At 32.2% G+C, this 288,358-nt stretch overlaps 16 protein-coding genes and 1 long non-coding RNA gene across 36 annotated transcripts; 7 read left to right on the plus strand and 10 right to left on the minus strand.

Annotated features, from left to right (window-relative positions):
- Nucleotides 1-11,941: 11,941 nt before the first annotated feature.
- On the minus strand, nucleotides 11,942-13,308 carry LOC149481664 (uncharacterized). The gene is made up of 2 exons (XR_016316803.1): nucleotides 12,507-13,308; nucleotides 11,942-12,431 (listed from the first exon to the last, which is right to left on the minus strand). It is a non-coding gene; the product is annotated as an uncharacterized LOC149481664 (long non-coding RNA).
- A 2,593-nt stretch (nucleotides 13,309-15,901) lies between these two features.
- Dh44-R2 (Diuretic hormone 44 receptor 2) lies at nucleotides 15,902-130,852 on the plus strand. 4 transcript variants are annotated; one of them, XM_089704832.1, is made up of 14 exons: nucleotides 15,902-16,079; nucleotides 50,334-50,359; nucleotides 89,884-89,910; nucleotides 111,012-111,591; nucleotides 113,276-113,453; nucleotides 114,010-114,103; nucleotides 116,534-116,621; nucleotides 117,449-117,529; nucleotides 118,467-118,546; nucleotides 122,360-122,485; nucleotides 122,822-123,010; nucleotides 126,204-126,370; nucleotides 127,659-127,773; nucleotides 128,161-130,852. In XM_089704832.1, the coding sequence occupies exons 4-14, from the start codon at nucleotides 111,423-111,425 to the stop codon at nucleotides 128,206-128,208; spliced, it is 1,335 nt and encodes a 444-aa protein (XP_089560958.1). In that variant the 5' UTR covers nucleotides 15,902-16,079; nucleotides 50,334-50,359; nucleotides 89,884-89,910; nucleotides 111,012-111,422; the 3' UTR covers nucleotides 128,209-130,852. The 4 variants fall into 4 exon arrangements, with proteins under 4 accessions (XP_089560958.1, XP_089560956.1, XP_089560959.1 ...); XM_089704830.1 differs by having other exon boundaries at nucleotides 116,519-116,621; nucleotides 128,161-130,841; XM_089704833.1 differs by lacking the exons at nucleotides 127,659-127,773; nucleotides 128,161-130,852 and adding an exon at nucleotides 126,890-127,061 and having other exon boundaries at nucleotides 116,519-116,621.
- Nucleotides 130,853-138,147: 7,295 nt separating this feature from the next.
- Nucleotides 138,148-142,545, minus strand: LOC149481666 (pentatricopeptide repeat-containing protein 2, mitochondrial-like). The gene is made up of 9 exons (XM_089704705.1): nucleotides 142,317-142,545; nucleotides 142,013-142,232; nucleotides 141,720-141,822; nucleotides 141,189-141,383; nucleotides 140,756-140,852; nucleotides 140,164-140,252; nucleotides 139,610-139,720; nucleotides 138,999-139,106; nucleotides 138,148-138,526 (listed from the first exon to the last, which is right to left on the minus strand). The coding sequence occupies exons 1-9, from the start codon at nucleotides 142,393-142,395 to the stop codon at nucleotides 138,413-138,415; spliced, it is 1,116 nt and encodes a 371-aa protein (XP_089560831.1). The 5' UTR covers nucleotides 142,396-142,545; the 3' UTR covers nucleotides 138,148-138,412.
- A 2,004-nt stretch (nucleotides 142,546-144,549) lies between these two features.
- Nucleotides 144,550-147,601, plus strand: LOC149481667 (serine/threonine-protein kinase PRP4 homolog). Of its 11 annotated transcripts, none has more exons than XM_089704589.1 (4): nucleotides 144,550-144,843; nucleotides 144,958-145,317; nucleotides 145,442-145,580; nucleotides 145,818-147,601. In XM_089704589.1, exon 4 carries the CDS (start codon nucleotides 145,870-145,872, stop codon nucleotides 147,556-147,558), a length of 1,689 nt encoding a protein of 562 aa, XP_089560715.1. In that variant the 5' UTR covers nucleotides 144,550-144,843; nucleotides 144,958-145,317; nucleotides 145,442-145,580; nucleotides 145,818-145,869; the 3' UTR covers nucleotides 147,559-147,601. The 11 variants fall into 11 exon arrangements, with proteins under 11 accessions (XP_089560715.1, XP_089560714.1, XP_089560716.1 ...); XM_089704591.1 differs by having other exon boundaries at nucleotides 144,563-144,692; nucleotides 144,780-144,843; nucleotides 144,958-145,580; XM_089704588.1 differs by having other exon boundaries at nucleotides 144,958-145,580.
- A 1,801-nt stretch (nucleotides 147,602-149,402) lies between these two features.
- On the minus strand, nucleotides 149,403-155,173 carry LOC149481668 (transmembrane protein adipocyte-associated 1 homolog). Of its 2 annotated transcripts, none has more exons than XM_089704704.1 (6): nucleotides 154,815-155,173; nucleotides 154,442-154,737; nucleotides 153,969-154,226; nucleotides 151,967-152,153; nucleotides 151,577-151,706; nucleotides 149,403-151,345 (listed from the first exon to the last, which is right to left on the minus strand). In XM_089704704.1, exons 1-6 carry the CDS (start codon nucleotides 154,901-154,903, stop codon nucleotides 151,187-151,189), a joined length of 1,119 nt encoding a protein of 372 aa, XP_089560830.1. In that variant the 5' UTR covers nucleotides 154,904-155,173; the 3' UTR covers nucleotides 149,403-151,186. The 2 variants fall into 2 exon arrangements, with proteins under 2 accessions (XP_089560830.1, XP_089560829.1); XM_089704703.1 differs by having other exon boundaries at nucleotides 149,403-151,348; nucleotides 154,815-155,171.
- Nucleotides 155,174-155,309: 136 nt separating this feature from the next.
- LOC149481669 (peptidyl-prolyl cis-trans isomerase 5) lies at nucleotides 155,310-157,625 on the plus strand. Its single transcript, XM_089704708.1, has 4 exons — nucleotides 155,310-155,570; nucleotides 155,937-156,144; nucleotides 156,726-156,910; nucleotides 157,300-157,625. The coding sequence occupies exons 1-4, from the start codon at nucleotides 155,478-155,480 to the stop codon at nucleotides 157,429-157,431; spliced, it is 618 nt and encodes a 205-aa protein (XP_089560834.1). The 5' UTR covers nucleotides 155,310-155,477; the 3' UTR covers nucleotides 157,432-157,625.
- On the minus strand, nucleotides 157,555-158,734 carry Ttc19 (tetratricopeptide repeat domain 19). The gene has a single exon (XM_089704706.1). It carries the CDS (start codon nucleotides 158,601-158,603, stop codon nucleotides 157,623-157,625), a length of 981 nt encoding a protein of 326 aa, XP_089560832.1. The 5' UTR covers nucleotides 158,604-158,734; the 3' UTR covers nucleotides 157,555-157,622.
- A 2,752-nt stretch (nucleotides 158,735-161,486) lies between these two features.
- Nucleotides 161,487-165,911, plus strand: LOC149481671 (uncharacterized). Its single transcript, XM_089704816.1, has 5 exons — nucleotides 161,487-161,806; nucleotides 162,236-162,347; nucleotides 163,192-163,314; nucleotides 163,652-163,888; nucleotides 164,054-165,911. The coding sequence occupies exons 1-5, from the start codon at nucleotides 161,648-161,650 to the stop codon at nucleotides 165,133-165,135; spliced, it is 1,713 nt and encodes a 570-aa protein (XP_089560942.1). The 5' UTR covers nucleotides 161,487-161,647; the 3' UTR covers nucleotides 165,136-165,911.
- Nucleotides 165,912-165,957: 46 nt separating this feature from the next.
- Nucleotides 165,958-170,333, minus strand: LOC149481672 (uncharacterized). Of its 2 annotated transcripts, XM_089704838.1 has the most exons (9): nucleotides 169,950-170,331; nucleotides 169,602-169,720; nucleotides 168,467-168,592; nucleotides 167,983-168,172; nucleotides 167,761-167,897; nucleotides 167,435-167,531; nucleotides 167,137-167,173; nucleotides 166,695-166,883; nucleotides 165,958-166,295 (listed from the first exon to the last, which is right to left on the minus strand). In XM_089704838.1, exons 1-9 carry the CDS (start codon nucleotides 170,245-170,247, stop codon nucleotides 166,262-166,264), a joined length of 1,227 nt encoding a protein of 408 aa, XP_089560964.1. In that variant the 5' UTR covers nucleotides 170,248-170,331; the 3' UTR covers nucleotides 165,958-166,261. The 2 variants fall into 2 exon arrangements, with proteins under 2 accessions (XP_089560964.1, XP_089560965.1); XM_089704839.1 differs by lacking the exon at nucleotides 168,467-168,592 and having other exon boundaries at nucleotides 169,950-170,333.
- Nucleotides 170,334-170,579: 246 nt separating this feature from the next.
- On the plus strand, nucleotides 170,580-175,118 carry Stoml2 (stomatin like 2). Its single transcript, XM_089704837.1, has 8 exons — nucleotides 170,580-170,741; nucleotides 170,822-170,938; nucleotides 171,637-171,844; nucleotides 172,279-172,467; nucleotides 172,761-172,916; nucleotides 173,696-173,811; nucleotides 174,537-174,665; nucleotides 174,796-175,118. Exons 1-8 carry the CDS (start codon nucleotides 170,694-170,696, stop codon nucleotides 175,063-175,065), a joined length of 1,233 nt encoding a protein of 410 aa, XP_089560963.1. The 5' UTR covers nucleotides 170,580-170,693; the 3' UTR covers nucleotides 175,066-175,118.
- On the minus strand, nucleotides 175,103-182,419 carry LOC149481674 (maspardin-like). The gene is made up of 5 exons (XM_089704847.1): nucleotides 182,157-182,419; nucleotides 181,831-182,071; nucleotides 181,518-181,747; nucleotides 176,273-176,521; nucleotides 175,103-175,938 (listed from the first exon to the last, which is right to left on the minus strand). Exons 1-5 carry the CDS (start codon nucleotides 182,253-182,255, stop codon nucleotides 175,795-175,797), a joined length of 963 nt encoding a protein of 320 aa, XP_089560973.1. The 5' UTR covers nucleotides 182,256-182,419; the 3' UTR covers nucleotides 175,103-175,794.
- On the minus strand, nucleotides 179,431-181,330 carry LOC149481675 (uncharacterized). The gene has a single exon (XM_089704848.1). The coding sequence runs from the start codon at nucleotides 180,964-180,966 to the stop codon at nucleotides 180,121-180,123; it is 846 nt and encodes a 281-aa protein (XP_089560974.1). The 5' UTR covers nucleotides 180,967-181,330; the 3' UTR covers nucleotides 179,431-180,120.
- Nucleotides 182,420-183,555: 1,136 nt separating the features above from the next.
- On the minus strand, nucleotides 183,556-206,208 carry LOC149481676 (ubiquitin-conjugating enzyme E2 R2). The gene is made up of 5 exons (XM_089704850.1): nucleotides 205,594-206,208; nucleotides 203,368-203,454; nucleotides 187,071-187,303; nucleotides 186,294-186,408; nucleotides 183,556-186,108 (listed from the first exon to the last, which is right to left on the minus strand). The coding sequence occupies exons 1-5, from the start codon at nucleotides 205,771-205,773 to the stop codon at nucleotides 185,998-186,000; spliced, it is 726 nt and encodes a 241-aa protein (XP_089560976.1). The 5' UTR covers nucleotides 205,774-206,208; the 3' UTR covers nucleotides 183,556-185,997.
- Nucleotides 206,209-215,351: 9,143 nt separating this feature from the next.
- Nucleotides 215,352-240,608, plus strand: Sdb (SAXO downstream of blistered). The gene is made up of 4 exons (XM_089704795.1): nucleotides 215,352-218,459; nucleotides 218,535-218,791; nucleotides 230,005-233,393; nucleotides 233,552-240,608. Exons 1-4 carry the CDS (start codon nucleotides 215,559-215,561, stop codon nucleotides 240,388-240,390), a joined length of 13,386 nt encoding a protein of 4,461 aa, XP_089560921.1. The 5' UTR covers nucleotides 215,352-215,558; the 3' UTR covers nucleotides 240,391-240,608.
- A 1,196-nt stretch (nucleotides 240,609-241,804) lies between these two features.
- On the minus strand, nucleotides 241,805-243,235 carry LOC149481678 (uncharacterized). Its single transcript, XM_089705303.1, has one exon. The coding sequence runs from the start codon at nucleotides 243,233-243,235 to the stop codon at nucleotides 241,805-241,807; it is 1,431 nt and encodes a 476-aa protein (XP_089561429.1).
- A 3,420-nt stretch (nucleotides 243,236-246,655) lies between these two features.
- LOC149481679 (uncharacterized) lies at nucleotides 246,656-268,228 on the minus strand. Of its 5 annotated transcripts, XM_089705200.1 has the most exons (13): nucleotides 268,033-268,228; nucleotides 267,293-267,460; nucleotides 266,332-266,510; nucleotides 263,235-263,392; nucleotides 261,748-261,847; nucleotides 260,504-260,693; nucleotides 259,224-259,367; nucleotides 258,016-258,063; nucleotides 256,394-256,501; nucleotides 255,254-255,352; nucleotides 252,066-252,161; nucleotides 251,270-251,531; nucleotides 246,656-250,383 (listed from the first exon to the last, which is right to left on the minus strand). In XM_089705200.1, exons 1-13 carry the CDS (start codon nucleotides 268,144-268,146, stop codon nucleotides 250,220-250,222), a joined length of 1,830 nt encoding a protein of 609 aa, XP_089561326.1. In that variant the 5' UTR covers nucleotides 268,147-268,228; the 3' UTR covers nucleotides 246,656-250,219. The 5 variants fall into 5 exon arrangements, with proteins under 5 accessions (XP_089561326.1, XP_089561323.1, XP_089561322.1 ...); XM_089705197.1 differs by lacking the exon at nucleotides 267,293-267,460; XM_089705196.1 differs by lacking the exon at nucleotides 267,293-267,460 and having other exon boundaries at nucleotides 263,226-263,392.
- A 5,532-nt stretch (nucleotides 268,229-273,760) lies between these two features.
- Nucleotides 273,761-282,355, plus strand: LOC149481680 (glycerol kinase 5). The gene is made up of 11 exons (XM_089704723.1): nucleotides 273,761-274,042; nucleotides 274,312-274,405; nucleotides 275,106-275,275; nucleotides 275,606-275,695; nucleotides 276,483-276,597; nucleotides 277,539-277,741; nucleotides 278,825-279,056; nucleotides 279,415-279,509; nucleotides 279,864-280,027; nucleotides 280,542-280,675; nucleotides 281,213-282,355. The coding sequence occupies exons 1-11, from the start codon at nucleotides 273,941-273,943 to the stop codon at nucleotides 281,464-281,466; spliced, it is 1,653 nt and encodes a 550-aa protein (XP_089560849.1). The 5' UTR covers nucleotides 273,761-273,940; the 3' UTR covers nucleotides 281,467-282,355.
- The last annotated feature ends 6,003 nt before the right edge of the window (nucleotides 282,356-288,358 follow it).

The raw sequence follows: 288,358 nt of genomic DNA on the forward strand, positions 1-288,358 counted from the left end.
ACTATCCATTTTTTAACTATCAGAGGACTGTTGAGTGCCTCCACAACTTGCCTAATGCATCTACTTGTAGTGCATTGTGGCAAATGTTGGGTGACACCCACAATTCTCTGATACGATCCCGTTGCCAAGAAACTCAGAGCGCAAAGAACCTACGATAATAAGTAGAATTAGGATATGTAATATAGATATGCGCAACACATGCCTTTCATTGGGCATTTAAAATATCGGACATCACTTATAAACAATCGCAGTGAAGAAACTGTGGATTACCTTTACTTCCAAAGGAATTTCTTTAGTACCCCGTATTTTTGTTTGGTTACGTAGGCTGCAGCAAAGCTCGCTAAAAGTTTTTTTACTTAACCTAAAACGCTCTTGAAACAATTGTTCGGGCATTTCTTCGATTGTCTCCAAACTCCGTCTGGACGCATTTCTTTTTTGGCGCCTGAGCCAAACTTCTTCATCGTGCGCAGCTTTTAAAAGTCTCAAAGCGTGCATTTTATTAAAAATTTTATAATCACTAAGAAACACAACACGGAACTTCAACAGCTGATTATAAAATCGCCATTTTGTTTCGATTTCTACAAGATGTTAGCGTACGCTTGATAACGAACGCCCACAGAGCGTTTCTCCTGTCAAAAGTGCCACTTGGCTAGCCATTTGTATGGCGCCTGTCGTATGACTTTACGTTCCGTTTAATGGAATAGAAAAACAATGCCACTCGTCTACCAATTTTCGTTTCGTTACGCTCGGTCACGTGACGAATCTCCAGCTTATGTCAATCTCATACATTCGTTTATCGATTCTATTGAACTTTACGCTAATAGAAAGCCACTTGCATAGGGGGGCTTATATGTATGAAAAACTTTGCGTGCGCTTTGTTAGAGCCAAAAATGTTCAATCAACTAATGGAATGCAAAAAAATTGTGATGGAGAATAGATCTCAAATAGTTCATGTTAAATTTGGGTTATATATATTTGCGTATATTTTTCTATATACCATGGTCCTAGCTATTTTAGGTTTACCACGGAATTTTTAACAAAATAAAAGCAGATACAACACCTAAAAACCTCTACAAATATCGTACAATTCCACATAGTGTGCATCGACATCCGTTACGTACGTTGGGAGCGGTGGATGCAATATCCGACTAATAATTTAGTTATCATATCGATTTGTTCTCTTCCCTGGGCAACTAGCCTACATCAGGACCTTTATTGAATCTTTACCCCACATGTTACGTAATAACATACTATAACATCGATATAAATCTGAGAGCAAATAATTATTCTAAGATTCAATTTAAAAGGGAAACTTTTTGGATAACATGTACATATTATAATTATAGCATATAGTTATAAATGTAATGGACAGTTTCGATTAATGTTTTTTATAGAATACACAAAAAATGAAATCGGATCTGGGAAGAATATAGCTCAGAGACGGATTCATTGACATTAGTTGTAGGACCAGTTATTTATTGGCGAAATAATAAAAAAAAACTTTACTTTATACTTACTTACCCTAAAAATAAAATTAGAAATGTTGACGTTCTGTTATATTTATAAAATCACACGATAAAAATGGTGCTTAAATTACAATAAATCACACGAATGAAAGGTAAAAATGGTGTGAATTGATTAATTTACTGTGTAAACAATGTCCGCCGCTGCCCTAAATTTCGTGTGACCTCATTTACACAAATTGCCTTCCCTTAAGTCAAAACAATAAATCCGATACAGAAAATCTCTTGCTGTATTTACTATAATAACGTCATTAATCGTTATAATAAGTATTTTAATTTCATTCTACTTAAAATAAGAATAGTTTTATAATTATATTTGTTACTAAAATATTATTGTGTAGGGAATTCAAAAAACTTTACTTGTTCATCATAATTAATTAGAATTACATATAAACTCAATGTAAATAATTATGGGAATTTTTCACTACACGTTCGTACACTTCAAAAGGATGCTTCGTGAAAAATTCCGGCAAATCTTTTAGTGTTTTATAGGCGATGCGATGTAAGCTCATAACTAATTTCAAAAATCGTCAAGCATCAGTTTTATAAGCATTGACATAATTTGTATTTAGGAAAATTAAGAATGTTTTGTTTTTGGTTTAAGGATTTTTTACGTACTCATGTACCTACATTGGAAGTCGTAAAAACCGCAGCATATGTATGAGTAAATAGTGTTTAATGATTTTATATGTTTAAATAAACACGCAACAGGAATATTGTTGTGATAATTGACTTCAAAGAATCTTATAAAACACACGATGGACATACACACAAACAAAGTTCGTATATTTTATAATAACGTTTTAATTTAAAAATTTTCAAGTATTTGATCAACCAGAATTACAGTTCAAGATCATATAAATAGATGTCAATTCTTGGAACATAAAATTAAACTGCTTCAATGTCGTAACTAATTTACTATGTTTATCTGATTGTTAATATTATTTCATCCTATTAGGTTTTAATAACACATATTACATGTAACGGTGCATTTACATCAAACGAACATAGAGCCACAGCAAGAACTAAGAGCATTCATTCGTGATATTTTAGTGTAAACGAAAACTCGTATTTAGTGTTGTTCAGTATTAGAACATTGCATAGAATCTTTTCGAACGCACTAAGAACAACGAAAGAATGCTGTAAGCCTGTTTACATTAAAAGAATGTGATTTAGTGGGGTTGAGCATTCGCTCGTTTGATGTAAATGCACCGTAAATAAATAAATAGACATGCTTCTTCAAAGATTCGATGATATTTTGATTAACATTTGAAGTAAATTGAAAGTTGATCTTAAAATAAAAATGCTCGTTATAGGTATATACAGGGAGTTATTTTTAGACAAAAATTATATGTATTGATTTAATATTGGTAATGCTTAATTTAACCGGAATTTTTGACGTTTATTGAGTTCATTTTAATATTATATTTCAGTGAATTGAGGTAGATAAATATAATTATATATAGATAATAAATGTTACCATTGAGATTGAATTCTATAAATCGTTCCCGAAATCTGATTAAATGCCTTTGATTGAATTTCCTATACAAAAGCACTGAAAGTAGGTACTCGTTGCTTTAAAAGATTAATTATTTTGAGTATCTCATATTATTTTGATGTGCCTATCTTAAACTGACAAATATAGTACAAGAAAGCTCGTATAAAATGCTGTAAAATGAATTTTAATGCTTGCTATAATTGATAAAGTAAAATCTGCTCGTTTAGAAATATTGAGGATTTTAAATATCCAGGAAATCTTCAGGAAGTTTTCCTCCGGAATGTATAGCCAATCAAGTTCTATTTGGACTTAAAATTATTGTCTCATCTGGACATCCCCACAAAGCTATAGCTGGCCGCACAATTTTCTCTCGGGCCACTAGATACTTGACGCAAATAACCGACTTAGGAGTTAGGAGTATATTCTAGTTTTAGTGCAATAACCGTATAGAATACTATCATTTTTTAGGAATAATATAACAGTGTTTTAAAGGATTAATTTTAATTACAGTCTAGTTCATTTATGCGTCTTAAAAAGAATCATTTATAAAAGTTACGCTTCACAAACACTATAAACCTTTCCGCTAAAACAATAACCGTTAAATTTAAGAGGTAATACAAACAAATTCTACAGGCTTATAATTAATAAATATATTCGTAGCAACAATAAGCTACTTTTATCTAAAGCCGGGGTCGTAACAAATTCGGAATAGTCGAACTGCAAAAGTTTTAGTAAGCTCTCGTAACTCAAATTAATTCTCCATAAATACTTGCTAAATAAACGCTGAGCCTTATTTATTCAACTGCGAAAATAGATATCATAATGGTATAAAATATAGTATTGTTTTGAACATGATTTGTTAATAATTCTGGAAGAAAAAACAAGATTGAAAACACTCTGAATTTCCTTATACTGTAACGAATTTTACCGTATTCCCGGAAACTCAGGATACCTAATAAAGGAAAACATTATAAATGATCCATGTTATAATTCATATTAATTGTGTTAAAAACAAATTTCAATTAAAAAAATGTTATTGAAAATATTTATTGCCATTCCGTATTATTTTAAATCTTTTCAAAGTAGTAAATAGAAAAACATGAACATGTTACAACAAATTTCAATTACCCATGAAATATTGCCTAACTTTAGAGCTTTAGAATGAGAAAACATTCTAATAACCTGCGAGTCCACAAGTTTTTAAGTATTTCAATTATTTTTGTATGAGTATCACGGGAAGAAGTCGCGGGCACAACTAGTGAATGAAGTATATGTAATCACTACCGGGTATAACTGGCGGCCCGTAAACACTTGACAATAGTCAATCACTGGCCAATTTGCACCCGAGAGCATTGATTTGCCTTAACAGGAACACAATTGTGAACGCACTGTATATTACATGTGCCAATTGATATTTAAATCGTGAAATTATCGTATTGAGAGTAGTTTAGTGTAATGATACTACCAAGTACGGTTTACCACTTTATATTTCTAGACTAGATGTAGGTAGTCTTTTTTCTTTTTGAAGTAGGTGATTTACTATTGGCTGGGTCCTTCTGTTTTAAAAGCATGGGATTTATCAATAGACTGAGTAGTCTATGTTAAAATGGGAAATTCATTTTCACATCTTCAGAAAATGAATTATTCTCTAACTATATCATTTTTACCTCCTACCTGCGTACCGCTCCAATCTTCCAAATTAAAAAAATATTGGCCTATATCAACACTTTTACCTAATAATAGGACAATCACATAATATATTCAAATTATTTCCATTATTTAAAATTGGATTGCTCTAGAAATTTTACGACAATCATAAAAATACTGTTATTGGTACAAAGATACTGAAAGCATTTATTATAGTCTCTTATAACATACATTCTACATAAATGTTCTATTTATTTAATCTTATTCTTAACAAAGGAAACAACCTCACATTTCAAAATATCCTTCTCAGTTCTCTTGATATATAATTTATAAGATAATAAAATTAAAATTTGTTATTCATTAAACAATAATTCAAATACATATCTTATACCTACTCTAGTTCTAGTCTTTTAATTCTTATATTTTCTATAAAAGTTAAATCTTCAAATATGCAACGTTTACGCAACTCTAAAGGAAAGTATTTACGTATATTCAGGTTATGGATCCTAAATAACAAATCGTATAAGCCACTTATCTGTATTAGCACAGCTCTGCTAACTCCCGCATTATCTAACCTTTCATTGTATCTTATATTTACTTGGATTGCAAAACAAATAGCTATATAGAGGGTAGTTCCGTACCTACATCGATTAACAGCTGTTTTGTATCGTCTTAAAGTAATAAATTAATTAAAAGTGATATGTATATGTTAAAGTGTTTTCTATTGCTAAAAGTGATCATCTAAGTTCATCCCCACAAAATAAATGTAAAAGCCGTTGAAAAGGGACTTGTTTAAGGTACTGTACTGTGTCTAAAAAATCGTTACAAAATCTCCACTTCCCGATTATACTCCAGAATTTATAACAATCTTCCATAAATACTTATTTAAAATGCACTGCTCAGCTTGCTATAAAACAATGAAAAAGGAAGAGCTTGAATGTTCTAAGTGCAAGGGCTGCTATCATCTAATGTGCCTTAATATGAGCATCGCTTATTTCAATACAAATTATAAGGAAGGTAAACAAAAGTGGTTGTGCCCTACTTGTTCCAATATTACTACTCGGAAAAAGGGAGAAAACACACCCGTTAGACGGCTTCATGAACCTACTTTGGAGGATAGTATAATGTCCTGTGAGGACGTCACTCAGGACATGTCTATTGCTTCCGTGCCCATGGATCAGGCCACTATTAGTATACAACAATTCTCTTCGTTGCTCGAGTCTAAATTTGAAAATTTGGAAATGAAACTTACCAAAAATCTTAGCATCGAAATTTCGGCAGCAATGGATATGTTGAAGAAAGAGTTAAATGATACTACCGACTTATTGTTTGCTCAAGTAACACAAATGAAAAATGATTTGTGCACATACCGCGATCGGATAAATAAATTGGAGTCTGAAAACTCGTCGCTGCATTCTAAATTATCACAACTTAGTAAACAAAATCTCGACACCGCCGCCACTTCATCCATGCTTAAAACAATAAAACAACTTCAATCCGAAATAAACGAGCGAGATCAAGTAAGTTTACTCAATGACGTTGAAGTATATGGTATACCCGAATTTGAAGGTGAATCAGCTACGCATATCGCGATTACTTTGGCAAAAAAACTGGGAATAACATTAGAGGAGCGCGATATAGTGTGTGCGCGGCGCATCGGCCCCAAGCGCCGGTCAATTACTACCGGTGTAAGTAATGATGGAAGTGATTCATCGAGATTGATCGAAGATAAGAATCGCCCCACTCGTACGCGTCCTATTTCAATTAGTTTTGCACGACGTTCACTCCGAGACGAGCTCCTGAAAAACGCCCGTGTGCGACGAGGCACTTCTACTTCCGACCTAGGTTTGCCCAATCATGATGTGAAACGCGTACACTTGCATGAAAGGCTCACACACAAAAATCGTGTATTATTTGGTAAAGCCCGTGCCCTGGCCAAAATTAAGCAATGGCGATTTATTTGGACCAGGGATGGAAAAATATATGCCCGTCAATCTGATTCCAGTAACGTTTATGCTATTCGTTCCGAAGAAGATATTGAAAGTGTTTTTACTTTACTCCCTAATCATATTCAAACTGTCTAATTTTATAGTTACATTGACGCTGCTTTATATATACAATAATGATAGTACTTTGTCATTCTATAATTACGCTTTTATAGATAGTTTGTATTATTATTCTTTTTTCTCAACACATTCCGCTAATTTAAATATTTTTAATAAACTTGCCATATTTCAATTTTGTAAATTTATTGTTTGTATATTAATGTACACTGATGACTCAATTGTAACTTATTTAAACATTCTTAAAATAATGACTATGTCAAATAGAAATCATTTTAGGTTACTGAATTGTTATGATGATGAATATTATGTAATATTATGCTTGATGTATGTAAATAATGAGTACTTTAATTTGAGAAATAACTTTATGTTTCCATATTATATGATAAAATATATTCATATAATAGTTTTCAACCTAATATTTCTCGTGCATAGGCAAAATAATATATTTTACAATGCTATGCTCAAATTATATTATATTCAACTTATAATTTATAATTATTTTCACTACTTTATTGTTTATTCACATAATTATATTATTATTTCCTTTATAATAATTTCTATAGTTACATTTAAATTATGTAATTATTATATTTTTATTTTCCTATATAAATACAAAAATGGTTAAAAATATATACCTAAAAATTGGATTGTTTAACGCTGGATCATTATGTACAAACCATGATGAGTTCCAAGTTGCGTTTGAGAAACATATGCCAGATATTCTTGCGATTAATGAAACCTGGCTACGACAAGGTCATGAGGGTAAAGCGCCGCGTCTCCCTGGTTATACTTTTCGTCACATTCCTCGCCCCCCGGGCACGCGATCACGCGGCGGTGGAGTCGGATTTTTTGTTAGTCAACAGCTTTCTTTTCGTATATGTAAACATCCTATTAGTAACAATAATCACTGTATTGAACAGATGTGGATATCTGTCAATATTAATTGCAACAGGATATTGGTTGGGACTGCTTACCGTCCACCTTGGCAAGGTATTGACATTTTCTTTGACGCCCTTTCAGAATCACTTTCGTATTTTTCCGATTTTGATAACATTGTTTTACTTGGTGATTTCAATATCAATATCCATAATAGCCAGAGCAGTATGTCGGTTAGTCTCAATCAATTCCTTCATTGCTGCGGTTTAGATAACCACATCACTGAACCCACACATTTCACTTCTCACAGCGAATCTACTCTCGATCTACTGTGCACAAATATGTCCGTTTTTTCGACTGTCGTATGCCATGTCCCTGAGCTTGGTGGTCATGCTATGGTCTTTGCGAACTTTAAAATTAAAAAACCTAAATCAATTAATACTTTTATTACATACAGACCTTTAAAAAATATCAACTTGATGGATTTCAATAGCGACCTTGCCTCAATTCCTTGGAACGATATCTGCCATATGCTAAATGTAAATGATATGGTGACTGTTTTTAATTCATATGTTATGTCTCTATTTAACAAACATGCTGCTAAAACGACCATTTCGCTTAAGAATAGACGCTCTCCATGGCTGACAAGTAATCTCAGACATCTGATGTCGGTTCGGAATGATGCACTCGATAAATATCGTAAAACAAAGTGTGAAAAGGACAGGGTATATTATAAATCACTAAAAAGTTTTGTCAATATATGTTTGCACCAAGAAAAGATCTCATTTTACGATTCCCATATCAATGCTCATTCAAAAAATGGTAAAGTTTTGTGGAAGAATTTAAAGAATCAAGTTTTGCCAAATTTCAAAACTAGTGCCGTTTTGCCTGATCATCTTCGAGATCCAAATACGATCAACTCACATTTTTTGAATATTCCTGGCACTGGCAATGTAGATAAATCCATCCTTGACTATTTTAGTAATAATAGTTACGGCAAGGGTGTCTTTAAATTTGATCTTGTTGATGAAAATGCTATAGCCAAAATTATTATTAATTTGAAATCCAATGCTGAGGGCTATGATGGTATTCCTAGAGATATGATTTTACTCACACTTCCTACGACACTTAAGGTAATTACAGCTATTGTAAATCGCTCTCTGGCTACATCTACGTTTCCATCTATCTGGAAAATTGCTCTCGTTCGTCCTTTGCCTAAAACGGACAATCCAGTGGACTTTAAAGATCTTAGACCTATAAGTATACTTCCATTTCTATCTAAGATACTCGAAAAGGTTGTTTACTTTCAAGTTGTGAAATACTGTGAAAAGCATAACATTTTTCCGGAGTTACAATCGGGGTTCAGAAGGCAACGAGGTACTACAACAGCTCTGCTCAATGTTACCGATGACCTACTTGCTAATCAGGATGAGGGCTATGCGACAGCATTAGTACTTTTAGATTTCTCTCGGGCTTTTGACTGTTTGAATTTGCAGCTTATGGTCGCCAAGCTTTCTTTCTATGGGTTTGACAATAGTTCGTTAGAGTGGTTTCATAGTTACCTAGGTGGTCGCTCACAAAAGGTTGTTGTTAGTAATGATGATGGTTCCACTTCTACATCTAGTGAACTTTTTGTGACACGAGGTGTACCACAGGGATCAATTCTAGGTCCTCTTCTCTTTATAATATATGCAGCAGATATAACCAACTGCATTAACTTTTGCAAATACCACATCTATGCAGACGACCTGCAGATTTATTTGCCTGTAAATTGTAAGGATTTGTCTTCATCTTCAAGTAAAATATCTCAGGATTTAAGTGCTGTATCAAAGTGGTCTTATAATAATTCATTAGTGTTGAACCCAAATAAATCGAAATACATGATTGTTGGCTCCAGGCGACAAGTACAAGCAATAGAGAACTCTAACATTTCTCTTTATATTGAAAATTTTCCTATACATAAGGTAAATGAGGCTCGTAATTTGGGTGTTACTTTCGATAAACATCTAAAATTTGAAAGTCATGTCCTTGAAGTTGTGCGTAGTTGCTTCTACCGATTAAAAGTTATTTACAAACTTCGGCCTTACCTAAACACTAATCTCCGTATCCTTTTAGCTGAATCTCTAGTTCTATCTAAGTTGAATTATTGCATAAATGTGTATGGCCCTTGTTTACTTCAACGTTCGCAACGTCTTATTCAGAGAGTACAGAATGCTTGTGTTAGGTACTGCTTCAATGTCCCTCCGAGAACACATATAACACCATTTTTAAACTCCGCCAAAATGCTTAACATGAAAGGTAGACAAGATCTATATTTGGCTTGTCTACTTTTTGATCTGTTTAAATCTAAGCGTCCCTCGTATCTGTACGAAAAATTAAGATGGAGAAAAGATAATGGTCGGAACCCAGTAAGGAGCGTAACTAGCGCACTTTCAGTCCCTCTGCATCGAGCGCAAGCTTTCCGTGGTAGCTTTAAGTACTGTGCTACAAAGTGTTGGAACAATATCCCTCCGCCAATTAAACAAGTGTGCTCAAAGTACACTTTTAAAAAAATGTACAAAATCCACTTGCTTAACATGCAAAATCAAAAATAGATTTATATTACTCCGCACTGCACAGACTTAGGGCCGCCACGAGAAACCATTTTTTTATCTTATTATACCTAAATCTATTCAAATTTTACTGCTATACTATCCGATCGGTATTTTATGTATCTACTATTTATTTATTATCTATGTATATTATTTATTCATATCACTTTTATGTAACTATCTATTCATTTATTTTTTTATTGTATATACCTACTTACTTTTTTCTATTATATTATATGCTAATATTGTTCTCACACTATCTATAGTATTTATATTTTATGTATGGTACGGGTATGGTATGGGTCTTGGCAGAATATCAGCGTTATGGTTCTCAGAACTATGACAATGTGCTGAGCCAAGACCTTTTCAGGGAACATTTCTTGTATTCATTTTTGTTTAATTTAATTTTAGATTTTAAGTGTATTTTGTTTTTTTTTCTTCTTTTTAAGTGTCTAGTATTTAAGAATTGTAAATGTTTTCCTGAATAAATGAATAAATAAATAAATAAATAAATAAACTATATGGACTTTCATAATCCCGAAATAAACTGTTAAATGTAGAGTGCAAACTTTCATTGAAAAAAACTTAAATTTTATATTTTTGGTTTTATACATTCAAATCTTATATATATAAAAATGAATCGCAAAATGTGTTGGTAAGCGCATAATTCGAGAACGGCTGAACCGATTTCGATAATTCTTTTTTTATTATATTCCTTGAAGTACGAGGATGGTTTTTATGTAGAGAAAACGTAAGTATGTACCACGGGCGAAGCCGGGGCGGACCGCTAGTACTTTATAAGTAAACGCTATTGCTGTGATAGCTCATTGTTATTAATAACTTGCCTTACTTGCAATACTAGTATATCATAAGGATTAACGAATTTTCCACTAAGGTTTGAGTAATTAATTGCCCTTTAAAAAAAAAATTTATTTTTAATTGCAAAATTTCTCAAAAGAGTAGTTACTTTAATCAATAGCACATCGCATCTTCATATTTAGGTGAACCTCAAAGGCCACGAATATGAACTTGGCCTCTTGGCGCGAATCCAAATAATATTCGCTGGCGAAAAGTATTAATATTAAAAATTGCAATCTTTTACAATCATCATAAAAAAATATGTTATAGGCAGATTTTTCGGAGAAGAAACCTGTACCGAATGATTTTATGGGGCAATAAAATACGATCAGTTTTATATTGAAAGGAAATTTTTCTTATTCATAATTTATTGTTATGCAAACAGGCGCCAGAAGGTAAAGAGAACTAGTAGATAGAAAGCTATTCTATTTTGCAGGAAAGTACCTAAACATTGAAACCTATTTACGAATATTATCAGTATAAAAACTGTAATAATTAATCTGTATAGTTGTGTAGTTGTTGGTTATGATCAAAATAGATCCTTACATGATCCTTACAAAACTTTAATTACATGCAAGTTTGATAGACCGGGATCCCTCGCCCTTTTTCGTAAGTGATTACTAACAAGCTAAATTTTCGTCAGTAGCTTCATTTTGACGAGACGCTCAACATTAGCTAGTACAAAAATTTCGTAAGTGGTAGCTAACAGGGGTAATGAGAACATAATTTGTTGATTTAGTGGTTATCAAAAATTCATTACTAACTGGTTTTTTTATTTATAATTCTTATAATAATAATCTAAATTAGCCGAAAAAATATTTGTCCTACAAAATGCTAGGTTTGATCAACGAGGTCCCATTTTTGCAACATGTACTATTTACGAGGTCATGAAAAATTATTACTAACCAGCTGATTTTTTTTTTTGTTGGTTAGTTAATAATTATATAATTTAACGCCCACATTGTCCTACACATTACGTGGAACGTTTTTCTAGTCCTAGACTCCTAAGTTGTCCATACCACAGGACCATTTTTTTTATTAGTAACTGTAGGACAAAAGTATCACGTGATACATTAGTGTGTTTTTTATCCGAATAAAACAATGTCCTACAAAAAAACTGGTATGCATCCGTAGTCCTACAATAATCGTAATTTTCCTTTTTCCTATGTGCAACATGAGGTAAAGTGAAAATATATTTATTGAAATAAATCAACTTTATTATGTAACATACATGAAAAAGTAGATATTTTTATATAAAAAAGTAATTAATTTTCATCTGACTCATCAGAAAAACATTCATCCTCACTACTGGCATCACTCTCCTCATCTTCATCAGTATCTTCTTCATTCTGATCTTCCGTGGTATCTAAATCTGTAATAATATGAAAAAATTAATTAATGTCGCCGAAAAATTAAAAACCAAATTTCAATAATATTAATAGGGTACCTTGCAATTGAGAAGATAATTCTTCAAAGGATGGGCTTTGAGGACCATCAAACCAATAATACTCGTATTTACCATCAATTATTGTCCATCCATAATTTTCAGGTACTTTATCTGTGGGGCACCGCATGTGTGCATTACACCATACATTGCTGATGAATACCGTTCTTTTAATTTGACGTTGCATAACATAGTTATATTATAATATAAAATGTTAAGTTTTTGTAATAAAATAATATGAATACTATAACACTAAAAATGAAAATCGAGGTTAAGCAAGGGGCATAATTTAGATGGGTGACCGATTTTTTGCAGATTTGTTGTTCTTTAGCCTGTTTGTACGGAACCCTCAGTGTCGCGAGTCCGACTCACGCTGGCCTTATTTTTATTAATATGTATTAACATCGTATTCAATTTCCAATGATAAAGTATGTGTATACAAAATACCTATATCGATAAAGTATGTGAATACAAAATATATCGATAAAGATATCGATATACAAATTTACTATGTCTCATCTCTAGGACATTTGGTGACCTTGAATTAGCCAATGAGAATGCAGCGCCCCGCTTCACCATACCTCAAGTTGTTGACAGATTGAACTTAGTACATACAAGCTAACATTAGGCGTCTAGTGGTTGTGTGGTCGATGTTTCAGAGCGTCCAACACGTGGTCAACAGAAAAAAACAGCACGGTTATAGTCGGCTTCAGCATGGAGTAACTAAACACAGTACGCAGCATCGCGCGCATGCGTACTAATATAACTAAACTCCAATAGAAAAATGTACAGAATGAATAGATTTTTATTGTTATGAATTCCAAATTCCATTGGAGGATCAGCAAAATATACCATGCAATTTGTAGGACAATGTGGGCGTTAAATTATATAATTATTAAATAACCAACAAAAAAAAAATCAGCTGGTTAGTAATAATTTTTCATGACCTCGTAAATAGTACATGTTGCAAAAATGGGACCTCGTTGATCAAACCTAGCATTTTGTAGGACAAATATTTTTTCGGCTACTTTAGATTATTATTATAAGAATTATAAATTAAAAAACCAGTTAGTAATAAATTTTTGATAACCACTAAATCAACAAATTATGTCCTCATTACCCCTGTTAGCTACCACAATCAAGCATTTTCGTAAAGGAAATTCTTGGGCGTCTCATTGAAACGAAGCTACTCACGAAGTTTCAACTTGATACTAATTATTTTTACATCTAGTATTTGTACTACAACCTAAGAGTGTCGGACTAGAAAAACGTTCCACGTAATGTGTAGGACAATGTGGGCGTTAAATTATATAATTATTAACTAACCAACAAAAAAAAAATCAGCTGGTTAGTAATAATTTTTCATGACCTCGTAAATAGTACATGTTGCAAAAATGGGACCTCGTTGATCAAACCTAGCATTTTGTAGGACAAATATTTTTTCGGCTAATTTAGATTATTATTATAAGAATTATAAATAAAAAAACCAGTTAGTAATGAATTTTTGATAACCACTAAATCAACAAATTATGTTCTCATTACCCCTGTTAGCTACCACTTACGAAATTTTTGTACTAGCTAATGTTGGGCGTCTCGTCAAAATGAAGCTACTGACGAAAATTTAGCTTGTTAGTAATCACTTACGAAAAAGGGCGAGGGATCCCGGTCTATGACTCTATGTAGAATCAAACTCAATCTCAAACATTTATTTATTCAACTAGACTTCTTCTAGAAGCACTTTTGAAACGTCATTACATATTTTTAACATTTACCACCGATTCGGAAAGCAGTATCTATGGAGTATAAAATATACTTTTGTTTTCATGCAAATACCATTATCTAATAAAAATAAGTTTCTCAATGTCAATCATTTAATAAATTGTATTAATAGGTATGTTTTAACAGAAAGCAACATTCTATTTTCCAACTACAACGTCGGATAAGCGAGACATCGCATATGATATTTTATCACATATTACCTAATAGGTTATGATATAATCGATTCCGACATGAGCTGTCAGGTGGCATTATCGACAAATGGAAGGACTCTTGTTGAAGGTACTTCACCTCGAGAAAATGTGCTTTATAAATAACAGTTTTCCATACGTCGTCGTTGATATATCCTTTAGACCTTATTTACCATCATCTCATAAATAAACGTATGTTTTATGTTGCTAATTTAGTTATTTACCAAGATAAATATTGTCTTTTCATCAAATATGTACATACATTTTAATTAACAACGTCTTACTCATATTAATGGTAATGAAATAGACATATTCTCAAAGATATGTTATGTATATGTACGTATATACTTTAATAAATTAACGTTGTCTTAGAATTTCAAATAACTCGACTTATTACTTTATAAAGTTTTGGTGAAGATCAAAATATTTGAACCAAAGATAAGATAAATAATCCCCTACTTTACCATCCAAGTAGGACGATTTATTTCTGTTAACGATGCAAAAAACAATCACAGAAGCTAATCACATAATTCATGAGCGATAAATAAATTATTTCCCCACATTTGCTTAACTAGCCCATTATTGTAACAGAACAGTAAAATTATAGAAATTTCCATAACGCCTCAATCGTATATTTGAAATGACATATAATATAAAAAGAAAAGCCTTGACGAATTTTACTTTCACAGTGCGGCGCTTTGATAATAGTCCAATTACACCTAAAAAAACAGTGTTGATAACTCTTTTGTATTCTTGACATGAAAGAAAGTCTTTGGACTATTTTAATATTTTTCATGAGAACCTTGGCTGCCCCTAGGGTTGTGATTAAACAATATTGAAGGGCACGAAAAAAAAGTGCTGCGTCATTAAGTTGCAAGCAGAATGGTTCGCCTTTCATAAGGGCTCTCCGCGGTCCTTGATCCTTCGAGGGCTATCCGTGTCAACAATACCCTTCAGTCGTACAAACGAGTATCTCCACCAACAATCTGGCCCAAGGCAACAAAAATGTTCCACGAAGATCTCATTTTCGCACGATATGAGTTTTGATCTTTTGAAACGGATAATTTTGTTGAATGTATGTTGTCGTAAATATGTATCCACCCGTTTTTATTAGTAGTAGTTTTTTTATAATTATTTTCAAATGTTAGACAATTCATAAAATATACCTATATCTTCACATCTTTTAATGCTACCTCATATTGTATATTAGTCAAGAAAGTATAATTAACTGTCTCTACAATTCATAAAAATAATATATGTAGAACGCAGCGAAGTGCCACGGAGTATAAAATACTGCAAGATAATAAGAGCAATATTCAATTTATCACCGTGTAGAGCAAGAGGCGTGGAAGTTATTAAGATAAAAAATCGAGCTAAGGGCTGTTCTGATAACTGAAAGTTCCTCAGTTCCTCACTGAAGAGTCAGTGCATCCCTAGCTGTCAGACCGGACGGACCTACGTTCTTATATCCCACGATCTTGTATATTACAAAGTTTCCACGCGAATTTTACTGTATGAAAGTAACCGTGTAAGTGTGTTGTGTTGTGAATTTGGTGGATCCAAGACAAAATTAATTAACTTTCAGCATGGCGTTCCCATAAAAAGTTTTGTAAGTATTTCGCACGTGAAATTTTGTTTCTTATTATTATGAATGTTGTTATCTCGTGACCCCGGCATTGAACAATATTTGCTTCGTCTTGGATACTGTGTGATTTATAGAGAGCGTGAAGATGACCGCTAGCCAAGAGTTTTTATAATTAACTTCTAGATTACAAGTTCAATGCTATTAACATTGTAATATATCTGTGTCAAGTCAAACACTTGAAAATATTCACGATGTAATAAAATTCGGAGATATAATGAGTTTTTCTTTTATTTATAAGACGGCTAAATGTGTTGTACGTGCAGCTTTTTTGGCGTTTTTCTTCATATTAACATAGTTTAGAAACATTTCATAAGAAAATTTATTGTGCTTTAATAATTAAAAGGATATTTCTCACATTTTTTATTAACATCAATTTATTCATGCATTCTTTAAATCAATATAAAAACGTACTTATTATTTTTTTATATAAACATTGGATAGTTTATTTAAAATAAGACAAATTTAAAGTAAGATATAAATTATATTAATTCTAAAATATAAAAGCTCTTACTTAATAAAATATCAATTGTTACCTTAAAACCAAAATAGAATGAAACACTAATCTCTATATGTTATAAAGAAAATTGTATTAATAAGACTGTCTAAGCTTAATGCATTTCCACTATCATTAAGCACAGATAATACTATAGGTAAAAGTTGGTAAGTAAAGACAATCCGTTAATAATAAATTTCATATATCAAATGACAAAATTCTCTCTCTTACGTACTAATGGATAGTGGAAAATTTTCATTTAAAATTCATCAAACAGAATGTGATATTTAAGAGATAGGTAATGGGTTTATTTTTAAGCATGCTGGATTATATTTTTAACGTTACATAATTATATCATGAAACAGTTTCTTCTCCTTATTGAAATCCTTAGAATTTGAAACTTTTATTTTAATTTTAGCAAAATTTTATTTCATACCATTTTGGATAGAGTTTTCGTTCGACTTTATATTTACACCTATTTCATGAATATGTAAAATCCTTCGAAGTAAAAAGCTAAAAATGTACAAGTATGTATTATAAAAAAAGGTAATTTTATCTTCAACCAGTAAGAAGAATCCACCTTTGACATAATCACAGTTAATCTATAATATAAAAAAATGGATCGCAAAATGTGTTGGTAAGCGAGAAGACTGAACCGATTTCGTTAATTATTTTTATAATATTCATTGAACTACAAGGATGGTTCTTATGGAGAAAAACTAAACGTAAATATGTACCACGGACGAAGCCGGGGCAGACCGCTAGTTTAATATAGAAACAGTCAATACGGAAATGCATCGTTCGGTTATTCTACTAAGTCATTAACCTGTTTTACTATCCAAGATAAATGTTTTTAAAACGCATCTATAAATCAGAAACAAGGAACTAAGTATAGGTAAACAATAACAAACAACCCACCTTAATGTAAGCTAAAATTTCCCTTAAATCAATAGATTTACAGGCTCTTTGTGTAAAGGTATTCCTCCAATCCTGCTTAAGCCGCAATAAACCATTTTAAACATAATCCATGTTATATTCTCAAATGTAATACAAAATTCATGAGACATAAAATCTGCAAGAAATATTTTACCGAAGTATTCAGTTATTGTTTACAAATTAATATGTGGATAGATTTTCCTTCTAATCTCTAATTTAATGACGCTTATGCTAACATCATACACTATATTTTAATGTTTTGTTTCACTTAAAAGTTGTAAATTAAACACAAAAATCAAAACACAACGTACATAACATATTAAAATATAAATGTATTTGTAAGATTAATGCTGTTCGGAATCTATCCCAATACATCTTCCTTTGAGCATACAAATCTAAATTTTTTGTAAAGCAGAGATGTGCTTTCAATATAATTTTTCCACTCTTGCGTAAAATACAAGAATGTCTATAGAGCTCCAAATTTGTCCTAACAATGAATACTATATCCCCTTCTATGTATGATATATCGTGTAAATTATGAGTAATTCCGCAGTGCCCATCATAAAGTCAGCCATAAAGCGTCCTCGGGCCTCGTTAAGTAAGCACTTCTCCCAACGATACAATAAAGACACTTATCGAAATAAACACACCTTCCTTTATATGATTCGAGGCGAGATTATGTTTTATTTGCTCCCTAATCAGTCTATTGTAGTGTATTAAGATGGGCGGTGTGATTTCGAAATCGTGTCTGGCATGTCCCTAAGGGTCAGCGCATGAGGAAAATGTTTGATACAACTTAGTGTTTTTGATAGGAGATATATTTTTCGTAATCTCTTTGATGTTTATTATAATATGTGAGTTGAGTGTAGTCAGAACGTGCGTAAGAATCTATTTGAAGCGTCGTCGATGAAAGGACAAATAAAATTAGGCATATTTTTCCAAAACAGGATTCACCCACTTGAAAATGTAACGATCGAAATAGATTGATACATAACATTATTTTTAGAAAAAATTGAGTTCTTAAAAAGATATTAAATGCATCAACACAATCGACAAAGAAGAATAAAGACATTGCAAGACGATCATGCCAAAACCTCGAAAATAATAAGATGTGATCGGTTGCCAATACCATCGCACTAAAATTACTTATTTTGCAGAAAGCCACTATGTTTGATTGATCGTAATAAGGTCGATGAAATGAGATACAGGCGAGAACATGACGGCTGATATTTCGGAGCTGAAAAAACACTTCACACACAAGACATTATCGTGAACTTTTTCCTGTTATTCTCTATTTCTTAGCGAATATTCATAGTATTACAGCAACAAATATCTTATTGTAAATATGCTGTCAAAGATAAATACCCAGAAAACAATAAAAAGTAATATTCACGTTTATACTTGGGCAATTTTTGTATATGATATACCTACAGGCACAGCTACAGGTTAGATAAATATAAATATTGTTTAGCCTGCAGCTTTTATTTATTGATTTAAAGTTCAATTTTGGATATAAAAAACATACATATCAAATTCAACTAGTGAGTGCTAGTGATCTGTGGAGCATCTTGCTTCTAAAAAAGGACTTTCATAAAAAAATAACAAGAAAGATACAATTGCAAAATGACACGCTCAAGATAAAATTCTTTCGATTACGTTCCAACTTCCAGGAGCAATAGTCACGTAGTCCGCACTCCGATGCACCTATAAAATGAAAATTGTAGTATGAACTATACTTTATAATAAAATAGATGTCTACTACTGTTCACATTTTGATTTCATGTCTAGGAATACTATTCACAAGTACCAATAGAAATAGATTGTTACGGTTATGGTGTCTTGTTTGTTATCATAAAGAGCTCAGAGACTTAATGTAAAATACGGCTTAGGAAGAAACGCAATGCACAATATACCGCAGTTATCTGGTTGAATCTGCTACCAATATCAATACGTTGAACGATACATTAAACAACTTGACGAGTTGTCCTTTAGTCATTCAATTAAATGTCGCCATTCAATGAACGCGCTAGTCATTCAACCTTATGCAGAACGTTATATCCGCTCTGTTCAAAAGGCAATATTACAATCCGCTTAATAGTTGGACGTTGAGTGACGCTTGTTCAATCAATCGCCTAGCCATTCAATTGAATGTCGTCACTCAATGAACGCGCTATTCATTCAATCAAATAGCAGATAAAACTAGATAACGGTGACAGATATAACAGCCTATTTCCTCAATGGATGCAATAAACTTCTTGTAAATTAACTTCGACTTACACGCCCTTCTCTTGTGAGGGTGTGGTACCCGTACCTTCCTGCTGTGAACGAAACCCAAATGAATTAACTCGACAAATAGCATTATAAACGTAAAAAACGTATACCTAATAAAAACGTTATACATAATTTAATCAAAAAAGGGATCAGTAATTTTTTAAAGAAAATTAAAAATTTAACCCATTAGAAAAATAGGCCCTTCATAAGTTTTTTAATTAATAGTGATTTTATAAACTTAATAGAGAAGAACCTACTTCTTAACCAATTTATTTTGAAAGCTATCCAAAATGTATAGACAATTAGGAAACAACAATATTATGTTACCTACTGCGTAACGACGTCCACGTTTATTTTAGATTCTTTTATTAGACCTATTTTTCCAATTTATTTTTCATAATGGGATGCTATTAGGCAAACTGCCTGACTGTCAGAATAATTTACCATTAATGTGGCATACTAATACAAAAAACATGAAGCTTCAGTAACCTTTAATTATGATAGACTCTATCTTTATAATTATTTTGATAACTCCAAAAGCCTTTTTTGCTTTTATAGAAATAATTATTCATCATCATCTTGATTAATTTAAGAGTTTGCATCATCATCTTGATTAACTCACTCTTTTAGAGAAATCAGCAAAGCGTAGACATAACTCGTATTAGGCAATTTGCCAATGTTAGAACTAAAGCAAAAAAACATTCTGAAATTCAAAGATAACTTCGTAATGTTAACCTTGTTAAAGTCCAGGTGACTATACTAGTTATAGAATAGAAAGGAAATGGAATGAAAACATTGTAATGAGAGCCAACTTTATTAAATGTAAGAGCTTGACTAGGTAGCTAATAGACTTTACATTTGAGTTCAAGGAAACAATTCATAAATTCTGTTTAATTAATAATAACTTCTAGATCAATTTATAATCAAACAATTAAACATCAAACACGTTTTATAATGATAGACGGATCAGCAAAACTTTCGGAAACTTATGGAAATTTTACTTTGACATTTATTTTCAGAAATATTTAATGAATAATCTGTATTCTATACTAATATTATAAAGCTGAAGAGTTTGATTGTTTGTTTGAACGCGCTAATCTCGAGAACTATTGGTCTGATTTGGAAAATTATTTCGGTGTTAGATCGCCTATTTATCGAGAAAGGCTATTATCATCACGCTAAGACCAACAGGAGCGGGGCACTGCGGGTAAAACCGCGGAGCACAGCTAGTTATTCTATATCCTGTAAATAAATTTTTGTATTTAAATGAGTCGATTTAATTTTCTTTTTAATTCGTTTTGCATTTATTAACATATTTAACATTTTTATTTAACAATTATTTTTGTAACCGTCTATGGAAATAAATCAATAAATAAACGTTATTTATTTTTTCATTTATTTCGTTTTAGTTTTAGCCTTGAAGTACACTTTTCAACACTTGCTGGCAATTCATTTAACTGTTATTTGTTTGATGAAAGATCTAAAAGGCATAGAAACTTTTCCTAAGTAAATATATGATTCACAATCGTAGTTGTAGGTCGCGTTCATAGATGTTTCTTTAGACGACTCTGAAGTTTGTTATTGTACCTAGAACATTAATACTTATTTTCAGGACATTAACACCAAATTTAACATATAGGTAGATCTATTTATCTTCGAATAAAATGAAAATCTAGTAATGACAATTAGTTATTTATTACCTCAGATAAGAGTAGATATAGAGTAAATTTTGAATTATAAATTATAAGTAAAGAAAGTATATTTAGTATGCGTAAATATTACCAGTTGCTGATATAATATATAGAGATAGTTAAATATATTAAGAGAGTAGGTAGGTACTCACTTTTATTTTGTAAAACCCTCAATCTTAAAATCACAATATTATTAATTTACCAAACTTAAACCACTAAGTACTAAGTAAATTACATACGATATTATAAAATTAAATATTTAAACCAAAACTACTTCGAAACTTTCCCCAACTCTACCTATATCAATTCTCCAAGCATTAAAGAGATTTATAATTAATGATCTATATTCAATGCATAATAAGAGCATTAAGTGGCCGTAATCGATATACCTATAGAATAACAACGATCTATTCATGTTCACATAGCTATTTGTTTACGATTTTTTAATTGATTCCGCATTCATTCGAACATCAATAGTAGATATTAATTGACTAAGAAATTATTGACTATGACCCTTTGATTATAATTTGAAATAATAAACCTTTGATATTACTGTTTATTCTAAATGAATTACAATACACAATTCAGTATTCACACCCCGACTTAGTTTCTATGTCTGTAAAACAATATTTGTTAATATAATATGAAAAAAACATAGGTAACAACATATTTCTCGTGGCATTGAATAAAAACAAAAACATGGTTCCTTTTTCGAGAAACATTTTCTAAAATAATAATATTTTTTTATATCTAACTATCTGTTATGTACCTATATATGTTTATACGCAAAACGAGAAATACTACTACTTATGTAGAATTAAAACCAGTTTCGATGTATTCCTAGCGATGAAACTACATATAAATAAGCATTTTGATGAATTAATATGAGATGGAAGTTGTTATCTCCTACGCGAAATCATGATAAAAATGTTGTACATTTCTTCCAAATTATTTTGTCTAAATACAGTTGAAATTTAAAATAATAAACAACTTGTAAAAGCTCATTAAGGCGAAATTCATTTATATATTCCTAACAAAATCCCTTCAAAAATAATGCTTAGTTAACAGTTAAAACCTGTTTAAAATTCTAAAATACCGGAACAAAATTTATGGTACATTTCGAAGTCAATGCTCAACCGTTTAGGATAAAATAGCGATGGAATGACCGATGATATTGACCTTAAACGTTTATGTTATCAGGGACAATAAGCTTGGCCATGCAATACAATGCATCTGCTTTGTATTATACCTACTTAACAAAGGAAATAACATCTCATCCATCATCTATATCATAGTTTCCTGTTTATATTAAAATACGAAAATAATTTAAATATGTTTTCGTTAAGCAGGGTTATGCTTGCACTTCACTAGTAGGTATATAAACACAGACCTGCAAAATATTTTATAATCAAAAATAAATTACAAAGATGCTCTGTTTATAATATCCTAACATATTTTGAATTCGAAATAAACTTCAAACATATAATGGGATCGAAAAATCTATCTACATTATTATTAAAGAAAGAAAGAAAGAAAAAAATATTTATTGCCACAAGTTACACACACTTAACAACTACTTACATTACAAAAAAAAAATAGAGAATTTACATGGCAATCGGGTCAGACTCAGCCATGCTGTCGGGCTTTAACACCTGAACAGCGCTGATTTTCAGTCTGCCCGTAAGTTTTTATTTCCGAGGCTCCTAAGTCTACATTAAAATACAAATACCAATCAAAAAACATACTTTACAGTTCTGAAAATAATTTTTTGCATTGTTATTATTAATAATTACTTACGAATAATATATTATATATTTAAAACAGATTTATAGATAATTAAGTACATAATTAATAGTTTCAACGCAACTTTACTTTCAGACAATTAATTTTCTTACCTATTAATATGTAATCTCGTTTGATGGTTCGATTACAAAAAATAAATTGCAATTAAAAATATTAAAAAATCTTTAATATCTAAGTAACATTGCACACAAATTCGGGTGTACGTGATCTATATATTAATATGAAAATTATTATTAGCAATCAAATGTTTATACAATTCTTATCTATAGTTGTATAATATTGAATCAATGACATAAGTTTATCTAATGCGATGACCGGAGATATATTTTCTCGCTCGAATTGCCATTTATATAAACCACATGATATTACAGTAATTTTTGTCTATATTTTGTTCAATAATAGATTTCTATGATTTTGTTTGGTGGCTCAGTTCCTGATCTTTGCAATACATGTATTTAAAAAATTGTAAAAAAATTACATTACCTACTATATAGTTTAAGTACATTACATAGACACAAACACAAAAATTCAAATTCAAAATTTTCAATGTCAATTTGTTTGTTTTTTTCATATTTTTTTTCACATTAATTATAAATCTCGGGTTGTCCCACTAGGAAAACATGTGCGGGGTCGATCAGTGAAAATATACATATTATAATATTGCATCATATTGGTGTTCAATTACTTTATTCATCTAAACAAAATATACACATTGAAAACTTACAGGTAAATCATGTTTCATTCACGCTCCAAAAGCTCTGATTAACTTTTTTAAATCCCCCGGCGACTCTTGCTTTATCGTTTTTTATTGGAGTTTCATTGAAAAATATACCTTAATGGTAATACATTAAATGTCAATACCGTTTGCCCACAATAACTCAAAAAACAAAATTGAGGCATCGTATTTTTGCTTCCTTATTTGAGAAAACGCAGTTGTTTCGGAAAATTTGTTTAATATTTCCTGTGAAGTTACGACCAATCTTATCCCAATTACATTTGTCGATATAAATTTTTGTTTCCTCGAAGTTTAGCAGGAAATTGACAAACAGAATTTTCAGTAGATAATAGTAATTATAAGTATGTAGCATAGAGTTTCTAATTTTTCTTTTACAAACATAATAAGAATTAAAAATTTATATGTCTTGGCCATATCGTAGATTTGCTACGAAAAATTCAAAAATCGTGAAATTTCAAAATTGGCTTGATATGCGTCTTTGTTTGCTTTAAAATTGGGACGTAATAAAAGTGGAGTAAGCTTTAAAAGAACCAATCGAAATTTCTGTTGATAACGTTAAGTGCATACATCAATTACCTGTAATTTAATAAAACTTTCATTATAAATCTTGCCAAAGTGGCTGAAAGTGCTCATATTAAGGCTCATATAAACTTAAAAATATATTAACCTCATTATTTTTTATGTTTATATATAACTGATGAGTCTATTTATATTTTCTCAAATTCAAATATTACAAGCTGCTAAATCTCTAAAACATTTCTTTTTTCATGCCTTCTTTTCTTGCGCTAGGCTAGATCAGCTGACAGAAAATTAGAATATCCTTTGAAATATAATATACTAGTTTCTGTAAGTACAATTATGGCATTTATAATTTGAATCCATTTCTAAATCTAAAATCTATAAAACGTAAGGTAATAAGTCTTAAAGGTATCTATTATATACTAAGGTATATTAACGGTATTGATAATAATGTTGTTTCTATTATGTAGTATTATGTTCAAGGTTCATTTGAAATTGTATTTAATATGTCAATAGATAGTGGAAGGAATATAACGGTTTGTTGTACATATAATGACATAAGTACACTCATAATATTATGTATCTTTTGTCGTTTTTATCCCTTATCTGTTCTTAAAGCAAAATAAATTAACAGAATGATTAATTACAGCGAAGCGGAGATGATCTGATGGATAAAAATTGTATTAAAAATCGTTATGTAATTTATAAATTTAGTAATACTTAGGATAACAACACGTAAACTTCTAAAATCTAATGTATAAAATATAATAATGTCGCTGCGGCTTTGCCTGACGCGGATAAGCTATGAAATAAGCATAGATAAGACATTAGGTAGACATAGAGAAATTAGGTTTTATACGAAAAGTTCAGCAACGGCTGATTTGTAACGACATGAATGACGGGCTAAAGCGCGGCACACACGGTGAAGATACTATAATATTTTATCTTAAGATACTGAAATATTTTATATTACAGTATCTTAAGATAAAATATTATAGTATCTTCACCGTGTGTGACGCGCTTTACAGTTGTAAACAAATAATATTTCTTCATATAAAGTATGATCAATGAAATATTGTGAAGAAACATATTATTTTTTATTTGTTTGTTAGTTGCGATTTAACTTTAAAAATACTTAACAGATTTCAGACATTCTTGTTCATTACAAAGCTTCATTACTCGTCTGTGTTACTGAATAACATGGGCTATTTTCTCTAATTTGGGACAAACCGCATATAATATCTAACAAAATATATAATATGATATGTAAGGATGTACGTATTTCTTTCATATAGTAGTAGGATTTTATCCAGTCATGCTCGATAGCTAGAACACTCTATCGTCGCAGATCGTCGATTGAAGACGCAATTTCTTAGACTTTGAAACGGTAGTCAGGGCCGTCTTAGACTATGCCGGGGCCCTTGGGCACACAAGAATTGGGGGCCCTTTGAAACATAAAGAAATCAAACTATAATAGGTATACAATTTTTTTCCCACAATTATATATGTTTTTGCCCTAAATTGAAACTTAAAGAAGTAATAAGAAACGAGAAAATTTCTATGTAAAAATTTTGTTCCATTTTTTTTATACATTTTACACAAAAGTTACTTCTGACCAATCTCGTATTATATGGTCTTTTGAAGAAACTTTTTTTCCTTATTTTTTTTATATAATTCATTTGAAACGCTGCTGCTGTAATGGCGATCCAAAGTTAACTTAAATTTAATTTAATTAAGAAATATTTTAAGAATTACTTTTTCAAATTACCTTTCTCTTTTTCAAATTTATCTTTTTAATTAGTGTCTGGATTTTTTCATTCGTAGCCGTTTAAAATTGATCAAAATTATTCAAGGCCTAGGCAAATGGCAAAAGTCAAAACGCTTGTCATCTATTCGTATAGAAATGGTCCGGTGTGAACAGAATTCACTTAATTCTAGGACCTTTAAAACTACAAAATTTCATATCCAGCAGAAAATTAGTAAAATTATTCAAAGGATTACTAAAAATAAAATACAAAATTAACTGTCATTCCGGTACGTGAATTAAAAAACATTCCAGATTATAAATAATAAAAAAAAATCGCGATTAATAGGTACTGAAACGATAAGTTTTATCATAAAATCATTCAGGTGTGAAGTGATTTAAGAAACGTGTGCATATTATAAGGATGGGATGAGTTTATAAATAGTTATATCTTAGAAAATGGTAGGAAGCTACATCTTAGGAAAATAATGTATTGATTCTTTTGTATAGATAATTTTATGATCTACAATTTGGGTAAAAGTGGTTATATGATAAAACTTACCGTTTCGGTAAAAATCACGAAAAACCTATATATTATCTATTGACTTTTAGGAATTTTTGAAGTGAAAACTTCTTTAGCGGCGTTGAGCACTTTTTCTGTAATGGGTATAAAATCTTAAACTCGCGTCAGGACACGTGACCTGATCGAAAAAGCGTAAGACGGATACCATTCCAAAATATCAAACATGCTCAACGTTAATAATCAAGTTTTCACTTCTGCCGGCACTCCCGGAGTGCAACCCGTCTTTTTTTTCCTAGTAACAGAAGGATAGGAAATTTTAATATATTTTTGAAGTGAAACTTCTTTAGGCGCGTTGAGAGTAAAATTTCAAGGTCGCATCATAACAATACCTCGTATTGTACGTAGACTGATGATCACCGATCCAAGCCAACTTTTTAAAAGGGTATTGAGGAGATTCAGATTTTATAATATCAAAAAGGAAAGAAGCGAAATGGAGACGTCGTCTATTTTCCATGTTTAATAAACAGTCTTTAATCAGAACGTCATGAAGTAATTCAACGATTTTGGTATCTTATAATCTTGCCAAAGAAGTGGGCTATTTAGCACCGAAATAATTTTTCAAATCGCACCAGCAGTTCCCGAGATTAGCGCGTTCAAACAAAAAAACAAACTCTTCAGCTTTATAATATTAAGTATAGATTGTGTTTTTAATAATTTTACCAAATTTCGGCTGGATGGGAATTTTGGTCGTGGTCGTCGTCGTCCTTGGTAGTGTGACCGAAACATTAGCAAAACGTCATAAGCTTATATCAATTAGTATCAATAGCGGATTCTATTCTCTAGCGTTTCTGCCACTTGTCTAGAGGCCCAGAGATTAAAGTTTTGTCACAACGCCCTTGTATGCTATTCTGTAAACTTAGACTTGTTATTAATTTTCATAGTTCCCAAAATAATTCAAGTAAAAATATATTATATTACGTTAATAAGTAAATAAATAATTCGAGTAAATGTCTGATAAGTTAATTATAATGGTGTTCGAATCACTCGAATTATTCCTATACATAGATGTTTTGATTCGAATAAATCTGAAAATGATCTGACGTTCTGGCAACGAGAAAAGTGTATTGCTTTTTAATAAAATATTTTGAGATTTATGTGAGAAAAATTGTCAGTCCTACATCTCCTCCAGGGGGGCCCCCAGACGATGGGGGGCCCTGGGCACTGGCCCCCTGTGCCCCTATGGTAAAGACGGTATCGACGGTAGTGACGTTATTACTACGTTGAAATTATTATATATTGGATCTAGGGCAAAACATTTTAATAAGAAATGAACGTGTAATAAATTTATCGCCACTAAAATAAGCTGTCTTATAAATCGGGTAGAGATGTTATCACCGAATATTTATTGTTTTATAGATTAACTAAAATTTTATGGAGCTATACGCATTTAGGCATATCTTTACCATGTTAGAGTTTGTTGTACTTTAAAGAGTTGATTTTTTTGATAAATAACGAATCACAATTACATATAGGTATATTTTTTATAGTTCTGTAAGCATTTTCTTGTCTTTTGACTAATAATATCGTATAATATCTGCTTTCAAACCAAACAATGATATTGTTTTAACAACTCACAATGCAGTTGTATAAAATATACAAATATTGTTATCTGCTATTTACATTTACATAATATTAATATATTCGTATACTTGTTGAATTCCATTTAACAATAAGTACTCACTTTCCAATTTCCATTTAATCATACTGGTATCGATTAATTAACAGCGAGTTTTACAATTAATTATTATCATACTCGTACTGATAACTGAGAAGAAACAATTTAACATAATTATTATGACAACCCGCGTTTGGCCAGCGTGGTGGATTATGGCATACCGCATGTATCTTCATAGGAGGCCGGGTCCCAGCAGTGGAAACATAGTGGGCTGATGATGGTATTGATTATGGAAAAGTAATGGTATTGATTATTGTTTAACGTGAATAGCCGGGTCTACACAGAGCGTGCAGGCTGCCATTTTCCTCGACCGCACACCATTTGCCTCGCGAAGCTGCTCAATGTGTAGGAACCCGCCTAATGTCGATAAAATAGCTAAAATAATGTTAAAAGCATAAAAAAGCATATCATTCCCTATATAGACAAGTGCTTTTCCTGAATTATGATAGAATACGAAATACGCCGTCTCAAAGAGCCCGGCACAAGACTATTATTTTGGTACCAAAAGCTATCAACAAACGTTGAAAAGAAGTGAATAGTAAGTACAGGCATTGACAGCATCCCTGTGTTTAAAGGTGGCGTATTTTTCAAGTTATATAGCTTACTTTCAACACTTCAAAATGATATATGTTTTTGACCGGATAAATTAAAATCAAAAACTATTGAACCTATTTTGAAAATACTTTCAGCTACGTTAATCTTGAGTAAGAAAGGAATTTTTATTTTGTTCTATCGTGAGCCAATCCGGGGCTAGCTCGTTATATAATAGCGCATATTAAATTCCAGATTTTCCTTCCAAAAAAGAACAATATATAAAAGAATCTTTGTAGAGCCAAATATAAACATTACGATGTAAACTAAACACTGCAGCAATAAGTATTATACTGTAAGCCGATTATATCAAGTCAAAGTCCGTACAGCTACAAATAGAAATAACGTACAAAAGGAAAATTAAATGCAGATCTCAAGAAATGATGAATGTGCTTAAAAAAATGAAGCTTCAAAAGGGAATGCAGACTTCCCGCTATCTCTTGGTAATATTATGACGTACTTACTAGATTACAATTAAAATAATATTATTAAATACTGGCCAACAACAAGAGCAATAATAATTATCATATATTTTGAAGTAGGTAGACTTTTAATATAATTATATGAAAATGTAACATAGATAAAACTATTTTCGTCTTATGACATAGATTTCGCCGCCTAGTAGAGGTTGCTTCATTAAAAACAAATTGTCCATAGAAAATGGATCAATGATACCATTTGGCATCTATCCCATACCGGTATACCTAAGCATATTTATTTCCCGGTATAGAAACATGGAATTTCGCTTCATTTTACGCACAAATTTTGTAAATATACTAGTTCAGTCTCTCGAATTCACTCGCAGACAAAAGTATGTAGTTCCATAGTTTGGTTGGTTATTCTGGCACATAAACTACATCACTTCCGAGTGCTAAATATCATCAAAATGCTTTCAGTGGTGATCGCGTGAAAGAGTAACATATATGTACATGTGTTACCTTCACAGATTCTCTACAAAATGTGTAGTACAGTATAAGGCTAGAATACATTATCGTAGATCCTATAATAGTCGCTATTAATCGCAATCTCGTGATTCCAGCCTAACAATTATGACGTATTTAACCCTACACCGGGAATCATCATGTAACCCATACCTTAACTACGTGTAGGCAGAACGTATATTAAATTCAAGCCATTAGGCAAGATGTTCAGAGTGACGTAAATCCCAGGAGAAACGTTTAGGACACCGCTGCGAGTTGCTTCAAGTGTTTAATTAGAGAAAATATATTGTAAAATTAAATAAAATATCAGTATGATTACAGTTTAAGCCTGTTTGATTTATTTCTTATTAAATACACAATTTTTAGATTAATCAAACTTTTTAATCTCAAATTGTAAATACAACACCTCAACATCACACAATACAACATTGTACTCATTTTTGAGAAGTATGCATCACTCAATATAATAAACTTTGTATTTACAATAATAATTAATATGACTATGGACAATGATCCTATAAACTAAGCCGAGATAATATTATCTTCAACTATAGATGCTTCGCGTGTACACAATAGAGTGTTAATATAGTTATTATAATAAACCTAATATTGCATACACTTTATGATTTATAGATTTAGATTTAGCAGATTATACCTAAACTTAATTATCTTATATCTTTAATCGTAATTTCATATCAAAAACAATAAATAATTTGGAACTACTTACTATAGGACTGATGAATAATTTTGAATCTATTCCATAATAATAGATTCTCTATTAATGAAATAAACAAGACAATTTGTAAGACAAAATTGTCCGTCACCTGCCATCAACCCACAGCCCACAAATATTTGTACTAAGTAATAAACCTTGTAGGCGTTAACAGAATTCATAACATAACTTTCATCGTTCCAAATGAAGCATCAATTAATGAGTTTTGAAAATAAATTAGTATTTTTTTTAACAAAGTTACATGGAAATTATTTATTCTGACTACTTGATTAAGTATAGGTAGTAGAGATATATATCACGATAGATGAAAAAAAAATAAAATAAATAGTCATTGATGTTTCATAGAGACGTCTCTCCGCCGAAAGTCCCGAAACTGAACAAAGTCTTGTTAGATTTGTGTATATTTTTGTAGATGCTTGTAAATGATAAGTAAATAGTAAATGAAAGCTGGATAAATCCATACTCAAGATTAAAGAAATGAATATAGAGCATAGATACATAGATCTAATCTCAAAGGAACCTTATGCAGATATAAATAAGAGTAAAAATCGATTACAAGTCTTACAAATTCGTCAATATTTGAAATGTTAACGTCTTTGAATGTTAACATGATATTAACTTATATACGTAATAAATCGACCATCTCCAAGCATTTAATATTCATTCATCAGACGTTAATGTTATTCTACATATATTTTCTCCTTTCATGCTCATAATTTATAAGATCCAATTTACTGGAATTTGCTTACAAATGAATTTGAAGGAATTCAGAATATATTTTCTATCTAACATTACTAATAGTACGAGTACATAGTACTATTATATATATTCAGTGGTACGAGTACGAGTAATATACATATTTTATTAATTTCAAAATTAATATGGATCTTTGATCTTATAAATAAAAAAAAAAGTAATAACAATATGTTTTTGGTAAACTTTCACCATTAATAAATAATTTAAGTTATTTTAAGAACTCATCGTAACGCTACATTAAAATAGATACTGCAAATAATTTACGGATACTATATCGTATATCCATAGTATGTAAATAATAATAATACTTGTTTCATTTTTTATTACAAATCATGAAATATGAACTAACTAGCGAATAATAACCATAACTAAAAAAGCCAAGCAAAAATTCCAAGCATTTCTTTCTGTACGTAATATTGAAGATCAATCAATCTGTAATAAATAAAAACATCAATATACAAGTAACCAATATTTCCTTTTGGAAGTAACCTAACACACGCCATTACTGTTCCTTGTTCCTTTTTCGCATATTTTGTTTCATATTGTATCACTATTCACAATTTTGACGGCCCTTTGTTACATGTATGGAAGTATTGTTTTCGTAGGTATTGGTATTTCAAACCTATTATACATATACTGTTACAATACGTCACGTTATTACTGAGGAAAAAAATATTGAACGAAATAAACCATATAGCTTAACTATAATATCTATATACCGTTTTTCATGTGTGATACAAGAATGGACGTAAAATAATTATCAAACAAGATATTACTATAAAAGAGAGCCTAGCAACACTTGAATTCCAACACACGTGTAAGAATATACAATTCATTGTTAAGTCGGAGAAACTTTTCTCAATTTATTTTATTTAATTAACCTGTAGAAGGACTCATTTTAAATAGCCATTTTAAACACTTTGATCGCTGTTTCATTAAACCGTGGGGAACCGCTCTGTTAACTTTTCCTTGCCAGAGAGTCATTAGTTTCATTTGGTTTGTACGTGAGGTCTGTATGCAGAGGTTGATTAAAGTCGAACTGTTTAGAAAAGCTGGGAAAATTCTGTTATCCACACCAATGTAACAAATTCGACAATTATTCTAAATAAACGAATTAAACACGCTTTTCCTTATTTTGTTATTTATTATACCTATGCCGACTATAAGAGCAGTGTTGGCTCCGTGGTTACCAACTTTATTCAAAAACTCTGAGGTTGGAATAAGAGTACAAAATGTTTTAATTTATCTGCACCTCGTCTATCGGGAAAGAATAATATGAGGAAAGGGAAAAAATAACAATAGACAGTATTTTACAAAGAAATAAGCGTGAAAAAATAACAAATTTACCAACCCTTGATTAGCGCATAATATTATCTTAGTAAAATAATATTTAAAGAAATAGAAGCTGAATCACGTATAGATAGTTATTATAAAGAAACAAACGACGACATCTTTTCTTTGTCTTCGAGAATTGATGAAAATTAATTTATATAAAGAAATAAATTGAACAAAACTAAACTATAGACGCTGACGTCACAGAAACAATTTTGCCACAGATTAAAAACATTCTTGTTGGTAACTTTCTTAGCAAGCTTTTAAAAACTTATTTCGGGCTGAGAAAAGAATAATATATTAATGCTTTTGAAGAAGGATAAGGATTTCTGTTAAAATTTACAATGTCTCGTTCTTTGTTAAACTTGTATACTATTGAAAAGTATGGATGAAATTAAATGTTGTGTTTCTTCTGCCATTAGAAACTCATAGATAAGATTTTTTTGAACACAATATAGTACTTATTTTTATCTTACGTGGAATTCCAATTTCATATCTATGTTATTAATTTGAGCCATTTTTTTAATTAGTTTCTACATTATACATCAGAACATGCACACCAAAATTAATCGTTGCTATTTAAATGAGTTACAGCCATGTTACAGCTAATGCAAACATGAAAATTGTTACTAAGAAAACAGTGAACGATTTAGATGAATTTTAATACAATATATAACATAGAGGAGAAGAAGACATACAACTATTTTCATCATTACTGTTCATATCAATCATTTTAAATAACAAGATTATATGAACCTGTTCCTTCCACAGATACAAAACGGCCTATAATATCATTTTACGCGTGTAACTGAAATGTGAAGGCCAAACGTGCTCTATTCATTAATAGTGCCAGCTCATTACTGCTAATTAATACAAAATTTCACATTGTTATCCATGCTTCGATGCAATTTCATTATTATTTCTATATTGTAGATAATAATGGATAATATACAGTGGTTTTTTTTTTAATTATAATCCCAATTAATAATTGCTAATTATTGAAATATAGGTATGTTTTATATTACCAGAAGAAATTTGTCATTATCTTTCTCTATACATTACTTCGTCTTTGTTTTCTTTGGATGTATAACTTCATCAATTCTTGTCTAAAGATTTTCACGTCATATTCCATCTTATGAAGTACTCTTCTTAATTAACCAAACTGCAAACATATATTGAGAATTTTAGCGACTCTCGAACATTCTAGAACACTTTTACATTTATAATATCAGTGTGATGATTTATATGAAACCATTTCACAAGACGTAGTGCTCTAGCTGTCAATGAATGTACTCGTATATAAATTCCTGAATGATATCCAAACACGTGTCGATGATCCCTCGAAATACGATTTATTGTGGGTTTAGATATTATATTCCATGCGTTAAACCCATTCAAGTTCGAACTGTTCGCTGCGGCTTTATTCATAAACTGGGATTATATTTATGTATTATTTTAGTAAAAACATTGGCTTTAATATCTTATCAATGGTATTCCTATTAATAGTATCACAGAAAACCTAGTTTAGTGACGTTACAAATTACAATATAATATGTATGTGCCGTGTGTGTGTAATCTTCTGTATTGAGTATATTATTCTCTATTATTTATTTTAATAATTTAATACGAAATGTAAAAAGCGTGAAATACAGGGGGTAATTTGGAAAGGAATTATATCAATAAAAATCTATACAACGCGTACTTTCCCATAACCTTCATTTATTCCATAATCCCAGCTATATCTAAAATCCTATTTAATATATATTGGTGTCATGTAAGTTTACCGTAGATAGGTACCTATTAGGTAGGTACCTACGTATAACGTAGTCAACAGTCAAAGTTTTAAACACATTAACACAGTATTACAATATATAGATATTGTAGGTAATATTGTGACATTAAGCTAAAGTTTCAAGCATTAGTTAATATGCATATTATACAGGTACCTACTCTATAAATATGTCTCATTGTTATGTTCACAAATAACGTTTTTATATGTGGACGCTTTCTTTGCATTGTATCTTCACTTGTGGGTTGAATATACATTGCAAAGAAAGAAAAAATCTTATTAAGTGATAAAAATGTTATTCTAGTCTCATACTTAAAAATTTCAGACGAAACGGTATTGTAGAAAAGTTGTTTTGTTTCAGTGATGTAGCTTATGTAGCAAAATAACACATTGGTAACCTATAGAATGCATTTTCTATTGACTGCGGGTGAAACCACGCGGCTTTGTTAATGAGAGACAAAACTATATAAGTATCCTACTCCTATAGAAAACTAATACCTATTACCAACACCAATTATTCTATTGCATAACCAAAAAATACTCCACAAAAGTAAACAACAATGACCTACGCAGATGTATTTTTATTTTATGAAAACGTTCACGACTCCTAACGACTCCACCACGTACCAAGGAGCGTGTGCAATAAAATCGTAAATCATTTTATTTATGACCATAAATTCCGGGCTTCATATTACAATTCAACCATATCTCCGGCCAGCCAATATCCGGTAATAATCATGCTACGTGGAAATAAAGTAAATAATGTATTTTAAACAGCTTGAAGCAAAATAAAATATAAATAGATCGTACACGTATCAAGTAAAAACTTTTTCATGACACCTTTCATTCGCTTGATTCTAATGTTACACACAAATAAAAATAGGTACCTACCCAGTTAAAATTCCATTATTTCCAATCGAGAACATTTCAGCTACAACCTTAATTCATTACAAGATTAACAATTATGCAAATTAATTAAAGCAGAAGCTAATATGATTAACTGTTACAATTATAATACCTCACTATTGAGATACGATTTGCATTTACATCGAATGATACAGGATTTGAAATAATCCTCAATAACCTAGAGTTAGTGCAATAGCATAATAATCAATTTATTAGTATGAAACAACCGGCACGTTGTACGCACGTGTAGCCTAAACAAGCGAAATTATGCGTAATGTTCTGGTTAACATTCACAGAAAATATTCGTAGGATAAATAAATTTGATAGAATTTTTGTTAGTTGAAAATAAATACTTTTTTGTTCTCTAATATTTTAATTAAACTTTAAAACAAAATTATTTAATTTACCACGAATTTTTACTACCAAGATTTATTGGCAAATTGTAAAACGCAAAATTCTAATATAAAAATACGAGAATAATTCCAAGTTCAATATAGATTTATAATCTAAGTCCCTTTTTATTTTATTCAGTAAAAAACAAAAGAGGTTTAACAATATAAAAAAAAACGATCGACTATTCCGTAATGCGAAGTTTAAACGAGCAGCCTTATTAAAGTTTCTGCGTTAGTTGTTGAGTCAATATGAAAATCTCAATCACAGCAGATAATATTATGATCGCGAACTTTATCAATTTATTCCGTGACGTAATTAAATCTGCAATTGCTCCGCTTCACTCCCAAGAGTGCTAACGCTGTTGTAAAATTTATCGTATATTTTCACTGTTGTTTGTTATTTTTAATAATATATGAAAACTTTGTTTGTAGAGCCTTGTTAGCAAAAATAACAAATATTGTATTCCTTTTATGCGGTTTATTTTAAGCTCACTAACGGGAATATAGATTTTTCAGTAAACAGCTAACGAGTAATACAAATGTGAAATGAAAAATAGGATTATCGTAATATATCTGCTGAATTATATGTATAAATTATACGAATTGAGTTTCCGTGGATAAATAATCATTTATCAACAGAATTAATTTGGACAGTGCACTGTATTCAATTCTCTATTGACAATAACAATAACCTAGGATAGGTAAATATCACATTTTCATACAAATTAAACGAAACTTAATGAATATGCTAGTTTCAGTTATTCGCAAAATATTTTTTAATTATGATTTCTTTGTACCTAATTTTAAATGATAGGTATTCCACAAGTGAATAATTAAATCCTCAACACGTTTTACCAGTTTAAATCATTTTGTTTTCGGCCAGGTTTTATTTCGTAAAAAAATATTATTCTAACCTTAAACTACGTAAATTATCGTCAATACCACAGACTAATAGTAATATACTACGTATACACAATACTAAAAAAGATAAAATTTAACAAAGCATGGTTGCAAACGTCAGAACTAGTAAGATCTACGCAAGATGAACGACACAGGTTATAATGGCTATTATATCTCGATGACAAATGGCATAGGTGCTCAGGCGTGAAAGAGCAAATTGAATTGTATGAAACAAGGATATATGACATGCACATGTCGCAGCGAACGATAATTTCATTCCGAATGAAGATATGCAATGCTCATTTTTAAATACGGCTTGTAGCGTGCTTAGATTTATTCTTCTTTCAACGGGTGATGTTAGATGTATATGCTAGCCTGGTAAGAAAAATCTTTTTATTAAAGTGATTTGTAAGTTATTGTAAAATTTGTACCTAATATATAAAATTCTTGGTGTTTTAAAGCCGCATGCTAACCTATAATATAAAAAATAATCGCAAAATGTTTTGCTAAGAGGAGTTCTTGAGTTATGCAACTCGAGATACTTTTTTTATAATATTCCTTGAAGTACGATGGTTCTTAATATGTAGAGAAAACGTAAACATGTAGGTACAACGGGCGAAGCCGGGGTGGACAGCTAGTAATCTATAAAAATGACTTAATACAAGTAAAATTATGAAAACGAGATCTCGATTTATGAGTGTTTACACGTGTAAAAATCTGGAGGGCTATTGAATTGATATTGAAAAATTATTTGTTCAAGTATGAATCGTTGGAGTGGTGAATGCTTTGAATCAAATAATAAGATAATAAGGACTGCAAATAGAAATGAAAAATGCTTTACAACGCCTTCCTTGAAACGTCTAATATTCTCTGAATGAATGATTAAAATGTAAGACCGTTGTTTATTTTCCTACTAGGTATTATATTTGATATTTTATTTATAGCCTTTTGTGTACTAGCAGCAGATTTTCTATCACATTTATCATTTTCACAATTGAGTGGATGCAATGTCCAAGTCATCGAAGCGTAGTGCATTCTTACAACAAAATACTCCAGATACATTTGTATAATACTAATACTAGAAAAAAGCTCAACCAACGTTCAAATAGTAGGTACCATGATTATTCTTCAATATTATAATTAATCAATGTTGATAGGTTATTGGCGCTCCGGAAATGTGGCTAATTACATGTTTTTCACTACTGTTGTCTCTTTTTTTCTCACGATAATTGAATCATGTTATCTTCTAATCATAATTTGGTTGTGCCGTCACAGAATACATAATAGTAGCTAGTGCTGCGATGGTAACCTATCTACACTTTTTTTACTTATAATATCACTACTAACCCGCGTGCAAAACAGTATTTCTATGGCTCATTCATTAGTCTAAAACCTATATTGTTCTAAAATTTAAACTAAATCCGTCCTGTAGTTTTTACGTGAAAGAGTAACAAACATCCATCCAAACAAATTTTAACAATTATAAAATTAGTAGGATTGTATTCATAGATATAATATGTATATATGATAGGTATACTATGTTTTGATCAGCTTAACTGGACGGCTAGTCACGTGTGGTCCCTGCCTGTGACACTTCTGCAGTTGACGTCCATTGTGAGTGCATTATGCGATGTGAAACGCAAACTCCGACCTTTATCTATAGATGTATCAATCATTGGATTAATATCTACTGTGTACCTGATATTGAAAGTTGTGGATAATAATTAATCAATTTATCAGTTTATGTACCTGTTTAAATTAATGATTTAATGTAATTCATACATTTGTCAAACCATGTTTTATTGCTGATTTTATAAAGACTTTTAAAAAGCTAAAACAAACAGGCCATTCATTACCTATTATGTACTAGGTTTCCTCCTGCGGTTTGCCGCGCATAGTTCCCGTTCCCGTAGTATTTCCGGAATAAAACCTATCCTATGTGTTAATCCACGTTACCATTTATATATGTGCTAAATTTCATTGTAATCGGTTTAGTAATATTTGCCTGAAATAGTAACAAACATACATACACATACACCTACATCCATCCTCACAAACTTTCGCATTTATACCTAATATTAGTAGGATAGGAAGTATCATATTTCTGTGAATTTTCCATTCCGCTACAGTAAGCTGTACTTCCTAGAATTTCTATTTACTGTTGTATTTGATTATACTTGTAACTAGATAGCGCAGATGCTCATATAAGAGTAATTCTCGGTAGGAAACAATTAATATTTAAATTAGAAGTAATCTCTAAAATGAGGATAGTAATTAGCCGTGTCTATTTATAACATTTCCTCATCAGGAAAAACTGAGGGACAAGAAAAGTATAAAATGAACTTGAATTAGCCACGATCTTATTTCACGGTTCTCTAGCTTTGCCAGTAATTTCAACAGAAACAAAAAAGTTTCTAATATCCGAAACAAATTTAATACTTTCAAATGACTCCTGGATTTTCTACTGTCGATTTAAGAAACATTCATAATTATTTTTGCTATTTATTTTGCCTCATCTCTATGTAACCTTAATATTTTCTTAACATGTAACACATCCGTACCTTCTTTCTCAGTGTTACCTTAAAACATTGATATATGTATTAAAAAAAAAAACATATCAATGCCTAGAAGCACATTGTACTGTATTTATAACTCCGAGGTTCCGAGAAGGTTTCTAATTCAATAGTTTTGTTTACATTAGTTACAGTATTTCCGCTTTCTATGAAAATATTCTATTTGGTAAATTGGTTGGATTGTAACTTATAAACGATAAATTTCAACGGAATCCAATAACTAAGTTAATACCTACAAATTACATTAGATATAACCAACTGCATAGTATAAAGAGATCTATACTATGCCTACTGACACCAACTTAACCCAAGCACTACCCAGTAATATTATCTATAACAGTAGAACTTCGATCTTATTGAAAAAGTTCCACAATTGATAAATTATATTCTGCTTGAAGAATTCCTTTGAATGTCACTGCTGGCTTTATTTTGTGAAAGTCAAAAGTTACCCCTTTGTACCTCCACATTTATTTAAGCAGTGTGTTTAACTGTAATGAACCTTTGATACACATACCGTAAAAATACGTCCATAGTCCATACTTTCAGAAAAACTTGTACGGTCATTAATCAATAACGTAGGTGCTAATTTATAGGTTTAAGGATAAGAAGGAGCGTGTTCTAAGCACATTTGTCACAAGTGAAACTTCTTTGGCAAGATTCAAAGATACCAAAATCGTGGAGAATCGTGAGAATGAATATATTTTTTTTAATTAGGCCGCTATTTCCTGAGGTAAGACTGTTCAATGAATCAAACGCAGTTATATTTATTTTAATTAATTTCATCGATCCATAAACTATGTTTTTATTGGATAATAAAAGAGTGGAACTTCTTTCCTCTTATGCGTTTCGAATTGCGAATTTTTGTTGTAGATAAATTTGAGCAACCAGTTTCCTATGTCTAAACGTGTATATTATGGGCATAATAGATACTAGGGTTCAAAGCCAGACCACATACACATCTAAACAAGTGTAAAATGAAGCGATCAATATAGCTTAGAAAGTGTCGAAGCCTCTGATGTAGCCACTCGACATTGAACGCGGCCAGCATTTCACTAGAGTGCTGCTTCGTGTTCGAGAGGTAAGCCTAATGTCATGAAACATCTATAATAATCGATATTCAATGCAAACAAAAAGGTATATTTAACTTATAATAAGATAAGAAGTTAGTGAAGCTGGGCACGTGCAATGTCAGTGCACAATTTCATTCTAGATAACTTGGTCGTTCTGGATCTTTCTATTAAAAGAAATATTATAATCACTAGCATTCTTAAAGTAAACATTGATTTGGTTGGATATTGGATTCGGTTTCCAATTTCGTTAGCAAGTTGTTAACACAAATGTATGTTAACTAACAGCTAATATCATACCTACGAGTATAACTAATATTCCAGATAGAAAACAATATAAGTTAATTAATTTTTAACAATTTCCTCTTATATCTGTCAACATCAACATGAACAATATGTAGAAAATTATCAAGCAAATTCTACTTTTGACTAAAAATTTGAGTATTGAGGGAATTGATGTTAAACTGCAATTTACGATAAAACATATTATGTAGCAACTAATATAAGTTTATTGCACAGAATTCCCTAGAAACTATCCATTGCAGGGATAAGTTACCGTCACTTTACAAACTTAGTTACTAGTGTTGGAACAACTTTTAAATTGTAGTCTTATCTATCCGATTTATAAACGGCTATTTCTAGACATGTTTTTAAAGTTTGAATGTATTAGTTACAACTTAAACCTTGTTATTACTTAAATGTTTATATTATTAATACTAAATGTAATATGAGACAGTTTTTTGTGTACGAAAGTTATTCCTTTTTTTGTTCCTTTTGCTGAAGAGGTAGAAATAGAAGAAATAGGGATATTTGTAATTTGGATTATGATTTTAATACTAGATATTATATTTAATGCTTATATAATTTTTTTGTATAAAAGGAAATTGTAATATATTTCAATTAACTAGAAGGTCGTTTTATCTAATAAACATCTAATGCTTATTATTTTATAACCTATTCGACATTAATGTTAAGTCTTATAAACTCACCTTGTTCAAACTTCAAACAAAATTATAAGAGGAGCTTTCGAATATTGCTAAGGCAATATTTTTAGGGTCCTAAAGAACTCAACAAAGCATTTAAGCACCTCTGGTGTTTGATAAAATATTGTTATTAAGCACTTTTTATGATGGAATAATTTACTGGTCTTTATAAAATACTTTTATTACTATGAATACAAAAATCTGTAGTACAACCTACATAAAAGGTTGTGGCTTTTTTTGTTCATAATATAAAGATGATACAGTTTGAAATCTAATCAAAATTATTAGGCAACATGAAATCGAGGCACATGCTAAGGGCCGAATTCACTAACAAAAACATTTTCAGCAGAACTCAGTTATAATATGTACTTAAACCTGCAGTTCACATGTTAGTACAAAACTCGATCAAAAACCAATAATTTAACCATTAAACTAAGTTTACATTTATATGAAATATTTATTTAACCCAAAACTTAATCCTTCATCTTCATCAAAACTTGCTTAAAAAATTAAATTGTAAATTCATGTTTAGTTATCTATAATTTTTATAAAAAAGATTCAAAAGCCTCTGTTATAGGCTCTTCGTTCAGAGGCGTTCAGTTTTGTTAAACGGATAATTTCAGTTTACGTCCATGAAACCGCATGTGTTGATCGCGCATAAACGTTTAAACTCACATTCATGAGATTTTGATCACGTTCAAAATTATCGGTGCAATCGGCCTTAAGAGGGCATGAAATTGGACACAAATTTGCATGAAGAAGGTTCATCGCGCGTTTTGAAGTATGTGCAAGCTAAGTACATTATAGTAGAGAAGTTATTCCCAAGATGATGAGGGCCCTCTATGGTCCACAAAACACTCGGTCACTATTTCGGCATTAATAAAAAATGTGGGTTCACAAGTTGTACACATGAGGATTGAGGAACCACGCAAATGTATTTCTACATGAACCGTAGACATTTGGGCTTCTTTATTCGTGTACAAACGGAAACTGTATATTCATAACATTTTGTTTAAGGCTTCAAAAAGTTTAGTAGCGGTAGGTACAGGTATCAACCAAACTGAAATTATTTGAAAGTGATCTCCAAGATAATGATATTATAATAAAACGACATTTGAAAAGTGTAAAAGGAGATTTTTTATTCTTCGAATACAACCATAAACAGGGTAACGAGAATTTCATACCCATTTAAGTTATGTTTGAAAAGAAAAGACAAATTCAATAGCTCTGATATTTGCAAATGGTGGCTTTTCGTAGAATAAACTGTATAATATTATTGCATAAAGCTAAATGTTTTTAACTTTCCACGAATTAGTGTGTGCGGCGTTTGATTGACGATGCATACAGTCTGATTCCACATGTCTTTGATATCAAAGGGTACAAGTGTCGACCCAGTTACTTTTTATCCCAAGGTATCTTGAAAGAAAATTGCATCTATTAATGAATAACAAAAATAAACTACTTTTATTTTCTAAAAGAGTACAAAATCAATGGTGTCATTAATTAAGGCAATTAATCTAACCCACCATGAGGCAAACAACCCTAATAAGTTATTTCCAACAACAAACGAAACACACGTATTAGCTGAAAAAAGCACGTGATTTAAATTTAAATCGTTTAATTTTAAAATATTAACCTTAGTATGTATATTTTAAACTAAATACCTTCGTATTTAAAAAGGCGTGTGTATTTTTAAGTGAGGTTTTCTGCTCGATTGGTTTAGCCTGCAGTCCCTTACCGTCCTTATTTCCACTCGAATGAGCAAGAAGCCCTTTATAATTCATATATTTAGGTAAAGTTCCGAGTTTACCTACGCCCACGGATGTCACTTCACTGTATGAAATCTTTCCCTTCGTAAATAATTTTGGTTACTTGACATTTTTCTATAAAATGTTAAATAATAATAATGTAAAAAAGGCATCTTAAACAAGCATCAGGCGTAAATTAAAAAGTGATACACAAATGAGATGCGAAACTTGATACAGCGCTTGCAGGATTTTTTAATTTGTTCGGAAAACTTTGATATAAGTATCAAGTTAATTCGTAGTAAATATTTTCCAATGACAGCACGTACTTAATAGTATCACGTTCGAGTGGTCCCATGGCGGAATTTTAATGCGTAATTTACGATTTCAGTCTCGAATTTTTCGGATTCTCTCCAGCTTAATAGGTAATAGAAAAGTCCTTGCGGGGTTTAATCTTATTGCTGCAATGACCGAGTATTTTTATTACGTTAAGACAGCACTTTATAAAATTGAGCCGTAGGAGGAAAACAAATACTGGTGATCATTTACGTCCACGTGATTTAATAAATTAAAATCACGACTTTAAAAATAAAAGCTTTTCTGGTTTAAACATTCTTTACTTTTATTAAATAGATACGAATATATGATAAACAAATAAAAATAGTTAAACATTGACATTTCCATAAATAATAATAAATTATCTCTCAAAAAGCATAAAAATCTCGCTAAAATTCCAAACTATAGCGCCTCCAAAAACATTTGTTTCTTTTTCCTTCACACAAAAATGAAAAGCTTGCTCAATCCGCATGTCAAAGTTGAAATTACAAGTATTTCCATAGCACCATACAGAGGTTTACTTTGTGAAACGTAAACAAGTGCCCAATGCATTTTGTATGACTGGAGAGCCCTTGTAGAAAACCTTTTTGTGCTAATTGCTATACGTAAAGTGAAATGAAATGTTCATAACTTTTTCAACACACTCTATTTATAGAGTTTGAGATACAGTAATGTAATTTTGCATAAAAGAAAAATTGTTTTTCCTACATTATACGAGTGCAAATAACAGCATTTAACTCCTGTTGTTTCCACTCCGGGTTTATACCTTTTAATACTATTGTTTAATAAGAGAGCTATGTAACAAGAAAAGTAATTTTCTTGGAAAAGTTAGGTACGTAAGGAACAAACCAGATATTTATTTTCCAATGTATGTCTTGGCTTCATCTCATGTCTAATGTAGAACTATAATATACATAATTTTATTGCATGAACACTTAATACTTATAAGAGCGAGCGCCCACGAGCAACTTTGTCTCCGCAACAATTTTGTCTCCGCAACTATTTTGTCTCTCCAGCCATGGGCTAGTATGAAAGTGCGCGTACGTAGCGACGCAACTCCCGGGAGACTTTTTTGTCCGCGGGTTCGGAGACAAGCCCGCGACGCAACTGTCGCCCTGTCTATTGGTTTCAATGCAAGTGCGCGCACGGCGACAAAAATGTTGCCAGGCGACGGCCGCCGGCCAGTTGCCGGCTGCCGCGTAACCGGCGTAGCGATAATACCTATTTATGTCAACGTATTTATTCTCGTACACTGTAGTTTTAACCGACTTAAAAAAAAGGAGGAGGTTATCAATTCGGCCGGTATATTTTTTTATGTATGGACACCGATTACTCCGAGGTTTCTGAACCGGTTTACGTGATTCTTTTTTTTTTTTGATGCGGAATGGTGTGGAATTGGTCCCATAAATTTTATTCGGATAAGCCCAGTAGTTTTTATTTTATGAGCATTTTTGTCTGGTCTCGATGACTTAATTGAAATGTAGCAAGTAACTTTGATTCATTTCCAGGTAACCGATTGAGCTGAAATTTTGTATACGCATGTAAATTGGATAACGATGAAACATTATTATGACATAGAGCTGATTTGATGATGGAGTCGGAAGGTGGTCATAGGAACTTAGTAATATATTGACTCAACTTTATCGAGTTTGGGCTCGTTTGATTCGTGTTGAAAAATACACTAAAAAGTATTAAATAAAAACTAATTTACTTTTTACAATTACGATTACATATCTATACTAATATTATAAAGAGGAAAGGTTTGTAGGTATGTATGGTTTTCAGTTTTCACGCATAAACTACTGAACCGATTACAATGAAATTTAGCACACATATAGAGAGTAACTTGGATTAACACATAGGATAGGTTTTATCCCGGAAATCTCACGGGAATGGGAACTATGCGGGACAAGAGCACAGACCACAACCGTCTCTTCGAAAACCATGTTGATAAATGAAGAAAATTTTAAAGAAAAAGTTGCGTTGCTGTCGCTTTCGTGAGCGCATCGTTCAAAACTTTGCGAGGAGACAGCGACAGAGACAAAATAGTTGCCGGGCAACTAAGTTGCTCGTGGGCGCTCGCTCTAAGAGATCTCGATCTGAAAGTCTGTTGCGTGTGTGTGTGATGAAAATCATCTTTCTAATTGCATGTAAATTTTTAATTTATTTTTGACTAGATTTCCGCCCGCGGCTTCGCCCGCGTTTTCAAAGGAAAACCCGCATAGTTCCCGTTCCCGTGGGATTTCCGGGATAAAACCTATCCTATGTGTTAATCCAAGTTACCCTCTATATGTGTGCTAAATTTCATTGTAATCGGTTCAGTAGTTTTTACGTGAAAGAGTAACAAACATCCATACATCCATACATCCACACATCCATACATCCATACATCCATACAAACTTTCGCCTTTATAATAGTATTAAGAAAGATTTTATTTAATTTGTCTCTGATTTTTTTCGTGTCATGTAACTGTAAATGGAAGACACAGGCTCCTGAAAAACAGTTCTTACTATCTTAGGAGCCTGGGTCGCTCTTATTTGTAAAATGTTTTAAGTGGAATAAATGATTTATTTATTTATTTATTTAATTTCGAGGTAAGAAGTTATAAAGATGATCTGATTCTAACTGATTTCCTCGTATAGTATGCAAATTATTACTGTATGCATTCTCACGAAACAATGTTCCATAATTCTGGCTATACATTTTTTTAAATATAAAAACGCGTTTTATATAAAAAAAGAAGAAAATTACAGCATATTTTCAGCACACTTCGGCTCTTTAGATATAATTACAATAAACTGAAATTAATTCATGATAAACACATTTTCCACGCTGTTTACTTTTAATTGGAATTGCTTGAACCTTGTAACGTATTAAATAAAGCAGATAATGGAATAAAAACGTTTTACGGTAACAAGAGAACTACTTTGACGGATCATTTACTCGCGATAATGTTTACGAATGTTTCTCTTTAACAGGTATATTACGGGTTTATCCGGCAGATTACATGTGTGTGTTGCTATTAAGATACGAAACGTATTTTATTTCTCCAAATATCTATTTATTTATTTATTTATTTTTGAGTGAAACTTCTTTAATCTATATACGTGTGACATGTAGCCTAATATAAAAAAGCGTGTGTGGCAAGCACACGTGTCAGAAGTGAAACTTCTTTGGCAAGATTCAAAGATACCAAAATCGTCGCCTTGCTCCATGACGGTATTGCCATGACGCGACCTTGAAATTTTACTCTCAACGCGCTTAGAGAAGTTTCACTTCAAAAATACTTTCATTTCAAAGCGTATTTTTACCCACATGTTTCCTAGCAACAATACCCTTATAATTTCGACAAATAGCTACGTTGTCACGTAACTACTTAGACCTAAGATTGATCGAAAATAAAAACTGCCGCGACATAATATAAAAGGGATGTCTGATACCAATCTCTGCCTTAATTTGTTGTACCTATAGTTAAAAAATACATGTTATATTTTTCTTTTTTCTGAGATAAATAAGAGAAAATGTGAATATCTACTACTTAGCTTGTTCAATAAGTTCTATACTTATAATCTCATCAGTACCTATATGTTATGCTCGGCATTGTTTAACGGTTTCTATAAAATAAAAAACTTAATTTGAATTTAACTTAATTTGAAAACTAAATTATGATAAAGGTGGAATTAATATTAAAGCAATAATTTATAAATATACATTCTGTGAGGCAAATACTAAGATCGTGTGTGAAAATGAAATAATTGTTACACATTTTACATGGTTTGCATTAACCTACTAGTAGAGTAACAAAAAATAAATAAAAATAAGGAGTAACAAACTACAATATTTAATTAAATAAATACTAGACCAAGAATAAATAAATCTTGTGAAAAAATAAAAATGCCTGCATTTTTCCATGGTAAAATATATAATTTAGAACCAACGATACTTTTTCATCATTCTCCGATGCATCAGCTTTTATCTTAATAATATTCCGCAGATTCTTAGAAAACTAACGACTGAAGGTTGTTTGCCTTTCCGATTGTATTACTAAACTGAAATACTTCATTTTTCTAAGAATAAGCAATATCGTTAAGCATTGCAGAAACTAGAAAACAACTGAGACTATTAAAAAACGTAAAGCTAGGAATACAGATTCCTGGCATGAGCAAAATTTTACATTCCATTTCATTCTCGGGTCAACCCAGGTGGTGCCGGGGCTAGCGGCTTGTTATGTTATATAATTTAATTAAATTCAACCACGTTCCTCTGTAGCTTAGGGCTAGAAATTTCTAGAATAAAAGTATAAGCATTAAAAATCTCTTATGAAGAAAAACTATGTTGTTTATGTAAACTTTAAAAAGACGTCATTGAAATTTGTTAATAAATGAAAACACCTTCATATATATGCAAAGTATAATTTTTGACGAAAGTACAACAAAATATTCCATTCAGATTCGAGAAGATGCGAGAACATCATAGAAGCATGTTAGAAATTCGCGACATGGAATAGCTATTTTCCTTATAAACTGCAGAACTGAACCATGTCGATGATTGGTTGTATCATTCGCTTCTCCGAGTTAAATAGCTACAAAAGTATAAAATATGTGACATGAAATATCGTTTAAGTATAGGATTCTCTTTTTTATATCTCTCTCTTACGTGAAAAGTAACTACCAAAAAATACTTTCAAAAAAGGCAGTCAGATATAAAGTTTACATTGGGCGAAGTGTGGATACTTTTAGCGAAACTGTTATATTTCTTTATAATGGAAAATATATAGGTAAAGGAAAACTTTTGTAGATATGGAAGATTGATACACATATAGCTCATTTGAATGAATGAATTTATTTATTGCCACAAAATTTTTGTTGTTACTGGCCTTCAGGGTTGAGGTTGGCCGCCTACAATAAAAACCTGATCAATACTGGAACGTCTTTTGAGTAGATATTACACATTGAATACTATCGAAAAAATGTACAACATTAAAAACCGGTCTTCTTTCCATAACTCTCGGTTTTAAGCAGGTTCATCTTTCCATAACTCTCGGCTTTAAGCAGAAACATAAGACACGTCCTTTATAAATATAATTTGGAAAAAACTGCATTTAAAATGTAAGAACCAATGAAATCACATAATGCACTACTTTTTTGAAAGAGCTCAATTAGTACTGTTCTTATTGGATAAAACGTAACAGATAGGAACAAAACACCTCTATTGTAGTCGGTCGGTCAATTACAAAACACAATCAAATGGAAATTCTAATTAGTTCGATATTGAATGAGAGCAACGCCCCCATGTGAAATTGTATTTAACTGACAAGATTATGCATTAAACTTTGGGTTATGTGTTAATGTACAGTCAAGTGCTAACTGTTTTTTTTTTTATGAAAAAAATTAAAACATATTGTATAGTTAAGCGTAAATGTACATAAATGTATGCAATACCTTATTACTGAATATCTGTGAATATTGCTTTTATTTATACTAAAGTGGAAATGATTGCTAAAAATCATCTAAGTATAATAACGATAAACGTTCAAATGTGGTTGAACACTAGGTATTAGAGCAACCTTACAGATATGGTAATTTATTATTAAAGAAAAAAGTTTTATCAACGTAGTAATCATTATATACGTTGATGGACTGTTTTATCAGTTTTGTGACAACCTTAATAGGGTGCTATGCTTATTATGCTAAAAACACACGTGTTAAAAATATAAATAATACTAGCTTTCCGCCCGCGGCTTCGCCCGCGTTTTCAAAGAAATCCCGTTCCTGTGGGATTTCCGCGATAAAACCTATCCTATGTCCTTTCTCGGATATCAAAATATCTCTATACCAAATTTCATGCAAATTGGTTCAGTAGTTAAGGCGTGATTGAGGTTACTCAATCACGCATGTCTGTTAAGACAGACAGACAGAGTTACTTTCGCATTTATAATATTAGTATGGATGACAGACAAGTAACTCTACCTGAGTTTATTTTCTCAATATGAATGAAAATTGAAAACGCAGTATATAGTGTATTATGTCATTGACTGTACCACTAACCGCTGTTACACTTCATTTACTAAACTAGTTAAATAATCGTATTACCACATCACTCAATTGCGTTTTCTCCTAACAAAGTTTATGTGTCAACATTGGGAATCAACACGCATCATTGGCTTATTAACCAAAGGGATCGGTAAAGCATTTAGCGTCCAATTAAGACACCGTTAGAGATATAATACATACGCGTTTTGTGCTAATGTACCTGCCCTTTGACAACATTAGGGCGGCATGTTCGATATTGAAATTCAATTTTAGCGCCAATATCATATCAGTTTACATAACATGCATTATGCAATATGCTCCAGCAGCCGGTATCATTTGCTTACGTAAAATATGGAACAATATAGGCTTCTTCGCTAAAAGAACTACTAAAAATGTAATGGACAAAATGGGACGGTAATGGCTCTATTCGTCTATTGTCAGTGCTTTCAATATGATAGTAATGCCAATAGCTTCACTGTCTTCATTGTAGATGCTTCGTACTTTTACAACATTTTCGAATTACGAGTACAAAACGTTTCAGTCATATATTTTTTTTAGCTTTACTACTTCTAGATTAGTTTTAACAATTTTTCGTTAATTGTGTACTTTTTATTGCGTGACACTATAGTTATTGTAAAACTATTTAAATATACGGAGATATTCTAATATTTACTTATATTCTTGTTACAGGTATCGATATGGACTACAAATAATAAGTAAGTAGATAATTCATTATACAAGAAAAATAACAACAGATCCTGAGTTCAATTGCTTAATGATTTAAAAGGAAACTACAATTTGTAGCTGTTTGCGGAATGTTCCCAGAATCGTCCTTCGTTATTTTGCCATATCAATATAGAAAATAATTTGTATTGTTTATTTTGTATATATCTAACCGTAAATTGAAAATTATTTGCAATTTTAGCACGCTTGTGTCGTTTCAAACTTCTGATTGTTGGATGCCAGTCGTAAGTCTTACAATAATTAGTGATTTTCTTATATAACGTTTTATTATAGCTATAACTTACATTAAACAGAATGGCATAGATAATATTCATACCATATTCATTCATTTCTTGAATAGAGCGCGTATTCTGCAAGTATTATAACAATTCATTTGTTTTACATTCTCTGTCGTACAACGATAAAGTTTCTGTCAGTCGAGTCGAGGATTGAATGCGATTAGCCAACTGTGGAAATTCGTATTGTAAGCGTTTTATTCGAATGTATGATGTTTTTGAGGTCAATACATTTATATTTAAAGCTTGGTGAAATATTGATACAATATTGATATGCTGTAATTTAGTGATGGAAAATTCTTCATGAATGTATCAATGTGATAAATAAAATATGTTAAAGAATTAAAAATTGTATCTTCGAATATACAGAATGGAATAAACTGTATTATAATTCCACATACCTACTGGTTCGTTGGTTTCATTATTGTCCGTGTAGATTTTAAAATCCCCAAAAATTACTTATTATTAAATATATTATGTTATGCATGACTCTAGAATCTAGATGATAATAAATTCAAGAAACATGAGACTCATCATTATATTCAATATTTTCTTTATATAAATACTAGTATGTAGCCATTTTTGCACGCCTCATAAGCGAAGCGTTGAGGTGGGTACTACTGTCACTTCGCGCAAAACATCTGATTTTTCAAACTTAAAATGTCTTTATGTATCATACATTGCACTTGTAAGATAATACATACACACACATATTAAGAAAAAACACTATTTTTAACGTTCATGATATTTTTGATGTCATTTTTGTTATTTAAACTAGTTAAAAAACAGTTTAAAAAAGTTCTGTCTTGGACGTCCGTGTGTCTGTATGTGCGGATCCTTTTTCTTGTTAACACGATAGCGACCGAAATACTTTACTAATCGAGTCTTTTTTTTTCTCTTACGCTTGAGTATGCTCAGGAATAGAACCCTTTCATTTTTCAGGGTCTGATTCGATGTGGTTTAATTGTTATTAAATAAACAAAAATAATAATTAATAAATATTTATTAAAAAAAATTATGAGGCGTGCACTTTTGGATTTTCCAAATTATTTAAATATATTTTCAGATACGTCAATTACTTATCGGGACTCTATAGTAAGTTTTATTAACTTGACGCCTGCTTCAGACACAGTCAATTTCATATGTGTTAAGTTTTTGTGAATATTTACACACTCTTTTATTCTAGAATACAACTTATTACTTTACTTATAAGATTTTTTAAGTATTTTGGATTGAAATTAAATTTGTGAATACATATTTATACGCTGTTTTATTTAACCGACATAAAAAGGAGGCTATCAAATCGGCCGGTATGTTATCTAGATTACAACCTATTACAAGACAATTAATTTATTTTCTGTTGAGGAAGTATAAATGTATCTGGGCTTCATTGATATTCTCAGTATATTGAACGGCGTATATTAAGTATTGACTATAGCATGTCGGAATATAGGAATCATATAGGCATTTCTTTTAAAATTGTATGTAAATAAATTTGTCATTCTGTTATTTATTTATTACATAAGTTAATATTTGCTCTAGAATTACATACATTTTTATTCAACACTTAGGAAGATTATAGTATATATAAGTATAGGTACATATTATATTATTATGTCATCTCTGCTTGAATTACCTGAGTATAATAGTAGTAGTAGTAGTAGTAGTAGTAGTATAAATTTATATAAATTTATAAATGTTAATCATTTCAATAGATGGCGCGCGGTGTGTCCCTTAGACACATAAAACTGAAAGAAGAGAATAAATTCGATTGCTCTGGCGGGTCACGAGTGGCTGAGTTGGTCAGGCATCCGCCCCGAAATGGGGCGAAAGGATGCGGGTTCGAGTCCCGCCTCGTGATCGAATTTTTTCTATTCTTTATATAAAGCATTTTAATGCCATAAAACCAAAATATCAATTTTAAAGATATCTTGTTCAGGACAACTTGAAAGCTTACTATAATTTTATTTGAATCATATAACTATTCAATTTTATATGTATTAAATGCTTTCTCATAGAAATGAAAACGAGATTCGTTAAAATTAATTGAACTTTCTAACAAACGACGCGATGGCCCACTTATTATTAGAATTTTATTGTTAATTAAAGATAACATCAAAAATAGTCAATTAATTAAAGAATATCAGAAATGTTAGGGGTAAAATAATATAATAATTAGTTGCTCGAGCTAATTACTATATAAAACATGAAACATCATTAATATTGATTAATGGCTTGTTAGTCAAGTTCAGTTCAGCCGAGAGACGAACAATAAAGTTTCTTGTTTGGTTAAATATATTTTATTAAATCATTCTTGTTGTAAAGCAATACAGTATATAACTCATAACTTAAGTAATTATCAGATAATTTAATTAAAATCTTCAACTCGATACATCAAATTGAATAATATTACGACTGAAATCCCCAAACTTTAAACTATAAATATAAATAACTCAGTCCTGATTGTCTTATTTATTCAAAACATTTTAAGTTTTAACTAGTTATGTTTTTATTTAAAAATTTAAACATAATCTTTCAGAAGTGCTAGATTTTAGAGATTTACTTTACTCGCATAAAACATTCTCAAGGGAAATCACATAACTATAGAGACGTGGATGAGTATACTAATATTTCAGAAGCATGACAACAGTTTCGTTTGTGGCATCTAAAATGAAGCGAACTTCTCTTAGATAATATCCATTAAAATTATTATGCTTCAGTATTTAAACAATAACAAAAAGATTTACGAAACTAATTCACCTATGCAAATATTTACATAACAATATTTTGACGATTTCCTTTTTAAAAGAAGAAAAATATATCTCCAGCTGCCAATATTGCGAAGTAATTCTATCCCTCGTCTTGAATTTCACTAATTAGATAGGACCATTTACGAATCCATTTAAGCCTACGATTCGTAGATTTGATTTCCAAGAGAGCCCATTAGCGTAAGGAAACCAGGCTTGTTAGAACTTCAAATCGAACTTGAAAGTATACGAAATTATATCGATTTTCAATCATCAAATGGAGTAGTCACTTATCAAACTAAATATATGGCTATGACATCGTTTTGTGATATTATTATTTCAACGGTGTGCGACTGGCTCTTTGATCTTTAAGCAAATAAAATTCTATTCGAGTAAATATTCCCTGTGGCTACGAACGTAACGTAGCGTATCTACAACCGTTTATTAGAATTGCACGCCTCATAAGCGAAGCGTTGAGGTGGGTACTACTGTCACTTCGCGCAAAACATCTGATTTTTCAAACTTAAAATGTCTTTATGTATCATACATTGCACTTGTAAGATAATACATACACACACATATTAAGAAAAAACACTATTTTTAACGTTCATGATATTTTTGATGTCATTTTTGTTATTTAAACTAGTTAAAAAACAGTTTAAAAAAGTTCTGTCTTGGACGTCCGTGTGTCTGTATGTGCGGATCCTTTTTCTTGTTAACACGATAGCGACCGAAATACTTTACTAATCGAGTCTTTTTTTTTCTCTTACGCTTGAGTATGCTCAGGAATAGAACCCTTTCATTTTTCAGGGTCTGATTCGATGTGGTTTAATTGTTATTAAATAAACAAAAATAATAATTAATAAATATTTATTAAAAAAAAATTATGAGGCGTGCACTTTTGGATTTTCCAAATTATTTAAGTTTACCGGTATCACATATTCTTTCAAACAAGTCCTACTATTACATCAATATAATGTAAATGGTAAATGTTTGTTTGAGTTTATAGTGACAACGTCTCATGAAGCATAAACTTAATATGATTCTAGGTTTCTACGGTTTTCAGGACCACGTTATCGTTGCTTATTCACATCTCTTTTTATTGCAAATTCATACGACTAAAACACGAGCTTTTTTATTTCTAGTCACAACTCCCTTAAAATTTTAAAAGTTGTATATTTATCACATTTTAAAAGTATTAAAAACATTTCATAGCGTTGTAGACTTACAAATAACGGTCCAGCGTCCGACCTTTCAAATATATTTCCCGAACGGGCGATTACAAGCGGCTTATATCCAGAGACTCTTGTGGGTTCCAGACATAGGATATTTACTATACATACCAAATCCCATACCACTATTTATTATGGGATGCTGTAACAACAAAAACAAGGTGTGTCATTACGGGATGCTTACTGACTATTTATAATTTGCTTTGTATCTTATAATTAAACAATATGTGAAGAAGTTATTAAATTTTCAATGATAAATTAATTAAATGGACTTATAGTTTTAATTTTGTTAAACTTTAACGTATATATCAAGGTTTGTTTAAGCTTGGGTAATTAAAAGTTTAGAACTGATAACAATATTGCTTCGCATGAGCGCCGCTTGTTTGGCCAAAGAATTTTTCTTCATATACGCTTATCAACTTTTCAGCTTTGCTTAATTTATCGTTAATTACCATATTCAGTGTGAATAAATTAAACATTAATTATTGCCGTTCCCTTGGCAGACTTTAGCTTTATTAATAAATTCTAAACGAAGATAAATAATTCTTTAAAAAATTAGGTTTCAAGTAATAACTAATATGAAAATATTAAATTGCTGGAAAAATAAAAAATGTACCAAGTTGCTTAAGGAACAGTAATGTATAAAGAGATTCATATTTTATAAAGAATGGATAATTAGATCCGCAGTTCCAGTTAGGTTTTTATTACGTTCGCGCTGTTGTTGTGAATTTTTTCTCATCTTTTATGTTAATGCAAAAATAGCAACGTAATTAGGTAAGTATTTATTATAAGGTTTCTGGTCGCACACAATTTTTCGAAAGCATCTTGAATAACATACATATTTGTAACATGTACCTACATAATATTTGTATTTATACTAATAGCTGTGCTAATAGTTTGAAATAATATCTTCCAATTCGCAATTATTAGAATGTCTTATGTCTTTAATATTTATTTCGAAGTTTAAAACGCTCACATCCCGTTAAGCAATATCTGTCAAAAATGTAAAATGTTTACCAAAACTTTTCACACATGTCTACGTTTTAAATAAACTTTGATGGAAACTTTAGGGCCGGCGCCCACTGCCGGCACGGCATGGCATGGCAGGGCAGAGGTTTTTATTACTAATGAAGTTATTTTGAATCTTATTTCAATCAGTTTAGAATTCAAGTTACTTTATTTCGATGCCACGATGCCGCGACGTGTTGCAGGATGCTGCAGCATGACGCGGCACGCCGCGGGATGCGGTGGTATGACGTGTCTTGCTGTTTCATTCCAAGGGATGCCGCGGCGCGCCATTGCATCCCGCGAGGCGTATGCGTCACTTTGGGGTCGAGGAATTATGATTACTAGCTAGTTGAAATAAGGTTGAAACTTATGCAGCATTAGCGCGGAGCAAAACTGATGGATGCCAGAGTGGCTGGGCTTTTAGCAGGATGCTACGGCATGCCACTGAATGCCGCGGGATGCCACTGCACGCCGCGGGATGCCATTGCACGCCGCGGGATGCTCTGCCGTGCCATGCCGTGCCGTGCCGGCAGTGGGCGCCGGCCCTTACTGTCATTCAATTTTCCACTGCGTAAACGAAATGTAACGTTCTGCTAACAAAATTTTACTTTACGATTTATTAGGGCTAAATCATAATGAAATTTAAAACATTTATAACACGTAGGTATGCATTCTATTGAATATTAAGGTAAAACTGTTTTTATAACATAGAACAATATGTAAACTAAATATAATTTACCAAAAAAGCCCAGTAGGTATAGAATTAAACCTTAATACTTTAAAGATATTAATTTACTGATCATAAAAGCATATATCAAAAGACCAACATCAAATATTTATAAACATGAAGCCGAATATAACCAGCTAGGGTAAGAAACCAATACTCTACTTAATAAAATCCCTTACTTTGTTATATCAAAGATATAAAAGTATATTTTCATAATATTCAATATAGGAAATTCCTTCACGTACCTGTGCTCGGAGCGCCAAGTACGAACCAATATCCGTAAATTCCGTACGCACATAAAACGGTATGACGACCAAATAATATAACGAAGAAAGATTTGAAATATAAAATCATGAGAACAAAAGAAAAGAAAAATAATAGACAACGAGATAAAAATAATTTACATAAACGATAAACAATCATATTCATACTCTGCATCTTTCGTAAAATTGCTTTGACGTGTTTTTGATAAAATTTACATATTACAATTTAATATTTATAAAATACTAGCGGCCCGCCCCGGCTTCGCCCGTGGTACATATGAAAAATAGATGTTGGCCGATTCTCAGACTTACCCGATATGCACAGAAAATTTCATGAGAATCGGTCCACCCGTTTCGGAGGAGTATGCAGACTAACATTGTGACACGAGAATTTTATATATAAGATTATGACAATCCTGATAAGATGAAGAAGTAAGTTCCTAAAACTGTGATTATAATTAAAACACAAAGTTCTAGAACATTTGATATTCATTACTCCAATATCCAGTAAGAATTCATAAAATAGGCAGATAATGTTATTGTTTTCTCATTCCTGATCCCAAGGCGGACTGTGTGTCCATCTTGACTTTATCACCGGACCCTCGTCACAGTATGAGATACATGGATCTTGTCAACAATACCAAATTAAGCCTGGCTTGAGTGAAGCTTTCACAAGAACTGTTTCTGTATATTGTCATCTAGTTGGTAACGCTGTCTTGAATTCTACATACACAATTACATAAACTTATGATATGAAACATTATTTTGTTAAACAAAATATGTGGTTTAATTAGAATTTATATTATGTTCGCTTTTGAAGACAATTTTGAAATTTCGTATGTTTCATTTTTACTCTAAATTTTTGATAATTTTTAGGCGCTTTTTAATCACGAACATCAAAATTTATCTATCAATATGTCTAGCGAAATCATATGTCATTGTGTGTGTGTATCGTTATTAAAAATACTTATAAGCTACACCATAATATAGATTTGGAAGGATCGTCCGTGCATATAATCGTGTTATATGAGCAAGGTGCCTCTGGACATCTCCCTGTAAGGATTTAGTTTGACTACTCAAGTGCTTTGCATTAATTGCATCAACGTAGATAAGCCTTTTCGCAAATATTGTGACATTTAGTTTGACCCAAGAGGCTTTCAAACAATTTTCAAGCTATAAATTGAAATATTATCTATATAATTATATTTTTTAACGTTTTTGTTCTTATATAGAGAGAAAAAATGAAAAGGGGCAATAAAGCACAACAACGTCTGCTGGGGCGGCAAGGTATTAGAACCTGTATTGTAGCTTTTTTTTCAATAGGTATGTATATTTCGATGATAAACGCATTTCATTTCTTTTTTTCTTGGTAGATATTTATTGTATAAATAGTATATAGAAATAAACGGTTAGGAGTGGAAGGGAAATGTATATAAGGAACATTTTACGATGGAAAAACGGTAATAAGAAAGAGGTCGGATCCGGATTTTCAAAGTACTCTTGATTTATGAATCAATTTCAAAGAACATTATGAACGCAGTATTTGTTTTATTTTCAAACATAATATTTGATATATACATACAGAATAATTAGCGGTTTGCATGTATCGCATCGTGTTAAAATTATAATATCAAGTAATAAAAGAGAACAACTAATTCAAACTATACAATCCCACTCATCTAAAAAATATAAAAAAAATAAATAGGTACTTGAGTCAAAATAACACAAGCAAACAAAATGTATGGGTAAAGCAAAACAAAACGTATGTTTAAAGGTATTGTAAACAAAAACTTTTTTCCTTTTCGCGAAATACGGCACACATACGCCCATACTAAATACTGTACCTAATGGATTCTTAGAACACATCCAAAATAAAGAAACTTATTTACTTCATATAAGTAACTAGCATTCCGCCCGCGGCTTTGCCCGCGTTTTCAAAGAAAAACCCGTTCCCGTAGGATTTCCGGGATAAAACCTATCCTATGTCCTTTCTCGGGTATCAAAATATCTCTATACCAAATTTCATGCAAATTGGTTCAGTAGTTAAGGCGTGATTGAGTAACAGACAGACAGAGTTACTTTCGCATTTATAATATTAGTATGGATATTGACTGTACAATTAGAATTAAAGAGAAAACTTGTATCCGTTTGGACAAGTATTGCAATTTTTTTAAACTACTTATTTTTAACCTTTGCCATTTCTATTATATTAAGTCCTTGTATAAATGTATAATTGGACATAATGCGGTATATTAAATAAAGAAACCATTCAAAGGTTTATGAAATGCGCTTATACACATATATGATTAAATACTACCCACGCTTATATTGAACGAAAGCTTAGTTCCTAGAAATAATAACCACTCGGCTGTATTCACTGGACACACAACAAAATATCACTAAAGATAGATTATATATTAGTATTCATATGAAATGTACTATAAATTTTAATACAAGAACGGAATTACATAAGTTTCATTTCCACGTTTCTTAAATATAAAATGTTCCGTAATGCTCGCTTGGCCGTTCCACTTTACAATGATGAAACGCCGAAGGCAATGCTTCAGAACAGTTTATTGTCGGGAATACGTCCGCCACATGGATGTACTTTTGTTTCTGAAATACGAGATGCAACAATCTCCGTCGCAAATAAATTTGCATAAAAATTTGCTCTTTTCCGTGTTTTGTTTAGTTTGGGTCTGCCATTTTGTTAAGGTTATTATGCTTACCTTTGTATCGTCTGGGAACGTATACAAAACATAATATTAGAACCGACAACTATAAAAAAGTCGGATCAGTCACAACACTTATAATTTCAAATGACTGAACGTTAATTAATTGAATACTTGGCAAGAAAATCTAGTCAGGTAATAGATTGATAAATTAAATCAATCCTACATCTGTTCAAACATCAAATGATCCACGAATCCATCTGACAACAGCATTTCAGTTAATTCTGAATTCTCATTAATACGTTCTATCTGTTAATTAATAGAAACACTCGCAGCTCACAAAGAACGTTTTGAATTAGCTGTAATTCCTAGGATACTCATTACGTTGACAAAGAAGTCATTAACAATGCACGAATCACGTCATTCTGGGACTTAGGACTATCTAATTTATTAAACTGCTCTAACTAACCATTATTAAGAGTACTTACCATCCTAGTACTTACCGGAATAGTAACACGTACATTTCTCATCATAAATGAGAAATTATCGTAATATTGCGTACAATTTTGAAGATAAATTGCTCGTAAAGGTGAAATTGCTTGAAACAGCTTCTTTGGGAGAGGTTACAATATATTTTTGTTTAAATTTTTTCTATTTCGTGACATATCATAGGTTAAAAGCTTAATGAAAAATTAAAAAAATGTATGAAAATGTAGCATATGGCTTAAAAAAGCATTTCGTAGCATTACTAAAACTAAGACAAACAGGCTAAATTACTAAATAAACAAGATAAACCAAAACATACTAATTCATAAGTAACAAAAGATACTAGGTAAATGCTTGTCAAAATAAATGCTCAGAATTAGTTTGGCAGACAATACATTCGTTACTGCGAATGTTAATGGACATGTTAATACTACATTGTGTAAGCCGATTTGTACTGATGTCGCTAGCTAATGTGCATAAAAATTGTCATTTTACTCGCGTAGAGCTAAGAGCGTAGACCTAGACTGAAGTAAGGTAAGTAATACTACGGCGCCTCTCCTCTAACACGGAGAGGCAAATGCTGAGTAGTCCACCTAATCACGAATACCGACTAATATTTGAATATAATTATTGTATTTTAAGGTTTAAAATTTATTAATGTGTATTGTTCTCAAAAGTGTATTTAGTTATAAGTGAAAATTTGTAATTAAGTATTTGTGATTAAGTAAATGTATTTTCTTTCTTTCTTTCTTTCTTTCTAATATCATTGAAAACTATAAGGATAACGCATATCATGCTAATAAAATCTTTACTTACAAAGTTCTTAATAAAACATTTGAAATGTAGGCGCTTTTCTTAAGATTTCCAAGATATGTCTTAAAATTTACTTACGCGAATTCAAATTGATTCCAATTAACGTCTAATTCCTCTTAAGGGAGACCAATTAAATCGTAAGCAATAGGATTTTATTTCGAATATCTTCTTCTTTGGTACCTACTTTGATACGTTCGATTGTGATTGTCGTTTTATTGCCTGGCGGAGACAGTAGGATTACGTTTGATTGATGAGCACAAACCATATAATTAGAGATTTTGTGCTACATTTGTTGATATTGAAGGAGACAAAACGTATAAAATAGAAGTTTACCTTAATATAAAAGTCGTGAATCGGATAGGTATTGGTTTTATACTTGATCTTAAAAATAGTCTATCTAAACAAAATGTGTTCATTTTGTTTTCAGTCAATAATGCACAACAACCAATATTTTACTGGTTTGATGGAATTGGGTTCAACCATTTAAAATAATTATAGTCAAAATAATATAGAAAAAATGTAAGATAAATTACAAATTTACAGGCATATGGCTAATTTAATAAAGCCCATACTCATGCCCATGCAAATGTTAATTCTGAGTTGTTTTTCTTTAAAATTATACCCAAACCTAAATAAACATTGGTTCAGGTTAATGTTAAAATAGAAAATATTTACCGAAGCATTTTACCGCGTAGGTCAATGTTTTCCAAACACGGTTCTCTTGTGTTATGAACCTTTACGTATTTTGAAGTGATATGGGCGAAAAATAGCCCATTTGTATATTATATGAGGATGTTTACATTTTAATATGGATCCATTTTCATATTAAAAACAAGGCAAAAAACTAAAATGCGAAAATAGATTTGAAATGCGATACCGTTCAAGTTTGCGAAGCAGTGAAATGGCATCGTGGGTGGGTTATTTTTAATCATAAATATCTTGAAAAATATATTTATTATTGCACGCCTCATAAGCGAAGCGTTGAGGTGGGTACTACTGTCACTTCGCGCAAAACATCTGATTTTTCAAACTTAAAATGTCTTTATGTATCATACATTGCACTTGTAAGATAATACATACACACACATATTAAGAAAAAACACTATTTTTAACGTTCATGATATTTTTGATGTCATTTTTGTTATTTAAACTAGTTAAAAAACAGTTTAAAAAAGTTCTGTCTTGGACGTCCGTGTGTCTGTATGTGCGGATCCTTTTTCTTGTTAACACGATAGCGACCGAAATACTTTACTAATCGAGTCTTTTTTTTTCTCTTACGCTTGAGTATGCTCAGGAATAGAACCCTTTCATTTTTCAGGGTCTGATTCGATGTGGTTTAATTGTTATTAAATAAACAAAAATAATAATTAATAAATATTTATTTAAAAAAAATTATGAGGCGTGCACTTTTGGATTTTCCAAATTATTTATATGTATATTACATATGTTATAGTATAATTAGGTAATTTGACAAAATACTACAAATATTTTAATATTTCTGATGATCAATGAATTAACAATACGATAATCATTTATCAAAGAATCCCTAAAATATTGTCCATTATTGCGGATAAGTGCTATCGAATCCCCTAAATCAATTATACTTAGTAAGTACATAACCAGTTTGATGTCTTGCACAGACTGCCATCAACCAATCAAATTAGTGAACAAGGTATCATTTCACTTCGCTCTAACCGTTTTAACTTTACCTGTCTCCTTTTTAAATCATCTTTTTAAATCGATTTTTAATAGCGAATCGTTTCGTATAAAAGAACGTATAAAGGAGCATAAATATACAAATACTGTATCAATTTAAAAATACATTGTATTTCTATAAAAAACGATATACGTATTCCGTAAAGATAACTCCAGGCACCAAAATTTATGACGCTATTTCGTTTCGTTTCGGATATTTATTAAAAAGCGTACCTAGCAGCTGGGAAAATAATGTTAATACTGAAAAAGAATGTATGTAAAAAATGACTGCGCTTTATATTAAAATATTTAAATTACAAATACCTAAGTTGCTCTTAGTAAAATGTAAGAAAAAATATGTTGTTAAAGAAACAGTCACTTTTTTCTACGAAAATGTAGGAAACTGCAGTTTCATTTTCATTAAAATTATAGTCTAACGTTGCATCACGGTAAACCACGTTAATTTTCTGTGTGTTAAAATAAGTAAAGACACCATAACGGTTAAAAAACGTTTAACGTATATGCGAAAACATAAATAACATTCCTAATCGTATTTTCCATTATATTTTGCGTTCAATTTACTTTACCGCCTTACCCATTGACTATGCGTGAATAAAATCAAATTATAATCATGTTATCGGGTAGTTAGTTCTATTAAACAGCACAAATACATTTAGACCGGGAGATACTAACACAAAATTTCGAGTCATTTGTAACAGGATGGCGGTTCTACAGGGGTCTTAGTACGCAATGACAAAAAGAAAAACGTTGGTGTGAACACTGGTACCGGCGGCTTAGTCGCGTGGGCGTTAGTCGAACTCGTCGTAAAAATAGCGAAAGTCAAACGATTTGTAACACAAAAATTTTAGAATTTACCGATAGCCCATAAAAAAGAAGTAGGCGGTAGTGTCATGCCATACTTTTCCGGTGTGACTTACAGCTCGCCATACTGACGCAAATGTGTTGATTAAAAAAAAAACAATTCAACCATTTGTACCAGGCTAACTTTTGCACAGGTAACCATCGTCGTGCAGCCATTTACGAAAATCACCATACCATACTTTTCGGACGATTCCAAATGGTCGCCATACCGCCGAAAATCTGCAAAAATTTTTTTTTTCGCCAAACTTTTTGTACCAGTATTGCATTTGGATTTTTGGAGAGTATTTGATAAAATGTGACCATTATTATATTTGCCATACTTCTAGTAGGGGGAAAAAGTGCTGCCATACTTCATAAATAAATTTATTATTAATTTATAGAAGTGAAGATTTCTACCACCTAGATCTTTGAAATTTTGTATTTATATTTGTTGAACGTCAAACTTATAGGAAAGATTAATGCCATACTGTTACAAATCGTTCAAAATACGAATAAAATCATACAATAAAAAAAAATCTTATACACATTCGCCACCTCCCACAGGTATGGCATTATCACACTTCTATTTATAATCATTCAGGAGTTGTTGAAAAAAAAAATTAGGGTGTTACAAATGGTTCGGCGAAAAAAAAATTTGCAGATTTTCGGCGGTATGGCGACCATTTGGAATCGTCCGAAAAGTATGGCATGGCGATTTTCGTAAATGGCTGCACGACGATGGTTACCTGTGCAAAAGTTAGCCTGTTACAAATGGTTGAATTGTTTTTTTTAAATCAACACATTCGCGTCGGTATGGCGGGCTGTAAGTCACACCGGAAAAGTATGGCATGACACTACCGCCTACTTGTTTTTTATGGGCTATCGGTAAATTCTAAAATTTTTGTGTTACAAATCGTTTGACTTCGCTATTTTTCCGACGAGTTCGACTAACGCCCACGCGACTAAGCCGCCGGTACCAGCGTTCACACCATCGTTTTTCTTTTTGTCATTGCGTACTAAGACCCCTGTAGAACCGCCATCCTGTTACAAATGACTCGAAATTTTGTGTCAGTATCTCCCGGTCTAATTGGGAAATAGCCTTTCTTAGTAATTTTCGTTAAATAAAATCATTCAAGTCACGTAAGGTAAGTACATTGATTGATGGAGCAAACTTTGACGGTTTGATGTATTGCCTTATTTATTTATTTACATGGCAGAATGTTATAGATGATTCCAATTACACTGAACCAATAATTATGATAAACTGAACAAAATCGATGAGCCGAGATAATTGTTTGCATTTGATATCTGCTGAATCGTAGTTTAAATATAAGCATAGTTTTGTTATTTATTTATCCCTACATAATAGGTTAGGATAATTATTGTGATGTTACTTCAGAGTACAGTTTGTTTAATAAAAATTGGTTGTCTGTAAAGTCGGTTTACTGACGATAGTTGAACGTGACAACGTCAGATTGTGCTTCTTTGTCGCTCGTTCCGCGCTCTTGCACTTCAAGCCTTACATGGAACGCCTCAGAGCGAGGTAACGCCGCATGAGTCATGTTTTTTCGTGCGTGCAGCCGGCGTTATCGAATTATAAGACGTTGTCACGTCAAAGATTATTATGTATCGACCCATGTAGAGACTACTTGGGTCGATTATAAAAGAAATCATACTTATCACATCGCCAACTATATATGTATAAATATACATAAGTATATTAATTTGAATAATATATAATTCCAATTATGTGTATACATAATTGGAATTATTTTAATCACCCATTTAAAACACCTTATAAATTTCTATTGTTTTCTTCGCCACCTATTATTCTATTGTAATCCCATAGAGGTCAATGTACCCTAAGAATAACATTATTTTCACATTATGGTATTAATATTACGTTTCATCATATTGTAGAGAATAGATGTATGTATCTGAAAATAAATTATTATTTATTGTTATTAAAAACAGAAACAGAGATCTACATTTTGACGTTCAGAAAATTTAACAAAAAAAGTAGGTATTCCTTTAAAAAGCATCTAATTAATGGAAAGCAATCAATCACCGTTTTAATATCATCCTAATGAGGTTTGTAATTAAATTAATAACTCATTCACCAAAGCGAGCGAAAGGTTATAACTTTTATCGTTTCATTAGTAGCTACTTCTTTAAAATAGTACCTAATTATAAAAATACTGTCTATTGGGTTTTTTTTTAATTAATAAGTGGTGATTTGACATTATTATCAATCCATATAATATGGTATGTTCACACTGCAGAGACGCCAGCCTCCTATGAGCCGCATGAGCCAAGAAGGCTTGGCAGATGTCACGTCGTCGAACTTTTGTTCTTGGACATGCCGGTTTCCTCGCAATGTTATATTTCCCCGATATTTGGAATTTTAGGAATTATTTTCAAAAGATTTTTCAAAAAAAGAGTATAGGTAATTAGTAACTCACACATAAATCGTTTATATTTTTCTTCATTAGTAGCAAGGTACGTACGTAATTAATAATGATATAATTTATACATGCTGTTCCCACTTTATCAATATAATACACTTCTGTGCACTCGAATAATGTAATCTTGTACAATTAATTAGATACTTCCTTATAGATAACACTAGTTGGTTGTATTTATAGCATCTTCTATTACATTATCTTTGCTCATTATAAATTATGTTAAAGATATTTAGTAAAATAAAGCCTGATCTAAAGGATCGACCTTGACTCTAATTAAATGGTAAAACAACAATTAACGTTAATACGTAAAAGTCATATTGAGACTTAGTTTTTCTTCTATCGGCAGGCCGTGTCAAATGTTTTAAATATTCATATGATGTCGAATATCTGTTTCGATATAAAAAATATCGTAATCATAATATGTACTCGACAGTCACAAAATAGATAAAACAGTGTGTATGTGCGATGTGTAAATTAGGCGAAACCCGCGAATGAAATATTAAATGAAGTTCAACCTCGGAATACTGTAAATATTCTACTACCTTAACGAACTTTTGTGAGATCGTGTTAGCCTGCCGTATGCCCGCGTGACCTAATTCCTACCAAAGCATGTTCCATCGATGGTTTATTGTGTATACAACAAAATAGCCTTGCAAAATATTGAAGGACATCTTATCATCAAAAGTGCTTCGTCATTAAGTTACGACCAGCCGTTCGCTTTCACGAGAGTTCTTAACGATCCTTTACACTTAAGGGCCACCCATTTCACAATACCCAATAATAATACAACTGAATAAAAATCGCGTCTATAAACCTCCCAGTTCCAATAACGTCCGATAAAATAAAGTTAAAAAGTCAAGTACTTTTGAAATACTTTGAGTTGTCTCAATAAAAGTAAATTGTTTTTAAAAACGTTCGTAAATTCTCTACATTAAATTTTTACATTGTGTATAAATTCCTTATCAAAGACGTTGTATTCAAACCGAAAACAAGAATACAAAACGACGCGTCTGAAAAGAATGCTTTACCGAAATTGAACAAAAACGTTTAAGCAAACGTCCGAATACAACGTGAAAAAATTTCACTTAGTATCCTTATCTAAAGAGAAAGTCGGGTGAACCACGCGTGGAGGACGTTGAGATAAACAAGTAAATAGACTGGGGTGTGATAACTGAAAATTCCCTTTCCGTAAAGGCCAAATGTTTCAGTGCATTTCCAACAGCCATGACGGAAAGTTGTGTGTGTGATTTTTATCTACGATATTTTCCGGTTCTCTGAATACTTTCTTTTCGAGTCGTGTATATTTAGATAGAAAGGGAATTTCATAGATTCATAAAATATTGAAGTGTGAAAATTAAATTGGTGTAAAAATTTATTAAAAGCACAAATTCTACAACAATCGAAATAAACAAAACTTATTGGTAAGTTAACCTTCCTGTTTTTTATTATATTGAATGGCTTTCCTTGTATATTTCTTTAAAAAACAATAGCACATACGTGATACGTCTTATTTTTACTTTGAAAATCTCGTGGTTAGATAAATTTAATGTTCGTACTTAGCCAAGAAACGATATTTTCAGTATGATCATAAATATTGAACACGAATGAGGATTCTATAAATATTGTTGGAACTTTAAACAGTAAAGTGAATATATTTCTTGTTGTGAGATAAGTTGAAAATAAAAAAAAATCATGCTTTATATTTTCCATAAGTATATCTAAACAATTTATGAAAGGAAATGAATAATATAAAAGGCTAAAGAATACGTTTAATAATGAAGAATATGCATTGAGTGCATTCCTCTTATTTTTTCTTATTCCTCTCATTCTAACTTCAAAGAATATCAATATAAGAAAACAAAGTATTTCCTTATTAAAAACGATCTTTCTCCGAGCGCGCTCTTACATTAATACCTTCTTAGATTTTTCTTAGAATTTCCAGTCTCCTTCGAAACAGGTGTTTTTTAATTTTTTTATATTTTTTATTTAATATACTTTTTTTCTTACTTGGCTTTCATTCTAAGTACTAAAAATATACTTCAATTGTATAATAAAGAAGTAAGTAGTATTATTACATGCCATCGCGCCATAATTTGTATACTCAAAATGTGGTAAAAAATGCTTGCTATTTATTAAAACAATTGAATTGTAGAGACAATCTGACAATGTGACTAATGATTTTGTTTTATAATCGGCAAGTCATCGATTTTCGATTATAATGACATTATGGCTTTGGTCTGTCATCAGTATCTACTTAATCTGTCGTCGTCGTAATCTACTCTCATAAGCTCGTCAATAATATAAATAAACGTATTTATAGAAAAAGGGATTTTCGCTGGAAATAGGTACTGTTGTTTAGTAAATTACGTATGTATAATTTAAATGAAGAGTGTAAATAACGGACAATGCAAACGATGTATTCGTGGTACGAACATGTTGTAATATAAAATCATTATGATATTCGTATTCTTATAGTTATCCATAAAAGATAACATTCGTAACACTGTATGTACTTATAGAAATACTAGATGACCCGACAGATAGATTTCCTGTCTTTGTGCGAGCTGTCAAACGCAGATAAATAGTTTTGTTTGCTCAATTTTTTGGCGCAAATTACTTATGTTTTTCTTTCGTAAGATCTTCTACAAACACAACACAAATAAATGCTATTTCCTCTTCATCATCATCAACAGTATTATTATTTCCCACAATTCACAAATGAAATCACTTCCAACATAAACATTGGGAAATATCCCAACAATGATCCTATTATACTTAATGTAAGTTTACAATGTCCAGTGTCATAAAACAGCTCATAAAACGTCCCCCACTCGTTAAGTGAGCGCCTCAACGATACATCAAGACTCTCAAACCGCACCTTTATAAACCTTTATCCAATTTAATGCTTAGGTACTCATTCTTATAAAGCAGAGAATAGCTTCACATATTTACAAAATAATACTCTCTTTCATCAACAGAATACATGAAGCATATTTGAGCATACACATACATATTATTTGAGCAGTTTTGTCTTGCAAGTGAAGTAAGGTATTACCTACAGGTGTATCTAATAATATCATGTCTACTTGGTAACAATCAAACACAGGCTCGTCGACCGCAGTAGTCGATTATAAAACTTAGAGGTAACAATTTTTTATGTAACTCTTAGTTCTACAATTGAAGGTACATAATATCGGATTTTATTTTTCTAAATACTAATACAGCATTAAATAAATAACTATGTTTTGTATATTATATGAAATATGAATATTAAGAAAAATATTACATTGTCCCACCATACATGAAAGAGAAAGATAAAAATTAGAAGGGAGAACTCGATAACCATGTAACCCGTAAAACTGAAGCACGGCAACATCGTTTACATATCCTTGAGTTTTAATAGCACATTAATCGAATTTCGCATACGCCAATCACTCCTAATCTGAAGCTCTAGGAACGTAACACCGTGGTACATTACGAGGTCAACGGTCACCCGCTTGTTATAATAAACTATGTGTACTGACCGATAGCTCATAGCACTGACCTTTAACGTTTATGTCATCAAAGACAATAAACTTGGCCATGTGTTGTTGTAATAATCCGTTTAGTATTCAATCCAGGAACAATACGATTAATTCGAATCGAAGAAACGGGCGATGCAATTAATCATGACGTAGAGAACAATTAGGCACACGATTAATCTATACATGCGTAGACAAATTATTTACTATTGTGCAGTTGGTGCTTATGTTATGTAATATGTGTTCAGCATTAGATATGTTTCAATTAACGTTTTGTTTCTCAAAGCATACATTAATCTAAGCATTAATTCACCATAATAAGGTAAAATTTTAACGTCACTTATTCAATATCAAGTTTCTTATGGAGATTTCCGAAAATATATTCATACAATGCAAGATTTAAAACTCTGTATCTAATAATTTTTCCCTCTACATGCTCGTATCTGCAAAATTATAAATTCACTCGTTTAAGTAACACATCTTATGAATGCTATTTCCAAATCTTTTATATTTAACCAAGCGTTTTAATCGCGTATTCCCATATCTTTTACTTAAAGGAAATGTATTTTTTGTAGGCGTGAGCAATATATCATATTAGAACAAATACTTTAAGGCAGAATGCGGTGTATACGCTCAAAATTTATCGTTATTTCACGGTCCTTTACACACACATTTCCGTAAACAAAAATAGAAATGTTATCCTTAGGTAGGTAATTTGTAAATCCACGTTTTGTTATCTTAACCTTTTTTTAAACCTTTCAAAGAATAAATTAAGATTTTCATTAAATCTTAAATTTATCCTGAAATTACCATCCAATGATTTTAAGTATTTAGTTGGAGATCCATAATTATTGCTAGAATGCCTTTAATTTATAAATACGTAAATCGAAACTGCACCAGAACATACTCAACAAGTTTAATTCTTTTATATGTAATATATCATAATACGTGTATGTGTGTATATGTATATATTATAGTATATTATTATGTCTATATTTTACATTATACTATTAATATTGTATTTATTTTCTTTTCTTCAATTAAAAATTATAATATGACGGATAATTGCTCTCGGGGCTCACTGAAAATCGGTGCTGTGACGTTTTTTTTTTTACGTCACAGATGTTCACCGAGTGATTTCCCCTTTTAATGGCATCATGCTTCACAGACTACACACTTCAATGTGTATTTTTAAGTATTGTAGTAGTATTGTAGCATATAAGTATTGTATAAATTGTTTTTTATTGTGTACGTGTGAGGCTATGTGTCATTAAATAAACGTTTTTTCTTTCTTTCTTCTTTCTTTCTAATACTTTCTTCTACATCATAAGCTCTTTACCTATAAGCTGTTTACTGAATATTATCCATTTTTATACCTACACTCCGAAAATAGGGCATGGAGAAGATGTATTCTCGGCTATTACTTTTATATACTTACTAGCTGCTCCGCTCGGTTTCACCCCCGTGGCTCCACCCCTGTTGGTCGTAGCGTGATGACATATAGCCTATAGGCTATAACCTTCCTCGTTATATGGGCTATCTAACACCGAAAGAATTTTTCAAATCGGACCAGTAGTTCCCGAGATTAAACAAACAAACAAACAAACAAACTCTTCAGCTTTATAATATTAGTATAGATAGGCAAGACTAGGTAGTATGCTTATCAATTTTCCAATGAAAATTATTTCTAGAGAAGAATATTGTTGTTTCGTTATAGACAAGGAGGTTGGTAATATGTTTAAATATTATTATCTTTGAGAAATAAATTCAGGAAAATATTATCTTATTTACGTCCAAGTATTTATTAAATATAAATTCTCATTATTCCCTGATGTTCTAAGGTTACGATAATGAATCCATAATTTTACAATCCATTGTATCCAGTTATGGATAAATAGCGTGAAGAAAATAATTGTTATGTTTATGATATTACATTTACTGTAATTCTACTAGAAAAACATCATGAAAAATAAGAATATTGTACCACAGACTAATAATAATATACTACGTATATTGTACCATTGGCTATATATATAAATATATATGATTTCTTTGTTCCTTCAAACGTAACGTTATCTCTGAAACCTGTTGCTAATAAATTGAAAAACTAAACAGTTCTATAAAGAGCTCTTCTCTTTCTTGATCTTTTTGGCTACTTGAGTTAAATAGTCATTCGCTTTCACGTACAAAACTTGTAATCTTAACCTAACCTAAACAAGGAGAAAATATACACCTAAAAATCCCACCTCCAATTACTTGGTGCATATTAAAACACCTCTGTTACCACACACACTTCAGCGGACTAGAAATTTGAAACAACGCAAACCAGAGATGAGTTCATACAGTACTGTAATATTTGAGTACCTACCCGAAATGTGGCATACACTGCTACACTTGTTTTGGGCTTTACAGTTTGCAGTATCCGTCTGATAACACGGAGAGTATGAAAATGCTAAACTAGAGTATCTACTGATACCTACCTACTCTAGTTTAGCATTTTACTATCTGTAGAATACAAAAGCATTACAATTACTACAACAGAATCGTACGTACGACGACGTAATCAAATCAAATCCTTTATTTGCAATTTTATTAATCATGGTTACAACACAACAAACAACTTAGGTAAATAATATAATAACTATATGTTATACATTTATTGTGTATACATTATTTCGAATCGTACGTCGAAACCGAACCGTACTGTATACTCTTGGTGCATTTATAGTACTCGCGAACAGCGAAGCGATGTGCGAATAACGAACACGCATATTGTGTGAATAGTGCAATACTATTCGTATTCGTTTGTAAACCAGTTTTTCGGACTTCAACTTTCGCGTGAACCATTGTAGTTCGAAAAAAACTTGGTGTCGATAATCGTATACGAATGTTTCGATGAAACATCGTCAAGTTATGAGGCAAATAGCAAACACGAATTTGTAGGTAAATACACCATGATCCTCTTCAGTTAATTCAGAAATTCAATATCCGCTCTTAATCTAGCTAACAAATAGTCAAATACTAGATGCAATTGAGTTCATTTGAATTGTTTTGCATAGATAATTATCCACAGAGCAACAATAGAAACTAATAACATTGTAACTGAACCGCTTCAAGCGCTAAAGTTAATAATCGCTTATTGGAATGCAGATAGTAATTTGTGACGTAGTTAATTTATATGAATGCTACGTTATTTGCAACAAAAATTTTTTATCAGATATGAAGGAATGCACTATTTTTATGAATCGTTAATAGCGAATTTTGAATTGCGTTTTTTCTTATCTTTAACAAAGAAAACTTGATAATTTATAAACGTATTCTAACACAGAGAGAAAAAAACAGGGAAAAAATATATTTATTACTACAAACAATTTACAGCCAAAAAAAATAATCTTTGTGAAGCATACAACAAAATGAACAAATAAAAAAAATATCACACAATATATTTCCATTTAATATCGAATCCACACATTCTGCAAAATAATCAAAGGCATTAATTTATGCGCGCGTAGGATCATCTCACAATACATTATAATAATTGAACAAGAAATGTTTACTTACCTATATTATAATCCAACCCAGATTTCAAACAACAACAACCCATCTTTCAATGTAGGTATAATAATTATATTAGCAATGTTGTAGAATCAATTGAACCGACTTAAAAAAGGAGAGAGCATTATTCAAAAGTTGGCACTTCTCACATTAAATAAAGTCCAGCTAAAATTGTTCAGGGTTTTTATTATATTAATTACTTAATTAACGTCACAAATGGCATACCTACTTAAAATCGCAACATTATTTTTATTAAAAAATGTTTTTTATTAATTATCAACAAAGAACCAACCACGCAAAATATATAGCAATTTCGTAAAATATCCGAAAAGCTCAGTTACCTTACCGGTATATATTTCATGTTCATTATCCACAGCTAATTAATTACGATTTCCATGAAGCTATCTTGTAATCACGCAAAATGCTGCAATGCTTTGCGAATCGCAAATATGACGGCTATCGTCTAAAATCTGAATCCATGTGTGTTGGTTCGCACGGCATGCTTAGGATATCAAATATTGCTAATTCTGTGCGTCGTAACACTAATGATATGAATGCAAAAGCATGTTTCGGCTTTCTTTTAGATCGTAATGGACCGAATTAATGGTATGATTTTTGTGTCTGGAGACAAGGAGGCGAATAATAACATAAACTACTTTTTACAGCGATACAACATCTCAATCCTATGCGAATTTCCTTTGAGTACCTACACGGGCAAAACAGAATGCTCGTATTACGTATTATAAACTATTATTTTTTTAATAGATATTCCTTATGACCACTAACTGCACACTTCAGTTATTTCTAATAACATTGTAATGACGATGCATAACAGTAAAATCTTATAGACTACTAAAATATCTGTTCATTTTATGGCAATTGTCTCTGTTTAGGTCTCCCCAATAAACAAAATCGTTTTTCAATACCATACAGGTTCCAAATGCAATATTAATATGCAATAAGAAGCCCAATTTCGAACAAAGAATACAAATAAATAAAAATACTACAAAATCTAGCACGTTCTTGCACCACTCGTGGCGTACAATGGTACTGTAAATTTTTATGTTATTGTTTTCTCGGGCTCAAAGCATTCTGCGCAAACTTATAAAGTTCCTAATCGATTTACAGTGAACATTTACTGCGAATTTATAGCTCTATTTTGTGTTTCTCTTGCATGGGTTGAGGTTGTCTCTAAAAAATGTAAATATTTTTATCGTATTTTATGCATCCAATATTGTATTATGTTTAACGCAGTGGTTTTTTTTAACTACACAAAAAAGCGATTCCAATATTTGAACTTTTTATGAATACGTATACGCATTTATATTAATATTTGTATCGAACCAAGACAGTTAATGAGAGAATCATCAAAGAAATTGTAACAGCGACAAAGCTAATGGATCGGTAATGAGAATAATGATCGCTTATACCAAATTGGTAATTCCCAAAAGAAAAGCTTTCATAACAGCGAGTTTGGTAAAGACGATCCATAATTACTTGTCAAACATTTAGGGCGCTTGTGCACTACAAGGAATTTTACTGTCCGGCATTCCGATTTTTTACGGTCCGGTGTGGCATGAAAAAACCGATGAATTGCTTGTGCACCTGTCCGTCTTTACTCGGATCAGTGCGGTACAGTTCGAGGAAGTATGGCGGTATAATGCTATCATAAATGATTGTTTTCGCATTTTACAAGAAACGAGTAAAAATATAGAAGGTGAAATATTATATTACTTCGTTATAATAAAAAGTAAAGTTCCGTAAGAGATTTAAAATGCGTGTTTCACTTATTTATTTTAATCGGTGACGAGGAGCTAAATCTATTCCCACTTGAATTTTAACTTACCAACACTTACTTAGATACTAACCCTTATTAAAACGCTGGGAGCTATACTTCCCACGTCTCAGATTGAAGTAAATCGTGTATTATTTTTATATGCTTAAACCTAATGCAGTGAAATATTTATCTACGCAATCTTAACATTTACGAGAACTTTTTTTCATGGAAACACTTTTCAGAGAATTATTACATGTCATGGTAAACACACATCAAAGTCAGGTGACGGGATTTTGCAGCCGAAAACGACCGTTATTTTTTAGTTTTTGGTGTAGTGCTCAAAAAAAATTAGATAAGTAGATTTGAGTTCTAGCTATGTAAACTAGACTATATTACGGTTGCGTGAAACGTAAAAATATGCCCAGAATCTTTCGTATATACCTTGGTAGAGTCGATTGAAATTAAGTCTTTAAGTGGGAAGATATCATCCCAGTGTTCGTCACTGCACACGACATTTTGAAATTCTATATATATGTATAAAATCTGTGTGTCTAAAAAATCTTTTTTAGTTGGTATAAGCAACTTATTTATTGTAATTCGTTATTTCCTGATCAGATAATTAGACATCTTAACTCAATACCTATTGATTTTATTTTGTTTTAGTAAAATGCCATTTTTATGTTGAAGTCATTCATTTTTCAATTCCCGAATTCTTCCCTCAGTAAAATAAACTTGCATTTATGAGTACTTTCACCTCCTTTATTAAAAAACTTGATCTTTATAATTTTTTACGATAACATTAAATTCACAAGTGGAGTCAGGGCAACTAACTAGTGTTTGAAAATATTGATGTCTGGAGTGGACACTGGGAGCTATAGTTCCCACCTATCCAAACTTTTTACAAGAGAGAACAGATGACGGGATATATACTTCCCACCGAAAAAAGAGTACTTCCCCCCCATTAACCCCTTTTTTGTGTGTATTTTTGAAATCTACGACCCAAAATTACCCAGGAACGTATCTTACTTTTTTGTTTGCTCCTCCACAGGCTCGCGTTTGAATAAGGGATAATTATAGGTCAATGCTTGGTCAATGTATATAAAATAACAATACCGACTTCTCAAATCTCAGTGCCAGCTAAAAGAAAGTAAAACAAGAGCTTGCTTTCAATTGGCATGTGCAATAAAAAGAGTAAAATCCAAGCAAGTGGGCACTCGAAAACAATTATACCTACAGCGACTCGTAAACTCAAAAAACCATCCGGAATAGGGAAAAGTAAAATGTCGGACAGTAAAATTACGTAGGTGCACAAGCTAGTATATAGATTATATGGCGTGCCATACCGGACCGTAAAAAATCGGAATGCCGGACCGTAAAATTCCTTGTAGTGGACAAACGCCCTTAGGCCCGTATTAATAAAGCGGTCTCATACTCGCGTTCAAGTACGAAATCAGTTGATACCGAGTTTAGTTCAGCACCTTAAGGGGGCGCATAAAGCAAAATAACCAATCTTCTATTAGATGATACGTGTAATATGCAAGACCAAATCTAAAAAATAAAATATATATCAAACTAGATGATATGTTCAACGATTCTGTTTAATCAAAGACATAAAATATTAAAATTTACTCGATAAAAAAAAATCACCAAGTTAGCTCTAATTTTCACACTTTTACGTTTTCTACTTGACATGGTAATACTTATTATGATTTTTTTTCATAAACAATTATATTAAAACATTTGCAAGATATTTGTCAGAGCATTTTGTTTAATTACTTTTAGTTTTGGTTTTATCTGCGATAAACCACTTTTATCGTGACAATTAGGCATCGTGACATTTAGGCGCAACAACGTGAAATCAAACGTTTATCTCGAGAAAAAAAGAGCGCCAAAAGTGGTTTATCGCAGATAAAACCAAAACTAAAAGTAATTACACAAAATGCTCTGACAAATATCTTGCAAATGTTTTAATATAATTGTTTATGAAAAAAAAATCATAATAAGTATTACCATGTCAAGTAGAAAACGTAAAAGTGTGAAAATTAGAGCTAACTTGGTGATTTTTTTTTATCGAGTCAATTTTAATATTTTATGTTTTTGATTAAACAGAATCGTTGAACATATCATCTAGTTTGATATATATTTTATTTTTTAGATTTGGTCTTGCATATTACACGTATCATCTAATAGAAGATTGGTTATTTTGCTTTATGCGCCCCCTTAAGATCGTTGCGGATTAATAAACACATATCAAAAGCGTCTCAAATGAGATCGCCCCTAACGGCGGGAACTTAGATGTCGTTTTTTGGGAGACGATCATGCCTAGCGGTTACGTCACAAGTGCGCTCATAAGAGGCGAGTGTTGTTTATTATTACACTAAACTCAAAAAAAGCTGTTAACGCAACCCCAAGTGACAGCTCAAGTTTTGTTCATAATATAGCGTAGCACCTCAAATTTTTACGTAAGAGCATACTCAATTCTTATATCGGTTTATTAATTGTGCCCTAAAACGGATAATGATCTCACATTAAAGCCATGGAACAATCCCGGTGTAATAAATTTACATGTCCCTTGTGTAGTGGTTTTAGGTTACTGTATTGTTTATCGACTAATGAGGCGTAAATATGTATGTGGGTTATATGTCGGGGAAAATTGTAGGTAAATTAATAATCAGGCACAGTTTTGAAGCAATCGGGAACCACGAACGCTTTTGTGGTATAATTTGATCTCCACAGGATTATAGCACAATGAATGGATTGTTATTACGCTTCTCAGGTTAATAATATCATTATAAATTTTTGTGTGACAAAACAGATGTTAAATTCTATATAGTTTATTTGTATCAAAACAATTATTAAAAGTAAATATATTATTAGAATAAAATACGAAGTTATTTTTACGTAAATTACGATCATAGCGTTCATTTTCTCGCCAGCTAAAAGTATCTGAACAATTTATTTCAGAACTAAAACTAGTTTTCCGGAAAACCCGCAGTAACAGCAACCTAACTTACAGCTTAAATCTTCCGTGCACATTTGATAAAATGGAGAATGGCTTTTATCTTCTACATAAATAATTTGGCCACTATCAACTAATTTGGATCAAAATAAGCATTAAATTCTAGTTATTCATGTCTATGCTTTTGTTCTCCTTCGCAAGTCTTTAAAATTATCTCCAGCATTTGACCTTAATTACTTGACAGTTCAACTCAGCTGAATGTAAGGCCTAAGTCGTATCTTGCTAAGGGCTTGGCTTCAAAGGACTCCCTTTGACTTGCATTCAAGCATGTATCTTGACTGCACAGGCCGCCTCAAATATAGTTATACTATATAAGGTCTAGTACTCAATTAATAAAACATTTTTTAAATTTAAAAGAAAGTACATAACAGGATTTTTGCATAGTTTTTTTTCCATTTGGTTATAAAATGCAGCTGTTATCATGTGTTCTTTAGGATTAAATAATTTAACTACTTAAAAGAATCTATAATATGCTTGAATATTGAATGATCACTTGCTTTTAATTTGGGATATTTAGGCCGACTGAGATGTTAATTAAGATAAACATTTGGTCTCGAAAGACTGCTTGACAAGAATTCTATTAGAACAAAATAAAATTCTTGGAACCTCAATAACAAAGCCTTTTCTAATATACCAAGATAGATAGCTTGTTCACATGAAACCTCGAATAGTACAACAACATAAATATGTTCCGTAAAAATATCCGAAAAAAATAAAACAGCTCTATCTTCCTCAATATTTAACTGACGAGTGAGCCATAAAATAAGGTAACAATTGTATATTTGTGAAATAACTTGACAATTTTATTTTTCGTAATATGTGAAAGCGTGTACTGTATAGCCCAATTTCACTCTCAATGTAACATGACAAGTTTGACCCTCGTCCACTCTCCCGTATGATCAAAAGCTTTGACAGAGATTTTGTTTGACAGACAGCTTAAAGGACATGTCAAATGTTTTCATGTATGCCCAGACATAATATTTCCATTGTCGATCTCTAAATTGATATGAAATATCACAATCGCGCGGCACAGCTATGTGCCGCGCAGTTTCACCCGCATTGCTCCGCTCCTGTTGATCTTAGGGTGATGATATAACTTTCCTCGATAAATGGGCTATCTACACCGAGTTTTGAAATTTGAACAAAGAATTTTTCAAATCGGACCAGTAGTTTCTGTGATTAGCGCGTTCAAACAAACAAACTCTTCAGCTTTATAATATTAGTATAGTATAGATAACTAAATAGTTACCTACTACCTACGTAATATTGTAAAGTGCTGAATAATTTTCAAATAAGACTATTGAATGTAAACTCTGTTTTAGATTAAATTGAACTTTTTAATGCAGTTTTGTTGGAAGCTTTGTGTTAGAAAGTCTCGTGTGAACGAAACGAAATTACAGTTCTGTACGTGAAAGTTGTCCCTATTTATTTATTGCTTATAACTATTTGATATTGATTCAGATTTAAAGCATTAATAAATAATAATATGATTTTTTTGCACTTAAAGTACTTTACTAATTTTCCAAACGCTTGCGTTATAAATATACAATGAATTTTACAAAGATACATAGAATTAAAAATTTAAAGAGATAGTTACATGAAACACCCAAGCAACCGATTTTTATTTACGCTTGATTACATTTTAAAATCCCTCAATTCCTCGTGCTGCATAACAGTAGGTGTATTCAGAAAAACGAGCAAATCGTATGAACAATAAAGCGCTGCAGAGTTGTCCAACATCTATTATCCTCTAGACTCAACTGCAATCCAGCCTTAGAGCGGCTCGATTACTCTTAATTCACTGAGGAACGGATAAGGATATATTATTGCGCTTCGTAAACGATCCCCTTTCAGCGATTTAATTACTTCAATTAAGTTCGCACTGACGAGCGACGGGCTTTCTATTAATCTTTTACTTGAACGGGGTAAATCTGAACTATTCCTGGTAAACAATTAGTGTAAGCTCTTATTGCTTTTCCTTTAGTTTTTTATAGTTTTTTTTTTCGGTGATGAAACATCCTACCGACTTTTATGGGATTCCAAACGTCGTCGCTTACTTTTAGGTGACTCGTAACTCGTAAGTGTGATAGGTAGAAGATATTATAATAATAGATAAGTCGTATGTATAGATTCAGACATTCACTCAAATAGCTAAGTAATTGTTTTAGATATATTACATTCTCTAGTTTATCAGCAACATTTATAAATGCCATGAAATAGGCTTTACAATAATGAGCAGATATCACAATAAAGTAACTATGTTTACCTATAATGCTGATAAAGTTCCCCAAATAAATTATTATTATCAAATTCATTATTTTAAACAAATAAATCAACTATAAATGAAAGCTAAATTAATAAATTAAAGCGCCTTCAACTTTCGACCCTACTTGGATTATTAATTATTAATCCATCGTTTTATTTATGGATTAAGACATTTAATAAATCACACTGCTATAGGACGCTTACAAAGGAAAAATTGTTGAATCGAAATATGATTTAATTACTTCCGTAACATTATTTTAGTTATGCTTATCCACTTATAAGTAATGTAGTCTGAATTCCTGCTTCTCAAGTTGGTAGAAATACATAGAGTATTTCTACTTGCTTATTTTAATGATCTTACATTTCTAAGGTAATCATTTTGAAAGATACGCAAACTACTCTGCAAAAGAAACTACCTATAGAATTTCATAAATAATTATTTTGAGTAAAAATCACGTTGCATCAACCATTGGGGAAAATTATAGTTCGATGATGAATAAAAACGTTGTTAAATTTTAAGTAAGAAAGTTCAATTTTTCACTTAAAAAAAGAAACTTTATATACCTATTTGAGTCATTTAATATTTATAATAGATAAATGTATAGGATTTTTTATAAAAATAAAAACAAATTCTCGAAATACCTACAATTCATACACATGACGTTATCATAAATATTCTAAATTTTTCATCTATTGGTACTATATTTTAAGCCTCATGTTTGAAAACTGCTCCAGGCTAAAAACCAGCTTTGATCATTTATTTGCGTTCAAAAAAAGACTAAATGTTTTATAAATATTTTACGCAGATTAATATTATAGGACAAATATTAAAATTTACACATTGTGGAAAAGTTTGAAATGTTAAAAACAATATATTTCATTCAATGAAGGCAAATACTGTTATAATTTAATATAACAAGAAAAGCATAAAAGTAAAATAATGAAATTCAAAGGTATAACCTCTGTCCTCAATCGAAAAACAGGAAAAAATAGAGGTTAAAGCTCTTTTAAAAAAAATATACATTTGCGAGGACAGAACTTTTCCGTCACTTAAAATCTCGTATATCGTCGATCTGTATAAAATATCAGGAAATATATCGAATATTTGTCGAATGGTTCAGCGTAAATTGAATTTCAAAAGTAAAACAATGCACAAGTTAACATTACACAGTTTTATACTGCTATAAGAGTTACGAGAATGATAAAGTTTCCCTTGCGATTTGAGTCAATGCAACTAGTTGTATTCTCTGTGTTCTATCAATCCTTGTTGTAAAACTTTATTCAGTACTAGCGTTCCGCCCCGGCTTCGCCCGTAGTTGTTTACGTTTTCTCTTCATAAAAACCATCCTCGTCCTTCAAGGAATATTATTAAAAAAAAATAACCGAAATCGGCTGAACCGATTACACAAACTAACACTTTTTGAGATTTATTTATATATATGTTACAGTAATTTGAATATTATGATTGACGTGTCGCTCATTTCGGAATTTCATCCAGACGATTCTAGAAAAAAAAACAGTTTTACTAGAACTTATTTACTAGATTATGAACAATGCCTTTATTATTCGCGATCGAAGCTTCTGACAGAGAAATTGAATTTTATCAAATAAGATTCACATATGAAACACTCCAATATGAAAATATTCTAGCTTAAGATAGCATCAGATATTATTTTACATGATAGGATATCAAATGTGGGTCGCGTAAGCCACATCCTATAAGCATATACATTAAATCTTGAATACATCGCGGGGCGCGAATGGATTCCAAATAATTTCAGAAAATATTGGAAAAATAAGATATGAGTATTTGCTTATAATACTGCTTACAGCTAAGTCAATGCTGAGGAATTTTGATCAGATTCTTTTCTATTGATGTTTATATAATGTATGAACATTACACGTTTACTTAATGTATGAAATATTATTCAAATATATTCTGCACAGATCGACACCTTCTACATTAGTATTGTCGAATACGCATTTGTGGAACTGAAAAAAAATACGTTTGTTTTCATTAGCTGCCAATCCTATGTATGCTATACTCGCCTTTTATTCAAGTGATTTTTTTAAAACTTACCTTTCAAATGTGTTTATAAGTTACTAGCAAACCCGGCGAACTCCGTTTCGCCACCAGAGATACCTTTTCTTTGCTATAAACCTCACGGAGCCTTTCTACGGAACGGTACGGAACCTTTCCAACGAATGCAAAACCGTGGCAATCGGTTCGTGCGTTCTTGAGTTATAGCGTCAGGGAGGAAAACCCGACTTATTTTTATATAGTAGAAGATAATATTGTTTTGCTATACTAGATAGAAAAAAATTCCGCTGTATTTGTTTTCAATTAAACTGAAAGATCTCTTCGATATTTTGCATATTGCTGTGCAATTTGTTACGCGTTTAAATAAGAGGCTTGGATCCGACCCAACGCATAAAGATTAACTTCACCGATTCTTGCCAAAATACGAGTTTTCGAGAATTAAACTTGCAATAAGTGATTTTAAATCACGTTTAACTTTCCCTCAAAGTTTACCATTAACTTATACAAACTATCTCTTAGTTTATCTAAACTAAGAAAACAAGATCACAAATTTATTTAAAAAAGGTAGTACGTAAATAACTTTTATTTCATTCGCTTTTCGTACAGTCGGAAAAGGAAAATTATAGCATTATACCTTCAGGGTGATCCGGTTTTTTTGAACTGAAAAACTATACGTTCCATGTATCATAGAGCATTCTACATTTATTTAGATTATAAATAAGACTTTGTTCAAGCTGTATATATAATTACAATCGTGCGTGTATTAAAATTAAGAACCAAAAACCGTAGATGGTTAAGTTGTGCAAATAGTACCACACAAACTTTTATACTAGTTCTAATACTGACCCCAAATAAATAAGCATGCCGTGTACAAGAGCACAAGGTAGTGAAAACATAAGAGAACTTAAACAATGCTAACTTCGAAGGGGTAAGTAGTGAAGCCATGAAATATTTTTAGACTATTGTGTAGGCTGAGGCTGACCTTTTTACGTCTTAATTTTTGCGTTGTGATATATTTTTGAATAGACAAATTTAGAGTCTAAATAAGCAAAACTTAATATTATAATCGACTGTTAATAATAATAAAATCTATCTATTTCCTTCTACCATCAATACATTAAAATCACAAAATTCAGAACATCAGACGTACATTCATAGAAATAAAAAAAAGAAATGAGCTGCATATATCACGAATCATCGAAAGCATGTTATATCTAGTGTTATATATATGTATATTGTATATAGTAATTCTTAAAAAAAAAACAGATCTTAGTAGACTTTTTAGACTTAAGTAGATACAAAAGCTGTTAAGCCTAGGTATTAAATACTGCTTCCATTTATCAAATTGAATGTTAGCATTAATTAAGACTAGAGTTACTAAACTTAAATAATAAGTAGGACTAATTTAGAAGTTAATTATTCGACACGGATAAATTAATTTATGTTTTCCCTCGAATATATTATCTTTGAATTTACTCTAAACGTATGAGATTTTGCTTTTATAAAAACAACAGCAATTATTGAATTTATATTATAATCATTTATATATGTATCATAGTATACCCGTATCCCCGTAACAATAATAAATGATGATATTAAATGCTACCAAAAAGCATAAAACACGACAAAAGTACATAATATATATCTACTTCATAGGAAACATCCCAGTGTTCCACATATAGACTGATGATGACGTAGACAAGCAAAAACATAAAACTAAAGTACTATTAAGACCAGACAGACCGGCCTGTGGAATTACGTGTATTAATGAAGCGATGAGGGCGCGGTACCGAACACCAAATTAATCAAGTAATAATCTACCAAATGGATCCATTTCCTAAATGTATCAACTTCAGTTACAGAAATAATATTTGCCCAATTTATGTAGGACGTATTACAGAATATCACTTACTTATAATAAGTAGTGCACAATTTAGCTAAGTGCATGTAGGTCATTATGGTGAGATACATCGGTTTCATTTTATATGAAGTATTATTCTACTTATTTTTAATATTAAATTATATAAATAACAGACAACTCGTTGAAAATAATGCTACATGTTTTGCATTGAGTCTCATGTTATTTCAAAACCACACTTTTTTCTTAAAGTTTGGAGTGTATTTTTTCAGAAATTTGCCTCCAGCAATAAAACCAAAACATTTACTTGGTCTAGCAAATGCCAGACAATAGAACTGAAGCCATGGCCATGCAGATTTTGGACACATTATTTAATTTGACATACTTAAATCAAGTTAGATAATCACTGTTTATATACGAGACTGGTTTGTAATCAAAGACGTCCTGCGGTTTATTGGCGATAAATTTATTTTAGCACTAAAAGGCTCGAATGTTAGCACTGAACATAAAATACATACATGATCAAACGTAGTAACTGTAAATTTTAAATGCCAGACAATGTAGGGAGTTAACTTTATAGCCGTTAAAATTTTACAGCGTTCCACCTAATTCTGGTTTCATTTCCGATCGTATTAAAGTTTTTAGGTTCTTTGTAGTCGGGTAATCAAATTGCAATTAATTATATTGTTTGCTTGGTTTTAAAGTTCGTGCTTTGAATTTTGTTTGCGTTATCCCACATCTTTTAGGTTACTGTCATAAACCTAAAAATGTTTTTTTGAAGTGAAACTTCTTTAGGTGCGTTGAGAAAAATTTTAGTAATTAAAATTTCAACGTCATGACAATACCGTCTCGCCATTGTGTAAGGCGACGATTTTGAATCTTGCCAAAGAAGTTTCTCTTCTGACACGTCTGCTCGGCACACATGCTCTTTTTTTAACCACAGAGCATTCTATTTCACAAAGGTTTTATACAAATCTACCAAACAGTATATAGATTCAACAATACCAGAATATTTTAATAGTCCATGCCCTTAGGGTTTTGGGAATTAAAGCTCAAGATTTCTGAACGATACCCTATTATTTTTTTCCCAACTCAAAACTAGTGACGACGGAAAGTTACCGCCATCCCCTGGAGTCTAAGGTTGACATAAGATACCGGTCTACAAAACTCATCGGGTTTAAATGTATATCTTACTTTACTTTGAAATTGGATTTGTTTATTTATTCATAGTTGAATAAATTGACAGTTTGTTTTTTGAACATTTCTTGGTAGTATTGGAAGAATTCTATCAGGAATACATTTAAAAATAGGTAAGAACTATGTTTTAACGTTCTGTACATTGATGTATTAGATATTGATGGATACTTTTAAAAACATTGAATTAAAGCCACACTTCAATACCTATAAGATTTGATTATGATAAAATTTTTATGTTGTTTAAATATTTATTTAGCGGTTCCTTCAACGAAAACATTGAAATACTTACTGAAGGAAATAATGAAGTATGTATCCTTTGTTTATATAATAAAGTAAATGTTCGATCGCACGCTACAATAGACGAATGAAACATAATAGCTGTTTTGTAATGAAACCGTAAAAACAATTATTTTCAGTCAAAAGACAATCTATAAAGAATTTTATTGTTACACTTTTATTTGTTTGTTATTTTCCCATTTAACTGTCGCTATTACAATCGTAAAAACTTGCAAATTAAGTAAGCCGCAAAGCGTAGGTACAACTATACCTATTCATTAAAAGGAACGAATAGAAACTGCGCCCTTTGTTGTCGTATTTTTTACTTTACTACTATGATATAACGGAAAACTGGTTTTCAACTTCCTACTAAAAATATTTTTTGCAAAACAATAAAACTTTATAAATTCGGCAATATATCACGAAACCTTTCCCAAATAAATTATTAACATCAGTGAGATTGGTGATTAAACAACTGCTATTAACAAACACAATTATTTATTCGAATACCTTCATTTTTACGAATTAACATAATTACCTATAAGTCACTGAACATTGCGGATTTATGTTTACGCGTCAACATTTTTTGATGTTGTTAATGAAAAATGTATTAAATTGTAACGTGAAATTAAATCCTTTACAATGTACCTTTGGACAAAGTCTTTAAGATTACGTCATTGTCAGATAATCCGTAGTACCCACAGCAAGGAAGCTGTGTGGGTAGTCTCCGTGCTTACTTATCGGAGAAAAGCAGAATCAGATTGCATTATGCTATTCAAACAATAATGTTGGTCTTCATTATAACTTTCAATAACTTTTCTTGCAGCTGCATTCCAATCTAATATTAACGATATAAATCTGCGTATTTCTTTGTCGCATTGAAGAATGTAGTTGTTTTTCTTGTAAAAACTACAAATAATCGTGAATGTATTTCTTCCATATTTATGTGAGGAAAGACAATGATTTATATGTCTGTCTCGAACGCTTTCGAAACACAATAACATACTGTTGATGTACGCAGTACGCCGTTCTTCTGGAAGTATTCGATAATTTCCCAGGCGTGACTTTAACCTAATTCGACCGAAAGATTACACGCTTACCAAAGGGTGCGATATATATTATTGATGCGTGTGAATATTTTAAGACCAAATTGTGTTGGAATCATGAATCAATGTGTTAACATGCAACCTTTTCCCGCACGAAATAGTCAGCTTTTTATTTATTTCCTGATTCACGCGACCACTGACCGACCTTTGTCCAAATTATTTCATTAGTGGAAACCTACATTATTCTATACAAAGGTCATTTCTTATGTCATTTTGTATCCCGCCTCTACCTATCCTCTCGGATCCAAGGAGCGTAACTTACGGTACGCTGATTTTTAAATATAAAAAATTACATAAAAATTATTCATCATATTTGAGTGTTAATCGTTAAAACATATTCACGTTTAAGCGTTTGAAACTAAATTGAATCACCACTAGAGCTGCCAAAACTACCACACTTCGAAGGTTTGTAATCTTTAATAGCATCATTATTAATAAATCACACGAAGCTTTCAATTATAATAATTGCCATAATAACAGTTATCGCAAAAGCGTATATAGAGTATATATAAAGTTAAATAAGAGCCATGCCTTTGGCAAAGGTATACTAAGGATATTTATTTGTTTCCTGCTACACAATTTAATTTACTATTCATTTTTTGTGTAATATAATTATATTAAAATCGAAAAATTTACTGATTTTTAAAATCCATTTTTGAAGTATTGTGCATTTGGTCTTGATTCATCAATGTTGTGGCGCCAACAGCTGAGTTTTACTGAAATCAATTAAGTAGTTCGTTATTCTTACGGATAAATACGTAGAAAATTTTATTTCTGCAACTTGTTTAAATAAGTTTATAGATATCAATTTATCTAAAGGAAAGTTGAAAAATTTAATTTAAAGAGAGAATAACATACATTTACAAAGCATACACATAATAAATTGTATAAATAAACACTGAATTTAATACTACAAACAGCTCAACTTGGGCAATAAATAAATACGCAAATGAGATTCATCTATACAGCAATATTTGACCAAATAAAGCAAATTTAAAATAAATTGCTTTATCATTAAAATGCAAAATAAGTATTCATCATTTATGATCTCTTTTATACGCATCGTTTTGATAAACAATGAAAATATTCGATTTCCGCAATAAAATGAGGACTATATCTTAGTTGCGAATCAATTTAATATATTGCTGCATTATTTGGGTCGAACGTGACTATCGTTAAATGAATATTTTTGTAAGTACTTGACATTAATTGCTACCACGTTTTTCGTACAATTATTCAAACAAAATAAGCGGTAGCTGTAAAGTATTTCATTTGTATTAAATTTCCTTTGCCTAAATTAAACATAAGTAACATATTATATTTTGACCTACCTTACCTATCATGTACGTACATAAATTAATGTTGTTTATGTTATAAGTCTATCTAATGAAAAATATACGCTTTCCTTAAAAATATGTAATAATGAAACCATTTACCTTGTTAATCATTTTATTGTTTAAGACCTAGATAATAGACATACCTAGACATAATTATTCCATAATAACATTGGATAAACTTTATTAATACGTGTAACAGTGGGTTATTACTAGTAAATAGGTTGGGTTAGCAAGTGTCGGTAATTTATGGTATCCAAGTCCGTGAAAACGTGACGAGAATACATCAAATCTTCGATATAGGAACGTGTGTGATGATATCTCCGTATACTAATATTCAATCAGTATTAGGCACCTTATTCATGTATTAGCCTTTTTCTCCATACAAATATAGAGATTGTATCGTAATTTCTTCGATAAATCACGGTGAATTTGTTGAATTTAAAATTAATATTTTAATTTTTAAAATAAGGACACATGTCGATGTGCGCTTTACCAAATCATTAAAGTTTGTACAATTTATAAAATAATGTATCATATAATATTCACCAAATCTTCTTTACGTCATTACTGAAGCTCTTGATTTATGTCCATTTAAAATTGTATATTAGATGTTCCATTAATGGCTATAGGCACGTAAAAAGTTAATTCTTATTTTTAATAGAATCAGCTAAGGAAATATTATAGCATTCAATTTAATTATTTAAATTGTACATAAAATAACAAAATAACAAAGGAACGAAAAGTATAAAAAATCAAAAGCCGTCAAAACTCATTAGAAAGTTTTAAATAAATTATGGAAGCCGACTTGCTTTTGACTTTTGGGGCTGTACGTGAGTTAGCAATGGTTTTGTAATTTGTAGAATTTATATTTGTTAATATAACTTGAATATTTATCGCATAAATAATGGGTATTATTCAACATTATTTACCATCCGTGTACAGTTCTAGAATGCCTACTAATAAACGTACTTTATTTTAAAACTTATTTGAAAAAATGTTGTGTGGTTTTATGAAACCACGGTAAAAGTGAAACTTAGGCACAAAATTATCGTATTTGTACGATAATTATCGTACGGTTCCGAACACTGCTTTATACCTACTCGGCAGCCGACCGTCACGCGACATGCGCTACACAGACCAAAAAGTTTGAGACGATGTAATAAAAGTTTCACTTTAATAATTTTTTATTACGAATGAAGTTTAAGTAGATATTTATATAATATTATAATATGAATGATAAAGAAAATATATAAATAAATACAACATACTTTACTTTTCATTCATAACAACGTATATTTTTCTGACCTTACTTGTAATTATTATCATTACATTTTAACACACCACACTGTTTTCTTACACTATGCTTTCATGAATATCTACACAGTGACATCCGACATTCTTATTACATTATCAATGCAATTTATCATCATCCGTCTAACTATATTATATGATGGAAGTACCGAAGAGCCATGAGCGACGAGTACACAGCTTTTAACTTTACACTTCTCATAAGTGCAGTTTGAAGGATTACTCATATTTTGTTAGTATGAAATATTGGTGATCCAAGTTTTGGTGTAGTATTGTAGGGATATCGTATTCGTTAATACGAATAAGTAATGTGTATTACATGTGTGAATTTACAGAAAATATACATTAGTCAGTGTTTTTTTTTTTTTTAGTGAAGCTTTGAATAGTTTCATTACCTGTTAATTGAGTTGATTAACATTATGTTTAAAATTATCTGTATTATGCTTCAAGTTCCTTTTTAGGGAACAACAATACTTATTACGTATCTTATACTCTATTCAGATAATATCAATTCTATTTAATCCATTTTCCATACAATTTACTCCAATTATTTTCACAACAATTCATCAAGTTGAATCCCCATTGAATATCAAGACCTATCAGGCGCGGACGTCCAGTTTCAACTGACGTGTACAAATAGCTGGCACAGCGAATTACTTAAAGCCTTGGAAAAAAATCCCACATACCACAACTAATAAATACCCAACTAGACGGTATTTTCTCAGAGAAAAAGTGGAAGACATTGACAAATTGTATTGTGGTGGTGACACGTCTGGACACACTTAATCTGTTCTCATATAATCTATTTGACAATTTTATAGCCCTCGTAAACATTTTGGATAAAAAGTTAACATGGCTTTCAGACGTCTTTGTCTTTCATTTATAATTTTCTAATATCCTGAATTTTAGGAACTAACTTAAAACATACGTCTGCTCTATGGCCGTTAAACATCTTACTTATTAGTTATTTGTACTTTCCTTTTTTGTTGCAGATGCATAGCAGTTCTTCCTTATATTATGTAAGTATTTCTTTTATATTTTCCAAAATACCTTAGTAATCTCTAAACTAAGTATAGACCTCTTAATTGATTATTGACATAACATGAAAAAGCTAGTGCCCATAAGCCACATAAACACTATAAGCTATTGATGTAGCGTAAACACCCAAATAAGGTATCCACTAGTGCTAAATGGATCAGAAGATATTAAACTCGACATTTATTATGATAAAATATTCCTCATTGTTAAATAAAAACAGTCTTCAACTCGGAAAAGACATTCGCGAAATAAGTGGTGTGTGAAAAAAATAAATTATGGCTAAGGTTAAACCATCCGAGCCGGCATTAGTATCAACAGCATTGTAAACAAAAATATATTTTCGCGAAACTTTCTGCCCTTGATGTTTACGGGATTATGTTATGGTAGTCCCGTTTTATCGTGACATAAAATCTTCGTCTCACGCCAAATAATGGACTCAATGAAGCAAGTTGACGCGATCCCGCAACCGAGGCCTGAATCTGAATGTTTATTGGATATGTTGTTAGTTGTTACTTTGTACCACTATATTACTCTTACTGACGAATTCAACATAATATTCATAAGCTTTATTATTACAGCGCTTTATATTACGACACTATGTCGGTCAATAATTCACTATATATTTGTGATAGGTATATTATTTAAAAAATATCCATCTCTCCGTTAATAGAATATCAAATAAACGTCATAGGAAAATATGTACTGTAGTATGTATTTCAAAAATATAATGCTGGCAATAATCCTTTTCATAATTCGTTTAATCTTTAATAACAATACTAGTTATAAGACAATACTTTCAAACAGTAAAAACTACTGCTTTATAAATGTACAAGAAAATTATGAAATATAATAGAGTGAGTTAATTAAGAGCGTCGGTGTTCCGCCCTGAGGCTTTGTTAATCAAATACGGTCCGCTACCGAGTAGATCGCTTTCAGGCTTGAAAGCTAAGGGCATTAAACTTGTTCTATAAAATTATAGTATAATTGATACTGTAGTTGTTACAGAAATAGTTTATAAATAATGGACTATCCCCGTGCGATAAACAATGGTAATAAAGTTATGGTAGAAAAGTTTCTATGATATTCTCTGTTCTATCTTAAAATAACATATTATTGTTCCAGAGGAATATCTATTTTGTAAAAAATATCATAGATTAGTTTATATATATAATATGGATATTATTATTTTCTGGAAACACTTCTACCTACGCGATTTAAACATTTTTTAACATGAAAGGCTAGTTGATTAGCTGAGATTTTGAACTTCATCTAACATCTAAGTTGAGTAAATATTATTTACTGTTTATTGTACGGCTGCTAATTTAAAATAAATTACTTTTATAAATTTATTAAGAATAGAAAAAATTCGATCACGAGGCGGGTTTCGAACCCGCATCCTTTCGCGCCATTCCGAGGCGGATGCCTGACCAACTCGGCGACTCGTGACCCGCCAGAGCGATCGAATTTATTTTATTCTTTCAGTTTTATGTGTCTAAGGGACATAATATAAATAAATTACTTTTATTATACTAGAAAATCTAATAAACGAACTCCCTTATGTCAACATTAGGTGAAATTTTTACTGCTGTTGATTTGCACAGCTGAAAGATTCTTTTGATCCCTTCATGTTCAATAGCTATTTAACACCGATTTAGAGTAAAATTGCACTTTTTCAAAATTTTCTCTACATTTTACAGTTATATCGTGTTTAACACACTACGGATGGTATTTAGGCCCTCTGTGAAAAGCAATTATAAAATAAATTACTGTACAATTTTCTTTTAATTTTGATAAAATTGTCGCTATTGGATTGGTTCCCAATGTATGTTTCTAAATTTTATATTGCTTACTTATTTCGAACGTTCTATTGGAAGTGTGGCGATTTGTTGAATAAAATCCGCGATCTAATTTTCTTCCCAATGTTTTATTGAAAAGAAATAACTCGTATACAAAAATAAATCGTACACGTATTTAATTATTCACAGCTTAATGTTCAATATTCTTGCCTCATAGATAAAAAGTAAAATCGTGGTTAGAATTCTCTAACCCTCGATAAAAGCAGCCTCTTTACGACCTTACTTACGCGTAATTTGTTACTCCCTTAAGGAAAAGATCCACTAACTCAATGTGGATTTTCGTTACAAAATCTTAAACACGATGCTTTAGTATCTATTAAATACAAAAACACATTTTAAATCGACGCAAACAAATTACTTAAAGCATGTAAAAAAATGGAATTTACTCGTAAAATTTTAACGCTCGCATAAAATATTTCGCATTTCTCTGTGGGATTACGTGTTCTAAAGTGTATTATCAAAAACGGTTTCATATTTTTTGGGCCGACTTATATAAAGACCGTATTTTAATTTAAAATCCAGCGCCGCGTAAATCTTTATATTCATAGTCCGTAGTTGTCGAAATAATTTATATGGTTTTGAATAGATAGATTATTTCACATGGAAATATTCACAGAACATTCTGTCGGCACTTACAAAACATATTATAATAGTTTTGTTAGCATAAACAAACATAGAGTTCGTGAATCAAGTAAATGACCTTTGACCTTTTAATCGTTTTTAATCAGTAAATACGTACATGAAAAATTAGAATAAACATGACACTATATAGTACTGCATAATGATTATATGCTTTATGAACCAAGTCTTAGTAAACATGGTGGATCAGAAGCCGTGTGATTATTTAAAGCTTTAATATTACTGCTATTATAAAACTTGTTAAACAGCGTTATAAGAAAGAAACGTGAGACTATAATGACCGCATTTTCTTTGAACTTTTCTTGTGAAGTATAAAAAGTTCTTTGAAATAGGATATCTTAGGGAAAACTTTATTTGAATTTCAAACCGAAAACTGCACTCTCTGAGCCTTCATTAATTTTGATTTTATTTTTAAAATATTGGTTATTATGTAGTATTAAATGAATTTCTTCATCATCATTAACATAAATTGATTAATGGAGAAATCATCTTATCTCTCTACGCAAAAGCCCTACTTTTCCATTCCTAAATTGAATTACATAGATATGTTAATTATAAGTATCTTAATTTTTATATTATAGATATTTTTATAGCATAGATATGTTAATTTTTCGATCACTTTTTAAGCTCCATAAAAATCAAATTATGCGTAGAATTAATACACTAACTAAAGAAACAAATTTCTGCCAACGAACAGTGTTCTGTTTAGCTAAAAAAAATCTTCCTGGCGTTGAATATATAAGTGATAAATTGTATTTAAGAATATTAATGCTGATTTTGAGCTTATTAGTTGAAATATTAATAGTAATACATTCTTCAAAGTTGTCGGTAATAAAGTTAAGTTACCTATATAAAATGTCACTGCGTTTCTGAAGACGAAAATAGACATACCTACAATAGCTATGAAACAGTCTTCTTGTTTGCATTTTCTAGATTCTACAGAAATGACAAGCTAGATATAATATCTATTTATTGAATTATCAATCCAAAAAAATAACAAAAATTATGTCCTATTTAAAGAATTTAAAATCATAACCATCCAATATTAATATTTTTCCACACAGCATTTAATTAATGAACAAGTATTTGTTTAAATTTTACACATGTCTTCGGAAATGCTAAAATAAACTCATTTAACACGAAAATAGCGAAAGATAAACTTATCACCTACAAAATAAAATGTTATATTACATTCAAACAATATTAAAAATAAAATTGAAATGAAAATTACTGCTTTTCCTCGAAATTAATTTTCCATTGAATAGTTTTCAATCTTTCGGTCAAAAGCGTTCAAAGAAACGGTTCCTTGCATAACATTCCTTTCCTTCATTCACCTGTACCTGGCTTTGCTTTGTACATCCAATATTTATTCATTAAGAAACTTCATAGAAATTGTTTAGATTCTTACGCTCTTCACATATAAATTAAATTCTGAAGAGATATTACAAAACATTTGTACAGAGATAAAGAAAATCTTATCTAGCTCAAACTTTTATATAAGCTTTCTTTTTGTGGTACATATACATAGCTAGGTTATGGCATAAGTATACACAACCAATATGTATGATATTTATTTATATGTAGTTTTCATACTATGTTTTATGCCAGTTTTACGGAATAGAAACTTTTGAACAATATCACGTCACTATAGTAAAATCAATATCAAAGCTTTTTATTAAATGTATATGAAAATGAAACTGGTTTCTAAAACAAAATGAAATTCATATTCCAGCTATCTCAAAAATGGACGGGACTCCAATTTCATTGAAGCTTCACTGTCATATAACTGATGTAAAAAGTAATAAAACTACATATTTATTTTTGTAAAAAACAATCAGAATAACTGTATAGACAGTTTTCGACATTATGAATATATATTTATCATTTGTCGTTGTTAATATGACAAAATTAAGAAGTTCAATCTAAATCAAGTAAATTAAATAACGAGAAAAAAATTGGTTGTCTGTAAAGTCGGTTTACTGACGATCATACTGACGATAGTTGAACTTGACAACGTCCGATTGTGCTTCTTTGTTGTTCGTTCCGCGCTCTCGCTCGCACTTCAAGCCTTACATGGAACGCCTCAGAGCGAGGTAACGCCGCATGAGTCATGTTTTTTCGTGCGTGCACGCGGCTCTATCGAATTATAAGACGTTGTCACGTCAAAAATAAACTCCAGTTTTCGTAGCAACGTAATCAACCAGGCTACTCACGACGTCTCAGATCTAATTTATACTCTATTTAAACGTCTTGTGACTTGCGCCATATATCAAGTATTATAAATTGCACTCTGTGTATTAACAGGAAGGAAAATATAAATCTTAATAGAAAAGTTAAAGTATAAACAATCTCCCTCATGATGTTATCCTTCTCGAACTTTAACTAAAGCTATGATAAGAAGTTACGCTGGTAAAGTTCTGAATCGTTATGGGGGCGCCAACGTAAATATTTTTAATGTAATTGCTCTTCATTTTCTCTTTGAGGAAAATTATACGTTTACTCATTTGGTGTATCACAATTATGATATAATAAATATCTCACATTAACATGCCAACATTATAACTTTTTGTAACATGCTTATTTTCGCCGTTTCATCAGCTTTGAAGAATTAATTATGCGTAACATTTTAATTGTCAAGCCACAAAAAGTCCTTTGTATTGACAATTAACATTTAATTTGATTACCACGTGAGTAATGATAAAATTACTAAAGTGTAGTTAGCAATATGCCACTGCTATTAAGTAATTGATTCATCAATTTATCAAAATATTAATACAGCAAAATTATTCAATCATGATCTGTTAATAATGAAATAAACAATTAACACAAAATTGTGGTATGATTTTGCCATATTTTGTGATTTTCTGACGTTAAAATGTTGTTGTTACCTATTTCTATGAGCACCTATAGCTATTCTTCAAATTTACACATTAAAGTCCGTGCAACAGTTCAGAGCTTTTAAAAAACAAAAATATACAAAATACCACACATTATAATCCAAATACCTTTTACTTGTAAGTACCTATTACCTTTAGGTACGTAAACGCACACTCATAGAAATATTTATAAACATTTCTAGAAATTACACAAAAAATCTAATTTCTCGTTAATTTTCAAAATAACATACATTTTTACGCAACAATTAAACAGTACCCATTGTAGCCCTTCTAAACAAATTCCCAGTGACGTCAAAGGCACGATGTTTATGTCAAAAGGTTAGACGCCAAGGTATAATTGAACTTCCAACATTCACAGGTTAGACTTTAAATTATAATCTTTTCATTCATTTTGTATACTTTTAACTTTAATAATTAACCGTATTCAAGTAATACGGTTAATTATTAAAGTTAAAATTTATGTTCCTTTATTTTTAACCCAGTTAAAACTAAATTGCTCAAATTAATATTAAAACAACTTAACCTAGAAGTCATATTCGTATAAAAATATGACAACATCTCAGTTACTTCCTAGACACATCACCCGGTTATAACCTATTGAATTGCATATTGCCATTTAAGATTATAGGTACTAGCTTACCGCCCGCGGCTTCGCCCGCTTTGTCTAAAACCTAATTAATTATATACTTAAACCTTCCTCTTGAATCACTCTATTTATTAAAAAAACCGCATCAAAATCCGTTGCGTAGTTTTAAAGATTTTTAAGCATACATAGGGATAGAGAAAGCGAATTTGTTTTACACTATGTAGTGATTAAATTGCATATTGTCATTTAAGATTAAACACATAAGCCACAAGGAAACGTAATAGATACCGGTTTTAAGATGTGTACTAACCAGCAAGCGGATAATCCCTCGCCGCCTGGAAGCACATAGATTAAATATCAAATACTAGTTCGCACGATAGCCACTCAACGCTAATGGCCTCTCTGACTAATCAAACGCACTAGAATAGAAGCTTTAAATGGAACTGTCAACAGTCTACAATACCTACACACTAATTAAAAAGCACCTGTGCCAGTTTTGGCGCACCAATTTAATTAAGTGGTTAGACTTAATTATAATTTAAAGATTTCCATTTTTATATTTATCGTCGCATATGTTAGTATATCTTCTTCCTTATAAAGCATTAAGGAGGTAAACTAGGATAATAGAAAAAAATTAAAAGAACATCATTAAAGTCAATACCAATGGCTAATGTTGAAGAAAAACCAAAAAGAAATCACTGGTATGTACACATGTTTTCTGGAAATAGAAAATCAAGCCGTGTCAAGCTCAGTGCAGGCAATCGACGTGTATTGTCCATGTGAATCAAGCCGCGATTGTTTGGAACTAAAAAATCTAGAAAATTACACGTCAGGAAGTAGGGCACATGGAAATGAAAAGACCAGTTACATAAAGATCGAAAGTGAAGGTTTCGCTGCTATTTCGAATGACTTTTTGTGCCGAATCAAAATGTAGGTAAATAAAACGGTTTTATTCGCTCTTGTACTACTTATACTTTTATTTGCCATTTTGTGCAACATGTGGATGTACTTCAAGGAATTTTGAACAGTTACTATAGGATCGTGGATTGAATATTGTGTTACGATTTGTAATGTATGTGATGGGTCATTGTTTAAAAGTTCTTGAAAATGCATAAACAGAATCAAGAATTTTATATAGGATTTTTTTTAGAATTTAGATTTTTTTTATTTTATTATGACGTTAAATAATGTTTAAAACAATATTTTATACATCTCCAATTTCTAAATTTCATACAATCGGTAACATCTACATTTTCAGTATACTGCCGTCTAACCGACGTATCTTTTTTTTATATAAAAATCTTAAACGCCTCGAACGTTTGTTAAACAGAGCCTGGCTTTGGTAATAAATTTTACAGCCAATAACAATAACAATAGCATTGGTTTTATTGCACTTCACGCTCGTCCTAGATATCTTTTTATACCAGAAGGTCGTTTCGTTTCTTTTAAATTAATTATTTATATTCTTGTTATAAAAGCTCAAGCGCTTCCTGTAATATTTTATTCATTGTAAAATGTATTTCTTTATTTTTCTTTGCTACTAATTATCGATGCAGACTACGACATTTGTGTATTGTTCAGTTTATAAGATTTGCAAAAATATGAAACCTACAAGACATGCAGCTTTTACGTGAATAAATCCTTCCATGTTGGATATACGTTTTTGCGGCAAATACTCGTGAAAAGCTGTTATCCAATTTTCCATATCTAAACCAGACCTCGATTTTATAAAAGGATACCTACGTATTTCTAGATATACAGGGTGTAATCGTTAAGTGTGCACAGGCGATTATTCCGTAACTATTACAGATATCAAAAAACTTTAAACTGATATCGAAAGTACTTAACCTAATGAGTAAAATGGCCAAAATAAATTTTTAAAAATAATACGAGAAATATCTATAAAATTAACTTTAAACCCTCCCATACATTTAGTATGAGATATGAATATCCCATGTACATGGGTTGATCCAAAAGAAATGATAATCAATATTAAACAAGGTCATTACAGTTAAAATAATTATGTATTTCTCTAGATAGTCTTCTAACTAGATAATATACTTCGATATTTTTTTTCCTTAACTTAGAAAAAAAAAACTTTGACTTCATCTACAAAAACCCCTCAAAATCGGCCATCACTTCGCTGTCGTCTTAAAATTTCTTGTATCGACGGTGTTTCTTGTGCCGAGGTAAGAGATAGAATTAACTAGGAGCTAGATCTTACAAACAGGGTGGGTGTTCAAGCATTTTCAATGCCGATTTTTGATTGGCAGCCATCGCAACTGACGCTTTGTGATCTGGTGCGTTGTCTTGGTGAACCAACATTCAAGACCGAAGTTTGCCATGTCTCTTTTTCTTACTAACCTACCCGCAATCTTTTAATTTGGTCTGTGTAGTAAGAGCCCTGTGTAGTAGTGGCTACCTTCTTAAAATATTCCACATTTCTTCAGCGTCCCAAAAAACTACGGCTTTAATCTATCCCACTAATTTTCATTTTGAAAATCTTCACCGTCACTTTGGAAGCTCGCATCCAGGCCATTGATTGTTTCTTGGTTTCAGCATAAACATGGTGAACCCAGGTAACGCCCATGGTCACAAATCGTGACAAAAAATTATCCTGATCTCATTAAAAATTTAGAAATTCACCCTCTAAATGTCGAATCGTTGTTTCTTCTTTTCGTCGGGAAACATTCTGGCTCGCACTGTTCACATTAAAATTAATGTTAATACTTGGAAACGTGGCCTGTAGATATAATTTTTTTGTGATAACTTAGTGATTACATGAGCAAGCATAAAACATTTATTTTATATTTTTATGTGCACAGGAAATACCCAATTATCATTACTTTTGGATCAACCTATACATTTAATATGAAAGATTTTAGCTTTTTTTTTGTTTTTTTTGGTTTTCTGCTTTAATTACTTCGCAAATTTGGAGGGAAATTCATTTAGAAACTGTAAATAGACCTCCTCATTGTATTGCACAATAAGGACGTCACTTCGAAAATCTACTATGAATACAAAATGTATGGGAAATAAATTGTATGGGAGCGTTTAATGTAACATTTTTGGTTATTTCTCGTTTTATTTTTAAAAATTTATTATGGCCATTTTACTCATTAGGTTAAGTACTTTCGATATCAGTTTAAAGTTTTTTGATATCTGCAATAGTTACGGAATAATCGCTTGTGCACACTTAACGATTACACCCTGTATACAATAAAATCTTGTTAGATACACCTAACACTACTAAATTCAACCATAAAACTGATTTTTTTACTTCATTGTTTTAGGTCTCCTGTAGATAAAGATAATTGTAAAAAAAATTGACCAAAATTCGTCGACTTTCATCATATTATTATTATAACCTGACTTATACTAAAAGCATCAAATCATGCACAATGTAAATAACACATCCCCACAGAATTACGTTAATTCACATAATTATATGAATAAGATTACATAAACTTCCTATTTAACGAGCTTCGTATTCGAATTTTCACCGAAGAACCCTGAAACATAATACTAGTCAATTTGAAACACCATTAGTTAATGGTGTTGGTGATTAACATAGCTGTAAAATTAGTGACTTGTAAAGAGCACTAAACTTTATGGTCGAAGTTCAAACGTATGGCATTACTGTAACTATTTTTTTATTTCTTTTGTTTTCAAATAACAATCGAAGAATAATTATTAAAGATATAACTGTATTCACTTATCTTCGTTGATACTACAAGAGACCCGCAGTATTCCGACAGTCGTTTTGCAGGGCCTTGTCGAAGTATCGAATTTGTCGGATTATAGGGTGCTGCCTAGAGATCCCCTTATAGTCCGGACGTTTTCACGCAAGAGTACCTTGTAATTCGACAAAAAAGAGTGGTTGCACTCCGGGAGTGCCGGCAGAAGTGAAAACTTGTTATTAACATTGAGCATGTTTGATATCCATCCGTCTTACGCTTTTTCGATCAGGTCACGTGTCCTGACGCGAGTTTAAGATTTTATACCCAACGCCGCTAAAGAAGTTTTCACTTCAATAACGGACATAATATAATAAGATATGATGTTATAGGTACATGTTATTCAGAAGTAGGTACAAATCATGCTTCATTGTGTATTTTGAAACAATATCTTCGAGTAGAGCACAATAGTGGTGGAACTTTTTTATGTACAAGTTGTACACTGTTCAATCATGCATGATCAACGTAAAAATTGTCAAAAAATAGGTATTGAGCAATTTTAGACATGTCGGATTACAAGGGGTTACGGATAGGCCAGTGGCCGGTGTATCGCGGGTCTACTGTATTAATTTAGTTTTGATGTTTTCTTAAAATATTATGTTAAAGTTAAACAAATCAATAGATACCGCAACTATTTTATTATGAAATTCTAATAAGTTTCAAAGTTTCTAACTAGATATTAAATTAATAGAAATATAATTTACGAATTCTTTAGATAGAAAATTGGTAATTAAAGGAAAATAAACCAACACCCGTTTAATTAATTTTCAAAACTAAACCTGAATAGCCGCAGGAAAAGATAATTTTGTGTGTCTTGTTTTCAACAAACAGTTCGTAACTTTAAATTGCCAAAATTTTGTTTAGTTATGTCTTAGTTATATATTGAATACTAGATTTATCATAATAGACAAACATAATATGTATTAATATTTTGTATAGTATGTCGTTGGATATTTTACTATACATATATATTTTCGACTAACTGATCCCGCGACTTCGCTCGCGTGTGTAGGTGCAAAACCAAATTCCTCAAAATAAATGATAACCAATTTATTGTCGAACAAAACTATATAATAAAAAAGCTTCGTCAAAATCCGTTCACTAGTTTTTTGCCTGATCCCAGACAACAGACAGTCTTCTACAATTTGATTACTTTGTCAAATTGATTGTCTGCGACTTTTCTAAAGGTGAAACGAATTAATATCTACGCTGATGTTATAAAGAGTTAAGATTTAATATTTTATTCCTTTGTTACGATTAAATTAAAAACTGCGAGAAGAATACCATACCATAAGGTTATATTATTTAATTGCGTTCTAGCCTAACATGACAGAACAAACAGCTACTTGCTAATTTATTTGTGAAAATGATGGACATATTAAGCCGCAAGCTATAGTTTGTAAATAATAATTATTTTAGATGTTAGTACAATATCCGTAGCGTAGGCGTAGACCCGGATGGAGGCGTAGACCAGACCGTAGGCGTAGAGCTTACCGTAGGCGTAAGCACAGCACAAAAGCAGGAACGTATGCTTTTATGTATTTCCTTTGATGTTTATTAAATTTTTTGTTGAAACAATAATTTAGTTTTAAAATAGCTGCTTCTCGTTATTTGTGCTGTATTTAATTCAACACTTAAATCCTCTTATATCTTTCTTCGTTTCAAACAACATTTTCCAGAAATATGCTTCTTATATTTATAGATACGTATATATATACGCCTAAATAGCACTTCTTTTAACTTAATATTTTCTAATAATGATCATTTAACCCACATAATCTGGCGCTTTAATAATGTTCCTATGCGTCACTGGCTTGGCATGTGTTCATAGTTTGAATATTGTCGACGATAAAGCATTAGGGTTATTTAATCCGTTTTGAATAACGAGGCGTTAATCCATAATTAATTTTACGGGAATTTACACTTCAATGTCTCAAGTCAACATAATATTATTACAGGGGAATATTATAAGTAAATGCCAAATTTTGTGGTAAAGAACTTCTACAGTTTCTTTTGAATAATTTTATCTTATACCTTTCTTTTTGTTTTGTATTTCTGCATTAAGACGTCTAAAATAAGAAAACAATATGTGAAATACTATTAAAAGTAATCGAAGTTATACATTACATATCCTGCTACAATACATTGAATCAATATGATATTTATTAGTTTTATAATTAATGAAATTTACATTCAACATCAATACAATGCATATTCTAACAATAGATGATTTCGTCATATGTACAATGTATTGTAAGTTAAAAGTTTTAAACCCCACACAGCACATTAAATATCGCTCGTATCCAGACGTAATAAGACGACATCAAAGCACTTTGCACAAGTAATATCGACGAGTTTCAATTGCTCATAGAATTGCTTGTACTTTATTAAATTTGCAATCAACATCTATTGACACCGCTGAGGACCGTGTATTGTGAGATAAAATTTAATTTCAATAATGGAAATTAGGGATGTAACGATACCGATACCGATACCGATATATCGGCCGATATAATCGGCAAGCCGATATATCGGTATCGCCGATAATAAAACAACCGATACCGATATCAAACAATTCAAAAAACCGCGCCCAATGAACGATGCGGGAGGCCGCCCGCGCGTGCGCACTTTGTTTTCTGAAAAAACTCTACCAATAGTAAACTTTTATTAGGTACTGATTGTATGTGTATTACTTAAAGTTTAACTGACTTTGTAAAATAATAATACTAAAATAAATGGTTTTGTTGTTTTTTGATTTGGCATTTTTATTTAAAAGAATACGATTAACAGTTGAGTCTCTGTTAAATGTTGGTAACTTTTTATGCATAATTCACATTTATTTTTCTACCAAGCCATCGATATCGGTATCGGTATCGGTATCGCCGATACAATACTACAAATATCGGTATCTGTATCGTATCGGCAAAATCATGTATCGTTACATCCCTAATGGAAATGAAATACAATGTTATAATAGATACCAAAAATACCTCTTGAAATCATATTGAAATTTTTAGAACGAAGTACTCGTTCAAGAATAGCAATAAGATTAAAACAAATTGATTTCATAACTTCATCTATTTCATTTGAAATTGTTTTTAAAGTGAAACTTTTATTACATCGTCTCAAACTTTTTGGTCTGTGTAGCGGATGTCGCCTACGTATCGCGGCTGCCGAGTAGGTATCTACTCGGCAGCCGACCGTCACGCGACATGCGCTACACAAAGCAGTGTTCGGAACCGTTCGAACAGTTTCACTTTTACCGTGGTTTCATAAAACCACACAACATTTTTATGAAAAAAAAAAGAGTTTTTCTAGATACAATTTATTATCAACTATTTTAATAGTAATAGACTAAACGTCACAAAGTTATCTACCTACGTTGTTAAAAGTTATTATTTAATTAAGCCCCTGCCAGATCCGATAGATTAAAATTATCCGTAACTGTCATCTTTGATCAAACAAACCATTTAAGCTATCAAAGCAGAGTCTAAACGGTATTCCGATTAAACTAAGTTTAGTAAGCTTCGCTTTAAAGTTTACACGGTTTGATGGTCAAACTAGTAACTTATCGTGATGGTATCTCACATCGCCTACAGAATATGGACTCTTAACGCGTCTATAAACTTTATATGGATGACTTGTATAACATTCATACACCTTCATTTCATTCCATGTACTACCAAGATGATCGATCTATTTCTATCATCAACTAAAAACTTTTTAAGCCCAGCTGCAAACTTGTACGTTGTCTTGACGTTACATAAAATTATAAATACTTTTAAATACGGCATTTAAATTTAACAAAATGTCCAGACATCACTCTTTTTCAAAAGCGATAACACCATATGCCTAATTTATACGAAAAATATATGTATAAAATCGTAATTCTATTTGTTCTTCTCTATGTTAAACATAAAAGCTACCTAGTATTTGTATTATTTCAACAAAGCGTCGTGATTACCTCATCCAAAATTACAGAAAATGTTACGGTCGCATCCATGAACGTAGCATATTTTTGGTTTGTTTAGCACCGAACATTCGGCGAAGGATTTCAAATAATTTACCATTGAAAGAATCACATCTTTCCTCTTTAAAATCTAAAAAAAATCTGTTGTAAAACTCTACTGAAAATATTATTTATGCATAAAGAGTTCATATTCAGTTCAGTTTCATTAGAGTTCATTAAAGCGACACTTTACTATAAGCAATTATATTTGAACAATTTCGGTCTTCCTTTGTATGACGCATATCTTCAAAGCTGATATTCCCATATTACATAACTTGTGAATCGGGTCCATATTTGGAGTGGTCTTGAAACTGTCACAATACGCTCGACTACTAAACTTATGCTATCGATACGAGTTCGCAACAAACTTTGCTCGTTTTGAACGTTATGAAACTTTTTTATCTTTTTGCTTGCACATTGAACATTTTTTGTTTATGTCTATGAGAGACATTTCTATCTATTAATGCTTCTTATGTTATTATTCTGTTGTTGTAATAAAGGGGAGGCAAATGCAAAATATTCGAATGAATTGATCAAGATAGAGGTTATCAATGGAATTGTAAATTATAAACAAGGCGCCTTGTCTTTAATTATGAGGTATTATATTTGAAATAGCGGGATAAGAATTTAATTTAACTGATATTCCACGAAATTAAGCATCCAATAGATCAAGTTCGTGGTGATGTTTGACAAAATTGTTCTTACCAAGCAAACTTCCATTAACTAAAATAATTGAATATAATAAATCATTCTGACATGCCGTTCAATATCGTTCAGTGAAAAGAAAAGATAATAATTTCCTAGAATAGCCATAAGGGTACAAGCCACAAAAACTTGTCATACGATGTGATGACATTTCCACTCAAGGATATATAAAATATTTCTTATACGACCACAGTACTTGGTTTTCAATTATTTTTTGACACGGGTACTCATGAATACTTAATGTATTTCGTATACGAATAATACAATAACCTTCTAAATAAAATAGGCGAATAAAAAATACACGTATTGCTACATACTGGTAGTATTATATTATCTGTGATATAGATACAAATTGAGGACCTTTATGTTTTATTTGGACGTCTCATCTAGAAATAAATTAAGCCTGAGAACATTTCAAGAATAAGCTGCGTCCTTACAAGTACTATACCTGAAATATAGAAAGCTCCTCCTTATGGTATTTACAAACAATAGTAACTGAGTAGTCAGTGGTAGTAAAAAGCAAGATCTCAGTTTTAATACGCGCGCCTTAGATAAATAAAAATTCCTAGGAATGCACTTTGAAATGCGTTTTTCCTTTCTATATAGAAATATTTGAAAACAAAAAAACATAAAAGTTTATAATGTAAATATGCAGAAGGAAGGCTATATAGTTAATTAAAATCAAATTAGAGATACAGTACTGCTAATTCTCAACTTAAGTGTAAACAAAAGGCGAGTACCCGCAGAAAAGTCCTCTGTAATTGGATTTTTCACAATTAAAATGTTAGCCAGTTACTGAGGCAGCCGCATTGTCCTTATACGGACGGTGATAATTACAATTTTATTCACTACGCCATTTAAATTGAAGAATTATTTGTCAATTTTCAAACAATTAAGATTATTCAATTGTTTGCTTCTTTGTCGAAAACTTAATAACTATGTAATCAAAATGGTTTTTTGACAACGGAGTACAGAAATTATTTAAACAAGTTTAATCCTTCGGTCCTTATTTACCGTATAATCCTTACTACTTAGAAACCTGTCCCGGGATCGCCTGTAGTACAGATTGTAGAGCACTCAGGAATCACATACATTATATATTTTCCAGCTATCAAAGAAATTTTGAAGTCGTTCCAGTAGCATCTGAGACGGGAGCGTTCAAGAAAACAAACAAATTCTTTAACCAGACTTGCCAATAGCTTAGATTATTATTATTTTTTTTATTTAAATTAAAATCAGTAGATACTGTTGGTTTGGTTGGTACCAAATAATGAGACAATTTGCCTATAATAACAAGGTATAAGTAATAAATATCTACATTTAACGGACGTTAGTTTTATACATTGTTATTACTTACTTCAAAGTTCTTAACATAGAATCTGCAGTAAACTGATAAGGAACTCAGTAACCAGTTGATAGTTTAATGGCTCCTTACTTTGAGTGCTTTCGCTAAATAAACATCGTTAGGGCATTGAGAAGTACTTTAAACAAGCACTTAGGTTTTAGCTTATGGCAACAATTTGAGCAATAATAACAAACATTACCGTTCAAAGTTATCCTTTCAGAGAACAGCGATTGTAGTATAATAATTTTAGAAACTATCAAATGAAATAAATTGAAAATTAATAATTAATATGTCATGATACTGAATACAATTTTACAATTATATACAATAATTAGATATTATAATAATATCTATGCAAATTTATCAATATTTCTCAAAATATAACGTATAAGAAGAAGTAGACTTCTGGCTTGGTATAGCAAATTATTACACTAAAATTTTTATCGATAAATCAATATTGGGAAATAAACTAAATACACAAAATCGAAACAAACTCTGCTAATCGGTTTGATGTTTTACTTATCCGTTCATACAAATGTAAATAAAAGCAAAAACAAATAGAAGCACTGTCAGAATTTATGCAGGATTGTACGTTTTATTTTCCCATTGACATTCGATATGGGATTATCGTTTCTTTCTTTCCGATTTTTAAAGGTATTCTTTCTCTAGGAAACGTTTATAAACAAGGCACAGTAAATAACAAAGAAATATTCAAGTAGGTAACATACTTTCTCATTGAATATTCTCATCATATTTTATGAAACTTGGGCGCTATCCCTTTCCAGTTATTTAGATTTACATATTAGTAAATCGCTATTTGTCTATGTTGGCTTCTCTTACATTTATAATGTGGTATGAAATTGTTTTTTTGCGTAGGTTTGACTTATTATAATGTGTGTTATTTCACATACATTTCAAAGTCAATCTTAAGTAAAGATACTAACAACAAGATGATGCTGATGATGATAATGGGTCAAAATTTATAGAAATCCGGTGCTAAGACCTAACGCTAAGACCAACAGGAGCAGATCGATGCGAGTAAAACCGCGGGGCACAGCACAGCAAGAAACAAATCATAGAATTAAATCCGGCAAAAAAAACTTTCATACAAGTTCCAAATATTAGGTCACGCTTTAAAACTTGCTTGTAATTCTTGTAAACGATATACTTTCATTATAGTTTAATGAAGACGTCAGTATCGGCTTCAAGTGATCAAACATTATTAATGGATAAAGTTTGACAGTCTCCATAAAATCCACTAACGTTAGACTATAAAAATAGCCATAATTGTATAGATATTGGTTATAACTACATTTGTACCGACTAGTCATATTCGTAGACGATGTTTAAATGCACTCATTAGTCATTAGTCCATTACTAAACTATAATAAATAAACACTAAAAACCAAAATGAGGTCACAGGGGTAAGACCTTCAGATTTATACAGTTATACTAGAATAATATTATATTATCTATAGTATTTTCAACAAATTATGAAAACAGTAATACTCATATAAATACTTATATATATTATGATGTTGAAGTAATAAAAATATTAATCTTACATATACGTCATGTATTGTCCCAAAATAGCCAAATGAATAAGAAAGATCGTAGGGAATTTGAAAGATTTCAATTTTTATGGTCTTTTCATCGGCAATTTCTCGGAAACAGCGTACAATAAAAACCATTCGCTTTTACTTTCAAGCTCCCGCTAACCAAATTAGCCTGCGTTTTAAATAAAGCCACTGAAACGAGTCCTTTCTATTGTACTTTTTATGTTTGCCTTTTTATTACATTTTTTAATTGAAATAAACAAGCCTGTTTGATTTTCCTTCAAAAATATTAAATACAATCAACGTGCGACATATTAAGGTAGCCAGTACTTTTTAATAAAACATCTTACATAGTTAATGAATACCTATATATTTTACCTGCAAATCTTTGTTTTATTTAACCTTTGCTCATCCATCATATTATTTACATAATATTTGTAGAAATAAGCGTTTATTTATAGTCACGTTCCACGGACTTACTTAGACTCATTCCATGAATAACATAGGTAGGTATGTTTTGCAATAAAAACAATCGTAAATATATACAAAACAGTTAACGTTATATCTATAATATTCTTTTGAAAGTCTCTGAAATTAAACCACTTTTAAACTGATACTTGTTTTTGAGAAAAAGTTGAAACCTTAAATTTCGCCGCTTTCGAGTTTTGCTGATTACATAATTAATTAACAGTCCATTTCCATCTCCGTTTAAAATCAAAGCAATGTCCTCTAGAATTAAGCACCAAGGACACATAAATTAGAGAGCATTACTGAGTAAACATGCGATATATTAAAGCTTAGCGAAATAATTAGTTCAGCAAATATTGACATCGTAACAAGTTTCAAGACACCCTTGACCGTTCCCTAATTAATTACAACGTTCACGGTTTTGTCACACGAGTTTAACATGCTGAAAATAACTTCTATTTATTAAAGATTAATGCCTTTCACGTTAATTAAAACGTATGCCTAGAGTTTGTTTCTTCGCCCTAATCTTGTTTAGATCTGAAATATTTTTAATGTGCTTATTATTCATCTGATATAGTAAGTAGTTTATTGTTATTACGCAATAATGTACTTATTGTATGTATTATAGGCTCAAATTAATTGAGGGAAACTGCACTGACTACTGAGTATGCTATGCACTCATTATAATGATCGATATTTTTGGACAAACTATGTCATTTCTCATTTTTTTTGCTATTTATCTTTTACGTCTACTAAGTTTCATTAAGTATTTTAGAATGACTATATTTTCACAATCATATTTTTAAATATATAGTTTCATACCTTAATTTATATGCATCATAATAATAGAGTATACATTGAGACGTTATCGTGACATTTTTATAGGTAATATAAAGAAAACATTTGCTTCTTACGAAATTGAAATACAGTTATATGAATGAGGTCATTGATATTACGTAAAAATAAACATCTACCTTAGTAAGAAAATATCAGATATTTTAACAGTTTTTAACTTTTTAGGGGTGACTCTATTACTTTTATTAAATCACATATTGTATAAACTATAAAGTTAAGATAAATTATATATGATATTTTGTATCAATATTATTTGAATAAGAAAAGAATAAAAGAATAAAATACATTTATTAGGATCACCAAAGTACCACCACCACATAAAAAAACAATAACAAAAGCACTCTTAAAGACTATAGAAAATAAACAGGGATAAAAAAAAGAAAAAATTAAGAGCTAAAAATCTATTATAAATATTTGTGTGGCGACTGGTGACCTAAAGGGTAAGGCCACTCAGCATATGCTACGCCGCACCACGGTCGGCATAGCGCTGGTTTTCAGGGCCCAACCAGACAACAGACGCTTAAGTCTAAAGTGTCCCGAATAATAAAATATAGTAAAATAACATAAAATAAAATGAAATACAATAAAACAAACTAGAAAAATTTAAATTAATAAGTAAGTGTTTTTACTATTTATATAATATTAAAATCTACAAATTAATGAAATAAACATCAATACCTATATTACATAAATAAATAATGATAAATTATATTACATATATATATTGAATGCATATTATATACAACGCAACTAAGGCTTCCCGACGAATTCGCTAATGAGGTGTGTTTTATACTTATACTTAAAAGAGTGTTTGGAAATCGACTCACGTAGCGGCGGCGGAAGGTTATTCCAACACTTAGTTGCGTTGTATACAAAACTGCCTCTAAAAGCGGTTGTGTGGTATCTTGGCATAACCAACATGAATGTGGATGCTCTTGTGAAGTGCGAGCCATTTCTCTCACCAACCCATCTAAGCTTACTATGCAGGTATTTAGGTATTTGAGACGTCACCACCTCAAAAAGCATCACAGCAAAGTGAAGGCGCCTGCGTCGTTCCATGTTGAGCATTTTTGCTTCGATTAGATATGGTGTAACATGATCTCTTGCAGGTATGTCCCAACAGAACCGAGCACACGCGTTCTGAACCCGCTGTATTGCATTCCTGGTCCTTGCAAGCAACATTGCACTGTACATGGTATCTCCGAAATTAAATTTCGATAGAATTAGTGCCTCACAGAGCCTTATACGTAAGGGTGTGGTAATGTAGTTCCTGATGCGATAAAGTAGCTTTAACCTGTAGAAGCAATTCGATATAGTAGCTTGGAAGTGTTTTTCAAACCTGAGATGCTCATCGAAAACGATCCCGAGATTTCGAGCTTCGACGACCCGCTCTACAGCTTGACCATCAATGTTTAATATCGGATTGAATTCAATGACTTTTCCGACCGACCTCGGTGTTCCCAAAACCATGAATTTGGTCTTTGCTGGATTAAGAACAAGTGAATTTTTCTCCGACCATTTCGATATACGCGCCAGGTCTGAGTTTAGTTCAGCAATGGCATCAGGAGTTTGAGACGGATGGAATGAGATGGAATTTGGTATCATATTTATGTTATGCACATTTTGTAATAAACTTTTGTGGTTGCATCATCTTTTTATTATTTCAGTGGCATTTTTAAGATTATTCAGTAGAGTTAATAATTGTTATTTTCGAACAAAGTCCAATCGTTTGTTTTGTCGATGTAAGTAAATAACAACCAATTTAAAAGGTAAATTACTTGGGATCGTAATAAATTTGAGGTTGCTCAGCCTTTTATTTTGTACGCTATTATTGATCTGTTATAAGCTTCTTATTTTTGTATTCTGAAATAACTTTTCGGTTTTATTATTCAATAATATAAAAATCTATCTGAATCATTCCAGTGAGGTAGGTACTGTAAATTGTAATTAACTACAGCTTTATAATTTACTTATCTTAAAGACAACATTTAAATCTAAAATTGAAATGTTACAACATCTTTCAAAACTTTGTTCAAAAAATGTTAAAACGACTTTCAAATACCTTTAATAAAATACGTCATAAAGAAGACTTTCATATTTCCGGCTCGAATCAGTCGTATTCAAATAACTCTAAAAGGTTCAAATGTTCAATGTATCCGGAACCAATCAACAGCAGATGTTTCAAAGGCCTATAGATCTTTTGCTTACCCTCGAGTAGTCGTAAAGCCTTCACAAAAGTATTGAAAGAAAGTGTAAAGGCGTAATACTGCAAAATCTACTATACGTAACACAACCTGCATAATTATTTTTACTTCATTGTACTATACGCACCTGTGTATACTGTATATCTTAGCACCAACGTATCTGAAAGTCAAATACAATTTACTTGTCTTATCTAAAGAAAACATAACCAATGTCTTTTTTTACAGGTTAAGCGGACAAGTTGGAAGGCAATTACAGAAAAATACGAGTTCCTTGCACGATACACAAATACTCTTATAGACTGCCGATGTTTGCTCTAGGAGCCTTATCATTTGATAAGTTAGAACACAAGCCGCGTGTAAACAACCTTATCATGCCAACGTTCTTGCCGGAGACGCGAAATTGTCCCGCAGAATCTGTTGCATGCCGCCGCGACGTACAGAATACTTAAGTATTTCTTTCCATTTTAAACTTTCGTAATGGAACAGGAAGTTTGCATAAAAGACGGCTAGATCGGAGAAGTGATAGTGTAAACGCAACCAAAGGGAATACCGAAGTAACCTCGAGTGATTTCTAGTCGGAAGTTGTAGAAGTGCATCAAACTGGAGGACCTACAGACTTTGGAGAGCGCTGAGGGCATGGGCGAGAACGCCAGTGAGGAATGCCTTGCGAAAAATCACAATTTATCAGCAAACTTTTGCCCAGCATATTACGATGGACTGTTATGCTGGGACCCCACACCCTGGAACACTTTGGCTATCAAAAAATGCTTTAGCGAGTTCCATGGCGTCCAATATGATGATACTCGTAAGTCTACTTTCCCACCATTATATATTTTAATTAGTAGCGTGGATACAGTTAGCTGTTTGTTTTAATTATCCAATATCCCCCTGCTCAGTAGGCTTCATAAATAAATAATGTAAGATAGCATACATTAATTAATACCACATTTACTATTTTAAAGATAAAAATATGCATACACTAGCCTTATCTTTATCTCCCCTTCGACAAACAACTCTTTTTACAAAATTGCAGATTTTCTAAAGGAAACCTATATCAATCTTTTTTTTTATAAAGTGCCAAAGAACCAACGTTAAAATAAGATTCTGCTTACGTCACATATAAACATTACGTATGACTCCGCTAAATCCATAAGATTAAGAGAAAATAAAAGCTTAATAACAACTTCTGTTCTTAAAATTCTTATGATAATGAAATATTCTTATTACTTCTTGTTAAATTCCTGTTCATAGAGCTCAATATCTTTAAAGTTGTTCCTCGCTGCTCTTTAGAGAAAAACATTCTGGTAGTCTAATCCGACAATCTTTATCAGCAATCTCGATGAATAGTTAAAATATTTGTTACCTCGTAAAATTAAATGAACCGCCTTACAAACTTATTATATTTCCTATCAAAGCATAAAAGTTTTTACCCTCAAACAAGATAAGGCTAACAAGGTTTTTGCCAAAACAAGTTCAAATTTATTAATCCATCAACAAAGTCTGGGATAAACGTTAAGGCGACTTTGATTTTTAAGGAATTTTTGGTTTTGTTTACTTCGCCGCAAAAAAACTTTTAACTTAGACGACATTGAATATTTTATGAATGTCGCCGCAATCAAGTCTTAACTTTTGTTTGCAAAACAAAAAGGCTTTGTTTCAAAATAGGTTTTGTTTTCAAGTGAAATCTTTAGTTTATTATTTAGTTTAAACCAGAGACTTGTGAATACAAATAGGTGTGACTGTGGCTTCATTTTATTAATTACATTTTAATTCCTTTCATTTAACTTTATCAAAGTAGTTTATACAAAGTCTAACATCTATTTATTACTTGTACTGACTATGACTAATTACTTTCATAAATAAATTGCTCAGAATATTTTTAATGAAGTTGCTTTATTTTGGTTAAAAAATTATACCTTAATTATTATTACATATACCTTGAAATACATGAATATAATAACCACAATAAAGAATAAATTGTTAATGTCAATATTCATAAATTTATGGAAATTTGCTAGACATTTCTCGTTTGTATGTAAAGTCAGATATCGGAGCACGTTCATCGTACGTTCATAAAAGAAATTGTATACTATTCTATAATAGAAAAGAGTCATTATGGTCGTTTAGTTTAGGAGCAAAGTCTTTTTATGTTAACTGCTTTCAATTTTGTTATACATAATGATGTCCCAATAGAAAAATATTACTTTTTATTTATTGTTGATAGAGAGATTTTTTTTCTTGAAACTCTTTCATCTTGCAAGTAGGTCATGTAATTCATTCCCATCTAAATGTGTATAAATCAATTATAAATTTCTTTAAGCTTCATTTTAATAATCCTTACTGATCCATATCAATCCTTGTGACGTTATCTATGGTTCATTGTTTCAATAAACGTCAGTACCGTACAAACTGGCTACAGTCTACACCAAAACATTATTGCACGTTAAACCAGTACAAGCTCTTAGCCTACTAATCCCGTCGTTTCACAGAGAACGCCACGCGTCTATGCTTGGAAGGTGAATGGCATAATTATTCCAACTACGTGAACTGCACGGAACGAATCGCCAACGTTTCGCCGACAGACGTCGCAAGTCTAATCTACCTCACGGGCTATTCGCTCAGTCTCGCCGTGCTGTCTTTGGCTGTCTTCGTGTTCTTATACTTCAAGTAAGTTCTATTTTAACAGGAACTTTTTCGAGGCATTGAAATGCTGGCTGGCAACAAAATTTTATTTTTTATCTGTGAAGAATCGAACGTTCGAAATTCGATTTTAATGACTAGTATTCGAATGTACGTAATCAAGATTTGGATTAAAATTAATTTAACAATGGAATAAAAAATATTAAGTTTAGTTGAAATAGACATTATAAATGAGATACAAAAGTTTCACAATACGTAGATTTTAAGGGTTACTGATAAGTATTTGATACATCGTAAAAAGAATATAGAGGTAGATAAGATGTGTTATACAAGGAATTTTAATTGTCAACAAATCTTACGCTATGTGATATAATATTATGTATTGTGTACTCATCTCTAATCGCCTTTACGAATTTCGACTGTATAGGTACTTACATTCATACCAACAAATTTTTAAAATAAAGATATCTTGAATGAAATATGAAATATGGATATTATTTTTAAAAATGAAGAAGATTTTTCATTTTCCCTATTTCATTCATTCGTGTACGAGAAATTTATATTACTTACGTTCTTTTTACAGGGACCTCAGATGTCTTCGAAATACAATACACACAAATTTAATGTCCACATATATTTTAGCAGCTTGTAGTTGGATGTTAAACTTAGCTTTACAAGTAAGTATTTTTATTGAAATATATCAAACTATGAATTAAATCCATTCAAAAATAACATTTACTTCAGCGAATGTATAAAAAAATGTACAGTAATTGACTCTAACATTATAATAATGTTGTATTTACATACCAAATAGCCTAATGATATGCTAAAACGCTATTGTTTCAATCATTTATTTGTTATCTTATTACTTTGAAAACATTCTTAAGCTGTTTATAATGAAATAAAGAGCGTTTGTATTGAAAATGTAAGAAACAAATCGTCAATAGGTAATATAGTTTTAACGATCGAATACATTATCGTTAGGAATATTCTCATGCAAAGTACTCATAATTTATGTATTCTAACATTATGTTTAAAAATATTTCTAGACTTGAAAATGTAATAAAATATTATAAAATGAATTAAATACAGGGTGGCCCGTTTATAGTGGTCCAAAAATTTTTTTCAGCTTGAGAGCATCATGAGTAATCATTTAAAACAAACTTTAGTTAAGCAAAAACTTATGGTTTAGAAATTATGAATGTTTTTATAAATAATCCGGAGTTTCAATATTTTTGACACAAAACCACTCTGTTATGAAAACTACTGGACCGAATTGAATGAAATTTGGTATAGGTATAGCGCAATAACCTACCTATCGCACTATAGGCTCATCTTGTGTAAATAATTAGACTGCATTTTTTTATTTTAACTTTTTCTGTAGTTTTTTGAATTTCTCGGCAAAATATGGATTTTTCGAAAAAATCCTGTGAAAAAAAAATGTACCACCAAGGTTTTGCTGGTACTGCTAAAAACTACCTTAACATAGGGTTATTCTTTATACAAAAAATCATAGTTGTCCTTCGATTGTAACACCTTCAAAAACAACATCATGTACATTTACACATGAAAATCGAAAAATTACGAAATTTACCATAATTTAATTTTAATCATTTGGAACGGCCAATTTTTGATTAAAGAACCATTTATTGCCATAAAAGTCATTACAAATCAGTATTCACATGGCTATAAAACTTAAAATGAATGAAATAAAATTTTAACCTGCCAGACAAAATAACTTAACTTTATTCTAATGTCAATTTATTGAGTTTTTTTTTGTTATTTAGTTTTTATGTTTAAATCTTAATAAAAGGTTTGGAGAATTAATAAAACAAAATAAATATTAATTAACATATTGTTTATTTTTTACAAAAGGTTTTCAAAATGCCGTCCGTTTTTCGCTAAACATAATCTGCATCTGCGTAAGAAATTTCTTCGCAGCCTATTAAATGGCTGCCGGCTTTCTTTAATGGCTGTTATATCCACTTGAATTTTTAGGTATGAACCTATGGTAATAAATGGTATAATATCATAAATTGGTATACAAATGTAAATATGTATAATGAATTTATGGTTATTTATAGGCATAAATTCAAATGGCTATAACAGCTATTAAAGAAAGCCGGCAGCCATTTAATAGGCTGCGAAGAAATTTCTTACGCAGATGCATATTATGTTTAGCGAAAGGCGGACGGCATTTCGAAAACCTTTTGTAAAAAATAAACAATATGTTAATTATTATTTACGTTGTTTTATTGATTCTCCAAACCTTTTAATAAGATTTAAACATAAAAACTAAATAACAAAAAAAAACTCAATAAATTGGCATTAGAATAAAGTTAAGTTATTTTGTCTGGCAGGTTAAAATTTTATTTCATTCATTTTAAGTTTTATAGCCATGTGAATACTGATTTGTAATGACTTTTATGGCAATAAATGGTTCTTTAATCAAAAATTGGCTGTTCCAAATGATTAAAATTAAATTATGGTAAATTTCGTAATTTTTCGATTTTCATGTGTTAATGTACATGATGTTGTTTTTGAAGATGTTACAATCGAAGGACAACTATGATTTTTTTGTTGTATAAAGAATAACCCTATGTTAAGGTAGTTTTTAGCAGTACCAGCAAAACCTTGGTGGTACATTTTTTTTTCACAGGATTTTTTCGAAAAATCCATATTTTGCCGAGAAATTCAAAAAACTACAGAAAAAGTTAAAATAAAAAAATGCAGTCTAATTATTTACACAAGATGAGCCTATAGTGCGATAGGTAGGTTATTGCGCTATACCTATACCAAATTTCATTCAATTCGGTCCAGTAGTTTTCATAACAGAGTGGTTTTGTGTCAAAAATATTGAAACTCCGGATTATTTATAAAAAAATTCATAATTTCTAAACCATAAGTTTTCGCTTAGCTAAAGTTTGTTTTAAATGATTACTCATGATGCTCTCAAGCTGAAAAAAATTTTTGGACCACTATAAACGGGCCACCCTGTATAAATAAATCGTTTAAAATTCGTTAAAAAATATTTAATTTCTTGCTTGCTTGCTTTATTCTCTCAAAAGAATAATGATGCTTATTTCTTCTAGAATTGGTCTGATGAGGCGCATTCAGACCAAACCTCGTGTATGATTCTTGTGATTTTCATGCACTACTTCTACCTCACGAATTTTTTTTGGATGCTTGTTGAAGGTAAGTTATTTTTCTTGTTATCTTATAATAATTATAAACTGATTATTTTGAAATGAATGTATTGTAACGAATTTTTGCTCATTTTTTGTTGGTTGTCCACCATGTTATATATTTTTTGTGTATTTTTTATTTGCTAATTCAACGATGTACACAGCTGCTAATTGTCCTTAATAAATAAATGAAATAATAAATAAATTCAAATATATTACTTTACAAAAGCTAATGATTGCAAAGTCCACGTTTAAATTATCTCTTGTTATCTTGTATGTATTATCTGTTGCTCTTTAATGAGGTTTTCATCAGAACAAGATTGCAAAATTTACATAGAATACGACAATAGAAACCATCGAGACCTCAAGACCTTTACAAAATTTAAGCTCTACTTACTATAAGCTGTTTAGTTCAACTCGTCGAAACTATGAACAGATTTCGTTACTACATTATATTAACCTTGACTATGGTTATTTTGTAATAGCTCTGTGATAAAAATACATTTTAATGAATATTTTAATAGAGCTTAAATTTCCTTTTTAAATAAAAAAAATTATTGAAGCGAAACGTCTTTAGGTGCGTTGAGAGTAAAATTTCAAGGTCGCGCCATGGCAATACCGTCACATCATGGAGCAAATCGACGATTTGGGTATCTTTGAATCTTGCCAAAGAAGTTTCACTTCTGACACGTGTGCTCGGCACACACGCTCTTTTTTATTTCATAACAACCCTTTTTTGTACATTAAAGCAATTATTTCAGTTTTTCGGTACGCTCTTGTGCTATTCGCATTTCTCTGTATGAAATTAGAAACTAATGTATTTATGTATTCCCGCAGGACTCTACTTATATATGCTGGTTGTAGAAACTTTTACAGCTGAAAATATAAAGCTGAAAGTGTACACGACCATTGGTTGGGGTAAGTTATTAATATTTATTTATACTGCACAAATTTCGAAGTCCTACAACAACAATATTATGTTATGAAAGGAGTATGACATTTACGATATTCAACACAATTCTTTACGCTCATTAGAAAACATTTGAAGCAATAGTAGGTATCTATTTTCTTATGTTTCATATTAAGCGAGTATTATACTTTTAGAAATTGTATTCATACAATTATTTTACCCGATGTTTGGAACACTTTACACGCTAATAATATAGACAATAAATCGCATATAAAATCTGCTAAAAAGTCTTTAATTTCTGTGTAGGTATATAAGCAATTTCAGTGTCAGACAAAATAATCTTGCAAACAGAGACAGAAATAAGATTCAATTAACTGATACTTCCTTGAAACTATAACCTATAAATTAAAGCTAAGTACAGCTAACTGCGGTGAATGCAGGCATCGGTCCGTGATTAAACCACGCTGCGGTCGGACCAATATCCACGAGTGAATCTAATTTACACCATTGAGTAGATATCTCCATACTTCCTTTAATTTCACCACTAATTAGTAGTTGGTAGTATCGGTCAGATAATCTAAATTAAGAGCCAAGGGCATGTACGAACTGCGTAACTATTAACTATATTGAGATTTTGTTTGAATTAGAGTTTAAACACATCACATACAAAAATATAAATCTGTAAATATCAAAATTGGTCAGAAAACACACACATTAATTATATTTATTGAATTAATCAAACAAAAGTACTCGACTTAATCAACGAATCATACACTGAATGTAAGCTCAACTTATTTTACACTCCTCATAACATCATTTTTATTTATAACTTTCATAGTGCCTAGAGACATTCTTATATTTCTCTAGCTTAGTCAGCATAGTTAAAAAATATCACTCAATATAAAAACTTTCCAAATTTGCGTCAAAACTCATTTAATTTCACAGGAGCCCCAGCGATATTCATCACAATATGGGTGATAGCAAGGTGCTTTGTTACCGTCGTTCCGTCAACAGGACCCGATGGGGTACGTAAAACTTCGTTCTTTTTTTTATACAGGGTGTACCAAAAAGTAGTGATGAACGGAAGCTGAGAGGTAGAGGACCTAGAGGGCTATCCGAATCACCCCCATGTATGTTATGCGATTTTTCGTATTTTCGGAGTTATGACGTTTTTTTCAATTTTTCACCTATCGCCGAGTACGATGATATTTTCACTCATGCTGACGTCAATGATTGCGGAACATGCTTGATTTTTTTTGTGTGCTAAGCTGAAAGATAGGCCAATTCTGTATAGCAACATTTACTATCGTTAGATCTTTGAATGGAATAAAAAAAAGAATTAAATGGCAAGAAAGATAAAATTACCCAGTATGTTCACCACTTCAAGGGCCCGTAAAAAAATAAAATCACATAAAAAAAGTTTTCCGTTTGACTTTTAAAAACTTGCTCTATCTATCAGATAGCTACCCTGAAAATTTCATTTAATTATTCAGAAGGCTTCAATCGAAAAATTTAAATCTAAATGTGGTAAGTGCAAAAATTGAATTAACATAATGATCATTAAAACCAATAAATAGGTGTTTAATTACCAGAAATTTTTAAAATAACCCCGCTGTTGCTCAATGCAAGTGCGACATCACCGTAAAAAGTTGTCTTTCAAATGTCTGAATGCCCTTTTATCATTTTTAATGGTTTTTTCTGCTACTACGAATTTCCGGGTTATTTCGTCCAAATTGTGGCATTCTCTCAAGTAGCCGAGGTCTTTTTAGTATTCCCATTGAAACAAATCAATGGGGTTTAGGTCGAGGGACCGTGGAGGCCAGGCTTTAAGGCAGGCGTCACCGGCGCATGCGCAGGCTGCAACGACCAATCCATCTTTCAGGGTATCTTTGCCCTTTAGCCTGGCCTGCACGGTCCCCGGACATAAACCCTATTGATTTTTTTCCGTGGGGATACTACAAAGACGAGAGACTGCCACTATTTGGACGAAATAACCCGGAAATTCATAGTAGCAGAAGAAACCATTAAAAATGATAAAAGGGCATTCAGACATTTAAAAGACAACTTTTTACGGTGATGTCGCACTTGCATTGAGCAACAGCGGGGTTATTTTAAAAATTTCTGGTAATTAAACACCTATTTATTGGTTTTAATGATCATCATGTTAATTCAATTTTTGCACTTACCACATTTAGATTTAAATTTTTCGATTGAAGCCTTCTGAATAATTAAATGAAATTTTCAGGGTAGCTATTTGATAGATAGAGCAAGTTTTTAAAAGTCAAATGGAAAACTTTTTTTATGTGATTTTAATTATTTACGGGCCCTTGAAGTGGTGAATATACTGGGTCATTTTATCTTTCTTGCCATTTAATTCTTTTTTTTTATTCCATTCAAAGATCTAACGATAGTAAATGTTACTATACTGAATTGGCCTATCTTTCAGCTTAGCACACAAAAAAAATCAAGCATGTTCCGCAATCATTGACGTCAGCATGAGTGAAAATATCATCGTACTCGGCGATAGGTGAAAAATTGAAAAAAACGTCATAACTCCGAAAATACGAAAAATCGCATAACATACATGGGGGTGATTCGGATAGCCCTCTAGGTCCTCTACCTCTCAGCTTCCGTTCATCACTACTTTTTGGTACACCCTGTATAAATAAACATCAATAAAACAACCATAAAAAGTGTCTCTTTAAATATACGCTTAAATTAAGGTATTAAATTTAATTTATATGTGCAATCAAAAGTATTAGTTATTAAGAGATAACAGGCAACAGCCTGGATCGATTTGTTCAAACCCAAACCTTTCTGACAAATAAGTAATATACTCGACTTATACCTCTTCAGCATTCTTCTCAAAATCGATATTAAAATAGTAATTAGGTCACACTAATACAATGCCAGAAACAAAATCTGTTAGATTTATGTTGGCAGCACATCTGAATCCAATTGAGATGCATGCTTAACGACGAGTGATTATCTCAAGTGATTTGTATGCTTCTGCTGTATAAAAAATAAAAGATTTTCACTCTGCTCGTGATTACATTCCGTAATATAAAGTAGGCAGGTTTAACAGTAAATGTTTATTCACTCTTAAAAAATTATGCAAACATATTTCACAGATGTCAACATCAAAAATAAAACATATTTTCAGTGAACATAATGAATGTTGATTCACTGTGAAAAGTTATGCAAAAATATTTCACAGATAACATAAAAAATAAAACGTTTCAAGACCAACTTAAACATCAAACTTAATAGGCTCACAGCAGTTCACGCGTTGATTTCATTGTACCAAATTTATGGCCACCCCACATAAATAATTCAAATGACAAAAAATTACACAAATGTTGAAATGTAAATAATTTCCCGAAACTCCTTGTTTTTGTTCTGAGACAGGAATAATATGAACAAAGTTTTGTAAATCTCATTCAGGTCAATGTAACAAACAAACAAATTTTATCATTCAGAAAATATTATCTCTTGCTTTATTTGGTTAGGTATAAACCAATATTGTTGTGTAAATGTAGAACTTTGAATGGCGGAGGAAAATCAGCACAATTAATTTACGATACAACTCTCTTTGGTATAGTTTGAGTTTTTATATTTAATTCAATCCAAAATATTGCTGTATACTTATGTACAGTAAAGTATTATATCGTCTATGTTTATGTGTTATTTATTCAATAAGCCTACTCACCTACCTGCCGCAGAGGCAATATTTGGAACAATCTAGGTTGCACGGTGGTTGGAGCAATTTCAGCTGTTCTCTAAATTGGCCCTGCTGGCCTATAGCCTGTACATATCACAATTAAGGAGTCACTTAATTGTGATATGTACCTATCAGGGTGCAATTCCAAAATGCCCCTGCTGCAGGCCGGCAGTGAGTAGCCGGCTTAATTTAGTTTGACAGAATAAATTCAATTAGTTACATTCGCGCTACTCGCATATTGAATACCATTGTGTACGATATGCTTTTGTTTATCAGGTGTAATTGGAAACAAATTAATTTTAATATATTTGTGACTCGCATTCCTCGTAACAATATAATAAACAAATACTGTTACCGATTTCATTAATTAAAATAAATAAATTTCACTTTAAACTTTTACAAAGCGGGAATTTTACAATTTGCTTTTATGATATGTCAAACATGTTCATAATAACTAATTGTATTAAATACTAATTTAGTACTTAATATTACCTGGAGTTTATGAAACTGAAATTAGTAAAGTTTAACATATAATATCTTAGATAACTTCCGCGGCCTTGTCACTAGGTTTCGACTGCTCTGAACGAGTACAAGGGTTATAATTAGTTTCTAACAATCCCTCCGGAAAGCGTTTCATTGATACCATTCATAAGTTTTCTATTCACCGTCCATTAAATTACTTATCCTTTTGGAGTTTTGCAAATTACTTCTCTTTGTGAACGAATTGTAAAAACGAAGATTGAAAATCTTGCTAGCAAATTATTATATAACAATGTTTTAAATTATTACGAATTAATCACCACATCAATATGCCGTAGGTTCCATTCCTAATAATATGATGAACCATAATGTTACATCTCCGACCATTACGTAAGAATGTTCACATATACATATATCTAATAACGTTAAAATTAAAACAAATATACAGACACTTCGTTCCACCCTCACGTATAAAATGTGTAGGTGATCTTCCCTCGTGCGAGATCAAACTAAAACATTTATTCAATTAGACTTCTTCTAGCACCTTTGAACCTTCATAACACAGAAAGTAGTTTCTACAGAGAGCTGTCCCTATTCGTGGAGAATCAAAAGGTTTGAATGGTATATGTTGTTCCAGTTGTCCATAGCAGGCGAGGCTCGGATGTGCACCTGGATCCACGAACACCAAGTAGATTGGATACACAAGGCGCCCGCGCTGGTCGGACTCGCGCTCAATTTATTTTTTTTAATTAGAATTATGTGGGTGAGTGTACACGTGCGAAAATATAATAAAAACGTTGACGTCTTTGCCAAATTGAACGGATATAGGATCACATTAAGAAAGTTATCTTAATTGTCTGACAGTAAAACCTGTGTTAATATTGAATGAATTTGCAATTGAATACAAGAGGTATCTTACAACTTTTAAAGATTAGCATAATGCTTGCCCAGAAATAGACTTTAATTGTTATAAAAGTTAGAGGTTTATAAAAGTGTCCAACATGTTGAATTAAATACGTGAAAACAAACTTATTAACTGAACTGGAATAGCATGTAGTCCAAATAAAAATCAAAATAACAAGTCATATTTTTCCGACAGGTACTCATAACCAAACTGCGTTCAGCGAACACGATAGAAACAGAACAATACAGGAAAGCGACGAAAGCGCTTCTAGTTCTAATCCCACTGCTGGGCATTACTAACTTGCTTGTGTTATGCGGGCCAAGTGATGACTCCTGGTTCGCTTACACATTCGATTATATGAGAGCGCTTCTGCTCTCCACACAGGTAAGCTAAAGATATACCTATAACTCATTATAATACAAACTTTTCGCTCTCAGCTTCGCCCGCGTAGTCAAAGCTAAACTCGTATAGTTCCCATTCCTGTTAGATTTTCAGGATGAAAAATATGTCTTAATTCAAGTTACCCTCTATGTTTGTGCCATAAATCATTTAAAACGGTTCTGCAGTTTTTGCGTGAATATGTAACAAACAAACATGCAAATATAGGATAGAATACGTGCACAAAAAATCATAAATTTAATGAATAAATAAAATCTTTTTTCATACTTATTTTTCAAGCTAAATTTTAAAGTTATTTTTAGCCAATGTTCAAAAATATTAATGACCTTTATCTGCTTAAATGTTCCTATAACTCAAAAAGAAAAAACGGTTCAATACGCAGTCGGTTTAGAGTTCCCTCCACGTATCGGGTTGTAACATATATCCCCGTCTTCGTATTACAATGCAGATTTCTCGAATGTATTTTTCATCCCGACACGTGCAATGCAGGTAAATTTGGAATGTAGAGCGATCTTTATCGATGTATAGATATTTTAGCAACTGTCAAAGGGGAAAACAAATCGTGTTTTCTATAAATAATATTTTTTAACAAAAAAAAAGAATCACCAAAATCGGTTTACCCGGTGAAGGTTCTAAGATAACAAACCGAAAAAATAATTTTGAATTTTATTATCTACCAAGTAAGGTAATTTTTATTTTTAAATCTTTGTTATAAAATATAAATAAATAAATTATTTAGCCAACTGCATACGCTACCGGAAATACTCGTAAAATTCTTGTCTTGTGACAAATGCCATTGCATAAACACGAAGAAACGAATAATAAATAACCATTTTACGTGTATTTGCAAAATACCTGTGGCAGTATATCTCTCGCTACAGCGTAGAATGCAACGTAGCACATCCGTAGCTTGAAGCTACTTAAAGCGAGCGCGCCTTGAAATTCGGCCAAATATTTTTTGCTTTGGCTTTACAATTTATAAATCGTAAATACATGCTATAAAATAATAAAGTTAAGGAATTGCTAGGTTATCCACGAATTCAGCACATTTTTCTTTCAAAAAATAAATCTTATTATTGCTGACTTCGCATAAACGAACTCACTGAAACTTTTTAATTTTATTATTTTATAGAATTTTCTATAGCCAAATGCCAACCACATCAATTTCCAAGCGCAGGTTAAAATTAAAATGTTAGATTGCGTAGAATTCTGAGAAACGTACCTACTATAAACGTATACAAAACATTTTCTAAATACATAGTTATCGTTATGGACCTTTCATATTGCCAAAATTCAAATATAAGAAGCCAATTTTCTGTACATTGCTCAAATTCCTTTCCTGGATGAAACCGCTATATTAATTAGTCTGTTTATGACGTTGAAAATGCTTTATTCAACATCAAATTTGCTCCTGTTGTTGATGGATTGAAGGATTCAGTGAATAAATTACTTCACTAAGATTACTCAGTTATTGGACTATTCTCTATAAATTTATCACAGACCTCACTTCACAAGCAGGCTAAATCCAAGATAGATTCGTCTCGTTATAAGAAAAAATAAACGAAGTGTATAAAAACTATGTATCAAATTAAATAAAGGCTAACGCAAACAAAATTATCATTCTTTAAATAATGTGGAGTAATTTTGTGACTAGAACAAAAATATTATGAAATTGCTCACGTAATAGAAGTATTCAGGTGACTTTTATACAAACATTATTAATGAACATTAGAAATAAATACATAAATATATTAGTTAGTCACATACCTTAAGTTATTTATGAAAATTATTAAACAGATTACAGTGGCTATATAATAAAGTCTCATTGATTAACATTATAAAAGACTTATTGATACGTAAACCAGATTGACAAATGTAATTTAGGAGGCGAGTTTTGTAGTTCAGACTCTTTATAACAATCTCAGTAAACTATTTAGAAATATAACAAGACTTGGCCATTAGCGTCTAAGATAATCCAAGCTTAAATATCAATCTTATGGAACTTAATAATTTCTAAATAATTTAGCTGAACCTTACCTTAATCACAATCTTTCTTGACTTTTAATCCTTCTTAAGATATAACTAATTACGGGGGTAGGATTAGGCAAATCTCTACCGATTTACAAAAGAGAATAAATAAGAAGAAAAGTTGTGCAATCATTCAACTTTGAACTTTTTCTAAAGAGTAAAAAAAATACATTTGCGAACTTAAAATTGTCCATAACGATGCAAAAAATAGAAGAGAAGAGTATTAGGAAAGACGAGTATTAATTTATAAATAACTATTGTGCAGATAGTGAAGCCAGATTGTGAAGTCCCATATCCCCTAGTGGGTGTGGGTGTGGGTGGTAAGGGGCAGATGCATTATATATTTGTTTCACTGATCGACTATCTTTAGGGACAAGTAGGTGATCAGCCTTCTGTGTCCTGCCAGACCGAGACATTTTTTTTTTTCGTCCCCACCGGGAATCGAACCTAGGACCCCTCAGTGTTACGCTCACGCGTCAACCACTGTACCAAGGAGGCGGTTTATATTGTGCAGATTATGTATTAGAAATAGGTATAGTAATAATTTTCTTCGCAAAAATTAGTATTAATAATATTTCCCACCACAATCTGGAGCTCAAAGGAAGAACGATTAACTCGAGGCACTTACGGAATAAACGAGCAAAGTTTGCAATATTTATTAGCAAGCCAGTTTGTTACTCGTATTTCTTATGCGCAAATCTTATTAAGGTTTTGTCCGATTTTCCCTGCATATTTAATCGCAGTCTCGAGAAAAATGTACCTTGGAGGTTAAAGGTTTCTTTTACTCAATTATGTAAACGGTTTATTAATAATGTATTAAGCGATTACAAATAGTTGGGTGGAATACTTTTCATAATTACATTAGTATTTTGCACAATTGTTGTTTACATTTTACTTTTATTTTAATCAAAATAAATATCGTTAATAATCAGATTTTTACACTGTTAAGTAACCATTCTTATATTAAATGGCGTTGAATAAAGCGGCCAAGTTCTTAAACTGCTGATTTAGCTATTGATTGTGACATAAGCATAGCGTTAAGCGTCATATATGTGCTTCTGAAAAGGAATGTAGAGCATCTCAATCGGAAATATTATCAAAAAACTTAATATTTACATAATTATCCAATGAACATATTCTGTTCCACCAGGGTTTCACAGTAGCATTATTCTACTGCTTCATGAACACAGAAGTCCGTCATGCGATAAGGTACCACGTTGAGAGGTGGAAAACCGGTCGGACGATAGGCGGAGGTCGCCGGAGAGGCGCTTCTTATTCTAAGGATTGGTCACCTCGGTCCAGAACTGAAAGTATTCGGTAAGTTGGAATAACTTGCTACATTAATGTATTATGTTCCCTGAAAAATGAATGCAGTATATTTCCTATAGTGCACACCTCTTAAAAAGCATTAAAATTTACTAAAATAAAAATAAAAACATGTAATATGACATGTCTTTAGCGCTTACTTTAGCGTTTTTTGCATGATTGTTTAATTTTACACATAGGCAAATGATAAAATCTTGCACCAAACGTAACTGTATAGACTTAATGAACATCTTCACTTATCTTATTTGCCAATCTTATCATATTATATAATTTGGTTTTTATTTATTTTGCTGCATGTTTAATGCGGTAAAGCCTACCGCATGTTGGACACTATCAATGCACTGCTTAATTTACAAGAGTTTTAAACATTATTTATACCATGATTTGAAAACCTTTGATTGCAAACAATTCACAAAGCATTTGATTCCTACATTAGGCATCTAAAGAGGAATCAAATTGTAATAAAACACGCATATCTAATAAGCCTAACTGATCATGTTTTTCCATTAGGCTCACCGTATAAGGACTTGCTCAGTATCAGCTTAGAACGAGGCTCACATAACTTGACGCATTTCAGAAGACATTAGAAGATCGTAATATGCATTTGGATTGAAATTTATTTACTTACTTTTTTTATTATTATCTTTTGTTGTTTTAATAAATTGGATGTTTTTACGCTTTCCGTGAATGTTTTCTTTCATCCTTCCTCGCTTTGAACGGCCTTTTTATGCATGCTCAATTTAATTTCAATCATTGCTTAGGATACATTGTTATTTTTGAATTAATATTATAACTATATCTTAATATAGCAAGTAAATTAGTGTTGTAATTGGTTTAGTATTTTTATTACTTAGTCATTTAACACAGTATTCATAAAGAACCCATTAAACAATATAATCTATAAAAAATAGACAAGACATTATTTTGCAAAATCAGTATTAACTATTATTACTATAGTAGGTATAGTGAAAGGATATGTAGGTACATAGAATTTTAGGAAGCATGGAAAAAATTTACACAGGAATGATTTTGTTTTTGAAGAACACAAATAATATAATACCTACCTACTATACTAGTGAAAAATATTACAATACCTTTATTAAAAATGGTTAAGGATAGGTGTAGAATAGAGAATGATAGATTTTAGCATTTGTGATACATAAACAGCTTTTTACAATAATTCACCAACTAATAACAATCAAAGCAAGCCAACGTTGTATTTCAGAAACAATTCAGAAAAAGATAAAATATTTAGTTTAACAAGTAAAATATGGGACAGATTATATAGCCAGCCTTCAAAACGGGAGTCTGCAGCGTCAGAGACTACAACGACCACATTACTGGTTCCAAGGATGTCACTAGCGCCACACTATGATACTCGACACTTACATGCGGTAAGGATCCCTTTGTATTTAAAACAACCTTTAATACTTAAAAGTATAAAGCCCATAGTCATATACAATAGGGTAGGTAATATGCTTTTCTAAAACATGGATTTAATTAATTGAAATGCGAGAATCTTTAAATGTGGTATACACGTGGATTCGATGCAAAAGCTTTTGCAGTCCTCAAGGACAAAAGTTTTCCTTCGCCATGTTTATTTAATTTTCTAATCTCTTCGTACAGGTAGGTACCTATGAGGAAAATTTGCAATCAAATATGTCGTGTAGTTGTGTCATATGACCCGTTTGGTGGATTAAACTTCTATACGCAAACTATCTTCATTCAAGCTTAAGCTATTCAACAATGGCTTATCTCGGCTATTTATTATGTATGCGCAGGATTACATTACGAGCGGGAGTGCGAGCGGTGAGCAATCGCCCGTGTGAGGCGGGGGGCGGGAGAGGTTACCGCGCTTGCGCACTCTGCCCGAAGAGGACGCCCCTCCCGCCTGCACACAGACGCCTACGTCACTAATGTCCTCTTCCTCGCCTTGCCACAAACCAACGCTATACTCTACCAACCAAGAACCCTTCAGCCAAATGTGTCATTCACCGTCGGATTCCGCGCACGAATCAAATGGGAAATTGTCATCGTCATCGAACAATTCTAACACAATCGATATCTCCATTTTACGCAATGATCTCAAGACAACTGATCAAAAATGCTTGAACGGTTTGTACGTTTTGCCCATTGAGAACACTGGTCAAAGCGAATATTAGGTTATTTCATTATAATACGATTATAAAAATCTAACTATTTTTATTTACTTTTACCAACCTAAGTAAGAAATGTTTTAAAATTTTATGTATGTAATTGTATGTAATAATGAATGCTCCTGTTAAATCGCACATAAAGTACACACTCTCACACAAGTATATGTAATTATAAATATGGACTATTACAATGCTCTATTAAGTAATCTAAAAACACGTATATTTGTTCGGCCATATATTTTAATCCATTCGTGATTTTAAACGTTAAATTATCTTTGATAATATATCTTTATTCTTTAGTATTCAAGCAAGTTGATATATAAATAAATAGTTTATATTTTACGTAAATATTTATGCTAAGTGTGTAATTTATGTATTCATGCTTATCACCTAAGTACTGTGTATATAATATAAAACTACTATAAATAAATGTATTTTTAAAACATCTATTTATCTGACATGGTCCTTCGTCATAATACTATTTAGTGAATCTCGATTCAATTTTGACATGGCTCTGTTAGGAGAATGATATTGTTACCTCATATTACAAAGATTGTAGATATTAATTAGGTAATATTTCAGTCTCATCTGTTGTCTGATTATCCAAATTCTACCCAATTGCTTGATTTCTTTACCAAAAAAAAATTTCATTTGAAACTTTTAGGTAGACGATAATTTAAAAAAAATACAGTAACAATCTAAATATTTCCTACATTTATTACTAAATATAATACAGCAATTGTATCTATTCTGAAACAAACAAATCTTAAGCTTTAAATTATATTAGTCATATTATTATAGTTTCTATTCCATAAAACTGTTATTTTTGAGACAAGAAATACGTAAATAAGCATAGCATAAAAAACTATCTCATGAACAAGTAAAATATATTTTCCGGTATCTCTAAGGCGCTATATATTTTTTTCTACGGGTTATTTACAATGGTAAAAATCTCAAATATTGCGCTTTATACTGACAAAAATAGAGTAAAATAATCTTTAATTAGATTAGTTTTATATTAAGTGTTGCCAAAGATATATCGTATGGAATTATAAATAAGGCAAAAATTGGGAAACAAAACGCTACTTGTAAAAATTAGCATATCGTAGTTAATGTACCTAGTAGTTACCTATCTGAATGTAAAAAAAATTTCGTCTCCCAAGTGAGGCTTTGCATTACGTGTAGTTTACGGTTGTATGATGTAGCACAATTAAATATATTTTTTTTAATTCTATTTATTAAAAACACAATTGGATGTAAATATATGGTAGGTATATTATTAAATGTTTATGGTTAAAATTTTTGTCCTTTTTTTAATTAGTTTCTGGCTTTAAATTAAATCACATTAAGTGTAAGATTTAATATAGCAGCATCAATTCCTTAAATTTTCTCAGTCGGATACTGACGACACTTACCAGAAACTTAAACTTTGGTTTGTTAGTTTAAACCTTCAACCTTAGTTTTGTAGAGTTTAAACATTGAATTAAGTTTAAAAGTTGATAAAACTTTTCATTTCATTCAACCTAAGTTTAATGACATCTTTGTTTGTGGAACGATACGGAACGATACGATATTATTTTATAAAATATTTTAATGATGCATATGTAACTATTTCTAGTTCTGATATTGATTAGAACTATGGCTAAAGTCTAAACTGACTTTAGGTACCTGTGTAAATACGTAATATAATTCTGCATTTTTATGACAATTTGCCAGTAACTCAATAAAATTAAGATTTATTATTTACGATTTATCGTATACGTAATAAAAAATAAATGTAATCAACACTGGCAATTAAATTATTGATTGAAATATTAATCATCCTTCTTCTTTTGAATAATGCCATGTACATTTTGTAGAAACTGCGTGGACTGTGTATATCAAACTGCTACTCTTGATAAACTAATTATTTAGATACTTCAGTTGTAGCTTTCACAGGATTTGATTAGACTGAACGTCGAGGCCACCGTATTAAAACACAATCAATGTAATAACACCAAATTTCTAATGATGTAGACCTCGCCCTTGTTGGTAATTGGAAACTCACATATAAACACGTGTAACCTTTTCTTGTATTTTAATACTATTGTGTTTACTAAATTTAAGTAATGTCAATAGCATTTAACATTTTTTAAGTTTTTTTAACCTCAATATAGTGTAATCTTAAATTATTGATTTTTGAAAACGTCGCTCTAATAATGTTATTGTTTATGTATCTAAACTGTTTCTATTTATAAATAATATCTCATTGTAAATTCTCATTATATTTCTATCGTTCATGAATTTTGTGACTAGATAATTATAAATGAATATATATGTATTATGTATGTTTGTATGTTTAATAAATACTTACCTAAAATAAGCATTTGTTTTCTTTTCGTTTCATACCGTAATAGAAATATCCTTCTTATATCCTGTACAAAAGTTATTTAAAACCTTTATTATAATTATTGCAAACAAGGAAAATGTATCCTTTAATAACATAAATACGATCTAAATACATATATCTATATATTCATGGTAACACGTTTCCTTAACAAAAAGGTTGATTTAACTCCACATTCACAACTTTACTAATTTGAAATATTAAAGAGAGTTTTTGTTGAAGCGCAGCAGCATGTTAAAGGTTTGTTGGGTCGTCCGTTACCGCAAGCCACAGACATATATCAAGATAGACTAAGCGAGTGTATGTACTTCCCGTGTCCAAACTAAGTTTATGAAACTTACTTGACGCTGGCCTACACTCAGTCCGCGCTTGCAGTTCGCCAAGGAAAGACGTGAAGCTGAATAAAGTAAAATGCCGAATTGCGCCGTTATAAACTGTAGAAACTCCACAGCTGTGAGTGGCCGAGTTAGCAGAGATGTTTCCTTCCACCGGTAAGTAATTTTCTAATCAGAATATGCACTATTTATTTTAAAATCAAATAAAGAATATCTGTGGAAAACGATCGTGACAAACACGGATACCAAATCATACGAAATGATTCGGAATACATTGCGGCTTTTACTTGGCACGGTAAAGACCGCGTCGTATGATAACAAGCAATGAATAGCGTCTTCTCATTTTTCTGTTCTCATTTTTCTGTCCAATTTTGTGGTTAGTGATGTTCATTTGATGCAACAGTTTTCGATTCTAATCGATTTTATAATCGAACAGAAAAATGATAATTTGAAGGAGCAATTTTTCAGAAAAAAAGGCATAGATTTTTTTTTGTCATTTAATACGACTTGACCTAGAACTTTTAAGTATTTTAATACAAAGGTACTAAAAATAAATATTATGACATGGACGCCATTAGTTAAAGTGTCATCTTGGGAGTTTTTTAAGAAAACTCCTTATTGCTTAGACTATGTTTGTTTTTTCAGTTTTCCAAGTAACCCGAACATAAAAGGAAAATGGATCGATGCAACGGGACATAAAGATTGATTGATTGACAGTTTCATTACTTTCTTTCGATGGCCTCTCTAGTACGTAGTACATGGTAACTCAATGGGCATATGTAAGAAAAAGCTAAAACACATTAGTTTACTTGTTAGAATATTAAAAGGTTTATAACTTTATTTTATCATCCCTCTGTCTAAGGTAATTATCATTTTTCTGTCTTGAATCGATTTAGTAATCGATTACGATTCATTTATTTGACTACCTCTTAGACATAGATCTAGTTTGATCTGATTTCTTTCGATACTAGAATCGCCGCGCGAGTGGCGGCCTAATCGATTTAGCGTAAAATGAAATTAACATCACTAAAAAGCGCTCGTGACGTCATAACGCGTCAAGGTCAGTACAAAAATATGACACGCTTGGTTTTCATACAGATCGCGGTACTTGCGTTGTCTACTTAAATATACATGTCTGTGCCGCAAGCCATAAAGTTTAATATTTGATGTTCTACATACCTACGTTATGTTATGCAAATGATATTAAATATGAAATAAAACAAGAGGGTGAGCAATTTTCATGGTAATCCGATGTGTAAATATTTAATTTGCGTCTATTCTTGTTTATCACTCCCACATTATTAGATTTTCATATTTTTTTGAGTTGTAGAGCGAGCGAATTAATTCTATATTATCTTTTTAACGACATTTTAGTGAAATCCTACAGATACACAATGCCAAAGTCAGACAGACACGCAGACACTTGGATTGGACACTTGGACACTTGGACACATGTCACATTTTGTTTCCGAATTATCAGACTATTAATTTCATACTGTAGAAAGAAAAAACATTCAAGTATATAAGAACCATTCGATATTTTTTCTTCGCTATATTTAAGTTTATATGAGAGTATCTCCAAACACAAGAACCATTAAAAGCAACTTTAAAATCCCATACCAGTTTTCATTTCTAAATTGTGAGATAGGAAAAGCCAGACGGTGATTTAACGTGCATAAATCAAAACAGCTGACGCCACAGCAAAACCAGGGTTATCACTTATCATAGGGAATTTTCAAAATATCCGAGTCTATGAATTTTACAAAAATATTTTACGATAATAATTATGTCGTATACCAAAGGTTAAATGTGTAAGTACCCTTTACTTTACCATATACATAATTAAATTGGAAACCTTCTAATATTATAAATACGCAAGTTTGTGAGGATGATTTAAATATGTATATGTTTTTTACTCTTTCACGAAAAACTACGTAGGTTATTTAGATTAGGCAAACCTTATTAAAATATTACAGTGGTATGAGTCATACATTAGAATAACACATGGCCTACAGAAAATACTTGAATTGCTTATTAGTGTAGCTCCTACACAGTCACTTTAAAAAATAATAGTGCAATAATGAATACATAATTAGAATGCCAGAAGTAATTTCTTATTTACCTATATACGTAAAGCTAGTCAAAGGTTTTAACTACTCTGTATCAAGATATTTAAAAATATGTTATTTTATATAGAGCAACAACCCTTGAACGACAGATGTCACATAATTTGTGCGAGTCGATTACACATATTGCATAATATAATACCAAAGACACATGGCATCAGTTACCTTAAGCTTAATTAATACATTGCTAACCACTAACTAGTGCCTACATATATCTATATAGCTTAGCAATATTATAATACGAGATTAATTTCACCACTCATGTGCATCTGTGATCAAATGAGTTATAAAAGGGCCTAGTTAGTTTATCCAAAACTGAAAAATCGCATTTCATAAAGCGTCATCGTTTCTTTCGTTGTTTTCTCTTGATACCTACGAGAACCTACTTCCATAGTTCGTGTAGGTAACACTTATGCAGCAACTGTAGGCATATAAAGGACCTGAAAAACAAGATAATTTTACATTTGTGAATAACAAAAACTTTCCAAAAGTTCGCAATAATTTTAAAGGTAGGTAGTTCGATGTTTTGACAGTTTAAAGTAAACGGACTTCATAAATTAAAATTCTTTAACTAAAAGTACCTTTGTAAAGGTGAGCCTTTGAACTTTGAAACTTATCAAAAATTCTATAACCCTCCCCCTATTGTTACTTAGGAAACCGGAATGTACCAAAATTTTGAAATGAGATGACATGAAATTAATGAAACAAAATAACAAATAACTGAAGTAAAACATTTATGTAATCAATATTACGCAGGAAATGTAGGCACCTTTTTTCAGTATAGGTAAACTTAGATATTCATTTGAGAATCCATTATTTTAAAGCTCATTATATTCACGTACCTAAATGTTCCTTTCTTCATTATAAATCTTAAAATATCAAATTTCATTTTTACAAAGGCTGTCAAAATTATCAAATGGGAATAGAATTATGCGCTATTTTAATTCCGTACCTTTCTTCCATATCTACGTTGAGACGTCCCACAATGTTATTAAAAGTAATGGATCCATTACGACGCTCTTATGTTTCAAATTTTTATTACAGAGACATTAAAATAGAACACTATAAAATTATTCAAAGTAATATTTCAAATGTTTAGTCTATTATCTCATACGGTTTACGATTTTATGATAATGGATGTTTCAGGAAAAAAAAATACAGCTTTAATATTTTTTTATATACCGTACCGGCCTACAAACCGTAATTATAAATATTTTTCTAAATAAAACCAAGATTATATCAAGTATGTGGGATTACGTTCATATATTTTTGTCCTGCCTATCCCAAATAACTTTATTATAATAATTAATCACCCTTGTATATGCATGAATTTCTAGAACTCTACGCTTCAAGTACTACCTATGCACGTAACCACGATCAAGAAAGTTTAATGGAAGTCACAGAGCAAGTAATATTAGGTATGTGTAGGTAAGTGAAATAGGCGAAAGTACTAGTCTGCTTAGCTATGTGAACCTTGAACTTTGTATTTGTGTGTTTGTTTGTTTGAAGATTTTTTAATGGAATTGAATCCACCTTTTAATTATAACGCCTTGATTTCAGTGCAGTTTATCTTCATAACAATAATAAATATTTATATTATATTTTGAAACAAACCTCCCACACGGTTATAATTTATGGAATTCATAGCGAAAGAATGTCGAACAAAGGTGTATTGTTAAGAGGTCGCTTGAACAGTCATCAAAGGGCTTTAAAACGAAGGTCAAAATGCAAATGTAAGTAATCGAATATTTGAGCCACTTTAAATGGAACTTAAAAGGAAAACGCTAAGTGCAGAGGTAGTGCAAATGGAAATGGAATTGTGAATAATGAAATACTGAAAGTTATCGGGTTTCACTTCGTTGTGAACGTTCTACTCTTTAATATTAATAGTAGATTTAAACGGAAAAACTAGGCCTTATAAATTATTTAGTGTTTTCACTATTAATTTTTTACGATAACGCCGTCAACTGTCATTGTTAAAATGTATTCATCAATGAAAGTGATAGTGTAATGGGTATTAATTAGGTAAAAGGTAAAAGACGTCGTTTAAGAGAGTAAATTCAAAAGTGCATAAACTTATAAGAGTTCAGTAATTTTAAAGACAAGTATTTTTAGAAATTGTTAGTAGAGTATCTATTACCGTGTTCACTCAACTTTATAATAAAATTTTACCTAGCGGATATTACGAAGATTAACCTAAATATAAGTTTGAACATAATAGCAGTTGCAGTAGTCTGTACACAAGTATTTAATAATAAATAAAAAAGGCAATATAAGCGTGCTAGCAAGTATATTATATGTCGTGGCCATATCGTAGATTTGCTCATTTCATGAAATGGCCAACATAGTTTGATCAGATCGTTAAATCGTCAACATTTCACGATTTGGTCATCGACATTTGGCCAGATCGTATAAAATATCTTAGAAAGTCCATAAAACATTAAAAAATTCAGAATATTTTAAGAACTTGTTTATTGTCATTTAAGTTAGTGCCGCGGTAGCGCCGGCGAATACCAGAAGCGAATGGTTTTTTCAATAGAAAACAGTTAGGTTAGGTTAGGTTAGACTTTAATAAACAACGCACGAGCCGAGCGAGCAAAGCGAGCGTGCCGCGGCAGCGGCCGGCGAGTGCCAGAAGCGAATCGCATTTTTGTTTCTTTTTTAAAAAGCGATTCGCTTCTGGCAAATCGTGAAACGTTGACGATTTAACGATCTGGCCAAATTAAATTGGCCATTTCATGAAATGAGCAAATCTACGATATGGCAACGACATATACATATACGGTCGTTGCCTTAATTTTGAAACGCGAACAATGACTGGACTGTCGTCAAAGCTCAAAGGGAGCTTATTTTAACACTGCCTCTTTGTTTCTGATTGAAGCACCATATTAAACACGTCTGTTTGACGACGCGGACAACCAGTATGCACAACCACTATTGAGAGTTTTTCTGTTATTTATAGATAAGTTTTTCATGCTTTTTATTTCATTTTAGAGCGACTGATTTATCTGCGTTAAAAAATTAATTATCATACTTTGATATTTCTTATCATTTTTGAAGAATTTTCAAATCCTTGTATGTTTGATGTACCTACCTACATGGATTAGAAAATACACTATTACCTACAACAACGTAAGGGGTTATTAGGGGTAAGGTAATGTCTATGATGTAAACGTGAAATTGTCTGAAAATGCTTGAATCATGCTATCAAATTATCAATGATGCTCGATTCCCGTTTAAAAATGTTTTATTCATGATAAAAATTTTAAGCAGAGCTCTACCATCAAACGACGCAATTCGTAATATTTTTACGATATTAAAACCGCCGAAGCCATTTTCCCAAAAGATTATCCGAGATTTTAAAATGCCTTTGATATTTTTTAATAGTATGTTTACCTTTACAGCTCTTTTTATCTAGGGGATAACATTTTTTAAAGAATATCGTTACAACAAGGATTTTATTATCTCATGTTACAAGCTGTAATTTTCATTTTATTAAAATTTAGAATGACAGGCATTTGATTGCGGTCTATGAAAGGGTATGCCTGTTAGCCTGTCTAGATAAAGCCTATTCACTCTATCCTTGAATAGGTCTAGAACTCTAGATGTATTCCTCTGGGAAAACAGTTGTTGGGTAGACGTTCCATTCCTTAGCAGATAAGTAGATGAGGGATGTTTTGTGCGCAAAATGGAACGTCAACTGCGAAAAGATGGTGGCCAGTTGAACGTTTTGATAAACTGCGGTGAATAATTAATAATTTTTTTTCTTCTTTAGCAGACAAGAAAAAGAACGGGACAGCATTCGTTCTGATTGAAATGAACACAAATCAATACTAATATTATAAAGCTGAAGTGTTTGTTTGAACGCGCTAATCTCAGGAACTACTGGTCCGATTTGAAAAATTCTTTCGGTGTTAGATAGCCCATTTAACGAGGAAGGCTATAGGCTATATATCATCACGCTAAGACCAACAGGAGCGGAGCAATGCCCATGAAACCGCGGAGCACAGCTAGTAAACTAAACAATAATAATATAATTAGCTGTTAGCTTATCTGCAATATGGCATCTTATACTCTAGCCTAGGTACTAAGTTAATAATATGCAATGAATTATTATCATTACATAATTAATTAATATCTTGAAACACCTGTCTCACCTGGTTTAGATTTTAGATATAGAACGTACAATACAATAGTTACTTATAATTGCAATAAAAACAAAACCTCTTTTTTTCGTAGGTTTTTTTTCAGCATTTTCGCAGCATGCTTACGAAAAAAGACATATTTAAATAAAATCTAGTTCACACTCCTATTAGTCTAAGATCTGGAATAAGATCGCCCTTCAGCTATATATATATCAGCAAAAAGCAGAGCACTTTTGACAGGCAAGTGATCATAGATATATTTGTTAAATTAAACTTCATAAAAATTTACGTCTCGTCTTATTCTCAGAAGGGTGAAGGTCGATCAATACGGATCTCTCACTATTACCAGGCAGTGACGACTGATGGCATCCTCACCATATTACGGTAAGTATATTTTTCTAAAAATACTAGCTGCTGCCCCCGACTCCGCCCGGGTTGACATTTTTTGTAATCTTTTCACATTGAGTATTATCTTACTACAATCAATGAGTCTAATGAAGTGTAAGCAACAGGACGTATAAAAGGAATAAAACAAAGAAAATTTGATTTAATATTTTATTGATACATTCATTCATTCATTCATACAACACTCAAGACAAAACACACATAATTTACAGAACGTGAATAACATTTCATTTAAAAATCTATTTCAATTTTGTACTAACTTATACAATGTTACACAATAAAATGGAACAAAAATATTAATGTATATTAAAACAATTAAATGATAAATAACTTGAATGATAAATATTATAGTTAAATCTACATTATTTAACAATCAGTCTATTATATTTATCATTTGTATTGTTTTATTTCGCTTTTCGCAAGTATTTTTTACATTAACATTTTTATTCCACAAATGAAACGTTATAACAGATGCAATTATTAGCTTATATTTCTCTTCTGACGTTGTCCGAAGGGCATTCTGGGCATACCCTTAGCTGGGTTCTTAGCCTTTGGTGACAATATTATTTCACTTGTGACAAGTTTGTCCAATGTCTGAAAAAGAAAATAAATAATTATTAGAAATTAGAATCACGCTCAAATAATGTCCGAAGTAAAAGTCTGCCTTCGCGTACAAGGCAGAGTTTTCTAACACAATAGTCTTTGAACATTACTGCCACGAAATAAGGTGTTAATTCCAATGAATGTTTTATACATTGCCACTCGGACAATTTTGACAACCTTTTAATATGCGATCGTGAGTACAGTTGTATATGGTACGTCAATTTAGAACTGTAAAAAATTAAAAAAAAACTAAGCCATCAATATACGTCTAAAAATATCATTCTAAAACTGAAATTTAAAAATACAATCTATATAGTTTTAGGACTGCATTTTTATGCTATTTTAAGTTTAGTGTTTCAAAACATTGAAATCAAAAAAAAAATCATATAAATATGTATTTTTAACATAAGTCTATAAATAAATTATATTTAATTCAACAAAAAATTATTTGACTCTTAATTACCTGGTTATCAATGAGGCCACGATCCCTGAGAGCTTTCTCTATATCCGCAAATTGTTTGGCATAATCTTTGTTGCTGCTTTTGTTCACAGCTTCTTTAACTGTTGATATCTGTAATTAATAGAACATTTGTTATGCTTTAAGATTTTTATCTTATTTATACAATTTTGTCCGTACGTAATATACGTCCATACGATAGTGTTTTGTCAGCTGCTTGGATTTCAAGATGTCAGATACTTTTATAGAGGAAGTTATTTGATTTTTTTTTATATTTATTTAAATTCAATTCACTTCTCGTTGATTTTTTAGCTGACTCGATGACAAAGGTATCAAATGTATATTATGTTACTAGCTTTCCGCCCGCGGCTTCGCCCGCGTTTTCAAAGAAAAACCTGTTCCCGCAGGATTTCCGGGATAAAACCTATCCTATGTCCTTTCTCGGGTATCAAAATATCTCTATACCAAATTTCATGCAAATTGGTTCAGTAGTTAAGGCGTGATTGAGTAACAGACAGACAGACAGAGTTACTTTCGCATTTATAATATTAGTATGGATTATAAAGTGAAGGGATTATATTATCATAAAAACAAGTACAAAAATAAATTTAACTTACAGTTTCTTCAAAGAATGTATGTTTTTCCATCCTTGGACTGTCAACATCCAGAACTCCTCTCAAGATTGGCATTGCATCATCTATCCTCTCAATTTTAGATAATGCCATAACCTGTATTGTTAATGATTATTTATTAACTTTATCTTACATATTATGATATTAAACAAACAAATATTTCCATTTATTGTAATACAACAAACAACTGGACACACAATAACGCTCAAAAAGTGTCCAAGGGTAAACTCTGCCTATGCGAATGTTCGGGAGTGTTTTCTAATGAGCGATACAGTTGACTTTTAACATTACTCGCGCGAAATAAAGCGCTAATTTCAATGTCACTTTCGAATTTCGAATGATGGATGAAAGTCTAGTTGTTTATAATATGTCAATGATTCCACCATTGTATTCATTTCATATTTAAATGAAATATCAATGATAATATAAAACATATCAATTAATGTAGAAAGAAACTTTTTTTTTTAACAAGTTGAATAAATTCTCAGAATAGGCTTATTTGTTACAAGTTTGATAAAAGGAATACTAAAAGTTCTTACCTTTATATTCCTTATTGTAACATAGTGTGGAGTTTGCATCGCGACACATTCCAAAGCTACATGTGGCTCATTATTCTTCAATGCTAAAGCTGCAACAATTATCACATTACTTTACAATGTTCATGTAAAAGAAGTATTAATACATACAATTTATAGATCATATATATTGTGAATTTGAAATCATAGTAAATAAATTTTTAAAGAATTGAAAAAAATTGATCACAGGGCATGATTCAGTCCCACATCTTTTGCCTTAACGGGACGACGCGACGCCTCGCTTCTCCGCTAGCAAGCAATTGATTTTATTCTATGGAAAGGAGTTAAAAAAATCCCAAATAAACTATACAATTGAATTGAGAACCTCCATTTTTAGAAGACAGTTTATAATTACAGTAGAACCTGTTTAAGACGATCACTCATATTACAATTTTTCGACTAATGCGCCATTATTCATACATTCATTCATTTTTTAACGCTAAAAACGACCGTCATCACGTTTAATACGCCCTAACGGCCAACACATATTACCTTTTACCTCTGCGGCCGATTGACTGAACTGATGCGACAACGCTGAAATTGCCGTATTACTTACCAGCCATTAAAGTGCAAGCTCTCCTGAGTGGTACAGAACCCACTTGCATCATCTCATTCCACAATTTCTTCGCATATTCATAACTCTGCGCTGTGTTCTTGAACAAAAAAATATTAAGTAGACACCTAACGATGAAAAAGTTTTCATTAAATAAACTAAAAAAAAATATTTATATTTAATTTTAGATTAAAAATATTTACTGTACTTGTTTTAAGTTCTTTCAATACATAAATGGTAAGGTAATAAATGCCTTTCTAAAAGAACAAATATAAACTTAAATTTTCTTAAAGAATAGAAAAAAATATTTCTCTGGATTCAAACCCGTGTCTTTCACCATTCTTGAGCCATGCATTGATCATAATTATATCATATGTATGCATGCATGATTTTGAACGTTATAAAAACTCAATATAAAATTCAAATATAAACTTACCTGTTTGTAGCAGGCAGCAAGCACTAATACTACTGGATATTTAGGATACTTTGTCATATTCAACTGACGCTCTTGAATTTTATCAAATATTTTGTACATTTCTTCATACATTGCATGGTTGTACAACAAATCAAGTAAAATTTGATATGTGATCAATTGATCAAAGAAACCCTCATTTGCTGGATCTTCGAAACTCTGAAATAATTAATAATTAATAAATATAACTAGAGGTCCGCCCCGGCTTCGCCTGTGGTACCTACATATTTAAACTATCCTATCTCTCAATTTGGATCGAACTGCACATGGTGTGCGAATTTTATTATAATCAGTTAAGTGGTTTAGGAGTCAATTGAGGACAAACATTGTATGAGACGACGAGTACACGAGATTTATATATATGTATTAAGATAATTCAAAAAGCTATTGACTATTACTAAATCAGGGAAAATGTATAATTTATAGAATTTAAGTTACAGGAAATATATTTCGATGAAATTTTGTTAAATTAGGTAACTAACTGAAATAACTTACTTTAATTGCATCTACAGGTGCATCAAGGAAGTAGAACATCCTCATCACTACTGGACCAAATACAAAGGACCCAAATCGGAATTCTGTTTTCTGTGTGTTAAATCTAAATAAAAATTAAATATAATATGTAACTTGTTTCAATTTTTATTTACACATAATCAATTTGTAAGTTCACAAGGAACAGGTTTATTATTAATTATTAATGTAAAGTTGTTAGAGAACTGAAAAATTAACATAGTTTATTGTAGCCAATATTTTTACTTTTTTACTTAATAATAAAAACTTACTCTTACTTTTTAACCATTTCAAGCACCAAATTTAAATCTGAAGGCTCAGCCATGTGTACCATATTTTTTAAGTCTTCAGTAAAAATCATGTGCTTAGGATTTTGAACGAAGTCATTCATTTTTGCCTTAAAATTCTCAGAAAATTGTGCAAATTGTTCTTTGACATTCTTCCTTGAGTTTAAATATGAATCAACACCGAGAGCTGACTGAGAATACAGGTATTGTACTGATGGGTAAAAAAAGTATTAATTAAAGAAAAATCAAGACATGATGCATAGTTGTTCAGTGAGAAAATGTATATAATTCATACCCTTGGTTATGTGAATATTTCTAATAGGAGATAACCCAACATTGTAATTCCTAGAAATGGTTTTCATTATTATATTCATAATGAAAGTTTATTCTACTTGCTTACTCCAGTAATTTTTACCAGCAACGTATTGTCTATTGAAATTATATTTAGTTTTTAAAATGTAAAATTTGGATTTTGGTTTCAAATTTTCTAGGTTAGATTATTCCCCTGACAAGTGACAACTAAATACTAATGACCACAGACAGTGTTGCCAACAGAACTGGCCCTAATGTCGCCGTTTTTCATGCACGAAGTAGCCTAATATCGCCGAATTTCAGTTGTAGTAGCCTAAAGTAGCCCAAACACCAAAATATCAATATGAATAAAATAAAATGTAGTTTTCATCAATTTATCTATACTTACTAATATTATAAAGCTGAAGAGTTTGTTTGTTTGAACGCGCTTATCTCAGAAACTACTGGTCCTATTTGAAAAATTCTTTCGGTGTTAGATAGCCCATTCATCGAGGAAGGCTATAGGCTATATATCATCACGCTAAAGCCTAACACTAACAGGAGCGGAGCCACGGGGGTGAAACCGCGGAGCGCAGCTAGTTTATAATATGTTCCAGTGTGATAAATAGACATAAGCCATCTTTAGAACACGCTATGAGCGTGGCGTTACTCCCGTTCAACGCGTACCGGCCGCGGCCACAGACATGCGGACATGCCACAGAGCAAGAATTAATATAGGTAGTACCAGCCGGCCGTCCGCGTCACTGAGCGCGACCGCAGTATTACGATAATGTATATTGTAATACTGTGGCGCGAGTTCATTTTAAGCTTAAGTTCATTTTTTATCCGAACCGCGAGGGACTGGACTGCTTCCTGTGTTCTGTGTTCCCCGACGAGTACAATAAGGGGGTCTTGAAGTGAAGAGTGAAGGTACCTTCTAGGGAAGCGCGTTCCATCTCAGACCACAACTCAGCTTAACATCAGGCGAGGTTGTGGTCAAGCGCTTCCCTAGTCCCAATAAAAAAAAAGCTGTATTTGGAGCAATTTAAAAAAAAATCTACAAAAATATGCGTGTTTGAGTGGATTTTTGAATGAAAATTAAATATATTGGAGTATTTTTTTCAGCCAAGTACTAGTAAATTAATCGGTTAATTGAAATACAACGTCAAAATAGACGAGAGTCAAATAATTTTACTAATATCTGGCGTCTGCGTAAAGCTTCGACCATAAATTCAAAAAACGGCCTGTGTCCGATTCTAGGACATGAACTCTCTTATTGAAATGATCGTTAACATTTTAAAAACTACATAATTTTTTTTATTTTTGAAGTGAAACTTCTTTATCGGGGTTGGAAAAAAATTCAGTGTAACATTTTTTCGTTACGCGTGACATTTTTCCGTTACGCGCCATCTTTTTCTTATCCCTACCACGCGTGATTCGACGTATTTCTGTAAAGTTGCATATAGTAAATTATTTTTTGAAAAATAAGGTCATAAAGAAGTTTCACTTCTTACGTGTGTACACTAGTACACGCACACATTTTTTTTAATTTGTTTATATAATAGAACTAACATGTACAATTTGTTTATATTAGGCCATCATTTTAAACGACGTATAATCTAGTTTCAAAATGAGTTAGTAAAAGTGAAGTCGAGGGCATAAATTTGTGGTAATAGAATTAAATTTCCAGAAAATCCGTCCAAAAAAAGTACAATTAAGTATTTTTTTTTTTATTATATTAAATTATAATAATAATAACCGTGCGGCGTGACCTGTCCCGATAAAAACGTTCTATTTAAAATCTAAATTTTTTTCTAACCCCGATAAAGAAGTTTCACTTCAAAAATTTTTCCCTAGAGTAGCCTAATCGGCGACCAGTCGCCTTTTAGATTTTTTCGTCGCCGATTCTCGTTCTGAGTAGCCTAAATGGCGAAAATTCGCCTACGTTGGCAACACTGACCACAGACACAGAGTAGGTATCAACCGGTGCAAACTCATATAGGGAAAAAACATTTGCTAATAAAATATTGTCTTATGCCGGTAATATATTAACAAATATTGGGCTTATTGTATAAGTACCTAACACAAATATGAGGAATTCAAATATATGCGCACTATTCAAAATATAGCCGGTGAGGTTTGTGAAATTTATTTGCCGTGGGACTTCTTTCGTGGCTACTTTATTATCCATAGAAAGTAGATTCCATTGAGCATTACTCATTAATCCGTTTCGTTGTCAAACGTCAAATAGTGATTTTACCATAAACCATTGATCAAACTATTTTCAATCTTCAATTAAATAATATCTACTTTTGGCAAATTTGTGTTAAATAAATGCTTGTAGGCCATTTTTAAATAAACAAAGTGATCTACAAAAAATGTGAGTTGTTACAACTTTAGAAATGCTATAATTTTTTTAAATACATCAGTGACACAAAACTTGAAGATAATAATTGTGTATGTGTAGCTAATGGCCTGATAAGTACACCTATTTTATGAGAATTGGATTACGATACAGTTCAATAAAATAGGTAAGCATTTAAGAAAATACAGTTAGTAATTTTTAACCGTTTGTATTTAGGTATTTATATTGGAAACTAACATTTATTGTTAATATTTGTATTATATCTATTTTTGTATTGCAGGTTGTACTTCTGAGGCCCCAAATAAAATACGTATAACTACATTTTAGCGGTCTAGGAGTTTATATTTTTAAAAGCTGCAGAAATGTGCTACTGCTAAATACTATGTCTAGGTGTTCAATAGAAACTTTTACAGAAAAGGAGTCCTCTTAATCTCCATTTTGACGTTAAATTGTCACCAAATTATCACTTCATATTTTGTGATGTGTAAATAGATGTTAACTGTTTTTGCACAAATGGAGACAAAAATTTCCAATTACTCTTTTTAAAATTATTGGTTTATATTTATTATTATTTACATATCTTTCATGCTATCTCCATGTGTACTATCGGAAAGATTACAAAAAGGGAGACCAAGGATAAGTAATAAAATATACCCTAATTTTGTGTAGATACTGTCAACTTGAGTATTTTATCTGAATATAATATTATGTATTTAAATTCACATTTTTATTTACAACTAATAACATTTTTCATTCCAATTTAGATAACAATGGATGGAAAAGTAAAATGAGTTGGAATATGAATGACCAAGCAACCCTTGGAATGGCACAAACTTTGATTATGGCAACATGAAAAGTTGAACAGTAATGTTGGCAATACAGATGTCGAGAATGGGTGGAAATGTAATCAGTGCTATAATAGTTAACATTACATCTTTTATACCTACATTTACACAGATTTATGATACCAAAACATGTCTTATATCAAATTGTGTTTTTATCATAAATCTGACCCCCTTGTAAACATGCTTGCATCTTAATAAATTTATTTTATATTAAATGACATCTTATTATTTTAATGTAGTATTGTTCTCTTTATTATCTCTAAGTTATTAAAGGTTTGATTATTATTGTTTACAGATTGGCTGCCAAAATTGTGGGATATCAAAATCAAACACAAATAGAATACAATATGTCAGACAGTTACCGCAAATATTCAAAACATGACAATAAAAGTTCAGAAAGAACCTCCAGAAGAAGAAAAGATTCCAGATCCTGCATTAGTGATTCAAAAACACCACCTTTTTCATCAAAATACAGCTCCAACATTGATGATTTAATCAAGCAAAGAGAGACTTTAAAAAATGAACTTAAAAATATTACCAAACATTCTAAACATGGCAAAAGTCACAAACCTTCTAAACGTCGTAGCTCCGACAATATCAATGAAGATAAGAGTAAAAAAAGTAAAAGGAGTAAAAGCGAAAAAAATGTAACTGAACCAAATATTATTCTTGATAGAGAACCATCACCTAATCATGATTATTCTCAGATGGATTCTGAAGATGAAGAACATATTATTGAGCTGAGGAGAAAACAAAGAAAACAGCTTTTAGAGCAGCTAACAAATAAGGGAGAAATACAAGATCTAAATAATAAAACAGATACAGAAGAAATTTCTAATGAAACATTAAAAAACAAAGAGGAGTCCACAATTTCAAATAAAACAAAATTAGAAGTAGAAAATAAAACTACTGATATGTTTGCAGAAGAAGATTTTTCAACACAACATAGTTCAGACAAAGTGACACAAGATAACAATAAGACCAACTTGCAATTGACAGACAACTGGGATGATGCAGAAGGATATTACAATATTAAAATAGGGGATATTATAAACAATAACAGATATACAATCAAATGTTTAGTGGGACAGGGTGTATTTGCTAATGTTGTTAAAGCTCAAGATAACAAAACAAACAATGAAGTTGCGATAAAAATAATGAGAAATAATGAACTAATGTTTAAAACTGGACTTAAAGAAATAACAACTTTAAAAGAATTGTGCAATGCAGACCCAAATAATAAATACCATTGTGTACGGTTGGAAGGCCATTTTATTCATAAAAATCACCTCTGCTTGGTATTAGAATGTCTTCATATGGATTTAAGAAGTGTTTTGAAGAAATATGGTAAGCACCATGGACTAAATATTAAGGCACTCACAAGTTACACAATTCAGTTACTATTAGCCTTGAGACTCCTTAAAAAAATAGGTTATGTTCATGCTGATATAAAACCTGACAATATTATTGTGAATGAAAAGAAAAATATCCTAAAGCTGTGTGATTTTGGATCTGCTTCAAAAGTGAATGATAATGAGCCAACACCATATTTAGTATCAAGATTTTATAGAGCACCAGAAATAATACTTGGTATACCACATGGCCATGGTGTAGATATGTGGTCAACAGCTTGCACCATTTATGAAATGGCTACCGGAAAAATTCTTTTTACTGGCAACTCTAACAATAAGATGTTAAAATGTTTCATGGACCTTAAAGGAAAAATGCCAGCAAGATTATTGCGAAAAGGAAAATTTAAGGATCAACATTTCAATTATAATAATAATTTTTTATTGCATAGAAAGGATGAATTCTCTGGTAGGGAAAAATTAGAAGAGGTTTCATATGTGACCGTTCAGAGAGACCTGTCTAAAGAACTGAAGAAGAGTAGAAAAGACATGTCAGCCAGTGAGGAGAAAAAAATTGGACAACTTAAAGACTTACTAGACAAAATGCTCATGTTAGATCCTGGTCAAAGAATATCTGTTAATGACAGTCTGAAACATCTTTTTATACAGGAAGAGATAGAAAAATAAATTGCTCAACTAATTGAAATATATATATTTGTAACAAAAATAACATGTTTCATTTCACTCACCTTAATATAATTAATATTGAAGTGCCGGTCTAAGGCTTTAAAATTACTGTTTATCATGTGGTTAATTATTTAAATAATAAAAAAATAACACCATAAGTATCTGAAAGGCCCATCGACTATTAAGGTGGCAATATATTTTTTTTCATCCCAAACCAAACCCACGCTTAACGCAGTCTAAACCAATGAATTTATTCAGCGAGAGAGACCCTGTCTCGACCAGTAGTTCTTATTCAATATATGAGAATACTTTAAAATTTCAAGCAAATAATAGAACAAGTCAATAACTGCGTTAAAAACAACCGACTTCAAACTTGCACTTGCAACATTTACAAATACAGACAAAAATGCTCATAAAATAAAAACTACTGGGCCTATCCGAATAAAATTTTTATGGGACCAATTCGACACCATCCCGCATCGAACGAAAAAAGAATCACGTAAATCGGTTCAGAAACCACGGAGTAATCGGTGTACATACATATAAAAAAAAAAAAAAAAAAACATACCGGCCGAATTTATAACCTCCTCTTTTTTTTGAAGTCGGTTAAAAATGAAACAAACCATGAGTAAATTTCTTACTTTATTCGTTTCTCACAGTTGAAAATAACAAAAATATAGCTACGACTTAACTAAAATATCACTTAAATAAGGTTTCACATGGGTACATAGTATACATCATGTGGGCTATCACATTTTACAAAAGAAAATTGACAATCGCCTCGTTCGGATATTATAATATTTATTGCGAGAACAAATTGACGATGGAGCTTACTTTTGTCCATGGCATAATGGATCCTTGAACAATTGTAATTCTTTACATATTGACCTATTAATCTTTTGTGATCAAATCCTATTTACTTATTACACATACAGAAACTTTAATAGTTCATATGCTGCCTCTAGAGCCAATCTAAAATCTACACAAGTTCTTATACCCTTTTCTATATTTTTTTATAAAAACCTAAGACTAGTTAAATGACGACTTAGCTGCAAAAATGTTTTCTGTCTGCTGTTTACTAGATATTTTATACTATGTTACTTAATTGGTTGTATAAATTTCATTACAAGCATACAAAGTTCCCTAGCACTGAAATATAATCTACCGCCAAAGATTTTAACTGATAGTAATCGTATCGTTAAATTAATTCAGACAATGTTGCATTTGACTAAAGTCCGGTCGCGGAGCAGGAACAATTTCGTACATTAACCTGTTATTACGTATCACTGTCACTCCCACGTAAATATAATGTGTCTTGCTCGCACAGGAGCAATGACCGCCGTTTGTGTTTGCTTGATTGGTGTCAGGTGTTCAATTATGATTTTGTGAATTCAAAATTTATAAGAATAAACCTCAAACTCTTTGGCTAAGGACTCACGAAGCGTTTTACACCCGCGCCCGCCGCGGTTGCGGGCCCGCAGCCTTTGTAGAATACAGATATTTATGTAAAAAATTAAAGCACATTTCACGACGCGTTTTACGCCCGCGGCGTGTGCGATTGTTTGCGGGTCCCGCTGCACCGGCGGTCATCTACTACCGGCGGGCGCGGTTCGCGGTCCCGCAGCCGCGGCGGGTCCATGGCGGTCTGGAGCTCAACTGATCGTTTAACCGCCCGTCTTGCAACCGCTCGTCTTGCGATAATCAAACGCCAAGTTTGCGAGCGATAATCGCAACCGCGACGGCTGCGTAACCGCAAAAAACTCCGGTCTCGTGAGTTTTGAAAATAAAACTCTATTCCGCAACCGCGGCGGGCGCGGGTGTAAAACGCTTCGTGAGTCCTTAGCCTAAATGTCCAATCAAAATCCGCCTAAGTCGAAATCGCGTGTTAGACGTTAGTATTTCTATAATATTGTATATAGTAATTTTTGAAAAATAAGGTCATAAAGAAGTTTCACTTCTTATGTGTGTACACGCACACTTTTTTTATATATCGTGGTTATTGAAAAAGTTAAAATGTAACTAACTAATAAGTATGAATGAATAAAGGACATTTATTTAATAAGTTAGTAAAAAACATTTTCTCCTCCAAATATTTCAAGTAAACTGCACTTTCTTCAAAAATGTTTGTGACCACTGTCAGTAGATAAAGAGGTCATTGTACGAAATTATTTCTGCTCCGCGACCGGACTTTAAATAGCTTGACCGCAACCGCTGTACCGCGCCTTAGGTATGTGCGCGGCGAGGCGGGGGAGAGTACTGACCGTTCCGTTTCTTTCTAACTTCTAACTCGTGCTCTTTCTTACCCGGTCCCCGCTTCACCGCACATACCTAGGGTACAGTGGTTGCGGTCAAGCTATAGTGAAATTTATAAATTGATTGGTTTCATAACAGATATATTTCATCATAGCCATAAATAATATTTTAATTCATTATTTCAACCTCAAAAAGTAATTTGATAAAACGCTTATAATTTTTTGAGGCTATTAACAATTGCTGAACATTGTCTGAAAACGAAATTTTTTTTAATAAGTTTATATTTTAAGGCATCTTTATGAATCTTTGTATTCATAAACTTAGTGATGATGACCGAATATGTATTGATATTATTAAAATAATAATTGTTACAAAACCTTATTTTCATTTAGAGTGCGCGTAGCTTAATCTAAATACACCAGCTTAGCTGTAATAAACATTGATCTTGAGAACTTAAAACAATATAAAATAATAAATCAACAACAAAAATAAAATAAGTAGGTAAAACATCACAGTACGATAATAAAATTATTATAGAAAATTCATAGTACAATAATATACTTATAAGATTATAATTTATGTTGATTCAAATTGCAACATAGTTGTTGTTACTAAGGATTTTTCCTAATTAAAAATACTGCTTTTACATATTTATAAAACAATATTATGTAAGTATCATAATCAATTTATATGGAATAAAATGCGTAGGAGCACATCTACCTGCACTGAAATTTTCAAGTTGAATGCACACAAGAAAATTACAATTATAAAAAATCTAATTTTCGTATTCAACTCACTGCAATAATGTTGTTAGATGATCAGGAATTGGTTGCTAGTAATGTTATTACAAATCTGTAAACAATTGATCGAGTGTAGCTCATTCAAAGAAAAATACTAAAGTATTATAAATTTCATGACAATTTGGATTTCCCACTGTATAATGTATAATTAGGCTTGGATTCGATGTCCAAAATTACACACTTTTACGACAATATTACAATAACCTTAATCTTATATGAAAGTATGTGGATGGATCCATTACATACATTTAAAGCAGTGATGGGATGTAACAGTCTCAAGTCTATTCGATCACTGGGTACACTTATTACCAAAACAAGCTTTTAAACAAACACACAAAGAGATTCTTCAAAGAAAAACTAGGACACGCAAATTTAAAAACTATACAGTAAATAATCGTTAAAATCTTAAAATAAGATATCTTTGGATGTAAAGATGTTATGAGGCTTACAAATGACTTAAAAATTAATGGAATAATTACCAAGTCCTTCAGTTTGTAGCTGCAATCATAGTGTAACTGTGGTAAAGATTCCACTGCTATTGTGTTATTCACATGTTCGATATTATACTGTTATTGTTATGTAGATAACATATTTTGGTTCGCGAAACCGGTGTGCATGTCTATTGATTGGCCGGATGCTATTGAGTCAGGACTCTGTAAGGATGCACTATACATGGGATTCATTGGAGTCGTCCCACCTGCCTCGAATAGAGTACTGTCGTATACACTGTTGCTCTGCTAAAATTGACAGATCACTTTAACAATATGTAGTTTGCTTTAAAATTTGGTTTAAAGGAGTTTTTCTCACAGACATATACAACACAAATAACTTATGTAAAAAGGAAAAACTAAACTACGTTCACGTTAATTGAGTAAGATTAGGTGAGATTTGACTAGACCCCCTTCCCATTTTAAGCATCTCACGTAATTTATGGACGTCCCCCAAAAATTTTCTTGCAACTATACCTGGTAAATGTAGTCAGAATCCGTTTTAAGAGAGCTGAAACTTTGTTGATGCGGTAGAGAGACTTGGTCATCATCCATTGGCTCATCCATTTGAGCTTTGTATGAGAACATTATACTTGGCTGTGATACACTGAAATTGTCAATGAATAAAAATAATAATATAAGTACAGGTTGTAATTTGTGTTAGACAATTTAGTACAGTTCTTCGAGAAAAAGTTACGCTATTCTTAACATATGTGAACTCCACGATTTGACAGTTTAAAAAAGTAACCAGTTACTCAAAATCCAGTATGTTTATTTAAAACTGTAGGTACATTTAGAAATGATTTTTACATCAGCTACATTGATTGAGTCTAACACCTGTATGTATATAAAAAAAATTGTACTCACCTGAAAAATTCGCTTAGGAACGTATGATAAACGAGTGGCGTATACAAAGAGAAATAAAGCCAGGTGGTAACATCAACAACACATAGACCGGGTTGCATCGAACCCCAAATCAAGAGACCCGCTCCAACTGCTTGTGTTATGTCAAGTAAAGCCAGAAGTAATACGTAGAAATAAAAGGAGAGTTTCGCTGGAACAAACAAATAATGGATATAATACATTACAGAATTATCTACCCTAATATTATAAAGAGGAAATATTTGATTGTTTGTTTGAATTGAATATGCTCCAATAGCACTGGACCAATTTAAATGATTTTTTTCCACTAAGCTACATTACTAAGGAGTAACATAGGCTACATTTTATTTTGTTTTTATCCTGGGTAAGCCCGGGTGGAGCCTGGACGAGCAGCTAGTATGCTATAAAGTATAACTGCAATAATTCTAAACATATAAAATACACCTGAACTAATATTATAAAGACAAAACATTTGTATTTTTGTATGTATGTCTGTAATGTTGACATGCATAAACTACCAGACCAATTAAATTAAACCATTATTTTGTTTGTCTTAGTAACTATATTCACAGTAACTAAGTATTATATTTGCATTACTTATTTCATAACACCCTTGCAAGTAGATTGTGTGGATTATGTAACAGATTTTATTATGTTTATATGTTACAAGAAAAAAATTACCCTTATAAGGTTTGAGTATAAGGAAATGAAATCGGAAGAACATGTAAGTATGAAATAAATCAGGAACTTGAATATCATTTAACCTACATTATAGAATGTAAAAGAAACTGTTTACATAGTGATAAAAAGAGTAATTTACTGTTATCAAACATATTATTACTAATAATTGATCATTTACTTTATTGTAATAATGTTTAAAAATAACATGATGTATAACTTAACCTTGACTCTATATCATTACTATTTCTATAAACTATAAACTAAAATAATTAAAATATTAACCTTGCAGTTCTAACAGATCTAAGTACCTACCTTTTCTTGTTCTTATAACCTTGGTTCTTAGTTTTTACCTACTTTTACTGGTTTAAAAAACCATTGAAATAATGCTTCAATTCACTTAACAACAAACTTTAACCCCTGTATGATTAGTAGCAACCAAGATAAACAATTGAAGCTACTTCAAGAAATTAGTACAATATGATATCAAAGTAATAATTAAGTAGTTAAAGCAAAATATAACGAAAAAATATACAAGCAGCATTGGTACAATAATAATAACCATAAAAAGTGTAAATGTTAGTGTTACAACTTACAACCTTGTTATTTTTTACAATGACAAGTCATAGTGGACAAGTTAATGTCTAATAGACATTTACAGTTACATAAAATATTTTATAAATTTCAAGAGATATTGAATGCATGAAGCTCTATATTTGTTACTTGATCCTTTTTGGTTTTAATTTTAAGCTATTGCATAGCTTCTATCGCGGGCCTTGAGCGCGGGGACCGAATCCAGAAATTTAGTAACGAAAAAACCTCACGCTCCCCACTCCGACGGGCGCGGAGGTGTGGCTTGAAGGCATAGCATGCAATAGCTTTACCGCGGCAGTCCCCAAGTGCCACATGTCTTTTTTTTTTTAATTAACTATCTAATTTTAAGTCACCTCATTTGATAAAAGTCTTGCGACTGATTGCAGATCACAATAGGAAAAAAAAATTAACTATCTGAATCTAATAGGATCAAGCTGTAATAAGATTAACCCAATCAAAAAAACACACAATAGGACATTATGATAACATTACAAGCTATTATCGCCCTTCTGATATTTTCATTATAAATTTTTTCAGTTATTATCTCAATCCAAACAGTGACAAATACAACAAATTAGATATCATTAATCTGTTCATATGTTTTTGAGTAATGAACCTAATACAAAATTGATAAAGTAATGTGTCCTACTAGTATTTGTCCTAAATACATATCCATATTTATTTTGAATAAAAACATCTGAAAATTAACACTTACTTGGCAAAGCTAAATACTCTCTGATAGGTATCCACGGAAGAAGCAAGATGACTAAATAAATGATACCAAAAACGAGAGATGAAGTGAACCAAAAGAGCATTCCGCCGTGTCCAAACAAATCATAATCTCTGGTATCAATGTGGAACATGTCATCTGGCATTACAATTTCCAAAGTTCCTTGGGTCACGGTAAATGCCAGTGATATAAACGATGTCGCCAGTAAAACATATCTGATGCTGCTCCTACTATCCATGTGACCTGAAATAATGCTTGGTTAAGAATAATCTTACAAAATATTATGCAGTAGTATAAACAGTAAGCCTTGTATGCACCATTTACTTGAATAAAATCTTCTGAAAGCGAAAAATTTTTGTATTCATGTGATTCATTAACAGGTCTTTTAAGATTGGATATATTTTGTTCTAGTAATTAAAACTTCTATCAAAATTAATATAAATATTTATTTAACTTACCAAAAGCAAGTCCAAAAATTACCACACTCATCTCAGTTGCAAGGAGGAAGAATCTTACAGTGACCCACAGGATCTTATCAATTAGACCTCCAAGGGGCATAGCTGCATTCACAGTCATGGACACTGCACATCTTATTAAACTGATGATAACATTTCCCCATACTAATGAATAAAAAGTCAGAAAAATTGGACTACTAGTAGCACGCAATTTTAACTGAGCTTTATTAAATCTAACCACTAAGAATAGCACGAAAAGGGCGTTCGGTATCAATATAATTAAATCCCAAATACGAACCCTGTAAACAAATATTACATACATTAGAACATATTGTGTACAACATAAATCTAAGCAAAATAATATGACGTTAATCACCTTGAGTTGTTTATCTCGTAATATAAAACATATTTGCAAAAAGTATCTTCTTTCACTGGTGGGAAATCAGTACCGTTTATACCAAACATTTTTACACTTTTAATGCTTGGCCATTTAGTTTGTTACGAAATTATGTTAAGGTTCGTGGAAAGGAATCATCACTTGCACCACAATAATCAAATTAGTTGATAGTAAATAGCGTCAGCTCTCGTCTGGCATTATAAGATATTGAATTTTTGCTTTTTATCTTAGGCGAATCCTTTTACTTTCTCCCTTTTTAACTAAATTTATATGCGACGACTGACGAAACAAAAAAGACACGAAAAAGACACAATAAACCATAAATAAAATGTGTTTGTTTGTCAAAAATCAAAATGTTCTTTTAACCACAGAGCATAGATTGAACGTCCAACAGATACACTTAAAAAGTTCGATTCGACTTGAAATCGGTTATCGGGTCATCACCAGTAATCATGACGTGTACCATAAACTGTCAGTAAATTTTATTTCAAAATTGAAATACCATTTGAAAATTAAACGTGTTGGTTGCCGGTTGCTTTTGTAATTTTTTTATTTTATTTCTTAGAACTATTACGAATTTGAGAAAAAGGATACATTTAAGTTTTAAAAATACTCAAACGAAAATTTAAATTAATTTTAATCATGGGTATTCTAGCCACGGGGCTTGGTCTTCTTCTAATCGCGACCGTCGCTTGGTCAGATGAAGCTCCCAAAGGTCCTAAAGTAACTCACAAGGTAATCTATCACTATTTAAAAATCTTTTCTTGAGTTCTATTTAGGATTTAAAATATCATCATACCGGTTTCTCTACAGATTATTGTGAGGTCTAACAAAGGTGAGATAAACTTGAAAAGGTCAGCAACCTTGTTGTGATGACGTTTAGAAATAAAGCTCCGGATGTCGTTTTTTTGTCCTTTGTCAGCTATATGTATATGATACGTAGTTAACATAATATAAAAACATTGTTTTGTGTATTTATTTCTATTTATATGTTTATAAATTTATAATATAAAAAATTGCACTCATTTATAATATTTTTATAAACAAAGCTTGTAAGTTGTAACATACATTCAAAACTGAACTGAAGTTATTTTGTTTTAGGTAAAATTCGACATAACTGTTGGTGATGAACCCCTTGGTACCATTACCATTGGTCTCTTTGGTAAAACTGTTCCTAAAACGGCCGAGAATTTCTTCCAATTAGCACAAAAGCCCAAGGGAGAGGGCTACAAGGGCAGCAAATTCCACCGAGTCATTGATAACTTTATGATTCAAGGTGGTGACTTCACCAAAGGAGATGGAACAGGAGGTATATTATCTTTTGTCATATAATAAAGTTTTGATACAATCACATTCTTGGATGTATTCTTAGTTCAAGGTTATTTCAATATTCAGTATGAAATTTATTCATGTTAATAATATTATTTTTTTTATGAGAGAATTATTTTAATAATATAGGTACACAATACTTATTTCCATCTATTTATGATTTGAAAATATCATAGAAATAGAGCATTCCTTGTCCTTAGCAACACACAACTACTACAATCACAACTTAATTGGGTTTAGTAACAACTGTTTATCAACATTGAATTAATAGGCAATTACAATTGTCCACAATAGTGTGGGTACAATGAAGTATAACATTGAAACTCCTTTGTAAATCGTCAGTTTAATGGAATCCATACTAATATTATAAATGCGAAAGTAACTCTGTCTGTCTGTCTGCTACTCAATCACGCCTAAACTACTGAACCAATTTGCATGAAATTTGGTATGGAGATATTTTGATACCCGAGAAAGGACATAGGCTACCTTTTATTGCGAAATATGTACCACGGGCGAAGCCGGGGCGGACCTCTAGTACAAAATAAACAAATTACTTTTTAGGACGCAGTATTTACGGTGAACGATTTGAAGACGAGAACTTCAAGCTCCGCCACTATGGTGCTGGCTGGTTGTCAATGGCCAATGCTGGAAAGGACACAAACGGTTCCCAGTTCTTTATTACTACCACAAAGACACCTTGGTTGGACGGCAGACATGTAGTGTTCGGCAAAGTCTTAGAAGGAATGGTATGTATTAACCATTTAGTAAATATTTCAGACAGTACATAGACTAAATATACAATTAAAATTATATGAATTGCTGAACATTTCTTGAAACATGAAGGATTAATGCTAACCCATTAATTTGATATAATCCTAAGCTAGGCCAATCTAATAGACAAATTTACAGTCCATTATGCTCCTGAGAAGCAGTTAGTCAATTTAATTCTTGAATACTAGGAAGTAGGATAGACTCCAATTGACAGGGTACTTAAGTCATTGATGGCAATCTGCAGTGGCCATTTATAGCCAGAAATTGTTCATTGTTAAGAAATTTTTTTAAACTGTGCTTTATTTCACCTGATATAGAGTATATTTTTAAATAGCATAACATTAATTGGTTAAATTGTCAACAGGACATTGTTCGCAAGATTGAGAAAACTGTCACTGGAGCCAACGATCGGCCCGTCAAGGATGTTGTTATTTCAAACACCCACACAGAAGTTGTTGAAGAACCATTCAGTGTCACAAAAGAAAGTGCTCAATAATTTTTAAGCAATAATTTACTAGTTAAGTAATTTTTCTTTCCAGTTCAAAATACTTTGATTGTATACTAAGCATAACTTTTAGTGAAAAGATCTTTTTATTTCTTTCAAATAAATAAAAAAGTGTGAAAGTTAACCGTCACAGTTTATTTTCTTGGATAATATTAACAATAAAATAAAGGTCTAAATAAATATTATACTACATTTTTTATTTCTTTCATACATTGTTCTGCTTCTTGTTTTATATCATCATTTTTGTTAACAATTCCCAACTTATAGGCATGTCCACAGTAGCGACGAGCGGTATCCAACATTTTTTTCCTAATATATGCTCTTCCTAGATTAACATACATTGCACCTAAATCTTCCATTTCAGGAAGAGTCTTGCCAAGATCAATTGCTTGCGATATATAATTAATACAGTCATCGACCCTGTCCATTTGATCACAAACTGTTCCCAAGTCATTCAATTGTACAACAATATGTTCTGGATCCAACTCTTTTAATTCCATCATTTTATTATAAGCACTCAGCATATAATTAAAACCATTCTCATATTTTTTACAATCAACAAATAGTCGGCCATACCAATCCTCAGTCATGGCAAAAAGCTTCTTTAGTTCTTCAGAAGGATTACTATTGTACGCTTCTTTAATTTTTTCTAAACACCAGTCATATCCTAACTGCGCTGTAGTATATTCCTTTTGTAAATGACTGACTCGAGCTAGCTTTACGCTTACTTGAACAACACGTATGTCATCATCTTTGACTCCATTCGCCATAAGCCTTTGTGCTACAGCCACAAATAATTTCTTTGCTTCATCCAGGCGTTCTCTTTGAAGCGCCAGGTTTGCCATCACATCATAGATATATGTAATTCCCGATTCATGATTCATTTGTTGTGCTTGTCTTAATGCAACATGAAGCAACTGCTCTGCCTTTGCACTTTCATTTCTTTGCATAAATAAAACACAATGTTTTATCATTAAAATCAACTCGTCTTCCGCACTAAGCTTTTTCTCTAATCCAATTAGTGTTAGAATGGATAATCCTAAAGTAAATGGTAATCTTATTTTGTGCGGTATTTGAGAAAATGATACATTGGATATAATACGTCTATGGGAAAATGAAAATTGATATATACTACGCAAAAAAATTCTGTATCTACCAGACATTATAGGATCTTAGAGTTCAAAAATGTTATATTAAAATATTACATAATTCAATAATAACCTCACAAAGTGACAAAACCTGAAGTGTTTGTTTATAACCGACGACGTCTGTCACAGACATCTGTCGTGAGTCGTATCCAGCTCACAGATTAAGTATTAGTTACTACGTACGTGATCCAGCTCTAATCTGTAATAGAGAATAGAGATTAGAGTCTGGCCAGCCAAAGCTGAACCCAGTGTTTTTTGTAGCGGCCATACTATCTGGAATGTTATCATAGCGTTTCTGCGTAGGTCTCGGAGCAATTAACAAGCCTGGAGAAGTAACAATTAATTGAACGTTTTTTATATAGTGGCTCTCTTTTATTCAATACCCTTATTAATGCGATAGAAAGAGACAACACACTGTTATCTGCTTGGCATTCAAATCCCCATGTAGCCACTTTTTGTTCTAAAAAGGTAGTGCTTGACACTTTATCGAATACTAAAATATCGATAAATAAAAAAATTAAGATATAAAATTGCTTGAAGATAATTTAAGATTCGTTTAATTTTGAATTATGGATAGGTAATTCCAAATTTTAAGATTCGTTTAATTTGGAATTATTCATTTACGATGCGTATTGACTGCCTTGCATTGTACCATACAATATTGGTGGTATAGGTAATAGTGGTATTTATAAAAAATATTATTAGGTATTTCGGTTTAGGTTGTTTTTATGGTCTCGTAAAAAGGTACGTATTTTTTCCTGTTTTCATAGATTCATTCATAGAATTATACCTACGGAACCCTTCGTGCGCGAATCTGACTTCCACTTGGTTGATCTTTTTACAAATCAATAGTCGTATCCTACTAATATTATAAAAGCAAAAATATATAAGAACTAGAGGTCCGCCCCGGCTTCGCCCGTGGTACATATTTCGCAATAAAAGGTAGCCTATGTCTCGGGTATCAAAATATCTCCATACCAAATTTCATGCAAATTGGTTCAGTAGTTTAGGCGTGATTGAGTAACAGACAGACAGACAGAGTTACTTTCGCATTTATAATATTAGTATGGATGGACATTTGATACTCTTTCACGTAAAAACTACTGAATGAGTTTTTATGGAACTTTGTACAATTATATAGTTTAAACATCAGAATAACATATAGGCTACAATTTACCGCGAGAAAATAACTCATTCCCACAGGAAAAAATTGGTAAAAGTTTAAAATAAATTGCTTCAAATAAAACAAATAAACATTTATTTTTTTAACAACATTTTATTTCGATACTTAATTATCAAATTACAATATTTATTATTTAAAATAGATTCCACCTTAAACTTGTGGCACAGCATCTCTGCAAAGCACTTTACTTTTCTTCCCGTCTGATTAAAAATGATTTGAACAAGGCCGAGAATGTTTTGAAGGCTTCCAATTTTCCCTGTGCTATAGCTTTAACCCAAACATCTTTTAATTGTTCTCAAGCCAGAAACCTGCAAATAACAATAAAATCCATACTTAAATAACTTTTTTCTCCTAACCTATTTGATTTAAAGCAGTCATTATCAAAGTACCTTAGCAAAGTACGTATATTTCGTTTATATTAAAGTATCGATAATTGCACAACACTATGGAAGTAATATTTTGCATTATCTCTCAAAAAGAAGCTAATTATGATTTCATTTCAATGATCAAGGGTAGATAAAACATAGATGATTTGGAAAATAACGTAAATTCACTGATTTATAATACAATTAGCCAAAAATTGATCAAAATCACTAACCTGTGATATGATAAATTCCTATCTTCATCCGATTTCCCACTACTATGGCTTTTACAGCCGTAAGCAACACAAGCCATTTTATCTTTAGTCAATTTTCTTTTCATAAAATAACAAATTAAACTAAAACACTCGTTTTTCACTTCAAAAATAATAATTAAAATCACCATGCGTCAGTGACCAGACTGGTCACTGAAACAAATTGACATGGGCACATGTCATTTCAAACTGCCGAACTGACATATATCTGTCCTCTTTTTTCGCATGACATTTTGCCATAAGCCAAAAAGGCCAAACTAGTGCTATATTGTTCAATTAATTGTTACTTCTCCAGGCTTGATAATTGCTCCGAGGCGTAGGTAGTTGTCAGTTTTGTTGAAAACGGTTCAAATTATTTGCGAATTTATTGGTTTTAGTGTTGAAATATGGGTAAAACTATAAAGAGTGCTTTTATTTATAATGATTAGTAAATACAAAGAGTTACAATAATTATGTAGTAAATACAAAAAAAATAATGTAAGTCAAATGTTATATTGAAAGGGCTACCACATCCTTTAATAACTTTTAAATCCTGATTTGTTGTGTACCTAATGTACCCATATACTATGATCACCTGAATACCAAAAGTATAAAATTTTTTTTTCCTATCTAAGCCGATGTTACCAGGTCCCATCGACCACACAACCACGGTCGATGCCAGGTCCATATTTTTTAAATTTGCCGCCCTTTACTGGGTTCAGCTTTGGCTGGCCAGACTATATACTATAAGCTTATTCGTATTACACTAGACAAGCTCATAGTATACACTAGACAAGCTCTTACTGACATTACGTTTAAATTATAATATGTGCTCTGTGCATTAAATAATAAATACTCTACAAATGTGTCTACAAATTACAGAGCTCTGCTTTGGCTTACATCTGCCTATAATTGTAAATTGAATTCTTTCGTGATGATATCTCTACGGACTTATCCGCAGAAGTCTTTGCCTTTGCCATAAAGTTTTTACAAATTACAATCGTAACTAATACCTAATCTGTGATTACAATTGACTGTCGACTTAATCTGTGCTGTTGTCTGTTGACATTTGCTCGTGGCTATGGCCTATGATGGCTATTATGGAATTTTATATGAATTCTGAATGCTGAAAAATTGCTGAATGCTCAAGCATTCCTAGTTATTTCTAAGTTGTAATAACATTATCGCAATACATTATAATAAGAACTAAGTATTTTATGGAAAATCTAATAGTTTTAATGTAATTATAGACAAATTTAAATAATGGATTCGGATTTAGTAAAACATGAAAATGTGGAGTTAATAGGACGCTGTAAGTGTTGTTTGGATGACGTTAATCTCAAAACTTTATGGGAAGAATATGATAATGATGGTCAGGTAGAGGTTTATGGCGCGATGGTTGAAGAATGCTATTCTTTGAATGTAAGTTAAATTTATATATCTGTATTATCATATTATTGTTTACACCAAATTCCAAACAAAAAATTTAAACTGATTTTAAATTCTTTACACTAAAATTATTCTAATACTTGGTTTATGAGATAATTTTAGGACCAAAAACAAAGGTCTGTTCAAGAATTGTCTAATCACTAACGTTTTAAGGTTATCGGTACTAGCTTTCCGCAATCGGCTTTGCCCGCATGATTAAAGCATAGTTCCCGTTCGCGTGCAACCTTTCCAGTATCCTATGTCCTTTCTCAAGTCTCAAGCTATTTCTGTTTCAAATTTTATCCAAATTGGTTCAGTGGTTGAGGTGCGAAGAAGAGACAGACTGAGTTACTTTTGCATTTCTAATATTATTTAGGATAGTAAGGGTTTTAATTCATTTGCTTATATTAATTATAATTTCAGTGGGAAAGAAAGGATCGAAATGAATTTATATGCAGTGCATGCATAGTGCGTTTACGGGATGCTCTTAACTTTAAAAGGGAGATTATTGCATCTGACCAAGTGCTTCAGCAAGGTATAAATTTCATTTATTTATACTGTAGAATCCTTTATTATGACTCTGGTTATATTGACCAACCGCTTATTATGACGGATTACACAGCAAATTTTGATTTTCACATAAAATTCTTTACAAAAAGTTGGATAAAATTACTTCGTTTATAGTGACATGTCGTTTATTGTGACCAATTTTTCATGAATTGTCCGGTTAGTGACCGAAATGATTTCTCACACTTTCAACAGTGTTTGGGAGAATTATGTGATATCTGACGATGGACAAAGCTCACGCTTTTTTTGTAATTTGTCTCAATGTGTAGTTATCTCTATTATTTTTCTCCATATTGAAATAAATAAATACTAACAAAAATAGAGATGTTTATTTTCTAACAAAATGCTTAGTATGACGTCTGCTTATTATGACATGTTTGATATTTCCCTTCAATGTCATTATAAACGGATTCCACTGTTTATATTATTGATATATAATGTATAATTATGTAGTAATACTTTTTGTAAATATTCTTAATAATTAATAGATACTAGATTAAAATCGTTTAGTTCTAATAAAATCTTTAATTTACAACTATTTCTAACTAGGGATAATGTGTTGTAACTTGTAATGGAAAATGGGTTTTAACTGTAATATATATAATATATTAGGAACTAGCGGTCCGCCCCGGCTTCGCCCGTGGTACATATTTATGTTTTCTCTACATAATAACCATCCTGGTACTTCAAGGAATATAATAAAAAAAGAATTATCGAAATCGGTCCACCCGTTCTCGAGTTATGCGCTTACCAACACATTTTGCGATTCATTTTTATATTATAGATGATTAAAAAACACTTTCACCTTACAGTGCAATTGGAATTCAAAAATAATATTAGTGTGGATGTCAAAGTTGAATCTTCAGAGGACATTGATGAATATCATGATGTAGAATACTTGGAGTTAGAAGGTGATAATTCTGCTACAACTGAAGGTAAAAATACTAAATTGTTATATTATAATACATATTTGAAAAATTACTTTAACTCATTAACATCAATTGTATTAATATAAGTTGTCCCAAACATAAGTCAATCATAGCTCAGGTGTTTTTCATAGAATTCAAAATAAAAATGTTAATATATAAATGTTATAAGATAAAATATAAATATACAGATCTTACTGTTATCTATATCTCTCATCTCTTATATAACTGTAAAATTGAGTGAAAAGACATTACTATATGAATAGAAACAAATTTGAGAAATCTATGGATGAATGTTTGCAAGCCAGTGAGTAACCCAGGTAATAATGTTTTTTACGCATTTTAGCAAAAGCATGTGAGATAGCTACAGAACTGCCTAGTCGTAAATGGCCAAAAAAGAGAAAAGGTGCAGATCGCTTGAAAGTTTACAAAAAATACACGCAGCTTGAGCTTAGAGAAGCAATGGACGCAGTGAAAAGTGGCAAGATGACCCGCGGCGAAGCTTCTGAAATTTACAACATTCCTAGGAATACTATCACCAACAATTTGAATAAATACAATGCATTGATTGAAACTCAAAATGGTGAGTGCTTGATATATTATTATCTGTCTTGCTATGGTGTCGCTAGGTTTGAGGAGAAAGGACAAAATTGTTTTGATTATAATTTTTGGTACCTACTAAAAAGATATTGTATATATTTAACTTTACATTAGGTACTTACTTATATAATATCTACTTTATTTCTAGATTCCACGGAGGAAACTTCCAATAAGGAGAAGAATTTTAAGCTCATTGAAGAGATTAAAGCACTGCTAACATTAACAAATGCCATACCATTCAAAACCAAAACCGCAAAATACTATTGTGCATATTGTTCTACAGATGGACCTATGTTTGAAGATGGTGATGAATTACGAATTCATACCATAAATGAACACAGTGAACATAGAACATACAATGTTGACCATTTCATGAGACCTTACTGGCTCAATGAAATACTCAAACTTGATGTTGATAACCTCTCATGCAATTTATGTGAAACAAAGTTGCCAGACTGGAATGGAATGTTCCAGCACTTTTCTAATGAACACGAAATTGAATTTGATGAAGCCTATACAAGAGTTGTTCCATATATAATAAGGGATAACATCAAATGTGTATTATGTAATGAAGCCTTTAATAATTTCCATCAGCTAGACGGCCATATGAATGCCCATTACAATAACTATATATGTTACGAATGCGGCGATACATTTGTAGCGTCCAGCAGATTAGAAAAACATGTTCAAGTGCATAGTAAGGGAAAATTTCCATGTGATGAATGCGGAAAAGTGTTTTCACTGCAAAAGTATCGTGTAAAACATACCAATTTAGTACATCGACAGAATGTATTGAAGTGTCAGTTTTGCCCTGAAAAATTCAGCACTGCAGTGCTGCGAGAATTGCATCATGTTGAAAAGCATAAAGATCAAATTAAGGAATATACATGTGAGTTCTGCGGTACGGTGTTCAATTATAAGCCGAATTTCATAAAACATTTGCAAAGGAAGCACAGTATTGAGAAGAACAATAAGTGTGAGGTGTGTGATAAGTCATTTAGTAAAAAATATGAATTACGTCTCCACATGTTGCGACACAAGCAAAATAAGAAATACGTGTGCACTGTGTGTGGTGAAGGTTATAGGAGAAAGGCTAATTTTAACATTCATTTTAAAATTCATCAGAAAGAAAATGTTGAACAAATTACATTAAATGAAGACGAAGAACAAATTACATTAAATGAAGATGAAGAACAAATTACTTTTAAAGAAGAGGAACAAATTGAGTAATTAAAAAGAGTTGATATATACAATATTAATTTTATTAAAATAAGCCAAATAGAGACTGGATTGAATGGACCGGAATCCTTTGGGTATCACTATTGTATGAACTTTATACAATGTAAGGAATATATTTACAGTAAAAAGTAAAGTGGGTTATATTTATTGTGAGTCTATATTCAAAATTAAATACAAATACATATAGGTATTTCTCGCCAACATTGCCATGTGCTAATGTCATATTATAATACCTCTCGATTTCAAAAGGTTTGTTACTGTATTTAAACCAAGTTATACATACTTTTTTAAATTGTCATACATGCAGTGTTCGTAATTTGATATCTTAAAGTTCCTTGGCATTAATACATATTTTTATATATATGTAGATAGGTTTTCAAAGAAATCAATTGTTGCAATTTACCATATATTTTTTCACATCTAATGTTTATCCAAAGAAAATGTGTAATAGGTATAACACTGTTATCTGTTTCAAATATGATGTAAAAATTTGCATACAGACAAGATATGTACCTAATAGGTTATGGTGTTCTGAAGTGAAACTTCTTTAGGCGCGTTGAGAGTAAAATTTCAAGGTCGCGTCATGACAATACCGTCACGTCGTGTGAGTGGCGACGATTTTGGTATCTTTGAATCTTTCCAAAGAAGTTTCACTTCTGACACGTGTGCTCGGCGTCGGCCCACACGTCTTTTTTATATATATTCAGAAATAAATTATAAATGAAATGAAGAACAAATGGTAAATGTTGGGCGGGTGTTTATTTTTTTTTTTAATATTAAACATAAACACATTACATATAATATTATGTAAGTATTGTAAATATAAGTTAACTGTTAAATAAATTTGTTGTAAAACGTAAGAGTTTTCTTTTAATCTATTCCCTACCGTCACTTACACGTACCGATAATGTATTTCCTGTAAATCATATGTATTGCTTTTTTTTAGCTTCTCGTCCCACCTCATCAACACCAAAATTGCGGCCGTTATCTTTGATGCCTCTCGATGGTTTAGTCACTAGCATAATCTATTAATTCTATTAGAGTATATTTTTTTTCTTATATTTATCTTCTTCGATTTTATATTTTAAATTTATACTATCTGCAGTTTATGGCTTAACTACTTCAAATCTATACGCCATAACGGTGTTTTTCTGAAAATAAAAATGTTTAGGTACTTATATTTTAATAGGTATGTATGTATTTTTTTTGTAAACGAAAATATACAGGGTGTAGGTAATCGTTAAGTGTGCACACGCGATTATTCCGTAACTATTGCAGATATAAAAAAACTTTAAACTGATATCGAAAGTAATTAACCTAATGAGTAAAATGGCCATAATTAATTTTTAAAATAAAACGTGAAATATCCAGGAAGGAAGGTACTTATTACATACAGTGTACAGTAGGTACTATTGCAATTTATAGATAATAATGCTTTGATTAACAGTTAGCTGATATTTTTATCGACGCTTTTGACGCGCCGATACTCTATCTAGGGAGTATATAATCAAAGTAATAATGCTATTAACATAAGTCATTGAAAATCTTACAGTTTTTTCATATCATCTATGTTAAGATTGCCAATTAAATCGTCTTTTCCTTGGCATCGATTTTTCCATTGTTTTGTTGGCTTATACAAAGTGGAAAAAGCTTCACGCTCTCTTTTAAAATTATCTCCTTTATTTCTGGATGTGTTATCTAGAATAAAATTTAGATCCAATGTTTCTGTACAGTTGTCACTGAAAATAAATGATAAGCTATTATAGACCGTAGTACCTAATGTTGATAGAAAATCATTTAGAACAAAACAAAGTCGCTTCCCGCTGAATGTCCGTCCCTTACTTTGTATAATTAGATCTAGAATTTTGAAGAGGTTTTTTTTATTAGATAAAGTGGTACAAAGTGAAAAACAATTAGTTATGTAGGTATAGGTAGGTATATAAAGTTTTACATATTATGTAGGGCGGAATGCGAGTACATATTTTATCTTACCTCAAGTCTACTTTTAAGAATTCATCCATTCCGAACTCTGCAACCAAACACAATAAGTATCTATTAATTTATTAAATTATTAAAAAAAAAGAAATTATCTGTCTATATATGGTTCTAAGATGGTTCATGTATTTGACGTGAAACACGCCGTCTAACTGTGGTATTATAGTTTTCAAAATGGATGAGCCGATTTGTGAGGCGTTTTTAATCGAAAATCCTAGGTATTATCAATCCTATCAATCAAGATGCTTTAAAATCAAAGTATGATAGACTTTACATAAATAGGAGAACGTTGTACCTTGTTCATTCGATTTATTTCCTTTTGCAACTGCAGCATAAGTTCCATTCTTACATAATCTAGTTCTAGCTTTTGTGTTTGTGTCACTAATGCTTTCCTGAAATTGTAATCGCAAAAATTATATTAAATTACTGAACTCTGTTTTATGAATTTTTTTATGTGATTAGTTACTTAATATTCCTTTTATGTATAAATGCAAATTAAATCGGATATTTTGTATAACGAATTTTTTTTTACACGATAGGTATCATTGGAATCTCGATTCATGTTCGACTTCGAACTTCTAATTAATTTACTACGTTTTCATTTTGTTTCCAGCTACTTACCTTGCTAATTTGCTTAGGATTTTTAATTTTTCTTTTGTTTTCTCTCCACTTGTTAAGAGCTACTTCTTGGCATCTTTTTAAATTCGTATATTCGACATACCATTGTGTGTGTGCCTTTACATCTTCGACTTTTACTCCTTGAACGTAAAAATACGGATTTTTTTAAATAAAACAAGTTAAACTCCTAGTTATTTATTAACTTTAATTTAATGAATACCATACCAAATATCTTTTGTAGAACTTCGTCTTGAAATCTCATGTAAGAAACCTCTGAAAATGGCGGTGTTTCAAATACTTCGTCGCAGTTGTAGTGTTTGTTCCAAATATTTACAAAAATATTATGATTATATTCATCCCATCCACCATAACGGTTACAACTGTTTTTCATGAATTCTTGGAATCGTTGAACTTCCTTAAAATTAAAAAAAAAATTAAAGTTTTTAGTTCGGATGTATTACTGATAGAGTTTTTAACACGCATATATTAGCTTCACTTGTATGTTGTTAGTAAGTTTGTATATTGTAACCGATTCAAGCTTAAGACTAGAACTATATTTTGATCCAGTTTAAACGGACGGTTTTAATTCAAACTTTGCGAACTTCCTATCAAAGATCGGTGACAATATAATAATTTCACATGTTTTACCGTGCTTTTTAGATTTTTAGAACTATGCATTGATATTAAATTAAGTGTAGCTTAGACTTACAACACATTTAAAAGGTGAATTTATAATGGCTCGCACCGGACTTGGCACAACTTCGTTGTAATGAGGTTTTGGGTGTACTTTTGTCTGCATTTTAATATACTTTTGATTATCTGGTTTTTCTTGGATCTAAAACCAATTTAATATGGAAAAATTACAAATAAGTAATAATATAACTTTATTACGTATAAATTATGGGGATACGATTTTTTTTCTGTGCAAAAATGGCGAATCGGAAGTGGATTAATTTTTGATGATAAAGTTATTCTATGTAGATTAGTCTGGATTAAAAATAACTAATATCCCAAATTACACCTTAACTGGTGCAGTCGCTTAGGCCTGAAGAAGAGGCAGACAGAAGAAGATACAGAATTATATTTATTCTGTATCTTCTTCTGTCTGCCTGCATTTATAAAGGATTGCTGTACCTAGCTTTTTTATTACTTACCTACTGAAATTAAACAGATGGATTGAATGAAATCAACCCAAAGGCCAGAACTAAAATTGGATATCAAATTTTCGTTTCGTTAATATCTTATATACCTATATAAAATTCTCGTGTCACAATGTTAGTCTGCATACTCCTCCGAAACGGGTGGACCGATTCTCATGAAATTTTCTGTGCATATCGGGTAAGTCTGAGAATCGGCCAACATCTATTTTTCATATGTACCACGGGCGAAGCCGGGGCGGACCGCTAGTCTTATCTTATATATAAAATTCTCGTGTCACAATGTTAGTCTGCATACTCCTCCGAAACGGGTGGACCGATTCTCATGAAATTTTCTGTGCATATCGGGTAAGTCTGAGAATCGGCCAACATCTATTTTTCATATGTACCACGGGCGAAGCCGGGGCGGACCGCTAGTAATATATAAAATTCTCGTGTCACAATGTTAGTCTGCATACTCCTCCGAAGCGGGTGGACCGATTCTCATGAAATTTTCTGTGCATATCGGGTAAGTCTGAGAATCGGCCAACATCTATTTTTCATATGTACCACGGGCGAAGCCGGGGCGGACCGCTAGTACATAGATACTTAAATTAAAATCAAAAAGGTATAGTATCTATAGGCAAGAATAAATTAGAATATTCATGATTAATTTTCAATGATATTAATAAGTCGGTACATAGTTACCTGCTTTACAATTTCTTGCTCAGCAACTTTTAATAAATTTATTTCTTTACCTATATAATTTTTAAAGGATTTCATTTTTTCATCCAAGTCAAATATATCTTTTTTGATATCGTCGATATCTGGAAGAAATTTATGGGTAAGTAATTAGTTAAAGTACCTACACTTTATATTTATGCGATATTGTATGCTGGCGCAGGTAAGTAATTAAGTATGTAGTAAATATAACAAAGCTATTTATTTCAATTTGAGATAGTGAATTAAGTATAATATTATTTCAAATCTAGACTCCATTTTATTCTTATTAGGTACCACCATATTTTTACTGAAAAAAGTGGAGCATATTCCTACCTATGTTCTTCAAGGTTTCATGATCGTTTGTAATCGCTTTCACATCTTCAAATAGATTTTTAATTTCAGCATAAGTTTTCTTTATCTTATTTATATATTTTTTAAGGTCCAAGTGCATATTGTTATGGGAGCATTCAAATTCTTCGTTATCACACTTTCCCGGGTTTTTATTTGCAGCGGCTGTTAAAATTTCCTCCTGGATTTTTAATCTTCTTAATTTCGCATAATAATTTCCACCATCCTCTACGGTACCAAAAGTTCTACTTAATTTAGACTCCGACGTAGAGCTACTATCCATATTTTAAAATTATCAATGTAATATAATAATCAGTAAATATTCATTTGTAAAATATCGATCAAACAACATCGTAGCGTGCGTCGCGTCGGTCGTATAGGGTTTAAGCATGGTTAAGCAAGGGTTAAGCTGCTTTTGAATTTTAAAGATTAATATTGAATAGTTGCTTACTTTTTTCTTTCTTTTAGGTATATCAGATATGGTATGTCTTAAATTTTACAATAATTATACTAATTTATTATTTTTTATTTTCGCTTTCTTCATTTGACCAATATTTTTGTGAGCATCGAGCAAAACGTTTCCGAGACTGCAGATTGTAAATGTCAATCGTGAAATGTCAAATGTCAAATAGATTTCACAAAGTCGGCGGGCTATCAAGAATGGATTTATTGATTGTGTTTAAAAAGCTTTAAATTATTAAAAGATATTTGATAACATAATTTGCAAACATGTTTACGCGTTCTAGATTGTTTCTGTCTAAGGCCTTCTCTTTAAAAGTTTGTAATCTAAAAATTTAAGTGTTGTTCTTTTCGTGTCTCGGATATAGATATTTTAACTTAAACTTTGTATATTACAGAATGTGATTAATGTTGAATATCAAAATGATGGCAGATTCCTATATAGTGTCGCAGCAGCACGATATCGTTCGACAACACCCCTTAATACTATAATCATGTTCGTACCACAACAAGAGGTTAGTTTGATATTTGTTAGAATTGAATTCAAAGATTATATTATGTAAATCTACCTAAAATAATTAATAGTTTATATTCTCGCTCAAGTAATCACTTCTGAGGATTGTGGTAGAATATTTATTAAATAATTTATGTTTCTTATTGGAATTCAGTTAACGACTTAAACGGCTTTGTTTCTAGCTAAATAACAACAATAATCTAAAATCATTGTTATTAAAATTTAACACTTATCTTAGGAATCTTATTTTATTTTGTTATAAATGCCTAATTTGATGCTAAATATTATGAAAGAATAGCATTATTATTAGACAGTGTGCGCACGAGCAACTTTGTCTCCGCAACTATTTTGTCTCCGCAACTATTTTGTCTCTCCACCCATGGGCTAGTATGAAAGTGCGCGCACGTAGCGACGCAACTCCCCATACAATTGATGGGAGAGACAAAATAGTTGCGGAGACAAAGTTGCTCGTGCGCGCTCGCTCTTACATAACAATTTCCAGTTTTTCATACTGGAAAGTTAATACTTAATCTAAATAGACAAATTTTTTTATGCAATTGATCAATGTATAGTTTATTACTTTTTATTTCAAGTTGTATTTAATATATTTATTATAATCAAATGTAATTAAAATTAATCTATGTACTTCACTTAAACTTTAAGATTACATAAAATATAAACTATATAATCTATTTTTAGGCTTGGATTGTTGAAAGAATGGGAAAATTTCACAGAATACTGGATCCTGGTTTGAACATATTATGGCCAATTGTAGATAAAATTAAATATGTTCAGAGTTTGAAAGAAATAGCCATTGATGTTCCCAAGCAAAGTGCCATCACTTCCGACAATGTTACTCTTAGCATTGATGGTGTGCTGTATTTGAGGATAATAGATCCTTATTTAGGTATAATTTTATTTTTTTACTAACTTTTTGTAAAGAATTGAAATTGTTTAGGTTTAATATTTTATTAATATCCCATTTACACAAGATAAGCCAACAATTATGAATTAATTAGACTGCTCACAATAAGTATATGCTCAATATTTTATTAACTTTTTATTGTATGCATGTATTTTAAATACTTATTGGGGAGTTGTAAATTGCTTTATATATTACTAGTGGTCCGCCCCGGCTTCGCCCGTGGTAAATATTTCGCAATAAAAGGTAGCCTATGTCCTTTCTCGGGTATCAAAATATCTCCATACCAAATTTCATGCAAATTGGTTCAGTAGTTTAGGCATGATTGAGTAACAGACAGACAGACAGAGTTACTTTCGCATTTATAATATTAGTATGGATTATGACTAAAATATAACTAAAAAGAATTGATATTTCAGCATCTTATGGAGTTGAAGATCCAGAGTTTGCTATCACACAACTTGCTCAAACTACAATGAGGTCTGAATTGGGAACGATTTCTCTGGATAAAGTGTTTAGAGAAAGGGAATCTCTGAACGTTTCTATTGTGGATTCAATAAATAAAGCCAGCGAGGCTTGGGGCATTACCTGCTTACGATATGAAATAAGTAAGTATAGTGCAACTGTTTTAGAATGAATATAATAGGTATTAAATAAAATTTATTTTATGTTAATACCAAATTGTATTTTACTTGTCATTTACATCTTTTGAGTTGAAGAGTTTAAAAAAGTAAATAAATAATTCAGTAAAATCCAGTAGCTTTTGCATTAATGAAAACTTGCACACTAAACTATAATTATTAATATTTTTAGATTTAAAATGATTATGAATTAACAACATAGAAACTAAATTGCAAATCTTTGCTATCAACGAAATATTAATTCAAATTGAACATTATAGGGGATATCAAACTACCATCTAGGGTGCATGAAGCTATGCAAATGCAAGTGGAAGCTGAGCGAAGAAAGCGCGCCGCCATCTTGGAATCAGAAGGAGTCCGTGCAGCAGATATTAATGTTGCTGAGGGTAAACGGCAAGCAAGGATCTTGGCGTCTGGTAAGTTCTAATTTTTGAAGTGAAAACTTCTTTAGCGGCGTTGGGTATAACATCTTAAACTCGCGTCAGGACACGTGGCCTGATCGAAAATGCGTAAGACGGTTTTTTTTAGCCCTTATATTCCATGCATAAGATGGATACCATTCCAAAATATCAAACATGCTGAACGTTAATAATCAAGTTTTCACTTCTGCCGGCACTCCCGGAGTGCAACCCATCTTTTTTAAATAAAACAAATAGTAATAGAATAAATAGTTGATGCTATAGAAAGTCAGTATGTAATAAGTATCAGATTTGTAAATGTTATTTTCAATTATATGTATGTATAGTCGATGATAAAATTTCTGTGGTATACACTATACAGCTGAATTTAACACCATAAGGACTTTTAAGCAGATTTTAATACTGTTTATTGTAGAACCCTTGAATTAAAAAAAATATTTCTCAAAGTGAACACAACCAAAAAAAAAGAAAGAATACCAAATCGAAATCGGTCCTAACGCGTCATCGCGAGATTCCATGTCGGACGAAAATATAGAGGGATATATTATATAGTATACTAGAGGTCCGCCCCGGCTTCGCCCGTGGTATATATTTCGCAATAAAAGGTAGCCTATGTCCTTTCTCGGGTATCAAAATATCTCCATACCAATTTTCATGCAAATTGGTTCAGTAGTTTAGGCGTGATTGAGTAACAGACAGAGTTACTTTCGCATTTATAATATTAGTAGTGGATACTATGAGTTGTGGCATGGAATAGTTGAAATAACATGTTACAGAGGCGGAGAAGCAAGAACAGATCAACAAAGCGTCTGGAGAGGCGCAGGCGATGCTCGCGATCGCGGAAGCGCGCGCTCGCGGGTTGCAGCGCGTCGCCGCCGCGCTTGGTGCACCCGTGAGTCATTTCAATATAATAAATGTATGCGTGTACTAGAGTACACACGTAAGAAGTGAAACTTCTTTATGATCATAAAAATGTCACGAGTTTGGCGTAACGCAAAAATGTCACGCGTACGGCGTAACGCAAAAATGTCACGCGTACGGCGTAACGCAAAAATGTCACGCGTACGGCGTAACGCAAAAATGTTACACTAAATTTTTGTCCAACCCCGATAAAGAAGTTTCACTTCAATAAATTTAAAGGGGTTTCTCTATAAAATATTTTTTAAGCTATTGCATAGCTTCTATCGCGGGCCTTGAGCGCGGGGACCGAATCCAGAAATTCCGTAACGAAAAAACCTCACGCTCCCCACTCCGACGGGCGCGGAGGTGTGGCTTGAAGCTTTACCGCGGCAGTCCCCGAGTGCCACACGTCTTTTTTTGTAATGTTTATTCTTCGAACTAGATAAAGAATCAGCAACCAAAAACTACAAACATTTGCGGACAGTTTTAAGTTCATTTTTATTTAGTATTGTGTATTTAGTTAGTTATGATCAAAGTATTGATATGATATGGGTGATTTGCCATATTTCAACAGTGTAATGAGGACTGGCTTCCGAAATTTCGCATTGTATTTATACTAAGAAGTGGGATAGGTATTTCTGCTCCATAGTGTTTGCAAGAGAAATTCATATTGCCCTAGAAAGTTTATTTCTCAAACGAAATACTCTATTTTTACAGGATAGCAAACACGCAGCGTCATTTTCTATAGCCGAACAATATGTTGCGGCGTTCAACAAACTAGCAAGAACCAACAATACACTTATTCTACCGGCCAATGCGGGTGATGTCTCGAATCTTGTTGCTCAGGTATGGTTATACAGATGCAAAAAAAAAGTTTTTTCTTGTTAGCTAGCACAAAAAAATGTTTTGTGCAATATGTACTTAATTTTTTTTTGTTATATTTCATTTATCTATTTTATATCCATTTTATTTGCAGGCCATGTCAATATATTCAACAGTAACGGCCCACAATAACCAGGTATCACGTCCGCACGGCGAACCGATTATTCCAGAAATAATGGCGGAAGACCCTCTCTTTAAATTAAATACACTTAACGAGAGAGGCACAACCCTAGCCGGCCAACCGGTCCCCGAAGAATCTAACGACTTGGCGGAATATTTCTCTGATGATGAAGAAAGGGAAAAAGCGTTACAGGCACAAAAAGAGAAGAAAAAATTGCAATCCATAGAATTCAAAGAAACATAGAATTGTTAAGTTTAGAGATGCTTGTTATTAAATAAAAGTATTTAAAAGTTTCACAGAGTCTTTATTTAATAAACTTACAAAACGCGTCATATAACTATAATAACATAATTATTTTTGATATTTTTGACTGTAAACATCAAAATGTTATATTATAGATTCTAGCTGCTACTGCATTTTGTTTACATGAAGGTCATACTCAAAACTAGTATAACTTGGCCTTATTGTAACATTTAATCCTTATTTCCTAATTGTCTGCAGTTATTTTTGTAATGATCTACATCCTGACTCAAAAATTTGAGCTTGATATAAAGTGCATATAAACCTTATTATGTAATTGTGATGTTATTGTCTTTAAAAATTTACCTCAACTATGATATAACTATATTTATCTTATTGGAATGTAATTTTTTATTCACACTTTAGAAATAAATTGTATAGCATTCTAATTAAGCAAACATAGGTTAAAATAGGTTACTATTGAAAATTGAATGAATATTTTATCTTTGTGAGACAGATTAGCATAGGGATCATCAAAGTCAAATATAAATAAACTATACATACAACTTACTTAGATAATAACAATAACATAGATTTAAACATTGTGTCCTTCAAGTTATGCATAGGAATTGTCAATATTAGTATACATATAAAAATGACTATTGCTACATCAAAGTAGCTACATATAGTAAAATGCAGATTTAAATTCGGTTTTATTAAAAATATGCAGTTTCAAGATATCTTGACCATCTTATCCCTTTGATTAAAGTAGCTAACTGTGCCTTCTTCATTGCTCATTTGGTTCTGATTGGGCATTTTGTGTAAACTCAGATATGATGCAGAAATATCTGTGCCATCAAATTGCCTTAAATGTATCTGTAAAAAATGACATGGTTAAGAAAAACTAAGCATAAATCCACAAGAAACTAAACATATTCAGTTATTGGGGCGTTTTTAAGGACTAGAAAAAATTCGTTCACGATGGATGATCGATTCACGGGGGATTCGAAGCCGCGTTTTTTTGCCATAATATGGCAACACCTATACCTCGGCCAATAGTGAATCGGCGATATCGATTTTTTTGATTCTTAAAAAAATACTCATTTATACAGCATTGAAAGCAATAAAACTAAATACTCCATTCAATTATTCTTAAAAAAAACTTATGTAGTATTAAATAAATGTCTATTTGTCGTAATGAGTTTCTTACCAGTAAATGCAAGTTGACCTCATCACTTCTACTCAAGTATGGGAAGTTGCCGCCGCTTTTAAGATGGGCTAGTTTAGCTTGCGGATATGATTTGTAAAGATCCTCACGAACCCTTGAACTAAGCGCACTTTCATCCCAAACATCCATAATTGTTATTGGTATATCATAAAGTTTTTGTGGCTGAATGTAGCATGGCGTACAATTCAGTGTTAACCTTGATGCCAATTCTGATTGTGTTAAAGATTCAAGCTAGAACAAATACAAGATAGTTGGACAATTAATACAAAGTCTTTTCCAATTATTTTTAAGTATCTTGTTCGCAAGTTTAATTTAGTAATGAAGGGTAGAAAGGAACTTAATGGACACGGTGATTCATCAAATTAAATTATATTATTCCTCTACTTATTCTTGACTTATTCCTTATCATGGTAGTGTATCATATAAATAATTATTTATTCCAATGTACATAGATTAGTGTTACAAAACAAGTGAATAAATATTAAAAATCTTAATGGCATCTGAACAAACAAGTTTTTCTGACATTTGGAAGTATGAGTAAAGTATTTTATCAGTACGTCAGCTATTTAATATTTATAAGTAAATTCATTAGTATATTATATTATGTACTGATAAAACAAAATTTAGATAATAATAACAAGTTGTTTACATATAATTCAACACTTATTCTCATATCGTTTTATATTTAAGTATTATTAAGACAATCACTATAACTTATTTTTAGTATTAAATATGTAAATAGATTATAATTAATGTATTCCAGGAAAAGCCAAACATAAATTGACCTGTCTATGTCTAGTAAATTAAAAACTATTTAAATACCAGTAAATCAAATGATGTAACTTATTATGAAAATTATACTTCTAGAATACATATTCAATGCTTGCAAGTATTATAAAACTATGAATGCACCATACCAATTTCAATTTATTGTTATTAAAAAAGAGTACATCATTTTAGGGGCTTGTTATGTGCGGGTGTAATAAAAGATGTAATAACTACGCAAAGGTTATATTTCTTTAACTACATATATTTATTCGGTATGTAATTAATATTCGACCTAATGCGACCAACCCGCGTCCCGACAAGCCCTTAACTAACTGTGCATAACGCACAAACTGTTTATATACGAGTTACCGTGTGAACCTATGGTGGGAACTTTCTTACTAGGTACTACACTTGAAATATTTCGGTAACTCGTAAATTGGCTTGTCGTCGCTACATCATTCCCCCCTTAAAATAAAAAAGGTATACAAGTAAAAAAAATCTTACAATAAAATTAAACAATAAACAAAGGGGTATATATAAAGTGTCGCTATATAAGGTTACAAAATGTTTACAATATAAAGTATAAAAAATGTTCACAATATAAATCAATCATAACGTATACAAGTGGTTAAAAGTTAACACCTAATTTCGTCAAACTATTTACGTTATTACAAAAACTTGCGTTGGTTCTTCTAAGTGGCGTGCGATAATTGTTACACGTCATCTAACACTTAGTAACATTAACATTTCAAATCTCAATACGTTCTTTACACTTGTATCGTTTAATATTACAAAGGCTATTACTATACACTCATAAGCCATAAATCAAAAGTACTTAAATTTCTAAGTAGTAAACATTTCAATAAAAACTCAACACAAACATAAATTTGAAATACCATACTAAACGTTATACAATTAATAATGAACTCGTTTCAAATTTCATAAGTGCTATTATTTATTAAATACGATGTGTTGATTACTAAGTATTTATTATACATTTCTAAGAAGACTTAAGAATACTTATAATCATCGTAATTCTAATAAATATAAAATAGTGGAAAAAATTACAAATACAATACTATTACCTAAATCGTACTGGTAATCGTATAGCTCTTCCACTACGCGTGGTATGTGTATTAGGCAATTCGCTACTTGGAATTAGTAACGGAACCTTAGTATCTGCCCCAGATGTCGTATCACTATCATCATTCAAATAATATGCAGGTTTTAGACGGTCTACAGATATTCTAACTTTCCTGCCAGTCATTTGAATATAAAATACCTTTTCCTCTCGACTCAACACACGATAAGGACCGTCGTATGTTGGTTATAAAGGCTTACGTACTGCGTCGTTTCTTACAAAAACATAATCGCACTTTTCTAAATCGGGGTGTATAAATATGTTCCGTCTTTTCATTCTGCCTAATAGCTACTGACTGATATTTCCTAATAGAGTCTCGTAATTTACTTACATATTCAAGACTGCTATCTAATTCAAAACTCGATTTTTTATCGTAATAATCACCTGGTAATCGTAAAGTTGTTCCGTACGTTATTTCTGCTGCGCTTATGCCGGTATCACTTCTTACTGCTGTTCTAAGTCCTAGCAACACAGTTGGTAATTCCGTAACCCAAGATGATGATATATTGCATAAACGAGCCGTTAATGCCGCTTTAAGCGACCTATGCCAACGCTCTACCGCCCCGTTACTCTGTGGGTGGTAAGGTTAAGTTATTAATACCTAATAACTTCATTAGTGTAGCAAATAATTGACTTTCGAATTGGCGTCCTTGATCGCTTGATAGCTTTTCGGACAACCAAAACAAGAGATCCATCCTTCATATATTACACGCGAAACCGTTTCAGCAGTTATATCTCTCGTAGGAAAACATTCTGGCCATCGCGTCCCCCTGTCACTATGGTTAGGCAATACGTCCTAAAACCTTCGGGTGAAGTGGGTAAAGGTCCAATTAAATCAACATGAATATGTTCAAACCTATCGCACTGCGGAAACGATCCTAAACCTTACACTGTATGTCGATTAACTTTCGATCGTTGACATTCAATGCATGTTTTAGCTTTTAACCCATTGGCCAACGTGACGAATCATATTTGGCCAATAAAAACGATTTTGAATCAATTTGCGTGTAGTCCTTATTCCGGGATGACATAAATTATGTACACTATCAAAAGCAATACGTCGAAATTTATCAGTCAAATAGGGTCTAATTTTATCATTATCTAAATTACAATATATAAATGTTCCACTTTCCGGTAACATTATTTTCTTTAACCTATTAGAAACGTCATTCGAATTTGATAATTGTAACATATAAGAATCCTTTTGTTGATTCTTAGCAAGTTTCGCGTAATCTATTACAGTGGGACAACTTATTGTTGCGACTCGTGATAACGAATCCGCAACGACATTATCTTTCCCACTTACGTGCCTCAAATCCGTTGTGAACTCACTAATGAATATCAAGTGTCGTGTACGTCTGGGTAACTCTTTCTCGCTATTTACTTTAGAAAATGCATAAATTAACGGTTTGTGATCCGTATACACCGTTAACTGTCGTCCTTCGACCATATTCCGAAAATGACGAATAGCTAAGTAAATTGCTAATAACTCCCTATCATACGTACTATACTTGCGTTCAATCTTAGATAGATTCTTAGAAAAATAACCTACATGAGTATCCGATGCGTCCGTCATAAGTGCGAGCGATGCATCGGCCCTAGGGTGCTAAAAAAATCTGCACCTTATAAACAAAAACATAAGTTGAGTTACCTCGGCGATAAAAAATAATGACCATTTATACGGTCGCCGTAAACTAAGATCTAAAGTCATTAACTTAGTACCAAATGTCTTAATTACACTAAACTACACTTTATAATCACTACACAGTACACTCACTCGCGGATTGGTTATTTTTCGACACTGGTAAAACTGAAACATTAGCGCCGGTGTCCACTAAAAACTTAAGATTACTTTTTCTATCTCTTATACACAGGCGTTTATTTACGGTGGAACAGACATCCGCCTCTGTCTGCACCGTATTTAGTTTTTTTGTTGGCTCTCCTGCTGCTTCTGCCACGCACAAGGTTGAATGCACTTGCTGGCGTTGTGCTTATAGCGGTAATGGTAATAACATATCCAATTGGAATTTTTGTGTTTTGATATTCCTGTACGATCGCGACTTCGCGATGCGGAGCGATGCGTACGATTCCCATACTTTCGACCGCTAAACGATCTGCCTCTCGAGCCTGCAGATTCCAGCTGGTTTATCCGCTGCGTTAACTGTGTAATCTGTTCAACCAGCGTAGGTTGTATTGAGGATATTTTATCTCTGGCACACGATACCTCCTGTATCTCCGCGAAACGTGTCGTTTCTATAATTTTATCCGCCATGTTAGCTAATTTTTCTAAATCTTTTAATTCGCTAACTGTGAGGACTGCTTGCACAGCTGCGGGTAAATGTCCCATCCACAGCATCGTCAGTGTTTCGTCCGAGAATTTGTTTCGAGCCAGGTCTCGCATACGCCGTAACAGTTGGGAAGGCTTTTGTTCGCCCAACTCAAGCTCTTTTAATAATTTTTGTACCTGACGCACTTCAGATTCTTCATATAATACGAGCAACCGTGTTTTTAATGCTTCGTACTTCTTTGTATCGGGTGGTGTTAATACAATGTCGCTAACCTGCTCAACGTGTTCGCGATTTAATTTCGCTACCACCAGGTTATATTTCGATTCGTCCGCCAGCTTCTGATTCGCCACCACTGCTTCAAACTGCGCGAACCAAAGTCGTGGTGATTCTTTCCAGAAGTCTGGAATTCTACTCGACACAGTGATCTGCGCGAGAGCATTTTCACTCTCGTCCGCTCTAATTGGAACTGCCGGATTCATTTTGAATTAAATTTTTATTTAATCAATAAATTAAATAATCACTCAAACGAAATCTATGCAATTCACTATAATAATGTTCACTTTTCGTCGGGGGTCACCAATTTAGGGGCTTGTTATGTGCGGGTGTAATAAAAGATGTAATAACTACGCAAAGGTTATATTTCTTTAACTACATATATTTATTCGGTATGTAATTAATATTCGACCTAATGCGACCAACCCGCGTCCCGACAAGCCCTTAACTAACTGTGCATAACGCACAAACTGTTTATATACGAGTTACCGTGTGAACCTATGGTGGGAACTTTCTTACTAGGTACTACACTTGAAATATTTCGGTAACTCGTAAATTGGCTTGTCGTCGCTACATCATCATCATCAGCCCATCTACGTTCCCACTGCTGGGATACAAGCCTCCATAAGGGCATACCGGCCATAAGTGCGTACATTTAATCTAAATTCACAGGATAATTATAACAACTTCATCAATTGTAATAAGTACATTGATGTTATTCAACTATAAAATAATAAGTACAACAATAATTGCTTACCCTTTCAACCATAAAGTCAATTGATTCTGCTATTCTTTTGTCAACTTTATCCGCAACAAAATTTCCCATTAGCATTCTTTTTAATACCAAAGATGGTAAAAGCCAAAACAATGCAGCTGAATCATTATATTCAAACACGGAGGTATCTGTGAAGGTGTTACATAGTACAAGGGATACTACTCTAGGAAAGTTCTGTGTAAATTCTGCAAACTTCTGTGCCATAAATCCACCTAGAAATATAAATAGAAATGAAAAACTTTTCAAAATATTTTTTACTTTATCTATGTAACATTTTCTCTTCATGTTTACCTACCTAAGGATGTGCCGAAGATATGAACTTTATCCAATTCTAGATAATCAATGAGTTTCTTAAATCCATCACACCATTCTTTTATATTCCAGTATGGAGGAGACTCAACAGCTATAACACGAATACCTCGTGAGGCGAGCCCCATAACTTGCTTAAAAAATATATCAGCAGTACCCGAAACAGGTGGCAGGCATATTAGTGGACATGACAGAGACTTGGGTCCACAATCGAATATTTTCCAAGGCTAAAACAACATCACATCACATCATTAATAAAAATCGAGTAGAGATTAAACTAGGTCATTACATCTAAGATAGTGGTTTATTTACCTTGGCTCCATCGGAATCAACGACTATTTTACGCAAAGGAATACTACTTCGGAAACTTAAATATTCATTTGATTGCGACAAATCACACGAGAAACTCATGATTCACTAGTAGTTTAAAAAATACTACCAACCACAATAATATACAGTCTATAATAACGTGGAGCTAATCATTTCTCGTTAGTAAAAGTGGAAATCATAATTTGCTAGAATAAATATTGATATTTGATTTTGATATTCATTTGGCACTTGAGTTGAAATTGATAAAAATGACACTATCAAGTCAGTGTCACTGTCATACTCTGTCATATGTTGTTTAAATAAATGATACTAGCTTATTTGACTTAATATATTTTGTGATATTCTGTGGTGATATTATATTATTATTTAATTAAAAGATATGATAATTGACAATATTTTTTTTATTTAAAGAATAGTTTTGAGCAAATTACTACGCTATTTATACGCTACTTTACTCTACTTTTTACACTGGTAATATCCTAAATAAGTTTACAGGGTGTAATTAAGTGTGTATTATATTATAGAAATGTACGTAAAGGTATGTACACCATTTTAAAATAAAAGGAGAAATATCCTAAAAAATTACATAAGTAATTATTAATTTGATTCATATATCGTATATAGCCACATATAAAGCTATTGTAAAGTATAACTTATGTCCACTCCCTATAGTAAGGTATAATAATAAAAAAAAAAACAAAATGTTCCAAAATTAAATAACATTTTATTTCTCGTTGCTCAAATTGTTTTCTTAGATCTAGAAATTTCTATCATTGTGTGAGATTTTAATTTTCTCTTTCCATCACTCCAGAAATTCGGGCTAGTATTTATCCTATTTTGAAGTAACAACTTTAAGATTACCTTCCTATAAATAAATTTATTCGATAGTTTCAGGCATGCTGTGGAAAAATAAAGATGAAGAGATTTTTTTGAATGTCTTCAATGTATGGAATTTGACTCGTTACTCCTACCTTCTCAGGTATGAAACATTAGATATTAACAATAGATAATAGGTTTATTTTTGACTAGCTTTCCCCCGCGTTTTCAAAGAAAAACCCGCATAGTTCCCGTTCCCGTGGGATTTTCGTGATAAAACCTATCCTACGTGTTAATTTAAGTTACCTACCCTCTATGTGTGCTAAATTTCATTGTAATCGGTTCTGTAGTATTTGCGTGAAAGAGTAACAAACATACATACCTACACATACATCCATCCTCACAAACTTTCACATGTACCTATAATATTAGTAAGATAGGATAGTAGGACAGACAAAAGATATAGCAAATACATAATCAAAAAACTTTAAAGTGATCATAAATACAACAACTTACCTACTTATAAATGAAGAGGGTTTTTTTAAATAAAATAATTATACTAATATTTCTTTCAAACACATGATTTTATTACTGAATACATGATAAATTTAATAACATTTCCATTGTGAACTTTTCTACTTCAATTTCAATAATCCTTCCTATACAGATTGAAATTAATCGATATCGGACGACCTTTAACATGTGTCTCTTACATACATTAGTTCATAAGCCATTGAAAAGGATTTAACTAAACATAAATTACGATTAATAATTCAAATAGACATTTCATAAAATAAAAGTATATTTCTAAAGCACAGTTATATCTAAAGTACATCAGTATATTTGAAAGACTTTTATTTACACTAATACATTAAAGAGGAAAAAGTTGTGAGCTTGTTTGTCGAGGGCCATGGTTGTAGCAATCAAGGTTTTAAAAAATGTCTTCACTGGTATACATCAAGTTCATATTTCAACAGATTAGAGATAATTTATTATAATATAGTAAAAGCCATTGTTTTTACAATACCTGCATGGTTTCTATTACCTACACATATTTAGTTATGTTTCAGCAATACAAAATCATTTACACTACCATAAATGTCATGTCTGTTTTATACTGTGTTTTAGTGCTGTCGGTTTTATGAACAAATAAAAGACTTTAGACGCTATGCACGAACATCACAAATCATTTAAGCCAATTTATTTGTAATCTTAGCCTTAGAATCAAACAATTCACAATGACCTATAAAAATTAACTTAGTTTACTGCACACTAGTCATTAAAGTAATCACTTATATAATTTCGTTTTTACGTATCGCTAATAATATAATTATAATATAATATGCAAGTACTCTTTGATTATACCTTAAAATGTACTGTATTTCCTTTATTATTATCATACACATTCTTGATTTGAGCATTATGTAAATCTGAATAATTACTGAACATTATTTCGTTAGATTTCTGTACAGACTGCGTTACCTTAGTACATAGTGCAGTATTATAATACAATGTAATTGCACGTAAGGTAGCAACTATTATGAGGGATAATTATGTTTCATATGTTTAACGGTATAAAATAACATCAAAAGCAAATTAATTTAAAACTAATTTTTAATCCACGTACAGTGTCATCTAATATTGGTGTCAATAATTTTATGGTCCAACATTGGACTAATAATCCACTATTTTCCTAAATCTATTCATACCATAATATATTTATGTATAATTTCAATTGATCGGGAATTTTTTGTTGTTGTTTGAGAAATTGACCGTAAATATTTTGAACACGCAGTCGCATTCACAAATCTTACTTCTTGTTGATTTAAATTTATTATATAGGTATTGAAAAAATTGGAAGCAAAATAGTGGTTAGCATATTATATTTCATTAAAATAAGGCATATACTACTTTGCTGGATATGAATTACATAGTTTACTATAATATATTGATATTACTAATGTCTAATCTCAACCTTAACGAAATATATTACGACGACAGAAAAAATAAATAGTATTGAAGACGGAAGTACGTGGATAATGGTTTACAGAAATCATAAAAAATGTGTAATGCATCAAAAATACAAATAATATCAATCACAAAATTGGCTAGTTATTTCTAAATTTCATAAGAGGTAAAATTAATAAAACATTATAGATATCTTATCTTAGTTGTAAAATTAACTATACAGTTCAAGCAAACCGTACGGACCTTATTCAATATTTATGTAGGTTCCAGATCTTCACATAAATCAAATCAAAATTCAAAAAAATTGTTGCCATTAGTCAAAAATTTATAATCTTATTTAGTATGTTATTGTATCCATGTCAAAAATGTATTAAATTATCGTGTCATGATTGTTCATATTGGCAAAGCTGGCAGTTAGTGTTTTACGTGTTTTAAAAGTACCAAACCAAACCACTGGATTAGTGAGAGTGGATTAGAGTTATCGTGTGTCTAGTCTTAGTCACAAAAGAAAGAAAAAAAGGAAAAAGTCTAACAGTTTTTTGTATGCTAAAAACGACATGACCATATTCCAAAAAAAGAATAAGCAACATAAATGGGTTAAAATGGCTGTAAAATCGTTATCCACTACAACGCAGTGCATGGAACATTATCAAATTGTATTCCTATGAACAATAATCTACGGACAAAGCACATATTTTTAACTTTACTTTGCGTGTGAATGACGTCATAAGCCAATTAATGTCGATCTTTTGTGATCTGTGTGTAAAGAATCATATTCTTGTCATGAATCATGGCTATCCGTACGCGTTCGCAGGAGATCGCTTTCGTTGTGACGCGAATACGCATGACGCAGACAGCTTACAATCGACGACCACCGACAAGACGTTTGACAGCTGTCAAAGTTTCAAACGTCACGCGTGCGCGGTAAAAAGTGCCGAACATGTGTATGGCGCATTGAATTTCTGTCGTCATTGCTTATTTTGTTTATTTCCTTGTTAGTTGTAGCTGTTTGCGTGTCTGTATCATTCGGGACGTGCCCTCACGATTCTCCGTTGCCACTGTCATCCCCATCTCCTTCCCCGCCCTCGATTTCATCTTCTGAATCTGTGTCAAGGTCATAGTCGTCGTCGTAGAAGTCTGTCATATCCAGCTGAGGAACAAAAGAGAAAATTCTAATAAATACATATAAATATATAATAATAAATACAGCATAATAATATGTGGATATGGACGTATAAGCATTGTGGTGTAGACATTTATTAAAGTATTTCACCTTGTATTGCATAAAAGGCTGTCTTGTGTATTCGTATTAGGAAGCTGGTGTTAATACAGTACCTGTGGTTCGTGTGTCGTTGCCTTGACTTGAGTTTTAATGCAATAATCTTCTAATGTAAGCGGCACTACTATTCCTTCCTTTTCCGCTTCCATGCGCGCCACTTGAGCTTGTTTTCTGTAACGTAATAAAATAATGGATATTATACCTTTGATTTTTTTTACAAAATCTATAGAATATAAAGAAGAATAAGTCAGTACAATACATTCTTATACTTTGACTTATATTTCTGTCTGTATATAACCTTCATAAGTCCAGATTCTGCCTGCCTAAGGTTATCGATAAAGCAAGGTGTTTCCTGCTTTCATAATTAAACAGGCCTTTGTGAAGACATAGATATTTTGACTTTTAATGAGCTTAATATAGTATGTAGTTAGTAAATGCTGAAAAATACCTAGTGATCAAGAAAAAAAAAATACTACTTAACATAGACAGTAGACTTGAGTAATTTGATTTTATTGTGCCACACCTAAATATATATTACTTAAATATTATTTTTAATGATATTAAGAATACAAAGACCATTTTAAATTATTCCCTCAGAGAAAAATCTACTTTTCTAAAATGAAAAATCTATTTTAGAGCTGTGCAGAGTAGTAACGACAGCACGACCAAACGAATAGACACTCGGTCGAAAGTTCTTCTAGCTAGTTTTTATAGCTTCTGCTACAGGACATTTTTGTAGTTAGAATAAATCCAGAATAATTCTGGCCTGCATCTATCTTGTATCATACATCTGTTATTCTATAGGCATTAGCCACCAAATCAGCAAAAAGTACCTGATGATGTTCTCGTACTCCTTATCCTTGCCCTTCGAGTCGCGCCAGCGGCGGTACATGACGCTTGCATCCACGTTAGCCGGACTGAAGGTGTTGGGTTCGTTCAACAGCGATATGACAGATAGCAGCACTGTGCGAACCGACTGGGTTGGGTTCCAACGTTCACAGGGCAACTCCCCTGATTGTGGATCGTCGACTGGGGGGTGCAGGATGGATATACAGAGATCGCCGTTCTGAAAAAATGTGTTTTTTTTAATATTTTATTGTTTACACGTGTGGGTCAGTTGTCGTACGGAATATCCCTGCAGGGTCAGTTTATGGCACAAATTTATAATCAACAATTAAACGTCATACAATCAAAAATACAATCATGCAATATCATAAATATAGTCAATCACTTCATTAAAAATAAATGAAATATAAAAAGAGCATCTCGCATTAATATTCATATTATACTTATAAGAGCAAATGATGCAGTAAAGTATTGGTATATCAACTAAGGGCTTCTTATCGCTGGGTTTGCATAATATTTGCATACTAAATATGCATAATTTGTTAAGTATGTATTGTTTATATATTCTGTAAAAATGTTTAACCTCAATTATTTAACAATGAGGTTAACGTGTTACCTCGCATCATAAGACACTAGGCAGTAGGCACAAAGGAATTTATTTATCTATCTAAAATGCAATATGTGTAACATTATTAATTTTTATATGGCAAATGATGAATATTTTCATTATTTATGTTCATAGAAGATTTAATTTTACATGATTATGTTCATAGAAGATATAATTTTACATGTTAACCGTATACATATTATGAAGATGTAATAAAAAGAAATGACATTGCTGACGCTTAATTTTAAATTTTTGGTGCCTACACGATGATTTTGAAGTGTATCCTCACAAGCAGCTGCAAGAGTAGATAACCTTAAGGGGGCGCATAAAGCAAAATAACCAATCTTCTATTAGATGATACGTGTAATATGCAAAACCAAATCTAAAAAATAAAATATACATATATCAAACTAGATGATATGTTCAACGATTCTGTTTAATCAAAAACATAAAATATTAAAATTTACTCAATAAAAAAAAAATCACCAAGTTAGCTCTAATTTTCACACTTTTACGTTTTCTACTTGACGTGGTAATACTTATTATGATTTTTTTTTCATAAACAATTATATTAAAACATTTGCAAGATATTTGTCAGAGCATTTTGTGTAATTACTTTTATAGTCCTTTCTAGACTACAAGCCCGCATATGAAAAAAATATGGGTCAAATGAACCACCATGGGTCATATCTAGAACGAAAGAAGAGCAAAAAATAATAAGATTCATCACTATGTACTTGTAAGCTGTCCAACTGAGTGCAGATGAGAATTGAAAAGTACAGGTAGACTCGGCAAATTTTGGTCATATATTTTTGTACGGCATTCTTAACCATCGATAGATCCATTAAAAATAATAAGAAACCGCTCAGTGCCGTACAAAAATGTTGGTCCACCAAGTCGGAATTTTTATTTAATTTCCGAGAGTTACCGGGGGTAAATTTGGTCATTTGACCATGTACGGCATCTGTGTCATACTATTGCTATACTGCTTTTAATCCATTATTCCGCAACGCCGTACAAAAATCATGGGGACAAGGGGAAAAAATCGAGAGTTGCAATCCCCTCTCTTTCCCCACTCCAGGGGGTCATTTGACTAAGTACGGCTTCGGTTCCAAAACATTATCTAGCACTCAAAAGTACTATTAAAAGCAATGCCGTCAAAAAATAATTGTTCTTTTAAACGTATACCAATAATCATCTTAATTTCATCGAATTCTTGATATAAAGAGCTGTAAGGTCATTTGACCCTGTACGGGAACTTTTTTTTTAACATGATATTGTAAAATTCAATTGTTGTATAGTATTGCCGTTCAAAAGAAACCGTTCTAAAAAAAGTTATAGAGAAATGCAAAACCAGAAATTTTGTTAAAGTTTAAACATCGTAGATTAATGAAATATAATAGTTTTCTACACTTTATTCGTTGTTTTAAATAGTATAAACATAGATAAATTAGGAAAAAACGATGCCGTACATTTTTGTGCAGACCACATCTTTTAGGCTGATGAAAGCGACGAAAGCTACAATTTTAAGGGTGCTTTATGGCCATTTGATACAGTACGGCATTAACATATTTTTACCCAACTACGGCAAAGCAAAAGGAGGGTTATGGTTTTGACAGGTCATGTATGTATGTTCATCTATTCCCTCGTAACTTCTAAACTACTTATCAGAATTCGACAAATGACATATCATTAGAAGCGTCTGAATTGTTCACTGGATAACCAGCGACCAGCTAGCTAAAGGCTATATGGGGTTTCACAAAATCTAATGTGGCGCCCTCTAGCGGACAAAACATACAGAGTAAAAAAATAAAGTTAAGATAAATATGCCGTATTTGGTATCATTTGAAAGCGCTTTACTTGTACATTTTGAATATGTATATATTACTAGCATTTGCTTGTGACTTTACCTGTATTCATGGGCTGATTGCATATAATTCACATCTTTTCGTTCATAGCTTTTTTATTAGTTCATCAATTTAACGGAGTCCATTCCACTTGACTCCGACTTTCCAAGGTGATAATTAACCACCTCGAGCTTCTTAATATTAATGTATATTTATATTTTATTATCAAAATATAAAGCAAACATTTCGTTATATGGATTTTTTCTTTTTCAGATTTTTCCCCTTTGAACCAACGAAAATGTACGGCACATGAAAAAATATTATCTATGCATAAAATACTTTAAAAATAAATTTATTTCGTGTTGTGTCAAATGACCCCCTGGAGTGGGGAAAGAGAGGGGATTACAACTCTCGATTTTTTCCCCTTGTCCCCATGATTTTTGTACGGCGTTGCGGAATAATGGATTAAAAGCAGTATAGCAATAGTATGACACAGATGCCGTACATGGTCAAATGACCAAATTTACCCCCGGTAACTCTCGGAAATTAAATAAAAATTCCGACTTGGTGGACCAACATTTTTGTACGGCACTGAGCGGTTTCTTATTATTTTTAATGGATCTATCGATGGTTAAGAATGCCGTACAAAAATATATGACCAAAATTTACCGAGTCTACCTGTACTTTTCAATTCTCATCTGCACTCAGTTGGACAGCTTACAAGTGACGGCATAGTGATGAATCTTATTATTTTTTGCTCTTCTTTCGTACTAGATATGTCCCGTGGTGGTTCATTTGACCCATATTTTTTTCATATGCGGGCTTGTAGTCTATTCCACCTAAGATGATTTCTGTGACACATGGATTTTTGACACGTGTAGAGATGTCTTTACTGAAATCATATCAATTGTTTCCGATAATCGATAATATTTTATATGGAAATTAAATCGATTTGAATAAAGTACCAAAATTAGTTTTTTCGGCATTTCGCCAACAATTAACTAAGGAAACTTAGCAAACAACAGCAAAAAAAGTCAACAATAACAATTAGTAACAATAACAGAATACCACGTAAAGTATCATTATAAAAATGCAACTTATTATACAAGGCTGACGCACTCGAACAGACGATTGACTCGATTGACAAACGATCACAAGATGGGCGCCGATTATATGATTTTCCAACTCTATGATTTTTCAACGATCCATTTCATGTACACAAATTGCGTAGGTATTATATTTTTGTGTTATTTTATATTATTTTTCATTATATTAAACTAAACAATACTGTTTTCGATTTATAAGTTTAAGATGTTTTATTTTTATATTTTTGGCAATAATTCCGCCATAAAATAAAAATATTATGCACTAAAATTATTTTGGCGTTTTAAACATAAAATACGTAATTCGGAACACGATAAAGTGTCACAGGAATCATCATAGGTGAAAAGGACTATAGTTTTGGTTTTATCTGCGATAAACCACTTTTGGCGCTCTTTTTTTCTCGAGATAAACGTTTGATTTTGTCACGATAAAAGTGGTTTATCGCAGATAAAACCAAAACTAAAAGTAATTAAACAAAATGCTCTGACAAATATCTTGCAAATGTTTTAATATAATTGTTTATGAAAAAAAAATCATAATAAGTATTACCATGTCAAGTAGAAAACGTAAAAGTGTGAAAATTAGAGCTAACTTGGTGATTTTTTTTTATCGAGTAAATTTTAATATTTTATGTTTTTGATTAAACAGAATCGTTGAACATATCATCTAGTTTGATATATATTTTATTTTTTAGATTTGGTCTTGCATATTACACGTATCATCTAATAGAAGATTGGTTATTTTGCTTTATGCGCCCCCTTAATGTAAGTATAATATACAGGTGGCTAATATGGATGTGATCTCTCCCGCTATAGATTTCATCAGCAAAGAAAACTATAGCGAAAAGAGTACACAATAACTATAATGATGTTATCTAATGTATCGACCAATGTCAATGCGCCATTGGCAGACCTTGACACGACCTGATGTAGAAAATCAAGATGTTACGTTATTCACCATATTCCATTTGAGTTATTGAGCTTATCTATGACTTTTGGCAATGATAAAGGCTGGAATTTACTTCGATTCTTTTCAACAAAGTTTACAATTTAAGAAATGCACATGTTTACTTTTTTTTAATTAATTAACGTAGGTACAACAATAGTAAACAATTTGACATAATATTAAATCTTGTTCCACAAATAGTAACCTGTTATTGACACATGTACCATTCCAACATCAGATGCAGATGTGGTTATAAAATATTTGATAGCGCGTAGCTCTCGATAAATAAATATTGTTTAATTGACGAAAATATTGTTTGGCAAAATAACTGTTAAAATATGCAAAAACTAGGCAAAAAAATGAAAGAGAATGAAAGAGTTAACAAAAACATGCTTCGTTTAATAATAATACACGTGGATTACAATCGATACGTTAGCAGAATTATCATGAACAATGTGTATTTAATACAATATTAATTACAATTAGTGTATTATATAAACAGCTGGACCTACGTTTCATATATTTTTTTTGATTAAATTATAGATCAATATAGCATTAGAAAGGCAATCCCTAAAAATTTCTGTCCGACATTTCTAGTTTTATTTGATTGATATACCTACAGTGTGGAAATTTTCGATGGGCCCTGGAGAGACTAGAAATACTGAAGATAGCAAATTTTGCTGAAAGGAAACATTCCTTTATTTTTAAAAAGAAATAGAACTGCATTCAAAGATTTTCGAAAATTCATTTCAATAACAATTTCAATTTTTTTAATTTTTAATTAGTTCGAATTCCGGCCGATGCTAGTGAATTTTCAAAAATCTTTGAATTTCTTTTTAAAAATAAAGGAATGTTGCCTTTCAGCTTTGCTATCTTCAGTATTTCTAGTACCTACTTTCCCTCCAGGGCCCATCGAAAATTTTCACACTGTATATACAGTGGTGGTCACATAATTAAAGACACTAAGAACATTTTATACTACCCAAGACACTTCTCTCAAAATTTTTTTTTACACTACCATTGGAACTTGTTAAATAATTTTAAAATATTCAGGTACATGTGTTGTCTAATGCTAAACTAAATTTTATCTACAAAACTTGTCGGTTTGTTAGATTTTATTCGGTTCATCCGTACTACTAGCAGTTTTAACCTAGCAAAGGTCTGGCCATATAATTAAAGACATTAGACTCGCTTATAAGAAATATAAAAAATTATTATTTTAATGAGATTATTTTTACAACACAAAATACCTGACGTATTTACAAAACATTTTTACACTTTTCAATATTTGGTTGCATGTCCTTTGGCAGTAATGACGGTTTACATCTCTTGGGCATTGAATCAACTAATTTTCTACAAGTTGCATCACTAAATTGGTTTCATTCTTCGAAAATGCTTTGCAAAGGTAGTCGACGTTTGATGATAGCTTTGCCGCGACTTCTTTCTTTCTTGATTTCATAAGTTTTCGATCGGATTTGAATCCGGACTGTAGGGGGGGTCAATCCAAAACAGTTACAGATTGGTTCCTTAACAAGCACTTCACTACTTTTGCTGTGTGCTTAGGATCATTATCGTGTTGAAAAGTCCAAACAACAGGTAAATTTTCCTCTGCATAGGGCAGCATGGATTGCTCTAAAATATACTTGTACTGGAATTTATCCATGTTGCCTTCTGTCTTTTTGACAGGTCCAACACCAAGTCCAGAAAAACAGCGCCACTCTTTGATATTTCCACCCCCATGTATGACTACTTTTTAGAGTATCTTGGATCCATTTCCTTATTGAGATGGCGTCTTACATATTGTTTTCTGACAGAATTAATCATATTAATCTTAGTTTCATGCCAAAACAGCACATGTTTCCATTCTCGTTCAGTCCAGTGTTCGTATTTTGTAGCAAAGTGAAATCTTGCCTTCACATTTTGTTTTTTCAAAAGTGGTACTTTCCGAGATACTCTTCAGTGCAAGTTTTCCTCACACAGTCTCCGTCTTATTATCCTTGCAGACACCCCCTTCAAGCCTGCTGCACCATACAACTCTGAACTGTATCAGTTCCGACCCTTTAAATGGATCTTTTTAGCCAACAACACCATTTTTGAATCTTTCGGCCGAGTATTTTAGTTTAGTTTTTTAGTGGTTTTGCTTTTCTGAGTACGTTTTCGATCGTGTGGAGCATCTTGACATGTTTTATAGCATTCATAACCATATCCTTGAAATAGTTTAATTATCATGGAAGTTAAAAATATTTTTTCTTGTGGACGAGTCGCAACTCTTATTTTTAACCATAATAATTGATATTAAAACTATTAAACGTATGAATTTTAATTTTAAAAGTTAAAAATACCCAAAAAAATTATAGAGTGTCAACGATTTATGAAATTACGCGACAAAACGAAGTAAAGCACAATGCCGTTTCTTTTTATTTATAAAAATTATAACTGATTTCTTGTTGTCTTTAATTAAGTGGCCAGCTACTCGTACGTTAACAAAGTTTGTGTTACATTCCCACAGAGAGCAAGTGTCGAAACTAACAAGGAATATAACTATTTTTTGTCCCTCATTTTAAAGAACATATTGTCTTGTATGGTTTAATAAAAATAATACTAGATTGAATACCTTTTTCAGATATTTGTACTTCCTAAAATAAATATTTTATGGTCAATTAGGGGGTGTCTTTAATTATGTGACCACCACTGTATGTACATACAAAGCAACATCTCTTGCTTTTCCAAGGAACAAAGTCTGAAGATTACATTTTATTTAAATTTCAAATCCGTTAAATGGCTCATACAAAATATTTAAAACAAACTGATAGATAAGCTTTTACTCATGATGTAAAATTGGAATCATATCCGCCTCATTGAAAACAGCCATAAACACTATTCACTTATTGTTTATAATTGTATAACCCAGTGACCCATATTCCGGATTTAGATTGTCACAGAGTATCAAAAAACGAAGTGCAACTCTCACAATACGGAAATTTAACCCGATTGTTATGAAAAGATCAATATAAGTGTGTCGAAAGGTTACCACGCTCTTTCACAATAAATGTAAATGCTTGCCTGTTGTCAATATATCGTTAACATAATATGTAATACGTTGCTAAAAATAACGTAGGGTTTTTACTAACCTATTTCCAAAAAATATAGGTGTGATGATTGATGAATAATAATTTGTATATGAACATAAAAATTATTAATACCGAATTTCATCCCTATACAATAATTTGGCATATTCTACCTTGATCTCATTAAATATTAGAATATTTTTTAGTAAGCATTGTTTATAATATGAACATGTAAATTTAAAAACCACCAAATCACTAATTTCTCGATCTGGTTTCACTGTTAATCCAAAAATTCCAAGTAAATCTAATCTTATTAGTGAAAACACGTATGCATCTAAAATACGTATAATCTATACTAATATAAAGAGGAAAGGTTTGTTTGTATGTATGTATGGTTTTCACGCATAAACTACTGGAGCGATTTTGATGAAATTTGGCACAAATAACCTTTAGACCCTGAGAAAGAACATAGGCTACCTTTTATTGCGAAATATGTACCACGGGTGAAGCCGGGGCGAACCTACCTACCTAGGTATCCGTATACATGATGTGGTCCATAATCCATTGAAAAGTTACATTTGGGGTCGCATTTTTTAGAGGACGCAATATTATTTTTTTGATGTGTAGGGGGGGGTCAGTGTGAAGCTATCACCAAGTTTGTGGGGTCGCCACCCTTGTCCCACGGCCGCCATCTTGAAAATAGCGATTGAAATGGTTTTTACGATATATCACTTAAACTATTTATCTGATAATAAAACAATGTTAACATTATTCGTTGCAAATTAAATTCTCTACAACTTAGGTTCAGTAACTTTTTGTCGTAGAACTATAAACAAAAAAGTTATAAGTGAAAATGTTCAGAAATTAGAGATGTTTATATTTTTCAATAAAACTTTTTTTTTATAAGTTTACGAAGAAATTATATCAGACCATTTTTGAAGATTGTTTTTCGTAGAACAACTTTTATTTACAACATTTTTTCATTAAGTAAATAGCTAAGGTTTTACAGCCATCCGAAGTGAGTACTATTTTAAGTACTCTTTACTATACAGAATACGATATATTATGTGTGTACTAATAATAATTTGTCACCAGTAATTATTTTATTTTTGTTATAATAATACTTTTAATAATTAATTTTACAATATTATTAATAATTAATTATTGAATCTTTTCCCCACAACCCAGGAGGTAGAGTCTGGAAGTGCGTTTTTTTTTACGTCGAAAAGCAGGGCTGAAATGTTCTGCAGTGTGCTTCCATTGTTGTGGAGTCTGGGAAAAGAGCCAATAGCCAATTTATTATGTATAGTTACTACTGAAAAATAGTACTCACTTTTGAGCGCTGTAAAACCTTAGCTATTGACGTAATGAAAAAATGTTGTATATAAAAGTTGTTCTACGAAAAACAATCTACAAAAATGGTCTGATATAATTTCTTCGTAAACTTATAAAAAAAAGTTTTATTGAAAAATATAAACATCTCTAATTTCTGAACATTTTCACTTATAACTTTTTTATTTATAGTTCTACGACAAAAAGTTACTGAATCAAAGTTGTAGAGAATTTAATTTGCAACAAATAATGTTCAAATTGTTTTATTATCAGATAAATAGTTTAAGAGATATATCGTTAAAACCATTTCAACCGCTATTTTCAAGATGGCGGCCATGGGACAAGGGTGGCGACCCCACAAACTTGGTTTTAGCTTCACACTGACCCCCCCTACACATCAAAAAAATAAAATTGCGTCCTCTAAAAAACTCAAGGTCAGGCCTAAAAAATGTAACATTTCAATGGATCAATGGTATATGTTTTCGTTCTATGTTATTTTATCTAGATACGGCATTTAATGCTGTTTATGATTAATAAAAGTACTTCAATACAAAATCTTTTACATTTATAATATGACCTTATTGCACGCCTCATAAGCGAAGCGTTGAGGTGGGTACTACTGTCACTTCGCGCAAAACATCTGATTTTTCAAACTTAAAATGCCTTTATGTATCATACATTGCACTTGTAAGATAATACATACACACACATATTAAGAAAAAACACTATTTTTAACGTTCATGATATTTTTGATGTCATTTTTGTTATTTAAACTAGTTAAAAAACAGTTTAAAAAAGTTCTGTCTTGGACGTCCGTGTGTCTGTATGTGCGGATCCTTTTTCTTGTTAACACGATAGCGACCGAAATACTTTACTAATCGAGTCTTTTTTTTTCTCTTACGCTTGAGTATGCTCAGGAATAGAACCCTTTCATTTTTCAGGGTCTGATTCGATGTGGTTTAATTGTTATTAAATAAACAAAAATAATAATTAATAAATATTTATTAAAAAAAAATTATGAGGCGTGCACTTTTGGATTTTCCAAATTATTTATAACTTATTCGTATTAATAGCTTATTCCAAATTTATATTTATAGGAAGATTCGCGCAAACGCGAATGCTACCAATATCGAGTAAATGAAGGAAGGTCATTTTATACTATTCCATAATAGAGAAGAAGGAAACTATTTAATCGTATAGGTGCTACCAACGTTGACAAGAGAGCATTTTAGTATAGTTGGTTCTTTGATATACTGTTCCTCTTGCTATTTCGGTTAGAGTCCGGGCTGTCTGGCTGGTCGCAGTGGTTGCGTTTATTAGTGCGCATCTTATCTGCACAAGAAAATGTCCTTAATTTAAAGTCATTTTTTAACGCGTAATTTTTCCAGAGACATAAGATCCATGAGACATAATTTTTTTATTGCAAGACGTTTTTTTCGTTGTTAAATAGGTGCCAGACGCAATTTTTTATTTCAAAATCATTAAAATGTCATCGAAATGAGTGATCGCAGAACGCGATGTACAATGTAGTATGTACTTGGAAGGGAAAAGTCATAACCTTGCATGGTAGTTTTATATTGAAAGAAGTAACAATGCAAAATATAAAAAATTGATTATATATTTGACTCTTTGTGCCATATGGTTGAAATTTATATAATGCCCACGAGCGCTCTATAAAATAATAAAAAAAATTCTTAGAATTCGTTATTCCACCGATAGTTGGTGTCTTTATAATAATGTAACTGTGTTGTCATGATGATAGCGCAGTGGCATGGTCGGTGCGACGCCCTCGGCTAAAATTATGCCGTCGGATCACCGCTTCCTCACAAAGAAGCGTGTGTGTGCTCACCGCCAAATCGGGACTATTTGTAAATAAAATTAAAAATCTATAAAACAGATAATACCCTAAAATTAAACAGCAAAAATATATATTGAAATCTTGTTTAAATAATTAAACATTTTAACCATTATCATCTGGAAAACCGGTAAATGACATTAAACATTTTCCACATTAAAACGTTGATCTTGTAATTCCCGCATTACAACAACCTTAAGTGGAAAACTTTGTAATTATTTTCCTCGTTCTCATTAAGAAGAAGAGTTGTAACTCATTATCAAAAGACCTTTAAAAGTCTTTTGTGAATACGGAGCATTTGGACTATTTTAATCCACCAAATGAATGGGCACCGATGAGTATACTGGATATTAAATCGTAGAAACGTTCGTGAATAGTCTAGAAGATGTTATAGGCGTATACTAATAACTTATAAGATGGATATTCAAGCACTTCAGTCGGATCGTCAGTATTCATAGCTCCATTGTATATTACGGTACAAAATGTACGTCACTCAGCGTTTTTATAACCACGTGGCTTGTATAGGCGTGCAATTGAATGGTTGGCACGGGTCGATGCGTCGTGATGATGTTGCGTCTCTTGGGGGCTATTTAGAGCTGAAGCCAAGTTCAGTGCTGCCACCGCGGTACGGGCCGTCAGGAATAAGGTTAATTACCTCAAGGCCGATTCGTGCCAGCGTTGGGACATTGTCAATGAAAAATTGAATTTTACTTTATTCATGAGATTAACCCATATTGCAGAACAATTACTTTTGTCATGTCGCTAAATTACATAGTTACATTTAATTTATCCTGTATAGCCAATGAGGCAATGATAAATAGGTAATACGTATGCATATTTCCTAGATCACTCATATCCCATCTCAAAAAGGTTTCTTGAGATTTTAATACGTACAACTTTTGAGATATCGTGCTTCATGTTTTCTGACGTCATTTTTAATTTCACTGTGGCTTCCTTGTCTATTTTTGAATATTAATGCACGCAAAAGCTTTGTTTAATATTGTTATCTTTAGTAAAGTGGACACATATTTTGATTTTGCATTGCCATTTCTTATTGCATTATATTCAAAAGAAACGTCTGTTGATTAGGTACATTTATTTATGTATAGAACCCGTGTAATTTCGTCATTACTCATTAAGCGTTTGGAATTATACTGTTAAGTGGTGAGGATAGTTCATTGACTGAAACGTGATTCACGTTTTGAAAATTAAGTATGTTAGTAACCACCACAATGCCTTCATGGTAAAGGTCATTCAACCGATGCTATATCCTGTTTGATGCGACTTGCTCCTCATAGATGTATTCAATGTCATCGGCACAATGTCATGCGTGAAGTGCAAAACAAACCATATTTGTATATACGTATGAGATCTTTTGCAAGTGGCTGAAATTAAATAAAAACAATGGTGATGGTGGTGGCTTGCGAGGCCGAGACTACGGGGCAAAAAAATATTCTTATTTTAAATTTTTATTTCCTTTTTCCGGAAGCTCCAGGCAAAGTGGCATAAACATTCTTGATTAGTTATTGCAATAACCTGATATTTTTTATGATTGACGTTTCATGTGAGAAAGAACAGGACACAGCTATGGTAGAAAATGGTAGAAATTTATATATTGTTTAACTTTTTATTAGTAAGGCTGTAAGTTTATAATAAATGGATAGTGCCAAACTACTTTAATTTCATAATGTACAATATAAGATGTAATTCATCATATTACTTTTTGCTTTTAAATCTAATTATTTTCAGTTGGCGTTTGCAATTTTAGCGCAAATAATTAATGTATGGTTCGAGACATAATGCTTACGTAGCCAAGTAAACCAAGTTTTGTCTTCCGTATTAACATTTATTACGTTTACTCCACCTCCGGGCTCAAAGCCGGAACCATCTGTATAATTTAAAATTATTTCATAGCTTCTGTAGCCTGTAGGTCTGATATAGATTTTTCCAATAATAAAATTGAAATACAATATCTAAATTATTGCCACTTTCATAGTTTTGTGATCAGAGATGCCTTTAGGTCTTACCGAAAATATTGGTCCTGACTCCTGAGTAATTTGATTTTGATACATTGCTGTAAATGTTTACGCAACCGTCATTAACCGTATATGCTATTGATTGCGTTTCCACCTAGGTGTTGGAACAAACTTATGACTCAAATGTTACGTTCATTGTAGCAATGAAATGTTTCGTGAATTAGTTTACACTCAGAGAATAGAAACATCTACATAATAGTCATTTCGAAATAAGGAATTTCAAATTGTGATACTTCAATCCACCCATTGTTATTAAAAGTGGAATAAATAGATCTGAATGAAAGAAGCAAATACCTATTCAAAAACGGTTTAGAAGAACAGCTATTATAAAAGTAGGACAAATTATAGTAGGTACCTATTAAACACGTTTAGGAATGTAAACATTATAAAAGCAAATAACTATTTATATTCATTTAGAGATTCTATACATCGTGTCACTGAGTGAATCATGCTTGGTTGATGACCCGATAATATTACTGTTCGCTTGAATGTCTACAGAGTTAACTGTAATCCGCGACTACCACGAAAATACGCTTTGCAATCGTGCCTTGCCCACTAATTCTGTTTTTATTGATTAAAGTGGCTCTCTTGTACCTAAATGTTACAAATTATTTGTTAAGACTGAACAAGACTAGCCTCGAAGAAGACCTGAATATACTGTACTATTTATATACCTAGATACTTTCAGAAAATATTTCTCTTTGAAGGTTTATAAAACGATTTTTTCCAAAGCGAGCGTTATTCTAAGAGCCGATTTGAAAAAGAGCCAAATCTTTTTTTTACGAAAAGAGATCTGAAAACTATGTTAAAAAATAGGTTACCAGAGGAAGAGTATGGATTCTTTCGAGAATTTCTAAAACGATTTGACCCTGAATCATCCTTTCTCTCTTTGGTGGATACGAAATAGAGAATTACACATAAATCTGACGATAATGTGATTCATTATGACTGTACTACTTATTTCTCTGACTTGACTACGTATGTTCTTCGTAGAGATTAAGAGAAATAAGTACTGAATTCAATATATTGCAGAAACTAAGGTAAATATTATATACTTAGATTGCAGTCTTAAAATCAAGCTCTAATGTAGGTCAAATCACGATCTAGCACACTGTTCAGTGGTTCGGGTCAAAGTCGCTAAGATTGTGTCGCAATTTAACGAAAGGGACAATATATAAATAATTGATGTTTTTACATTATCAATCAAGCTTAAAACTCTATCAGGGCTCCGTTCTTGTACCTAATGTAAAAAAATATCGTTATGATAAGAAGTCGTCTGTGTTCAGCTGTTTCTGTACATGTAAATTATAGTCTACCTAAGCAATTTAGGAATAAGGAATAAAGCATAACTATTATGGAGATTTTACTAGAACACTTGTTTGATTTCTACCCGTTCCTGATAGGTTTTTAGTATATTTTGAGAGATGGGTATAAGCACATGGATTGAGGATTTTCCAGGCAACAAACTGTAGACAGCTGGGTCTTGAGATTAGTGCTTTATAAATTTGATACACTCGTGAGGAATAATATCAAGAACATTAATTATGTTCTAGAACCCATTTAGCAGTTGACAAAATATACTGGAAAAAAAAGAAAGAATCGTAAAAAATAGGAAGCGTCTGGAAATGCACTGATATGATTAAAATTAAATGCGTAATGAATATTAGTCATCACATCTCAGTCAGATATTCTTGGAGATACTTATGTTTCACTTTTCACAATTATTGATTCATAAAATATAAGAAATCGTGTTCTTCCCGTATGCGTTTAAAACTAGATATAACGTAAAACGCTTAACCTCGATTGTCAAACAATACGATATACGCAAAGATGAAACTGCCCTAGTTAAGTTTGTTACACATGCTACTAACAATAACATTCATAGATATTCCTATCTAATAATCATACAAATTCTGAAATAAACCTATGCATTATTTTTAGCTGAATGAGGACATATTTTATATGTATAAATGCAAGAATTTTACGTTTACATTTGTATATGTTCAAACATCTCACACTATACATCTGCCAAAGTAGGTATCTAAGTTGGATGGGTTTGAAATCCATGTCATTGAGAAGGGATACGGGAGGAAATTACATTCATATTCGCTGCAATAAAAAAAAAAATTCTTCGACACAAAACAGATACAAATTCACACCATCAGCAGCCAATCAGGCCTAACGGTCGGTCGCTCATAGTTCCGTATGGTCGAGGATCCTCCCTCTACGATGGAGGAATCACTCAGACATGACCCGCCTCGTGAGAATAGAAAGCGACTATATTAAATTTCTTTTTAAAACCATCACCGCGAATATTTGACACTGAATCGTTAAAATTGCCTGTGTTACTAACAAGTCAGGTTATAAACGTTTATATATAGAAATGTGGTCTTAATTTAACTTGTAATCTTTTTATCCTTTATGAGATCGAAAATTATCGGAGTACAAAAGGGTCTATGTCGTGATCGGGAACCTTGATCTACTTCACTGTAGGGCGCTCAGCACTTGGCCCTAAACTATTGTGTCTCTAGGAGACCGCTCAGTGCTGCGCTATCAGCGGTAGTCACTTTTTCTTAAAAAAAAAATACAGTATAACACTTTCATACAATAGACTTCTTGTTTGACTATATTAAACCAAAAGTATATTATATTGAAAATAATTGGAATAATTATTATATAGTGTAGAAGGCATTTCGTGTATGATAATAAATTAAACTTTCATTTTACGGTGATGGGTTTAGACAAAAAACTTGAATTAACTACTTTCTTATTAGGAGGTTAAACTATATTTTCTGATTAAATTAACGCACGGGCTGGAAGTGTTAGGGGTGGAAGGAATGAGCAACAAAGAATTTTGACTTGAAATATTTTGCTTAAGCCGAGGAAAACAGGGCGGTTCGCTAGTAATTAATATAAATGAAAGCCAGGTAAAGTAAAAGGGAATAAGCCGTCACGACTATTTACGAATTGTTGACAACAATTGCCATTGTATACTGTTTCCTGTAGGTTTTATATTTGTAGAGCTATTCTGACTGTCGTCAACCGGATTTTTACAAAGGGGTCTGTGGTTACCTTGTCAGATAAAGTCAGCCTACGTGAAGTAAAGACGGACACTACACTATATACCTAATAAACATACTACGAGTACAATAAGAATGGAAACTCATCTATATAATTATTCCATCAAAGAACAGTCTAAACTCTAACCAATAAAAATCCATACTTAATATTATAAATGCGAAAGTAACTCTGTCTGTCTGTCTGTTACTCAGTGTTGTCACCCTATAAATTTATTTAAGTCATACTTTAGTGATATAATATAACATGTTTATATAGTAATAAATAACAGTCAAAAGTTATTGAACTAGTTATTGTGCTCTTTTTTATAATACTTTTTATATATATGTATAGTTTTTTTTTAATTACATAATTTGATTACTTATAGCTAAGAATATTATGATGATTGATGATATTTTATTATAGCACTTACCTCATATACATTTGGATGCCAAACTTTTGTTAAAAATCTAATTGATGGTGGTGAGTATGGATAGTCTGGAGGGAATTTCATATGTGCCTGCAACAAGAAGGGATATTGTTAAAAATTGTTTTAAATTTTGAATCCATTTTTTGGTAATATTAAAAATTTGTGGGTAGGTACCAATAAAATACATATAGTATACTAAAAAATATAGAGATATTTTGATACCCGAGAAAGGACATAGGCTACTTTTTATCCCACGGGAACGGAAACTATGCGGCGGGCGAAGCCGCGGGCGGAAACCTAGTACATAATATGCCTGATTAACTTTCTTTTATGGTATGTAAGATTTGATATAACTAACATTTATTTGTTCAATTAGACTTCATTTGAAGCACTTTTGAATTGTCAAGAAACATAAGACTAATAATTAATTTAATACAGTAGTTGGTGGCGACATCACAAATTCTGGTGTTGCATCAGTGTTGTATAAATGTAAATCAGCGATAAGCAAACAAATAAATGAATGATCCAGTACTGCATAGTCAACAGTGGATGCTAGACTGGATTGAAACATCCTAAATATTAAAGTTGGAGTTATAAATTTTGATTTTTTTTACTTTTTAATTGTCATAATTCACAAATAAATTATTCAGGACCAAGAAATGGTTTCTTTAAAAATAATATCAATACAAGAAAATTTTATATTTACAATAACAATGAGGCCAGGGAACTGTCCTTTTTATGTATTAAGTGATAACATTGTATTTAGATTGAAATAATGCAGATGTTGCGATGTACTACTGTATCAACATTAATTAGCCATTATACCTACTGTTGAACTAGTCACATAACTACTAGGGACTAAGATTTTATCATAATAATAAGACCTCATTTGAAAATTGATTTAAGAACTTATTAGAGAAGAGAGCAATTCTTATATTTTTACTATAAAATCTGAATTTTGAAAATGGCTACTACATATTATTAACACAAATAATTCTAATGTTTCATTATCATCCTACAGATCTATTAAAAAAATCTTATATGAATAGATCCTGTATGTATCATATAACATTTTTTTATATTTTGCTTCTGCATTTTTTATATTTTTATATAGTTGGCTGGATGTTTCTCAGATAATATCAACCAGTACACTGTTGTCGAGTAATCCAGTGCCAGGATGATAGATACTGCTATGTACTAAATAAATTTTATGTTCTCCTTTACTATGGGCATTCTAAATTAAATTCAATTTCAGATTTACCTTACCAATTGATTCAAAGTACAGACAAATTGAAAATTTCATTCTAGCCAACCAGTTGCAATTCATGATTTTTGGATTGTATCTGAAATCATGATCATGGATACTTAAAAATTAAAATGTAATCTAAATGATTACATTTTAAGTATCCATGATGAAAATGATGAATAATACCTGACTCAATTTTCAGTTTAATTGAAACATACCACTGAACATAGTGAGAATCGCCAACACAAATTTTCTAGTGCTATGCAGGTGATGCATTACTTTTACTTTTAAGCAAAATAATGTACTACTGAATACAAGAATGATAAAACTAGTCAGCTAGTTAGTTTGATAGTTTATTTTGCCTAAAAATATGTCTGTTGTTATGTTTTCTAAAAAAATGAGGTCATTAGGTCTAAGTGGACTGACAAGTTGTAACATAGCAAGTAAGCAAGATTATATTTTTCTGTTTTCATAAAAATATAATTAAATTATTAAGTACTGAGTAAGATTAACCCAAATATTAGGGATACATTAATTGAAAGTGTGTAAACAAAAAAAAAATTGCTTTGAATGATGTGCGGGATGCTGCATTTTGTATTGAATAAATGATTTATTTCGTTAATATATAAAATGGAAAGTAATAAAGACTTAGTTTTAAATAGGATAGTTAAATTGGGACATTTGTTGATTTATTTTTATTATTATGCACACTTAAAATCTTTGCTATAACAATCAATAAAACATTTCATAGCAATTGTAATATTAAATGAGGTTATTGGCTATATTTTTTTCGCATTTTTTCTAAGATAAACTTACAAGAATAATAATAAATTATTAAATTTTTTATGTTAGATGCAATGAGTCAGCAGGATCTGATTTGTGATCTGTGTGAAACCAATTGTTCACACAGAAAATCAGTTGGGAAACCATAACCCAACAAAATTCACTCGAAGGTAATAAAAATATATATAATGTGTTCATACCTTGAAGTACCCGCCTTGGTATAATGTATCTGGCGGTCCGAATATTGCAACTTCCCATTCGAATAAATTGTCCTCTCCCAATAATTTCACTCTGAAACCTTCGACAGGTTCTTCTTGCAGGCTTTTATACTCTAAGGCCAAAGCCCTCAAAGCAGAACTGGTTGGTACCGTACTAGACATTTTTTATAAACTTTTCGTCCTAGGCTTATCAAATATAAAACTAATATTGCTATCTACGCGTCGAGATTCTATTGACATAACACTCTGCTCTCCTCGCGGTCCACGTATTCACGAGGCATTTCAACTAATCAAGACTCACAATAACAACGAACGAATTTTGGTAAACATCACCATTCACCAATACCTTACGCTTTTAATAATTCACGCACTTGCAACACCGTTATCGCATTAAACAATATCACAATAAACTTTGAAAATTGAAATACTTCGTTCCATACAAAGAAGCATTAAACAATGAGAAAGCCACTATTCTGTGCCCAAACAATCGCAATTCCAAGGAAAACGGCTGCGTCTTGGTCCGAATACAGCTGCTACCTGAGTTGCCCGAACGAATATTGTAGAACAGCTGTTAGTTATTTCCGTGCTTGATTGCGCAGTGATGTGACGCACGCGGCCATTATTGACTTCAGGAGCGTACAGCGCCATCTTGTAGTATTTACCAGAAAAAATGTAGTTCCATATTTACAAAACGCAAGTACATGTTTTAGGTCTCATATATTTCTACAGATGGCGGTTATTGCACGCCTCATAAGCGAAGCGTTGAACGTAGTATATTATTATTAGTCTGTGGTACTACTGTCACTTCGCGCAAAACATCTGATTTTTCAAACTTAAAATGTCTTTATGTATCATACATTGCACTTGTAAGATAATACATACACACACATATTAAGAAAAAACACTATTTTTAACGTTCATGATATTTTTGATGTCATTTTTGTTATTTAAACTAGTTAAAAAACAGTTTAAAAAAGTTCTGTCTTGGACGTCCGTGTGTCTGTATGTGCGGATCCTTTTTCTTGTTAACACGATAGCGACCGAAATACTTTACTAATCGAGTCTTTTTTTTTCTCTTACGCTTGAGTATGCTCAGGAATAGAACCCTTTCATTTTTCAGGGTCTGATTCGATGTGGTTTAATTGTTATTAAATAAACAAAAATAATAATTATAGTCCTTTCCACCTAAGATGATTTCTGTGACACATCGATTTTTGACACGTGTAGAGATGTCGGTTACTGAAATCGTATCAATTGTTTCCGATAATCGATAATATTCTATATGGAAATGAAATCGATTTGAATAAAGTACCAAAATTAGTTTTTTCGGCATTTCGCCAACAATTAACTAAGGAAGCTTAGCAAACAACAGCAACAAAAAGTCAACAATAACAATTAGTAAAAATAACAGAATACCACGTAAAGTATCAATATAAAAATGCAACTTGTATACAAGGCTGACGCACTCGTACAGACGATTGACTCGATTGACAAACGATCACAAGATGGGCGCCGATTATATGATTTTCCAACTCTATGATTTTTCAACGATCCATTTCATGTACACGAATTGCGTAGGTATTATATTTTTGTGTTATTTTATTTTATTTTTCATTATATTAAACTAAACAATACTGTTTTTGATTTATAAGCTTAAGATGTTTCATTTTTATATTTTTGGTAATAATGCCGCCATAAAATAAAAATATTAAGCACTAAAATTATTTTGACTTTTTAAACATAAAATACGTAATTCGGAACACGATGAAGTGTCACAGGAATCATCCTAAATGAAAAGGACTATAATAAATATTTATTAAAAAAAAATTATGAGGCGTGCACTTTTGGATTTTCCAAATTATTTAAATAATGTTATCAACACAGATGGCGTTGTCAACATTTTATACAAGTTGGATTTCATTGATTTCAAAAAATTAAATTGAAGGTTTTAAATATTTATTATTTTTAATTTTTTATTATACATATTGTAACTTGTTTAGTTTTAATTCCATTTAAAATATAAAAAATATATTATAATCTATACTAATATTATAAAACTGAAGAACAGTTTGTTTGTTTGTTTGTTTGAACGCGCTAATCTCAGGAACTACTGGTCCGATTTAAAAAAATATTTCGGTGTTAGATAGTCCATTTATCGAGGAGGGCTATAGGCTATATATCATCACGCTAAGACCAACAGGAGCGGAGCGACGCGGGTGAAACCGCGGAGCGCAGTTAGTAATTTATAAACTTAGTCCTTGTTTGGCCTTTGGGAGCGTTCAAGTATTAGGTACAGGCATAGGCATTATTTATTAAAAATAATTGATGCTGTTCTTAATAATAATTTATTAATAAATTATTCATTATAGAAATCATTGTATGCTATGTATGATGATGATATTATGTAGTTACATATTTTCTAGCTTTCAGCCTGCGACTTCTTTAGAACACTACATAATTGTTTGGTTTGTTTCCTCGTATTCCAATTTCCAAAATTGACATCTATTGATTTTTTTATAATTTTCTTTGTAGGTAGACATTTGGTACGAGGTCACTTGTTTTACTAGAAGGTACGTCTACCATGAAGTTACTCTATGAAGGACACCTTAATGACTATTGACTACATAATTCATGTGGTACCAGGTGCTACGTAGAAAGATTATATTGCACAGGCGCAGCAGTGTCTGGCAACAAGAAGTAAGTAAATATTGGTTGTCATTCGAGCTGTTAAAAACTTGAAGCATGTTTACAACTTGATATAGTTACGACGTTTCTAAATAGGTATCTAAGAGAAATGGAAGTGAGCTGATAGTGTTGAAAATCCTTGCCGGCTGCCGCCAAGGATTCACATTTAAAATCAGCAGGGAAATTGGAAGGTAGCATGAAAGCTTCAGGAAAACTAATGCACATTTGCCTGCTATAGAGTTTGTAGTTTTCTTTTGCCGCCACACAAAAGCTTCAAAACATAAAGTACAGGTATATACAAAGTGTTATGTACGATAAACTGTTAACTGATTCTGCTGCGCTGACATAATAAGTGCTATAAATATTGCAAAGAAGGACTTTTACAGCCTACGTTATTTCTACAACAGAGACTGAAGACAATATTTACGGTACTAAACAGATTATGCTGCATCATACATGAAAATCTACTTAGGAATAGAAAATTTTGAAATGAAAACTTATTCATAAACACTTTGTGACAATGTTTTTTAATGTACCTACATACATGCTACATACTTACCTACTCAGACTTATGCACTTACTGAAATTCATATAAATATAGCATTTCTATAAATCTAACAGGTAGGTATAGAGTTATATTCAAATGAGATTGTGTTCAAATATAGCATAATTTATTGTTTACAATTTTATTTTATCTGTTTATTACAGATATTATAAATTCTCCAAAATTAACTACCTATAACTATCTAACCAATAGACTATAGGATACGTATAGTAGGTAATAATAAATAACACAGAGCTTGTTTAATATAAAATAGATAGGATAATTACTAATTAGCTTATTAGTTATTAGCCTTAGCCTTAGCTATTACCTTCGTAAGGTATTTTAAAGCTAATTAAATAATATTATGCTAAAAATTTAATCGAGTGACAAAATTGGTTATTTATAGAACGGCGGTCACTGTTCTATAAATTTGGCTTTCCTTCGATATCTTGCAAAAAATGAATGGTATTAACCCTTAAAATAATTATTCTGGCAGAAATTACTTAGTTACTTGTTCATTTAACTTTTAATTTTTTTAGAGGCTTTTATCTTAAATTTGGAGATTAATCGTCGGATATGCGGTATTATTTTGTATGCAATCGATCGTGGGTGCATGATTCAAAAAGCGAGTCGCCTACGCGAAATCTCTAAAAGGCAATGAGCGAGTCTTGTGCAACCCACGTCTGGCTTCGAGTAATGTCTGTGGTTTCGAAGGTTTTTGTACATGCACCATATTGTTTCATTAATAAAAAGGTTATATTTCCATTCACTTGTATATCGCAACGGTACAAAATATGCTAATCTTAATTCTTACTGTTATTAATTTTATCATTAAGGGCTGATTTTCAATCCTTGGTTTAACCAAACTTATTCGTCGAATAATGTATAAAACTACCATTTTAAAAACGTATTCTAATTGCCCGTATTTGACAGTTTACGTGACATTTTAATATTATCGTGTAATACTTTATTGGACGGATAAGTTTTATCCAAGCATTGAAAAATCGGCCCTAAGAACAATAAATATACGCCCCACAATTACTTTCAAATGGGTTTTAATTTATCGGAGTGAAGTCATGGCTTAATTTAGGATTTAAATTAAATACGTATACTTACTTACTTAGTTGTAGGCATCGAAGATGTAGGAAACCGTTTTGTACAGAAAGAGTTCGAATGTATTAAAATGTAATAGTTAGTATAGGTCTAACTATTTATTAAATCTAAATTCATCCAAATAAATGTCCAAATAAAATATTTATTTGGATAAAACTAAATAAATTAGATGATATAACATAAAATTAGATAGGTACCTATTTCGATTTTTGTGTACCTAGAGGTAGGTAGGTAAGTAGATAAAAATTCCTATCTAAAATGATTAACGAAAGCTTTAAAATATCCTTCTAAAACTTCTTAATGCGTCCTGAGTTACGCAACTAATATTATAAAATACAGCCTGCTCAACAGCCAACCATATAGCTAGAGAGCTAGCGCAAAGCTACCTGTATGTATTTGACCAGACCTGGATTTTTGTGTGTTGATTCCCCTATACCTACTATACATGAGATGAGGAGTCACTAAGCCCAGAGTAGTGGACGAGCCGCGCGCTTAGGTAAGACAGGTGGAAATTTTTGGCGAACTTTGAAACCATTTGACCACGTCTGCCATTTTGATATTTGAAAATAGATTATTATTACTATCGGAAAATAACAATGGCAGACCATTATCACGCGGATAACATTCTGGCAGACACTTATGAAAGTGCTGAAAAAAATACAATTTTGAAAGTATTTGACCAGATCTGCCATTCATATATTTTATTTATTAGGGTCTTAAAAACTTATTTTCGAAACGGCAGACATTTTCATTGCGTACAGACTTCAGCAGACAACAAAAACTAGCTACTACATGGTCAGATCTATGCATACAGTACTATCTCTGTAGCTATTTTTTTCCATATATATCAATATTATTCTCACTCTAGCCTATAGTATTTTTATTTTATATATGTAGTTACTAGCATTCAAATAGTCTAGGTTTTATACCTGAGAGGGCTCTTTTCGGTTCCCACTCTAACGGTTATTGCCAGATGTTTTCAGTACAGATTAGATACTAGCAGATACATCACTTCCATGCAAAAGTGAAAATTACTACGCTATAAATAGCCTAAAAAATCTTAATAATAATAATTACGCTTCACAGCAAGAAGAAATGTACCATATGTACCCGCACAAAGTCGATATTGTGTTGCCTACCGTTCGACTCAATGGCTAGGGTTGTAACTTGTAACTACCTTTAATAATTATTACCAAACTAATAAACCGAGTGATGCGAAATAACCATAATTCTTTAAGAGTTTGATAAAATGATCAGGCAGGTATTTTCTTTAATCCTTCTCTGAATTATCGGTTACTAAATTGTATCGTTGAAATTATTCTTAATCGCGTAAATTTAATAAATAATCATATGGAAAACACTTTTCATTTGTTTTTTTACTTTCACGCCCAACTACTATATAATAATTACGTTGTTTCGGTATTTTGACGAGAAAACGCAGGAAACATCCGTTGTATCATTTTAGATAGATTGTATATTTTGTATCTGTAGAATTGAAATCAAAGCTATGTATATGTTGTCTCCATTCTTTTCTTATCGGATTGTTGATCCCAATGCGAATGCGTCACTTAAATTTTATAAAAGACAATTAAGAACATCAAAAATAAAGTGATACGTAAATATTTCACAGTGCAATATATTATGTAATTAATAATAATTATATATTTATGAAAAAATAATTACATCAGATTTAATAATCGCAATTTTTTTGAATGTACATATGAGTAAATGATTACATCATTATAGTAATAATCACAATTGTTTTATTTCCCATTTGTTGCAACCCTAGCATATTTTCATGTAGCAGCAGAAGTACCTACACTGGCGCGGGCGGCGCGGCGGCCGCGGCATCGTGCGACATCAAAGGCATTGCCTTACTAGGTAAGTTAATAATGATTAACTCTTTAATAATTATTTTTGACTTTACTCATTTCTTTTATTATATAATTTACGTTTTACTTTTACAGAATCAATGGATTATGAAGACGAGTCACACAACGCCATACGATAGTGATGATGAATGAACATTTCAATAAATGCATGCGTGTTTTTTTATGTTGTTTTGTAATTGTTAATTGTTTCTTAAATAAAGAAATAAACTAAATATTTAAATGATGATTTGTTATTTGCAACACAACTTTATATTTGAGATTCTTTACAAATGTATTTAGTTTTGTATCATCAAATTTATAAATTTTATTCCATAGTTTTCAAAATTAAATGTAAATGACCATAAAAACATTAATAAAGTAAATCATTGATGTAAGGTCAGGGAACGTAATACATATATATACATCTGACCATGTAGAAGCTAAGTCTTGTTGACTGCTGAAGTCTGTAAAGTTTTGTTGTCTGCTGAAGTCTGTACGCAATGAAAATGTCTGCCGTTTCGAAAATAAGTTTTTAAGACCCTAATAAATAAAATATATGAATGGCAGATCTGGTCAAATACTTTCAAAATTGTATTTTTTTCAGCACTTTCATAAGTGTCTGCCAGAATGTTATCCGCGTGATAATGGTCTGCCATTGTTATTTTCCGATAGTAATAATAATCTTTTTTCAAATATCAAAATGGCAGACGTGGTCAAATGGTTTCAAAGTTCGCCAAAAATTTCCACCTGTCTTACCTAAGCGCGCGGCTCGTCCACCACTCTGGGCTTAGTGACTCCTCATCTCATGTATAGTAGGTATAGGGGAATCAACACACAAAAATCTAGGTCTGGTCAAATACATACAGGTAGCTTTGCGCTAGCTCTCTAGCTAATAGCTTTCTACCGCTTAAAATTATCATAATCGGATCAGGAGGTTTAATATTATAATACTAGTTAAAGTACCTCAACCATAAAATTCCTTACAAAATATACTAAAGTAAGTTATTATTTATGTATGATTTAGTTTTTTTTCGATTATATGAATAGATAGAGTTCCTCAATTTAATATTATATTTTTCCTTTTTTCAAACTTTTTCAATGTATTAATATGAAACATGAATTATGATATTATGTATACTGTAGTATAGTATGTATTATAATATTATTTTATAAGTAGTATCTGTCTTCTAACTTTTTTTGCGTAGTACCTAGAGCTACCTACCATACTTTTATAAAATTTAAAATATTTAATAGGTACCTACATTAATAAATATTATTTTTATAAATTAGAAACTAATCTTTAGAAGGTATTTACTAAGAAGCAGCGATGGTCATGTTTTCTTAAAGGCTTTGTCAGACAGGACGCGTACTTAGCGCGCGTCAGAGCGTTAAGTTGACGCCGCGATATGACGCTAAGATGTGTTCTACTACCATCGTAGAATACCGTCAAACAGAGCGCCGGCGCTAGCAGTACGCAACGCTCTGTCGCGGCGTTAGGACGCTTTAACGTCGGGTGTTGTATTTTTTTACAAATTTTATTTTAGCGTCGGAGTTAATAGGCGTAAAATAATAATAAAATACTGCATAATGACCGAAAATTTGATAGAATTGGTTAGAAAATATTCATGCTTATATAATACGAAGGATAGTTCATATAAACTATAAAGATATATCAATAAAGGCAAAATTGTGGGCACAAATCGGAGAAGAAATTAATGAAACTGGTAAGTAAAAAATTCTTCCGACTCCGGAGTTAATATCGCTGTACCTTGTTTTGTTCGTAAGTAATAATTATGTAAACAACATGCAGCTTTAATAATATCAATTGCTGTGTCCTAACGCGCGCTAAAGCGTTCTGTTTGACGAAGCCTCGCGCGACGTTAAAACAGGACGCTGTAGCGCTACTACGCAGCGCTAAAATACGCGTCCTATCTGACAAAGCCTTTATTCGTATTAATTATACTCTACCAAGAAATACTGTGAAGTTGTGAGGAAAAAGTTAAATTGGGTCAACACGATATCCACATATTGACAGAGTAACTTATGGGCTGTTCACTGCATTTCTTTCCAAAGAGTTATGTTAATTATTAAACACAAGCAGTCAAGGTATAGGTATCTAGGTAAAACTTAAATCAGTCAATACCTACCAAATATGGCAGAATGAAGTTAATCCAATATTTTATAAGGCATACGTTGTGTTCATGTTATATTTTTATTTATATAGATAAGAAATTAGTGAAAAATACTTAAAGATGGAGAACAATAGGTATTGCTCTCCCACATAGAATAATAATTTTATTTATACATCTCTTCATATGTATTCTATTATCTCAAAAATTATAATGACAGTAATGTTTAACGACGACAACAATTATAGTTAATAACAAAAAAATATAATGTATAGGTACGGTCGAATTGAGAAACCTCCTTTTTTGAAATCGGATAATAAAAATTACTTTCAGTTCCAAAGCACTGTGTTGATATTCGCTACAGTAGGATTTGCATATGCATACTTTTGTAAACTGTAGGTGTAAGTACTTATAGATAAAGAAAGATATTTTCAGTATCAAAGTGAAAAATATTTGCTAGCGACCGAAAAAAAAAAAGAAATTAACAATAACTAAGTATATAATTATTACTTTTCGTTAGTAATTTCCAAATTTCCATTTTCCATACAATAAGTTGCAGTAAGAGTAAGATTAACATAAATACTTTTTCTGCTTTTTCTTCATCTTATTCCTCGTTTCAAACATTTTCGTACATAATTTCATTATCTTGTCTTATCATGTTTATTCTTTTTATAGTACCTACCTAATTTATCATTGAAAGTAATCCACTTTTGGACAACTTGCATCTGATATCAAGGAATGTGCAATATAAATAAGTATGAACACAATTATTTTCACCAATTATCAGATCATTTGATATGCAACAAATTACTTTCCTTATGCATAAAATGCCTGTTATGCAAAATTGTGCCTGATATACATACCTATACGTATCTACTTATTTATTGAACGGCGATACATTTTATTTTATTTGGTAGATTTTTGCCGTTTTCACTTTAAAATAATTGACTTACCTACTTAACTACTTGAAAATTATTTATTATTTTTTAAAATTTATGAAAATTTTGTATTCCTAAAGTAGGTATACCTATATGATTAGGGTAGGTACTTATCCCCACAGGTACGTATCTCCACACTTCATTTGCCTGCTATTTTTATTTATTTAATATGGTCATGTTTATAAATATTCAGTGTATCTATCAAGTTTAAAATTTACATATATTATGTTTGTTATTCATTTCTTAGTATGTGTCACATTTGAAGTAACTTTTAGTACCAATAACTAGAATTATTTACACGAATCATAATGATTAAATAATTGTGTGCCTTTTTTGGTATGACTTCAGCAGTGAGATGTGAACGCTTACGTGTCGCGAAGGCCTGGTGGGCGACGTAATACACGTCAAGGTGTAAGGGGGGCAGCGGCGCCAGCTCTCAGACTCCGCGAGCCGGTCGCAAGCAGCGCGCGCGCACGCAGTGATAAACGAAAACGAACGATACTCGCGAACAGTTATTTATTTACTTTACATGGCAAAGTTTTTATTTTAAATTATGTGATAAGAATCGTGTTTAAGAATATTTAATCAATTATTTACGTTTTATTATTTAAGAATCTCAATATAAACATAGTTATTTTAGTTGAATAGTAAGCGAAGTGCGACCAAAATGACTATAAAAAATAAAAAGACTAAATCGAATACTTCCGAGGTGACGTCATCTAAAAGTGCCTCGACTAGTGTACAGAAAACAAGCACATCGACGTCTGTGCAAAAAAGTAGCAATACCTTGCAAAAGGTCAGCTCATCTGGAAAGAAGGTTCGATATATTGACGTAAAGGTCGAAGAGGACGACCCTCTTATGATAACAGACATATCCGACCATGCATCTATCAGTGGTTCTGTTGTATCTGAGCATTATAATAGCCATCCACACTATATCATAACAGAAGCACCTTCTGTGTCCGACTTATCACAAGCTCGATCCCTGCAAGAACATCAAGTAAGTGATATGGCTCAGTCAACCACTGGTGAGTTTGTTTCAAGCTCTGTATTACAACAATCTTCCTCAACATCAGAACAGAAAACGTCTAAAAGTGAAACCTATCAATCATCATCATCATCTATTCAGCATTCCGGTTCCAGTCATAGTCAAATATATGACTCTTCTACAAATCAATCGCTTAATACTGGTTTTATTGATAATACAGCACATAGTACTTCTGGTACCCAGAATGCATTTTTGACAAGATCTCAGGGCGCTAATGCAACAGATTCATTCATACAATCTGAACGTCAAAATTTAGCACAAACTCATTCAAGCCAATTTTCGAGCCATGATTCCAATAAAAATCGTATGAGCAGTCGTAATGACGAACGTCATCAAAATGTTTCCGGTAACTCTAACAGAGTGGATACAGTTAGATCAGATCCTAACAATTTCTATGGAGGTGAAGGGACACTTGATAAAAATACGAAAACAAAAGAATATAGTAGTACTTCACAGTCGAGCCAATCTAAAAGCAGTAGTGTAGCAAAGTCATCTTCATCTGCATATGTTGTTGAAATTGTAGATGGTAAGGAAAGAATTATTGACAGCTCTAAAAGAGAGTGGGGGGATGCTAAAGAACATTCTACAAATGAAGAATATGCAAGTGTGAGTGGCACTGATATTAAGCCTCAGACAATTTATAGTTCTCAAAATTATGACATGAAATCAAAATATGATACCGGAAAAGATGGAGCAAAGCCTCTTAATGAAATGACAATCAAAGAAGATTCCAAATTTGTTAAGGATGGTAACCAGTTAACCAGTCATGCGAGCGTGATTAGTCAAAAAGATAATTCAATCCAGCAAGAATTTTCATCTACTCAAGAGCAAATAACAAATGAAGATTACTCACGTATGAGAAATATGTCAGACAACATTCGAACTGTTCGTTACGATGCTGATAATATTGATAAGAACAGTAACCAAAACGTTCACCGGAACATAAATCAAAATGTTCATCAGAACATTAATCAAAATGCGCATCAAAACATCAACCAAAATGTTCATGAAAATATCAATCAAAATATAAATCAAAATATTCAATATCAATCAACTGTTGATCAAAATACAAGCACAACTAACGACCATAAATTGCAGTCAAATAAAACTAACTACAGCAACACAAGCAACACAGAGCAAAGAGATGTAAGAGAAAATATAACATCAAGGAATGAAACTACAACCAACCAAATAACGCGTAGACGCGATATAAATCAAACCGATTCTTCTAATTTTTACGGTTATGATGCAACTATTCAGGATCAGATTAGAAAAGTTGGAGATATACTTCAGGTTCCAAATACTGAAAATATTAACTATTCAACAAAGATAATGAAAAGTAACACAAGTAGTGCCCAACAAGCATCTACATCGTCTTATGTATTTGAAGTTGTTGACGGCAAACAGAGAGTAGTGGATAGTAAACATAGAGAATGGGGAGATAGTAAAGAACACGCCACGTATGAAAAAAGTCACAATATCAGTGGCACGGGAATAAAACCAGAACATGAATATTCTAGACATGTACTTGATAAAGAATCATATTATGATACTGGAAAAGATGGTGTTCCTAAAAGCGCCACTCATGTGGAAGAAGAATCAGCTCTGTATAAGAATGGTATTGAAGTTGCTTCTACAAGAAACAAATTTTCTAGTGACTTAACAAAACCAGTAAAACCAGCTATAACTGAACATACAACAGACACAGATGATTTACGAACACAAAGGGTAGTCGATCAAAGCACTAATGTTTACACAGATAAACATAGTACTCTAAATGATGTGCAATCATATACTCAAGAATCTGATGATGTCAGGAAAACTAGTGAATTAATAACAAGTGAAAAACAAAACATATCTAAGGAAACAACATCCAAGAAAAGTTCTGAAACAAAAGATACATTGACTACTTATGAAAGGAGTACGGGAACTTGGAATGGAAAATTCACATATGAAAATGATGACGACAGACCTAAACGACCAAAACAAATGTCTCCATTTGGTAAACCTGAACAACCACGACACCATTTAAAACGTCAAGATACTGAAGAAAACATTATATTGTCATCGAGAGATATTAAAGACTTTACATCTATCAGTGATTTACGAAAAATTATAGAGACATCTCAATCAAACAAAGATGTTACCGTAAGCAATAAAAATATTGTTATTCGCAGAAATATTGATGATAGAGTTTTGAAAGAGATTATAGATACGGTTAAAAAATACCCATTCAAAAGAATAGATAAGGTAACTTTCGGTACAAAAATTAATGAAGATGTTAAAGACCTTTATGAAGGCATTGACACTGAGGAAACCACCGTTTTAAGTACTACAACGGGTGATAAAGTAAAAAAATCATTTGAAATTGATAAAACGAGAAGTCAAATCGAAGTGACGCGGTACTATACTGAAAATGGTATTACCAGAAAAGAAACAACATATGAAGATGCAAAGGAAGATGAAAAAGTTATCACCGACGTTTTTGTGGATAACAGTTCGTTAGACATCAGAAACTTGGTAAGTAAATTTTAAATTTAACCTTTTCATAAATAATCTGAATGTTTCGTCTTGCTTATCTTTTTTTATTTACAGAAGGATGTCCGCACAACGAAAGACATACACGAATACGACGTGGTTGATCACGCTATTACAGATACCACAAGGCAGGATACAGTCATCAGCTCCGTCTATGATGAGACAATCATAGACGATAGAAAAACCGTGCGAGATGACAAAACAACAATCGAAGAGACTGTCTACATAGACGAAACTAGGCCAAGGCCTGGTGGCCCTAGGAAGCCAGAGAAGATAGTAAAGGAACAATGCATTTGTGAAATCTGTACTTGTGGGTAAGTCTAACCATTTATTTAACCTGTTCAATCCATATCTTTTCTTGAAAGTTTTTACTTATTATTTATTGTATCAGTTGGCCCAGCTATGGTTCTGTGGAGATCATAATAAAAATTAAAAAATAATATTATGGTATGTACTTACAAACTCGTAAGTCGTAACATAAGTAGAATTCTTTCGAAAACGTATTATCGTCAAATTCCCGATAGGTTTAATAACCTTTTAGTATATCTTAAAATGTTAAGTCGTTTATTGTTTGTTTAAAGAATTTTATCTATGAGTAACTATTCTATGACCATTGACTTTTTAATTTTTATGTCACTTTTGAAGTGGAAAAATGTGCATTATTTAAATACCTTCGTTTATTACAAACACTGATGAGAAACAATTCCTCAATACCAATTGGCTATGTGCCCATGTAGACCTATTTATAATATGTAATTGTGCATAATACATAAAATTACTATTATAAGTAATGCGAGTAAACAATAAACAACATGCGAAATTTTATTATTTTTTTAATTGTGTGTAATTTTAAAATAACATAGTAAACTAAATGTAATGCTATATTTGGGCTCTTCGTAATTTTTATAAGCTATTGAAGACAATGCAAAGTGGGTGCCCTCAATGCCCAAAAAGCATGGTTAACCTTGTTACATGATCGTTCCGCGTACCTGTTACATAGGAAATTATAATACATACATAATATTTATATGATGCAAACTACTTCATACTGTATATAATATGAGTATTGAGTAAATTTACGTAGTAGGACAATATTATATTGTCCATAAGTAGAGTCCAATTAATCTATACTAATATTATAAAGCTGAAGTTTGTTTGTTTGTTTGAACGCGCTAATCTCAGAAACTACTGGTCCGATTTGAAAAATTCTTTCTGTGATAGATAGCCCATTCATCGAGGAAGGCTAAGACCAATCATCACGCTAAGACCAACACGAGAAGTAGCCACGCGGGTGAAACCGCGGTGCGCAGCTAGTGATTGTATATAATGTAGAGCCACTAGTTATGACTATTGATGTATCCTTATTTGTGTTTATTCCGTAACATCATTCCAATTTTGTGAATGAATAAAATAAAACAGATGATTAATAAAACTATTTTTTCCCAGTGAATGTATTAAACTATTGTGAAATAGGTAATTGACTAGCATAGCGTTGTGACCTTCATGCGATATTTAATGTTAGATATAGATTGTTTATTGCTCAATGTAATGCTTTACGAGATTTTTTTTGCACAGAAAATAACTTTTTACATATAAAAACATGCATTTGCGACATTTATTCGTTTATTGTGATGAAAATGAAGCAAATTCAATACGTATTTTACGGATATATAGAATAGATTTTTCTTATTATTATGAGTCACCTAATTACAGCATGCACATGACGTAACAAGGACAAATTTGTATATTTACAATGATTATGCACATCACATTTTAAAATGTGTAGGTATTATGACGCGTGTAGGTAGAATATTATTGTAAAGATTGAAAAATATTCCTTATTCTACAATGATACATAATTGAAAACCACAATAACTTATACAATAAACATCTATTGCTATCTGAATGTATCATGTAAACTAAGCCGTTTTAAAATAAGCAGATTTTAAAAATCATAAGAGGAGGTTCTACATTTTTATAGTTTTAAATTTAGACGTGGTTAACGTTCCTGGCGAGATCCAGTCTCTAATTAGGACCCATAAGAAATCGCAAACGAGTTTAGAAGTAAACTGGAAAGCGGACTTCAACAATTTTTGTTCAAGTTTTTAGAGCAAATTAGTAGCTAGTATGTATTAACTAGTGGTTCCGGGTTTTGAATGTGTAGGATAGGACATGTTAATAGTCATAACATGTCCTATATGTATAGTAATGAGTTATTAATAATAGATTATTGTAACATCATACTAATTAGTAATTAATGATTAATAGAAATTTAAACCGTTCTTCAAAGAAATTAAAAGGCCACCTTTGCAGAATTTTACTATTTCATTAATTAGGTACCTAGTTCATTGTTATTATTTTTTATCATTATTCATTAGTAACTTTCAGGTGAATATACTTATGTATACAATAACTATAATAGCGATATATTAACCTTACGCGGAATGACCGTCTATAAATAAATATGCAGTAATATTGTACTTATTTCACATCGATGACCAATTACGCGCTCCTAGGATTGTAAACTGTATTTACATGTGTATGACTTGATCGTGCAATGATCATGACCTTGAACTGGTTTATTATTACTTGCTTTATAATGATAAGCAAAAGCAAAAGCTAATAATTAATCACTTGTTATACTAATACATATATGTATAGAGAAGACAGTATTCTATATTATCTGTGCTAAAAGAATGTAAAAATTCGTGATTTAAATACTCATAGGCACCTTTTTCAATTTCGTATTCAAAGTTTCGTCGATTTTATCATTTGCTTTAAGAGCTGAATAGATCTTATATATTTAGAGCTAGCAAAACGAGGAACTCGACAGACGATAGGTATATGTCATGCATGCCCGATAGGTTACCTATATTTGTCCGTCGATAAACCCTGACCACAGACTTGCTTCATTATAGCAGATATCAGTTACTTGACTTGGTTAATTATCAACATTACAGTAGAATAATGAAATAAGATGCTTGTAGAAAACTATTTTATCAATTTAAAAAAACGATAATAGCTCTAACGTACCTCGGTACCTAACGTGTCTTTTTAGTTTTTATATTTTAATGAACTACCTATCTGGGTTGCAACTTGCATTATCTGCAAATAAAGTAAAATATTTAATTATATTGCAAAAGATATTTAAATGTATTTAAGAATAAGAACCTTCGTCTGTCCTCACTGAGGCCAGCAGCGGATATTTCCTTTTATGTATGGTGATGACGTTATGTGTAACATGCATAACGTCATATTATATCTAAGTCTTTATCGACTTAAAATTACATACCTGGAAGTTTAATTTTTGAAGTTATTTTAAATATGGGAAATGTTAAGAAACAATTAAATATCGAAATTAACTGAATAATGTCTATTTCAATTTCAGAATGCTAAAATAAAATAAAATTTTTGCTATTCTATGAGTTTTATATTTTAAAAACATTTTAGATTTATCATAACCTACTTGGTATTATAATATCTTACGATAATATTGATATGAAAATAAAATTAGAGATAAAGTCGATTAGAACATAGAAACACAATAGTTTTATTAAATACGTAGATATTTACGTTTTTTTTTTGTTTAAAGATAGAATAATTGAAAAGAAAATGTACTAGAAATCTTTGTATCAACTAAATATCAACTCTATATTAAAATATTATTATATGTATAAATCATATCCCGTCTCTATATCTATATCCTGTCGCATGTCAAAAAGATACATCCACCTGTTAAAACTTAAAAGGGGCCACACATGAGAACCATTCATAATAATTATTATAATTTGTAACGACTTCTTCATTCCTTAGAGCCATATTTATTCCAGGAATAAACTTAAGGATAGTTCTTTTTCGGAAAAATGGTTAAAATTCGAGGCAGTATGAAATGTATTTTCAGAAATAAAACTACATTTTCACGCTATCGCCTTTTCATAATAGAGTTGTTAATCCAAAAAAACTCTACATGAGTCCCCTGCAAGTACAAAAGTAGATTGTAACAAAGATTAACATGTGCGGCCATTGTGACAACCGTTGCTTGCATGAAAGGTGGTGCTACACGTACGTACATAGGTAGGTCTGCTGTTCCAAATACCATGGCAATCATATTGACAATCGATAAAATTGTCGCGTTACAGTCCGTTATTGTGTTTCGCAACAGCTTAAAATCATTTGATAATCAAGAGCTAAAATCGTCTTTTAATATGTATATCTTTAATTATATTATACTAGCGGTCCGCCCCGGCTTCGCCCGTGGTACATATGAAAAATAGATGTTGGCCGATTCTCAGACTTACCCGATATGCACAGAAAATTTCATGAGAATCGGTCCACCCGTTTCGGAGGAGTATGCAGACTAACATTGTGACACGAGAATTTTATATATAAGATAAGTAAGTCATTGATTCAAATCTTTCGTCTCTATATTTTAGTATGTAAATTAAAATGAAGAGTCGTTGCGAGTACCGTTTCTTGCAAAGGCCTACATACTCTATTATAATATTTTTGCGTAGGTGAATATTACTATGTATATGTATCTGTATTGGTACCTATATCTTAATGATTTCAACTTAAACTAGTTCTATTAACTTCTACGTGGGCCCGATATTAATTCTTGTGGCTTTATTGCACCATTACGAACCATTAACTTATACAATTATACATATAATATTTTTTTGAATCATACTCATCTCAATTCAAAAAAGAATTAATGGAGTAAATAATACAAATAGATCTTCGGTAAAAAAAGATGATTACTTATACTTCTTTAATTTATTAATTTCGAAAATGACATCTAAATACCTACGGTAAAAATGAGAAATGTGGGAAGAAAGTAGTCAGTACTAATTTAAGGTTTACGAGTTCTGAGCACTTTATTAAAATAAGCAGACAGTAATGTGTCTCATTACAATAAATAATTAAGTAACAAGACGTATACATACGTGACTTGTGTGGAATTAACGATAAAATCCACGTACATACCAAATGAGTATTCACAACACGTCTGTGTGCGAACTGATTCGACAAGCTAGATAGCCTCTAGGGAACCTATGTTTTCACTCGTCGAATAAGGTGTGGACGATATTTTGTATCTGTGCGTTGAATTGTTATTTAATATTTATATGTTCAATTTATATTCATGTATGCGATACGACTTATTATTTATCCGATGTACATAATTGCAAAAAAAATGTCGCTATTTAACACTTAAAAGTTGGGTTAAGTTAGGTATGCCCGAGCGTGGGAGTCTTTCTACGCAATTTTGTCCTGAGAAACTCATTAAAATAAAAGAAAGATTTTAAATTCAATACGTCTTAACAATTTAATTTATATATTTTTATATATATATTTTCTATTTTATAGGATTATAGATAGTTGTAGATACAGTAAGTATACGGTGTCAAGTCAGGAATCACTTGTTGACCTATTTATTCACTTGTCAATGGTTGTTTTCCGATACCTTTAAATTTATTATGAATACTTAAAATGACAAAATGTATAGTTAAAATTCTGTGAAGGTTTTGAACAAATTGCAAAAAAACAACATCAAAAATAATAACTAAGATATTTATTTACATATTTCCGAAACATAGTAAATATGTATTTTGTGTCTTCAGTACTATTGATGTTCTGACTGGTTTCAACTTCAACCTGCAAACAAGAAATAATTCATAAATCCAAATAATATTGAAACGTTTAGATTAAAGAAAAAAAGAAAGATATCTACACCATTTGAAAGAAAGTCTTCAAAACAATTTCGTTTAAATATTTTCACACAAGCCTACGTCACTGTCGTGGATTTCGTGTTATATTATAATCACGAATCGTTCCCAGAAAATTATTCCGACATACTATGTTATTGTATGTTAATTTAGCATTGGGACTCACATTCGCGGTACATGAACGGATTTCCAATACCTCTCTTATGGCAATAAGCGATACGTGCATTTAAATGTTTACATTTCACAATCTATAGTTCACACTATGTTAAATTATGAATAATTGCAGCGCTGTAGAAAATTGTTTCGTTGAATATTAGAATGTCAAGTGAAAACTATAGGTATTATTAAGTTGCTTTTCTCTACATGACTCTACAATAATATGAGAATTTACATACATTTCTTTCGCGTTTTTAACTTTTCTCTTTTTTCTCCAACTGATAGCTAAGTTAAAACAATTGACGGGGCATAAATGAGTTAATTTATAAAGCTCATAGTTGTCCACAATTCTAAATGGTGTTAGCCTAATTACTTGTAACGGATAACGCAATTATGAATATCCGTGGAGCGTATGCAGCAGAGACTTTGTAACAAGCTTCATTGCATTTTAACGAGCCCTACATTGTGATAGCATCATTCCAAACTATTGGAGTAATAGCTAATAATAAGTAAAGTGGTTGCACGAGCACTCTCGCCCACAACTCAGTTCCTCAATTGAGTTATAAACGATGCAGATGGTACTGACTTGACCTTACAATCTTTACAATATGCTTGATTGTATAATATGTTTGTAAATATACTGGTTATAACGCTACCATATGGCTAAATTGTAGAGTAACATCAAATGCATGTAATTCATAAATTGTTACTTAACAAAAAAGAAAAATTATAATGAAAAGAAAAATACAAATATATGTACCTATAATTTATACACAAAAAAATGTTAGTGATTCACTCAAAACTATATGCATATTTATATCAACTTAGAATTTTATTTAAATAAAAAAGGTAGATAATAATTAATAATAAATCATAAATGATATACTTAGTTAATAATTTGTAATATTATAAAAGAAGTATGTAGTTAGGAAAGTCAACACGTTTAAAATATTCGAATCATTGTTAAAAATATGGTAACAAAATGAATCGGTCGGTACACAAATTTGTATGGCAATTAGAAAGACGCGACGCGAAATGGTGCAGGCTACGACCTCAGGCTGGTAGGAGTTATTCGCGTCGATGATCTCACCGCTCGACACTCAGAGCCCACGTCCTCGCTCAAACTCGTTTCTTACTTGTTTACTTGGTTCGATGTAAGAACTTAGTTCAGGACGATATGTCTTACGTCACCTCATATTCCAGTTTTGTACTTTCGAATTTCAATTTGGCTTGTATCCGAAAATTTCTTTAGGATGTGCTAACATGAGACTAGTCTATTAGTCTAGAGTCTAGACATAAAACAGCGCTGTAAATGAAGCGTTAAATAAAATAATTGATGTGTTCGCAGTGAAGATCGGCGGGAACGTCGTCTACTTTCTTTTCAATGTTATCTTTGTTGCACATGAGTGAGAGATTTATCTCGTCTTTAATTAGTTATGTCGTAAACTGACATTCTTTGCGTTATCTAGTTAATGAGCAAAGATTTCATACATTCAGTAAAGTTCAATCAAATCGACAAAAACAAGCAATATATGGTATTTTCTATATCTAAGAGAGTTATAATATAAACACTTTAGTAACAAAATTACTTACAAAATTAATTTTATAGCTTTACATAAACATACATTTTATGTTGGTGTTAACTGAGTCGTGAAAAACTGTTTAACGCTTTCTTTGATAAGTGCATTTATCGCAAATTTTGTCGACTTTTTCGTTTACTGACTGATAAGATAGATTGAAAAATTCCAGAAAATTAGGTAGGTATTCTTTTACAAGCAAATATAATGCTTTTCGAATAGTGCCTTCTGGCTCGAATTTTTCTCTATAGCCATGGGTGCTATTTAAATACAAATCAATTCGAGAAATCCGATTGTATCCATTAAGCTGACAAGTCTCGAGATATCGGCCCATTCTCGTATAAGGCTCGAAAAAAGATCGACCCAAATGCGCTCTGCATGGAAAGTTGTCTTTAGTTGCTACCCAAAAATGGAGAGACTCGGAGAATTTTTTTAATGTATTCTTATAATTGCAATGCTATCGGATACAGTTCTGAAAACGGTGGACATACACTTTAAAAGAACTGCAAGAAAGTTGGACTACAGTTACAACTTTTACATCGATACAGTGTAGGCATTTTTTGTGTTATTACCGAAGCTTTTCAGTACATTATATTATGAATATAATATATATTGACATTTACTTCGTAAGACAAAACAAAAAAGGAGCCTCACATTTTTTTTGCGTTAGATATAATTTATAAATCTTTGGACAGTTTAATCCAAGACAGATGTCAGTAAAAGTAGGATACCTATTTGTATACTTTGTGTAGGAGTTACACAGCTAGTTCTTAATCAACACAACCATAGAAGGTCGTCGACCATATGGCCTGTCTGTGTTAAAATCACGTCACAATCACGTAGCGCAAATCTGTAATATTATTCTTTTTATGTGTCTATGATTGAATGTTCTTAGCTACACTTGCTAAATTGTTTCCGGACGTTGATTATTTCGAACTTGGAATCAACAAAGGTGACCTTGATAGTTGGTACACGCTTATATAACTTGATAATGTATAAATTTTGGAATGGAGATAAAACGATAATGCTTTATGATTCGGTCATTCTTATAGATTATCGAAAGATTACATGCAATGTAGAAACTAACTATGGTGACTAAATAGAAATTAATAGGGAGGTAAGGTAGGCCTTGCATTATAATAGCTATTAATTAGTATGGCTAATCAAATGTAGAAAAATACAGTAGGTACCCATAGAACATTTATTGATCACGCCTACTGTTTAAAAAAATACAGCTTCAGAAATTTTATAAAAGTGTTCCTTTGTTACTCATCGTCATTTCTTCAATCTGTGTTGAGCAATCCTCCCAATATAGTAAACATTGAATCTCGTCACCATCTTGTGAGTCAGGCATTGAAGCAGATGTGCATCTGGCTTCTTATGAAAACCGAGCTAGGGCTCATGTTTCCATTACCGTCTCTGTTTATTTGCATTTTGCAGAATTATGGCTATAAATAAATATTTTAAGTGCATCGCAACATATGGGATAATTGAAAGTGGCATATCATAATATTATGTAGCCATAGTATCTAATGCTATAATAATCTTTTGTAGGTATTATTTGTCACATCATTTGTATGATTTCCTTAGAAGGTAACGTCTGTTCTGTCATCTGTGCTATCATATAAGATAAACCGCAGAGTTTGGTTTGGAAAATACGCTTCATTGAGAACATCTCTCCTAATTATGCGTTTCTTATTCACGATAAACGAAAAAAGTATCGTTATTCAGGTTTAAAATAACAATTAAAGCATTCATCCAACAGGTGGCTTGTTGTATTGACACATCATAAATATATTATTTGCCACCAAGGAGATTTTGAGGAAAATAAGAAATTATTTATAAATATTTATGTCACGGTCGCCTACCCTCGTTGCTCATTCAGTATGACCTATCTCGGTTGTGGTTTTCGTACTTTGCGCTAAATGAAGTCATCTGTTTCCAGAATTAATCAGAAAGGTCGTGACATTGATATTATGAGAATGCAAATATCTTCTATTTATTTATTAAATCTTAGCCTTCTTCTTTTTTATGTTTATAGGTACTTCTTTAATTTTCGAGTAATTTCTTCTTAGGAATTATTATTGAAATAGTAACTTTTACTTATGCTTCGTAGTTATTCAGCGTCAATTTCTTAATATCTAATAAAGTGCATTCTAATAGTAGTAGAGAAATTGGATAATGCATCAACGTATGGCTTCTGAGACGTTGCATCATGTTATGTACGGGAATCCTTATTCAGTAGTTGTGTAACCGAAATAGTTTTATGAATGATGCATAATTATTTTCTTTTATCATTTACACGCTTTTAATTAACGTGTGGTATCTGAAAAAGCAGTCTATAATTCAGAAATTACCAAGATATTTATTATTACCTACCTATTATGAATATAGGAAAAGAGGAATATGATGTACCTATCATGTAGCTATGTGGATTATTCTGCCAACACTTTATCTACTATTTACGTAGGTACAAACATTATTATATTGTTATTTATTACCTACATTACATAGGTATACGTAAAGAAGAAAACGTTTTGAGTTCAAATGAAGCACTAACAAAAAAATTGTTAAAAATATATAGATCTACCTAATACTTTGCCCCTTGTATATATATGACACGAAAAGATTACACTAATCTAGGTTTTACTCGATAAGATAATAAATGGGATTGCGAGATTGATATCTTCATAAAAAACAATTACTAGGCTATTCAACTTTGTCAATAACATTTTCACCTGAAAAGTAAACAATAAATAAATTAATTTTATCAAATAGTAACTTAGATATTCAACAGATAAAAAGGTATTCATTTTTGTTAGATACAGATAAGTGTAGAAAGTAGGTGGACAGCTAGCTGGTCTAGATATTAAAAATATTCGAATAAGTTTACTAACATTTAACTATGTAGACGTGATATGCAGAATATGCAGAAAGTAATTAAAAATAATTTAAAATCTCCGTACTTAATTTCAAGGATATCAATGATAAAAGTCCGACAAATTATGGTCAATTAAGGACCGTCTGTAGCAAGTGAGATGGATCTCCTTTCATGAAAGGACTTAGTCAGCGCTAAATCGAGACTTGTGAATAAACACCCACTTGTGTTCCATCGATTCTTTATGAGTAACATCAGTGTTAGAACTATAAGTATTTATTCGCACATTATTCATATACACTCAGAAATTTCAGCTGTTTTAGCCCCTTCGATACAAGGCGGTTCCTATGGTAACTAACTGTTATTACAGGGCACGAGGCCAAACACCTGTCCGTGTGAAAACCAATTTTACGATTATCAAATTGATTAAATTTTAATATTCTGTTTATTTTGAAACGAAAATTAATATTAAACAATGACAAAGTTATTAATTTTAGTGTCTTGCATATATTTAATGCATGCTCAATATTGACTTGGTATTTTAATAGAAATTGGTCACTACATAGAGTTCAATAAGGTTTAATACTGAAGGATGGTCTTTTTTCATACTGAAACGCTTCTACGTACCTACGGCAGTTGTGAGGGCGCGATACGACGTTTCACTCGCTTCACTTATTATTCAATAAATATTAAAGCCTTAGTGATAAAACGTGAATATGTTAGTTCTTTAATATATTCCACATATCATGAACGATAATTTTTGGATTTCGGTTTACATAGTAAGGTCTAATTTAAATTGAGTTATAAGTTGCGTAGTGATCAAAGGGCTTTGTGTATGGAGCGCGATGGACGCGTGTGATGGCTAAATTGCTTACGCTACCGCCTTTGACATTTCAACGTCGTTTCCCTTTACATTTGCATCCTTACCGAATAAAAAGGTGACTGAATACTATGTTAGTGGTTTTAGAATTAATATTTAAGGCACACTTAATGTAATTCCTTATAAATTCGTTTTTTATCCATTAATAAATCTTGCAGTTGGCATAAAAAGAACAAGATAAAATAGTTATCTAATGATTGATTCGATTTGATGTTAGTTCTCAAAATCTAAACCTATTTGCCGTGAATTGCAGATATTCAATTTAATTTTTATTTGTTATTAACCCACTAACATATGTGTTTGTTTTTTTCAGGCATCACCGTTGCCCACACAACGATGTCCCGGAGCCATTGTTCGATGTGGAGCATACCACGAGCGTGGTTTCCGCGTACAAACAAGATTATGATGAAAAACATGTCAGTCGAACCACAGCAGTTATTCATGAAGATAACTTGTATCTGGAAGGTGATTTTCAGGAGCCAGAACGTCCCCGTTGGCAGCCCGTCGAACGCCCTAAAGCAACTAAGCCGGAAGATAATCTTAAACCTGAAGGAGAATTTGAAAAGAGGCAACCTGAGGAATGGCGCCCAGGTGATAGAGCACCAACCAGACGGCCTGAAGATAATTTGAAGCCAGAAGGTGAATTTACTACGCCTGAAAAAGACCAGTGGCGTCCAGCAGAGCGCCAGCGTCCACGAAAACCTGAGGATAACTTAAAACCAGAAGGTGATGTTGATTATACCAGACCAGGGGAATGGCGACCCGGTGATCGAGCCCCGGTGAAGCGGCCAGAAGATAATTTGAAACCAGAGGGTGAATTTGAAAAGAGACGTCCAGAGGAATGGAGGCCTGGGGATAGAGCTCCAACACGCCGGCCAGAAGATAATCTTAGACCAGAAGGGGAATTTACTACGCCACAAAAAGAACAATGGCGGCCAGCAGATCGTCAAAAACCCAAAAAACCGGAAGACAACTTGTTCCCAGAGGGTGAATTTGAGAAGCGCAAACCAGATGAATGGCGTCCAGGTGACAGAGCTCCAGTACGTCGTCCAGAAGACAATCTTAGACCCGAAGGAGATTTCGAAGATAGAAAACCTGAAAAGTGGCAACCAGGTGAAAGAGCACCCGTTAAACGACCTGAAGACAATCTTAGGCCTGAAGGTGATTTTGAAAAAAGACGACCGGAAGAATGGCAACCTGGTGACAGAGCTCCTACACGTCGCCCTCAAGACAATCTAAAACCTGAAGGTGAATTCACTTCTCCAGAAAAAGAACAATGGCGACCTGCTGAACGTCCAAAAGCCAAAAAACCTGAAGATAATTTATATCCTGAAGGTGAATTTACAAGACGAAAGCCCGATGAGTGGCGTCCAGGAGACAGAGCTCCAGTCCGTAAACCTGAAGACAATCTTAAACCTGAAGGAGATTTCGAAGATAGAAAACCTGAAAAATGGCAGCCTGGTGAGAGAGCCCCTGTTAAACGACCCGAAGACAATCTTAAACCTGAAGGTGATTTTGAAAGACGACGACCAGACGAATGGCAACCTGGTGATAGAGCTCCGACGCGTCGTCCCGAGGACAATCTCAGACCAGAAGGTGAATTCACTACACCAGAAAAAGAGCAATGGCGACCAGCTGAGCGTCAAAAACCTAAAAAACCGGAAGATAATTTGTATCCTGAAGGTGAGTTTGCAAAACGAAAGCCTGATGAGTGGCGTCCGGGAGATAGAGCTTCAGTCCGTAAGCCGGAGGATAATCTTAAGCCCGAAGGTGAATTCACCTCTCCTGAAAAGCAGCCTTGGCAGCCAGCTGAACGCCAAAAGCCGAAAAAACCCGAAGATAATCTTAAACCTGAGGGAGACTTTGAAGTCAGAAAACCGGAGAAGTGGCAACCTGGAGATAGAGCTCCTGCTCGACGACCAGAAGATAACCTTAAGCCCGAAGGTGAATTTACAACGCCCGAAAAAGAACCTTGGCGACCAGCTGAGAGGCAGCAGCAAAAACGACCTGAGGATAATCTGTTTCCTGAAGGAGAATTTGAAGATAGAAAACCAGATAAGTGGCAACCTGGCGAGAGAGCAACGGTTAAACGTCCCGAAGATAATCTTAGGCCTGAAGGTGATTTTGAAAAAAGACGTCCTGAAGAATGGAAACCTGGGGATAGAGCTCCTACGCGTCGACCGGAAGACAATCTTAAGCCCGAAGGTGAATTTACAACACCAGAAAAAGAAGCATGGCGACCAGCCGAGCGTCAGAAACCTAAAAAACCTGAAGATAATTTATATCCTGAAGGAGAATTTACAAAACGAAAACCTGACGAGTGGCGTCCAGGTGATAGAGCTCCAGTCCGTAAACCTGAAGATAATCTTAAACCTGAAGGTGAATTCACATCTCCTGAAAAACAACCTTGGCAGCCTGCTGAACGTCAAAAGCAGAAGAAACCTGAAGATAATTTAAAACCTGAAGGGGAATTTACGACACCTGATAAAGAAACATGGCGTCCAGCTGAGCGACAAAAGCCAAAGAAACCAGAAGACAATCTCAAACCTGAAGGAGATTTCGAAGGCAGAAAACCAGAAGAATGGCGCCCAGGTGATCGTGCGCCAGTAAAACGTCCGGAAGATAACTTGAAACCTGAAGGAGAATTTGAAAAACGACGACCTGAAAAATGGCAACCAGGTGATAGAGCACCCACTCGCCGCCCTGAGGACAATCTTAAACCTGAAGGAGAATTTACGTCTCCTAAAAAGGAGGAATGGAAACCAGCTGAACGACCAAAGCCCATTAAGCCTGAAGATAATTTATATCCGGAAGGAGACTTTGAAGATAGGAGACCAGAGCAGTGGAAACCTGCTGATCGGGCTCAAATTCGCAAACCAGAAGATAATCTTAGACCTGAAGGTGAATTTACAACACCAGATAAACAACGCTGGCAACCAGCTGAACGTCAAAAACCTAAAAAGCCAGAAGACAACTTAAAACCAGAAGGTGACTTTGAAAAACGTCAACCTGATGAGTGGCAACCCGGAGATCGAGCACCAACACGGAAACCTGTAGATAACTTAAAACCAGAAGGAGAATTTACAACACCTCAAAAAGACAGGTGGCAACCGGCTGAACGTCAAAAACCTAAAAAGCCAGAGGATAACTTGAAACCAGAAGGAGAGTTTACAACTCCTGAAAAAACGCCTTGGAGACCTGCTGAAAAAACACAGCCTAAAAAGCCAGAAGATAATCTCAAACCTGAAGGTGAATTTGAAAGACAGAAACCTGATGAGTGGCGTCCTGCTGAGCGACCAAAACAAAAGAAACCAGAGGATAATCTTAAACCTGAAGGAGAGTTTGAAAGACAGACACCTGATGAGTGGCGTCCTGCTGAGCGACCGAAACAAAAGAAACCAGAGGATAATCTTAAACCTGAAGGAGAGTTTGAACGTAAAAAACCAGAAAAATGGCAACCAGGAGAAAGGGAACCAATGAAAAGACCTGAAGACAATTTGAAACCAGAAGGAGAATTTACCACACCGGAAAAAGAAAAGTGGCGTCCCGCTGAAAGAACAATACAAAAGAAACCAGTTGACAATTTGAAACCTGAAGGAGAATTTACAACGAGAAGAATTGAAGACTACAAAGTCGTTACCGGTGAAAGAGCTGAAATTATTAGGCGTACTGATAATATTATTACCGAGGGCGAATTCACAGGTAATTACAAATTTACTTTTATTGCTGCTCCTATAAATAAATAAATAAAATTTATGTATTTTCTTTATGCAGTATTTTGCAATATAATATTAATTAAATTGATACATCTTAGTATTTTTTTTAAATATTAGATGATTAATAAGATCTATTATTTTCAGATACAACAACTTCTCGAAGTGAATACACAATAAAACCAACAGAAAGACCTAAGCCCGTTAGAAGAAATACTTGGACAAAATTGGAAGGGGATATGGTCACAGAAACTACATCACAGTCTGAATTTATTGACTATACTGATACAGTTGAAAGGACTACGTTAGTAACTAAAAGAACGGATAATTTAATTCACGAGGGGGAGATTGAGTTTGTAACATCTAATCAAAAAGACTATACTGAAAAGAATACTATCATAGAACGACCACAGAGGCGTCGTACATGGACTAAAGAAGACATTGAAAAGTTTTACTCCACAGAAAATACGGAGAATATAACCACCAGTCAAGAAGAATATAAAATCCATGAAGAGAAGTGGACCGGAAGAAGACCTTTAGCTAAAAAACCGGAGGATAATCTTAAGCCTGAAGGTGAAATGGAAAAACCAAAACAAGATGTGTGGCGTCCTGCCGAAAGGCAAACTGCAAAGAAACCTAAAGATAATTTAGTTCCAGAAGGTGAGTTTACAACTCCAGAAAAGGAGAAATGGCATCCAGCTGAGCGTCCTATACAGAAGAAACCTACGGATAATCTCAAACCAGAAGGTGAATTCGAAAAGCCAAAACAAGATGAATGGCGACCAGCTGAGAGACAAACTCCCAAGAAACCAAAAGATAATCTCAAGCCTGAGGGTGATTTTGAAACTCCTAAACATGAAGAATGGCGACCATCAGAGAGGCCTATAGCTAAAAAACCAGAGGATAATTTACGTCCGGAAGGAGAATTCGAAAGGAGGAAGCCAGAAGAGTGGCAACCTGGAGATAGGGCTCCAGTCCGTCGTCCTTCTGATAATTTAAAACCTGAAGGTGAATTCACGACACCAGATAAACAACAATGGCGACCAGCTGAACGTCGGGAACAAACGCGACCCCAAGATAACTTAAAACCAGAGGGTGACTTTGAGCAACCTAAACAAGAGCAATGGCGACCTGCAGAAAAACAGACTCCTAAAAAGCCTAAAGACAATCTTAAGCCTGAAGGTGAATTCACGACACCTGATAAACAACAATGGCGACCAGCTGAACGTCGGGAACAAACGCGACCCCAAGATAACTTAAAACCAGAGGGTGACTTTGAGCAACCAAAACAAGACCAATGGCGGCCTGCAGAAAAGCAGACTGCGAAAAAGCCTAAAGATAATCTTAAGCCTGAAGGTGAATTCACTACACCTGATAAACAACAATGGCGACCAGCTGAACGTCGGGAACAAACGCGACCCGAAGATAACTTAAAACCAGAGGGTGACTTTGAGCAACCTAAACAAGAGCAATGGCGACCTGCAGAAAAACAGACTGCTAAAAAGCCTAAAGATAATCTTAAGCCTGAAGGTGAATTCACGACACCTGATAAACAACAATGGCGACCAGCTGAACGACCGGAACAAAAGCGACCCCAAGATAACTTAAAACCAGAGGGTGAATTTGAGCAACCTAAACAAGAGCAATGGCGACCTGCAGAAAAACAGACTCCTAAAAAGCCTAAAGATAATCTTAAGCCTGAAGGTGAATTCACGACACCTGATAAACAACAATGGCGACCAGCTGAACGACCGGAACAAATGCGACCCCAAGATAACTTAAAACCAGAGGGTGACTTTGAGCAACCTAAACAAGAGCAATGGCGACCTGCAGAAAAACAGACTCCTAAAAAGCCTAAAGACAATCTTAAGCCTGAAGGTGAATTCACGACACCTGATAAACAACAATGGCGACCAGCTGAACGTCGGGAACAAACGCGACCCCAAGATAACTTAAAACCAGAGGGTGACTTTGAGCAACCTAAACAAGAGCAATGGCGACCTGCAGAAAAACAGACTCCTAAAAAGCCTAAAGATAATCTTAAGCCTGAAGGTGAATTCACGACACCTGATAAACAACAATGGCGACCAGCTGAACGTCGGGAACAAACGCGACCCGAAGATAACTTAAAACCAGAGGGTGACTTTGAGCAACCAAAACAAGACCAATGGCGGCCTGCAGAAAAGCAGACTGCTAAAAAGCCTAAAGATAACCTTAAGCCTGAAGGTGAATTCACGACACCTGATAAACAACAATGGCGACCAGCTGAACGACCTGTTCAAAAGAGGCCACAAGATAATCTCAAACCAGAAGGTGATTTTGAGCAACCAAAACAAAAAGAATGGCAACCTGCAGAGCGACCAACTCCAACAAAACCAAAAGACAATTTGCATACTGAGGGAGAATTTGAAAAACCAAAACAAGAACAATGGAAACCTGCTGAAAGACAAACACCGAAAAAACCTCAAGATAATTTAAGACCCGAAGGAACATTCGAGACACCGAAGCCTCAAGAATGGAAACCAGCTGAACGTCAAAAACCAAAGAAGCCTCAAGACAATTTAAAACCTGAAGGTGATTTTGAAAAACCAACAGCAGAAAAATGGCAACCAGGTGAAAGACCAACGCCTAAGAAGCCACAGGACAATCTTAAAACTGAAGGCAAATTTGAGAGGCCAGAAAAGCCAAAACCAGTTCCGCTTGGAGAAAGACCTGTGCAAAAGAAACCAGAAGATAACTTAAAACCAGAGGGTGAAATGGACATCGTGCGACGGACTGATTATACTGCTACTCGTGGAGAACGTATGAATGTAGTTAAGCATGAAGATCATCTCAAAATGGAAGGTGTGATAGATGTTCATCGTACCAGAGATGATTATAAACGAATTGACAAGACAGAAAAAATTGTTATCCAAAAACATGAAGATAACTTACGGACAGAAGGTGAATTCATTGATCTACACACCCGTAATGATTACAGTGCTACAAAAGGAGAAAGAGCTCCTGTGGTTAAACCGCAGGATAATTTGAAACCTGATGGCAAGTTTTATAAACCTGAAGTTGTTCCATCTCAACCTGCTGAAAAAAGAAAGCCATTTAGACACGTTGATAATATACAAATTGAACATGACTTTGATGTTAGACAGAAGGTTGATAGAGTCGATATAATCCGACGTGAAGATAATTTAAAAATTGAAGGCGAATTCATAGACATGAAGCAAAAGAATGATTATAAAGTTGTGACTGGTGAAAGAACTGTTATTGTCAAACATGAAGATAACTTAAAAATGGAAGGTAATATGGAAAATATTCGATCGTCGGATACATATCGTCTAGTCAAAGGTCAAAGGGTAAAATTAACGCGTCGAGAAGACAACTTAAAAATAGAAGGTGTGTTTGAAGACCTCAATCGTAAAACTGATTTCAATATTACAACTAAGGAACGAAAACCTGCCATAAAAGAAAATGAACCGAAACAAATTCAAAGAAAACCAAACGAAGACGATGTAAAGAATAAACAAAAGCAAGGCCCCCAAAAGAGTAATCACGTTACTTCAGAAGTGTATTCCAAGTCGACTCAACGAACGGAAGAAGATTCTAAGTATCACACTCAAAATTACACAGACAGAGTCAAACAAGAGACATTTGTCGATGCTAAAGGTCCAAGTAAACACCCATCCCATACTCACTCTCCGGCACGGGATGATGAAGTCAGCGATAAATCACCTAGACCAAGATGGAATAAACCCGTGGAGAATGATGATAGCACAAATAGGCGACCAGCTGATGGAAGACCGCAAACTGATGATACAATTAGAAACCAAGGTCAAGATCGTCCTGATAGACCTGGTCAGTCACCTTTGCCATCAAAATATAAGTCTCCAGAAGATCAAGAAAGATGGAGTCCCATGAGGCCAGGTCCTTCTCAAACGAAGCAAGTCGTTTCATCAGATGAGACAACATACCACAATCAAGATTCTACTAATATTGTGAGACATGATGTGCAGCACCACACAGCTAATAAAGTTTTAGTTACAAATTCACAAACTACTCACGATGAGAAAACAAACATCCAGAGAAATCAAACAGATGTACATAGACCTACGTATGGTCATCCACAAAACCATCCTCATCAACATGATTACCAAAAATCTTCAACAAATTACGACCATTCTGTTAACCAAGTTAACCAATCTGTACAAAAAACCGGTGTTGTAAATCAAACTGGTTTCATCAGCAAAACTGACAATACAGTACGTCAAGGTAGCGTCGAACGCACGTCTTCAGGACATACAAATGACCAAACAAACAAAGTGAATCGAACATCTAATAGTATGACGCGAAACACGAATGACAAAAATACGGTAAACAGAGTTGATTCAAGGAACGTAAAAAATATTTCATCTACAACAACAAATTCCACGAAGACGATGAAACAAGTTACCGAAAAGAAGTTGATTGCAGGAAAGTGGGTGACCGTAACTAGAAATGTTGAAGTAAATACCACTGAAGGCGAAGGTTCTGGTAAACCAAATAATAAAGGAATTACTCATGTTGATCAACCAAATGTCATACAAGAGATATTTGTCGATGCTAAAGGTCCAAGTAAACACCCATCCCATACTCACTCTCCGGCACGGGATGATGAAGTCAGCGATAAATCACCTAGACCAAGATGGAATAAACCCGTGGAGAACGATGATAGCACAAATAGGCGACCAGCTGATGGAAGACCGCAAACTGATGATACAATTAGAAACCAAGGTCAAGATCGTCCTGATAGACCTGGTCAGTCACCTTTGCCATCAAAATATAAGACTCCAGAAGATCAGGAAAGATGGAGTCCTATGAGGCGAGGTCCTTCTCAAACGAGGCAAGTCGTTTCATCAGATGAGACAACATACCACAATCAAGATTCTACTAATATTGTGAGACATGATGTGCAGCACCACACAGTTAATAAAGTTTTAGTTACAAATTCACAAACTACTCACGATGAGAAAACAAACATCCAGAGAAATCAAACAGATGTACATAGATCTACGTATGGTCATCCACAAAACCATCCTCATCAACATGATTACCAAAAATCTTCAACAAATTACGACCATTCTGTTAACCAAGTTAACCAATCTGTACAAAAAACCGGTGTCGTAAATCAAACTGGTTTCATCAGCAAAACTGACAATACAGTACGTCAAGGTAGCGTCGAACGCACGTCTTCAGGACATACAAATGACCAAACAAACAAAGTGAATCGAACATCTAATAGTATGACGCGAAACACGAATGACAAAAATACGGTAAACAGAGTTGATTCAAGGAACGTAAAAAATATTTCATCTACAACAACAAATTCCACGAAGACGATGAAACAAGTTACCGAAAAGAAGTTGATTGCAGGAAAGTGGGTGACCGTAACTAGAAATGTTGAAGTAAATACCACTGTAGGCGAAGGTTCTGGTAAACCAAATAATAAAGGAATTACTCATGTTGATCAACTAAATTCCTCAACAGATTCGCTTAATCAACAATCTAGAAATGTTATATCTACAAATCAAACTAAATCGTCATCAAGTGAAAATCATCAATCACATAAGAGTCAGTATAATATGTCTGAAAATCAACAGCAAAACCAGCACCAGCAACAACATCTAAACCAACAACAACACCAACACCAAAATGAACAACAACACCGTCAACAACACCAAAACCAACAACAACACCTCCACCAACACCATAATCAACAAAAACACCATCACCAATTACAAAATCAACACCAACACGATACACTTAACACTACGTTCACGGTTAAAGGCTCGCATGATGTGACTGACAACAGACGCAATCAAAAGAATATTATTATTAAAGAAAATGATAATATCAATCAAAATCTTGGGAGAGAATCTACAAGTCAAGTATCTAGTTCCACACAGCATTATAAGACTTCTCATGTGTCAGATAATAGTACATCTCAGACATCCCAACGTGTGACTGATAGTCGTATACACAGCGATCAAATAAACAGAGACAGGACACAAGACCATACAATTACATCACGTAATATTATTGGTGATAATATTAGTCATGATTCTCGCAACAATGTGCAAACATCAAATATTCAACGAAAATCGAATAACATGAACGTTTCGACTGAAAGACACGAACACAGCACTGTGAATACTAATGTGTCTCACCAAACTCATACATCTAATAGAAATCAGTTAAGTGACAGTGTAACAAAAACAAGTGTAGAGTTCCAAAGAGCCATGCATGGTGGAGACACTGCAACTTCATCTCAGGATTATTCGAATCGTACCGGGTATCACAAACGTACATCAGACTTTATATCGGATGCCAATACTAGCAATGCAGTTCTTCATCGTAAGGGAGTTACATCAAACACAGAAGCATACCATTCTACGAGTTCCACTGCAGCAGCCCAACGTAAAAGTATTTCTAATTTATCTGAACGTGGGGATTACATAAGCAACTCCACTCATAGCGCAGATAGGAAGAGCATTAGCTCAATGCATCGCTCTGCTCGAGATGGTTCCTCTGTTATAACTCATCACACCGAAAATGATGATTACCGCCGTCAACAACGCAGAGATGGTCAATCCACACTAATAACCGAGAGACAACCTCGTACAGTTGTAAAGGATAATCTCCGCATTGGTGGTGAATTCTACGGACAATCTGAAGCGCGATCTTATGGAAGTTTCTCACGCTCAGATCATTCACAGAAAATAGAAAGAACGGAGCGTGTGGAAAAAGTGGAACGTCATGCACAACACGGGAATACTTCTCATTTTGTCTTAGGCGACGGGAGTGCAACAAGTTACAAGCAAGAATTTAGGGCCCATGTTCATGGAACATGTCCTGCAACCCTTTTAGAATCTTCGCGCACTCCTTTTAAACATACTCGTGATTCTCGCGAGCATAAATTCTATGCTTCTAAAATAACAGAACAGAAAACTAAATAATCAAGCGTCGATCTATTTACTTTTTAAAATATCATTCCTTATTATTTTTGTATTTTGATGCTTAATTTTAATTTTTATACGCAAACTAACACTACTAGTCCTAAGATAATACGTGCCTTCTTAAGAAAATGTTGCAATTTTAATGATTTATACCTTATTAATATATTTTATTTTTGTGTTTATCAAACTTTGCCATGTAATAAATTTTTATAAAAAAATATCGGTGTTTTATTTTTTTAACATTAGGTACCTACCTACGTAAATTACAAATTAAAAGTACCTATGCCATAAAACCTAAAATATCGATAATCGATTTCAATAAAAGTATGTACCATTTTATTTTTCTGTTAAACCTCCAACCTTTATGACAAGCATGCAAATATAGGCAAAATTTAATGTTCGCTGTTTTTTTTTAGTAACTGGTTTGTAGCTGGCATAATATAATGAATTTAGAATTCATGAATATATTATTTAAAAGCCTACTTTTATGAAACTAGGTACTTAGATATACTAATATGCATATTTGTTTACTTTAAAAACCTATAAATTTTGAAATGGATCATGCTAATACTAGTCGGTCTTGATCATCGAGATATATGTACATATATCTCGATGGTCTTGATAAAGAATAATTTTAGGCTGGGTTGCACCATGTTATTTTACCAATAACAAACATGTTAGAGAAAATATGAATTGCACCATTTGACAATTTTATGGAAGACGTCATAATTTTAACACTTAAAGCCAAGAACTTAAAGCTATAACTGTCAGAGGCGTCAAATACAAAATGACTTGAGACTTTGATAACTTTATCTATATGTAGTATTTTTTTTTAATTTCTAGTGTGATTTTACACGAGTATTACATTTAAGAAATTACCTAGCGTATTTTCTATCAATGCAATGCAATCCATTTCGCTAGGTCACTGTAAAAAATATCGTTACTGTTATTGATAAATTTTTAATAGTAGCTACTACTGCCTGATTGTCCTAAAATATTATACTATAATATTATACAATATACATATAATAATTTGCATTATGGTGTAAACACTAGCTTTGAAACTTATGACATGTAGATTGTAGAAGAAGTACTTATGAAACAGGAAAGGGACAGGCTTACGAGATTAATTTTTTTTGCGCAGAGCTATGCGATTATGTGAACTCAAGAACGGCTGAACAGATTATAATGATTTATTGGTTGGAGTTTTCTCCACCTGGATTAATTAGTTATTTTCATACAGTTATTAAAAAAAGTAATACCCCTAAACATTATTACACATATAACTTTATTCATCTTAAATATGACTAAAAGAAAAAACTACAAACTATATCACAACAAATAATATTACTAAAAAAATATCGTCTAGTCAATTTAGAACATTTCAATTAATACATTTCCTCTAATTTACTCTTCATTGAGGGGATAGTTTTAATCGCCTCACTCTTTTATATCGACTGAGCTCTCCCTCGGGGCTGTGTGAAACAGGCCCAAAGGCTTCGTTTTCTTGACAGTTAGCCGCATTAAAAGAATTATGTGTTAAATCATTACTTTTTTCAATCCTTATAAAATCTGATGCAGATTTTGGTATTAATTCGTTATTTTCAATATTAACTAACTCGTCGTTCAAATAAGTATCATCGGCAATACGTTTTTTACGAAAACCATTATTTAACATTAAATTATCATCAACACCTTCAACATTGGACAATATATTATCTGTATCCGAACCTATTTTTGTATTATCGTTCTCGGTTTTAATTTTTGAGTAGTTCTTGAATTGTGTTTTATATTTTTTTTCATTGTTGTTTGAACGTTGAATGCGTTCATTATTTTTTTCAAGCTCTGCTTTAACAAGGTGATCTTTTCCCATGTTTTCATAATGCAAAGCCCTTTCAAAAATGCCTCCATCGTCAAACTCACTTTTTTCATTATCATCATTGTCATCATTGAGAGCTCTAGGGAAAAATGGAACTTTCATGTTCATACAATGGTCAGTTACTCTTTTGTTCAAGTTGCTATTGGTTCTTTTTACTCTGACAAGAGGTGCCATTTCTGATTCAGAATTTTTAGAATCCACTAAATCGTAATTTGGGAAAGACTCTTCTAAAGATTGAATTTCAGCTGAATTAGCATAATTATCAACGTCTCTTTTATTAAAATTGTTGTATGCCTTGTGCAATTCTGACTCATCCTTCATTAATTCAGACCAACTGTCATCTCTTGCACACTCCTCATCATGTCCTAAAGATGCATATTGAGTGTCTGCTAATAGATAATCATTCCCCATTTCCAATTTATCTTCCGCCATATCATCAGAATTTGTTTCTCTTTTATTTTCGTTTTTCGGAGCTTCTTTAACGTTAATATCATTTTTAGACTCTTTAATGTGTAATTCATCGTCCACCGATGACTCTTTCTTCAATGATAAGTTTGAATTGATTAACTCATTTTTGCTATCGGTCTTATCAGAATCATTATCTGATTCGGGGTTTTTGGGGCTAGAAACTTCAGCATGTTTTGTAGTTTCGGTTGTATCACCTGTAGATAATGAAGCTGAAGATAGTGTCGAGTCCATAGTTCTGCCAGCATCTATCTTACTTAAATCAGCTTGTCCACTTTCGCAAATATTATTTTCTTCAACTGCTCCCGCTTTTTTTGTTATTTCTCGCTTATTTATTCCCTCTAACTTACTGTCGATAATTTTTTTCAACAGTGCTTTTTTATCGTCGGATAAAGAATTTAAGAGATCCTCTAGTTCTTCCCTTGAAAGTTTTTTAATATTTCGCTTTATCGCGGATTCATTATCTTCATCGCTGATCTCGGATTCATCTTTTTTATCCATATTGTTTTTATTCTCAAATATGTTATCTTTTTCACGATTGTCTATGGCAGTTTGCCTTCTGTCTCTATTTCCCATACGTTTAATGTTAGGCTTAGGTTTTATAAATAAATCTTCTTTTTTATAAAACGATTTATGTTTATTTATTAAAGATTGCCTGTTTTCGTCTAAAGGTTCATCATTATATTCATTCCTATCATTTATTTGTTGATTACCATCTTCATAAAAATTGCTATCTTCATTGGAATTTAAAATTGGTTCATTAGATTTTAGTGAGAGACTGTCTTTTTGTGGCTGTGAAATATTTTCTTCTTCACTGTCGTCTTCCTCGTTATCGTTATTTAGTTGTATTTCACGCCGGTCGGACAATGATGAAATATCCCCTTCAGAGTTATGATTGACATTTTCTTGACTACGTCTACCACTTGGTTCATGATCTACAATCTGAAAAAAGAAGTGGATGATTAGTTTTGTTTTATAAAACTTGGTTTACCTATAACAAGTAATTCTTACATTTTCGTTCTGATTGTTACTTTCAGGTAAATACAGATATGAAGCCTTTGAATCGTTATGTTCCAATGTGGTTTTTCTGTGAGATTGAGCAGCTTCTTCTTTTATCTCTCGTGGAGCCTGGAATTAACGTTGAATTAATAAAAATATATATTTTAAACAACCCAATGAATTTAGTCTAGGTGCCATATACTTAGTTGATTACACCCCACATATTTCATTTTTTTTTAATTTTATCGAATATATCTTTTCAAAATTAAAACAATTAAACAATTTTAAGTATATTCGAATACATCAGTTTTTGTCGACTACTCTAAAATTACAAAAGAATCAGGATTCGTTTTAGGTACCTCTACCGCTGACTTATCATTTAAATAATCTTCAGATGCCTCCTCGTTGCCTTCATACTCAGCTTTTTCTACATCGCTACAAAAAAAAAACAAACAAAAAATAGAAATTATAGTGATATAGAAACTATGTTTATGAAAAATATAGGCATATTATTTTTATAACCCTTCGTTTTCTAGTGGCTGAGGTCTGCAGGTTATTTCAAAAACAAATCCTCCAAAAGCGAGCAACAAAATAAACAAACGCATTTTATTTTAAGCATTCGATAGATATTTGCAAGTGACAATGTCAAAATTAGATTTTTTTATTTATTTTATTGTTTCTATTAATATGTATGGTAATAAAGGTTGCATTGTAAACTGTAATATTACTGAAACTAGTGAGCTGAAAGTATTAAAAACACCGGTTCTACTCTATATTATGCTCGCGATTTTGTTATAGGTAAATCGTTTTTCATGATTCTACAAAACTCTACTTACTAGTTACTGCAGTGTATTCCTATGATAAACATTTCAACACTGCAAACCTCCGAAGCATATAATATGAATCTAATATAAAAATTAGATATCCCAATAATATCTATATCACGGATCTTTTAATTTCATTTGCTTGCTAGAGCTTAGCTAGGGACTCACTTGAAGTGATCTTCAAGTGAGTCATGGAAGGCATCAGCCTTCCTCCTCCTCAGGAATCGAATTTTTTCTATTCTTTCAGTTTATGTGCCTAAGTCGTAAGGACACCCCCGCTGGGCCATCTATATATTATTTCTTATATTATAGTTTGGACTATTTCAATTATCACAATACTCTATCGATGGAACGCGGTTTTCAAACAATTTATTTTTTTTATTTTTAATAATTAAATTCTTGAAAACTTACAAAGATAGACAAATTAGAAACAGAATTCTATCGAGATCCGATCCTGCATCTTTCGCCGTGCAGTGTTACATGGCACCTATTGTGATGATAGAGTTTTATCACAAGTTTTATTGTGTAGTTTTGTACGTATTGATTATTCGTGTACCTTGACATGGTTATTGGTTTTTGTATGTAACTGAATAATAAAATATATTTTTACAGATGGAAAATGGCAAGACGAATTCTTCACAAATGTGGTCAGTGGTCACAAGTCGCCAAAATCTACTCGTGCTGATTGAAAAATCCTATATTTTGTAACCTGTATTTGTATTATGAAAAAGTTCAAAATAAAGAGATTTGAATTGTTCCAGAGGTATTATTGAAGAATTTTTTTAAATAATTACTTATTTTAGGTTTTATATAATACTAGCGACCCGCCCCGGCTTCGCACGGGTGCAACGGCGGCCGGCCGGTACCGCCGCAAACGCTACGTCCCGCAATTTTTAAATCTGTAATATCTTCGAAAATATTCACTTAAATCATACGGTGTAAAGGGCCATATATATAGATCTATATTAAATGAACAATGTATTTAAGGTATTTAATTGGATAAGGATTAATGCTGTATTGGTTAAAATCGCTTCGAAAATTATCCATTATTTGTCGTAAAAAGTAAATGACAAAAAAGTTATTGTGGGTTATCCATAAGAGATAGACATATACCATCACGGACTTTTCTGTAGACCTTTTCAATGTGTACCATACTTAGTACATTATTTTGATAAAACTCGTAGGGTTCAGATTGCGTTTGCAATGTAAGCGGAAAAAATGTAATTATTTACGACATCACATTAGAAACCTCAAAAATAACAGTACTTCTCCACTATTTAATGGATGTTATTATACATATTATAAACCTTCCTCTTGAATCACTCTATCTATTAAAAAAAACCGCATCAAAATCCTTTGCGTAGTTTCAAAGATTTAAGCGAACAAAGGGACACAGGGACATAGGGACAGAGAAAGCGACTATGTTTTATACTATGTAGTGATATACTAGCTGCGCTCCTCGGTTTCACTCGCGTGGCTCCGCTTCTGTTGATCTTAGCGTGATGATATAGAGCCTATAGCCTTCCTCGATAAATGGGCTATCCAACACCGAAAGAATTTTTCTTGTTCTTGAGATTAGCGCGTTCAAAGAAACAAACAAACTCTTCAGCATTATAATATTAGTAAAAGATATAATAAAACGGATTCCTAATTTTATATTTAGCATGAGATCCTAAAAAATGTTGTTATATTTGAATGCATTTTTAAACTATTCTGTTAATAGGTACTTATTTCTGATCCTCCTTCTTTTCTTCTTCCTATAGGATGTAAAGTTGTTCTAGTTGATGGATTGTAGAGTTAGCAGTAAATATTATATTTTTAATAGCTGTCCCGGCAGAAGTTGTTCTACCTTACTCTTATCACTTAGGAATATGAAAAATAGATGTTGCCGATTCTCAGATCTAGGCAATAGGCACACAAAATTCCATGAGAATCGGTCCAGCCGTTTCAGAGGAGTACGGCAACTAACATTGTGTCACGAGAATTTTATATACATATATTTAAAGAGATTAAAGTTATTATTAATTGATACATTTCATGATCTAGGTATCATTTAAACGTGGATTTAAAAGGATCATCGGAAATTAAAAGACATAAATACTTACAACAATTTTATTCTTAAATGAGACCGTTTCATCTCTATCACACTTAATATGTACATTTGGTTTAAATAAAACAAACCACTGAAACGTTTTACTGCAAAAATCCTCAATAAGTTTGTGCATATTTGAGAAAAAACATTTATGTCTTACATTTAATGTCATATAAATCGATCAAATACAGCTAAGGAGGTTGTAGAGTCACTCCATTCCACAATTTGGTGTCTCGTCGAACCGAGTCCAAAGCTAGATAATCCTGCATCGCCTTTTAACTATACACTTATATCCAAATGCAAAAGGTTAAGGTACGAATAAAAATGATATCATAATCGTATTCAATAGTGGCGTTTATAATAAAATTGTTTGAAGGAAGGTGCATTCCACGCGTATCCCGCGACCATATACGGCGTAAAAAAGTAAGTCTTGAAGATTTCACAACCTTATAAATGTATGATACTTTGATAGTACTAGTGTAGGCGGTGGATAAAGGTGAAAAGCACATTACTCCAATATACAAAGTATAGCAACGCGAATTTATACATAAATAACAAATAAACAACAGCTTATTGAATGTCGTAACTACTTATTTAGAAAAGATTCGTTTACTGCTCAGCAATAGAATTTGTAACGTTATTTAAAAATTGTATTGCACATAATATAGGTTTGCGTTAATTTTATAAATAAAATTCTATAATAAATCTGTGATTATTACATAACCCAATATAATATACTATTGAAACAATTGTCAATATCAACTAAAATCAAATTACCATTTTGTAATACCGTTTCCTGTGACGTAATAATATATATTTTCCCTATATACAACATCACCATTTATACTCATTTTCAAATAAGAAATATAATAATATAAAATTGTCAATATCTATAAGGCAATAGGAAAATTGTAAATTTCATGCCATAAAAAAACATAATTTGACTTGTAACTTTGTTTTTGATACTTTATAAATTTATTTAATGTACAAAATTTTAAAATTCGATTTAATTTTAATATATTTAATCAATCTCCAGTGATTATCGCCAAGCTATAGAAGCTAACGAAATATAATATTCTCTAATATGTCTACATTATGAAACTATGGACCCATGTTTTACTATACAATACATTAATTTAAATCGAAATGAGATTTGAATTTATATCTTTTTGTCATTCATCCCAGTAAAAATTTGGTGCGCGAAAGAACAATTTGAAGAGAATGCAAAATAAGAAATTATCACAGTAAAAATTTAATTTTGAAAAATATATCTCAATAATGCTTATATTTGTAATCATTTGTGAGCTTTAATAAAATTGATCCGATTTCAAATTACTTTATATCCCATAGTAAATCACAGGTCCTTATAAAATTTTAAAGGAAAACCTTACAATAACATCTGATTAGGCTTTTAAATTGTGCTTATTTATTTCCTTTATCACAAATATTTTACAGTTATTTATACATTCTATCATCTGTCATACAGTTATCCCCTTTGAGGAAATACAGAAAAAATGTCAACAATATAATGTAAATGAATAATTTGCATTACACAAATAAACGAGGCAATAAAAATCTTCATATTTGGGATAATATTTTGTCTCTTGACTGTTTAAAAATTGTGAAAACGAGAAAATATCTTTGGAATTTCATACAATAACCATATACAATAATGTAAATATGCTTTCATAATACATGAACTATATCATAAACATATTATACTCTGTCTTAAAATATATAAAATGTATTAAGTTTGCGTCGCAATAATAGGATAAGACAATAGGAATCATTACAATGAATAAAACCATTGAGAAAATCAATGTACATAATTATTTTCAGTAAAGATATGTGCAAATATATGTTCTATTTCCTTTGAAACTCGTAACTGATGACTAGACTCTTAAAACGTAATAAGATGAGCATTAACAAAACAAAACATATATCTAACCGGAACACTGCATCCGCAAATATGACAATAATTTGTACAACATGTAACTACTATGGGTAACCTTACATTAGTTATGGCGAATGCAGCGAATTTGCGAACCGGCAAACTGATTTCTTACATCATCGACTACATATTTTTTATTAGAACATAACGTAATATATTCCATCTTCGAGCATGAATAACTATTTTAAGTCTACATAAAATCGATATTAAAAAATTAAGTCATACCCAACACCAGGTAATCAAACAATTCAACTATAAATCATAACATTTTGGCACCAATTTCACCATTCCGTAGTCGTTGACTTAACAAATCGTGTAGCCAGCTCCTTGCATAGAGAACCTTAAAAACTTAATCTACATATTTTCGTTCAAATGTAACATTAAAACTTTATATTCGCACTGTAATTCGTATAAACAGAACATTTTGTACATTGTCAAATAGAACCGCATTGAAATTGACCTCAAGGATTCACGCAGCCTCTCATACGTAAATGGATAGATATGTTTGCGATAAAAGCTTACTAAAACCTCAACAACTCACATATTTACAATATACGATAACGTTCAATACGCATTCGGGAAATTCGGAGCGTCATTTCAAACAATACTCGGGAAGCATGAGACAGAATTCAATTTTAATGTAAAAAATGTACACAGATGTAAACAAAGTCGGATTAAGATCTAGTCAATGCTTGAGCAATCGCTGAATGACGAATTACATAGAAAAATATAAAGATCGTTTGTAAAAAAAAAATCGTGTAAACAATTATTTAAACGACAGTTTACTCTAGCATGCAACGTTAGCGATTTAAATGCAATTTCGTAAAGTGAACACCTTCGTTTGTATTTACAGAGAAAGACCAACCGGTCGTGTATAGATAGCGTTAATGAAAAAATATTTGGAATCCGAAGTAAATTCATTAATGATATTCGAGTACATATTCACAATACTTAAGAGTCCTAATGTACACCGATCGCCGTCGCTTAACGAGCGTTAAAAAATCTTAATTAAACCTAACCCACTGAATTAAAACATGAGTAAAATATTCAAAATCATAATGAACACTTGCACCATTGAAACGTAAGTGCGCAACAGTGCGTACACGCACACGTACACGCGGGAATGTGTGATGAGTCGCGCCGCAGTCGGCCGCCGCGTCCTATATTCACTAACTCAGACTTGAAGAGATAGAATTGTCATGAAGTATAGGGAGTCCCTCTGCGGCCGTCGCCCGCCGCTGTGACGTCACGCGTCTCGCTCCTAGCGTACATGGCCGGTCTCACAAGAGCTGCACGAAGCGTCGTTAAAATGTCAAAATCCAATAACACTTTCTTGTACTGGACAGTCATCTTGCGAGAGTCCATTTCATATGATGCTGCACTCACATAAACACTGAGAGCTGATACGCATTATCACAATGTAATGTCCCACTATATGTGAAACACGGTAACTTTTATGAACATCCAACGCGAGCATCACATTCAGGCCACGGAACACGCGGAGCGGCAACGTCACATAGTCGACCGTCACCGTGGAGCGGGGCGGCAACGTCGCTCCCACCCCGCCGGTCCGGCAACGCCGCTCAGGCCCACAGGTCGTCGAGCGCGTCGACGCCGCGCTACAAGCGGTCGAGGCGGTCGAGGCGGAACTCGTGCTCGACGGCGGAGTCGGGCAGCAGCGCGCTGGGCTCCTCCAGCAGCGTGAGGTCGTCCAGGTCGAGCCCCGCGCGCAGCTGCGCCTCCTCGCCGCCGAATATGCCTGCGTCCAGCTCGCCGGAGTAATCTGTAAACATTATAAATAAATAAATAAATAATACACATTTTAATATTATGTCTATGTTATGAAGTGCATTATTAATAAAGTGTATATTGACACAGATAATGTATTTTAATTTTACTTGTTTTATGTCCTAAAAACATTGACTATACAGTCGTTTACAATATCATCCTGTAGAGATTGTCTAATCTAAAAATGAACGCCCCTCCACTAAACTTAATTGTTTCAATGTGTGAGGACAAATAATTATTGAACCACTTTATATGTGTGCGCGCGGCGATTCTACTGCAAACTTTGACTGTCTCGCGCACTGATTTGTCAACTAATCGGGCGATCAGTTCAGGTGCCTAGCATAATTGTATGGCGGGGAGAGCGCGCTATGTACGGAATGACACGTCCGTTCTGTCGTGTATCGCGTCATTTATGCACTAGTTGGCCAACTGGTCCTGTCGTTCGGGCATGGATTGGACTGGAGGACTGAACGACCAATGAGGCAGACCAATTTGTGTGTATTGCGTCTATACACGTACTTTGAATGTGAGCGTAAACACAGTGGAGGGGCGTTCATTTTTAGATTAGACAATCTCTACAACTGTTTGAAAACCTTAGCGTTTTGTATAATAGTAACTATGTATAAGTAACGAAAAGGACAGTTAGAAGCAAAGCATTCATGCAATTTTCAATACATAAACATTAGCAACATTAGCGTGTTTGACACTCAAAAATCAATCGATTTTTTAAGATTGCATTCAATTAACTATCTAACGTAAATAACACGGCAAATTGGGTTAAAAATCGTCTTGTAAATAACGACAACGAATTGCCCTATCGCCTCATTAACTTTAAGTTCAAACGAAGCAGTCTTTTAAACAATTTTAAGTCTCCCACTAACCCGTAAGTATGATATCCGGTATAGACGCGGGCGTGGCCGGTTGCGAGGGCGACGCGAGCGGTTGCAGCGGGTACCCGCCGCCCGCCACTGGGTCACGTGCTCGCCGGGTCTCCTCGTGTTGGTGCGGGTGTTGGTGCGCGTGTTGGTGCTGTTGGTGTTGGTGTTGGTGCTGTTGGTGCGGGTGCGGGTGCGAGTGCGACTGTGAGTGCGTGAGCGACCCGTGCGCCATGTGCATGCTGCCCGGCGGCTGAGCGCCCGTCGCCTGCAAATTGACGTTTGTTAGGTTAATTATAGTACTAGCTTGACCGCACTGGCTGTACCGCGCCCTAGGTATGTGCGGTGAGGCGGGGACCGGGTAAGAAACAGCACGAGTTAGAAGTTAGAAAGAACGGAACGGTCGGTACTCTCCCCCGCCTCGCCGCGCACATACCTGTACAGCGGTACAGCGGTTACGGTCAAGCTATAAGTAATTTTATATTGTGACGAATTAATAATAATGCTAAGTAATATAATATTGTGTATTATTTTCAATATTACCTAATACAGCTGTGTAACATTGGATACATTATTATTTTGAAACTATGATATATGAGTACTCATGTAGAATCTAAAAGGTAAGTACATAAAAGTCTATTAATATTTTAGAAAATTCTGTGAAATTATGCCATAAGAGTTGATTACTTGTCTATTTAAATTATTTTAAGATTCTTGCTTGAAAAATTAAAATAAGAATAATTGTGACTGTATACAAATAAATAAATATAAATGTAATGAAAAATAAAAATTGAAAACTTACCCTTGAATATGTGTGTTGTGAATTCGTTGTCTGTGGTGAGTGCGGTGAACTGTGATTTACATACGTCGTGTTGTAATTCGACGTCGGTGGATCTAGCTGTTAATAACGAAACGTACCATAAATAAACTTATCAAAAAATTAAAGATGGCTCAAAAGAGATGAAATAATAATAAAAAGAAACCTGAAAAATAAAACACGTGACAAACAAAATAACGAAGCTTCTGTGAAAGCGTTGCAGCGGGCGGGTACAAACAAAAGAAGCAGCTAACAATGTGCTTACTCCACTAACCATCTAGATATCGACAATGCCTGTGCCATAGATATAAATCATTCCAGACAAATATTGCTCTAAATAAGTACGTAACAAAAAATATCTAGACAGAATAACATGTATTGAATGTAACGAAAGGCATGCCAAGGAACTTGAACATAACAAAATCTGAACGCGTTTAGTACATGTGTTTTCCTACGCAAAACAGTGCTACAGAAAAAAAGTAAAAAATAAATTATTATTTTTCTTCGTTTTGAGTTTTTTTTTATTATTTTTACTACAGCACTGTCTATAGTGTAGTAAGAGAAAAGGACAATAAGAAGCAAAGCATTTTGTCCATTTTCTCAAACTAGTACTAAATACTTTTCCGTGAATATCTATTCAACTTTACGGGTGAGACGTACGCGTCTTAATGTACGCTTTGTTCGGACCACGAGCGAATTTTGCATATCTTTTTACGATATTCAGAATAATTATAATCAACAATAAAATAACTCTATGAATATCCATTAATTCATTTTTTGAAATTAACATGTCATAATAAAATAGTATACTAATTCATTTACATTTTGACAATGGCCCATAGACAATTTTATATTTAAACGCTAAGAAAGTAAAAAAGATACACCTAGAGTCTAAACACACACATAATGACACGCAACTAAACGTTTCGCTCGCAATCCGACACTAGAAGAATAAATATATACTATAGAAAACATGTTTAAAAAAAATAATCAAAATATATATAGAATGGGAATATTGTGTGTAATGTGTCGTACATTTTCCGCGACCTGAACGTGCGCGGTCCACCCGGACTCGACGAGACTCTGCACCAACTGCGCCCAGTCCTTGGCCAACGTTACACCAATGTTACACACATTTACATATGCCACATACAAACACCGAGTGTGATACTATTTGTTTTTTTTTATAGCGTTATAATCCAAAACGATGATTGGATTGAAAAACCGAATTATATAATGAACTTCATAAATTGTTATTCGAATTTCAAAAGAATAATTATTATTTGAGTTTGTTAATTAATAACGATAGTCTTCATGATATACATATATGATAATAATTGACTACCGGACTTCAGGATATTTTCTTTTGAAACAAAGTATATTCTTTGGAACGCTCTTTAGGATGAAAACGACTTGAGACGTTCGTAGAATAGGTGACGTTCGTTTCCTCCATGTTTCCTCTTAATTGTTACGGTGACACTAGTGTGTCAATGTTTTTAAATAATATTTTATTTATATGCACTATTTTCTATATTTATATGAGGTCAGTTTTCTTCAATATTCTCACCTAATAGCCTTGTTCGCCGTTTTGTAATTGATCATTCATAAGAAAGTTGTTTTGAAAAAACAAATAGTAACACGCAGGTGATCGGCAGCGGGTTAGTCACAATAAATTTAAATACGTTTATTCATATAATTGAACATTAACGGATCATTATTTCTCATAATATCTATACGTGCATTTATTTTGTGCTGCAATTCTATGCTTTCGTGTTTTGTATCTCAACTGTGAGTGATCATTATATATTTAACTTGACTTTACTGCTATAAATTAATATTGTTTTAGAAGCTTCACATTGCTTAGTTAGTTTCTATATTTACTCACAACTCCCTGCTAATCCATTGAAGCATAGAAATTTTAAATTCTTATAAATAATTCACGTATTTCTCGTTACACTCTTTAACCTGTGTTGCTATTAGAGATGTAACGGAGCTTCGATTCCGGTTCCGTTAAGTCGGAACTTCCGATTATTATTACACTTTCGGTTCCGACTTCGGTTCCGATACTTTTGTATCGGATGTTAATCGGAGGTCGAACGAAACAAAGCGGGCGGCGCGCGACGGCCTGTGCCGAACAGGTTCATACATGTCGCGCGGGGAATCCCCCGACCCCCAATACGTGCACTCTATCATCAATTATTTTTTCACATGTTAGTTGTTACAAAGCATCAAAGCTTTTGTTCATAAAGTACAATACATTACTTTTGGAGTCCATTTTGATTTAATTTGCTTTAGCTATTGTTCATTTATTGTAATGTCACCAAATGTAACACGCTACTTTGGGTTTTAATTTTAATTAAACTTTAAATTCATTAATTTTATCTTTTGTTCATTTGGAATTATGCCAATTTTTTTCACAGTTGTTTTTTATTTTATAATAAAAAATAAAAATGAAAAGAATTGACTATAAATCATGTTTTATTTGTCCTTAAACAAACTGACCCTGCCTCCGATTTCGATTCCGATTTCGATTCCGATTCCGATAAACCAAATTTGAAAACTCCGATTCCGATTTCGGTTCCGATAAAACTACCTCCGTTACATCCCTGGTTGCTATATATTCATATGATATTGTCACACTCATGGAAAACATCTTAGTTTTTTATTTGACCACACGATGTTTTTTATTCAATAATTAGATACAATTTTGTTAGATGGTTCAATACCAATATTTAAGAAAAGTTTCATCCACCAAAAAATGTTTACTCTCATCTACACTTACACTTAAGTCTTCTTCATCTTTGTCATGGATTAAAATATTTTAACATTTTTAGTTAGTCCGATGTTTTATTATGATTTTTATGCAGTATATTTTTCAACACGTTTATAATTATTCTAATGTTAGTTGAAATTAGCAAAATATAATTTATAGTTATTTTTATTAAAAACTAGCGGTCCGCCCCGGCTTCGCCCGTGGTACATGTTTACGTTTTCTCTACATAAGAACCATCCTCGTACTTCAAGGAATATAATAAAAAAAGAATTATCGAAATCCGTTCAGCCGTTCTCGAGTTATGCGCTTACCAACACATTTTGTGATTCATTTTTATATATAAGAAGATTCTAGAACATGAGGTATTTAAGTTCGTCTTGTATATAAAATGAAGACCTACCATTGTTATTTGCTCGAAGGGTTGTAATAGCACTGTGTGTAGATTATTGTAGTCAGTCTGTGATGATTCACCTACAGGACTGCCCGGACTGTGAGCCATCTGGAAAGTGAAATGTGTACTTTATGTATGTTTCTTACAGTTTAAACTGTAAAGTTAAAATAGATATTTATACAAAATTTGACAAAACCAAGCTGAAAACATTGGCCTAATTTATATTCTTGTTCTGGGTATATTGGACAAAGTTATGAATTTACAAAGAATACGAAATGTCACGGGACATATATGAGATGTGAGATACGTGGAATATACGTCATTCGATTCCCGGTCGTGAAAAGTGATTTTCGATAATCTTTAAATGCAGTTTTATTTCTTTTTAACCCATTGACCACCGAGCGGCCCGATCGGGCCGAGACACAATAGATTTTCTATTGTGTCTGTGATCCGAGGACTGACGGATTAAAAAGGAATGTTTCCATTCAACAATATTTGCTATCTCCAGTATTTTAAGTACTTTTCGCCCAAGACAAGATCATTTCCATTCTGTATATTTTTGTTTTCAGAATGATTTCTCATTTTTTCGTGTTTGCTTTGAAAAACCTGTTATAGTAGAGCCAATTTAATAGGCAACATTTGACGTCTATCAATTTTATCTTCATAGGGTGGTAACCTGCTTAAAAACATCGACTAAAGTGAATTAATCGATACGGACTTGAAACATTTGTCAATCGAACTTGAAACACATGTCAATAATTTATGATAATTTTTATTCCCAAGTAATCAATGCATTCGATTCTAGATGTCAGATTTCGATTTTTAGAGTAACGTCTCTGGTATTTAAAAAGAAAAAAGGTTTATTGACACAAAATTGTAGCGACGTCAGTTCTTTAAATCAGAAATTGTTTATTATGTTTAGAATGGTTTATCGGTAAAATCAAATCCTAAAATTACTTGTATCGGTCATTATTATTATAAATATGTAATCGTAATTGAAAAAAGTTAAACAAATGTGCAGTTCTAACAAAACGAACTATCATGTTATTCTATGTCGTGGTTACTAGGTTACGTTGTTGAATTTTGTTGAACTGTCAAATGTTGCCTATTAAAATGGCTCTACTATAATAAATGTTTAAAAAAACTCACCGTGGGTGAAGGCAAATTAATGTTTGATGCGGACGAATATTGTGAGGGCGGACTACAATGCGACTGGTAGCTCGATGCGAGCCAACCGTGGTCTAACGGGGACATATTCTGAAATAATTCGTATGAAAACTTATTAGAATGTGGATAGAATTATGAAAAAAGCGCGTTTGTGTTAGAGGCTGCATGAATTTCTCAAATCAATAGTTTTATACGAGTTTAATAATTCCAAAAAATGAAACAATCCCCGAATTTCTCAGTTACTTTTCTAACTTAGGTTTCTTTGACTTAAACTATTGATTTCAGGAGATGGCGTTAACCTTAAAATAATTAAGCAAATCATGCAGTTTAGCTCTTAAAAAACAACCTTAAAGATTAATACAAAACGAGATAAAAAAATGTTTCTTTTGCCAATGTGTTGATGAATTATTTGCATAATGATCCGTATGACATGAGGTTTTCATGCGATTTTGAATGGTTGCGTTTGTCGCGCTAGATATAAAGCGTTTATGTTCGCGATATTTAATTGTTAGTAAAACCGCTTAGCTTAATTGTACATAATATTATCATAATAGAAGTAAAATTAACATGATGAAACAATGGGCATGTATCTATGAAGATATTTTATACGATAGAATATTAAACAGTGCTTAGGTAATTTTGATATAATATGATAAATTTCGCTCGCAAGTAAAGTTGAGAACGGGAGTAAAACTGAGAGTTAATAATTATTGAGGGTGTTTTGGCTATAATTATATTTTAAGTTAATTATCATAATATACCGAATACTTTTTTATCTAGTAAACGAAGCCCCGAGAAGGGTGAAGCTTTAATAACAATACTGTAAAGGAGACCAACACTTAACATTTAGTCTATGTCTAAATTATAAAAGATTTCTTTATTTTATGTTACACCTTTTGATCGATTTCGAAAGTGTTTTTTTTCCTTTCTGATGCCTTCACAGCATCGTTTTACGCATGGTAAGTTGTTCGTTAGTTAATATGCATAATTTGGATAACGTATTTTATACTGCATATAAATAAATATAATAATTTTAATTTATTTATTTACGTTTCAAAGCTTGAAAGTTATGTAACAGTTGCCAAAAATAAAGCCCAAAATTTTAGTGTACACTGTATAGAAAAACTACGTCGTGAATTTTTCTACAATAACCAACGCTATAATTAATTCACAAAACCAGTAACACATTACGAAGCATAGAAACACAACACAATATTTACATACTTATTACAAAAATAAGATTTGCTTGAATACATTAACGTTTTTCTATACAGTGTACAGTGTACTTTGTGAATTGTGATACATAAAAAATATTTTCAAATTTATCAAAAAAAAAAAAATTGAATAAAAAAATTCAATAGACGTGTGCTTTAATTTCGAAGTAGTATAAACAATATAATACAATAAGATATTTTATATAAAAAGTATATAAATCGGGTAAGGCATGCATACAAAAAAGCTTAGTTTTCGCATTATTTTCGTAGTTTGTGAATAATGTCGGTATTAGTCCATGAAATCGATATGAAGAAATTAGTGGCTTATAAGCACGTAGGCGATTATTTGCGAGGATGAAAAAAATTGAACTGTTACAAACGAAAACGAACCTTACTATGATGAAGATAATTATTTGTGTTTGGTACAGATAAGTGATTCTGAAATAAACAAAAAATGACTTGTGTAGAAAGCAAATAAACACAACGAAAATAACAACAAAAATGTTAAACGTAAAACGAAATCCATAACATTTTTTTACCTACTTCTAAAAGCAATATCTAATAAAAAAAAAAACTAATTATGCGTTGTTTTCACTAAACATGTTATTTTAATTTATCTCTGACGCACGGGAAGTACAGTTATCTTTGTAATAGCGCCAATCTTTTAACGGTATTTCTTAACTGTATTCAAGTTTTCACACTAATAAATATTATTTGCGAATACATTTTTATTTTATTTTAGTGTAAAATGATATGATCTATACACACAAAACACTACTGGACATCACATAGCATTATTATTTGCAAAGACAACCACAGCCAGAAAGCCAGAGGTACCTAACGTACATCTACTAAATTATAGGGTTTTTTTTGGTCTTATATATATTTACATATTATATTTTCATCAAATACACCTAATGTATGTAATAATTTATGTCACTTATCAACTTTAAAAAAATACACATTGGACAATGTAACTTTCCGCACGCGACTACATCCGTGTAGTCAAAGGTTTCCAGACACAAAAATCATATCATAAAACCAGAAAAAGAGACAAACAACTTTTATATTGAAAGTAAGGATAATTAATAATTATTGATAAATGCGCAACCAATGACGCACAGAGCAGACTGTGTTGTCTATACGTACTGGCGTGTCATAAATGTTCATCTATACATATTTTAAGTTTCACTATTATCTGGTTTTGTTACCCTATGTATGTTTCCGATTAATTTTAAGCTACCTATGAGAGATGAAACGAATACCCAGCAACTATCCGGTAACCGGTCCATCCGGCGGCCTTAACAATATACGGCTACATTCGACATGGTTGGCCGAATATCCGGTATCCGATAACCGGCCAAACTGCTATCCGTTTCATCTCTACTATCTATATATATATAATTTTCCCTTCTATCTTAATATATATATAAATCTCGTGTCACAATGTTTGTCCTCAATGGACTCCTAAACCACTTAACCGATTATAATAAAATTCGCACACCATGTGCAGTTCGATCCAACTTGATAGATAGGATAGTTTAAACATGTAGGTACCACGGGGCGGACCACCAGTAGTACTATAAAACAGTACATACTTGCGTGTCGTACAAGTTGTGTTCGGTCGCGTGCACGGGCAGCGGCACGGTGGCGCCGACGGGCGAGCCGGACGCGGGGGACAGCCCGCCCGTCGCCGGCGACACGCTGCCGCCGCCGGGCGACGCGCCCGCCGAGCTGGGGCTCTGGAATGGGGGTACTTGTTAGACCGCAGAACATATAAAAGAGGTTAGAATGTCAACAAGTGATAACTGCGTTAAAAACAACCGACTTCAAACTTGCACTTGCAACATTTACAAATACAGACAAAAATGCTCATAAAATAAAAACTACTGGGCCTATCCGAATAAAATTTTTATGGGACCAATTCGATACCATCCCGCATCGAACAAAAAAAAATCACGTAAATCGGTTCAGAAACCTCGGAGTAATCGGTGTACATACATAAAAAAAAAACATACCGGCCGAATTGATAACCTCCTCCTTTTTTTTGAAGTCGGTTAATAATTCGCCGTTCCTTTAAGAACCGGTGTCGCCTGTGGGTGTGGCCAAGTCCGCGCAAGTCCACTTACGCACATATTTGCAATTTCAAATCTAGCCAATCATAGCGCCGCGCGATCACGCGATTTAAAATGGAACGAATCATACGCATGATGATAATGTGAGCAGTGTTCATATCCTTGGCGCGTCTGCCCCGCCTACAATGCCTTTCTAACCTCTTTTATATGTTCTGTGTGTTAGACCACGTGGTGTGATTCTATTTCGTGATTCGTTAGCCCGGCCGTACACGGACTGCTCGAGCTATCGCTACAAACCGCGCAGTTGACGGCTTGAAGCGGTCGCGTCTGCTCGAGCAGTCCGTGTACGGCAGTCAATGAATGTCTATAGTTCACCGCGTTGGGGCGGCTTTAAGCCGTCGGTCTCAATTGCTTGAAGCAGGCCGTGTGCGGCCGCCCTTAGTTAACGCACGTGGTATGTAGGTAAATGTGACTGTATCGGACTGTTGGATCTCTGGAATGCGATGTATTAGTTAGCTTCCTAGTTATCGGACACATTACGTGAATTTGTGTAGTGACATTATGTAGCTTAATTAGACTTTATCTGACTGGTATATGGTTACTTTTAGCTCACAGGATATACAGATGTGGGGTTACAATGATATAATAAATGTATACATGATTCGCGCTCTTACCTTTTAGATGATGTTTTCATAGACACAATTATCGGTGCGAGTTTGCACGGGTTGCGCAAAACATACGCAAATGCACAGATTAAAAAAATATATAATAATTATTTTTATTTGAACTCATTATGTACATACGTATCGGTGGTGGTGGTAGTCGGGCGAGGCGCGGTGCGGCAGGTAGTGCGGCAGGTGCGGCGGCGGGAAGTGCACCGAGGTGAGGTCGGGCAGCGAGCCGCCGGGCACCTGCAGCTCGCACGCGAGCCCGCCGCCCTTGCCGCCCCCGCCCCCGCCACCCCCGCCGCCGTCCCCCCCGCTCTCGTACACACTATAGGGTAGAAATCAAATCAAATTTAAATCGTATAAAAATCAAATGCAAATCGTATGATTTTCAAAATAAAAAAGAGGTAAAAAACATTAAGCAATTTTTGACATCTCCGATAGAAATACATAGAGAATATCACAAATCCATAATAAAAAAGGATAATTGTAAGGCAAAAGTTAAGTTATAAAAATCGTTACCTAAGTTACAAGCATCGTGATCTACATAGGAAAAATGAACTCGCTGCATACACGTGCCTGCACTCTTAATGCAGTTGTAAACAAATTATTTTACTACATAATACGCGAGTTATAGAAATAATAAAGTATAAGAATGAAGGCAGACAAATAATCTTATTAAACATTTGCTGTAAGGTGGTGTGGGCAGGTAATTGCAATATCTATTTTTCTGTAATGACATTCGTTAGTACAACGGATATGAAAGTATGTACAACTTATTAACGTGATAACGTTTTTAAAATCGTTTTAGTCGGGTGACATGTTCAAAACTTGTGTCACACCAAAACCTCACGAGCGCGATCGCAGGTATAACGAGAGAGAGACGGACCGATCTCCCGTCTCATCTCGAGCGCTGCCACCAATAAGACGTTATCACGTAAACATCTCGATCGTAAACCTACTTTACAAACAGCCAATTTTTTTTTAACACTTAAACAACTACTGTAAAGAAATTGGTAATAGAAAATATTTTTTGTAAAAAATTAAGATCATATAAAGAAATACCTAATAAGTTGCCAATCTTTTCCTGGCCCACACGCTCTTATTTAAAGCAATAAGACGTAATAGTTCATTTTCATTAAATCCATTAAAATGAATATTCACATAAATAATCAAATTAATCCATTAATAGAACAACAACTTGCCATTCTCGTTAACTCTATCAATTTATCATACGCCCACTTATTAAACAAACATGTAATGGAGGTAATAAATGCACAATAGACAAGCGACCCGGCTTTTCTTGGAAACAATAACACCATAACAAAATAATTATAATGAATCTATGCTTGAATATATTAAATAATGAATCATATACTCACTTATTATTGTTTGGTATTCTTGGTATTTCACACGACGATCGGGGTCGATTCGTTGGATTCATACCCAGAGTCGCCAATACATCGAGGTGCATATTTGCCGCTGAAATGGAGACAAATTTTCATTATCATTCAGTTTGCCTTATTGAAGAAACAAAAGATTGAGTCATACAATATATTGTCGGCATACAACGGACCATAATATATTACATGTGCAGTGTGCTGTATATACATTTATTAATATTAATTTTAATACCACTTGCAAAATAGCAACACTGGATCTTAGGACAACTAACACTAAAAACTTTTTTAATTTATTTAAACGAACGAATTTCCAGCTTTTAAAAATAATTTCAAAGCTCCATGACATGATATACTTTTTTGAAGATAATATGTTGTTGAAGTATGGACACAAATCTGGGTTTTATTTTGAGAATTAATACAGGCATGCAATTTATTGCAATCATTTCCACCATAAAAATTGGCTCAAGATTATGATTATGGCAAATTCTTATCATAATCTTGAGCTTATTTTTATGGTGGAAATGATAAAAACTTACAACTGGTGTTTGTAAACGTCAACATTTATGGTATTTCTTGCAAATTGCAATAGATAATGTTATATGGGTCAGTTTTCCTGTAATGCATATTGTATCTTTGTATGTTGATACAAATATGATGTCAAAATCTGTATCATAAGTTTTATTTCAAAATAATTTATCCTTATTGTTTTTCCTTATATTAAAATTAAAGTGTAAGTAAAGAATTATAACACATTATGATCAGCTTTGTTAAACTAATTACATAATCCACCAGTCATTTAACTAATGCAATTAACTTAAATTAGCCTCCTATTTATGTAAAATATATTTAACTCAGTGTGCCATTCTTCCTTATCACAACATTTTGCGTAATAAAATGAACAGGCATGCAGTTAAGACCACAATTCATGTTAATATTTTTTGCCTACCATTGATTTCGAGGACAACAACTTTTGGAAAATGATGATCTAAAAAATACTAGTTATCCAAAATAGTTTTATATTTTGAAAATCAACTCAAATGTCTAATCAAGAATATTCATTTAACGTTATATTGGACCACATAGTGATTTAAACATAGTGATGTCCCTTGTCCCCTGATGGTATGGGACAGATGTATTATGCATGTGTACATCTATTTCACTGATCGAATTCCTTTTCATGGCAACAATCACGTCATGGAGTAAGTCACGTGTGCTCGGCACACACGCCCTTTTTTAGAGAATTATACGAACATCATTAAAGTTCTCAATAATGTACATAATTTTATCAACAAAAAATGGCTTGTAACTCTAAAATCTAAAAATAAGTATATGTAGTTTTACTAACATTAGAATAAGTACTACTAACAATATATGGGCAATGCTGCCTGACATAAATAAAGAAATAAATAAAAAAAAATAAAAACGAATTAAAATGGTATAAAAAAGCGTTTCCGTACATATCTCACCTCTCCTATGGTTCTGGTGTGGGTGCATGTGTGGGTGGGCGTGGGAATGCAGCGGGTGGTGCGGGGACAGCGGGGGCGCTGTCACCTGCTGCTCCCCGCACGACTGGTGCAGCGCCGAGTCCGAGTTCGTCCTGCGCCAGTTGCTGTCCGGTGGCGGGCTGGAACCAAATATACTCTATGTTGTATGTGCGAGAGTTCATATTGGATTGGACATACTTGTAACGTGGAGAAAGGGCGATTTTGATGATAATGAACCGTACGATATGTGTAGGAAAGTTCATATTGGGTTGTAAAGAAATGTAATATGGATATAGTGCGATTTTAATGATAATGAACTCTATGAAGTTATAGAATATAAGGAGAGCTTAGCAATAACTAAATCGCAAATAGCAATCGAAAACGAATGCAATAACTAAATCGCAAGACTTTAGTTCTTACTTAAAAAATAGATTACTTTTTTCTAATATATCATTACTTTTTAGTGAAAAAGGCGATGACCTTTTTTGTTTAAAAGTTTTTTTCTATAAGTACATGGCTTTTATAATGCTAATGACGTCAATAATATAATTATTATTTATATAAACACGAATTATATTTAAATAAAAAGAATTTGTGTTATCTGCACTACAATAACAAACAATGTTTTTTTAAATGTACCTACCAAGTTAATTTATTTACTTGATATAAACTCGTTCATAAGATTTTAAGGTAAGTACTAAATCTCTGACGTTATTAATTCAATTTGAACCGAATTATGTTCATTCTCATTTCTTATATTATTTATTCAGTTCTCTGTGATGCAATTAATATAAAATTATTCCGATAGTACTTACCAGAAGGAGTTATGTTTTTCGGGATTATTAATTATGTATATTGATAGTATGTACCTATTAAAATTAAAATTTATAAATAATGGGCGTATTTATGCACGTAGGTACATAAAAATAATAATTTTCGTGTGGTACGATCGGTACCGTATAGATTGCTTGATTAGTTTTAGACTCAGGAGTTGTTGTTAGACGCGAATCAATTGTGAGAGACAAATCATGAATATGACAAATAATGAGGATAGATTTTTGGCGCCAATTTATAATCATTAAATTTTTGTTGTTTCTACAAATGTTATTGAAATTTTTAAGTTACCAGTTTTCAATTACTTAGTTTTTTTATGAATTCTATAGAAGCTTTATTAGCGAGGCGCGTACACATTCAAATTATAATTTGGTTTCGTTTGACGTAATCGATTGCATGCTATGCGGTTTCGTCCTCTATTGAAATAGGTAAGAAGTATATAGTCCGTTGACCCTATACTCTGGCTATAGGATCAAGTCACTTCCAAGTACAGACCAATGCCGATGCAAATTGTTTCCTGTTCATATTTGTCATAAGCTCAAACAATAAATTTATTAATTATGAATGAGGTTTCCTCAAATGAATGACAATGGGAACCTGGTCATACATGCATGTGTTTTAATGTTGCATAGAAAGTATACATTGTAATCGTAATATTTGATATAATAGTAGTACTTGATATGTACATGAAAGAACATTTAAATTTTGACTATAGATACATAACACGTTTTTAAATCGAATAGAAACAGCGGGTTTATAGTCAACCCGGAAAATAAATTAGTAAACATTTATAGCATTTATTACCAATGTGATTCGTATAATTTTCATAGCATAAAGACTGGAAAACGTTACTTTCATTGACCTCACGAATAATAATCCTTGGCAAATAAGTTCCTTTTACTTTTAAACAATTACGTGTTGTACGAAATTAACAATTATATAGGAAATTAAAAATTAAAAAAGGTTACCGATTATTTGGCTCGATCTTTTCAGTTATTAATGGAAATTATTCGACAACCTGCTTCTTTTTTTTTTTGGTTAATTTTAACGCGACGTTTATTAAATTCTTATTCAGTCTCTATGTTTCCTGGTATATATTTATTATTTTAAGAATACAAAAATGTGGAGAGTTCTAAATAAAATTAAGCTTTTATTATTAAATATTCTGGACTAAATCGTGCTTTTGTGACAAGAAAATGTTTTCCTTCCTATTTATTTCAACAATATTACCATCTCGTATATTCAGTCGCAAAATAACGTAAAATCAGCGCAGTTTCACGCATAATTAATAGATTTTAAATCATCTATTTTATTAAAATTCACTATAATTACGAAGGATTTCAAACATTATTTCGTATAAAAATTGTTCCCTTAATTTGTAAAACTTGCACGTGTGATAAAAATGTATTTATTTATAAGTTTGATGTGGTTTTATTAGTTGTGTCAATAATGAAGTAACGTGAACAAACTTAAATTCGTGGTTCCTAAAAGTAACAGCACACATACCCAAAATCAGTTTCTAATAGGAAAAAAAGTTGTTAAGTATATCAAAGTAAAACCAGAGTCAATAAGACTTCACAAATAAAATTGTTATAAGACCAAATTTCAGTAGCAAAAACTAACAATGTACACTACATACCTACTTAATTTGGATTTGTGCTTGAATATTTGCCTGTGATTTAATTTTATTAATATGTAAAATCAATTCAATATTTGATACAGTCTTCATTTATTATTCTCATCCTCCATCATAAATATAAGTAGCAAAATTATGATGAATAGCAACAAAAACCACTAAACACAGTATTTAGTATTGAAATCAAGTTAGTTAAACCTCCTATCATATCCTTTAAATGTAAAATTTTATAAGAATATCGAATATGGATGTATGTTTTTACACTTTCAAACGAAAATCAATGAATGGATTTTTTACTTTACTTATATCACGCTTTAGCGTGAACTCGCTTTTGCTCACAAGTAAAACCACACAGCACAGCTAATTCTATATTATACTAGCTTCCGCCCACGACTTTGTACGTGCATCCCCGTTTTTCCCCGTTCCCGCAAGAATTTTGGGAAATCCTTTCTTAGCGGATGCCTACATCCTAACATCTACCTGCATGCCAAATTTCAGCCCGATACGTCTTGTGGTTTGGGCTGTGCGTTGATAGATCACTATATCAGTCACCTTTGAGTTTTATATATATAGATTATGTGTATAAATATTATAAATGGTCTTGCTTACCTGAGATACACGGTACTTCCATACGGACTTGTGTCATGTTTCCTATCTGCCGGCCTCCGCATGGGCCCAACGGACGACGAGGCTCGTCCCCGTTGCCCCGGCGACCGCGGCGACGGCGACATCCCCCCACTCCTACCACCAGACATTGCATATTGTGTTGGTATTGTTGATTCCTCTGGCTGTTGAATAAAAAAATGTATATTTAATAATAATTGATTACAAAGTAATATTCATCTATTTACTATCAACTAGCACATTAATACAAGAATAAAAATTTTATCACATTTACCTTCAAACTACCCAATTCGTACAATACAGCAAATTATTTTCAAAATCATCTTTAAATAGTACTCCATTAAATACTTTGTGGACTAACAGTGATGGAAGGGTCAACTCAAAAGCTTAAGGCAAACTACACATGCTACATAAAAAAAGAAGTGTAAATAATATGACAAACATTCCCATAGACCTTCAAAAACAGCTACTTTCATTTAAAAAAATAAAATATATGTAAGTAACAATACAATTTCAACTTTAAAGCAATACTTATAAGGTACATTATAGAATATGTTTTTGAAGTGTTTATAAGCCAAACAGATGATGGCATGGCCATGTATAAAACCTGGAAAACACATGTTACAAAACAAATAAAAACCGTGAGCATCCAGCTCCAACAAATAATTGAAGGACTGTGATAAACTATGGACATTCAATAGACAATAAATTTTAATTAAATTGTTGAAAAAACAATAAATAATAACTTTTAGCAACTTTGTGAATGTATCTAGACGGTATATTTAAGTTTAATGGAAAATAAACATCAAAATAAATATAACCTTAACTACTAACAAAATAGTAGCATACAGTAAAAGGGATGGCTTCAAACGAAAAAAAAAAGGTAGAAATCAGCGAGTCGACAACACACTACATATTTTAAATGCAGTTTCGAGGAATGAGAAACCTTTATGATCTCTGGTTGAGTAGAGGGTGGTTGCGGTGCTGCAACATTAGGAAGAGAACCACTTCGGAATGAACCCATGGTCTGTTGGTTTTGTACAATCTGGGGCTCAACATTCTCAACCAACTCTGTAGTTGCTTTTACACGCGTTCTTCTACTATTTGAATTTACCTGCAACCATTTAGCTTCAAGATTTTTCTTTCTCTATATTGATTATCACATCGCTACACAAAAGCTCATTATGGGAAATAATTATTGAAACTAATTTAAAAAAATATATAAAATATTTTTAACTTTACTATTATCAAAATACTTAGATCCATTAGTTAACCTTATTCAATATAAAAATGATGAGAACACTATCGATAAACATTCCAAGACGAGAATAAATAATAACACCATAACACTGATAGATAAACAATAACAGAAATATTCACTGTTTAGAAAAACTATGTGTGAGGAAATTCTCGTAGTAATTATTTCTCTGATACCTGTTTATTTATTATGATTTTTGTGTAAGAGAATATCAAATAACAAGAATATTTCTAGCTATTATGATGCATACAGTACGAAATAAAAACTTGCTATATATTATCTATTGTTTTGAATTGGTTTTTATCAAATATCATAAATTATTTTAAGTCGCAAAAAGTGAATTATTCTAGCGATTATTGTTTACGTCGGCTAGCACATTTGACGGCCAGGAAGCGATTGCCTGAGTAAATAGGCGATTCGCGACATACCTTATTGGTTGCGTCGGAAACTTCACGCATAATTTTTTCAAATGCAGCTGTTTCCTCTGCCTGCTTTTGATTATGAAGGGCTATTTTTTCACTAAATTTTCTAGGATTCGCCATGATGATCAACAAACATTTATTCTTCTCTTTTTACATCACAATTTTCTGCGCTCCTAGAACCAAAACGCGCTTGCCTGTCAAAGACGACAGACAAAAATTACCAGATTGCAAAATTGAAAACGAAAGACCATGTATATAGAGAATATATAATGCAACAGATATCAGATATGAAACACAACCTAATAAATTATATGCATTTTAGGGCCATTTTTATTTATTTGCAGGAAGATGGATTCATCTTCCAATCAGCCACGATCACATATTTTTAAATAAAAAATTGCGTAAAATTCATTTCCAATAAGAGATTACAATACAAAGTATAAATCGTAAATTATATTAGTGATGTAACGATACATGATTTTGCCGATATGACCTATACCGATATTTGTAGTTAAAAATCGGCGATACCAATACCGATATCGATGGCTTGGTAGAAAAATAAATAGTGAATTATGCATAAAAGTTACCAACATTTAACAGAGACTTATCTGTAAATCGTATTCTTCAAAAAACAAGAAAAACATTTATTTCAGTATTATTATTTTTCAAAGTCAGACGTCAGTTGAACTTTAAAAGGGGTGACAGACGTACGAGTAAGTACGCGAACTTGTGGCTCGACGACCTTTTTCGCTCGTGTGTCACCCCAAGTACGCGTACTTAAAAACCGTCGAGTAAGTTCGTTGACGATCCAACATGTTTGAAATTTTACTCGTAAAGGGCTGATAGACGTAGGAACTTTAAAACCGCGGTTTTAAAGTTCGCGTACTTACTCGGCTCGACGTCGGTGACACACGCAAGAGCTTGGTCAGTAGCTTCTCGCGCGTCACCGATATCGGATGTCTCTATGTCATCAACAGAGGGAATTTTATGTTATTCAGGAATTAAATATAGACATTTTTAATTTAATAACCAGCACCTATTTTTAAGTAAATAGCATTCTAACAAAATAAATGTTCAAAAATTGAAGGATATATTTTCGTTTTTACTATTATATTTTGAGGGTACTTTACAAAAAAAGAGCGTGTGCGCCGAGCCTACGCGTCAGGAGTGAAACTTCCTTGGCGGGATTCAAAAATACCTTCGCCAATATTCAATTATATTATATTCATTCATATTAATTATATTAAATTATTTTCATAAAACTAAAAAAAGAAGACGAAATTAATTGAACTTTTGCACTTAGTAACACCTATTATAGCTAGACAGGCTAGGCTCGCGGCTCGCGGCGGTGACAGACGTGCGAGCGAAGGCGGGCTACGAGTAAAATTTCAAACATGTTGGATCGTCAACGAACTTACTCGACGGTTTTTAAGTACGCGTACTTGGGGTGACAGTTGACACACGAGCGAAAAAGGTCGTCGAGCCACAAGTTCGCGTACTTACTCGTACGTCTGTCACCCCTAGTAGCCCGCCTTCGCTCGCACGTCTGTCACCGCCGCGAGCCGCGAGCCTAGCCTGTCTAGCTATAATAGGTGTTACTAAGTGCAAAAGTTCAATTAATTTCGTCTTCTTCTTTTAGTTTTATGAAAATAATTTAATATAATTAATATGAATGAATATAATATAATTGAATATTGGCGAAGGTATCTTTGAATCACGCCAAGGAAGTTTCACTCCTGACGCGTGGGCTCGGCGCACACGCTCTTTTTTTGTAAAGTACCCTCAAAATATAATAGTAAAAACGAAAATATCCTTCAATTTTTGAACATTTATTTTGTTAGAATGCTATTTACTTAAAAATAAGTGCTGGTTATTAAATTAAAAATGTCTATATTTAATTCCTGAATAACATAAAATTCACTCTGTTGATGACATAGAGACATTCGATATCGGTGACACGCGAGAAGCTACTGACCAAGCTCTTGCGTGTGTCACCGACGTCGAGCCGAGTAAGTACGCGAACTTTAAAACCGCGGTTTTAAAGTTCCTACGTCTATCAGCCCTTTTAAGTAATACATATACAATCAGTAATCAAAGTTTAAAGGGGTGACAGACGTACGAGTAAGTACGCGAACTTGTGGCTCGACGACCTTTTTCGCTCGTGTGTCACCCCAAGTACGCGTACTTAAAAACCGTCGAGTAAGTTCGTTGACGATCCAACATGTTTGAAATTTTACTCGTAGCCCGCCTTCGCTCGCACGTCTGTCACCGCCGCGAGCCGCGAGCCTAGCCTGTCTAGCTATAATAGGTGTTACTAAGTGCAAAAGTTCAATTAATTTCGTCTTCTTCTTTTAGTTTTATGAAAATAATTTAATATAATTAATATGAATGAATATAATATAATTGAATATTGGCGAAGGTATCTTTGAATCACGCCAAGGAAGTTTCACTCCTGACGCGTGGGCTCGGCGCACACGCTCTTTTTTTGTAAAGTACCCTCAAAATATAATAGTAAAAACGAAAATATCCTTCAATTTTTGAACATTTATTTTGTTAGAATGCTATTTACTTAAAAATAAGTGCTGGTTATTAAATTAAAAATGTCTATATTTAATTCCTGAATAACATAAAATTCCCTCTGTTGATGACATAGAGACATTCGATATCGGTGACTCGTGAGAAGCTACTGACCAAGCTCTACGTGTGTCACCGACGTCGAGCCGAGTAAGTACGCGAACTTTAAAACCGCGATTTTAAAGTTTGTACGTCTATCAGCCCCTTTACTAGTGGTAGAGTTTTTTCAGTAAACAAAGTACCCGCGAACGGGTGACCTCCCGCATCGTTCATTGGGCGCGGTTTTTTGAATTGTTTGATTTCGATATCGGTTGTTTTATAATCGGCGATACCGATATATCGGCTTGCTTATTATATCGGCCGATATATCGGTATCGGTATCGGTATCGTTACATCCCTAAATTATATCATTCATTGTTGCATACATTATGATTTTATATCCAACGCCGCCAACGTTGATGTAGGACGTCCTGTGGACGTCCTACATCAAAACAAATAATGTGAATTACCTCCAAAAATTTCGTGGTAAAGAATATTACCTACTTTTCTCTAAATAAAATCCAAAAAAAATGTTGTGTGGTTTTATGAAACCACGGTAAAAGTGAAACTGTTCGAACGGTTCCGAACACTGCTTTGTGTAGCGCATGTCGCGTGTCGCGTGTCGCGATACACGCGACATGCGCTACACAGACCAAAAAGTTTGAGACGATGTAATAAAAGTTTCACTTTAAAAATACTTGCTTCTGAAGTCAAAGGAAAACCCGCAGAAAAAGTTCGAGATAAAAACTATCCTATCTGATAGTCCAAGTTTATACTCCATGTGTGTGCCATATTTCAGAATCGGTTCAGCAGTTTTTTGCGTGAAAGAGTAACAAACAAACATACAAACATTCGCAACTATACACACCGGCACAATTAGCGGAACAGAAAAAAAAGTGAGACTATGAGATAATAATGCATATATTTGACGAAAATGTAATTAGACACAAAATAACAAATTGATTAAAATCTTTTAACAACGAATTTGAAAAGTCTTCGTTATTTTTTATTGAATAATAAAGAAATTTGAAATAAGTGAAATTTTTAGATGATTATGAACCATCACAAAAAATAAAAAAAGTAAGCATTAAATGATTTAACCAGAAAATTAAAGCAAAATTAATAACGAGTGTTTCCCCCTCTTGCTCTGATTACGGTTTACATTCGTCTGGGCTTGCTACAGATTATGTTATCGATGATTTCTTGTTGCAACCGATCCCACTCCTCAAGTAATGCGTTTCCAAGTTCATTCAGATTGTTGGGGGGTGGCATTCTGGATTTAACCCTTCTTTTTAGCAAGTCCCAGACATGCTCTTTCGGATTCATATTGGGGGAATTTGCTGGCCACTGCATCACCGGTATACCTACGTGGCTCAGATATGCCTGTACCGATTGTGCACTACGAGCACGAGTATTATCTTGCATTAGAATAAAGTCGTCACCAATAAATGGGGCAAATGGTACAATATGTTCTTCTAAAATGTCTCTGATGTATCGATCTGCTGTCATATGGTCCCTCCTGTGACTATCACTAACTCCGTGAGAGCTCCCAAACATGTCCCTCCCCAAACCATAATCGAACCGCCATCATAAGCCACTGTGTGGTCAAAATTAGACTGTATGTGGCGTTCTCCTTTGCGTCTCCATATTCGCTGTCTCCTATCGATCTGTTTTAAAAGAACTCTGCACTCATCAGTAAAGAGAACCTGCTGCCATTCGTTCAAATCCCAGACGATGTTCTCGCGCATCGGTTTCTGTTCCGCTAATTGTGCCGGTGTGTGTATATTATAAGTAGGTGAATAGGTGATTTTTGTTGAAGTGAAAACTTCTTTAGCGGCGTTGGGTATAAAATCTTAAACTCGCGTCAGGACACGTGGCATCGAAAAAGCGTAAGACGGATTTTTTTAAATAATCAAGTTTTCACTTCTGCCGGCACTCCCGGAGTGCAACTCGTCTTTTTTTGTTTTTGTTATGACCTTTTGTGATTCTTTAAAAACCGGATATGTTGCTCCAAGTAGTTTTTATTGCTGCAAGCTCTGAGGCTGCAAGTGTCATTTGTTTTTGACAATATCGGTCAGCGTGTTAAGGCCGCTGCATACGTGACGGGATTTTACCCGGACGGGACGTGACGGGAAGTTTTGGAAACATCGTTGCATACAAAATGTATCCAAATACGTATATGTCACGGGAACATCGACGGGACGGGAACGTGGACGGGAAAAATATCGTCGCCGACGATGTTTAGCACGTCCCCGTCCCGTCCCGTCCGTGATTTCGCTACGTATGCACAGTCGCTCCGTTCGTGCCGGAGAGATTAATAGTGACGCCTTCCAAGTATCGAAAATGGACGACGAAAAACTGATCGAATGTGTACGCTCTTATCCAGCGTTGTATAATTTAGCGAACCCACAATATTTAAATACAAAATATGGCAATTTTACGCCATAAATAATTTTTATAAAAATTATTTATGGCGTAAAATTGCTGTGAAATTGTCATACAGTGAAAACGGTAAGTGTTATTTAATGAATATATTGTGGTATTCCTAACTATACTTAGTCCTTTTCACCTATGATGATTCCTGTGACCTGTGCCTGTGACACTTCATCGTGTTCTGAATTACGTATTTTATGTTTTTAAAAATGCCAAAATAATTTTAGTGCATAATATTTTTGTTTTATGGCGGCATTATTACCAAAAATATAAAAATGAAACATCTTAAGCTTATAAATCAAAAACAGTATTGTTTAGTTTAAATTCAAATTCAAATTTCTTTATTTGCAGAATGTAGATTACAAAGATGTTAATGTTTTCTTGACGGTCGTAGCTTCTTCGTCATCTAGAGCAATAGCAATTAAAGCCAATTCTTGAATTGAAAAATCCATCTTTCGTTGTTCACAACACTAGCACGTTAGATCAGAATCACGTCACGGTGCGTATGCGTTTGCTCCACGTTCCCGTTGTGAACGAGGCAATCACGTGCCCGTCCCGCTCACGTCCCGTCCGAGGTATTTTCCCGTCACGTATGCAGCGGCCTTTAGTGTCAAATGTCAATGGATCTGACTGCTGACATTTGGCACTTGGCACTTGGCAGTTGATAGAGAAATGGTTCGGAAAACGTTCGAAGTGAAATTTGGAAATAAGAATCTCGTGTTTCCATTTTCTAGTTACAAACGAAGCTATTATTGTTTATATAATGAATAAAATTGTTAAGTGTGCCCCAAATAAGTGTTAACATTATATAATAAACATAGAATTAAAACGAAGAAAACTAAATATAAACTTTACTCACATTGTTAAAATGGAAGAAAAATATATTTTGTCATTAGACATAGGGACTACAACAATACGTGCTGTTATTTATAATACTCGTACTGAGACAGTAGCCAAGGCTGTAGACAATGTAAGTATGGTTAAAATATCTAATCAACTTTGTATTTAGGTGTATGCAGGTCATCACTTTCAATTTCAATAATTGAATTACAGATTAGATTTAGAAGCCATTTACGTGTACATGTTTGTATAACTGCATCTGGTTGTAAATAGTAAGCTGAGCTGATTTTTCATTTCATTCCATATTCAAATCAATCCATAAGCTTATGAGGGAACAGCTGATTTTGAAAATAGCAAAGAAACTCCAAACATTGTATGATCATGCAATTTTAATTTCAGGTAATACTGCATTATCCACACCCTGGCTATGTGGAAATAGATCCAGATGAATTGTGGAGCTCTGTTGTGGATGTTGTAAAGAAAGCAATGAGTAGTATGTTATATTTCGGAATATTGTAATTAAAGTTCAATTAAGTATTTTAGGGGCAAATAGGCCTACAGTACAGCTTGGCTTTATTAACCAATGTTCAAAAAAAGCATATGTTTTTTTTATGTATTTACTTGTAATGCAATATTTAATGGACAAATTTAATTGTCAAGTGATATACAATTTTAATATATTGTTTACGATGAAGGTAACACAAAAATCATAAAGGTTTAAAAGTTAATATTAGTGATTATCTGGTGTGTAGCTTCCCTCCCATTAACATATCCTTGATTAGAAAATATCTGTACCTTGAATGTGACAGAAAGCAGAATTGGAAAACAAAACCATGCTTAGAATATCTCAATCAAACTTAAGGAATATATCAAAAGCAGTATGGTTACAAAGCACATTGTTCTTATCATTCTTATCATGAAAGAAAATATGAATATGTTTATTTTAATCAAAGTATTATATAAATAACTAGCTGCTCCGCGCGGTTTCACCCCCGTGGCTCCACTCCTGTTGGTCGTAGCGTGATGATATATAGCCTATAACCTTCCTCGATAAATAAGCTATCTAACACCGAAAGAATTTTTCAAATCGGACCAGTAGTTCCCGAGATTAGCACGTTCAAACAAACAAACAAACAAACAAACAAACTCTTCAGCTTTATAATATTAGTATAGATATATTGTTTATCAAACAGGTGCAAGTCTAAGTGCAGGACAAATAACTGCTATGGGCATTTCAACCCAGCGCAGTACATTTATCACATGGTCAAAAGAAACTGGTAAACCTTTTCAAAGATTTGTGACATGGAAGGATTTGAGAGCTGACAAATTGGTCAAACAGTGGAATGATTCTTATATTTGGAAGGTATTTTACTGCACTTAGAAAATATTTTTTCAGGAAATTGTTGTAGTTTCATCAGTTTTGATGATAAAGATGTACTCATTACTGATTGTCCCAATAATATTATAAACTTGATAACTTGTAAGTATGTATAGTCGTTCATGCGAAATGAACTGATCTTGATGATAATTTGCAGTGACAACATATGTACTAGAATAATGCATAATCTGCACTGTACTTACTTTTACAATTTTTTGACAATATTGAAAATTTCCATAAATATGAAAAAAAATTGTTTACATTTGATTATTTTTTGAAAATGTCAGGGCTTATAAAATTTATTTTTTATTACAGTTTATAAAGTTTGGGGCATACATGCTTTTTATTGTATCAAGGAGTAAAAGATTTAAAGCTGGAAGTGTTTTTAAGTTTTCTAATAATCAGGTAAGTAATATTATACAGTTATGCATGCAAAATAATATTGATAATATTTTTAAAAATTGTTAGAATAACAACTGTTCATGAGATCTGTTGAATTAGAGCAATGTAATATATTTTAATTGGTCTGAAATGGGATGGTCTCAGCCATTCCATTTCATAGCCAAAGTGCCAAAAATGTTTTTGATATGTTGGTATTAATAGTTGGTGATAATTGTTAATTACATTTTTTCAACATAGCATACTTTTATTGGCTATGAATATTGTTTTTTTTTTTCCAACAGTAACTATAAAAGCAATAATTACGCAAGTATTATTGAAATATATTTACTTAAATATATTTATTATTTAGATGTAAAGATTTGTCGTGATTTTTTTTGTTCGGAAACTAGCTTCGAGATTATGAACAAATATTTAACATCCAAATTTACATAATATGTGAACTTTGTAGCCTTGGAGTTTAGGTATTTCCTAATATTGCTATTTGTACCTAAGTATTCGTTTGTTGTAACTTTGAATTTTTATTTTTCTGAAAATATTTCATATTTTGTACTTACATTATTAAAAATTGTTAGAATAACAACTGTTCATGAGATCTGTTGAATTAGAGCAATGTAATATATTTTAATTGGTCTGAAATGGGATGGTCTCAGCCATTCCATTTCATAGCCAAAGTGCCAAAAATGTATTTGATATGTTGGTATTAATAGTTGGTGATAACTGTTAATTACATTTTTTCAACATAGCATACTTTTATGGGCTATGAATATTGTTTTTTTTTTATTAATTGTAGACGACATTAAGGCTCTATTGGGCATTACTTAACATACTTGAACTCAAAACTGCAGTGGAGAAAAATGACGCTATGTTTGGGACTTTAGACACATGGCTGTTGTACAAAATGACAGGTAATTAAGAAAAAAATAATTGCTTAAGACCTGTTCTGCTATTATTATTATTTTTATTTCCTGCTTAGCTCAGATGTTGAAGGAAAAATATTATTTGCGTCGTAAAATGTTTTTATTTTGCGAACGCGCGTTGAATGAAAAAATAACAATGTTGTATGATAATACAGTTAAATTTAAATTTAGCATTAAAAATGGTTTTGGAATTGTGTTTAAAGTTACAAGGGTCTTAATTCATTTAATTGCTTTGTAAATTTTTCACCTAAAATATAAATATATCACGACGGCCTATACTTCCGCATTTTGAATGTATGCGGATTTTATATGAATTGAGTTTTGTATAAATATTCAGATGGCCATGAGCTTATGAATGACTAATGATGAGAGGTACCTTTGTCAAAGACGTCCTTGGTTGGCCTTATCACTTGGTATCACTATATACCAACACAAATTTAAATGAATAGGACAAGATTTGGAACGTAGCGCGCGACTTTTTTGATCACTCAAAATCCAAATATAGGTAATAGATTTAGCCGTTTTAAAGATAATAATCGAATGAAAATATAAACAGGCTGACAAGCAAAAATGTTGTTTGGGCCTTTGTACTATTTAAATAAAAACAATCTCTTACAAAAAACATTTTATTTCAACCTCATAGCTAATCTATACTAATACTAATAGTATTATAAAGCTGAAGAGTTTGATTGTTTGTTTGAACGCGCTAATCTCAGGAACTACTGGTCCGATTTCAAAAATTTATATAATATTATTTTCATTCATCGAGGATAGCTTTAGGCTATATATCATCACGCTAAGACCAACAGAAGCGGAACCACGCGGGTGAAACCGCGGAGCGCAGCTAGTAATTAATATAATGAAATGAAATTCACTCCTAGCTATGAAAAACTTAAAAAATCTCGATATGACGATCAAATATCTTTCAGATAGAAAGTTGCACATGAGCGATGTATCATCAGCGTCCGCCACTGGTTTCTTCGATCCGTTCACAATGCAATGGGCGGGCTGGGCCATGTCCATATTTGGCATACGAATGGCCATGTTGCCAAGTGTGGTCGATACAGCGGGTGAACATTTTACCAGCACTGCGAACGAGATTTGGGGACACCCTATACCTATAAGGTGTTGTGTAAGTAGATTTAGTTTCGGAAATCTGTTGCATGTTTATTTCTGTTTCATTTATATTATAACAAATAATGATAATGAAAATGACATTTGCAAATTATAATTAAGTATTATGTACTTTGGTATTAATCGCATTGTGCATGCAATTTTCTTCGAGTGGAACTTGAAAATGTAGATGAAAATCCTGCGTAAATCTTGATGCTTAAACCACGGTCATATAGATAGAACCATTCCAGAAATGAGCTCGGACAACAAAAAGACATGACTTTTCTTTTATGTTTCCTTTGTACTTAATTTTAGTGGTAGTCTATCAAGAAGATACAAGTAAATGTTGAAGATTTTAGATGGATCCTAGAATATGTTGAAGATGTAAGGTGTTATTTTTGCGTATACCTAGAACCCTGCTCACCCTTGACAGTGTAAAATTACTATCAAGGAAGAGCGGGATTTTGGGTGTCGTAATATCTTCGAAACAAAGGAAATGGAATATATTATAGTACTCTTTGTATGTTGGTGTTTACAGATTTTTTTCTATGTATGTACGTATACATAATATGACAAAACTAATATTTATTCATAGTCAAAACATGTATTTACATCCGTTTGGAACTACAACAATAGATTTAGAAAACATGTGAGTTGCCTTGAGAAAATGTGACTTAAATATTTTAAAGTTTTTGTATGTGATGAAATATTTACGATAAATTTTAAACACGTTATTGTTATATTTCAGTATAAGATTATGGTGGTGCAATATTATGTTTGATATTGAGTTTATCGCTCGGACAAAGTTCGTTAATTCTTCCAATTTAGGTACAATATAAATATCAATAGCTATAACTAAAGAATTCGGTATACTTGTCAACTGACTTTAAAAAGTAAGGAGGTTGACAAGTATACCAAATTCTTTAGTTCGATTATATATGTTTGACTGGGTGAACTGATTTGGAACTTTTTTTTTGTTTGTAACCTGGTGGCTCCTATGTGGTCCCAATGAAAATTTGTTTAGTTCTCACAATTTGAAGGCGGCTTAGATTTTTCTTAAAAATAATTATATGTTATCTATATCTCAACTAGTTTCTTCCAGATAGCTGATCAAACGGCCTCCATGTGGGGTTCTTGCTGTTTCGACGTAGGAGATGTGAAACTTACTATGGGAACTGGGACATTTTTCAATATAAATACCGGGGATTCCCCCCACGCGAGCGTCTCGGGGTTATACCCAGTGGTGGGTTGGAGACTTGGCTCTGAACTAGTGTTCTCTGCGGAAGGTGCTAATAATGATACGGCTAGTATTATTAAGTGGGCGCAGAATTTAGGTGAGATATATTTTATTTTGGTTTAGTTACTAATAGCAGATTTGTTTAATTACTTCCGCACTTGCTTACATTCTTCCTTCCTTCATTTAAACCTTTAATTTATGTTAGCTTTCAAGTAAGTATTCTTTTCTGATTTAATCCGTCAGTCCTCGGATCACAGACACAATAGAAAATCTATTGTGTCTCGGCCCGATCGGGCCGCTCGGTGGTCAATGGGTTAAAATATTTCTTTTGCATATTTATGAAAAGCATTATTGCGTATTACATAATGTTTCTTATGTAGTTTTTTTATCAAAATAAATTGGTTAAAACCCTTGATAAATTTTTATTTAAATCTATAAACAGTTCGATGTTTCAGGTCTATTTGACAAGCCGGAAGATACGTCAGAAATAGCGTTGTCTGTTCCTGATTCTGATGGAGTTTTCTTTATACCCGCTTTCAGTGGGCTTGGTGTAAGTTTATTTTAATTAATTCGTGAATACTTTATATAAATATACAATTTGCATTTAGTTGTTAGCTTCTACTCAAGCAAAAGGTCGACGTTGAAAAGTAAATTCAATATAACTTTGTAACTCAGGATTCAAGAATAGTAATAGCTTTGTGAAATAATTTTCAATATCAGTTTAATAGCGTTTGAGTTTGTCTTTTAGGTATTTAATCAAAAAGCTAACAAACTATCAAATCTTTACTAAATGTCTATATTATTACTTTCGTATTGTCCAAGTTTTGCTTTGTTCTTAAATATAAAAAAAAATTGACATTTTTACAAGTTTATTACTATTTTCAATAAATTCTTCAATTTCCAGCCGCCATACAACGATTGCACAGCTGCTTCAGGCTTCGTAGGCATGAAGCCGACAACGTCCAAAGCGCATTTAGTTAGAGCCGTGCTCGAAGCTATCGCGTTTCGTACCGCACAATTATATGATTGTGTGAAAAAGGAGACTAATTATACTTTCACTACTATACGGTAAGTGAACAATTTTAATCGTAATAATTATTCATTAGAGACGCTTTATGTCCTACAAATTATACACTAAATACTTCCTCGAGAACCACATTATTCATTGGTGAAAACGAAAACGAGAATGGCAATTTTATTGGTGTAGTAGTTTTTTTATTTTATCGCTAATATACAGATAAACGCTGCGGAAGACTGTTTTATAATATTATGTAGTGAAAAATTATGTAATACATTGTCATTCGATTTTAAAGATAAAAAACAATCAATTTTTTTTACTTTTTATATTGCCTCTAAAGATATTATTAGTCAAGTAAATCTTTTTAAATCAAGATTTTTTTTGTTCGAAGTGAAACTTCTTTAGGCGCGATAAGAGTAATATTTCAAGGTTTCGTCAAGGCAATATCGTTTCGTCATGCAGTAAGGCGACGATTTAGGTATCGTATGAATCTTGCAAAAGAAGTTTCACTTCTGACACGTGTACTAGGCACATACGCTAAAATTGTTACATTTTTATTTGTAGGTTGGATGGAGGTGTATCGAACAATGATTTCGTAGTACAATTAGTGGCAGATTTAACAGGACTACGAGTAGAGAGACCGGTGCAGGTCGAAATGTCTTCCCTTGGTTGTGCGCATATAGTGGGGTTGCAATTAGGTATTATATTAATATTCATTTTAATTATTAAACTAGTGTTAAATTTGTTTCAAAATAAGTTAACGACGACGTTAAGTTAAGCTTGATATAGTAAATAGTGTACTTCGTTAAGGGCCGATTTTTCAATGCTTGGATAAAACTTATTCGTCGAATAATGTATAAAACTACCATTTTAAAAACGTATTCTAATTGCCCGTATTTGACAGTTTACGTGACATTTTAATATCATCGTGTAATACTTTATTGGAAGGATAAGTTTTATCCAAGCTTTGAAAAATCGGCCCTTAGAGAAATAAATTCAGATACTAATAAATTCCAATGTAACGAATGAAGAAAACTTTTGAAAAGTGCAATTCAGGCTTCGTAAACGCAATCTTTTCTTCTTCTTTTTTTTCGTCTGTTTCTTTCAACCAGAAGGTCTGACTTGCACCTTAACATAAAATAATTATTCACACATACTTTCTATAGCACTCTGGATATAACTGTAAGAAAGATCTACTTTTACGACAACAGTTCATATTTCATTTTATATTTCAGGTATATTCAAATCGAAAAAAGAGCTAATATCCCTCCGCAAAATAGGCAACGTGTTCGTACCAAGAGCGCAAGTTAAAAAGTCCTATGAGAACATAATATCACGTTGGGAGGACGCCGTCAAACGAATGTGCGGGTGGTATGTTGATAATAAATCATCTATATCACAAAATAGCGTATCAGATTCAAGTAGTAATTCTATTACCCCTCAAAATAGTTTCAAGGTGTCTCCGAAGAAAAATGGGAAGTCTAAATAGCGGTGGTTTTTACTTTTGCCGCTTTGTATTGCGTGCGTTCCCATATTTAGATGATATAAGGCCCCGCCCTGTAGGTGTAAGATGCGTTATAGTGTAAGTTTAAAATTGATGGTGAATTGTTGGTTTTATATTGTATAGTTTAAGGATGAGGGTGTTTTTCCACTAGTAATGTACGAGGATGTGTAGCGAGGAATGTGTTTGTTTTTACAAATCATATCGATTCATTTAGTTTGAAGTGATTTTATAGGTTACTAGGTTTCCGCCCGCGGCTTCGCCCGCGCAGTCAAAGAAAAACCCGCATAGTTTCCGTTCCTGTGATTTCCAGGATTGCGTCATTTTCCCGGGATAAAAAGTAGTCTATGTCCTTTCTCGGGTATCAAAATATCTCCATACCAAATTTCATGAAAATTGGTTCAGTAGTTTAGGCGTGATTGAGTAACAGACAGACAGACAGAGTTACTTTCGCATTTATAATATTAGTATGGATTTACAATCACATTCCTCGCTACACATCCTCGCAAATTATTGGTGGAAATGCGCCCTTAGGTTAAGGTAAAGGAGATATAATCGAGATCGGTTTTATTGATATGTTTGTAATCTCATATTGGAGTTTATTTTTTTATAGGAATTGCGTTGTGACATATAGATTTGTGTGTTAGCTATGAATAGGTAATTTTTGATGTCTACCCTTACTGTGATTATTTTCTTGCCAAAAGCATTTTTGAGTTCAACTGTTCTTTAATTGCTAACTTGTGACGAAGTTTTTAAACAAAATGTGCCACATTCATTAGCTTTACGATAAATGCTATTTAAAATTAAGCTTTATCGTATCTGAGATGATTTATTTATTCTTAGTATGATATTATATGCTAATACGTAAAGTGCTCTTTTCCTAGCCTAAAAGCCTTTACATAATATCTCATGAAAAACTTATTAGATATTTATTTTCAGTTCATTTCAATATGTCATAAAAGTTTTAGTTCATCATACTTTTATCTGCTTGTCGTAACTGCTCAGTTGAAATTTAGTTTTGGGTGTTAGATATTTTTTTGTTATGGCAACTTTCTTTAACAGAATAATTATAACAGTTCTTATGTCGCTATTAACACCAATTAACCATAATAGGAAATAGCGAACAAGAGACTATTTTAAAATTTTATTCTCCTTCTGCTAATCAGTATTTTTTGCGAAAGCGTGAACTTGCTCTCGGTCCTTTGCTAAAACTAGGAAAAGTTGTTTTTAAAGTTGACTTCAATGTGAAATAAGCAATATTTTACTTTAATTATTGTCTAAGTATGAATTAAGTTTTTTAATATCAGTTAAAATTATAAATGCTCTAATAGACAACTACATATTAGTAATAAAAAAGGTAGATAATAAAATTGGACGGTTTAAAGACGAATTTTTCTTAGGGCGAAAACTGTCCGTATTAGAGTCCTTTTTTTGCTTTTTCATGCAAGTAAGAAAGCATTGACGTGTGACTATTTTTAAAGACTGCAATAAATCAGAAATGACATGTTGTGATATAAATCGAGTAATACGTAGTAAGTATATTTAGATGTTGTCTTCTTCCTTAAACCGTAAGTGACATATTCAGCTTAGAAATATATGGATCTATGCTATAATATAATTAAATAATTGTATTATTATTTTATAAGGCGTTAAAATTTTTGATAGATGAGATTGAATAACATTGACATAGCGTTCCTACGTCTTTAAATATCTACGGTGTTGTTTTTAGTGAACAAAAGTAATAGTATTTAGAAGCTCGTATTTCACTTAGCATCGCACGTGTTACGCCCACACGCATAATTGGCTTGACGAACTTTGTAAATAATAATCATTGTGCTCAAGCGTTAGGTCCGGCGCCGATATGACGAAGCGCTGCGCATTGCACTTTTCATTGTCAAACTAATTATCGACATTGTCCTCGTTTAAATAACGTTCAAAAGAGCGCAGCGCGCTACCTTTCGCGTGTGACGCTTCGATGCTCCCAGAAATAAATTGTTGTTATTTAATATTGAATTTTATGTTAATGAAAACAATGTCGAAAATAGTTTGACAGTGAAAAATGCGCTGCGCTTCGGCATATCTGCGCCGGGCCTTGAAGTCCGTTCACATAGATCGGAGAGCATCGGCGCGCATTTTTCTTTTCACACCAATCGCGTTCAAACAATCTTATGAAAAGCAATGAAGATGCCTTACCTATAAACACTAAAATCTCTGTTTTCTACGCGATAAGAAACTGCTGTTCTCTCCGAGTCGGTCTGTATGAACCTATATGAAGTTATTTCTGCTCAAGCCGCTTGCGCAAGTAAGACTACAAAGATATTGTTTACTCGTCAAACTTGCAGTTATGTATATAGGTAAAGCTAAAGCTTATAAAATGAATCTTTATTCAAGGGATCAAATTGTTGTATTTTAAAGATTATCTGTGTATATTGTTGTAATTTGTTGGATTTTAAGGAATATTATTGACCATGGACGTAACTATTTTTAATTTATAAGTTTGAAAGTGTATATATGTAGGTAGGTAGGTACTATTATTGTAATATACGAAAACATTAAAATTCACCAATAGGACGTTGATATTTAAATAGTATGAATAAAACATATTAAGTATATATACCTATAAATCATTGAATATTTTGATCAAGTGTTGTAAACAATTTATCCTTTCTTTGTAGTACTTTGATTCGTATGGCTACTAAAATTTAAATATTGTGATTTTGAATACATACTTTAAAAATTATAAGTAGGTACTAGAATCTACAAAATTATCATTTATTTAATGTGTGTACGTATATTGATATATGTACATATTTATAAATTAAAATAAGAATGTGCCTATATTATAATAATAAGGTTAATTAGTTGAACAGTGTTGTATGGCTGAAAAACCTATTAGAATTTCGAAAATGTCGTAAATATTTGTAAAATTTCGAAAATTTTACAAATATTTACGACATTTATTTAGTCTAGACTCAAGTGTATTGTAGGTGATGGTTGTTTATTTAAATTTTAAGTGTTAATGGAACGCGACGTAATTAAATATTTGTTTTTAGATACCTATGTCAAATTGATATTAATAAATAACTTTGTTTTAAATGTGTAAAAAATAAGTAGGTACGTCATAACTTTTTACCGCCTAATTATGAATATTTATTGTAAATATTATGAACATGATTATCATTTTTTTATTTTCTTAAATTGTTGATCGCCTTTAATGTTATTTATCACATGATTGATGTTTTATAAAAAAAATATCTTTACTATAATGAAGGATTACTTTATTATATGTGTTTTATAGTAACTATATACTATATTATGTTCATAGATTTTCTGACAGAGACTATTAATTATTGTGAAATAATGCAGTTGTAGAACAGTTCCGATTGTATAAATTAATTGTTATATGAAATGAATATTGCAGACGAAAAAATATAAATATATATCAGTCGAAACCATGTTTTTTTATTCCGTACTAGCTTTCCGCCCTTGGCTTCGCCCGCGTGGTAGAAGAAAAACCCGCATAGTTCCCGTTTCTGTGGGATTTCCGGGATAAAACCTATCCATTGTCCTTCCTCAAGTCTTAAGCTATCTCTGTACCAAATTTAAAGTAAATCCATGCAGTACTTTTTGACTTTAGCCCGTACATACATACAGACAAACAGACAAAAATTCTAAAACAACATATTTTTTCTGCTTCAGTATCTGTTGTAGACAAGTTGTAGATCACGCCCCAAGATAAAGAATTAAAAAAAAAATATTTAATGTACCTACAGTTTTGACTATCCTACAATTTTATTAAGTATACTTTGTTTCTTATAATATAATTCAGGGGAAATATATCTTTAATAGTAAACAAAGTACTGTTCAGAGGCGAGACAATTTTTTTTTCGCTTAAATTAAGGGAATAACTTTAATTAGACGGGGATCTGATTGACATACATATCAGACCGATAATTTTTTTTTTGAGCCACCATGAGACTTCTAACACGAGCTGGGTTAGAAGTCGGTTTTAAAAATGTGCTTACTCTATTTACTAATTAAATTATATACTGTGAACATTGAGCAATTAACACACTACAGTCTGCATACATGAACGTGGTTCGAATTAATTTAAATTAGATTTAGGTCAGAATTATAAAGTTCAAATTATACCGTAGCATTTTTTTCAGTAATCTATAATTATTATACCGCGTTATACTAATTATTGGAAATTATGGGCAATTATTGTGAAATATCATGCAATGATTGTTTTCGTCATACAGGTAACTAAAAGATAAAGAAAGACAAGTTTAAAAATAACTATTCCCTTTCCCAGTAATATATTAAGTCTAGCTTTAGTTCTGAAAATAAATGTTATTTATATAAATAAGCAGTAGGTATAGGTTTTAAGAAGCATTTATTTTCATTTAAAAACTTAAACCTAACTTAGTTACATGAGAATACTTATAAAATATAAAGTAGGGAAATAAAGAATGGGATACGTATTAGTCTCTTACTATTAATTATTGCATGTATACTGTACATTTAAAAATTTAAATATTAAATAAAAAGCATATATTCATTTGTAATATTTTTTATGAACAAACAATTTTAACATTTAAATAAAATTGTAACTATATACCGGGTGTAATAAGTGTGCACAGGAGATTATTCCGTAACTATTGCAGCTATATCAAAAAAACTTTAAATTGATATCGACAGTACTTTACCTAATGAGTAAAATGGCAATGAAAAGTTTCTTAAAATGACACGAAAAATAGTATATAAAAAACTATGATAAAAAATTAACTTTAAACATTCCCATACATTTTATTTACCATACCTACATTTTGTATTCAAAGCAAATTCTCGAAGCGACGTCCTCATTGTGCAATACAATGAGGAGCGCTATTTACATTTTCTAAATGAACTTTCCTTAAAATTGGCGAAATTAAAGCAAAAAAAAAGTTATGGAATAATCGCCTGTGCACACTTAACGATTACAGCTTGTATATTTTTATTTTCTTACTTACATAACTTAGCTTCTAAATTTCATGATTAAAACTTCATAACATTAACGAGTTCAATTAAAATAAACTTTGGCATTTTAGTTGCTTTAGCGAATTTATCCATATTTTATCCAACCCACGACGGCAGAATCTTAATTCTTCTATCAAAACCGACCAGACTATTTTCAAGCTTTGACATTTCCGAATTTTCTAGAAGATCGTTGCTCAAAAATTCACTGGGAACAGCTGCTGATCTCTTTTGAACTGTATGTTCTACTGGCGAACCAATTTCTTCGGATCCTTCCGTAGTAGGAATCTCATTGTGTGGAACGACGATCGGCACGAATCCAATAATTTCTATTACTTGCAAAGGTTCCTGTATAATTGTTGTCGCTTCCACGTCATCATCCGGTACTGGAGCAGCCTGGAGACCCGCCACGGCCAGAAGGAAAATTAATAACGTGTATTCCATTTCTATAATAGATTTATTGATCACTTTATTTAAAATATCGGGTTTCCACGAGTAGTCACTTCTTGAAAGATGAATATATTGTACTAGACCCTTGCATGTGCTCTTGATTTTATACTTTTATCACTGGTTGTAATATAAATTGTGCTAACTAATCCGGAATACGATGAATTATTTGAACTATTTTAATAGTGTGGACATATATTATTTTCAGTGGCATAATGATCATGAGTGAGCATTATTTATTGTAAAAACGATGAATGCGCAAATATTCTTAAGAATCATGTGAATCCGTGATTCATATAATGTCAAAAATCTATTTTTATAAATTTCTTTACTATAAATAATATATCCTATATTTATTTTATAGTTACTAAGTATATGTTCATAGATTTTCTGGCAGAGACTAATAATTGTGAAATAATGCAGTTGTAGAACAGTTCCGGTTGTTTATTTGTTATGAAATGAATATATAATTTTCGTCTACAGAAAAAATATAAATACATAACTATATAGCAAATAATATATCAGTCGAAACAATTTTGTTTTTTCTCTATTTCCCTGAATTATAAGAAACAAAGTTTGCTAACCAGAAAAGACGAGACGATTTTTTTTCGCTTAAGTTAATGGAATAACTAATATGTCGGGGCATCTGATTAATTGAGTATAAATCAGACTGAAAAAATATTTTTGAGTCACCCCGTGAATGCGAACCCACCTCTGAATCTACTATGAATATTTTTTGTGTGGTGTCTCTCGATTTTAGCCAGAAGGGCCTCTACATCTTAACGCGGACGCGTGGGTGAACGGAAAGTTCACCCTGGTAGCGACATTTGCGAGGGCGTCACCCGTTGATCACGAACCCCGGCTTGGGCTGCATACAAAAGCTAAGCTATTTCAGTTTCCACTTTCACTCTAATGGTATATATGTATACAGTATATATATATATATATATATATATATATATACCATTAGAGTGAAAGTGGAAACTGAAATAGCTTAGCTTTTGTATGCAGAAAACTTAACGAAGCTCTAATCTATATCAGTACAAAAATTGACCGAAATCGCGTAGACTTTGTTAGATAAATTCATTCTAAACATTGCAGCAACAAATGCTATTCTATTTGAGTCCGATATCTATCAATCGCTAGCTTCAATATTTGGATAGTTACATGGAAATTGTAATTTTAATATTAAAATAGGATTACATGGAAATTGTTATTTTAATATTAAAATTTTAATATTAATATTACTCGTTTTTATTCTGAATTCGATTGACAAAAAATGAATTAATAAAGGAACTTTTATTAGGTAAGTACAGGTACACACTACACACTAATTATTGCGAGTACAAACTTGATTACTATCAAGTTAATTTTCCGTGAATAGCTTTATTTTGATGAGACGCCCAATAATTCAATT

This window comes from Colias philodice, chromosome 16 (genome assembly GCF_061535455.1).
Source record: "Colias philodice isolate Cphi_HAF_F1 chromosome 16, ilColPhil1 Martin Lab GWU primary, whole genome shotgun sequence".
Taxonomy (NCBI): Eukaryota; Metazoa; Arthropoda; class Insecta; order Lepidoptera; family Pieridae; genus Colias; species Colias philodice.

Bases quoted from the DNA above. Each gene is read 5' to 3' on its own strand.
- Dh44-R2 (XM_089704830.1), top strand. From the start codon at position 111,423: ATGGGCGAGAACGCCAGTGAGGAATGCCTTGCGAAAAATCACAATTTA. The intron at 113,454-114,009 runs GTAAGTTCTATT...TTCTTTTTACAG, and splicing joins TTCGTGTTCTTATACTTCAA to GGACCTCAGATGTCTTCGAA. The intron at 114,104-116,518 runs GTAAGTATTTTT...TATTTCTTCTAG, and splicing joins TGTTAAACTTAGCTTTACAA to AATTGGTCTGATGAGGCGCA.
- LOC149481666 (XM_089704705.1), bottom strand. From the start codon at position 142,395: ATGAATATAATAATGAAAACCATTTCTAGGAATTACAATGTTGGGTTA. The intron at 140,253-140,755 runs GTAAGTAATACG...TAATTGTTGCAG, and splicing joins AGCTTGCACTTTAATGGCTG to CTTTAGCATTGAAGAATAAT. The intron at 138,527-138,998 runs GTAATTAAGAGT...TTTCTTTTTCAG, and splicing joins GTGGCCTCATTGATAACCAG to ACATTGGACAAACTTGTCAC.
- LOC149481667 (XM_089704588.1), top strand. From the start codon at position 145,870: ATGTCAGACAGTTACCGCAAATATTCAAAACATGACAATAAAAGTTCA.
- LOC149481668 (XM_089704703.1), bottom strand. From the start codon at position 154,903: ATGTTTGGTATAAACGGTACTGATTTCCCACCAGTGAAAGAAGATACT. The intron at 154,227-154,441 runs GTAAGTTAAATA...GCATTATTTCAG, and splicing joins AATTTTTGGACTTGCTTTTG to GTCACATGGATAGTAGGAGC. The intron at 152,154-153,968 runs GTAAGTGTTAAT...TGTTTGTTCCAG, and splicing joins AGAGTATTTAGCTTTGCCAA to CGAAACTCTCCTTTTATTTC.
- LOC149481669 (XM_089704708.1), top strand. From the start codon at position 155,478: ATGGGTATTCTAGCCACGGGGCTTGGTCTTCTTCTAATCGCGACCGTC. The intron at 155,571-155,936 runs GTAATCTATCAC...ATTTTGTTTTAG, and splicing joins GTCCTAAAGTAACTCACAAG to GTAAAATTCGACATAACTGT. The intron at 156,911-157,299 runs GTATGTATTAAC...AATTGTCAACAG, and splicing joins GCAAAGTCTTAGAAGGAATG to GACATTGTTCGCAAGATTGA.
- Ttc19 (XM_089704706.1), bottom strand. From the start codon at position 158,603: ATGTCTGGTAGATACAGAATTTTTTTGCGTAGTATATATCAATTTTCA.
- LOC149481671 (XM_089704816.1), top strand. From the start codon at position 161,648: ATGGATTCGGATTTAGTAAAACATGAAAATGTGGAGTTAATAGGACGC. The intron at 162,348-163,191 runs GTATAAATTTCA...TTCACCTTACAG, and splicing joins TGACCAAGTGCTTCAGCAAG to TGCAATTGGAATTCAAAAAT. The intron at 163,889-164,053 runs GTGAGTGCTTGA...CTTTATTTCTAG, and splicing joins ATTGATTGAAACTCAAAATG to ATTCCACGGAGGAAACTTCC.
- LOC149481672 (XM_089704838.1), bottom strand. From the start codon at position 170,247: ATGGATAGTAGCTCTACGTCGGAGTCTAAATTAAGTAGAACTTTTGGT. The intron at 167,898-167,982 runs GTATGGTATTCA...TTTACGTTCAAG, and splicing joins AGTTCTACAAAAGATATTTG to GAGTAAAAGTCGAAGATGTA. The intron at 166,296-166,694 runs GTAAGATTTTCA...TTTTATTTTCAG, and splicing joins ATAGATGATATGAAAAAACT to AAAAACACCGTTATGGCGTA.
- Stoml2 (XM_089704837.1), top strand. From the start codon at position 170,694: ATGTTTACGCGTTCTAGATTGTTTCTGTCTAAGGCCTTCTCTTTAAAA. The intron at 170,742-170,821 runs GTTTGTAATCTA...TGTATATTACAG, and splicing joins CTAAGGCCTTCTCTTTAAAA to AATGTGATTAATGTTGAATA. The intron at 173,812-174,536 runs GTGAGTCATTTC...CTATTTTTACAG, and splicing joins CCGCCGCGCTTGGTGCACCC to GATAGCAAACACGCAGCGTC.
- LOC149481675 (XM_089704848.1), bottom strand. From the start codon at position 180,966: ATGAATCCGGCAGTTCCAATTAGAGCGGACGAGAGTGAAAATGCTCTC.
- LOC149481674 (XM_089704847.1), bottom strand. From the start codon at position 182,255: ATGAGTTTCTCGTGTGATTTGTCGCAATCAAATGAATATTTAAGTTTC. The intron at 182,072-182,156 runs GTAAATAAACCA...ATGTTGTTTTAG, and splicing joins TTGATTCCGATGGAGCCAAG to CCTTGGAAAATATTCGATTG. The intron at 181,748-181,830 runs GTAGGTAAACAT...TTATATTTCTAG, and splicing joins TATCTTCGGCACATCCTTAG to GTGGATTTATGGCACAGAAG.
- LOC149481676 (XM_089704850.1), bottom strand. From the start codon at position 205,773: ATGTCTAGTACGGTACCAACCAGTTCTGCTTTGAGGGCTTTGGCCTTA. The intron at 203,455-205,593 runs GTATGAACACAT...TTCTTGTTGCAG, and splicing joins ACCAAGGCGGGTACTTCAAG to GCACATATGAAATTCCCTCC. The intron at 186,409-187,070 runs GTACTTTTTGCT...ATTACGTTACAG, and splicing joins GAGTACGAGAACATCATCAG to AAAACAAGCTCAAGTGGCGC.
- Sdb (XM_089704795.1), top strand. From the start codon at position 215,559: ATGACTATAAAAAATAAAAAGACTAAATCGAATACTTCCGAGGTGACG. The intron at 218,460-218,534 runs GTAAGTAAATTT...TTTTATTTACAG, and splicing joins CGTTAGACATCAGAAACTTG to AAGGATGTCCGCACAACGAA. The intron at 218,792-230,004 runs GTAAGTCTAACC...TGTTTTTTTCAG, and splicing joins TGTGAAATCTGTACTTGTGG to GCATCACCGTTGCCCACACA.
- LOC149481678 (XM_089705303.1), bottom strand. From the start codon at position 243,235: ATGGATAAAAAAGATGAATCCGAGATCAGCGATGAAGATAATGAATCC.
- LOC149481679 (XM_089705200.1), bottom strand. From the start codon at position 268,146: ATGGCGAATCCTAGAAAATTTAGTGAAAAAATAGCCCTTCATAATCAA. The intron at 266,511-267,292 runs GTTTCTCATTCC...TTTATTCAACAG, and splicing joins CTCAACCAGAGATCATAAAG to CCAGAGGAATCAACAATACC. The intron at 261,848-263,234 runs GTGAGATATGTA...TCTCCATTTCAG, and splicing joins ACACCAGAACCATAGGAGAG to CGGCAAATATGCACCTCGAT.
- LOC149481680 (XM_089704723.1), top strand. From the start codon at position 273,941: ATGGAAGAAAAATATATTTTGTCATTAGACATAGGGACTACAACAATA. The intron at 277,742-278,824 runs GTAAGTAGATTT...AGTTTCTTCCAG, and splicing joins CTATACCTATAAGGTGTTGT to ATAGCTGATCAAACGGCCTC. The intron at 280,028-280,541 runs GTAAGTGAACAA...TTTTATTTGTAG, and splicing joins TATACTTTCACTACTATACG to GTTGGATGGAGGTGTATCGA.